A 279257-nucleotide genomic window follows, 5' to 3' on the forward strand; every position below is an offset into this window, starting at 1 on the left:
CCAAAATCACTAAAATACCGAAATTAGGCAGAATCACACGAAACCAGGCCAAATCAGTCCGAAATCATTTCTTTCCGAACACAATCACACGCAATCACGCTCAACATCACCCTGGTGCGTCGCGAAATAAGGCAAAATCAGCCATGAAATCAATTAAAACCATTCGCAATCATTGCGTTTTCCGAATCATGTGTACACGGAAATCCCGAGTTTTTGCCCCCTCGGTGCACTATGCGTCATTGAAAGCATCCTGCATCACACTGCGAGAAAAAAAGCACAGAAAAAGTACGGAACATGTCTGGTCAATAATTTGCCTGGACCATCCGTAACCTGCCCTTCTGCGGAACTTCTGTACTATTTTTCCTTACCCGATTACATGAGTATTCTTATGGGACAAGTACGCACGTACATTTTCCGTGGAAAAGTACGGAATTTTTTACAGTGCAGGTGCGGATTCAGGATTTCTCGTAGGACGCCCAAGGGGTAATGTATTGATTTTCGCCCACTCACAGGGGCAAAAAAGAGCTTGTTGTCTACCTTCCCGGCGGCCTTTCTACTACTGGGAGGAGGATAATCACTCCATCACCCCGATGGTGCCTGTCACACCGATTTTTGGCGTGGCTTTTTGTCATGCCATTTGCCATGGCTGTGTGTCGCGGACCATTTAATTTTCAGTGACGGTGCGATGTGGTTACACTGTGAATTTGACATGCACTGAAACTGGGCGCCGTTGTTGTCGCCCGCCCCACTTTTTAGGACGCCAAATATCCCCCAGTTTCTGGGCACCTTTGTCGCCCCGTCTCCGGGTGCATAAATCATTCGGCAACTGGCCCTCTCTGGTAGAGCATGCACAGGTGCCTAGTTTCTGGGCAACCAAGGTGACCAGATTCTGGGCACCTTTGGCACTGGGCGCTGCTGAGCCGTGGGTGAAGACAGGTTCCTGAATGGTTTGTCCGCCCCGGGACTGGGCGACAAAGGTGCCCAGAAACTGGGGGATATTTGGCGTCCTAAAAAGTGGGGCGGGCGACAACAACGGCGCCCAGTTTCAGTGCATGCCAACTTTAGAATGTAAGTATTGCATGTATGGTGCGATGTGTCACTATGCCTCGGACCACACGTGGCATGTTCACAGAGTTTGAATTCACAGTGTTGAGTTCGCGTTTCTGTTTTTGCGAGAGAGAGAGGCAACAGCAATCAAACACATGATTAAAGGGCCGTCAGTGCATCGCAGAGTGCCGGAGTGACGCGCGCCCGTTCTTTATTGATGGGGCTTCAGCCGAGCGGTTCGAAAGACTCGCTTCGTCGCTCTGTCTCTGTCGCACCCACAGGGCTCGCCATGGAGGGTGCGAGAGAGACAGAGCGACGAACCGCTCTTTTCTGAATCACTCGGCAGTGCATCGCGGAGCGCGGCGGGACCCCTCGCCCCACATTGGAGAGAGAGAGAGAGAGAGGGAGAAAGAGAGAGAGAGAGCGAGAGAGCAAGAGAGAGAGAGAGAGAGAGAGAGAGAGAGAGAGAGAGAGAGAGAGAGAGAGAGAGAGAGAGGCGGATAACGCTTGAAACTTGCGGGTAATACTACGCTTTAGTTTTACTAGTGTTGACATTGATTCCACGCTTCATTTAAAATTTAAATAACAGGAAAAGTAGCGTTATACATCGGCAACTTTTGCCCGTCCCGTACATTAAGAAATGTACGAATTTTGCCTACGGAGTCATTATAGACACGCAGCGTTTAAATAATAAAAATGGGTCTTATATACACGCAGCGTGTATATAATATATATACATCTTATTTTCACGCAGCGTGTCTCCAAGGCCCAGTTTTATTATTTACACGCAGGAAAAGTTTTGCTGCGTGTAAATAATATTTTGGCTTTTATTTAAACGCTGCGTGTCTCCAAGGCACCAAAAATTATTGGCACGCAGGATTGTAAAAGTCTTCCGACCGGCGACTGAGTCCGGCATGGCGACTTGGTGGGTGAGTGGGTCCGTGCTTGCACGGGAATTTTTTGGCCCGGGTTCGAGACTTGCCTTCTTCTCAAAAAATTTCTGCGTGTTAATAATGAAAACCGGTGTTGTTTCAACGCTGCGTGTTTATAATAAATTCACATGTTATTTACACGCAGCGTGTTTGCAATTCCAGGTTTATTATTTACACGCAGGAAAAGTTTTGCTGCGTGCAAATAATATTTTGGCTTTTATTTAAACGCTGCGTGTCTCCAAGACACCAAAAAATTATTGGCACGCAATATTGTAAAAAGTCTTCCGACCGGCGACTGAGTCCGGCATGGCGGCTTGGTGGATGAGTGGGCCCGTGCTTGTACGGGAATTTTTTGGCCCGGGTTCGAGACTTCGTCTTTTTCTCAAAAAATTTCTACGTGTCAATAATGAAAACCGGTGTTGTTTCAACGCTGCGTGTTTATAATAAATTCACATGTAATTTACACGCAGCGTGTCTGCAAGACCCAGTTTTATTATTTACACGCAGAAATTTTTTGAGAAAAAGGCGAAGTCTCGAACCTGGGCCAAAAAATTCCCGTACAAGCACGGGCCCACTCATCCACCAAGCCGCCATGCCGGACTCAGTCGCCGGTCGGAAGACTTTTTACAATCCTGCGTGCCAATAAGTTTTTGGTGTCTTGGAGACACGCAGCGTTTAAATAAAAGCCAAAATATTATTTGCACGCAGCAAAACTTTTCCTGCGTGTAAATAATAAAACTGGAATTGCAGACACGCTGCGTGTAAATAACATGTGAATTTATTATAAACACGCAGCGTTGAAACAACACCGGTTTTCATTATTGACACGCAGAAATTTTTTGAGAAGAAGGCGAGTCTCGAACCCGGGCCAAAAAATTCCCGTGCAAGCACGGACCCACTCACCCACCAAGTCGCCATGCCGGACTCAGTCGCCGGTCGGAAGACTTTTTACAATCCTGCGTGCCAATAATTTTTTGGTGCCTTGGAGACACGCAGCGTTTAAATAAAAGCCAAAATATTATTTGCACGCAGGAACATTTTGTCCCACATGGCCACCGTCGGTGGACGTCTGAGGGGAAAAATCCTGCGTGTCAATAATTTTTTTTCTGTTATGTGCACGCTGCGTGTACATAAAGTCCAATTTTATTATTTAAACGCTGCGTGTATATAATATTAGTCTTTTGCCTATGTTTGACCCTGACGGGATTTAAACCTGAGTCTGGGGTTAAAATAAATGTCGTTTTCGTCATCAGCCCCTCCTAACTGCATCCGTTGCCGAAATCCTCCTCGACCCCATGTAGACCATGATGCACCTGCAGCAGCGCCCCCGGGGCTCGGATCGGATTTGCTGCCACCACCGGGCGGTTCTTAGGGTCACCTAAGGAGGCTGCATACCAAATTTGGTCAAGGTCGGACCACGGGAAGCCCTCGGACGGACGGACGGACGGACGGACGCACAGCATGCATCATACTATATATATGCCCGTCCCTCCGCCATTTTTTTTTACAAAAATACACGGGACGGGCCAAAAAATAATTATTAAAAAAAGTTTCATTAACTCGTGCACGGTGGAAACGGTACCTGGTTTTCCCAGGAAGCCTATGGGAAGCGACATAAGCGATTTCCAGGGAGTTCCGGGGAAAACCAGGAACCGTTTTTACCGTGTGTCTATGGGAGTGGGTGTGCACTCATCCGCGATTACACTCTGCGGGGACTGTACTCAAATGAGCACTTTCTCGCCTCTGGGCCGTGTACTCGCCGGCAGTACAGGCCCACGAAAGTACACAGTAAACCGCGGAGTTCGCTGAGCCATACGCCGCCAGGCACCACGCTGACAAAATTTGCCGAGAAATGTGCCGTTCCTAGCGAAAGGATCACGTGATGGATCACTGTTGTCAAGCCAGCAGCAGGTAACAATTTCCGCCACCACTGCGGACCGATTCCGAGAGTCGTTTTCGTCGCTCTGTCTCTCTCGCACCAGGACGGGGCGCCCATGAGTGCGAGAGAGACAGAGCGACGAAAACGACTCTCGGAATCAGTCTGCCGGCACGAAGGGAATGACTCGAATGAGGCCTTGAGTGCGCGGCACAGCCAGGCCCACCCAGAGGAGTCGGCTTGACGCCGAATCGACGCCAATACCGATATTACGTCGAATTAAGTCAAACAGTTGCAAAGAACCGACGTCAGCAGACGTCATTGACGACTTTTCAAAGATCTGTTTTTAGGCTGGGGCTGAAAAGTGGACGCTGTAGACACAGCCACGAAACGCACACTTAAAACTCTACAAAGAACTGCTCTTTGTATTACAAAGAAAATGGCGGCTTCGCAGCCTGCGAAGGAAATCGTTTGTAATACGAACGATTTTCTTTGTAATACAAAGGAAAAATTCTTCGTAGACTACGAAGAACTTCTTCGCAGCCTGCGAAGGATTTTTCCTTTGTATTACAAAGAAAATCGTTCGTATTACAAACGATTTCCTTCGCAGGATGCGAAGCCGCCGTTTTCTTCGTATTACAAAGAGCAGTTCTTTGCAGGAATTTATCTGTGCGGGCTCGATCGGAGTCTCGGCAAAGGAAAATGGGAAACCAGTGGAGCCTTTTCAACACTGACATTGTTGGTCCCGCAGTCTGGGACCCTGGTTCAACACCACCCACCGCCACCAATTTTTTTTTTTCAGAATTGCATCAATACACTGCAAATCCTAGTGTGAGACAGTCTCACACTATTTAGTGCGAACCATTCAGGTTGTCTCACACTTGAAGTGTGAGCCACGTTTGTCCGACGCTTGCAACACTTGCAGGGTGCGAGGCATCGGTGTCTCACACTTGTAAGCGTGAGACATTGTGGTTCGCAAGTGTGAGACTGTCTCACACTTGGATTTGCAGTGTAGGCATCGATGGGCATAGGGTAGAACACAGATCGGTGTTCCCGTCAAGATTGCAATGCAAAGGACAAATTAAAAAGAAATAAATAAAAATAAAACAACGCGGTAATTGGCAACGCAGAATGCGCGCCAGAATAACGCTTCGCGTTGGCAGGCTTCGTGACCTGGTTCTTCGCATCGACGCCGTGCTGGCATTGTTGTACCCCACCTTGTCCGGCGGGTAGCGACGCAAATTGGGTTGCCTTCGATGAGTATTTGCTTCCTGCGTCCCAGAGGTCCCAGCCTGGACCCTTTGGGTGTGAAAATTACTCGTTTCCCTGTCTCTTTCCCTGCCGACTGACTCCGAGGGTCGTTTCGTCGCTCTGTCGCTCTCAGTCTCACGGGGAGTCCCGCAAAGGTGCGAGAGAGACAGAGCGACGAAACGGACTCTCGGTCGGAGTCTGTCTGCAGGCCCAGCTCGGCGTGACCCAATTGGTTTGCATGTGGGACTTCCCCTCGACCTCGCCAAAAGCCTCGCTGCCCGGAGCCGCCATGCCGTGGCTCCGGAAGACCTAATTAAGACTGCACTGCAAATCCGATGGCAAGAAGTTTCCTTGTCACAAAATTAGCAGTAAGCCGTTTTGAATGCCAATAAGTACCACAAATTAAATTGCACACTAAATGTCTTATGGTGGAAAGTTGCACCACCATATTGTGGTCAAGACTTTGTCCATACAAACGAAATTCTTCAAAATACCTAAAGGTACAGTATTCTCAAAGGTATGTTATAAGCTCAGCAGCACCACCATAACAGAGACAATTTCACCATAATTCAGACAATCTAGACTTTACAACTTTTAGAGTGTGGCAAGCCCTGAGCTGAAATCTTCAGCAGCTTGCCAATCTTGGTGGTGCTTCGGCTTGGCCGACTGCAACGCTAAAGTCTGGCAAGCTGGGGTGTGTTGTAGGGCCGGGCTTGCCAAATTTTGGCATTTGAAACGGTTTGCCCATTTTGGGGCTTGCCAAAAAAAACTTGCCACCGGATTTGCAGTGGGACACCTGTCACAAGCGAGTCTTGAAAATTTTTAGACTCGTCTGCACGACAGTAACTTATACCCCATTTGAGGGACTTCGCAGACAAATTTATTTATCTTTTGTAGCCTGAAGCGCGGTTTTGTCCTCCGCCGGCGCGTGTGAAGGTCAAAGGTGGGGCACGATCACAGACCCCCCACCCCCCCGACGAGAGACCGCCCTTTCGTCTATTGGAACTGCGACTACGTGTGCGGACCAAGGTAACTTGGCAGAGTGTAAGACCGGCGGGACCCAGTCATAGGGAGCGCTCGCACTTTCGGTTCCGCATTGAGACTCCAGTGTGCCAGAAGACCGGTGGGGGTGGTCAGAATCCCGGACGCGTTATGAGCTCCAGAGACGCTAAATGGGACTCGAAACCGAAGGCGTGACCCCGCCACTGGATTGCTCTCCGGAAGAGGAATCCATCCAGGGAGAGGTCACACGTTCGGTCCGAGCACTGTTTACCGACTCTGGAGCTCAAAACGCGTCTAGAGTTTTGGCCGCCTCGACCAGCCTTCTGGCAGACTAATCCACCCGACACACATCGTTCCAATGTCTCAGTGCATTGCACTTACATTGCATTGCATTGTCCAATGCGGAGGTGTGTGGAATTTGCAGTCTGCACACTTCGAGTGTGCTACCAACTTTGTCCCTGTGTCCGACCACTCCATTGCGCAGTGTACCGTCGCGTTACCTCGCTCAGACCGCCCCGGTTTTGAGGGAGAAGTGCGGTGCGTCGGGCCGCGACCAGCCGAGCCACTGCGAAGAGCCGTTTCGTCTCGTCGCTCTGTCTCGCTCGCACCGCTGGCGGGACTGGGCGGGGCGCCGCCGGCCCCCCGAGTGCGACAGAGACAGCGCGACGCGACGACGCTCCGGAGTCGGTCTGCACGACCCAATTGGAACCTGTGTCACGTTGCCGCCGACGCCGGGGACGCCGCCCTCTCGGCCCTCTTGGTGGCGGCCCGCACAGTGTGTCAGAAGGCCGGTGGAGGCGGCCAAAACTCTACACGCGTTTTGAGCTCCAGAGTCGCTAAACAGGATTCGAATCGACCGTGTGACCCAACCAATGGATTCTGGTCAGGGCTGTAAGCGGTTGAACCTTGCACCTTCTGACCCCGGTATGGCGCTTTGCACGAGTGTTCTAGAGACCCAAAATAACGATTTGAGAGTTGGAGGCACCCTGGGGAACGCTGCAGGGACGGGTGGGAAGCAAAAATTTACTTTTTGCAGAAAAAATTCCTATTTGACGCCTAAAAATTACCGGAAATCGCCGCTGCATGCGTATATCTTGTCAAATGTGGACCCATTTCTGTCTTCCTGGCTTTACAAATTTTGCTTCAACATGGACCTTCACTTACCAAGACGTAGAAGAGTGTCATATTGTCCTTGTGGAAATATCTTTCAGAATTGTGTACACCTAAATTAGCGTGAATGTCTTTGAGGTTGCTCAGAGTTCCAAGTCATTTCTTTTGATGAATGTTAGAGTTGTTGCTTCTTTTCTCGGGCCGTTCCCTTATCGAAACTGACACAGTGGACTCAAAACGCATCCTAAGAGAAGGATCATCATAATTGTTTGTGCTGCGCGAGAAATACTGTTGGCTGAGCGATAGCGAAGCCTGTTACTCCGGTGGGGTTGAAAAGTTTTTTCTGTCTGTCTGTCTATCCGCACTAAGGGAGAGTGGGGTAATTCCGGACGCTTTTTTTCTTTTTGGTCTTTGAGCTTGAATATGCTTCTTGGGTCAAATGTTATTACATGAGAAAAAAGTATGGACCTTTACCTTCACAATGATATACATAAAGGCCAAATCTCAGCAACGGTTAGGGATATATAGGCGCCTAACAAAAGCCCTGCACGTGTCCGTAGACCGTCCCTTATTTTTTCAAATTGAACAGAGACAAAAGTTCGTGGTGCCAAATTGTTCCATTTGGTGAGAAAACACCTCTGCCAAAGTTTGGTGGTGCTACGATATCGCATGGCCGAGCCTGAGGGGCCTAAGTGCAGATTTCAAAAATCGTCCGATTTCAGAATTTGAAAGTTGTCTTCCAAGTAAACACGTCATTTTGATGCCCTTTGGGCGAAAATTTCAAGCGTTTTGCCGTATCTCGAACCATTCTGGCCGAAACGGCGCTCTGATCGCGCTCCGCCACCGCGCGGAAGGCCGATCTGGACCCAACTACGACGCTTTTGGGCTGCACCGAGCCGCCCCGGAGGCAGTGGATCGCTGCGTCGCTGTACAGCACCTCCCAAAACATGTATCTGAACTATCTCTGAAAATTCCAATGTGGTTAGTGGGATTACTCAATAGGAAAATGCTGAAATATGCCCTCAAAGTGTCAAATTTAGCCATTTTAGCATTTTTTGCGTGTTTTGGTGTAAAATTTGGTCTTTACCACGTCTGTATTGAAGTCTAACCTACCAATTACTATGCAATTAGTCAAACACATGTTTTGGGAAGGTGCTGACAGCGACGCAGCGATCCACTGCCCTCCGGGGCGGCTCGGTGCAGCCCCAAAGCGTCGTAGTTGGGTCCAGATCGGCCTTCCGCGCGGTGGCGGAGCGCGTTCAGAGCGCCGTTTCGGCCATAACGGTTCGAGATACGGCAAAACGCTTGAAATTTTCGCCCTACGGGCGTCAAAATGACGTGTTTACTTGGAAGACAACTTTCAAATTCCGAAATCGACCGATTTTTGAAATTTGCACTTAGGCCCCTCAGGCTCGGCCATGCGATATCGTAGCACCATCAAACTTTGGCAGAGGTGTTTTCTCACCAAATGGAACAATTTGGCACCACGAACTTTTGTCTCGGTTCAATTTGAAAAAATAAGGGACGGTCTAACGTGTCCGGAATTACCCCAGCCTGGGGTAATTCCGGACGATCTATGGGGCAATTCCGGACGACCTTAAAATTTGACACTACTCGAGCTTACTTTCGCTTGTTTTGATGGCAGGCATGCTTTTAGAAGGCGTACAAGGACATTTGCTGCGAACTGAAGTGTTTGATTATTACTCAAAGCATATTATAAGGAATAGTTTTTTATCAAAACCCCTAAATTGACAACACTGTCTTGAGTAAAGCTCTTTAACATAGCTGCAATACTATTTTTCGTTCTTTCTTTATCCTTCGTAACGGTGGGGATGCATGTCCACAATTTTGAACCCACTACCTTAATATGATGCGGGAAATTGAAGAAAATAATACTTCTTGTCTGGTTCTACCCCACAGGTAGTTGAAAACCTTTGATGTTCAATTGTAAGAAAACGGCGAGCCATACGAGCACTCCCGAAACGCCAAAGTAAAGTCCAATGACCATATAATATGATAAAATTTTAGTCATGGGACTGAACTTGATGGTAAGGTACGATAAGTACATGGAAATACGGGGAAAAGATGCAGCTTTTGCCTATTTTTGATGGTACTCAAAATTCGTGAAGCGACCACAGCCAAACGGTTTGACCTCCTACCTTGGCGATTTGGAATTATCATTTTTAACTGATTATCTTCCTCTGTTAGGCGGGCTTTTGAGTTATCTTCACTCAAACCCAGTGAAAATCGAAGTGTCCGGAATTACCCCGTGTCCGGAATTACCCCATTCCCCCTTCTTCCTCCTGAACGGCTCAAACGATCTCGGTGAGATTTAGCGCACTTTTTGAGTGTGTCCTTGGCTCAGCACACGAGAAATTTCACTATCCTAGCTCAACTGATTCAGTTATTATAGTCAAAAAACACCTAAAAAAAGGGCAAAAATCGAGAAACCGAGTTTTCTGCAGGCAGATCAGTTCTGTCTTGAAGGGGGAATCGGGGAGCGGAGCCCCCCAGCCCCGACAAGTGAAAAAGTTACAGGGGTCAAGATCGCGTTATCCGTAGGTGAAGCAACTGTATCTAGAAGGAAGGGAGGTGGGGGGGGGGGGGGGGGAGCATGCAACAAGTTGGCAGTAAGCGACAATGGACAAGCCGCAGGCCAAGGTAGGTACGCCAGGCGCGGATTGGAGGAACAGGCAGCGAGACATCGCGAAGCCTGTTACGACAAGACGCGGTCTGGCGTAAACCTTCCTTGTAATGTAAGCTCTGAGGGTAGGTAACTGAAGAGAAGACGTAGATGTTTACTGAACACGGGCGTGTTGCTGATTAAAGTAAAATGAAAGAGTTACCACGCCAGAAAGCTGATAACAATATTTCTCGCGTAGCAAAAACATTATGATACTTCTCTTAGGGGGCGCTTCGTGCCAACTGTGTCAGTTTCAATGAGTGTTCGGCCCCAGCAAACAAGCATCAACCCCAACACACATCAAGAGAAATGACTTTGGACTTTCAGCAACCTCAAAGACATTGTAGCTAATTTTGGTGTGCTCATTAGTGAGAGATATTTCCCCAATGACATAATGACACTCTTTTACGTCTTGGTTACTGAAGCTCGATGATGAAGCAGAATTTGTAAAGCTAAAAAGACAGAAAAGGGTCCACATATGACGAGATATACGCATACAGCGGCGATTTCGGGAAATTGTAAGGCGTTTCATACGAATTTTCCTACAAAAAGTAGATTTTCACTTCCCAGCGGTCCCTGCAGCGTTTCCCAGAGTGCCTCCAACTCTAAAATCGTTATTTTGGGTCTCTAGAACACCCGTGCAAAGCGCCAGACCGGGGTCAGAAAGTGCAAGGTTGGTTCCAAATCTGTCGCTTACAGCCCTGACTATTCCTCGTTCAGAGAGCTAGAGCAATCCATTTGTGGGGTCACACGTGCGGTTCGAGTCCCATTGAGCGACTCTGGAGCTCAAAACGCGTCTAGAGTTTTGGCCGCCTCCACCGGTCTTCTGGCCCACTGTGGCCCGGTGGCCTGGTCCATTTGCGGTGCCGTCGCCGCCACCAAAGAGGCGGCGCCCCGCGACGGCCCGCGGGCCAACGCGTCTCTCCCTCTCTCTCTCTCTCTCTCTCTCTCTCTCTCTCTCTCTCTCTCTCTCTCTCGCACCGCGAAACGGAACGCCCCACGAGTGCGAGAGGGACAGAGCGACGCCGTGTTGTTCGGCATTAGCCTCACTCACTGAAGGGCAAGGGGTCTGCACCCATACTGGGCGCAGTAAGTGAGACTAGTTCGAACAACACTACACATTCACTGTAAAAACCAAAGGCGTGCACGTGCACGAGGGAGGCAGATAGGGAGAGAGAGAGAGAGAGTGAGTGAGAGAGAGAGAGAGAGAGAGGAGAGAGAGAGAGAGAGAGAGAGAGAGAGAGAGAGAGAGAGAGAGGGAGAGAGAGGGAGAGAGAGAGAGAGAGAGGAGAGAGAGAGAGAGACATAACCCCCTCTCCCTTTCGGCGCTGGACAGGTGACTGAAAGGTATGCAAATTCCGATACATTTTGCCCTTAGGCGAAAGAGCTTTGCGCCTCCCCTTCCTGCCCCCTTTTCAAAACTCCTGTGCACGCCACTGCTGTGAACCGAAACGCGGCAGTAGTGTTTCCACCCTCCATTGTATTGGCGGCGATTTGCGGTCTAGTTTTGAGAAGGCGACATGCACCGACTTTACCGCGTTTGGCTATGTGGCGGAGAAAAAACCCCACCCCTCCTCAGACTCCACCCTAGCAGGCTGATTCCGAGAGTCGTCTTCGTCGCTCTGTCTCTGTCAAAAATTGCTTTGAAATACGTAGCTTGCAATGGAGGTTTCTTAGCCTATTAATCTTGATTTATTTTCACTCCTGGTCAGTTACATGTTAAAAGGACCCTTTTTATCAACGTTTTGACATCGACTTTCTAAGGGCCATTTTCTCATTAAACTTAAATAAATATTGGATTTTTTGACTTTTTGTGGTCAGTATTTAGGGGTCAGAGTGTGGCCAGTTTGTACGCGCGGTCAGAGTACGAAGTGGTCACTTGTCAGTGGTGAGTGGGGGACGTGGTCAGTGAGTGTGTGGTCGGCTGTCCTAGACCCCTCTCTCGCACCTAGGGACGCCCTATGAGTGCGAGAGGGACAGAGCGACGAAAACGTCTCAGGTGCCATCACTTTCTATGTGTCTCACATTCTCGACGCCCCGCCCCGACGCACGGTGCGCAGAACACGCTCGTTTTCGCTTCATTTTGATTTTGACCCGCTTGGTATTGGCGTCGAAAGAATCCGTTGATTAACATCGCGATATTGCGCAGCAGCCGAGCGGTTTGTCGTTCTGTCTCTCTCGCACCTTTATGGAGCGCCCCATGAGTGCGAGAGAGAGAGAGAGAGAGAGAGAGAGAGAGAGAGAGAGAGAGAGAGAGAGAGAGAGAGAGAGAGAGAGAGAGAGAGAGAGAGAGAGAGAGAGAGAGAGAGAGAGAGAGAGAGCGACGAAGCGTCTCTCCCTCGGCTGACAAACCCACACCAGGACGTGTCGCGGAAGGAGGGGGCCAGCTAGTGTCGCACATTTCGCTGTTATTCATTCGCGTGACGTCACATTTGTTACAATGTGAATCTTGTCACCCCAAGTTTAGACGGCCGTGTCACGTGCAAACGAATGAGACATACGAACGTGGCAAGATTCACATGACTTACAGAGCAGCAGACTGATTCCCAGAGTCATCTCCGTCGCTCTGTCTCTCTCGCACATAAGGGATTCCCCATGAGTGCGAGAGAGACAGAGCGACGAAAGACGACTCTCGGAATCAGTCTGCAAGTAACGCGAGAGGGCTGTGCCGCCCACGCCACGCGCCTACACTGGTCTTCGGCCCACGCCAACGATCAACGATTATTCCACGCGGCCTGACGCGCACGGCTTGACGGGCTTGGCGCAGCCCGCGTGTGGGTGCGACGAGCGCCCCTAGCTTCCGCCCTCGAGCGAGGACTCATTCCGAGAGTAGTCTTCGTCGCTCTGTCTCTCTCGCACCTACACGGGACGCCGCACATGAGTGCGAGAGAGACAGAGCGACGACTCTCGGAAATCAGCAGTCCGCTGCGGAGCGAAGCGAATCCGCATAACAGCAGTGTGTCGCCGCTCTCTCTCTCTCTCTCTCTCTCTCTTCTCTCTCTCTCTCTCTCTCTCTCTCTCTCTCTCTCTCTCTCTCTCTCTCTCTCTCTCTCTCTCTCTCTCTCTCTCTCTCTCTCTCTCCCTCCCTCACCTCTAAGCGCCGCGAGTGCGAGAGAGACAGAGCGAGGAAGCCAGCCGAGGCGAAGGCCGCGGGACAGCCCTTATTCTCGGCTCTGGTCGGATTCTCGCTTCGATTGCGATCAGGCGACGCGCCGCGGCGGAGGGCTGAGTAAAGAAGCGACGCGCGATCTGCTCGCCGAGCGGCGCATGGCTCCGTCTCTGTCGCACTCACGGCGCACGGGGCGAGGCACGGGGCGCCCCGTACGGGTGCGAGAGAGACAGAGCGACGAGCCGCCGCGCCTCCGAGTCGTACGGCCGCCGGGGCCCTAGGCGGATTGCCGCTCCGTCAAGTGGCCCTCGGGCACGGCGGCGCGGCAACGAACCGCCACACAGTGGACCAGAAGACCGGCGCAGGCGGCCAAGACTCCAGACGCGTTTCGAGCTCCAGAGTCGTTAAATGGGACTCGAACCGAACGTGTGACCCCACCAATGGATTCCTCGTTCGGAGAGCGATCCATTTGTGGGGTCACACGTTCGAGTCGAGTCTCATTAAGCGCCTCTGGAGCTCAAAAACCTTCGGGCATTATGATCGCATCCACCACCGGTCTTCTGGCTCTGGCCCACTGTGGCGGCCCGGCCGGGCCGGAGCCTGTCGCACCACATACACTGAGAATCCAAACGCTATGAGTATAGCGTCACTTGGTGCGATACTAGAGCATGCGATGACCCCCCATTCCCATGCATTAGGATAAGGCATTTTCGGGACGGGTCGCACGTAAGGTGCAGTATGGGTATCGCATTGCACGTATGGTGCGATATCTCAGCTGCATTGCACCATACGTGCTATACTCATAGCGTTTGGAATCTCAGTGTACAGTCCGCTTGCCACGCGAAACGATACACTGCAGGAAATAGAAATGAAACTGAGGGAATATTGCTAAGTCTCCATGAAAATTGCTCTGGAAGGTGAAGTCCGTTTAACTGAATGTAATTAGAGTCCACCTGAAAGTTTGACGCTTTTTAGTTTTCTAGTAGGGTTTCCGATCTCAGTTGGGTGGTCATCGGACAAAACAACCTATTTTCAATGGGTTTCCCACGTGACATACGCCCTTGGCCGCTGAGTTGTTTCCCGCCAGACACTCGGGGAGGGGCGCGTGGGTGGTGGTAGTTGCCTACTTACAGGGCAAAGTATGGCCTTTTACTTACCTTTCCGGCGGCCCTGTCGGTGCCATGGGGATGGCGTGGGCACATCCATTCCCCGCCCCCTTTTCCCTCGTGTCCCTTGCATTCGCGCCTGCTGAGAAATCGACAGAGAAACTTTGATTATGTGTGTCTTTTCAAGTCGTCTCGGGCGGCGGGCTTGTGGGGGGGGGAGGGGGGAAAGGGGGGAAAGGGGGGGGGGGTGTTGAAGCGCGGGGCGGGCGCGAGGTCCGAGTCGCCGAGTCGGCGGCAGCGAGGGGCCAATGGCGAATGAATGTTGACTTCTCGAAAAGTCCCCTTAACTTCGTCAAAATCTCGCCGTTTTTGCGACGCCCCTTTCGCTGATTGCAGGCGGGGGTTAAAAACGAAAGGATTCCGCGGGCCTGGGGGAGCGGCCAGTGGGTGGACCGGCGGGGGCGGCACGGCACGGCACGGCACGGCGCACGCGTTGCGCCCTTTTGGAAGTGGATCAACGTTCAAACGAATGCTTTGGACAGGGCAGCCCGAGGGGCAGCCAAACGAACGTGACACGTTTCACGTCACTTTCCCGGCCGCTGCTTCCAATGGCGTCGACTCGTCCGTCAGCACGGTGTTTTACGCATCCTGGCGCGAGGGCAAATTCAGAGGATTTTTTTTGTTGGGGTGGGGGGGGGGGGGGAGGGGATGGGGGGGGGAGCGAGGTTTGCCTGTTTGCTTATTACAGGGGGAATAAGGTGGGGGTTTTTGCCCACCTTTCAGGTGGTTATCTAGGTTCCCTATCTATGTGCCCTAGGCACTGTCAAACCAAAGTGTGTAGAACTCCACACTTCCGCTGCTGGGGGGAAGGGGGGGGGGGGGAAGGTACCGCCGAAAAAGGGCAAAAGGCCTTGCCCCCGCAAAAGGGAAAAACTGCCCCCCCCCCCCCCCCCCCCGCGCCTTGGGTCCAACAGCGTCAAAATTTCCCTTCCGTTTTGGTCATCCTTTTCCGATTTTGCCCGAGGGAAAAAAAATTCCCCGGTACCCCCCTCTAAAAAGGAACCGGACGGTCGGACCCGGGGGTTTGGTGGCGGCCTGGAAAAAAGGCTTTTTGCCCGGGCTTCCTTTTACCCTTGCGGGCTTCGTTTTATTTTCCGGGGGGGGGGCGTAAATGGGAAGGAATTTTTCAAGCAAAATTTTAATGCCCTTCCCAAAGGCATTAACGATTTATGCCTTTGTTTCACCAGTGGAGTTAGCCGCAGCCGTGGCGGTCGATCATTTGCGGTCCAGACCCTCAAGTTCAAGATCAAGTGGGGGTGCGCGGCAGGCCGCTGGGGTGGTTTACCCCCGGCGGCAGCGCGGGGGCTCTACTGGCTGCCGCCCCCTCCCCTCCCCCCTCCCCTCTCAGAGGCGAGGGATTCCTCTCGGGCCCATTTCCCGTCTTCCATCGCAGATGCTGCCGCCGCACCCACGTAGGTACCCCGCGCGGGTGTCCTTTCTGAGGGTGAAGTGCGCGCGGAAAACTCCACACTGGAAAGGCAGGGAAGTGTGGAATTTTTAGCCTTCGCAATTGATTGTAAGTGCTCGAATTCTGTGAGCTACTCCACCCTGTGGACAGTGCGTGGGCGGCCCGGCGCAACGCAGCGCGCTTTTACAACAACAAGGCCGTGGCGCCGGGGCGCCTCAAAGCTGCCTGCCTGGAGACTCCAGTGGAGAGGCGGGGTGGTGAGACGTCAAATTCAGGCGACAAATTTATGCCATGCGGAGGGAGTACCGCGACACGCGCGCCCGGAGCCTGGAGGAGGCCCATCAGTTTAGAGAATAGCGGTGACGAGCCGTGCCGTGCCGTGCCGTGCCGTGCCGTGCCGTGCCGTGCCGTGTCTTTCCGCGTGATGGACGACACGAGATACTCAAAGTTGCTCCGCCACGGCCTCTGGTTCTAGGACTTCGCGGCCCCCTCCCTCCCTCACACCCTCCCCCTTTCCCCTTTCCATCCCCCTTTCTCCTTTCCCTTCTTTCCCTTCCCCTTTCCCCCTCCCCCTTCCCCCTGTCCCTCCCCCACCCCCCTTTCCCCCTTCCCCTTCCACGCTACTGCCGCGTGCCCCACCCCTCGCGACACAAAAAGAAAAAGGCATCTTTTAATATGGAGAATCTCTAATGCGAATAAAGACGGTCCGCGCCAAGGGAATCGGCTGCGAATCTTTATCGGGGCGGGCGCCGATTTTGGGCGTGAGCCTCTCCCGGGGGAAAGGGGGGGAGAGGGGGGAAGGGGGGGGGGGAGCAGGGTGACTTTGTAAAGGGGGTGAAACAAGCCTGGAGAAAAGAGAGGCTGCTCAAAGACAGTTTATTATTGCGTTTGGCTGGCTGCGGGGCAAAAACACCATGGCGGCGCCTTAGAGTGGCGTGACGCGCTGTGCGGAAAGGAGGAGGGGGAAGCGTACTTGCAAATAATGCGGTGCAACACGACTCGTTGACGAGCACTGCACTGTTATTCGACGAATGTGACGTCATAGTCACACAAAGCTTTGGAAAAAGTACAGAAAAAGTACAGAACATGTCTGGTCAATAATTTGCCTAAACCGGTCCGTACCTTTCGTACTAGTACTACGGAACTTCTGTACTTTTTTCCGCACACCCGATTACATGAGTTCTTATGGGACAAGTACGGACGTTCCGTACTTTTTTCCGTACTTCCATACTATATTTGTCTGTACATTTTCCGTACAAAAGTACGGAATTTTTTTTACAGTGTACTGTGTACCAAGCTGCAATTCTCTACCTATATAGGCTTGATTACCCACTAGGACGGGGACACGCCCCTTTTTCTTTCGTATGGCGTCACGCAGCAAAGCGCGATCGCTATTCACAGGACCGCTTTTCCGAAGGACGCTATTCGCAGGCAGGCGTGCGTACACTGCGTACTCGCGGCGCCGCCGTTTATGTGATGTTGACCCGGCGCCCCTCGCGCCTCGCGCATAAACAAGTCGCGGCGTGACGCGGCGGCAGCAGACTGAGACTCTGTCTCTCTCGCACCGACAGGCAACGCCCCGCGAGTGCGAGAGAGACAGAGCGACGACGACGCTCGGAATGAGTCTGCTTGCCGCGGCGCGGCGGCAGGTGGAGCCTCGTGCCGTCGAATCTCCAGAAAGGAAGGTCTGCCGGGAGGCGCCGCGTCGCGAGGAAGAGGAAAAGGAGAGTTCCATCGACAAGGAGGGCCAAAGAGGGGTCGAACACTGGTAAAACTAAAGCTTTGTATTACCCACTGCTTTCAAGCGTAATCAGTTTACGCTTGAAATCAAGCGTAACTGGCTCATCCGCCAAGCGGTAGACCGTCCCTTATTTTTTCAAATTGAACAGAGACAAAAGTTCGTGGTGCCAAATTGTTCCATTTGGTGAGAAAACACCTCTGCCAAAGTTTGGTGGTGCTACGATATCGCATGGCCGAGCCTGAGGGGCCTAAGTGCAGATTTCAAAAATCGTCCGATTTCAGAATTTGAAAGTTGTCTTCCAAGTAAACACGTCATTTTGATGCCCTTTGGGCGAAAATTTCAAGCGTTTTGCCGTATCTCGAACCGTTCTGGCCGAAACGGCGCTCTGATCGCGCTCCGCCACCGCGCGGAAGGCCGATCTGGACCCAACTACGACGCTTTTGGGCTGCACCGAGCCGCCCCGGAGGGCAGTGGATCGCTGCGTCGCTGTCAGCACCTTCCCAAAACATGTATCTGAACTATCTCTGAAAATTCCAATGTGGTTAGTGGGATTACTCAATAGGAAAATGCTGAAATATGCCCTCAAAGTGTCAAATTTAGCCATTTTAGCATTTTTTGCGTGTTTTGGTGTAAAATTTGGTCTTTACCACGTCTGTATTGAAGTCTAACCTACCAATTACTATGCAATTAGTCAAACACATGTTTTGGGAAGGTGCTGACAGCGACGCAGCGATCCACTGCCCTCCGGGGCGGCTCGGTGCAGCCCCAAAGCGTCGTAGTTGGGTCCAGATCGGCCTTCCGCGCGGTGGCGGAGCGCGTTCAGAGCGCCGTTTCGGCCATAACGGTTCGAGATACGGCAAAACGCTTGAAATTTTCGCCCTACGGGCGTCAAAATGACGTGTTTACTTGGAAGACAACTTTCAAATTCCGAAATCGACCGATTTTTGAAATTTGCACTTAGGCCCCTCAGGCTCGGCCATGCGATATCGTAGCACCATCAAACTTTGGCAGAGGTGTTTTCTCACCAAATGGAACAATTTGGCACCACGAACTTTTGTCTCGGTTCAATTTGAAAAAATAAGGGACGGTCTAGAGCGGCCAGCGGCCGTTTCTGCCTCGCGGCACTTTAGGCCCTTTTGACGCCACCCCCTGCGACCCGCGGTCCCACCGTTTGGGGTACGTGTGGACAACCCTTTGGACCACTACTGAGCGAAGTTTCACGGAAATCGGCCGGCTCATTCAGATTTGGCTCGGAACACAAAAAGTGGTGCTTCAATTTTGTCCATCAGTGTATTTTGTGCGTTCAACTCGGTCACGTTCCCCCGCAGCCCGACGCCATGTCCGCCTGCAACTCCAGCCAGCTCAAGAACCTCGAGAACCAGCTCCAAATCTGCAGCAAGGGCCTTCCTCTCCAGCCGTATGACGGCTACTGGAGCTGGGCCCGTGACGTGACGGGCAGGATGAAGAGAGACACCTCTTGCGATTGGAACAAGGCTCCCGCCTACTTCCAGTCCGAGTTGCGCAGCATCGGCTACATCGGGAAGAAGGACATTGACCGCGCTGTGACCTGCATCACCAAATCCATCAAATTCGGAATTTGTTGCTAAGGAAAGCAGACAATAAAGTTCCAAGTCAGTCAGTCAGTGGCTGTGAAAATGATGTGTCAACTTGTTATGTTCACTTCATTGCCTCACAAAAAAACTAGGACTCATCCAAATGACAGAGTCATCTCTGAATTATTCCGCTTTCGTTCTTCTTTTTGTGCGCCATAGAGCCGTTTTTGGAACAGCCCACCGTTGTGTTTCCTTCGGCCCCGCAAACCCTTTGCGTCCGGCGGTCCGGCCGCGCCCTGCCGCGCCTTGCCACGCCGCGCCGGGGGCTGCGGGAGACGGGCGATAGTCGTTCGGCCCACTTCAACTTGCGGTGCAGTGGTTCCTCGAGGGGCCCTCGCGGTCTTATCCGGGGCGACCGGCCGCGTCGTAAGCCCTGACATTGCGGGCCGTGGCGGGCCGTCAGACTGGTTCCGAGAGTCGTTGGCGTCGCTCTATCTCTCTCGCACCCGTAAGAGTCGTCCTGTGAGTGCGAAAGAGCGACGAAAACGACTCTCGGAATCTGCCTGCAGGCTCAGCGGGACGGCCTCGGACCCTGCGCCGCGTAGCGTCGCGGATCGAGCAGGCCGCGAGGCAGGCAGCCCCACCGCTTTGTTTGCAAAGCAGGCATCAGGCAGGACGGGGAGGGATTTTTGAACCCACACTGTGAGACCGAGAGTGAAGAACAGCTCCACTCTTGAAATGCGGTGGTGGGGAATTTTCAGCCTCCACACTCGGAAGTGCAGAGAGTTTGAAGTTGCCGAAATTCAAGTGTGGAGTGTTCCACGTTTGCGACTGCCACTGGTGAGCTACTCGAGGGTCGAGTTTGCAGTCCCCGCACTTCTAGTATGGGATCCCACACTACAAGGCACAAAGCTACAGCCCCTTTCTATCCGTGATGAAACCTGGAGACGGCCATTTCACAATTACCGCCACAAAAGGGAGGGGGGAGGGGGGGAATATCACCGTCTTTCACGGTTATTTGCTGAGCGAAGCGAAGCACCCTGTTGGGGAATTTGAACATCCAAATTGTCCGCCCCCCCCCGGATACCTTTAGTTTACTATAGGTATCTTATTATTGATCTTAGTCTTATATGTATATATGTATACATAGTCCGAGGTCAATAGTCCGAATTCGATAGTCCGAAGCCGATAGTCCGAAGTCTATAGTCCAAGCTCTATAGTCCAAGCTCTATAGTCCAAGCTCTATAGTCCAAGCTCCATAGTCCATATTCTAGCTCCATAGTCCATATTCTATAGTCCCAGCTCAATAGTCCAAGCTCCATAGTCGTAGCGCTATATGCCAAGCTTCAAAGGCCATTTAGTTTGAGAATATGATCTGTCGAGAGTAGGGAAAGATCTGTCACGAGTAGAGTAAGATCTGTCACGAGCCCGTTAGGTTAGGTTAGGATTGGTTGGACCATTTAGTTTGAGAATATGATCTGTCGAGAGAAGGGAAAGATCTGTCACGAGTAGATTAAAATCTGTCACGAGCCCGTTAGGTTAAGTTAGGATTGGTTGGACCATTTAGTTTAAAGATCTGTCGACAGTAGGGAAAGATCTGCCACGAGTAGAGTAAGATCTGTCACGAGCCCGTTAGGTTAGGTTAGGATTGGTTGGACCACTTAGTTTGAGAATAAGATCTGTCACGAGTAGAGTAAGATCTGTCACGAGCCCGTTAGGTTAGGTTAGGATTGGTTAGACAATTTAGTTTTAGATTATTAGATAGCTTTCCGTCGATTCAAGGAGAAACCAACCATTGTCGAATCACAATCCTTCGCGCAAATGCATACTTCCTGGCTATCACCCCCCAAAAAGAAAAGAGGCCTATTTTCAAAATAAACAAATCCTAATTTACTACTGTTGAAAATGCATTTCCATCTCCAGCTAAATCCAGCTCAGCATCGAGGCCGAAGGCCTTCCCCTGGCTAGTTTAACGAATTTGACGTCATTTTTGTTGGAATGAATTCAGACGCCACTGCCAAGCCACGCTGACGCCACGCAAAGTGAATCAAACAAAGGGAATAACTAACACCAACACAGTGAAGGCTTTACGATGATCGAAGTACAACCAACCGCATCAAGAAACGCGGTCAAATCTTCAGGAAAGTGAACGTATCACCGCCTGCGGAATTCACCGCGTTCACATTCGATTGAACGTGCATATCACTCGTGTAGATCTTGTCAGAATGTCAAACCAGTCTGGAAACCTGATCAAAATTCGCGCACCTCTGAAAGCTGAAAACTTCTCTTGACACTCTGTAGAACTCAGGCCATCAATATCAGAGTACACTACAAACCTAACTGTCTACTAAGTACACACTTACAAATGCATGCTTGCAAGTACACACTTACAAACGCATGCTTGCAAGTGCACACTTACAAACGCATGCTTGACGCCGTATAACTCCATGCGTCAAGCGTGCATTTGTAAGTGTGTACTTGCAAGCATGCATTTGTAAGTGTGTACTTAGTAGACAGTTAGGTTTGAAGTGTAATGTTTCAGAATTTGAGCTTTCAGAGGAGCGCGAATTTTTATCAGGATTTCAGACAGGTCTCTGACATTCTGACGAAACGAAAGCAGTGGTGGATCCCAGACGAGGGGGGAAGGGAGGGGCGAAATAAAACGTTTGGCCTCCTTACACGGACAAAGTGTGGCTGTGGCTTTTTGCCTTCCTTTCTGGCGGCCATCGAGGGACCAGAAGGGGATCATTGGGCTTTTGCGCCCCTCTCTGGATCTACGCCTGCCTCTCTTGGGGTCTGTGAAAGATGTGAAAGAAAAGCAAAAAGTCATTACTTGCTGTTTGCTGGAAACGAGCCGTGGCTCAGATCCAGGCCGTCCCGGTCGGTCCCGGTGATGGGCACCAAAGACGAGCTTCTTGGCTAACGTGTTGGGCGCCGCTTTAACTCGGTAACTCCTCGAACTGGGTCTAAATTGAGTTAGCTCCGGAGGATGAAAAGAAAACGTTGTGTCGGGGTGCTGCTCTGCCCTGCAGACTGATTCAGCACGACGTCGGTCTGTCTCTCTCGCACCCCTGGGACGTCCCGTATAGGTGCGAGAGAGACAGATGGTCGGCCGCACTCACCCTGCTGCCTTGTCGCCCAGCAGCTGTGCCAACTGGCGCAGTGACTGCCGCCGAGTGGTGCACACTGTTTTTTATTTTTTATTTTCTTTGTAGTGCAGGCAAACTTTCTGCAGCCAATCTGTCCTCCGCTGGCGTCGTGCGTAATAGGACCCTGAGTTCAGTGCAGCTCCAGGCAGACTCATCTTGTTTTCATCAGATCTACAACAAAATAAAATGTGGCGCAAAATACAAGCTGTCTTGGCTAGCACTGTAGTCATTAACCAAACAAGGTGGGCGGCGAAAACTCCTTGATTCGTTTTCGGTGTGCAGTGCCATGGGCGTGCACACTGCCCCAGTCCTCTCAGCTGAGGCTGAGAGGCAGGCCCGACCACACCGACCGAGAAGGAGCGAGACAGAGCTAAGGCAGAGCGACGGCAGAGCGAAGGCAGAGCGAGACAGAGCGAGCGAGTCAGCGAAACAGAGAGACGGCAGGGCGAAACCGACACATGCATTCCATGCAGTTGCTTTGGAAGAATGACAGCAAGGTCTGTCTGTACCTCACCACCGGAAGTTTAACAGTGGGACGCAGACGACTCCCCCGGGGTAGAGACCCTCCCGTCAGAGATGCGCAAGCCAGCGCTTGGTAGTCCCGTGGAGTCAAAGGCACCCTGAGTCAGGCTAGCGGGCGACCGCCGTATACCTGCTGTGCCGCACCAGATGCTGACCTGCGTAGCCTCGCGCGGGGCGAATTCGGGCTTCCCGCTCCGCACGGGACTACCAGTCGTCTGTGATTGGCTGAGAGGGCCCCCCCTTGCGCATCTCTGACGGGAGGGTCTCTACCCCGGGGCCACGCTCGTTTCTGCTTCCGATATGAACGTTGACTGCTGCAGGCCAACAAGGCGGTCTTCCTCTGCCCCGGCGACAAAAGCGAGCAAAACCGCAGTGCCAAACCTGCATCAAGTAAATTGGGTGGGGATGACACCATTTGAGTGGTCATCGGACAGAACAACCTAATTTCAATGGGTTTCCTATGTGACTTACGTCCTTACGCCCAATGGCCACTGATTTTCATCCTTATCCTTTATAGTATGTGTTGGACGTTACTTTGACGAAGCGGCCTAGGCATCGGCTAGACTTGCCGCATGGAGTGCTTGGAGGAGTGCACGCCACGGCCCGCCCAGACGAATGGCGGGACCGTGATTGCGGCGCTCTGTTTTTCAGCCTCGCGAGTCTTTTCTTTTTTTTTCGGGCTTTGGCGCTCATCGGGTTGGTTCCCCCCACCTAAATCGCGTCAATGGCTGGGGGCAAAAGGTCCCAACGTGACGCCGCGAGTCTCTCTCTCTCTCTCTCTCTCTCTCTCTCTCTCTCTCCTCTCTCTCTCTCTCTCGTACACACACACACACACACACACACGACGTGTAAACAAAGTGGTGCAGGTACAGCAGGTGTCCCACGGCTGCTTACATCCCACGCTGATGGCGGGAATCACCGCAGCTGAAATTGCAGGAGCGCGTGAGACACTTTTCTCGCCGACGGCCGTGCAGTTTTGTTGTTGCAGTATTATTGGGCCGCGTGCCTCGTCTTGCAGTGTCTCGCCGTCTTCGAGTTTCGTTCGGAACCACACGGCCACGGTGCACCCAAAAAATGACTTCTTGGATAGAAAAAAAAAACTCTTCTTGTTTTTTTTTTTTTCAAGAAAAATTTTCCTTATCCAAACTTTTTTCTTATATGCAGAAAAATTGTCTCGTGTTAAGACTTTTTTTTCTGATAAAAACCAAGAGAATTAAAAATTAAGAAACTATTTTTCTGGGTGCGGGCACAGTCTGACCGAGTGTGGAGCAATTCTACACACTTGGTCGTGTGAGTTTGCAGTGCAGTCTCCACAGCTCCATGGCCCACGAGGCCCTCTCTTGGCATGGTGAAAACGTGGAGAACACCTCACTTGAAATGTTGTGGACACTGCAAACTCTGCACTTCTCAGTGCGTGGCGTGGACTGCAAATTCCACACCTCCGCACTCTCAGCCTTTTACAGACTACTTCTCATTAGCAGACGCATTTCTGCAAGCAACCACACTGTGGCAAAAAGCTACGGAAAATTCTGTAAACAGCTTGTGGTAATTCTCCGTAGCCCCTTGTCAGTATTCTCCGTAGGCTCTTACAGCATTTTCCGTAGGACCTTACAGTGATCTCCGTAGGACTGTACAGTCTTCCAGGTCCTACGGAGAAGACTGTGCGGTCCTACGGAGAATACTGTACGGCCCTACGGAGAATACTGTAACACGCAAAAAAATAAAAGTCAGTCCAGAGCTAAATTTCTTACTTGGCGTTTTTTAGCACCACAGCTAAAAAAATTGCAACTCTGCTAGCGACCTCTGCTGAGTAGCGCTGCTCCTTTAGTTGAGGGTCTGCCGGAGGTCGGCTTTCCCGGAACCTATATTTCTGGAGGATTCGGCTACTTCAGTTTGCTGCAGTGCTAATCAATGACTACAAAATGAGATTTACATAATGCAGCAAAAATGTTTAGGAGATAGGGCAGGGCTACGTTCGTTCCGTGGCGCTTCGCTCGCGCTGATGGCTAGCAGTGAGAGAAGGGTTAGTCGGGGAACGGATGCTCCACGTAATCGATTCGTGTCAACGCGCATGGTCAGCAATTTTTGAAGTCTCTTGAGACACGACTGTTCCGGAGGAGAGTCACGTCTCAGGGCGGCTGGTCCGTCGTAGACAGATGTCCCCGCGCCTTCTAATAATAATCCTAATCATGAAGATTTCTACAGTGCGAATGCCGTTAGAGTTATTTTCAATTTAACTAATCTCCGTTTTCGCCAGAGCTAAATTTACCCAGCTAATAATTTTTAGCTGTGTGGCTAAAAATTTAGCTGGGCGTACACAGCTAGATAAATTAGCACTGGTGCTAACTTTTTAGCTCTGAGGCGATTTATTTTTTTGCGTGAAGAGCCTACGGAGAATATTGATAAGAGGGCTACGGAGAATCCTGGCAAAAAAAAATAACAGAATTTTCCGTACCTTTTTGCCGCAGTGCATACTTAGTATTTTTTCTCAGCAGTATTACTTAGCAATTGCTAATTACTATACTGGTGTTATCGTTTTCGAAGTAAATTACAAAGAAATTTTTAAGTATGTCAGAACGAAATTCTAAGTATTATGGTTGCTTGCAGAAATGCGCCTGCTGAGAATAGTCAGTAAATGGCTGAGTGTGAAGTGTTGAGTTCTCTCGGTCCCACAGTGCGGTGGCAGCAGCGACGTTTCTGTTTTGCAGTGGAGTATCGCCCGTCACCTTGAAAGGCTTTGTAAGGTCGGAAGTAATTCCTAGGTTCGCGACTGTTTCGTCCGGATACGGTCGGGAGGAAAAAACGGGGGTTCCGACGGAGGAGGCGTGAGGACGCGTCGCGACGGATTAGATGGAGGCACAGAAAACTGTACCCTTGAACTGAACTGCGCCCCCCACACTGCGAAAACAAACATTGATATTCAAGGAACACTCGCATTCCAGGAACGTCACTCAATGTTGTCAGAATGTCAGAAACATGTCTGAAATATTGATCTAAATTCACGCACCTCTAAAAGCTGAAATTCTGAAAACTTACTCTGATATTGATGGTTTGAGTTTTCCAGAATGTCAGGGGATGTTTTCAGCTTTCAGAGGTGCGCAAATTGTGATCAGGTTTCTGACATTCTGACAACACATTTACACGAGTGACATCACTTTCAAACGAACGTGACAAAATTCACATTCCAACAAATCATTCGTTGAATAACAGTGAGCGCTGGGAATTCCGCACGAGGTGATCCGTCCGTTCGCTGTCCCAAAGATCATGCGTATCCCCGCGTATCATGATGCAGCCATACTTCGTCCACTTTGGCCTTCACTGTGTCGGTGTTAGTCATTCCCTGTGTGGGGACCACACATGTCCGGGTCGCACGACAGACGTGACTGTCACCGTTAAGAGTGCACCTGGCGCTGTCTAGCTCCGTCTCTCTCCAAGTCTCTCTCGCTCCCTTGTGGAAAACCAAATGAGTGCGAGAGAGACAGACTGCGGGGAAAGTGCTGTTCGGAAGCAGCCAGCAGGCCGCCCCGCCCCGCCCTACCCCGCTCCGCCCCGCTCCGCCCGGCCCCGCATCGCCCCACCCCGCCCCGCTTCGCCCCGCCCCCGCCCTCGCCGGCTTGTTTGATTCACTTTGCGTGGCGTGAGCGTGGCAGTGGCGTGGCACGGAACAGCTCCGCGGGGACGGCATGTAATTACTTAATTCGGTTTGGGGACGCATTCACGGACTGGCCGGCCGGGCGAAGGACACGCGCGCCTGCACTGCACTCAAACTCAAAAGCCGAGAAAGCTGATCGATTCTAACGAGACAAAACGGCTTACCGACAAAAGGTCAAAACGGTCCTTGGGAGTTCTCGCTGGAAATCGCCCATGTCTTTACTCGTTGTACTCTTGTTGTAGAGTTTTCGTTGTACTTCTATTGCACTATATTCACACTGTTGCAGTGAATCAAAGGAATGCACTCTCAGCCTTTGACTGACTATTTTTCTCATTAGCAGACGCGTTTCTGTAAACAACCATAATAAGCTTATAGTATTTTCTCAGTATTACTTAGCAATTGATAATTAGTGTTTTACATTACCGTTGATATTGATATTAACGTTTAACAAGTAAATTACAAAGAAATTTTATGAAGTATTTAAGAACGAAATACTAAGTATTATGGTTGCTTACAGAAATGCGTCTGCTAATGAGAAATATTCAGTAAACGGCGGAGAGCGTATGACGTCACATTCGTAAAATAACATTGATGCAGGAGAGAGAGAGAGAGAGGAGAGAGAGAGAGAGAGAGAGAGAGAGAGAGAGAGACAGAGAGAGAGAGAGAGAGAGAGAGAGAGAGAGAGAGAGAGAGAGAGAGAGAGAGAGAGGGAGAGAGAGAGAGAGAGAGAGAGAGAGAGAAAGAGAGAGAGAGAGCGGTCCCGCCTCTTCCAGACTCGTGTTGATGGAGTCCGACACGATCGTTACTTTCTGTTTCGTTTATTCGGTGTGACGCCGTTGCCACTTTGCGGAGCGATTTTTACGGCGAGACCCGTGATCAGTGATTGGGGATCATCGGTGGCTGGCGCACCGAGGGCCGCAATAAGCTGCCGGACAGCCGCCTCATTCCGTCTCGTCGCTCTGTCTCTCTCGCACCCTTACGGGGCGCCCCATGAGTGCGAGAGAGACAGAGCGACGAAACGACCCTTCAGGCGGCTGGACACAGCGGCTGGAGAGCCCGGGGTGGAGCCGGCGCGTTGATTACGTCTGCAGACTGAGAGTCGTCTCCGTCGCTCTGTCTCTCTCCACTGTAAAAAATTGTTGTTTTAAAACAACAACACAATTACCCACCTCGACAACGCTGTTGTTTGTGAACAAGTTTGCTTGTTTTAAAACGACGAATTCGTTGCTAATTATTTTTATGACTTATGCTGTTTCAAAACAATATTTTGCTGCGTACAAACAACCCGGACAATCTAAGAAGTGGTTACTTCGGGGTAACCGGGACTCTACTAGGTCTGTGACCTAATCGGCAATAAAAATTGATGCAAGGCTGTCTACCGGTTTACAAACATCTTGTGGACGAACGACGCAACTCGTTAGTAAACAACGAAAGTCATTTGAAAACAACTTTGATCGCTAAGAAAATTAGCAACATATTTACTGCTAAATTACAACATAATTTTTTACAGTGTCGCACTCATGGGGCCCCCCGTAAGGATGCGAGAGAGACAGAGCGACGAAAACGACCTTCGGAATCAGTCTGCTGCGCAGCCACCCTCCTCGTCGGCTGTCCGGCTCGTTGCGGACAGTGCTCTCGCTCTGTCTCCCTCGCACTCGTGGTACCGTCCCATGGGAGTGCGAGAGAGACAGAGCGGCGCAGCCTGCTGGGCGTCTCGTGGACTTTGCGGCCGGTTCAAAGCTCGCTCCCCCCCCCCTTCCTCCCCGCTCCCTCCTCCGATTTTATACTGCACAAGTTGTTCGGCGACCTGGTCGTCCAGCCAGCCGATATTCCGATACACTGAGAGGGATTACCATAAGAAAGGCCGGCGCCGTGTTTACAGTGTGGAGGTAGTACTCGTCCGGCGCCTCTGCGCCCAGAAGGACCGGACCATTTGCATAGCCATAATGACAGCATGCCTTGCCGACTCTTGTTCTTGTTTTTAGGCACGAAGTAGCCTTATAGTATCCCCCAGGATTCAGCCTCGCTGGGATTTGATCGCGTGGCCCCTTATGCAAGTCGAAACCTCTCTGTACGATTTTGATGAGATTTTGCAGACTGGTAGAATTCTGAGACGTGATTTCAATTCTGGAATATTGTTGAAATCTTAGCGATAAATTTTGAGAAAATTGCCGTCAAAATCACTGTTTCCATAGCAAAGCCCGACTCGTCAACGAAAAGGGAAGAGAGAGGGGGGAGCCAAGCCAAACCCAACCAATAGCATGGCTCCTTTTCGCTTGTGTACAGGTTACCCCAAAAACGGTCGCTGCTTTGAAAAAGGACGTTCGAATAAAAAACTTTCCGCGACCGTGATAGAACAGATGTAACAATAGCACAAGAGGGTTTTTTGGACGCAGTCTTTTCATTGGCACTGCCTGATGAAAATTTTTAATGGGAATGTCTTTGCTCATGCGCGGAACATTTGTTTGATGTTTCTTTTCATTCAGTTAGCACGATGACCACATCGCTCCACCTCGCGACTTTCAGTGCTCATGTTCCTCGAACAAGACTCACCTGCGATTCGAAACCATCCCTACTGAGTTTATAAAGTTTGTCAAACCAACCGTCGTGGTGTTATTACGTTGTGAATGAGAACTATTACACATAATTGAAGAAAACATGACTAGAGAACCGCCTTTTGAAACAAGCCAAACAATTCAACGTCAGCAACAATGGCGGGGCAGTTTTAATGCGCGACTACTCGTGTTTTCGGCTTCGCTATTTTCGCAAGGGCGCAGTTGCCGAGAAAGTTAATTTACTGCCTCCTTTCCCCCACGAACATTTTAATAATGATTGACTTCAAAGATGTTCCAGTGTGGAATACATTAGCATTGGAATTTTCCGAATTTTAGGGCATTTTGATTTGATTTCTTTTTGTTGCCAAGTTTAAATTTTGACGGGTGGCACATCGACCACATTGATACCCTTGCCATTCGTACCTAAACCACCCCCTATCCCTTTTACACAACTTTTTTCCTTTCTCCACACTCCTACACAATAACTATATTGACTTCGTGACTCCTAGGATTTCTTGAAATCGTATTTTTTCTTCGTGGTGTTGTTGTTGTTTGTTGGCGCCGCTAACGCCCGGCAAAACACAAAGAGGTGCGGCGCGAGGTCCGCGACGGCGAACTCCTTGTCGGCGGCGCGCGGCGGCACTTTCTCGCACACCTCGCGGGTGTGGTAGCGGCGCCGCAGCAGCAGGACTGAGAGTCGTTTTCGTCGCTCTTTCTCTCTCGCACCTTTACGGGACGCCCCATGAGTGCGAGGGGGACAGAACGACGAACACGACTCTCAGTCTGCTGCAGGCGTGACGTGGCAGGGCGCGGCAGGGCGTGACGACGCACTCTGCCGATTCTTGTTATTTTGCTGCCCACACGGCGCGACACTCTGGGCTTATTAGGCAAGATGAAGGCGTGCACCGCCACGACACGGTCTAGAGAGGCACGGGGCTGGAAAACGGTATGCGCAGTTCGTCATATATCGGGAAAGAACGACCTATTTATTTCTCATATTTCGTTTCAAAATGGCGTCCCGACGTTACCCGAGGCGCACTCGGCTCGCGCTCGGCTCGGGAGGCTCCGGGTTCGGTTCGGCCGGTTCGGGAGCGTCAGTTGCTCGGCTCGGCTCTTGACTCGACTCGGCTCGGCTCTAGGCTCGGCTCGTCTCTGTTCGCGCTCGCGCCCGAATCCGACTAGGACCAGCGAGGCTGGAGAAGGGAGGGGGGTTCGTTACAAGATGGCGGGTCAGGGCGACATGCCCCGCGCCTCTACACTGTTATTCCTGGGTGTTCAATAACTAAGCGCCTTAAGGCGTTTGCCTCAAAAACCTAGACGCCTTGATGCGCTTAGTTACGCTGTTAAAAAAAGTCTGAAAATTCAGACCAATTTTTTCAGACCTAGTGGTCTGAATCTGAAATTCAGACTTGAGTCAGAATTTTCAGACAGTTGGTCTTAATTTTACACCTTGTGGTCTGAAAAATTAGTTTCGGACTCAAGAGTCTGAATATTTGGATGGCGCGGTATGAATTTTCGGCGTCGGGGTCTTAAAACAGTCATTTCTAGTAGAAGGTCTGAATTTTCATCCTGCGCAGTCTGAAATTGACGCTTTATTTTCTGATAAAAGGCATGACTGCGTTTCAGGTGCTATGGACCCTGAATTGCTAGAGCAGTAGTAAATAGACTTTTGCTCAGCTAAGCGAACGGCCGTCTAGTGTTGAGTTTAAAATCAGCCTGCACTCCGCTGGTAGCTGCAGGATGCGACATGTTTGCCCTGGTTCCGGCCTGGACCGAAGCCCGGGTCACCCGAGCCGAGCCGAGCCGCTCCGGCGGCGGCCAGCCGAGCCAGGCACACCGAGCCGAGCCGGGGCGTTCGGAAAATCACCGCGGACCGGCGTGCCGGCCGAAGCCTACCTGCGCGGGGCGGGGGGAGAGGAGGGGGCCCTTAATCCCTCGGCCGCTCGGGATTTCTGGACAGAATGCGTCAGTTTTAGCTTGTCTCCAGAGCAGTGCACATCGCATCCGAATACAAGTCCGCGTCGCGTGTCATCTTTCTTGTGACGCTCCGTCGTGAAGCAACGTTTTATGTGTTACATCGGCGCTCAGCACAGTGTGTACAGTGCCGTTTTGCCTTCGCCTTTCCGTGCTCCAAAATTGCTTCTGGGTGCGTGCAGTCACCACTCCGAAGCATCCGAAATCCGCGGCCAGCAGGCTGTGAAAGTGGCGTAGCCTTATACTGATATTGCGTCTTCCAAACTAAAGGGACGGGTGATGAGCGAGTGGGTGGCGTTTTGGAAATTTGTCACTCCTCTTTCATCCTCGTCCCCAAAGTATTTTCATCGTGCCGAAAAAGTTTCCACAAAGTGTGCATCTGGATCCAACATGCTGCTTTCCAGTGTTTACAGCTGCATCTTCTGGAGTCTTACATTCGAGGACTAGTTTTTTTTGGGAAGCTCTCTCAGCAAAATATCATATCTAGTTAAAGTTTTGCGCAACTTTGGGTGCTACATTTAACAAAAAGAGCTGTTTTACAACTGCTCTATTTAGTGCATGCATTCCATGTTTCTCAGCAATTTAAAACATGCATCTCCAAAACATAATATACATCCTGACAAAAGTGGTAATTTTATTACCTGGGCGGCTTAGAATTCAAACCCGCGAGGTGAAAAATTCAGACTGCCATTAGTCCGAAAATTCAGACTACCTGGTAGTCGTAAAATTCAAAGTACTTGCTAGTCTGAAAATTCAGACGACAGGTGGTCCAAAAATTCAGAGTGTCCGGGGGTCTGAAAATTCAGACCACTGGGTTTCAAAATTGACTTCATCCTAAAAAGTCTGAAAATTTCGACTTTTTTTTTAACAGTGATCAACGCCTAAGGCGTTTAGTTACTCAACGCCTAAGGCGTTTAGTTACTCAACGCCTAAGGCGTTGAGTTACAAGACACCTTTGCTTGGCCTGTACCCACCACAACAGCAGTGGGAGTACTAATGCAATACAAGCTACCTCTTTCCATTGCCTCAAGGCGTCTAACTACTATACGCCTTCCAAGGCGTTTAACTGCTAGACACCTTGGAGGTGTGCAGAGGCTGAACAGCTTGACTGTCTTTGAATACAGCCATGCCATCCCTTGTTTGAACCAAGGTGTTTAGCAGCTACGCACCTTTGAAGGTGTCTTACCATTAAACGCCTTGCAAGGCGCGCAGCAGTTAACACCTTGACACAATGGGCCAGGGCAGCCTGCACTGCTAATGTATGCATGGAGATTTGTCCATATTTTTCCATTTGTTTTAATAAGCTACACATACCTGTCAAAAATTAGTTTATGATGCTGAGTTGTCAATATCCACACTGTTAAAAAAATCAGTTGTAATTTTCATAACATTGGTTGGCATTTTTTTTCACAAACAATTGTTATGAAAATTAAAATCACAAATGATTGTAAATTGTTTTACAATCACGTTATGAAAATTCATATCATGTTATGAAAATTCATATTCGCGTATGCGAGGTCATTTTAGGGCAGTTAAGCAAAAGGACGACCAAAAGTTCATGTATATGAACACCTATGCGGCCTTATGCCATATAGTGAACCGATTCTGCTTTTGATCAGTGGGTTTCGAACCCGGGATCTTTGACTTGTGGTGCGCGCTCTTTACCGCTGTGCTACCACGTCCCACGGGAGGCGGAGGGTCAGCTGCCTGATGACTCTACCAGCGCCCCTTGGCCACGCCTCTTGAGCTAGTTATGACATTTACAATCGGATTCGGAAAATTACTATTGTGTGCTCAAAATCAACACTTAAGATTCGCAATTTTCAGAACATGGTTTAAAAATTACCAACAATTGTCAATTTTACGAAATTGTTTTGAATTTTCGCATCAAGTTGAGGTGATGTCAGCAGGTATACAGTCCCACCAGGTATAATCCCACCAGGTATAATTCCCAATAGATATACACTATTTTATTTTATTTATCTACACGCGGATTCCCAGCAAGTATAAATCCCACCAGATATACACGTATTAATATTAGATTTTTTTGTGTCTCAGCAAGTATAATTCCCACCAGGTAAACATACCAATAGGTATAATTCTCACCAGGAATACATTAGAAGAAAAACAACTAAATGCTTGATTACAAATGGGCATGATGACAGCTTCGACTCGAGCGCATTCCCTGCAGGAATTGCACTCCCAGTGAAACTGCCTTCGCAAGCGGGTACGCAACTCGCGTTTCAATCGTCCTTCAAGTTGCGCTACTGTATACAGGGGCAACACTAGGTTCGTCCAATGTTTGTCTGTTTGCAGACGTCTTCTAAAGGAAAACGAATAAAGGTCCAATAGACGTTGCAAATTCGGCCATTAGATGAGAAGAAAATCTACCTGGGGCTTCTCGACTTTAGAAACAGAGAGGCGCTGTTCAACTAGCGTGCCGTGCAAATTAATTCCAAAGAAGGTAAATAAAATGGGTGTATATCTGCTGGGATTTATACTTGTTGGGAATCCGTGTAAATAACATTAAAATTAAATAGTGTATATCTGGTGGGAATTATACCTGGAGGGAATTATACCTGTTGGGATTATACCTGTTGGGATTATACCTGGTGGGACTGTGTACCTGCTGGGGTAACCCCATCAAGTTCTGAAAATTGCAATGTTTGTAAATTTCATATCCGTGTTCGGAAAATTGTCATCAAAATTGCTTTGAAAATTCATAATTTTTTTAACAGTGCAATTAAGGATGGAGACGGCTGTTGTCAATACGTGTGACCAAACCGCAGAATGTTTTTGTCAACGAATAGCAGTCATCACTTACTATTGTCCTAAAATTAACTTGAGTCTTATTGTTGGTTGCAAAGTAAATTAACACAAAGGCGGCAATATAAATTTGGCCTTGAAGGAAAGAAGCACAAATATAAGTCCTTTTCTCCATTGTGAAGAATCCACAATGGACCAGGCGCTGGTGAGGTTGGGCTGCCCCAGTAGATGGAGACATTTTCAGAGTTTAGAGGCGTGTCAACATATGTGACGCACTGTCACATCCCCTTCGTTCGATTCGATTCATGATTTCACTGCCACGAAGGGCTCAAATTCGTGTGCAACAGTCTAAAAACGGAATAAACCGAGCCAAGAAGCACACACGAACTCGCACGTAAACATTTGCGACGCAACAAAACAAAATGCTGCCAACCTATGAAATGAAAAGACAAGAACGAAAAAAAAAACAGACGCATAAGCATAAGTGCACTGTTTTTGGAGTGATGTCCCCCCTTAAGGACTCTAGGCACGCCACGCCACGGCGGCAGGACACGGCAGGGCACGTCACGCCAGGGCAGCACTGAAAATCTACACACTAAATGTTTTTGTACAAATTTTTGTACGCGAGACATCAGTTTCTTGTGCACACGAACTTTCCGTACAAAATTTTGTACAAAAATGGCGAAAAATGTGCAATTTTTCGAACAACAAATTGTACGAAAATTTCGTGTGCACAAAAACTGTCATGTCTCGTACAAAATTGTGCATAACATTTAGTGTTTATCGGCGTGACTTCATGCCGTTTTAGGGGTGTGAATAAAGTATCACGAAAAAAAAAACAGCATCACTGAAAACGTCGAGGGGTGACCCACTGTAAGTGTACAATGAATGTGGGAATAGTGTTGGAATGTGCTAGATTTCAGCTGTATTTGTCACACGTGCTGCCTACTTCTACAGGCGGTTTTTCGCCCAGATTGTGGGAATGTGTTCAAATTTTGTTCCATGAATGTCGGAAAACGCGTCGGCGTGACTTCACGTCGTTTCACACACTTAATGTTTTTGTACAAATTTTGTACGAGACATCACACTTTTTTGTGCACACGAACTTTTCGTACAAATATGTACAATTTTGTACAAAAATGGCGAAAAATGTGCAGTTTTTCGTACGAAAATTGTACGAAAGTTTCGTGTGCACAAAAAACTGTGATGTCTCGTACAAAATTGTACGTAACATTTAGTGTGCAGGGGTGGTGTCACGCCAAAAACCCGGCATGGCTGAAAGATCATGCCAAAAACTGGCGCCTGACGCAGAACTCACGCCAATTTCCTCTGTCATGCCATTTTTTTGGTATGACTTTCCCCATAGAACGCACTGAAAGCAACAGTCCCTAAGGGAGGGTGGGGCACCTAGTGACACTTTTTGGATCTTGGCACCCACTCCGATACTGTGCGAGAAATGAATCTGCTTTCACCTCAGAAGGTTGCTTTGATCCTTCCTTGATCGCAAAAACATGTTGTGGCGTTTCGACAACACCTATTTCTATTATTTACATAGCTTCCCGCAGACCTCTGCACTTGTCACTTGGTGCCCCAGCCCGGGGCACCTAGTGACAGGTCATGTAACTCACATACCAGCATAGAGCGACGCTCCAGCTAATTGGAAATTATCTGTTTTGGACTCTTTAAGCTTTTTAAATTTTGAACCATTCTGAACGGCAACATTTTTCCTCAAGAAACTGCATTTTACTACATTGCCAATCAAATTCAATGTTCTACGAAATTGTCGTACAAATTAGTCTCATTTATGTTTCGTTGTGTGACAATCGGTGACAATTTACTTCGCGGTTGCCAAATCGATGTTTTGAAACGTTTAAATCGTTGAAATACGGTAAATAGAGTGTGTCTGTCACTACCTGCCCCGGGGGCTCATTTCCGTTCATAAAGTGATATTAAAGAAATGAAATCATATGTTTGAGCTGGTTCAGCGAAAACAAGTTACTAGAGGTCCTTATTATTGATTAAAAGTGCCATAACGATCGGCAGTGCCGTGTACTGGAAGAATGGCGAGAAAACATTTTATAAAAATGTCGTAAAATCTGTGATTTTGGGTAATTATTTTTTTGCTTTTATTCTAGGGGCTAAAATATTTTGTTCAAAGTCTCACGTTCACTTGAACATGATTCCACAGCACAAGACCTTTAGATAAGCCAAGCCACCTCAAGGTGTCTGAAAGTGCCATAGGGTGGCCAGGGCACCCCTGTGTCACTAGGTGCCCCTGTCACTAGGTGCCCCACCCTCCCTTATGGTACATCCACGCCAGCTGATGGCGTGACTCGCTCATCATGCCATTTCTCGGCGTGACTTTTCTGTCACACCGAATTTTGGTGTTACTTTTTGTCATACTATAATTTGGCCATTGGTCGAACCATTCGTATTTCGGTGATAACAGGAAAGTCATGCCAAAAATCGGCGTGACTCAAAAATTGACACCAATATTTAGTGCGAATTTCCTGTCATGCCGGTTTTTGGCATGGCTTTTCTAGCGCATTATCATTCACGCCGACGGCGTGACTCACATATCATGCCTTTTTTTCGGCGCGAGTTTCGTGTCTCGCCAATTTTTGGCCTTGTGTCCGACCATTGCGCTATCAGTGGGGGCACGGCAGGCCACGGCACGGCACAGCATGGCGCGGCACGGTGGCCAAGCAACTCGAGACACCGTAAGGCCGTACTGTCGGCCAGGAAACCGCACGGCAAAAAATATATAATAATATTAAAAAAAAAAAAAAAACGAATTGCCGATCTGACGACCCAGGTGGAAAGCGCTGCCGCTCGGAGGACGCATGTTGTGTCAAGTGTACTGCACATGCGTCACTGGCCTGACTCGGCCCGACACGCCGGGAGGGGCAGATCCACCCACACTGTGAACCAAGTGCGAAGAACTCCACACACTGCAAAAAATTCTGTACTTTCGTACGGGAATGGTACAGAAAAATATAGTACGAAGGTACGGAGAAAAGTACGGAACGTTCCGTACTTTCCGTACCATGTATGGGTACGGAAAAAATGTACGGGACGTTCCGTAGTTGGCAAGTACGGACGTTCAAGGCAAATTATTGACCAGACATGTCCCGTACTTTTTTCTCACAGTGCACTTGAAATGCGGAGGCGTGACCTCCGTGAAGCTGGCAGAACCCAATATTGCACAATTGATCGGACATGTCTCAAAAAATTGAGCACGAATTGAGCAATCTATTGCACTATACCGTTTTATTTATGCATGCTCGGAACAGTACTTACAGCGTCTTGCTTATGGGTTCTGCTGGGTTCACGCCAGCAGCGCCCAATCAAGCTACAGCAACGAGACAGGTGCCAAAAAATTGAGCACGAATTGAGCAACCGATTTGCACTTTACCGTTTTAATTGTGCGTTGAAACGAAGGTCATAATCCACCACAATCGTTTTCCCAGGTAACACTTACCAGCAGCGCCCAATCGTGCTACAGCAACGAGACAGGTGCCAAAAAATTGAGCACGAATTGAGCAACCGATTGCACTATACCGTTTTAATTGTGCGTTGAAACTTAGGTCATAATCCACCACAATTGTTTTCCTAGGTAACACTTATCAGCAGCGCCCAATCGACCTTCGTTTCAACGCACAATTAAAACGGTATAGTGCATTTGGTTGCTCAATTCGTGCTCAATTTTTTGGCACCTGTCTCGTTGCTGTAGCACGATTGGGCGCTGCTGGTAAGTGTTACCTGGGAAAACGATTGTGGTGGATTATGACCTTCGTTTCAACGCACAATTAAAACGGTATAGTGCAATCGGTTGCTCAATTCGTGCTCAATTTTTTGGCACATGTCTCGTTGCTGTAGCACGATTGGGCGCTGCTGGTAAGTGTTACCTGGGAAAACGATTGTGGTGGATTATGACCTTCGTTTCAACGCACAATTAAAACGGTAAAGTGCAATCGGTTGCTCAATTCGTGCTCAATTTTTTGGCACCTGTCTCGTTGCTGTAGCTCGATTGGGCGCTGCTGGCGTGAACCCAGCAGAACCCATAAGCAAGACGCTGTAAGTACTGTTCCGAGCATGCACAAATAAAACGGTATAGTGCAATCGATTGCTCAATTCGTGCTCAATTTTTTGAGACATGTCCGATCAATTGTGCAATATTGGGTTCTGCCAGCTTCACGGAGGTGGAGGAGTGGAATGTTCAGTCTTGCGGGATTGAAGAATTTTAGATCAATCAACTATTTATGTCAATAATTTTTGTCAGGCTATGATTTCTGAAACATATTTTAAATTTTCAAACAAATGTTATGACAACAATTCAAACATTTCACGTTACTCGCCTTTGGAAGAGAAAGGTTCAAAGTTAATTCGGAAAAGTAAGAACAAATTTGAAAATTTTCAAATTAGGGTCTAGAAATTCAGTACCCACTGAGTTTTCAATCTTCTGGTTCCATGATCTCTCAAACGAGTGCAGTTATCGACGAACGTATTGGAGGTAAGATACTTCGCCTTTGCACGCACATGTTCTAAATATTTTGCGCACTTGCTGGGGAACTTCTCCCGACCCGGAGCATCGGTTGTGGCAATGGTTGTTTGGATTGAAAAGGCGACCAATTTTCCTATTGTCCAAATGAAAATTAAAAGTGTTCCGCACAAATTTGAAAAAAAAGGGCAATGCACTTGCACATAAGCATTTGTCACACAAATTTGAATAAAAGGAACGAAATAAGAACGATTTCAACGAGGGTTATGTATTTTCTTCTGCCTTTAAGGTTACTGTAAAGTAAAAAAATGTGAAATATCATTTTTCAAAATAATTGTGGCATCATGTTTGTATTTAGGTTTCAGGTTGCTTACTATAAGATGAACTTAAACCCAAAGTTGAGGCACTCAACTCCCATTATTTTCTGAGTTATTGAAGTTTACGTAACAAGGTAGGTTTACGCCAGACCGCGTCTTGTCGTAACAGGCTTCGCGATGTCTCGCGGCCTGTTCCTTCAATCCGCGCCTGGCGTACCTACCTTGGCCTGCGGCGCTAGCCTGCCTTCGGCAGGCATTGGCTTGTCCACTGTCGGTTACTTCTTACTTGTTGCATTCTGGGGGGCTCCGCCCCCCAGACCCCCCTTCATTCCAGACCCCCCTTCATTCTAGATAGAGTTGCTTCATCTACAGAAAACACGACCTTGACCCTTGTAATTTTTTAAATTGTCGAGGTTGGGGGCGGAGCCCCCCAGACCCCCCTTCTTCAAGACAGAGGTGATCTGCCTGCAGAAAACTCGATTTTTCGCCGTTTTTAGGTGTTTTTCGGCTATAAAAACTGAACCAGTTGAGCTAGGATAGTGAAATTTCGCGTGTGCCGAGCCAAGAACATACCTAATAAGCCTGCAAAATCTCAGCCAGATCGGCCGAGCCGTTCAGGAAAAGTAGTGTACACACACAGACAGACACACAGACAGACAGACAGACAAAACTTTTCAACCGCACTGGAGTAACAGGCTTCGACGTCGCAAGGAATGCATTTGAGTCGAAAAAGAACTATGAAGAAAGAATTATTTTCCCGGATTTTCAGAACGTGAAAAGGCACGCTACGGACGGGCTTACCCTGCCCCCTCGAGGTGTGCTGTTGTCAGTACGCATGCCACCAAGCACGCTGACGCAATTTCCTTAAACGTTCCAAGAGGCGGAGGGCCGTCCATTCGGGTCCAAACCAAACTGACAGCCCGTAATCAGAACGTACGGAATTGAATGTGCCTGTCGCCTCCTGTCGCGAGTCTCTTTGCACCTGACGTTTTCCAGCGACATCCGTAACGCCTTCAGCGCAGATGTTCGGATAAGAGAAAACTTCGAACGCAAACTTTGCTGCCCTTGCCGGCCTTGCCCGCAGTCGTCCCTCCACCCCGGTGCCGCCATGTCCTTCCGCCGCGCCACGCTGTGCCTCTGGGCGCTCACCATCAAGGGCGCGGCCTGCTTGGGCTACATCCCAGTGAAGCTGCGCGGCGGCCGAGTGCAAGCCTTGTCCCTGCCAGTGGTGCTCACCACGTCCACTTGCTGCTTTCTTCTGTCCACCACACTCGCGGCAGTGCTTTGGGAAAGTAAAATGCCGGTAGCCTTCGTCGTGATCCTACAGGCCATCGAGAACTTGGCATACGTGTGTTGGCCGGGTGACGTCGCCATGCTGCTGCGCTGCCTGTGGGCGTACATGAGGGCGCACCCACCGAGCGCTGCACGGTGGCGCACCTTCTTCCTGGCCACGGTCATCATGGTCCTTCTTCCCCTCGGTCACAATGTCCTCTACACGATCGTCTTCTTTCAAACCTCTGCCAAAAGGTCCAGCTGCAGTGATGTGGCACTACGGGTCTTAGGAGCTCTGCGCTTCGTCGTTGATACCTGCACGAGCGTGCGTCTCTGGTGTCCGCTGCTCATCATTGGTTGCGCGGCGGCCGACCTGCGCGCCGAGTGCAGCAGACTGGTGCGTGCGGCGCGGGAGGACGGCCGCCTGGTCAACGCATTCGAGTGGCGAGCGCTGCGCCAGCGGCAGTTCCTCCTCCACGACATGCTTCGCCAGTGCAGCCTCGCCAACGGCGGCGCGGCGTTGCAGACGCTAGTTTACATGCTCCTGATCCTCACACCCTTCGAGAGCACCTTGAAAAGTATCTACAATGACGATTATCTAACGACACTGGCCGGCCACAGCATGTTCATGTTTGCCATAGTGATCTTCATTTCTTTATGTCAGTGGACAGCAAATGAGGTAACTCAGACCATATCATTTTTCCAGGTTCGCGTGCACGCTGTAGGGATGTGCGAATAGTTCGGTATCGAATCGAATCGAATCACCCCTGATTCGATTCAATTCGGGGACGGATCTCTTTGCTTCGACCCCGAATATTCGAAATTTACGAATCGACAGTGGTTCGTCTTCGAATCGGTTGCACGGGAACGGTTGAATTTCGCGTGCATAGCGTTGTTTTTACGTCAAAGCAAGATCAGATACTTTATTTTTCTTCTTTTTGTATTCCTGCTCTATGCCCCTCCTTTAATACAGAAAATGTGTTTTGAAACGCACTAGTATTTTTTGAAGTTTCAGTGCGAATGCGATTCGATTCTGAATCTCTTTAAAAGTTCGATTCGATTCGACAACTTTATCCAGATTCGATTCGAGTTCGATTCGACAACTTTTTCCAGATTCGATTCGAGTTCGATTCGAAACTTTATTTTGAGATTCGATTCGATTCGAAATGAAAATCCTTGATTCGCACATCCCTAGCACGCTGTTATATGGGGATTTTTAAAACGTTTATAATGCGCGAAAGTGCAATGAGCAGTTGCCAAAAGAGTGCATCTTTCGTGGCTTTTGGCTATAAAATAGTTATTTTTCAAAATATTGAGTTGCGATTTGGTACATTTTTTTCCTGCGGTTTAATGACTTCGAAAAGTGCCCCACAGTTTAGCAACTGCTCCCATCTCGCAAAAATCCAAGAGAAACGGTATAAATGCGCGCAAGTGCTCAAAATTACGTCACAACAGCCCATCTCATATCTTACCAACCCATGATATAGGTAGTTGTGTTAGGGGGCAAGATTCAGATTGCAATCGATATGGTGCACTGCTAACCCTCCACGAGGCTACAAAACAAAATAACCAACTACTTCTCATAAGCATATTGTAAAGAACGAGTCTTCTCCTGTTAATATCAAATTATGGATGTTACACGGCATTTTGAATTGCGTTCTTTCTTAAGTGCCTCTCGTCTTTTTGCAGTCCAAAGCTTTGGTTGAAGAACTGACGAGCCTCCAAATTGACCACCGACAAGTGTTTGACGAGACTGCTCAGAAAGAAGTAAGAAAGCTTTCTCTTAACCTTGCTAGAATTTGAAGAAGCCGGTTCAGTTTGGTGTGAACCAAAGAAAGTCAACGAGTGGATCTCGTTGGATCGTGCTCGCAAACGTCGGCACGGGTCGGTCCCGAACCATGCCCTGGCGGGCGTGGGCCGGGCAGAAGCCTGCATTTTTGTCGGTCTCTAGTATACCTTTCAGGTTCTTGCAAAAGAATCTCCACGATTGTTGCGGTTGCAGCTCTAAAATCGCGGAAAAAATAAAAGCGCTGCCGGGACTCAAAGCTGGTCAACGGTTTTGACCGAAACAGGAGCCCCGGATAGGTTCGGGACTGACCCGAACCAACGTTTGCGAGCACCCAGAGAGATCCACCCGTTGACGATCTTTGGTGTGGACGTTCCTCAGTTCCAGTGGCAGCTTACGCACATAGACCTTTACCAGGACAACCGGTTCAGCCTTCTCGGAATTGGCTACTGCGATATTGAGTCTGGCACAAATGTAAGGCTGATCAAAGTGTTACACTGGTAAAACAAAGGCAAAAAAATTAAGGGAAAGTGGGGTAATTCCGGACACGGGGTAATTCCGGACACTTCGATTTTCACTGGGTTTGAGTGAAGATAACTCAAAAGCCCGCCTAACAGAGGAAGATAATCAGTTTAAAAGGAGAATTCCAAATCGCCAAAGTAGGAGGTCAAACCGTTTGCCTGTGGTCGCTTCACGAAATTTGAGTACCATCAAAAATAGGCAAAAGCTGCATCTTTCCCTCGTATTTCCATGTACTTATCGTACCTTACCGTCAAGTTCAGCCCCATGACTAAAATTTTATCATATTATATGGTCATTGGACTTTACTTTGGCGTTTCGGGAGTGCTTGTATGGCTCGCCGTTTTCTTACAGTTGAACATCAAAGGTTTTCACTACCTGTGGGGTAAATCCGGACAATAAGGGTTATTTTCTTCAATTTCCCGCATCATGTTAAGGTAGTGGGTTCAAAATTGTGGACATGCATCCCCACCGTTAAGAAGGATAAAGAAAGAACGAAAAATAGCATAGCAGCTATGTTTAAGAGCTTAACTCAAGATAATGTTGTCAATTTAGGGGTTTTGATAGAAATTATTCCTTATAATATGCTTTGAGTAATAATCAAACACTTCAGTTCGCAGCAAATGTCCTTGAACTCCTTCTAAAAGCATGCCTCACATCAAAACAAGCGAAAGTAAGCTCGAGTAGTGTCAAATTTTAAGGTCGTCCGGCATTGCCCTATAGGTCGTCCGGAATTACCCCAGCCTGGGGCAATTCCGGACACGTGCAGGGCTTTTGTTAGGCGCCTATATCTCCCTAACCGTTGCTGAGATTTGGCTTTCATGTATACCATTTTGAAGGTAAAGGTCCATACTTTACTCTCCTGTCATAACATTAAACCCAAGAAGCATATTCAAGCTCAAAGACCAAAAAGAAAAAAAGCGTCCGGAATTACCCCACTCTCCCTTACGCTCTTTAGGGCAATGGATCGGAGACTTGAGTTAATGTGCGCCTTGCAAATGGTCACAGTATTTGTTTTGAGAGGGTCTCAGAGCAAGAGTTCGTGATGAGACAATGAATTTGATATCAAGCGTCACGAAAGTAGGGTGATCCCACTTCTCCGCCTGAGTCAAGCCTCTAATTTGAGTTCAAGTCTGATTCACGATTTCCTTTCTTAATCAACATTTAAAGCCCCGCTTGACCTTGCCCTGAGCTGTAGCGTAGCTTCCAGCAGAGGTTTTTAGTTTTTTTTAATCACTCGTACCGTGTTTGGGAACATATAACCGGCTAACCGCTGGATCTTGATTCCTCTCACTTTTTTTAAAAAATTGCGGATTACGTAATCATACGTGAGGGGGGAGGAGGTCTAACCGTTGATTACGTTTAATTACAAGGGGGAGGTCAAAATCCAAAAATCGTGATTACGTAATATGTGGACGACCCCTAATTACTCTTTTACGCCTTTTAAAGGGCATAAATCGTTAAATGCCCTTGGGAAGGGCGTAAATGGTATCGGAATTTTAAGCAAAATTTTGATGCCTCTCCAAAAGGCATTAACGATTTACGCCGCTCCAGGGGCGTAAATCGTTTACGCCCTTAAAGGGCATAATTTTAATGCCTTTGTTTCACCAGTGTATCTGTGATCATAAAGCATTGTACAGTGTGTAGCAATACTATAAAGTACTCTTAGAAGAAATCAATTACTGAAGAACGACAAAGCGAAAGAATCCATCCTATCAACGTCTAAATGTGGGTCAATTCCAACCATTCCAGTATAGCGTGTTTAGTGACAATTTTATGTCTTCTGCTTTGATATCTTTTTCCACCTTAGGAAGAATTTTATTAATTCGTGGCGCTTGCTTCTAAACCCAGCCGAAATGAGCAGAACGAATGTTTATTTTACTACTAAAATAGCGTTCTATCTACTGAAACCTCTATTTTTCGAATTAGTATAGCAGTAAATTAAGCATTCAATGCCAGACCACATTGGCAAAACTTTAACATAGTACCCTCCGTTTTCAAGCGTAATCAGTTTAAGCTCGAAATCAAGCGTAAAACGGAAAACTGCGAAGATTCCCCTTATCTTAAAGCACGGGGGAATTTCAAGTCTCTGCTACATTTCAAAGCATAACGTGTTCAAGCGTATATTTATGCTGGACTCAAGCAAAGCCACACGCCCAAGTTTTAACAGTGCATCAAAAGCTCTGGTCAGAGATGTCTGCACTACAAACCTAACTGTCTACTTAGTACACACTTACAAATACATGCTTGCAAGTACACACTTAGAAACGCATGCTTGGCCAAGTACACACTTACAAATGCATGCTTGCAAGTACACACTTACAAACGCATGCTTGACACATGGAGTTATACGGCGTCAAGCATGCGTTTGTAAGTGTGTACTTGCAAGCATGCGTTTGTAAGTGTGTACTTAGTAGACAGTTAGGTTTGTAGTGTGGGGTGTGGTTACCGCAATAAGACATGTTCTACAGATTCTTTGGGATGTATGTACCACATGTTCTTAGTGCTTTAAAATGGTTGCAAACCACGCGAAGCACTCGTGTTAGAAGCATGTCAGAAACGTGTCTGAGATCCTGATAAAAATCCTCGCACTTCTGAAAGCTAAATTATGAATACTTAATCTGATATTGATAGCCTGAGTTCTACAGAATGTCGGAATGTATTTTCAGCTTTTCAGAGGTGCGCGACTTTAGATCAGGTTTTAGGCAGGTTTCTGACATTCTGACAGGATTTCCACGCAAGAGAGTCTAGGCCAAGATATCTACTTAATTGTATTCTACTGTTCCAGGCGCTCCATGCAGTTTGTATGTACTTTTTCACCTGCAAGCTGCATGAATTCTATTGAAGAAAAGGCATCTATCATAACCATTAATTTATATCTATGATGGCACAGTCACTTGCACTGTAAATCGACATTGAAAAAAGTTGCAAGTCTTTAGACGAACGCGACAATTTTGCAAAAATCTCACAGCTCGTCTTTGACGCGGGAGTGGAAAACAACACTCTAAAAGATAAAAAAAAACTGTGTTTCGAAATTTCTAATAAGGTTCTGAAAATAATGAACCCTTTGTGCTTATTTTCACATTCTGGGAAAGTTTTGATTCTTCTATATCAAGCTAGGATTTTTTTCAGGGCATTTTTTACTTCTTTTTCACTTTGCACGGGCTGAGAGCTTCGTTGGATGGGGGGGAAGGCTCACGAGACCCCAGGCCGGACTGAACCGCGCGGTGACGCGTGGATACCCGGCAGATTCGTAAAAGCGCGCGCGGACGCGACGCACGACGGCGTCCTGGAGGCGCGTGTTGGCCGGCACGGCGGGGCAGGGTCGACGAAGCGCGTGTCGTTCTCGGCGGCGTCCTGGCGGTGCGCGACGGCTGGCGCGGCAGGGAGCGTGGAGGCGGCACGCGGCAGCGTCGTCGACGTCCTGGAGTGGTCGGTCACGGAGCAGCGTCTCGAAGAGCGGCGTGGCAGAGCCCGCCTACTTCAGGGACTCCGCCGGGGCGCGGCGAGGACCGCCTGCACCCTGGCAGAGAAGGCAAAAATGACGGGCGGCAGGCTCGAGGCCGCCAGCACCGGGACGAGTAAGATCCAATCTGGGTCACAAGACAAATTTATTTCCAAACCGGCAGGGTACATAAGGCGCGTAGACCATACAGCAACACTCGAGAGGGAACGGCTGCCGGTATGCCGTGGCGCCCTCTGGGCGGCATCCCCGCGAACCCGGCCCAGCAAAAGGCTCGCCTAGCGCAGCCAAGCGGCTGGCTAGGACCTCACTGGAGTCTTGCCGCCGATACCCCGCGCGCGAGGGTGGCGGAGGCTGGCGTGTGGCGAGGTTCGTGTCAAAGCCCCCCCCACAAAGTCAACATAAGGGGTCCACACCTCTTTTGGCGGCAAAAGTTCAAACGGACCCTCGACACACGAACGGTTTAAATCACTGATACTTCGCCAACGAACCACACAGCCTAGCAACACATGACTGGAAACACTTAAAATGCTAACTACAACACTAACTAGCCTAAAACACTCATCAGAGTTCAGTACTGCTCGACCGTAGGCCTTCTTCACCCAGGCCTGCCGGTCAAACATATCTCGGTAGATCACTCCGGCGACCGATCGCCATGGTAAGCCTGTCAACTCCCCGGGCTCGAATGGGAAGCCACGACCGGAGTCCCCGGCGGTGCCTTGGCGTCCCTCCGGACGACTGCTTGCTCCGGACCCGCTGTCAGCGTCCGCGTAGTCCCCGCAGACGAGTTGGCGGGCCTCAGGAGGACGGCCCGCGTTGGAGACGGGCTCTGGGGCAGCAGAGTCCATGGCGACAGCCTCGGTGTCTACCTGGCCGTCGGCTGGCGGGGCGCCGTCGCCAAGCACAGTAGCGACTTCAGGGCCTACCGCGTTGACTGGGACTGCCGAGGCGTCGGCAGCGAGCACGGCGGCCACCTCGGAGACCACCCCGTTGGCCAGGACGGCGAGGGCGGCGGAGGCGTTGGCAGCGAGCACGGCGGCCACCTCGGAGACCACCCCGTTGGCCGGGACGGCGAGGGCGGCGGAGGCGTTGGCAGCGAGCACGGCGGCCACCTCGGAGACCACCCCGTTGGCCGGGACGGCGAGGGCGGCGGAGGCGTTGGCACCGAGCACGGCGGCCACCTCGGAGACCACCCCGTTGGCCGGGACGGCGAGGGCGGCGGAGGCGTTGGCAGCGAGCACGGCGGCCACCTCGGAGACCACCCCGTTGGCCGGGACGGCGAGGGCGGCGGAGGCGTTGGCAGCGAGCACGGCGGCCACCTCGGAGACCACTCCGTTGGCCGGGACGGCGAGGGCGGCGGAGGCGTTGGCAGCGAGCACGGCGGCCACCTCGGAGACCACCCCGTTGGCCGGGACGGCGAGGGCGGCGGAGGCGTTGGCAGCGCGCACGGCGGCCACCTCGGAGACCACCCCGTTGGCCGGGAAGGCGAGGGCGGCGGAGGCGTTGGCAGCGAGCACGGCGGCCACCTCGGAGACCACCCCGTTGGCCGGGACGGCGAGGGCGGCGGAGGCGTTGGCAGCGAGCACGGCGGCCACCTCGGAGACCACCCCGTTGGCCGGGACGGCGAGGGCGGCGGAGGCGTCGGCAGCGCGAACGCTAACACCATCGTTGTCGGGCTGGGCGTCGTGGGCAGGACGAATCCCGGCGTCGTGGTCCGCGGCGTAGTCCACCTCGTTGGCATCGAGAGCCGAGGCGGTGCTAACGGCGGCGGCAAGACGTCTGGCTTTGTCTGCATGGAACACCCTGGCGTTGACAATCGCAGCGTTGACCGCGTCGTGGCCGAGGAGGACCCGAACGAGATCGGCAGCGGTGGCGCCCGTGGCTCCGTCGTGGAACAGGAGGTCCATGGCTGCGCTGGCTTCGGCATGCACGTCGGCCTCTGACAGGATGGCCGAGGCGAGGCGGGTCGCGTCGACTCTGGGCACCGCGCCTTGGAACGTCAGGAAGTCACTCAGCACGTATAGGACCGCTTCGTTGGCGAGGAAGGTGTAGGCGGCGTCGTCGGCGTCCTCGTACGGCAGCTCGTCGTCGCCCGCGCCAACCGCGTCCTGGTAGAAGTCGCGGACCAGTGCCCGCAAGTCCGCCTGGAAGACGGTCCGCAACCCGTCTTCCCAGCAAACCGCACGCGTCTCTGCAGCATTGTCTTGAACGTTCACTACACACATCACACTTTTCAAAGTTTGTTGGTCGCAGGGCCTACTCCAGCAATAAGCGTATGCACACTGTTAGTCCTGGCTAGAGTAGATCCTGGCAGGATCGCCAATTGAGAGCTTCGTTGGATGGGGGGGAAGGCTCACGAGACCCCAGGCCGGACTGAACCGCGCGGTGACGCGTGGATACCCGGCAGATTCGTAAAAGCGCGCGCGGACGCGACGCACGACGGCGTCCTGGAGGCGCGTGTTGGCCGGCACGGCGGGGCAGGGTCGACGAAGCGCGTGTCGTTCTCGGCGGCGTCCTGGCGGTGCGCGACGGCTGGCGCGGCAGGGAGCGTGGAGGCGGCACGCGGCAGCGTCGTCGACGTCCTGGAGTGGTCGGTCACGGAGCAGCGTCTCGAAGAGCGGCGTGGCAGAGCCCGCCTACTTCAGGGACTCCGCCGGGGCGCGGCGAGGACCGCCTGCACCCTGGCAGAGAAGGCAAAAATGACGGGCGGCAGGCTCGAGGCCGCCAGCACCGGGACGAGTAAGATCCAATCTGGGTCACAAGACAAATTTATTTCCAAACCGGCAGGGTACATAAGGCGCGTAGACCATACAGCAACACTCGAGAGGGAACGGCTGCCGGTATGCCGTGGCGCCCTCTGGGCGGCATCCCCGCGAACCCGGCCCAGCAAAAGGCTCGCCTAGCGCAGCCAAGCGGCTGGCTAGGACCTCACTGGAGTCTTGCCGCCGATACCCCGCGCGCGAGGGTGGCGGAGGCTGGCGTGTGGCGAGGTTCGTGTCAGGGCACGTTTTAAATTAAGCGCTTGCTGAGGAGCTGGTTTCATAGTATGCAGCCATTTGATGAGAATTAAAAATCTTCAACTCAAAAGGAGTTTCCAAACACCGATTTTTCACACAGATTTGAGCAATAAAGCACCGATTCACATGAGAGTTTGTTCTTCTGACTTCTTCTCCTTTAAGACGAAGCATCTCCATACCTCACACTTGTACGCACATTCGAAACAAGAAAGGGGCAGCAGGTATGGTTGTATGCATATATTGTCAAATCCGTCTTTGCTAGTCTGTTTGCATGTCCATTGGGCCTTGAAATAAAAAATCACATCTTCGTAAACTTTTTGGTTCATCGCAAGGAGAATTTTTAGTAAACGACTAAAAGAACACTAAAACCCTCATTACTTTGGAACTAATGGGAGTTGGGAGTCCAGTCTGTGGCTGTAAAAGTTTTACATAGTAAGCAACTAAATCACCAAAAACTAAAGTACTGCCACCTATACTTTGGAAGATAGTTTTTTCACCTTACAGTAACCTTAACACGAAGCATTTCCTTACTTGTGTGCACTCGAGTGCCTAAATTTGCTTGTGTACTAGTTGGTCAATTCAGCAGGAGTGACGGGCTTTGAACAATGAATAACGGGATAGTGTTTTTTTCCAAATCGGCAATAATATTTACAGATTTTGGCTAACGTTGTCGTTAAGTGATGCTTTTTAAAAAGGTGCTTTTACCCCGCTAAGCATAAATTACACAAACGTTCCAAAAGGCGGGGGTCTCGTCATTTAGTTTTACAAAACTGACATCCCGCGATGCGAATGGTTGGTATTTTAACTGTCAGTGCGCTCTCTACCTCAAGTCCTGTCGATACTGACATTGTGTGTTTGCATCGGAAACTCACTGATATGTACCGATAACAGGACGCGTAGTCCGCAACTTTTGGCAAAGGTCCTTTGCTGCCCTTTCCGGCCTTTCCTACGAAAGGCTGCCTCGGTGTCACACCGCAACAACACTGTGGCAAAAAGCTACGGAAAATTCTGCAAACAGCTTGTGGAAATTCTCCGTAGCCCCCTTATCAATATTCTCCGCAGGCTCTTACAGTATTTTCCGTAGGACCGCACAGTATCCTCCGTAGGACCTTACAGTGATCTCCGTAGGACTGTACAGTCTTCCAGGTCCTACGGAGAAGACTGTGCGGCCCTACGGAGAATACTGTACGGCCCTACGGAAAATACTGTAATAGCCTACGGAGAATATTGATAAGAGGGCTACGGAGAATCCTGGCAAAAAAATAACAGAATTTTCCGTACCTTTTTGCCACAGTGAAACGACGAGAACTCCAATGGACTTTTTTGGATTGGCCTGGCCAACAACAGCACCAATAATGACCGGTTGAAGGGGCTCGCAGCCACAGCGCCAAAGCACACGCGCCAGAACATGCCGTGCCGAAATCGATGGCTCGAATCGATGTGTTGATAACCATGTCTCGAGAGCCTAGCCAATCAAAGCCAGGGGAAACAGACGAGGAGAAGAGGGTTGAAAATGCAGAACTTATTGACGCAGGCTCGCTAGGATTGGTCTAATTTTAAAACGGTAGCAGTATGCACTAAGCACACGGCAGGTTTATTGGCTGAGCGATAGCGAAACCCGTTACTCCAGTGGAGTTAAAAAAAAAATTTCTGCCGCGCGCGCGCGCGCGTGTGTGTGTGTGTGTACTTCTCCTGAACGGCTCGGCCGATCTGGCTGAGATTTTGCAGGGTCATTAGGTGTGTCCTTGGCTTGCCACACACCAAAATTCAGCTTTCTATCTCAATCCGTTTGGTCATTTCAGCCAAAAAACACTTTAAAAACGGTAGAAAAAAGACAACTTTTTAGGTCCTTTGAACTTTTTGTCAAGTTTCATAACGTTTCATATGTTTTTGATGGTGCTGATGACGAGAATAGAACCCATTACCCATTCGGACCCCCGACCCAACGTTAAGTCCCAAGTGTAGATTTTGATGACCAAATGCTATTTTTTGGGGGATCACGCCCATTTTTACGGTCTGTCTAGCAAAGCAGCCTGCCGAAGGCAGGCTAGCGCTGCAGGCGCCAAGGTAGGTAGGTGTATACGCCAGGCGTGGGTTGTCAAAACTGGCGCAGCATCGCGAAGCCTGTTACGACAAGACACGGACGTGGTCTGGCGTACACCTACCTTGTAGTGTAAGGTGTTATAAATTTTCACCGGGAACTTCTAATATCATCTGAGCGGGCCGGGCGCGTTTGCAAGTGTGCCCTGCTGGTTGCTGGGCAACATGATTGCCCACACGTTCTACTACGCAGGGGTTCGTCCATTCAGTTCCACCAAAAGGCCAGCACGTGATGTGAATGGACGGTATTTGAATGCCAGCCCAAAGCCCAAAGCACCTTTGCAGCTGAGGTCTCCAATTGGCATCGTCAGCGGCCCAACATGGATGCTCCGATAAGGGAAGGCGTAGGTCGCAACTTCTGCTGCCCTTGCCCCGCCATTGGTCACAGCAAGTCGTCCCTCCACCCCGGTGCCGCCATGTCCTTCCGCCGCGCCACGCTGTGCCTCTGGGCGCTCATCATCAAGGTGGCGGCCTGCTTCACCTACATCCCGGTCAAGCTGCGCGGCGGCCGAGTGCAAGCCTTGTCCTTGCCAGTGCTGCTCACCTCGTCCACCTGCTACTCTCTTGTGGCTACCAGTCTCTTGGGGGTGGTTTGGGAAAGTAAATTGATGTTTGTCTTCGTCGCGACCATACACATCTTGGAGTACCTGGTCTACAGCTCTCGGCGGGGTGACGTCGCCGTACTGCTGCGCTGCCTGTGGACGTACCTCAAGGTGAACCCACCGAGCGCTGCACGGTGGCGCACCTTCTTCCTGGCCACGGTCGTCATGGTCCTCTTCAACCTGGGTCGCTCAGCGCTCCTCGTAAAAAGATCCCTTCAGGTCTTCGTAGAAATAGGCACCTTCAGGATCGTGGCCATCTGGGCCTTAAGGATTCTGCGTCTCACGATAGGTGTCTGTATGAGTCTGCGCCTCGTATTTCCACTGGCCATCATTGGTTTCGCGGCGGCCGACCTGCGCGCCGAGTGCAGCAGACTGGTGCGTGCGGCGCGGGAGGACGGCCGCCTGGTCGACGGATTCGAAGTGCGAGCGCTGCGCCAGCGGCAGTTCCTCGTTCACGACATGCTCCGCCAGTGCAGCCACGCCAACGGCCGTGCCGTGCTGCTGGAGTTGGTTTACATGCTGCTGATCGTCACGCCCCTCGAAAGCCACTTCACCACTATATACAATAATGATTATTTGACGGCACTATCCTGCCACGGCCTGCTGATGATACCCATGCTGGTTATTATATTATTGTGCCAGTGGACAACACTGGAGGTAACTGCACTTCATAGTTCATGCACTCGGAAGTACCCGTGGAAGAAATTGTAACACAGGGACTTTCTGTCGCAGTTCGATGCCCTGGTCAAAGAGCTCGTCAGCCTCCATATCGACCAGCAACAAGCATTTGACCGGACTGCAGAAAGAGAAGTAAGCAAAGTTCAATCTTAAACTTCCTTTCCGTTAGAGAAGTTTGTTTAACTTAGTGTGTACGTCGCTTAGTCGAGGTCGCTGTTGAGCTGCATCGACCATTGCCAAGACAACAGGTTCAGCCTGGCAGGAATATGTCACTGCAACATCGAGTCCGGATCACAAGTAAGGAAAGCTTTGTTACCATCCGGTATTATAGTACTGTACAATGTATGGAAATGCGTTACTATGCATAGTTTTACGTGGCCATGCAGTCATACAAAAAAAATATTCATCTGCTTATAGCTTTAAGGGGGCAATAGAGAATAGCCAAAAACTGACTTGTGCGATTGCTTCAATACGTCTAGTTCCCCGAAGGTCAAACTTTCCATGTTTGAAGACCTTAAGAAAAGAAACATTTTAAGCCCAGAACGGCGTCAGCTACTTTAGTTTCCTCAAAAATCCAACTCATGAAATTTCCTCAGTCAGAAAAAAAGAGTATATCGCACCGTCTGCGCCAAAATGTAGGAAATTGAAGTAGCTATCGCACGAACCACAACCATGAATAAAAGCCAATTATAAGATCAAAATTTCATCCATAGACCTGTTCTAAGGATTTTGCAAACACGATCAAAACCTGGTTTTCCATTTTACAAAAATTTTTCACTGACATCTACGTTTTAAGATACTTTCTGTTTTTCTCATTCACAAGAATCCCGGGTGGAAGGATCTTTAGTTAAACTGTAGTTTCAACTACAGTACCAAAACTGCAGTTCCCGAACTAAAGTTAGTTTTAAAAAGAAACTGAAGACTAAATACAATTCCACTTTGCAGTTGAAATTGTAGTTTTCTGTCAGTTCACAATGTAGTTTTAGTGTTGATTTGAAGTTCAGTTGGAGGTTCAGTTTAAGTTTCAGTTACAATTTACTTAATATCCATTTCTGGAAGTAAAGCGACTGCTGAAAATAAATATTCAAAAACTGTCTCTCATCTAGTATGTTTCCGTACTTAGTATATATTTTAAACATATTCTCTTATCGACATACTAACGTTGATAGTTATGTCTCAAAACTAGTACGTTTCCATACTTCTTATGCAATCTTCTAGTTGTATCAAGTAAAAGTTACATACCACTAGGGGAACTCAAAATTACAGTGGCTGCTTCATTGCTTTTAAAGCAGTTGAGGTTTACGTTGAATTTTTTGTCGTCTCCCTTTAAAAAAAGTATCAGGTTAAAAGCAAACGTTTATGGTTTATAGCTAATACAGTTGGCTTTACTTTATATGGTATAGTTGTTCGCTGTTTAAAAATTTATGCAAGTTTCCCCTTTTTTTAAAGTTAGCCTCCCTAAAGAGACAAAGCAACCTTAAGTCTGCGACAAGTTTACGTAAACTGACTTGTCGCAAAGGGCCAAAATATTTTGCGCTTACATTTTTTATACTGACAGTTTAAAATTAAAATTGGTCATAAAATGCAAGTTTGTCATGAAGAGGACTACAACTTTACATAGGATTACTCTAAAATTGCTTGTAGTTTAAAAGATGTAGAAAAATTCTTAGTTTTGATTTTTTTTTATTAAATCTAAATCAAAGTAATTCTGTTAAGTCCTTCATATACCCTTTTTAAAATAAACATAATATTACATGCTAGTTGTATTAAATAACACTTTCGTTGAGTGAAGTTGGAGCAAAGCATATTGACTACCGCGAAAATGGACACTTAGTGCATCATCCGCTAGGTGGCGCTAGTGTCGCATCATTTACGTCTTCGAGTTAAAAGTGTTCTTGCAGCCGATCAGGGGAATATTTTTGGATCAAACTCTGTGCAGGGCAAATATTTCAGATGCTATGACTCTACCACAAAAGGATTGACCTCGATAGGTGGAATATTAGGGAAATAACTTTGAGTACAACTTTCCTCTCGCGTACGGCTACGGGTCGTAGTTTGGTTAGGCTCCGATCGCTGTGTCCCCAAGTGCATTAGTCCTCGATGCGAAGTATATATTTTACGAGCGATCAACTCCGAGAGGAGGTGACTCCACTCACACCTTAGGCTGAAATCACCTAAGGTGGCAAAATGAAATCAGGGCTGAGGCTCTATTTTGAATTTTCACTCTCTTTTCGGAAACTGAACCCCAACTACTCTCTTTCTAGTTATTTCAAATGGCTTTTAAGTTGTTCGAAACTAAGGTTGAACTGCAGTTTGACTGCAGTTTAACTAGCACGAAAATGAGGGAGAAACTATAGTTGTTCCAAATAACTGGTAGTTTTTGCATAGTTAAACTGCAGTTTTACTGCAGTTGACCACAGTTTAACTACAATTTTTTTTCTCTTAAAAGTTACTTTTAACTTCTTGATTTTTTAATTTTTTTTTCACTTAAAACAATACATTTTACAACAGAAAAACTCCTGTTTTGTCATATAGTTTTAACTGCAGATCCTTCCACCCGGGATTTAACCAATTCTCTCAATTTTTTCAAATGAGTGAATACAAATTTGTATCTTTTACGCCTCCGACTGTTTGGTTCTAATACAGATCCAAATAAGCGGAACCAACGTAAATCTTAGTACTGACAACGGAATTTCATCCATCGTTAATTTTTTTCGGACAATTTTTTAGCTCTGTTCAACTATGTCTTTGCAGAGATGACATAAAGGCGTGTTTTACGGTTTTTGTCTGATAAATAACAGGAACTTCAAAATTGTCGCAAAACACGCTGAGGTGTACTCCGTCAGAGAACGTCTCACATGCTTTGTACTGTTCCAGGCGCTCCTTGCTGTTGGCAAGTACTTTGTCATCGATAAGCTGCAAGAATTCCACTGAAGAATATCAGAACCATCAATATATGTCAATAATCATTGTCACGCTTTGATTTGTTATGGAGACTACCAGTGTAAATGCACTTATAAAAAGAAGAAAAAATCTCCACTCTACACTGGTAAAACTAGAGCGTAGTATTACCCTCTGTTTTCAAGCATAGTCAATTTACGCTTGAAATCAAGCGTAACAGGCTCATCCACCAAGAATCTGCCCTGGGAGAGTGCATGCATGGAAAAATTTCTAGTCTATGCTTCATTTCAAGCGTAACGTCTTCAAGCGTAACATTATGCTTGACTCAAGCATAGAGTTACGCTTCAGTTTTACCAGTGAAGGAACGTTCTTGGAAGCAGATGATACTCGTCGGGTACACTTAAAATGTCTTACGAAGAAATTTCCCGTAATACGAAGAAAATGGCGCAAGCATAATACGAAGGTGGTTTTTCTTCGTATTACGAAGGTTTTTCTTTGTATCTTACAATGAAAATGCTAAAAACATTCGTATTACGAAGGAATATTGCTTCGTATTGCGCTTGCGCCGAATTCATTGTAACATACGAATAACATAGGTGAAATTTCATTGTAAGACATTTAGAGTGTACTGTCCTATGGGCTAGTTCAGGCAGTAGGGTAAACTTTAAAGTTATCGGCAGGGGTACAGTTATCGTCATCTCGGCGAATGATTGGGTCCTGCTCTGCAAGCACGCGTCCGTTAGTGATGCGGCCAATGCAGGTCGCTAGAGACACCTTTTGAGCATGCAGGACCGAGACAGCATCGCGTTTGGTGAAGCATGTCAGCCAACAGAGCCATGTTTCTTGTCAAGTGCAGAATGAAGCTGCTTCGGCCGCCCGTTCTTATCTTCCATGCTAGGAACAGGGGTTCAATCTTTCGTTAAGTTCGTGAATGTGGGCCGGAAAAAACTATTATCTTTGCAAGTTTCCTTCTTCCCATCTATTGAAGAAGGCATACTGTGCTTGGTGCATAGAAATTCCTCTTGCTTGCCCTCATTCGGGGGGTGCCGATAACTGCACCTGAGAAATCACCTCAAACACAACGTCAGGGTGGCCTCAAACTTCACTGGTGTTTCGGGCGTCATCCGGGAGTTAATATTCTGATGCATTATGACCGTAGGAAGACCCCTGCCAAATTTGAATGAAATCGGACCACTATTTCCCAGTGATCTACGTGATTTACGAAATATCCTCCTCGGCGCTTTGAAAGGTTGTTTTTTCGCAGCTCATGGTGCTAATTGTCCGTGAGTCTAAAATCAAGGGCGCAAGAGGCATAACAGAAGAGAGAGAGGGTTCGTGACATGTCAAGGGGTGATTATAGAGTGTCTGTGACGACTGTTAGAAATTTTCGTCACTTTCGGTCATGTTTTGCCTTTGTAACAAGGGGTGCCGATAACTGTCATAAAGGGTGCCGATAACTGCATTTGGGCTGCCGATTACTGTGTTTTTGGTAACCCTTTTCTCAGGTTAAATAAGAGTGTCACAAAAAGTTTTTAGTGAAATCTTTGTCAGCCACTTCGTTGTCTAGATCCTTCTGAGGTGTCTGGAACAAGTCGCACGGGTCTAAGTGTCAAAACCTACCCTAGAGGCCCTTGAAAAGAAAGCGATGCTCTTAAACTGACGGTAACTGTACAGTTTACCCTATGCTCTTATCTCTGTTATTGTGTGAATAAAGTAGTGTAAGCACCCGCCTACCTGCGCCCGGCGAGGAGGAGAGGGGAGGCGAGAGCGGCAGGGATCACAGTCCTTGCCGCGAGCGCGCCGAGCCCTGCTGAACCATGGCGCTGTACCGGGGGAGTGAGTGTCCATGTTCCGCGCAGACTGCGAGCCACTCATTCACTCACTATCCGGCCTCGGCAGCCAACCCCTATTATTGTTAGGATACAGACTTGTTTTCTGGACTTGACAGTGAAAGCTAGTCGTTCAGTTATGACGAAATGGTTACAGAACGACTTCTGTCGCTATCAAAATTAGCGACTTTTTTGTCGCTTATTTACGACAAAATTTCTGACAGTGATGTGTTTCAAAGCATGTCGTAGTTTTAGGTGTTTCAAAGTATGCCTTGTAGTTTTAGGTACACTGCAAATCCTGAGAGGGGAACAGCTTCGCACATTCATAAAATTTGACCTCATTCCACCTTCAGGTGGCAAAAGCGCCTGAAAAAAGGTAACATGTGTGGCAAAAACACCTGAAAGTAGGCAACATTAGTGGTAAAAGCGCCAGAAATCTTGCACATTCTTGCACATCACCCTAACATTGCACATAAAATTTAACAGTGGGTCACCCCTCGGCAAATCCAGTGGTATGTTTCTTCGTCACTGGAGTGGCGCTTTCTCTAGCTTGCCAAAATTTGGCGTTCCATCCCTGGTTTCCGGATTCCATGCCTAATTTTGGCGTTCCACAGAGAGCGCCAAAATTTGGCGTTCCATTGTTCCATTACCCACAGACCAGAACGCCAAAAAATGGCGCTGCAAAAGAAATGCAATAATTTGGCTTGAAAAGCATCACACCCGTCCACAGAAAAAGAAATGTCCATACAATAGTTATCAGTGCTAAGGATCCCTAGTTTAAATCACAGCAATTAAAGTATGAAAAGTAGGACTGGACCAGTACAATACAAGGGCCTGACTGCTCTCCGATCATTTCGAAACTATTTGAGTTTCTTTTTCTGTGAACGGGTATAATGCTTTTCAAGCCAAATTATCGCATTTCTTTTGCAGCGCCAATTTTTGGCGTTCTGGTCTCTGTGGAACGCCAAAATCAGGCATGGAATCCGGAAACCAGGGATGGGAACACCAAATTTTGGCAAGCTGGAGAAAGCGCCACTCCAGGGGCGAGGAAACTTACAACTGGATTTGCAGTGTATGTTTCAAAATATGTATTGTAGTTTGAGATATGTTTTAAAGTATGTCTTGTAGTCTAAGGAATGTTTTAAAGTATGTTTTGTAGTTTAAGGTATTTGTAAAGTATGCCTTGTAGTTGTAGGTATGTTTTAAAGTCAAGGTATCATCTGTTAAAAACTAATTCCGAGATTTCTATATGAGGGTTTGTTGGCTGAGTGACAGCGAAGCCTGTTACTCCAGTGGGGTTGAAGAACTTTTTCTGTCTGTCTGTTTGTCTGTTTGTCAATGTTTAATTTTTCTTTTTGACCTGTACTGTCATGTACCAAGGAATCAATAAACTGAAATTGAATTGAAATTGAATTGTCTGTTTGTCTGTGCGTGTACACTACTCAACCCTTCTCCTCCTGAACGGCTCGGCCGATCTGGCTGTGATTTTGCAGGGTTATTGGGTATGTCCTTGACTCGCCACACGCCGAAATTCAGCCTACCATCTGAAACCAACCAAAAAACACTGAAAAATCGGCAAAAAGGCAACTTTTCAGTGCCTTTCAACTTTGAACCAAGTTTTACATCGCTTGTAATGTCTTTGAGGGAGCTGATTACGAAAATTGAACCCATTCTGAACCTTTGCGTGCCGTCCAGAAAGGGACGGAGCCTGCCGAAGGTAGGCCAGTGCCAAAGCAGGCCAAGGTAGGTGTAAACGCCAGGCGTGGATTGTCGTAACTGGCGCAGCATCGCGAAGCCTCTTACGACAAGACACGGTCTGGCGTACACCTACCTTGTAACACGTAGGTGATAGATTATCTCATGCCGTCGAAGTTACTCAAAGGTATGCATTGACAGGGTTTGTTCGAGGTTATCCTTTTTCGTAAAGGAGGGAGGGCGGATGAGGAGGGGAGAATGAAACTGCGACGCACGTTTCGAAAATTTTGCGCGCTTGCTTGGGGAACTTCACCCGGAGATCGCCTGCTGTGATGCTGATTGATCCAGGAAGCGGAAGAAGGGGTTAAGTCGAGTTGATTCAGTGACCTCTTATCAGTCTATCAAATAAACATGAGCGGAAATTTGGTCCAAAAATAAGTGGTGAGACAAGTCCCATCCTCTTGCATCTATTTATAGATGACATTCCCCACCTGTTCTCCCACCTGCAAAGTTAAGGCCTTGCAAAAGTGCACGGATTCAACTCGACTTACCCCCTTCTTCCGCTTCCTGGATCTGTTGAGGTAAAAAAATTGCTAACAGTCGCAATAAAAATTTATAAATTTATGAATTCTACACTATGTTTGCAAATAATGAAAAGTAGCAACAATGTGCATAAACTTGCAAAAAAGCATTTGCCACACGAATTTAAATAATAAAATAACTATTTCAATGATCGCTCCGGTTATGTTTTCTCGTCTGCCTTAACACGAAGGACTTCCTTACTTCCAGCCCAATTTTAAGAATTGTTGTCGCTCTCCTGAAAAATCATAGATCATGGACTTGCGTCACTCTGTCTACGTTCCACTGATTTACAGATTTGCGCCTCCATGAAATGGTAACATGCAATCACTAAGTGGCTCCGTGCAAGACCGCATCGCGTGCGCCGTTTTCACAGTTGACCTTGTTTTTTTTTTGGAAAGCATTTGACATGGGGCCCACTGGCACTACTATTTAGATTCGAGTCTTCGTTTCCTCATGAACGCGCCGCAACGTATGTCTACATTGAAAACACATGTAAGCTGCGCCGTTGAACTTAATCTTTGTTGTTAACGAATTAAAGTTAAGACGTTAACCTAACCAAATTAAGGTGCTCGTTAAAGTGAAGGCTCTGTAGTACTAGATAACGAGTTGTCGTTACGCATCAAAGAAGTTTAAGTTAATTTTACTTCCAAGCATCTTAGTAGATCGTATTGCTCTAAGAGCTTCGGCAGGTTTTCAGTCTCAAAGAAACATCACTGATCAATATATCAGAACCTTTAACGAAAATTGAGGTTTTAACCATTTTCTTTCGACCAAGGCATATTTGTCCTAATACTGTACTGCCCAAATATCGCCAAAATATAAATACACACACGAACACAAGCGGTGAGAACTACGATCTTTTAATTTTTTGTAAGTAGGATAACGTGCTGAATGACGGCCATGGTACCAGTGGTGGCCACTTCACACTTTGCGCTCACTTTCCATCCAGGCGAGATAAGTTAAACAATTGAGCTTTTGAGGTTTTTTACTGTCACATATTGGCAACGCCACGCCGAAAAAGTTTCAGTTTTGTGGTGTCGTGGACGGGCGCACGGGCGCAGCGCGCGCTGAACACTGCGTTTTCGGCCGGCCGAACGCTGCTTTTCATACCGGCCTAGATTAGCGCAGGCTTTGACGGTACCGCTTGTCAGTGTTGTGTGTAACATGCCCGTGCAAGAGAAACATCACGCCAGTAGAATCGAGAGACGAAAAGTTATATCATAGCATACATTTTTTTTTTGGAGGAAAAAGGGCTGGTGGCGTGGCCAGTACTGGGCAGGCAAAACAGTGCGCAGCCAGTGATTGCCACACGAGGGGCAAACAACTTCGTCAAAATTTGAACACCGTTATTTTAAATTTACGTTATTTCACGTAATTTCATTGTCATTTCAACGTTATTTCAAGGGTATTTCAACGATATTTCGCTTGATTTCTTGTTCTTTCGCGTTATTTCACGCTATTTCGCGTTATTTCACGTTACTTCACCGTTATTTCATCGTTATTTCACCGTTATTTCAACTTTATTTCACCGTTATTTCACGTTATTTCACATCATTTTACCGTTATTTCAAGTTATTTCAAGGAAAATGTAACCAAAATTCAAGTTGTTTGCCCCTTGTTGCCACACAAGTGGTTTGACGTGGACTTTGCAGCGAGCGATGCAACGCCGTGCATATCCGTCTAGTTTGTTGCCTGCAATATCTTGTTTTTGGCCTGGTACCTCACTCCCTCTGTCTCATGGAAACCTGAATTCACTGTTACCATAGAAACTGTTCAGACACCGTACGTATTATAAAATTTGATTTAAAGTCCAAATTTCAAGTATGCGATAGAAGCAATTGGATTGCGGAAACGTGTTCACCTCAACAAGGTCAACAAAAAATGTAAAAAATGTTGTAGGTTCAGGGTATGTTTTCAGAAGATATCGGCATCAAAAGAGGGGAAAATATGCATTTTGTTTTCCCCTTTGGACACCGATAACTTTTGAATTTGAAGTCTGTACCTATAACTTTAACTATAACTGTAAATCGAATCCCTGGACCGGAAGTCAAAGAACAAAAGTACGAACCAAAACCGCCTCTGCGCAGAATTGTCCCCCCTTCACTCTGAGGCAGCGTCTGCGCAGAAACGGTTTTGGCTCGTACTTTTGTTCTTTGACTTCCGGTCCAGGGATTCGTTGAAATACCCTATGACCGTATCCTATCTGACTGTCGTGCCACCTCCCGGAAAAACGCCACGTTTCCCGAACGAAAATGGCAAGGACTATCCACGCAAGAGACTCCTGTCAATACACTTTCTTTGTTCCTTTAGCCGTCGCGGGTGAACGGTGGTGCATGCTCCAATCATCGATAGTGCCACTGTTACTCAAAAATAGCGACATTGGACCCTCAAGCTATCTAGATTTTAAGGCTTGTTTTGGCACTCGAGACTACTAAAGAGGAAACTTCATTACTAAGTTTATGTCCGTGGTAGGTCCGCCATGACGTCACTACGCTCTCCCTCCGAACTGTGGGCTTTCCTACTGCTGCTGGCTTTTAGTTACGTTCGAAGCAAAAACATCAACACCTTTGCAGTACGTATCACACTCATTGTATCAGGGTTCAGACAGGCCTGGGACAGGCATGGGAAGACAATGAATACTTTGTTACACAGCTACCAAAAAATGTAATGATACAGGGACTGCACCATTCCGATTGCCAGCGAAGAGGGGCTGGCAACTCGGTTCGATGGAAGGACGGGTCTCTAGCTTTTCCTAACACTTGCCAGGGCACGTCTCGCGAGACTTTGTCTTGTCCACTTGGAGCGAATGTACACCCTGTCGTCGAGTGGTTGTTGCGGGCGCGAGGGGAAACACTTTGTCGCCAGCTCACAAAACAGTGACCTTTGCTGCAGGGTCCGTACATCACCAACGTCCTCCGGGCTGAAAGCTGTCCGTCAGTAAACATTCAGTGGTCCGCACGGCTGAGCCACTTCAATCCCCAACGGCCGTACGACCTGCAGGTCCTTTCGGGAAAATTCAATATCTCGGAAGATTTCGGGGACAATTACGCGGTACGAAAAAGACTTTAAATTGGACACTATAATGCAGTCTAGCACCTTTCAGTGTGTACCACATCACCCTCACAAGGAGTGATTGAACCAATGGACTTGTCCTAACCAAAGACACACCAAACTGTGCCTAAAGTTTGTCAGAGCAAACCGGCAAAAAGTTATGAACATGATCTGTATCGCGTTGCTGACGAAAGTGACATAACAAGAGGTTAACCCTAACCTCCTCAGAAAGTAAGTGGTCGATGTGCATGTGCATTTCAGTTAAGTGTCTTTTTGGACAAGCGATCGAACAACCAATGGAAAGAGAATTTCTTCGTCTATAAGTTCGCCAAGGGGGGATGCTCCACGTTTCGCGAGCACATGCCTGGACTGTTCAATGCCGTGGTGAAAAACAGTGGCCTTGCTGTCAACAAGAAGACGACCTGCGCCTTGCCGCGGGTAAGTTCCACCCCTGCACCGCAGTAAAGATTTTGGTTGAAACTGACAATCTAAAGGCCTGTTTCTATTTTAAAAACTCCACCAAAACATTTCTTTGTGACATTGTCGCGCCCATGCAATAAGTAAACACCTTAACTTATTTCATTTCCATGACCCCAATTTTTTATTTTGTGACCAAATTAATTTCATTTCGTTATTTTTGTCACAAAACTCAAAGATGAGGTCAAGGACTCGAAGTGAAAGTGTTGGAATGGAATTTAAAAGTGGCACGAGGTATACTATCGATTGTATAAAGACTGTACACTTTCAAAATACCTTGAAAAGTGTCAAAAATAATTTTGCTTTGTTTACTCACACGCAACTGGAATCACAAATACTCAAAGTTGACGCGTCCCAACAGAATAATCATAACTGCCAGAGCATATCCAAGACAATCCTAACTGCCACAGCAGATGTAAGACAATCCTAGGAGTCAGTACAGATTTAGAACTATCTTAACAGCAAGGGACCGAAAAGTGTTTATAAACTATCTTAACTGCAAACAAACAAGTGGATCTCGATATCTCTGAAATGCAATGCTCACGTATTTATAAGGATGAAACTTTGTAACAAGCCCTCCGGCGAGTCATTTTATGAAATGAGTTGGCGTCACAGACTGAAAGAAGAGACCGCCTTTAAGTTAGAATAGTTCTGAATCGACACTACGTTAGGATTGTCTTGGATCTGCTCTTAGGAATGTCTTGAATGAAACTACTCTGGCAGTTAGGATTTTTCTATTGAAACGTGTCAAAGTTTGAAATTCCCCCAAAAAATATAGTTTTACATTGTTGACAGGGGAACTTCGTCGTGAGGAATGAATCAGTGGACTGGAGCTTCCCCAGCGCTCCAATCATGCCTTACGGGCGCTACCGGTTCCGATTCGTTTTCCAAGTTGCCAACGACACTGACAGAACCCACATGTGTGGCCTCGTTGAGTGCATTGCCATCCCAAAACCATAGAGTTCGCCATCAATCAAATTATTCGTTGGAAACCCTGGAACTCAGCACAAATTCGCTCTGATCTTAATACACATTCACATTGAATCGATGAGGTAGGAGAGGGGTTAACTCAGTTTTCATGGTTTTTGAGAGAAACGAAATCCTGTGTGCAGGAAAAACTGAAAATAAAGAAATTACTGACGCAGATAAATTTTTTTAACGAAGTTAAGTAATGGGTGTGAAAAGTTTCGAAAGGGATTTGAATTTTGATTTACAAGGTAGGTATAAGACCGTATCAACAGGCTTCGCGATGCTGCGCCAGTGCCACTTCCGACAATATACCCTTACAGTCGTTGCTGAGTGAACAACAAGTGTAATCAAAACACCAGGAACCACTCGTAACGTACCTACTGGCTCCTGGCTTTTTGATTTATCGTATTCCTATGCGATCACGTCTACCTTCGCCCAGCGTTCACACTTCGAGGGATCCTATTCAAAAGATCTTATCTGGGTGTTCCCCCCAAGAAATCTTATCTTAACGCAGGCAAATTTCACTTAGTTTGATCATTTGATACAGCTACAAATCAATATAATTTAAATTATATAATAATAAGAGGAAGCGGAATATATTTCTTCTTGCACTATTGGATTCTTTGACCTTTCATTTCATATTTCAGTGAATTCAATTGTGAATTGAGTTCAGTGAATTCAATTCACAATTGTGATTTAATTCTCTCGTACCCGTCCCAATTGGTCAAACTGACTGAAATTCACCTGCGTTTAAGATAAGATTGTCTTGGGGGAACGCCCAGATAAGATCTTTTGTATAGGACCCCTCGACTTACCCTTGCCTGCGACGCTTAGCCCGCCTAATTCAGCACGTCGGTTTGTACACATTCCGATGCCTGGCAAAGGAGGCTGATGGAACTGGCGGAAGTCCCTGAGTACGGAAAAATTAAGATACCGCAAACCCCTTTGCACCAAAGTGTAGATAAACAAGGTAGGTTTACGCCAGACCACGTCTTGTTGTAACAGGCTTCGCGATGTCTCGCGGCCTGTTCCTCCAATCTGCGCCTGGCGTACCCACCTTGGCCTGCGGCGCTAGCCTGCCTTCGGCAGGCATTGGCTTGTCCATCATCGGTTACTTTCTTACTTGTTTCATGCTGGGGGCGGGACCCCCTTCATTCTAGATAGAGTTGCTTCATCTACAGATAACACGATCTTGACCCTTGAAACTTTTTAACTTGTGGAGACTGGGGGACTCCACCCCCCAGACCCCACTTTCTTTAAAACAGAAGTGATCTGCCTGCAGAAAACTCGATTTTTCGCCGTTTTTTAGGTGTTTTTCGCCTATAAAAACTGAACCACGTGAGCTACGATAGTGAAATTTCGCGTGTGCCGAGCCAAGAACATACCTAATAAGCCTGCAAAATCTCAGCCAGATCGGCCGAGCCGTTCAGGAGGAGTAGTGTACTATGCGTGACAAAAGTAAGCGACCCCTCCGGCCGGGACTGGCGATATCCCGCGCCCAGGCCGCTGCCGAGACAGGCGGACTCCTCGGCAGATGGACCGACGCAGGGCTGCGCTGTTATCAAACTATCACTGCAGGTGCCGTGAGGGGGAGGGGGGCAGCATGTGCCAAAGTGCAGAGGCAGAGGACCCGGCCTGTGGCCTGGGAAGTCCGATGCGCAGGCAACTGGACTTGGTCTGGAATTTCGGTTCAAATTCTAGAATGCAAATTTTCTAGGGCGTTATTTTGACATGTTGGGAATGTTGGCCACTGTATTGAGGACTCAATTTTCGACTTATACATGTAAAAATTAATTTGAAGTGGCTATCGCACGAACAACAACCATGAACAAAGGTCAATTATAAAATGCAAATTTCATCCAAAACCAATTTTTGAGGATTTTGCAGAAACGATGAAAACAATTTTTTTTGTATTTTTTTTTACTTTTGATAGCAACATGATTTTGGTTGTAGTTCATGCGATAAGCCAAATCCATTACATACATTTTGACGCGAACATTGTGGTATCTTAATTTTTGTGGACAGGGACTTCCATTTCGATTTTTGACGAAACTTTGATTAGCAGCTGCTCTGCTCCCTGACGTTCGATCTACGCCATTCAGCGCTTAAAATGCACGTTTTCTTAAGGTCTAAAAACATGAAAAGTTTTAACAACGTGGAACGACGCGCATGGGAGCAATGCCACATGTCAGTTTTCGGCCATTTTCAGTGTCTTGCCCCCTTTCAAAAACGCGAAGGCCCCTCCATTCAGTTCCAATCCAAACTGACAGCCCCAAGACAGCCCCTACTCTGAACGTCTGCCGCAAAACCCTTTATGGCGGTCGGTGGTCTACCAGTGACATCCGTAATGGCCCCAACGAAGATGTTTGGATAAAGGAAAGCATAGAAAGCAACCTGAGCTGCCCCTGCCGGCTTTGACGTTCGTCACAACAGTCGCCCCTCCACCCCAGTGCAGCCGTGCTAACTTGTGCCTCAAAAATATTCACTGGTGTAAATGCCATCAGGATTTTCTGATTGAATTTCTGATTTCCAATCAGGATATTTTCTGATTGGAAAATCCTGATGTATTTTCGCGCACCTCTGATTGATGATTCCTGATTGGTACCAGTTCTGATTGACTATTTCTGATTGTGTTTTTTTCTGAGTGGGCAGTTCTGATTGGTAAGACAACTTCAAACATCGGTAATATGACCGTGCCGGGGCACATTCTAAATTGATGATAACTTCTCTGGGGGGTCAAAACTGAGTCCGATCCAAATCTGAAGTCCGATTTTCGATAGCTCGTGATCAGGCCTCGATATGCCACTAAAGATGATCCGATGTGTATGAAATTAAAATGGCCCTAGTCAAATCGGCTGAACATGTCACATACCAAATTTGAAACCGATATCGCAAATACTTTCCATTTTATAGGCATCTGTACTTTGACACCATCAAAATTTCCTGATGTTCTTTCTGATTTCTGAGCGGCAATCAGCAATCAGTAAAGCAGTCAGAAATTTTCTGACTGTCAATCAGAAATCAAAAATCAGGAAATTTCTGATTGGCACTCAGACATCAGAAATCAGGAATTTTCTGATGTCGGTACTCAATCAGGATCTTTTTTCTGATTGACAATCAGAAATCAGAAAGAATTCCTGATTGACAGTCAGAAATCAGAAAATCAGTCAGGAAAATCCTGATTTCTGATTGGAAATCAGAAATTCAATCAGAAAATCCTGATGGCATTTACACCAGTGTTTGCCGCGTACGTGCCGGCCTTGCCAGCAGTCGTCCCTCCACCCCGGTGCTGCCATGTCCTTCCGCCGCGCCACGCTGTGCCTCTGGGTGCTCGGCTTCACGGTTCCCACCTGCCTGACCCGCATCCCGGTCAAGCTGCACGGCAGTCGAGTGCAAGCCTTGTCGCTGACAGTGCTGCTCACCACGTGGACCTGCTTTTACCTCCTCGACGTCACGCTCTTGGCGGTGGTTTGGGAAAGTAAACGCGTGGCGGCCTTCCTTGCGATCATGTACGCCTTGGAAGGCCTGGCCTACGGATGTCGGCGGGGAGACGTCGCTGAACTGCTGCGCTGCCTGTGGGCGAACCTCGAGGTGCACCCACCGAGTGCTGCACGGTGGCGCACCTTCTTCCTGGTCACGACCATCACGGCCCTCTCCAGCGCGGTTCGCACTGCTTTCCTCGTCAAGAGGTCACTACGGAACTTTGTGGAAAGAAACAGCTTCAGTTTCGTGGCTCTCTGGTCCCGCAACTCGCTACGCCTAGTCGTAGGCATCTGCATGAATCTGCGCCTCGTGTGTCCGCTGCTCGTCATAAGTTGCGCGGCGGCCGACCTGCGCGCCGAGTGCAGCAGACTGGTGCGTGCGGCGCTGAAGGACGGCCGCCTGGTCGACGGATTCAAGTGGCGAGCGCTGCGCCAGCGGCAGTTCCTCCTCCACGACATGCTCCGCCAGTGCAGCCACGCCAACGGCGGCGCCGTGTTGTTGGCGCTGGCTTTCATGCTGTTGATCGTCTCACCCTTCGAAAGCAACTTTACCACTTTATACAATAATGATTATTTCACAGCATTGGCCTGCCACGGCTTGCTAATTATGCCGTTGCTAGTCATCATTACTTTGTGTCAGTGGGCAGCACTTGAGGTAACTCAGTTCACACTATTTTCGGAGGAACGCTATGGTGAAGTTGTCAGATGACGCTGCAGCAAAATAGAAAGAGCTCAAAAAAAATTTGCTGCATTTAATTTTAACAATACACAGTAAAATTGTTATTATAGAAACGTTACTTTCGATAAGAGACAAGACTATTCGTACGTAACTTCAGTTCAGAATAGTTTGAGAGCAAAAGATTCGTTTCCTATGATAATCTAAAATCTTTTGTGCTATATAACTGCGGAGCAGACTAAAAGAGCTTTGATTAGAATTAACAACGACAGTAGAATATACAAGTTTGATGTAAGAGTTTAAACAAAAATTTCTTTCAACCAAGTAAATAACTTTTCGTACACAAGTGAGAGATTTTACTTAAAGTAATTTGGGAACCACAATCAATTTCAATTTAAAAAAACTTTAACAACCAAGTTTTATTTTGTGTAACTCTATATCCATCGTCGTTGTATTTGACATTTGACAGAAGAAGTACTTGATATTTGACAGAAGAAGATAATACGAGAAATTTAAATGATTTATGGGTTCTAATCTTGAATCGCATTCAGGAACCATGTTTTTTCTGCCGCAGTTCGATGCAATGGGAGGAGCTCACTAGCCTTTACATTGACCACCGAGAAGTGTTTGACCAGGCTGCTGAGAAAGAAGTAAGAAAATTCTTCTTTAGCCTTCGTTTAAGGGGGGACATCACTCCGAAAACAGTGCTTTTGTAAAATCGTCATAAAAACCAAACGGGAACAGAAAAATTGTTCATATTTTAAGAGATAAAGTATAAAACAACACTAAGTCAATCCGCCAAGGCAGTACAGCGCTTTCGTTGAAAACGCATTTTTGAGTGTTAGGTTAGACCATTTCGCACGGTTGCTGCGCTGGACGCCAAACGGTTTGACCTAGATCAACGTAATTTGGTGACAGCCTTCCTGAGATGTCTGGCTATGGTGGGTACCTCAATCACATTTAAAAAATCATTTAAAGTTCTATTTGTTTCATGCGAAAAAAAAAATGGTTCAATTTTTTGGGTCAAAATTGTTCAATTTTGAACGGTTAATAAATAATAAAAGTTGACCAATGCAAACTATTTTGCTACCCACCATAGCGGCATGTCGTAGGAGCTTCCATGCTAAATCTCCCCGCTGTAGCTCAAAAACTGCGCCCTAGAGGCCTGCAACCGTTTGCAATTTCATGTTCCGAGAAAAACGCGATCAAAGTTGGGGAAACTGGGCTTTTCCCCTATGCATGTTTGCGGCGCACAACCTCCTAAAACTGCAATTTTTTGAACTTCGGAATGCGGTTTTCGCCATTCGACGCAGAAAAGAATGGTCTATAGTATAAACTAATAAAAAAAAGTTGTGATTTTTTATCATTTTGGAGTGATGTCCCCCCTTAAGTTTAGAAAGTTGGTTTCATTTGTTGTGTGGACGTCCTTCAGTTGCAGTGGCTACTTAGATGCATCCACCATTTCCAGGACAACCGGTTCAACGTTGCCGGCATTTGCCACTGCGACATAGAGTCTGGCACACAAGTAAGGAATGCTTAATAGTATCTGCGACTGTTGTGTTAAACGGTGTATAACAATAACATACAAGACACATTAGGTTCTAAGCTCAGGTTCAGAAAGAAGTTTGAACCGATCAATGTAGGACGATGAAGGTCAACTCAAACTTCTAGAATGTCCTGTTCACCGACAGTTCCAAGTCCAAGCTTTCTCCCACTTACTGTTTTTTCTTAAAAGAAGGATTTTGCAGATTAATTTACCAATATTTCGTGTAAGAAACTCTATACTGTATGTGCTGCGCTTCTGCCTTGCTTTGTTCTAAATCCGATCCGAATAGGCAGAAAAATTAAAATGATTACTAAACACAGTTTGATCTACCCAACCTTTCCTTGTTAAATCAGAAAACAATAAATGATATAAATAATTATACATTTTATGCCACAGTATCCATAGCTCTATCCAATCAAAAATGTTAAAAGAGAAAACCACCGCGTCTGGGCGCGTTCTGCACCTACACGGGTTTCCTCTTGTTAATATGCTGCTACTTACACAGTTTCAAAAAGTTTGAAAAAACATTAAGAGGCGTACACCGACAGACCACCTTATCAGCATTACTTTGTTCCAGGCGCTCCTTGCAGTTGCCATGTACTTTTTTACCTACAAGCTGCACGAGTTCAACTGATGAAGCAGCTAACGGAACCATAAGTCTGTCCAAAGTTTCAGGCACGCTTTGATTTATAATTATTGTACCGTTCGCAAAGTTTTGTTTTATTTTTTAACAGATGTTTAAGTGTTATGCACTTCTCACATTATTCGTATCTAACACCGAAATTCGAATAAATGTCATGAAATTGGTGATTGGTTAGAATTTTCAAGTGACACTCCCAAAACCCCCGCTCCCAGACAATGAGATGACAAATTTTCACATTGCCGGAAAAATTTAATTTTCCTGGTTTCTAAACTCAAATAAGAGGAGATATCAGCACAAGTTCCGTTCTTGTCTTTACAATTTCATTTTTAGGGAGGAACGCAACCTTTCCATACGCACACCTTTTGAGTATCCAATGCATCGTAGTGGCCCCGGAAGAACGTTATCGGGGACCTCAATAAGGCGTCGCCGACGACGTCACCCAAATTTGGGCGACTTTTTTATGACTGCCCAAAATTTGGTCACGGCTGCCTCGTCACCCAAATTTGAGCGACGATGCGTGTGTCACGTCACCCAATGAAACGGCAATGGTGGTGACTCTTTCATTCTCAGTGTACCGTCGTGCGTCAGATGTTCATTTGAAAAAGCGAACCCCACCAAGCGTGCCGATGTCCCACCCAAAACGCCGAGGCTTCTCCATTCAGATTCACCAAATTGACAGCCCGTGAGGCAAATAGATGGTAAATGAATGTCACTGTCCATTCCCTGCCCCGAGTCCCTTTGCAGCTGACGACTTCAATGGACATCAGCAACGCCTCAACCCAGAAACGTTCCGATAAGAGATCTCTGCCGTACAGCAGGCCATAGCAGTCATCCACGGAGAAAAAAAGTTAGTTGTGACAACGAAAAAGTTAGTTAATTTTTCCGGAGCAAAATAAGTTGGTTATGACAACAAACTTTTTTCTTGCCGTCGCAACGTTACGAAGATTACTAGTTGAAACAAATTTGTAGCTTCAAGGAACGAGAAACACTTGCTGCTGTAACTAGTTTCTTGACTTCAAGAGCGATTGAGTTTTAGTCCTGAGAACGAAGCCAATATTGTTCTGAAAGCAAATATATTGGCTCATGTAGGCAAAGCTACAAGTAATGAGTTCGACGAGGGACGGAACTGAGTCACGTGATGTGCAGGTTCTCTACAGATGTGGTTATAATTGAAGGTGCGCGTCCCCGGGGAGACCAAGCATGTAAAAGTTGATCAGTACAACCGACTTACAAAATCTAAACGGGCGGAGGTGAATGGAAAGATCCGACCCATCAAAGGATGCAGCGAAGTCATGACTACTTCAGCTACACATGAACGTGAAGTGGGTCTCACGGCAAAACCAACGTCCGGGTTTCCCAGGAGTTTCATGTAATTTCCAGGCGGGCCGATGTATTTCCAGGCATCAGTCTGGTTCCTTCGGAACTTTTCCAGGCGCTCCCTGGGAACCATGCTGTCTTTTCCAGGCGCGGCCTGGGAACCGTGTAATTTCCAGGCTGCACCTGGATAATAATTTCCCTTCCCGGTGCATCGCCTGGAAATACATGCGCAAGGTTCGGGGATCGCTCGTATTCCTCCCATTCATTCCATTTCAGTTTAAATTTGCTGTAGTTGGGCGAATGAAGTCGTACAATCGCCCCCGACACCTTCAATGGGCGCGTGAGAGGGAATGCCAAAACGAAGCAGCTGTTTAGGCGGTGTTGTTGTTGATTGTTTTGTTGTTGTTGTTGTTGGGAGTGCAAGGCGGACTGCGGCGCGGCGGTAGTCTGGTATGTTGGAAACCAAGCTTTCTCTGCTTTGATTCAAAGACAGCTAATTTGTTTTCGTTCGTGTCCTTCTCTGCTTGTTTTATCGATGCAGAAGTGTGTATGAATCGAAAAAGCATCTCACCTGTACTCACTATTACCATGATTACCTTTGTGCTTGTATGTAGCCTAACCTCTGCGAACTTGGCGCGTAGCTTCTCTTTGTCGTTTCTGTTGCCTTCTGACCTTCTGGCTCGGAGCATATGAATAGTTTATATTTCTAGTGACTGACTAGAGACGCGAGCCTCAGAAACGCCTCAGTCTTCTCCTTTGTTCTCAAAATCTCATTCAGTTTATTTGCTTTGCTTTAGCTCATCACTTCTTCTTTTTCAGAAACTAGGTTCACTTTTTCATGTATTCTAATCGTTGGTTTGTTTGCAGGTATGGGATTGGATCATTGCTGCATTTCATCACTGCTGATTTGATCACTTGATGCATCACTTCTTTTGCCGACAAGTGTCAAATCTCATCACTCCCTGAGGTATGTTCATCTGGCTTGTCCAGTTTCCGTTTGAGCATAGATCTTAGATTTTGTATCGGTCAAGTACCATCAAGAATTAGCTTCTTGGTCTCTCACACTGAATGACATGACAAAAACCGAAGAGTCTCCTTGCCAATGTCAAACACCGAAGCAATAATTTGAGAACAACCTTCAATGTTTTATGTCCATTCAGTTTGACGGATATCTAAAGCTTTCAGACCAGAGTAACCTCGGGCTGAGCAACGCCCATCTAGTTTGTCACATAATTTATCGTCTTTTTGCTCCCAGGTTCCACTGTTTAATGTGTGATTCTGGGTGGCCCCTTTATCCGATTCCCTCTGGCGACCCTGCCTGGTCTGCTTTCCTGCGGTGGACTGCGGACTGTGGATACCACTTGTTTACATTGGGTGAGTTATTAAGTTTTTGCTGTAAATGGATGTTTTAAGAGGACGACAGTGGTCTTTTAGTCTCTTGGTTTATTTTCAATCCTGTTTGTTTTTGTTTGTTGCAGTTTTTTTAAATTTTTCATTGTTGCCTGAGAGTAGCCAAACCCTCGCCTTCCATCGTCTTTTCTTGTGATTGATTGGTGTCCCTCTGGACTGACGACACTGCTTGGTCTGCTTTCCTGCGGTGGACAGCGGACTGTGGACACACTTGTTTACATTGGGTGCGTTGTCAAGCTTCTGATGTAAATTGATGTTTTAAGAGGATGATAGAGGTCTTTTAGTCTCTTTGGTTTGTTTACAATCCTGTTTGTTTTTGTTTGTTGCAGTTTCTTTTCTAGCTTTTTCATCTTTGCCTGAGAGTAGCCAAACGCTGAATGTGGAGTTCACTCTCGCCTTTCATCGTCTTTTCTTGTGATTGATTGGTGTTGTGTATATATTTTCTTGGAAGAATTTAAATAAACCATTTCTGTGTTAATTGTTGTTGTTATTCTATTACAATAATGCTTCTGTTAGAATCAAAGGAAAAGTTTAAGATTACAACCAATTATGACTTCAAGTTGGCCTGGAAGTATCACATTTATTTGCCAATGATAAACTATTTCCATAAAAAAAATATTTTGAAACATTGAGATACTTAAAACATAAAGCTATGTGGGCGTCAGTTTCTTACAAATTACTTTAACTAATACGAATTATCTTTGGTCACATATAGCTAAGGGGAATAAATTAAGCTGAGCGGTGTGGGAAGCTCTTGTCTGACTCTTATAATATTAGGTACAGGACAAATTTTGCTAACTTTAAACACTAAATAACAAAGTGCTATAATCTAGTAACAAATAAATATCACAGTAAAAAATGATTCCAAGTGTAATTTCACTTCACCTCTTAATTGTACACACAAAACAGGTTTTAGCATACCTGGCAAATTCATGAACCAATGCGCTTGGTAGATTATCCTACAAAAGAAAAAAAAGAAAGCTTGCCTCTTTTATAGATTAGTATAAGAATGGTGAGATAGGAGCAAAGCGAATGAGATTAAAAGAATAGAATTAATGAGAAACTGTGGCATCTGATAAGAAAATAAATGTTACATAAGGATCTCAGTTTAACTCAACACAGAAGAATGTGATGAAGAATTAAATTAGCAAATCACAGCTTTCTCTGCCATGTTAGCATGGGCAGTTACAAAGAGAGCAGTTGAAGTCAAGGACAGAACAATGTGCTCGGTAAATTAAATTTAAAAAAAAAACAAAAAAAAAAAAAACAGCTTGCCTATTTTATAGATTGGTATGAAAAAGATGAGATGAAAGCCAACTGAATGAGTATAGAAGCAGAGAAACATTGAAAAACTATCAACAACAAAAAAAATAAAATATCACATAAGGATCTCAGTTAAACTCAACCAAAAGAATGTAATGAAGAATTAGCAACGCGCAGCTTTCTCTGCCATGTTGCAAGGGCAGTTACAAATAGAGCAGATGGAGTCAAGGACAGGGCAATGTGCTTGGAAAATTTAATTTAAAAAAATAAAAATAAATACAGCTTGCTAATTTTATAGATTAGTATGAAAAACATGAGATGGGAGCCAACTGAATCAGTAAAGAAGCAGAGAGTTGAAAAATACCAGCAACAATAAAGAAAATAAAATATCACATAAGGATCTCAAACTCAACAAAAAAACAATGTAATGAAGAATTAGCAGCTAGAAGCTTTCTCTGCCATGTTTGTGAGAGCAGTTAAAAATCGGGCAGTGGAAGGCAAGGGTGTTTTTATCCCATACAGATACTAAAAAATAATCAAAAATTGTGGTTCTAAGATATGGATGGTACTTAACATTGAAGACATGGTGAGCCTTGACAAATATATCAAATGCTTTGATGAAAAAATCTGGATCTTCTCCACGAGCAACCAGAATACAGATTTGATCTATCTTAAGGTAGATCAGTCCTTTTGTGTTGTCATTACTGAGCCAGAGAAGAAATGGGAAGTTTGGGGGTGGATTGCTCTGACGCAATTGGGTGGGTTTCCACAGATCTGTAATTATCAGGATCTGTTCCTTCCTGCAACAGAAAACAAAATTAGTAGAAAACCATAACATCCTTTTTTCTTATCTTCATGAAACTGTAAAACTGTAACCATACAGGGGCGATTTGAATAATGGCACTGCTTGGAATGGAGTCTGCAATGGTCGGCCTGAATGTTCTAACATGTTCTAACTCATCCGGAGACGCTGTGTTCTTATTCAATGTTACATTAAGAAGTTTGGAAAGCAAAATTAATGCTCTTACATTATCTGGAATAAAAAGCACAAAAGCATTTTAGGCTGGAAGAGGTTGAAAAAAATATAGCAGTGGGCATACCATTGGGAAAATTTTTGTTGAAACCTTTTCCGCTAGCTGTGGCTTGGTGTTTCTAGCATATTGCAGTATGTATGGTGAAATACGATTAAATTTTAGTGCAGCATCATCATGCAATACTTTGATCCTTTGAAATTCCTCAGATATCTGTAATAATAATTCATTGTACTAAAATATAAAAGGAACTCAGCAGAATTTTTCATTTATGAACTGAATAAAAGCGAAACACCATTGCTCCTTCAAAGCTCTGCAAGTGTTTATATGTGAGAAGAACTTCTGTCACAGATGGTTTATCGTTCAAAATCCAATTCCTTCTATGATGAAATGTTTGATTAAGGGCTAGACTTATCATTTGCCGTTCTGAGTTGTTGGAAGTAAATGACCCATAACTAATATCTAAAAAAAAAAAGGGGGATAAAAGGAACTCATTTTAAAAGGGTTTAAAAAAATTTTTAAGACCAAAATAAGAATTTTTAGTGTTACCTGCTCTTGAATACTTTCATCACTATCTAAAGCTTCTTGAGAAGCCTTGGAGGTTGAAGCTCTTGGCGTTAATGTCTTTGGGGTTGAAGATTTTGAGGATGATTTTGATGGAGTTCTCTTAGGAGTCTTTCTAGGGGTTGAACTTGACTTTTGATTTTTCTTCTGGTCAGGTCGTAGTTTAGATTGTACTGTTTCAAATTTTGTCTTCACAACTTCGAGCCAAGAAACCTTGAAATAAAATTTAAATAAAAGATTAGAAAAACAAATAATCTTACATCATTGAACGGCATTTTTACTTTTAAATAATCAAATTTTGGGTTACCCAGGGGCAATCGTTCTTCTTATCAGCAAGTTCTGGAAAGCCGCACACAATTCCTTTAGCCATTGCGATCTTTGTATTTGTAAGAGGATAACTAAAAACAAAATTATAAAAGAAAGTAACATTAGTATAAAGTACAATACAATACTTAAGTTTGATTCCATGATTTGAACTTACTATTTTACTGGACTCTCTTTTCCTTCACAAAAATTTTTCGTACAAAATTCGCATCATAACAATTTGATGGGTCATATCACACCTCTCATTTGTCTTAATAAACTCTATGACCTTTTGGCCTTCATGGGATTGATCCAGAATAGAAAGTACATCCATTGGTTCCTTCAATAAAAAAAGAAACAAACATAAATGCATTTTGGAGTTGAGTGGGTTAACAGGTTAATATAATGGTTTGCATGAGAGAGAAACATACAACATCTTCTGCTATAGTCTTGGGCTTTTTCGCAGCATCACTTTTTCGGCTCCTCTTTTTCAGGAAAGAGGCACTTACACAAGGAGCCAGTTCAAGTTCTTGCGAGTTTTTTGAACAGGGCTTTAATTGCCCATTTACATCAACTAAGCTTGCAGTGTGTAACACCCCTAACATAAGGAGAGAAAATGTGAGAATAATACAAAATATGTTAACCGGAACTTTGGTGAATAAACTTCAAGAAAAATTTGGAAAGCCCTTACTAAGTCATCTTCTGCTTCTAACACTGGCACATCAGCTGAATTAGGTTTTTTGATTTTAATAAAAGTTGCCTCACTCTGTAGCTCACCACCGTAATTAAATAAATTTTGAATAGCTGTCCTTTGATCAAAACTTAAGTTAGGAAAATTGGAAATTAGAGATTCCTCAGTAAATTCTAGGAAAGCCTCGCCGTCCACTTCTTCATCTGCAACAAGTCAACATTTTTAGTTAAAAATAAATTAGGCTTCCAAATGAGATATATTAGCAACTCAAAGTATGAATACATACTCAGTAAGTAAATTATGTTTTCAGCTGAGATATCAGTACATTTCTCTTGTAAAAACAATGAAAGACCTTGTGGGTTCAATGACTTAAAATAAGATATATCAAAAACTTCAAATGATTCACAATTAGTTTCTGGATTAAATATAAAACTTTCTTTGGATTGCTGGATTTTGCTAATGATTTTGAGACACTCTTTTTTTTGCCCAAAAGTAAGGTTTGGGGAAAACCTTACGGAGAGATTCATCAGTCAATTCCACAAAAAGCTCTCCATCAACATCTTGATCTGCAAAAAAAAAAAAAACACATTATTAACAATGATATTCAAGGAGCAAGTATCTAACAAATTTAACGACCCCCTCCCATTCCATTCCATTCCAAACATAAAACTTATTACAGCATGCCACTAACCAATTAATAAACCTTGTACTTAAGGCAGAGGTAAGTCTGATTAGACGAGTAATCTCTCCACTCACAAATGGCAGGGTGAGTTGGTAAGTCTTTAACATCGATCAAGTGGGTGGGAGCATTCTCTCGCATTGTTACAGCATAAGCATTGAATCTCTCAACCAAACCATCTGTATTCCATGGTTGCAGAGCAAACCATGTGTAATCAGTACCATCAGGGCATATTATTTCAAGAATTTTCCCAAACCGAGGCCGCCCATCAACATTCTCAGATGCCCTTTCTATACAAGAGAAATTCTTCAACTCTATACACAAAACCCCCCCACTGTCACAGACGTAACGGTACTGATTTCATCATTATCATGAAATCCTAGAGCTCGCAGCTGGGGTCTAGCAGAGGATGCTCCAACAGAAATATTTTCTCTCCCAGAAAATGATCTCACATATTCTAAATTTTCACTCTGTGTGCCCCATACTTTAGATACACGAATTTGAGCCTGTTCCATGGCAGTCTTTGGAGGGTTCTTGAAATTGTTGGTGATGGCAACGTGCCTTTTCAGGGGACAATTTTTCCCTTCCTCCTTAAAGCACCAGAATTGCCGTTGAGGTCCTTTCTTTAAAGTGTTTTCACAAATGTGCATGAGATCGTGAAACCTATTGATGGGAGGAACATTTTGGGAAAAAAGACATACCAAGTCAATCTAAATGTTTCAACTAATCTTCTTAAAAATGGCTCCACAGACCTTGGCATTCTGGGAGCACTAGAAATCTGGAAAATTTCTGACAGTAACAACAAAATACTGAAGGTGCTCATTATCATCATCAATGCCATTACGACCTATGTTGTCTAAGAGAAAAGGAAGGGCACGAAATAGGACCATTATTTGAGCAGCATTCATCTTTTGAGAGTGCACAGTGTCAGCATTGTTGAGTGATTCATAGGTAAAGTTGGGCTGAGGTCTATCCCTGGCATTTTGCCTCCCTAAGTTATAAGCGAAAATTCTTTGATTCAACTCTCCTACATCAAACAAGTTGTCTGTGCACACAAACTGCTTGAGGCACAATCGAATAACCATAATAATAACACCTTCCGGTCCATCATGGAGCAAGTCAAAGCAGCAGTTATTTTCCAATCTAAAATAAGCACTATCATGTAAACATGTTCGGTATCTTAACCCACAATTGGTGCTGTAATCAGGGTTTTCCTGCACCCTCTGCAATTGCAGGTCTGTCATAGCTGGAGTTCGATTTTCCCCCACTGCAATCTGTCCAAGGTGCAGCTCCTGCCTGGAAATCATGCACTGGGCACAAAAGTGACGTGCACCACATCCCAAAAGGCCTAGCATTTCATGCACGGCTTTAGAGTCACCTTTAACAGCTACAAGTGTCCCTCTCAGTGTCATGAAACCCCTATTCACAAAGACTCTGACGCCTTCTTCCAATTGACGCAGCTCTCTAACAAATTCGCTTAGAACTCCGGCAAATGTCCCTTGGCAATCCATAGCATTGGCCATCACTACTGGAAAAATGGAATCACCAGAATAGAACAGTTCAGGGGGGAGATTTAACAGGATAACACAAAAGTGGTACACTTCATGTAGTCCACTTTTTGGACCAGCCATTCTGGCTGGGTCCACACCATCTCCATAAAGCACCATCTGAAATGCATCCGGGTACCTGAGAAAGAATGGGTGGTTACGGAACTCATCACCATCTGTAAATCCTGCCAACATTCCATCTTCAGAGGGGCGACGATTTCTTATGTACTCTAATACATTGCGCTTTCTGACCACCATCTTCAGGAATTCAATTATTGAAGCATATTGGTAAGTGTTTGGAACAGGTAGTAAGCCATAAGCATTATTATTAATGAGCCTTTGATCCAGGCGATTGTCAACAAAAATCGATGCAGGCTGTACATAGTGGTAATATTTTTTAATCCCAGATATTTGACCCTTATTAGACCTGATGCCATTAAAGGGTTCGGTGTTTGAAAATTGATCAAGAAGATTTTGAGCTCCAGGGTCATCCAGCTGCCCTAATCTTTGTAGATATTCAGTGACATCTTCCCTGAGAGACAAGTTATTGACTTTGAGAACAAGCTCAGCACCTGCCATGGCCTTTCTGACACCTACACGAGTCATTGCTGCTACACTTCTCATTCCCAACACCATATTCACAGCTGCATTCTTAATGTCCCTTCTTCCATTTGGCAGTACTTGCAAAGCAGCAATGTTCTCATCTTCCTCCTCCTCCTCAGAGGATGATAAACCATCATGCAATGAAATGTTATCATCGATTTCCATGTTTACCAGTGCAAGGAAGCAAACACTACTAATGCCCTTTACCAGAAAAAAAATAAAAATAAATAAATAAGGCACAAAAAGCCACAAGGTAACGATTGCTTACACAAAAATTTAGAAGCCTGTAACAAATAAGAAGGAAGAAAAGTACAAACCGAAGAAATATTTTGCTGTTTCTTGTCTAACTCCAAGAGAGATCAAATATTTTCTAAGATCATCACATGTAGTGAGACGCACCAGATTGGACTCCATTCTCAAAAATTAAATCATCAAATGTAAACCCTGAAAAAGAAAAGATAATTAGAGGAAAAAATTTTAAAGCCCTTGCTCAGAGCCAGAAGGCAACACAAAGGCAAATAATAAGTACATCTAGGACTGTCAAATATTGTGTGGCATACCAAAAACAAAACAAAGAGACACCAGGAGACCACTTCCATCTATCCGCTCTCAGACAAGAAACCGAATCCAAAGTTTAAAGAAACTGCAACAAACAAAAACAAACAGGATTGTAAACAAACCAAAGAGACTAAAAGACCTCTATCATCCTCTTAAAACATCAATTTACATCAGAAGCTTGACAACGCACCCAATGTAAACAAGTGTGTCCACAGTCCGCTGTCCACCGCAGGAAAGCAGACCAAGCAGTGTCGTCAGTCCAGAGGGACACCAATCAATCACAAGAAAAGACGATGGAAGGCGAGGGTTTGGCTACTCTCAGGCAACAATGAAAAATTTAAAAAAACTGCAACAAACAAAAACAAACAGGATTGAAAATAAACCAAGAGACTAAAAGACCACTGTCGTCCTCTTAAAACATCCATTTACAGCAAAAACTTAATAACTCACCCAATGTAAACAAGTGGTATCCACAGTCCGCAGTCCACCGCAGGAAAGCAGACCAGGCAGGGTCGCCAGAGGGAATCGGATAAAGGGGCCACCCAGAATCACACATTAAACAGTGGAACCTGGGAGCAAAAAGACGATAAATTATGTGACAAACTAGATGGGCGTTGCTCAGCCCGAGGTTACTCTGGTCTGAAAGCTTTAGATATCCGTCAAACTGAATGGACATAAAACATTGAAGGTTGTTCTCAAATTATTGCTTCGGTGTTTGACATTGGCAAGGAGACTCTTCGGTTTTTGTCATGTCATTCAGTGTGAGAGACCAAGAAGCTAATTCTTGATGGTACTTGACCGATACAAAATCTAAGATCTATGCTCAAACGGAAACTGGACAAGCCAGATGAACATACCTCAGGGAGTGATGAGATTTGACACTTGTCGGCAAAAGAAGTGATGCATCAAGTGATCAAATCAGCAGTGATGAAATGCAGCAATGATCCAATCCCATACCTGCAAACAAACCAACGATTAGAATACATGAAAAAGTGAACCTAGTTTCTGAAAAAGAAGAAGTGATGAGCTAAAGCAAAGCAAATAAACTGAATGAGATTTTGAGAACAAAGGAGAAGACTGAGGCGTTTCTGAGGCTCGCGTCTCTAGTCAGTCACTAGAAATATAAACTATTCATATGCTCCGAGCCAGAAGGTCAGAAGGCAACAGAAACGACAAAGAGAAGCTACGCGCCAAGTTCGCAGAGGTTAGGCTACATACAAGCACAAAGGTAATCATGGTAATAGTGAGTACAGGTGAGATGCTTTTTCGATTCATACACACTTCTGCATCGATAAAACAAGCAGAGAAGGACACGAACGAAAACAAATTAGCTGTCTTTGAATCAAAGCAGAGAAAGCTTGGTTTCCAACATACCAGACTACCGCCGCGCCGCAGTCCGCCTTGCACTCCCAACAACAACAACAACAAAACAATCAACAACAACACCGCCTAAACAGCTGCTTCGTTTTGGCATTCCCTCTCACGCGCCCATTGAAGGTGTCGGGGGCGATTGTACGACTTCATTCGCCCAACTACAGCAAATTTAAACTGAAATGGAATGAATGGGAGGAATACGAGCGATCCCCGAACCTTGCGCATGTATTTCCAGGCGATGCACCGGGAAGGGAAATTATTATCCAGGTGCAGCCTGGAAATTACACGGTTCCCAGGCCGCGCCTGGAAAAGACAGCATGGTTCCCAGGGAGCGCCTGGAAAAGTTCCGAAGGAACCAGACTGATGCCTGGAAATACATCGGCCCGCCTGGAAATTACATGAAACTCCTGGGAAACCCGGACGTTGGTTTTGCCGTGCTCTGCCCAACCAGATTCACGCTGTGAGCTGCCCGCGCGAGCGCCGGACCGCTGGACGATCGCAGCTTCTGCAAAGTGTTCAAGTCGCTGCGACGGACCATGATAGCATAGGCAAATCGGCAGCGCAGTGCGATGGGCCCTATGAACAAAGACCGATGTCCTTTGGGTCGCTCGAACAAAGTCCGATCTCCTTTGGGTCGCTCGAACAAAGACCGATCTCCATTTCCTAACCTGTCAACGCGTTCATTTTGAAGTCCCAGAACAATCTCTACGTTTTGATTTCACACAAATGAGTTTAAGATGATCATTCTCTAATATGTTAGGAACAAAACCTTCAAACTATTGTTTGAGTTGGATGTCTGTTGCGAGAACTACAATATAAAGAAACGGCGAATGCAGAAACGGCCGAAATGGAGATCAGTCTTTGTTCGAGCGACCCGAAGGAGATCGGTCTTTGTTTGAGCGACCTAAAAGACATCGGTCTTTGTTCATAGGACCCATCGAGTGGCTTGCGATGTCGCGTCTCAACACGAAGAGTGCGGGTTCAAATCCCCATCCGGGGACATAGATTTGCTCGATTCTTTTCTCCGAGCTTGCAGCTCTGATGCTGACGTCACAGGGAGATCGTGCCTCTGAGCACGGTTGCAACCCCTTTTAGGCGAGAACCTCACAATTTCGTCGTTACAACAAAAGAGGCGTGAAGCAGTTGTAACGCGCTGGGGTAAACAGGTGTTTCGTACAGGCTCCCAAAACTGTGTCACTGATGACAAAAAAATTTTTGCCGCCCTAGCAAATTTTTGTGAGTGCCAGGAACAAAGTTTATGCATTCGTAGAACGAGGTTTTATGATGATCATTACAAAATTGATGACGTTAAGTCTACATTCATAGTTTTGTTGCATCAACTAATAGAAATCGTAGAGAGAGCAATGCTGTTTGTTGAAACAAGCGAATGATTAGTTCGATCAGCTAAGCGTCTTGGTTTCGGAAAAAGTAACTAATCTCTTAGTTGTCCCAACGAAGTGTTTGTTGCCACAGCAAAGTCTTTTTCTCCGTGTCCCTCGAGCCCGGCTCTACAAATCAAAAAGCGCACATTGTATGCTCTAACTGGAGCATGCCTGCAAGCACGCTCTAGCTAGCGCATGCCTGTCAAGCATACACTTTACTAGTGCATACATACCATGTACACGCTTCCTGGTGCGGGGAACTCCCTATCCGCTATGCACTAGATGCATGCTTCAGTTAGCGTGTACATGGCATGCATGCACTAGTAAGTGCATGCTTGGCAGGCATGCGCTAGCTAGAGCGAGCTTGCAGGCTGCAGGCATGCTTTTTGGGCCACATCCCTGTGAAGCTGCACGCCGGCCGAGTGCTAGGCCTTTTCCCTTCCAGCACTGTTCACTATATGTGCCTGTCATTATCTATTGTCTGTCACACTTCAGCGGCCGTTGGGCATAAGGACGTAAGTCACATGGGAAACCCATTGAAAATAGGTTGTTCTGTCCGATGACCACTCACTTTTGCCGTTGGTTAGGGGCATTGGGCCGGTGGCGGCGTTTCTTGCGATCATACACGCCCCCGAATGCCTGGCGCACGCAAGGGGAAATGACTGTGAATTTCGGTGTACAAATCCAATGAATTTCAGTCCAATTTCGACGAATTTCAGGGATGGCTTTACTGTATCCCCGCACGCCTGAACCAAATCATACTTTATCAATTTTCTCATTAAACATAAAATTATCATCAAAATTACAAAATTTTCTGAAATTATTACAAAATATTGCGAATTAATTGAAATTAATCAGTATTTTTTCAATTAAATTATTATTCTATCTCTAATGTTTGCAGTAAGGTAAGGCTGGTGGTGGACTGCTCCCAGGCGGGTGAACTGACAGCGTGACGACGCTATCAATTACCCAACTCAATCCGAATTTGATTGCGCCTGATATTTGAATTGGAACCGAGCCGTCCGGCGGGATGCACCTGGAACTTAAAGGTCCAACCTAACCTAACCAAACCTAACGGACTTGCGACAAATCTTGCCCTACTCGCGACAGATCATACCCTAACGCGACATATCTTCAATTCTTACTCCAAAGATCTTACTTCACGTGACAATTTCTTAGTCTTACGCGGCTGATCTTGCGTTTCTCGTGAGAGATCTTACACTAACGTGGAAGATTTTGCACTCTCGTGACGAGTTCTTACTCTCACGCAGCTGTCAGATCATAGCCTGCTCTGCAAACTGAAGTGTGTACATAGTACACTCTTATTAGAGCATGCTTCGAAGTACTCTCTTATTTACAGCATTCTTACTAGTCACACGCTAAAATAGAGTGTACATTGCATGCACACGCCAAATAAGAGTGTACCTGGCATGCACACTTCAACTGGCCCATGCTTTTAGAAAGGACCAATCGAATGTATTTTAGTGTGTACTAGCAAGGTACACACTTATTTAGCGTGTACATGCCAGGCACACTCTATTTTAGCGTGTGCCCAGCAAGTATGCTGTAAATAAGGGTGTACTTAGAAGCATGTTCTAATAAGAGTGTACTACATACATACTTCAGTTTGCAGAGTGACTAAACAAATCTCTACCGCCAATCCCGCAAAGTGGTTCACTCAAGGCATCACCTTACTCCAAACGTTAGAGATAAAATAATAATAAATTATTTATTTTTATTAATACTTGGGATGGCTTTACTGTATCCCCGCACGCCTGAACCAAATCATTATTTATCAATTTACTCATAAAACAAAATAATCATCAAAATTACAAAATTTTCTGAAATTATTACACAATATTGCTAATTAATTGAAATTAATCAGTATTTTTTCGATTAAATTATTGTTTTATCTCAAATGTTTGCAGTAAGGTGAGGCTTGTGGTGGACTGCTCCCAGGCGGGTGAACTGACAGCGTGACTCGAGGCTGAATCTGGTAGTGCCTGATATTTGAATTGGAACCTAGCAGTCGGGCGGGAGGCATATACACCTGAAACTAGAAGGTCCAACCTATCCTAACAAAACCTAACGGACTTGCCACAGATCTTACCGCACTCGCACTGTTGAGTGCGAATAACATGTTATTCGCACTCAACAGGTTGGTGCGCATAAGCAATCAACAAAAGCTAAACACCAAAAACAGTAAACTTATGGGCACCAACCTGTTGAGTGCGAATAACATGTTATTCGCACTCAACAGTGCGAATAACATGTTATTTGCACTCAAAATGTTATTCGCACTCAAATGTTATTCGCACTCAACAGGTTGGTGCACATAAGTAATCAACAAAAGCTAAACAACAAAAACAGCATGGCTACTCCTTTTAGACGAAACATTCAAATTGTTACTTTTGTATGCATTTCGTTCGCCACGGTCAACGATAGTCTATGTCTGTCATGTTTTATCGTGTCGCAGTACTTTCGAAAGGCCTGAGTGCTCTCGGCCCATTTCAAAACTATTTAAGTGTTGTTCTAAGGAAGATTTTGAAGAGGGAGCCAGGGCCAGGCTAGGGCTCTGAGGCTAGCTCAAGTCTTCCTGATTTGAGAATGGACTGAGACCCCTTGCTGTGTCAACCTCTTATCAAGAGAGAGTGACTCAGTGATATCCTGCTTTTAGTGTTGATGTGAGTACCATTTTCCCAGTGTCTCAGGAATCGCTGGCCGAACCAAAGTGATTCAATAGTTGGTCAGCGGCATTGACGCGTAACCTGAAAATACAGATGCAGGTCTTGTATTTTACTTGGTCCAGTTCTACTTTTCATAGTATAATTGCTGTGATTTGAACTAGGGATCCTAAGCACTGAAAATTATTGTATGCACATTTATTTTTCTGTGAACGAGTATTGCTTTCCAAGCCAAATTATTCCATTTCTTTTGCAGCGCCAAATTTTGGCGTTCTGGTCTGTGGTGCTCTGGGGAATGGAACGCCAAATTTTGGCGCTCTCTGTGGAACGCCAAAATTTGGCATGGAATCCGGAAACCAGGGATGGGAACGCCAAATTTTGGCGCTTTGGAAAAGACGCCACTCCAGTGGCGAGGAAACTTGCCACTGGATTTGGAGTGAATTCCCTTGGGCGTACGGGTGTCGTAGCGGCGACGTCGCAATGCAGCTGCGCTGCCTGTGGGCGTACCTCGAGTTGCGCCCACCGAGCGCTGCAACATGCCTAGTCTCATGGCTGCAAGGTGGTGCAGCTTCTTTCTGGCCACGGTCATCATAATCTGGGTCGCATCGTGACCTTCGCAACCGTCTCCCTCCAGACCGCCATGAAAGGGAACAGCTTCATCGTGGCATTCTGCACCGCAGCAAGTCAGCGCTTCATCGACATCTCTACGAGTCTGTGCCTCGTGTGTCCGCTGCTCATCGTAAGTTGCTGTGCGGCCGACCTGCGCGCCGAGTGCAGCAGACTGGTGCGTGCGGCGCGGGAGGACGGCCGCCTGGTCGACGGATTCGAGTGGCGAGCGCTGCGCCAGCGGCAGTTCCTCTTCCACGACATGCTCCGCCAGTGCAGCCACGCCAACGGTTCACGAAAAGTGTTGTGCACACTAAATTTGAACGTCCTAGCTCAAAAAGGGGCCGCCCTGGTGAAGTGGTGTCTAATTTTCCGTCATCACGCTGTTAAGTAAACTTCTGTTATACTGAGGGTGGAGCGTGGCCACACTCAGATCGTCATAAAGAGGTCGCAAGGAATGCATTTGAGTCGAAAAAGAGCTGCAGCTCTTTTTCGACTCAAATGCATTTCTTGCGACCCATGGGAAGAAAGAATTATTTTCCCGGATTTTCAGAACGTGAAAAGGCACGCTACGGACGGGCTTACCCTGCCCCCTCGAGGTGTGCTGTTGTCAGTACGCATGCCACCAAGCACGCTGACGCAATTTCCTTAAACGTTCTAAGAGGCGGAGGGCCGTCCATTCGGGTTCAAACCCAACTGACAGCCCGTAATCAGAACGTACGGAATTGAATGTGCCTGTCGCCTCCTGTCGCGAGTCTCTTTGCACCTGACGTTTTCCAGCGACATCCGTAACGCCTTCAGCGCAGATGTTCGGATAAGAGAAAGCTTCGAACGCAACCTTTGCTGCCCTTGCCGGCCTTGCCCGCAGTCGTCCCTCCACCCCGGTGCCGCCATGTCCTTCCGCCGCGCCACGCTGTGCCTCTGGGCGCTCACCATCAAGGGCGCGGCCGGCTTGGGCTACATCCCAGTGAAGCTGCGCGGCGGCCGAGTGCAAGCCTTGTCCTTGCCAGTGGTGCTCACCACGTGCACGTGCTACTTTCTTCTGGAAACTACACTCGTGGCACTGGTTTGGGACAGTAAAATAGTAAAAGGCCTCGTGATCGCACGAGTCATCGAGGGCCTGGTGTACGGGTGTCGCCGCGGTGACGTCGCCCTCCTGCTGCGCTGCCTGTGGGCGTACATCAAGGTGCACCCGCCGAGCGCTGCACGGTGGCGTACCTTCTTCCTGGCCACGGTCATCACGGTCTTCTTCAACCTAGATCGCACTGTCCTTATCACGACCGCCCACCATCAAACCGATGACGAATGGTACAGCTTGAGGAATGTGGCAACATGGATCATAGTAACACTGCGCTTCGTCATTGACCTTTGCACGAGCGTGCGTCTCCGGTGTCCGCTGCTCATCATTGGTTGCGCGGCGGCCGACCTGCGCGCCGAGTGCAGCAGACTGGTGCGTGCGGCGCGGGAGGACGGCCGCCTGGTCGACGCATTCGAGTGGCGAGCGCTGCGCCAGCGGCAGTTCCTCCTCCACGACATGCTCCGCCAGTGCAGCCACACCAACGGCAGCGCTGTTCTTTTCGAGCTGACTTACATGCTGCTGATCCTCACACCCTTCGAGAGCACCTTGAAAAGTATCTACAATGACGATTATCTAACGACACTGGTCGGCCAAAGCACGTTGATGGTGTCCGTGGTGATCATCATTTCTTTATGTCAGTGGACAGCACAGGAGGTAATACAGATCACATGATTTTTCTAGGTACGCGTAGTAACAGCTGTTGCATGGAAGTTTTTTTAAAATTTAGTAGTTTTTGTTAATTTCTCACAAAACGACACGTGTAAGGAAAAGGCACGCAGTAGCGGCCGCGCGATCCAAAAGGCGCTCAGTAGCGGCCGGCCCTGCGATCTAAAAGGCACGCAGTTTGCCGCGCGCGATCCAAGAGGCGCTCAGTTTGCCCCGCGCGATCCAAAAGACACGCAGTTTGCCGGCCGCCAGCCATAAACTGCGTGTGTTTTGGATCGCGCGGGGCAAACTGAGCGCCTCTTGGACCGCGCGCGGCAAACTGCGTGCACTGTTAAAAAAGTTATGAATTTTCAAAGCAATTTTGATGACAATTTTCCGAACACGGATATGAATTTTACAAACATTGCAATTTTCATAACTTGATGCGAAAATTCGAAACAATTTCGTAAAATTGACAATTGTTGGTAATTTTCAAACCATGTTCTGAAAATTGCGAATCTTAAGTGTTGATTTTGAGCTCACAATAGTAATTTTCCGAATCCGATTGTAAATTTCATAACTGGCTCAAGAGGCCTGGCCAAGGGGCGCTGGTAGAGTCATCAGGTAGCTGACCCTCCGCCTCCCGTGGGACGTGGTAGCACAGCGGTAAAGAGCGTGCACCACAAGTCAAAGATCCCGGGTTCGAAACCCGCTGATCCAAAGTAGAATCGGTTCAATAAATGGCATAAGGCCGCATCGGTGTTCATATACATGAACAATTAGTTGTCCTTTTGTTTAACTGCCCTAAAATGACCTCGCAAACGCGAATATTAATTTTCATAACATGATATGAATTTTCATATCGTGATTGTAAAACAATTTACAATCATTTGTGATTTTAATTTTCATAACAATTGTTTGTGAAAAAAAATGCCAACCAATGTTATGAAAATTACAACTGATTTTTTTAACAGTGTGCCTTTTAGATCGCAGGGCCGCTACTGAGTGCCTTTTGGATCGCGCGGCCACTACTGCGAGCCTTTTCCTTACAGGTGTCGAAAGGTTTATAATGCACGAAAGTGCTAACTCACAAAAACCTAAGACCAATGGTAATAATGCGCGCAAGTGCTCAAAATCACGCCACTACAGCCCATCTCATATCTCACCAGAAATCCACGATATAGGTTCTTATGTAAGTGGGCAAGATTCTCATTCTCATTGCAATTTACATTGTCCACTGCTAACCCTACACGAGGCAACAGCACAAGATCAGTTCTTTATACCAACCACTTTTTATTAGCATTATTGTAAAGGACAACCGTAAATACCAAATTATTGGTATCGTACAGCATTTTGAATTGCGCCCTTTCTTAACTACCTCTTGTTTTTTCGCAGTTCAAAGCTTTGGTCGAAGAGCTTACGAGCCTGCACATTGACTACCGACAAGTGTGTGACCAGACTGCTGAGAAGGAAGTAAGCGAGCTTTTTCTTAACCTTGCTTGAAGTGGAAGCTGGTTCACTTTGGTGTGGACGTTCCTCAGTTCCAGTGGCAGCTTATGAACATCGACCTTCACCAGGACAACCGGTTCTGCCTCCTCGGGATTTGCCACTGCGATGTCGAGTCTGGCACAAATGTAAGGAGAAGTGCCTTCTACGATCATGTGTATACTATAAAGTAATATAAATTGAAAGCAATTACTGCAGACCCACGAACACAGACCCACCTACCCATCAATCCAATCAACGTCGAAAAATAAAGGTCAATTCCAACCATTCCAGCATAGTGTGTTCAGTGACAATTTTATGTCTTCTGGTAAACTTTCCTTTTCCACTTTTGAAAGAATTTTACTAACACGTTGCGCTTGCTTCTAAACCAGGCCAAAATTTGCAGAACGAATCTTTATTTTCCTACTAAAAAAAAGCATTCCGTCTTCCCAAACCTCTAATTTTCCGATTAGCGTACCAGTAAATGATTCATGAAGCGGAAGAAGGGGATAACTCAATTTCCATTATTTTTCCGGAGAAACAAAAGACTGTTTGAAGGTTGAACTTAGTCCAACAAGATGCATGATGCAATTGCATTTTCGTCAAGAAAGCCCAAGAAATAACTGTGAAAATTTTCAAAAGTGTAGCATCACTCTGAAGACGGTTTCTGTGATTTAAATCTTTACGTTGGAATGGACTACAAAACCATGTTTACGTAGTTCTCCCAAACAAGGTGGAATTTGGAGACAATTCAAGTGGAGCTGAGGTCTGCATAGATTCTGTATTTCTGTGGTACATTTTTGGAGTTGATGAGGAGTTAAGTTGAGTTGATTCTTTTTACATAAGATTCATAAAGACACAAGTTGAGTTATCTCCTTTTGCCATTTTGTGCAAAGGAGTTATGTGGACTTCGGTTGAGTTACCTCCATTTTCCGATAAAATTTAGACCGCAAAAGGGGTCAAGTTAAGATATATCAATTTTTTTCATGTTGGTTTTCTCTTAAACTGTTCGGAATTGGGTCAAATAATTTGGTGTGATGATGAAAACCATCCTGAGGCACAATAATAAGATAAAAACTCAATTTGCAGATAAGTCGAAGTATTCCCTTCTTTCGCTTCCTGGATCAAATTAAACATTCATTGCCTGACCACACTGGTTAAACTTGAGCGTAGGTAGTAAAGCGTGACAGATTGTCAGAATAAGTTTCCCGCCTTCAGAGGTGCGTGAATTTCGATCAGCTTTTTAGACAGGCTTCTGACATCCTGACAAGATTTACACGAGATAGAGGCTACTCCCTCAGATTTCTTCTTAATTGTATTCTACTGTTCCAGGGGCTCCTTGCAGTTGGTATGTACTTCTTTACCAGTAAGCTGCACGAATTCAATTGAAGAAAAGGCATCTATTAGGACCATAAATTTATATCAGGAGGCTGCAACGCGAATGGCTGGTGTGGGGGCGATCCGCGAGACCACGTAAAACAAGGAAATCGGGGGGCCCTAATGCTCAATGACGGGCGCTTTCCTTCAACCTCCCGTCACGGGGTCTGAGAAATATAGGTTCATTTTGTGTATTAGGACATGTGGCACACCGATTCGTCGCACCGTCTATTAATGGGGAGGAGTCAAAGTAGTCCATTTTCAGAAGTTTTCCCGCCATTTTTAAATTTGAATTTTTGAGCTTTGGCAATGGGCTTTTCCTGAGAGACTAGCAGTCTCATCATGAACTCATATAGCCTACTACACCGAAAAATGCCCTAACTTTAGGTTTGCTTTGAGAAATGGAAGTTACACGCGACGGTTTTCGAGAACCAAGACCCCCCGATTGACAATGAACCGGTCTCGCGCATAGCCCCCAGCCTAGCCAGCCGTTGCTGCCCCCTGTTTATATCAATGCTCTCACAACAGTCATTTTTACTGTCAATGCACATTGAAAAAAAAATGAAAGTCTTTAGACAAACCTATTGTGAACTTTGTAAAAATCACTCCTTTTTTAGGAGGAAGTGAAAAACAATGCCGTAAAAGAAAAAAACCTGTCTTAAAAACTTTTAAATAAGGTTCTGAAAATAACGAACCTTTTAAAAACTGTCACGTTTCAGGAAAGTTTTGATTCTTCTACATCAAGCTGGTGTTATTGTTTCTGGGTATTCTTTACTTCTTACTCACTTTGCACGCACACGTTTTGAATTAAGCGCTTGTTGGGGAGCTGGTTTCGTGATAACTTGCAGCCAATTGTTGATGAGAATTTAAAATCTTCAATTAACCCATAAGGAAAGGTAGATAATATGCAGAAACTTGCGCACACGGATTTGTCACCTAAGTTTGAGTAATAAAGCAACGATTTACATGGGAGTTTGTCGGTGTGATTTCTTCTCCACTGTTCCATTTCTTCTCAATTACATGGTAGTGAAGCTATAATCATTATTAAAGTTAATTAAAGTTTTCATTACATATGTTATTAAAATTCTCATTACAGTGTAATGAACGAATGTAATGAAAGTTTTAATGACAAAAACGTAATGAAAATGAGCAAAGTTGACGCAAATTACGCAACTTTTCGTTTCGGATTGACATAGGTAAGAGTGGATTCACAACGACTCTGACAGCAGAGAAGAGGTAAAAATTGAGTGACCCAGGACGACTCAGGTCTGAGGCAGTTTAGTTGCCTGAATAAGGGAAATCGGGTGCTGACCCTACCAAACGGCAGCCCGTAGACGCCTTCAAGCAACATCAGAAAAACCTATTTGGTCAGTTCAAATATCGCACAAGAGGGCTTTGGAGAGTTATTACAAGTTGTTTGTAGAATTTTCCGTAGCTTTTTTGCCACTTTGGCATTCAAAACGGCGCGCCATTGGAGTGCCATGAATAAACTTATCAACGGTTGTGCAGTGTTACAATGCGGCCGATTCCTCGGGCCGCCCCAACCTCACGAATCAGACTCTAAATAGGTCGGTGCCTCGCTTTCACAGCCTCTCACGCGTTGCCACTCGCCACAGCACCGGCGACCGAAATCGCACGAACGGTGCCGTGCGCGTTTGCGGCAAATTTGGTCGCCCAGTCGCACAGTTTTCCTACGCTTGCGGTGCGGGTCGCGAGAAAGATCGGGGCGGCGTTCCGCGCCCCGCACGTCAGCGGCAAGCCTCTTAGCACCGCGTTATGTGGGGACAAACAGTGGCGCCGTGGTGGGGCGGGGCGGGGCGGGGCGGGGTGGGGCGGGGCGGGCCGGGGTGGGGCGGGGCGGGGCGGGGTGGGCGGGGCGGGGCGGGGCAAGGGAAGGCGGGGCGGGGCGGGGCGCTCGCTGAATTTTGATTCTGCTTTTGTAAACGTGTGGCGCGCGGTGGAACGGCGGGGCCACCAGGTGGCAGGCAGCGCTCAGCAGACCGATTCCGATAGTCGCTTTCGTCGCCCCGTCTCTCTCACAGTCATCGGGCGTGCCGTATAGGTGCGAGAGAGACAGAGCGACGAAGGACCCTCGTCTGCTTTACGGCGGCAGGGAGCGGAACGCGGTGCGGGCAAGGGTGTGAACGCCGCCAGCCGAGTCAATCAGCTCTCGTCGCTCTGTCTCTTTCACACTTTTGCGGACCTCTTCATGACTGTGCGAGCAAGTGTGCGAGAGAGACCCCTCTTCTGAACCGCTCGGCAGGACACTGAGATTCCAAACGCTATGAGTATAGCACGTATGGTGCAATGCAGCTGAGATATCGCACCATACGTGCAATGCGATAGCCACATTGCACTTCATGTGCAATGCTTTTGCATTGTATCAATTGACGCTATACTCATAGCGTTTGGATTCTCAGTGCACCCTTGCAATGCGGAGGTGTGAAATTTGGAGTTTCCGTACCTGGAAGGGCAGAGTTCGCAGCCCAAAGCGTTTGCACCGCCAAAGAGACAGGGGCTCAGGGAGCTACTTTGCACTTGAAGTGTGGACTGCGAACTCCACACGTGTGGAGTAGTACTCCTACTTTGTTTCGCGGTGTAGGAGCGAGGCGTGCCTGACAGTGGGGTGTCCGCGCAGACACAATCGAGGCAGGGCATGGCCATGGTAGGTGGTTTGCATGCGCAGTGTACACACGCTCTTTCCTAATTTCCGATTCCGAACGAGGTCGATGCCTCCGCTGTGCCCCAATACGGAGAGTGCTCGGCTGTGTTTGAGCGTTAATCATGGAGTGCCCAAACGCATTCGCCGTCTGGTGAAATTGTTGTTTCGTTTTTGTTTCTTCTTGTTTTTGTTTTGCGGAGGGGGAGGTCGTTTCCGAGCATCGTGTAATTAGCGAGGTTACTGGGCACAAGTATTGCTGTTTTATTAATTAGAAGGGTTTTGATTGATCTTCGATGGCTCCTATGAACAAAGACAGATCTGCATCGCGTCCCGCCAACAAAGACAGAAGCGTTTTAGGGTACCGACAAAGACAGATCTGCTTTTAGGTTAGGGGCGCCCCTTCCTCTTTCTTCCTTCCTTACGCACATTAAACTGCTGAAAGTGTATTATTCGATTAGATATTTGTATTTGTGAAATCTTGACACGGTAAAAACGGGACCTGGTTTTCCCAGGAAGCCAATGGTGAAGGTATAGGCGATTTCCAGGAGGTTCCTGGGAAAACCAGGAACCGTTTTTACCGTGGAAAGAATGAGAAAATGTCATGCCGAAAATGAAAGCTCTAACACAGTGGCTCGCAGTGGCTGCATAGTGGGTTTAAAGTCCGGACACAGGACGACTCCGAAACGCAGATCTGTCTTAGTTCGCGCACGCTCGAACACTTCTGTCTTTGTTGGCGGGACGCGCGGGATGCAGATCTGTCTTTGTAATTTGTAATTTGTAAGCGTCATTTTCACCAGTGCACGGCCCTGCGCGAGGCTGAAATTTCGTCCGAGAAGCCAGCGGTCGGGCTGCACTGCCTTGGCACGGCACGGGATGGCACGGCACTGCACGATGGCCCGTGGAAGGTGTCGGAAGGTGTGCCCACAGGGGGTGGCTGGAGGAACCACTCAGCCCCCGAGCAAACGTGCGTGCGGCCGTCGAGTGATTCCGGCGCGGCCCGCACGCTTCGCTCCGTCTCTCTCGCACCCACGGAGCGTGCCGCCGAGGTGCGAGAGAGATGGACTGCTCTCCGACAAGAAAAGCCGAGGCTACCACCGATGTGGTTGTGCCGAGCGATCCCGCCGCCCACTTCATCCCCCTGTCTCTCTCTACGGCACACTCCGTGAGTGCGAGAGAGACGGGGGGAGGCGTGCGGGGAACACAACGGCGATGGCCTCAGTTCCCTCGCCACCCGTGTGGAACAGATAGGCTGAAAGCATGCTGAACCGCGTCTGAATTTTCAGTCCGTTTTCAGACGCCAGTCAGGCCTCAGTCAGTCCGCGTTCAGGCGAGATCCAGGCCGTTCGCGACACGAACAAGGTCTGAATGCCGCCTGACGAGCGTCTGACTGAGGCCTGACTGGTGTCTGAAAATGGACTGAACGCGGTCTGAAAAGCGGCTTAGATTCAGACCGCGTTCAGGCCGCGTTCAGTCCGTTTTCAGGCCCACGCCTGGCCGCCCGAAAAAAACGTCAAAAGCGTCGAAAACGAAGACCTGCCGGCCGACGTCTGGTGTCGAACTCGGGACAAGGCGCATAGAATACCGGTGCGTGAATCCGCTTGGCCAGAGCGACTTCTGTGAACCGACGTGCGACGCTGCGATCCCATTCTGCTGGCCAAGGCTTGCTGATACGTATAACGCTGCGGAGAACTACTTGGAAGAAAGGCTCTTTTCGTTTTAAAATGGCACAATCCGAAATATCATAGCCAGCGAAAAGAGTATGATTGTTCTCCACGACAGAGGCAAACCCTGTTCTACCCCACTTCGGAAAAGGTTTAACGCATACATCAGATGTCTCAACCGTATCAGCAAGCTTTGGCCAGCAGAATGGGATCGCAGCGTCGCACGTCGGTTCTCAGAAGTCGCTCTGGCCAAGCGGATTCACGCACCGGTATTCTATGCGCCTTGTCCCGAGTTCGACACCAGACGTCGGCCGGCAGGTCTTCGTTTTCGACGCTTTTGACGTTTTTTTCGGGCGGCCAGGCGTGGGCCTGAAAACGGACTGAACGCGGCCTGAACGCGGTCTGAATCTAAGCCGCTTTTCAGACCGCGTTCAGTCCATTTTCAGACACCAGTCAGGCCTCAGTCAGACGCTCGTCAGGCGGCATTCAGACCTTGTTCGTGTCGCGAACGGCCTGGATCTCGCCTGAACGCGGTCTGACTGAGGCCTGACTGGCGTCTGAAAACGGACTGAAAATTCAGACGCGGTTCAGCATGCTTTCAGCCTATCTGTTCCACACGGGCAGTCAATCCACTTTCCAGGTGGGGCAGGCAGCAGGCAGGCGCGCTCCGGGGAGAGAGAGAGAGAGAGAGAGAGAGAGAGAGAGAGAGAGAGAGAGAGAGAGAGAGAGAGAGAGAGAGAGAGAGAGAGAGAGAGAGAAGCTTCCCCGAGGGCCTTCGGCTTGGCATCCGTCTGCAGGTGAGCCAGCGGCACGTGCTGACCAAGCCGCCTGATTCCGAGGGATCGTTCCCTCACTCTGTCTCTGTCGCTTTCATGCGGAGTACGGGTGCGAGAGAGACGGAGTGACGAAATGATCCTCCCTGAACCAGGCAGCTGGAGCACCCCGTTCGCGGCGCCGTGCGTGGTATGTCTCCCCCCCCCCCACGTCGCAATTGGACCACTCAGCACACTGAGATTCCAAACGCTATGAATACATATACACTGAGAATGGAAGAGTCATGATCATGACTAAAATTTTGGGCGAGGAATTCTTTATTACCCAAATTTGGGTGAGGAAGAATATCTCGCCTAGCGTAGCTTAACAAGCTCATCCGCCAAGATTTCCCCTATCTAAATGCATGGGGGAATTTCTAGCCTATGCTTGATTTCAAGCGTAACGTCTTCAAGCGTAACTTTATGCTTGACTCAAGAATAGAGTTACGCTTTAGTTATACCAGCGTGCTGTGAAACTAAGTATGAAAAACTCCAGTGTGGAGACTATGCAAACTCTGCGCTTCCAAGTGCCGAGACTGAAAATTCCACTCCTCCGCATTTTGCGAGCGTTGGAGTTCTCGGTGGATTTCTCCAGACTGGTTTCACAGTGTGCCGCCCCTGCCGCCGCCGCGCCACTGCGCACGGTCGCGGGGACCACAAAGGTGATCAGCGTCGTTAGCGGCGAAGCCGTGGCGCGTGGCGTGGCGTGGCGTGGCGTGGCGTGGCGTGTCGTGGCGTGTCGTGGCGTGGCGTGTCGTGGCGTGTCGTGGCGTGGCGTGGCGTGGCGTGGCGTGGCGCGGCGTGGCGTGGCGTGGCGTGGCGTGGCGTGGCGTGGCGTGGCGCGGCGTGGCGTGGCGTGGCGTGTCGTGGCGTGTCGTGGCGTGGCGTGGCGTGGCGTGGCGTGGCGCGGCGTGGCGTGGCGCGGCGTGGCGTGGCGTGTCGTGGCGTGTCGTGGCGTGGCGTGGCGTGGCGCGGCGTGGCGTGGCGCGGCGTGGCGTGGCGTGGCGTGGCGTGGCGTGGCGTGGCGGCACAACAGGGCGCTTGCCTCGGCTCTGCGCCGCTAGCCCGCCCAAGCCCCCGCAGACTGATTCCGAGAGCCGTCCTCGTCGCCCTGTCCCTCTCGCACCCCGTACATGAGAGAGAGACAGAGAGGGGGGGAAGGGGGGGAGTGAGAGACAGACAGACAGACAGACAGACAGACAGAGCGGAATCAGTCAACACCACGGCAGCACATCGAACACGCGGGCGCGGGGAACATTGAGGGGCAAGCGGCACTGCGAAAACATTGGCGGTCGCTTGTCAACGTCAACACCCATTGAGTGGTCGTCTGACATAACAACGTATGTTCATCGGGAATCCCATAGTAGATACGCCGCTTTGCCCGATAGCTACAGAATTTTCCTCAGAAGAATGACATCAAACCAGTCGATGAGCTTGTTGTGACGAAGTTGTCATCATTTGAAAGTGATGGAAACGTCGCCCACAATGTTGCCATGAAGTGGCTAAAATTCCTTACGGTGTAGAGAACGCACACCGTTTGAAGGCGAGGCGGGGTGGGGCGTGTGACCTCCGAGAATCAATATTCATACCAGGAGCGAACGCCGCGAATGAAAAAGTGATGGTCGGGTCTCGAATGGAACGGACTACGTGAGCACACACTGACAAACCAAGTGTGGCACTCCTCCCTTCGACTCGGAGCAATTCTCCACACGCTTCTTCTCCGCACTGCAAACTCCACACTTCCCAGTGTGGCGAATTCCTCCGCACCAAGAAGTGTGGATGCGCCAGTCGCGTGGCCGAGCGCCTGTGTTTCGGCGGGTAGGCCTCCCGCCGTGCGTGGGTGTGCGGCAGCGCGCTGGCGGCCTACCTCGACGGCGCTCCCAAAGCGGGCCGTGCGTGCACTGCCAAACAGTGGAGGACTCCACACTTTCCGGTGCGGAGCAATTCTCCAAATGCTACTGTCCGCTGTTCCTTGCGCGACTTGGGACGTTTGTGTGAATTCGTAACATGAATTCACAGTGTGAGCACACATGGAAATAAATTCGTTCGTCCTTCGTGTTTCAGATCGGGCCGCGGCTGGGCCTCCATGGCGTCGGCCGTGAGCCGCGTGGCGCTGCTGGCGGCGGTGCTGCTGGCGTGGCGGTGCCACGGCCTGCCCGTCGCCAACCAGACCCTGGCGCCGGGCGGGTCGCCGGGCGGGGCGACGGACGCGCCGCTCGACGCCGACCTGGGCAACGCGTCCACCACGGTGCCGCCCGACGACGACTACGACTACGACTACGACGACTCGATGCAGGCGTACGACTGGTGGGAGATCGTGCCCACGCTCATCGTGTACCTGCTCACCATGGTGCTGGGGCTGGTCGGCAACGCTCTCATCATCTTCACCACGCAGCGCTACCGCCGCATGCAGTCCACCACCAACGTGTTCCTGTCGTCGCTCGCCTCGGCAGACCTGCTGCTCATCGTCGTCTGCATCCCCGTCAAGGTCAGTCCAGCCTCATACACTGTGTAGGGGCCTGCCCCCCCCCTTTTTTTTTGGGGGGGGGGGGCAAGCGTGGTAAGTTTCGGCTTGCCTCAAATAGTGCCTAACCTTCCTACACGGTAAAAAAACGGTAACTGGTTTTCCCAGGAAGCCTATGGCAGAGGCATAGGCGATTTCCAGGGAGTTTCTGGGAAAACAAGGAACCGTTTTTACCGTGTACACTCTTAAAAGCCTACGAAGCATTTGCTTCATAACTGCAAAAGACATTGTAGAATTGCTTCGTATTATGAAGAAATGCTGCGTATTACGAAGGATTTAGCTTCGTAATACGAAGCATTTTCTTCGTAGATTTAACAATGCCTTCATTTTCTTCGTACTACCAAGCGGTTCTTCGTAGAGTTTTTACTGTGTACACTTTGATTTGCAGTGTGTGGGGGAAAGGCTTCTCATTGTTGACAAATATGGGACAAGCTTGAGAGGAAGTGACTCACTTCGTTGCTATTAAGCGCCAAAAATTTTGCTACGCTCATTTCACTTTCCTACTCTCCAAAAATTTTGCCACTATAGTGAGCTACTTGTCCCGGCGCACACCGTGCAGGCCGTGCAGGGTGTGGGCCTGCACGCCGCGGTGCCACTGTAATGCCGAAATGCAACCACGCGCGACAAACCGCAAAGCAGCGGGGACTCCGTCTTGGATGGAGGTGGAGTTTGTCGTCGCAGTGCCAGCGGGACGACCCCCCCCCCCCCCCCCTCCCCCACCCCGGGCCGTCTTGCGGGGCGACGACGCCGCAGGGGTTGGCGTGATGGGAGTACAGAGAACGCCAGAAGGTCTGTCAAGCGGTTGCCGGTGAAGACCCTGACCATGGTTACTCCTCGGAGGCGGTCTGGGGGAAACGCAAATAAGCACCTTTTGCGCACGTATAGGAGAAAAGTGGGTCTTTTTGCCTACCTTTCATTCGGCTATCGAGAGACCAGGCTACACGGGTAAAACGGAACCTGGTTTTCCCAGGAAGTCTATGGTAGAGACATAGGCGATTTCCAGGGAGCTCCTGGGAAAACCAGGAACCGTTTTTATCGTTGTATGAGAATTGTCGTTTGACCCACTCCCGAAGAACCTGGCACACCATGTACAGTTCACCTCGGTTCACCCGAACAGGTAATGCAGCCCATTTTGCCACCGCTGCCACGCCACTCCGCTGGGGTTGCTCGGCGCGCTACGCTGCAGACTGCTTCCGAGAGTCGTTTTCGTCGCGCTGTCTCTCTCGCACTCACGGGGCGGCCCGTACAGGTGCGAGAGAGACAGAGCGACGAAAACGACTCTCGGAATCAGTGTGCTGGGAATGGGCTTCGTGTCCGGATGCCCCGTATAACGGAGTAGCGCGCGCCGAGTGTTGAGTGGCCCTCGTTTGTGTCCAGCGCCCCCGAGTCATTGTGGCGCTTCCGTCGCGCTGTCGCCGCCGCCCCGCCCCGCCCCGCCCCGCCCCGCCCCGCCCCGCCCCGCCCCGCCCCGCCCTGCGCCGCGTGAAATCGCCGCCCCGCCCTGCCGGCCATTTGTTCCTCCCCGTCCATTATGCGCGTCGCAACATAACGCGGCCGACGACGCTAGGCAGCGCCACCCGGGGCAAGGCACGGCGGCAGTGTGACCTGCACAGTGGGCCAGAAGACCGGTGGGGAACGGTCAAAGGCCCTGACGGGTTTTGAGCTTCAGAGCCGCTAAATGGGACTCAAACCGACCGTGTGACCCCACCAATAGATTGCTCTTTGAATGAGAAATCCATTGGTGGGCACTGAAAAACCAAACGTGGTCCAGACCGCACCACTGGTGGTGTGGTCAGATGGATGCCATTTTGACCACATCAGTTGGTGTGGTCTAGATCACGTTTGGCCACGTATGGTGCGGTCTAGACCACGTCTGGTGCGGTCTAGACCATGTTTGGCCACGTTTGGTGTGGTCTAGACCACACCAAACACACCAAATGGCATCCATTTGACCACACCAGTTGGTGCGGTCTAGACCACGTTTGGTTTTTCAGTGGGGTCACACGCTCGGTTTGAGTCCTGCCTAGCGACTCCGTGGTCGAAAACGCGTCTAGAGTTTTGGCCGCCTGCGCCGGCCCATTGTGGCGTGGCGGAACGTGGGCTGGGATGCCCAGTGTGGTGGACACAGTCGGTCTTTGGGGAAAAGCAGCAGTTTTGGAGGTTGAAGCAGCGCGACTGCCCTCGCACACTAAATGGTTTTGTACAAATTTTGTACGAGACATCACAGTTTTTTGTGCACACGAACTTTTCGTACAAATTTGTACCAAATTTTTTACAATTTTGTACAATTTTGTACAAAAATGGCGCAAAATGTGCAGTTTTTCGTACGAAACTTGTACGAAAATTTCGTGTGCACAAGAAACTGCGATGTCTCGTACAAAATTGTACATAACATTTAGTGTGCAGGAATCTGTTTGTTACCTCGGCGCGACGGGGACGACTTGGGAGCTCGAAATAAGTGCCCTCTGCCCCGGGTTCCGTCCCGCCCCCGCCCCGAGCCCCCCGCGCCGTGGGGATGGGGGTCCGTGCGCCGCCACGCCCAGCCAGTCAACTTTGTCAATCCGGCGACATTCGACAAGTTGGAGGCGTCGCGTGCCTCGCGCCTGGCACCCTGCGGCACGCAAGGCGCACGCAAAGGCGCACACTGCGACACCGAGCGTGGCACAGTGGGTCAGAAGACCGGTGGAGGCGGACAAAACTCTAGACGCGTTTTGAGCACCAGAGTCGCTAAATGGGACTCGAACCGGACGTGTCACCCCACCAATAGAGTCAGGGGGTGGCAACGGCCTAGGGAGAGCGTGAAGCGATGCTCGCGCCGTCAGTGCAGAGGTTGCGCACTTGTTCGAGATTGTGAAAACTAGACTGTGTTTTTCAAAACACTTTGCACCGATAGAAAGGGCTTGAAATTTAGGGTGCATTAGGCTAATTGCCCTTCTCGAAACTCCTCCCTTACCTAATATTAAGGTGCAGTAAAAACACCAAAAAACACAAAAATCATAAAATTTAGGAAAAAACTCGAATGCGCCATGTTGGTGTAAATGATTTTGCCCTTGTGTTCCGTTGAATTCGAAGTATCGGGCAGTCTACTAGGCCTAATGCACCCCAAATTTTGTGCTCTTTCGATCTGTGCAAAGCGTTTTGCAATCAACGGCCTAGATCTCACAATCGAAGCAAAATAAGTAACCCCTGCACCTTACTCGCGCATGGCTTCACGCGCCTCCTAGGCCGTTGCCGCCCCCTGATAGAGTGCTCTCCGAACGAGGAATCCATTGGTGGGTCAAAGTCTGTTTAGCGACCCTGGAGCTCAAAACGCGTCCAGAGTTTTTTGTCCGCCTCCACCGGTCTTCTGGCCCACTGTGCGTGGGGAACTCCGCACCTGAAATGCGGAGGTGCGCAATTTGCACTTTCCGCACTTGGAGGATTACAGTTTGCAGTCTCCACACTTTGAGTGTGGAGTTCTCCACGACGTTTGCACCATGCCAAGAGATAGGGGCTCTGTGAGCTACTCCTCCCTTGAAGTGTGGAGTCTGCAAGCTTCGCACGTCTCCGCTGGTTTGGCAGTGCAGGCGCGGCGCGCTCGCGGAGCGCCGCAAAATGTCATACGATCATGTGTTGTGTGGTCTAGCCCGTAATGGTAATGGTAATGGTGGAGGTAGGCCGCCAGAGCGCTGGCGCGCACCCACGCACGGCGGGAGGCCTACCCGCCGAAACACAGGCGCTCCGGAGCGGCCACGTGGCGCGCGGGCACCGGGCACTGTCTGTCAAACCAAAGTGTGGAGGACACTTCACATTTGCTTTCGCTCTCGGCTCGCCCCGACCTGGTGCGGAGTGTTGTTGTGCCTTCCCGGGTAGTTTGAAGCCGGTCGGGCAGAGTCTGACAATAAACCGCATCACTGCTTCCGCCGCTGTTCGAGAGGAGAGAAAGGGCAAGGGGGAAGAGGGGAGAGAATGGCCACCGGGGGAAGAGGGGAGGGGAGGAGGGGGAGGGAAGAGGGGGAGGGAAGAGGGGGAAGGGGCTTGGAGGGCCAGACTGCTCATCGCGAGGGCACTCCTGCCTGCCTTTCCCTCGCCTCGGCCGGCCGGCCGGCCTACTTTAGACAGTTTGAGCCGCGCGCGTCTCCGCAGTTCGGTTCCAGGAATTACTTGATCGAGAGGTCGAGAGCCAATAACTTTTTTCTCGACTTGGCAAACCTGGCTCGATGGACTGACCCGGCTGCACACCAGCCGCCTGGCCACCTGGCCGCCTGATGCCGAACGATCGAAGTCTTTCTCTCTCGCACCACTGCAAATTGGATGGAAAGACTTCGCGCCAAAATATGGTGAGACTTGAAAGTCTCGCTCAGTTTTGAGACCTGAAAGTCTTTGGTCACACAAAAAGACGTCTCGCCACAAAATGGCAGGGGGTGGAAACGGGGCTGATTTGGCGGGCCTTGGCTGCGGCGATGCGTGCACGGCCGTTTTTGCCGTTTTCACCACTTTACCGCGTTAGTTGGTAAACCACTTTCCAGCTGAAGTAGTCGTCTTAACGACAAAACCTCAACGCGTACTTAAAGAGTAAGGTTGAAGGATCAGCAAATAAGCTCCTTGGGCCGAATTGATACTTACAAAATGAGATATTCACATTTTTGTAACTTGTTTACATTTTTTTCGGCGTTTTCAGGCCAGAATCGCCGCGCCCGAACGCGGATGAGCCATTTAAAACAAGTTACAAACATGTCCATGACTCGTCCTGTGGGTTTCAAATCTTCAAAACGGGCTTATTTTCTCGAAGAGACAACATTACTCTAGAAGTACACGTGCAGGATTTGTGCATAAGATGTCTACTTTAGCTAGAAAGTGGGTTTCTAGGAACCACAAAAAAACAACAAACAACGGCCGTGCACGCATCGCCGCAGCCATGGCCCGCCAAATCAGCGCCGTTTCCACCCCCTGAAAATGGTCAGTCATAAAAGCTTCGCCGCAAGGTGGCGGCCGTAACCGTCCGGCGCATGACGGCCTTTGGGTGGCGGTCAGACACAAAAGTCTCGCCATTTGGTGGCAACACTTTTTTGTATGACCAAATTTCGGCGATACTTTTAGATCGGACCAAAGCTTGGCTGGCGAGACTTTATGTCTCGCCTCTGGAGTGGCGAGAAGTCTGACCATTAATGGTCCAATTGGATTTGTAATGGGGCGTCCCGTTCCATATGGGGTGCGAGAGATACGAAGCTACAAGACGATCGTGAGCAATTGCTGCACGCTCTGCATTTTGAGCGTATGGAACAACCTATTTGGTTTGACGATGTACTCTGCAAACTCAAGTGTGTGCCAGGCACACACTTCCTGGTGCATGCCTGCAGGCACACACTTCCTGGTGCATGCCTGGCAGGCACACACTTCTTTTCTGCATGCCTGGCAGGCACACACTTCCTGGTGCATGCCTCAGGCACATACTTGCTTGAAGCGACGGCAAGTGTGTGCCTGAGGCATGCACCAGGAAGTGTGTGCCTGCCAGGCATGCAGAAAAGAAGTGTGGCCCTGCCAGGCATGCACCAGGAAGTGTGTGCCTGCAGGCATGCACCAGGAAGTGTGTGCCTGGCACACACTTGAGTTTGCAGAGTAGTTCGTAAATGACGAGTTATTTTCTTATAAGCCTGTATGCTCAAAACGGTTGTAGCAAGCTTCTTTTCTTTGCTGAATTTTTTTGTTGAATGACAGTGTACATCACTGAAAAACCAAACGTGGTCTGGACCGCACCACCTGGTGTGGTCAAATGGGTGCCATTTTGACCACATCAGTTGGTGTGGTCTACCAAACGCACCAAACGTGGTCTAGACCACACCAAACGTGGCTAAACGTAGTCCAAACCGCACCAAACGTGGCCAAACGTGGTCTACACCACACCATCTGATGTGGTCACCCATCTGACCACACCAGTGGTGCTGCGGTCTGGTCCACGTTTGGTTTTTCAGTGATGAATATTTCAGCAGTGTGTGGACGCTCCCTGCCTCGCCCACCCAGCTGCTGAGGTGCACGCCGACGAAGAACATTGGCACGCACCGCGTCGGGAAGTTTGAAGCCGGTCTGTCGGTCCGGGCAGACTCCACCAATAGGAGCGAAGTACGCTCAAGAGGAGAAACCGGGAGGCTTTAGGTTTACGGGGGGGGGGGGGGGGGGGGGGGGGTACGCGTCTGGTTTGCTCTATGGCTGTCTCGGGATCCGCTGCTGATGATTCATTAAAATTAAGAAAGTTTAGAGCGGCTGCTCCCGTGAGCGTTAAGAACACTTGGCGCGGCATCGAGCATCACCATCACGCCGCCTACTTTAATTGGATATCTGATGAGTTCCCAAAACAAGAAGGCTCTTCCCCCTCCCCTAACATCTCTCTCGCACTGTCTGTCTGTCTGTCTGTATGTCTGTCTGTATGTCTGTCTGTCTGTCTGTATGTATGTCTGTCTGTCTGTATGTCTGTATGTCTGTATGTCTGTATGTCTGTATGTCTGTATGTCTGTATATCTGTATGTCTGTATGTCTGTATGTCTGTATGTCTGTATGTCTGTATGTCTGTATGTCTGTATGTCTGTATGTCTGTATATCTGTATGTCTGTATGTCTGTTTGTATGTCTGTCTGTATGTATGTATGTCTGTTTGTATGTCTGTCTGTCTGTATGTCTGTCTGTCTGTCTGTCTGTCTGTCTGTCTGTCTGTCTGTCTGTCTGTCTGTCTGTCAATCTGTCTTTCTGTCTCACTCTGGCTCCCCCCTCTCTCTCCCTCTCTCTCTCTCTCTCACTCCCTCTATCTCTTTCTCCCTCTCCCTCCCTCTCTCTCCCTCCCTCTCACTCTCACTGTCTCAGTCCCCCCCCCCCATATTCCCGCATTACCATGTTTTGCAATGCTGGCCCTTGGCGAATGGCTTGGAGGGGACGTCAGGGAAGCCTGCGGGGAGGGGAGGCTGCCTTGAATCGAACCCCTTGCGAGTTGAAGGACTGGTTGAGCTCCCGCCAGACAAGGAGAACGGAAAGAAAGCTACAAGAGCTTTGGCCATGTTCTTTGAAGCGTTGTTCTGGCCTATTATATCCGCGTGGCTGTCGACTCATTCCGAAAGCCGCCTTCGTCCCTCTGTCTCTCTCGCACTCAAAGGGCGGCCCGCATGGGTGCGAGAGAGACAGAGCGAGACTCTCGGAGTCTGTCCGCTGTGCCGCCGACGCCGAGGCAGTCACGCCCACGCCGCCAGCCACCTCGAGGAGCAACAGGTGAGGGCCTGCCCGGCATCCCCCACACTGTAAACCTAGTGTGGACGACTCCACACTTGACACTCTACAAATCGAAGAGTGCACATGGTATGCTCTAACTGGAGCATGCCTGCAAGCACGCTTTAGCTAGCGCATGCCTGCCAAGCATGCACTTACTGGCGCATACATGCCATGTACACGCTTCCTGATGCAGACAACTCCCTATCCCTTATGCACTAGATGCATGCTTCAGTTAGCGTGTACATGGCATGAATGCACTAGTTAGTGCATGCCTGGCAGGCATGCGCTAGCTAGAGCGTGCTTGCAGGCATGCTCCAGTTAGAGCATGTACACTCTTCATTTTGTAGAGCACGCAGAGATGTGGAACTTGCAGTCTCCGCACTTGCGAGTGCAGAGCTCGCAGCTTCCACACTGCAAGTGTGGCGAGGTTTCCACGTTTTCGCCATGCCAAGAGACAGGGTCTCGGTGAGCTACTTCCACAATGCAAGGGTGGGGACCGCAAATCGCCTGCCAACTCCACACGTCCAAGTGTGGAGAATCACTTGGCACCAGGAAGTGTGGAGCTCTCGGGAGTGCTCCACACTCGGCTTGACGGAGCAGGGCGGCGGCGACACCGCCAAAGCCTCACACTGTAAGGCTCACAGCCTCTGCCTTCGTGTCGTCCAGCAGGGTAGCCGACCACGCCTTGACGGACGGGCCCGGACGGGCCGCTCTCGGCCACTGCGGTTGGCGAGCCAGGCCACAATCTCGCGGAGCCGGATTCGTCAGTCTTACCTCGAAAAAAAAGGAAAAAGAGAGGAAAAATAGTGTCCTTTGTAGAACGGCATGTTATTTCTTTCCGGGGCCAGCGGCGGGTGATTTGCTGGGCTCTGCTGCCGGGTTTGCCCTCGTGATGTATGCATGGGTGCGCGCCCCGGAAGGTTACGTCGGGGGGGGGGAGGGAGGGGGAGGGGCCAGTGTGTGCAGACCGCGACCTGGAGGCCGCCTTGAGCGCGGGTGAAGGCCGCCAGCCACTTTTGGACCGCTTGTTTGCATTGGGGAGTGCGTGGCGGTTTGTGTGTGTGTACGTGTGTGTGTGTGTGTGTGTGTGTGTGTGTGTGTGTGTGTGTGTGTGTGTGTGTGTGTGTGTGTGTGTACCGTTGACAAGTGGCGCTTCCGGGGCGGTGACTGGTGACTCAGACTCAAGTTGGCTTCTCGGTAGGCCTACTCAGGTTACACTGTGCGGGGGTGCGAACTCATGATTTTAGTTTCGAATCGCATCTTTTCGGTATTAATTTTCGAATCTTATTCGAATTGAACAGTGGTGTGTGCAGAAATTTCGAAGAGGGGGCGAGGACCCAAGCGTTCAAGGCCCATTGCAATCTTTTGCAATTCCCCTGACTTAAAAAAAAAACATATCTTTAATTACACTTATACTTAGCATTTGCAATTCGTACTTTCTCCTTTGTATCACTGTGGGTCACCGTGCTAATCGCCATGTAATGTACACCCCTATAGTGGAGCTTAGGCTCTTTGGGCAGCCAGGATTTATTAAAAAATAAATTTTTAGTACGTAACTTTTCTTGCAAAAACTTGCAGTGACAATGTAATTTTGTGAGCTTTAAAGAAGTTCATTGTCCCGTGCGAGGGCGGAAATGCAAAACATTGCGAATGCAAACTTTTATTAGAAGTATTACACAGTAGGCTCGCGGTAATTCCATCTCCTGGGGATTCTCAGGAACCACCCCCGTCGTTCGTTCCCAGGAGGGCACGCTTTTACCACGTCATTGCCACACTGGTGAAACAAAGGCATAAAAATTATGCCCTTAAAGGGCGTAAACGATTTACGCCCTTAAATGGCATAAATCGTTAATGCCTTTGGGAAGGGCATTAAAATTTTGCTTGAAATTCCTATACCATTTACGCCCTTCCCAAGGGCATAGAACGATTTATGCCCTTGCAAGGGCGTAAAAGAGTATTTACACCTAAAGGGCGTAATTTTTATGCCTTTTATACCAGTGCACTGAAACGACAGCCTCGCCATGTTCCGCGCACGCGATGCGACGGGACGGCACAGTCCGCTGAATAGCCAACTTTGGCTTTGCTGCTTGCTTGCGCTGCTGGAGCGTTCGTCGCTCGCGACACAAAAGTAGTTGGACCAGGCCGGGGCAGGAGAGGGGGAGGGAGGGGAGCGGGGAGGCCTCTGGGGCGGTGTACGGCCCGAGCCTGAAAGTGCTTCCGCGCTTCCGTGCACCTCAAACGGCATCAACCCGTACGTCGTCGCCGGCCGCCACCACACCGTGACGTACAAACCCGCGCACCCTCACACAACTAACAAGCAACCCTCTGCAACTCGCCCCTCCCTCTCTCTCTCTCTCTCTCTCTCTCTCTCTCTCTCTCTCTCTCTCTCTCTCGCTCCCGTCCGAATGCACTGTAATTCAAAGGGTGAGACATCTCACCAATTTTCGGCGATACAAAATGTATCACCGAAAAATAGGTCGTACACGAATGTATCACCGAAAAACCGGTCGTACACGCATGTATCACCGAAAAAAAGGTCGTACACAAATGTATCACCGAAAAAAGATGAGACATCGGGGAGATTGGCCCTGGTTTGCCTGGGGAAGTATCACCCTTTTTCGGTGATACATTTGTGTACGACCTTTTTTCGGTGATACATTCGTGTACGACTATTTTTTCGGTGATACATTTTAGTATCACCGTTTTTCGGTGAGACAGTTATGTCTCACCCCTCAGAGGGTGAGATGTATCACTATTTGATTTTCAGTGTGCGCTTGAAAATTGAACTCACATTAGCATCGCGCCATGCTTGTATGGACGCGGGTTTTTATTGCCCCGCGATGTGGGCTTGCTGCTGCGGTCCCGCGGCCGCCCACCCGGCAGACTGATTCCCAGAGTCGTTTTCGTCGCTCTGTCTCTCACGCACCCATACTGGACGCCCCGCATGAGTGCGAGAGAGACAGAGCGACGGAAACGACTCTCGGAATCAGTCGGCAGTGGCGGCGGCAAAGCGCGTGGTTGGGTTCGGCGCGCGTTTAGCCGCGCGTACGCGAGTCAAGGCCTTTATGGGTCTGCGGCCATAACGTGGGCAAACGACGCAGTGATTGTCGTGGGCGCGGCTTTGGGGACCTTTCACCCTCCCCTCCCCCCCCCCCCCCCCCCTCCCCCCCCCCTCCCCTCCCCCTCCCTCTCCCCTCCTCCCTCTCCCCCTTTCCCCCCCCCGAACCGACGCTGATTGGCTGACGCGCCCCCGTAAATGAAGATCAAGGAGTTTGTCCCAACGAGGGCGCGACCGCGCGACCCGGGCCCCGGGGAAGCTTGGGCTTGGAGTCCCCGAGGGTGCATCGATACTGATTATCGGCCACCAAGCACCCCGAACAGGGGCCCTCCCGGGGCCGGCCCGGAGAGGAGGGGAGAGAGGAGAGAGAGAGAGAGAAGAGGGAGAGAGGGAGAGAGGGGGAGAGAGAGGAGAGAGACGAAAGCGATGAGAGAGGGAAAAGAAAGGAGAGAGGAAAAGACAGAAGAGAGACAGAGAGACGAAAGCAAATGAGAGAGGGGGGAGAGAGAGAGAGAGAGAGAGAGAGGGAGAGAGAGAGAGAGAGAGCGACGATCTGTTCGGAAGGAGCCTGTTGGCCCTGGCCGCGCGGTTCGTCGCCCGGATGCTGCTCCGTTACACACCGTTTAGAGTGGTGTTGCCCAGCCGCCCCACCCCCACCCACCCACGCCCCACTGAAACACGAAACGCGTCGAACTTCGTCCCTCCTGTTGAGCCGAACCTGATTCCGAGAGTCGTTTTGGTCGCTCCGTTCCGCTCCCACCCACGCGGGAAGCCCCACATGAGTGCGAGATGAGACGGAGCCACCAATACGGCACTCGAAATCAATCCGCTGACACTGTAAAAAATAACGTATTTTTGTACGGAAAAGGTACAGACGAACATAGTGCGTAAAGTCCCAAAGAACTCATGTAATCGGGTACGGAAAAGTAGTACAGAAGTTCCGTTAGGACAGGTACGGACGGTCCAGGCAAATTATTGACCAGACATGTTCCGTACTTTCTCTGTACTTTTTTCTCGCAGTGGATAGCGATCACTGACTAACTGCGTCACCGAACGCGAAGCGATGTCAGTCGTTCACTGCGATTCACTGCCTCTCCCGCCTCCACTGGTAAATTAGCCGACGCGTGGTTTGCACGCGCTTCATTGGAGCATATAGCTCCGCTTCAAGGCAAGCAAGGAAGAGAAATCATGCATTTAGATGTGCACTGTGAAGACCTTACAAACTAGGCATTACAATGAAAAGCAGCTTGTTATAACAAGGAATTTTGAGCATACACAGGCTTACAATGAAAATACTTCGTAATATGCGAACTATTTTTGTCTATAACAAAGTAAATTAGTTTTTTTCGGCGTGTATGCTCAAGATACTTCGTGAGGTTTTGAGCGTTTGCGGAGGGCGGTAGTCGGAATTGCGATCAGACTGGATGGGGCACTCTTATTCTCCTTTCTGGGCGTGACACGCAATCGATCAATAATTCGCGAGAGAAGAATGACAAGCGACACATTTGGAAAAAAAAACGAACGGAAAGAGAAATCGGCGGCTTGGGGGTGGATTTGAACCCGACACCTGACTCCCCGACACGCGCCCTAAGTGACGGATGGGGTGACCAGCTGACTCACTTTCACTCTGACACACTGTCTCACTAATGCATGCATTAGCATTTTGGGAATGCATCACACTTGGGCGTCTACAAATTACGTAACGTATACTGACCCTCTCACACTCACTAGCAGTCCATGATGAGCAACAAGGACAGAGCTATGATGAAAAACGTTACGCCATTAGTGGGCGATCTCTTTTAAGGTGCGGTGTCTCTACTGCAGTGCACACTAAATATTTATGTACAATTTTGTACGTGGTGATGCGTAATTTTCAGCCTATTTTCAGTCGTGCATCAAATTGTGCGTCGATTTGCATAAATTTATGCATGATATTATGCAAAATCCACGTATGCTCAAAATCGTGCAAGTTGCACGTACAAAATTCTACCTAAACATTAGTGCGTGCACCGAAGGCGTGCGCGGCGTCTCTTTGCATCGCACTATGCGTGCGTGTCCTCATTAAGTTTGGTCTTTCAGTGGTGCGACCCACTCTGTCTTGCTGCCTCTTGCCAGAAAAACACGCAGGCGTCGGGAGCTCCGCTGGGGCCTGCGCGCTGAGCTGGGCTGGGGCCTGCGCAAGCCGGAGCACGCCAATAAATTGATGCCCCGGATCGCGTGGTGGCCGAGCCGAGCCGGCCGAGCCGAGCCGGCAGGGCCCACGTGTGGCACGGAACGGAGCGGCCCACACTAATCCAGTGGCGCAACCCGTGGAGCCGCAGAGCCCTAGGCCACGGTAAGGTCCTCCGCTGCACCCGGCGACGGATTCGGGAGGGTTAAGCTTCCCGGTCTGCCAGCATGCATCTAGGTTGCGCCGGTTGCGCCGACTTATCTTCCATATGACCTTAGGCCACGGAGGGGTAGGCCGGTAGCACGGTGTCGAGAGTCTCTCTCTTACACCGTGACGCCACACAGGGAAAACTAAAGCGTAAAGTTACGCTTTCCTTCGGGCGTACTGCACGCTTAACACCTTAGGACGTATTTTGAGCGTACAAATTACAAACTAATTTACTTTGTTATACGAAGAAATAGTTCGTAAATTACGAAGTATTTTCTTTGTAAGGTTATTTATGCTCAAAATACTTTGTTGTAACCAGCTGCTTTTGTTTGTAAGGCTTAAATTAGTTTGAAAGGTTTTCTCAGTGCAAGCTGCTTTTGTTTATAAGGCCCAAAATAGTTTGTAAGGTTTTCTCAGGGCAAGCTCCTTTTGTTTGTAAGGCAAAGGGTTTCTCAGGGCAAGCTGCTTTTGTTTTTAAGGCCTAAAATAGTTTGTAAGGTTTTCTCAGTGCAGGCTGCGTTTAAGGCCTAAAATAATTTATAAGGTTTTCAGAGATTGGCGCTTTCTTCCTTGTGTGAGCGTGCAGGAGCATAACCAACCGCCCCTCCTTTCCCTCTTGTCCAAAATGTATGGAGATGGATTCTCTGTACGCTTCAAGACAGTGTGGAGCACAGCTCAAGTTCTCCACACTTATTTTCACAGTGAGAAAGGTCTTAAAGTGCGTGGAGAGAGCCCCTATCATGACGTCATCGCGGTGCTTCTCGTATTCCAAAAAGGCGACGACGTGAGTGCCAATAATCCCCGCAGTGATTCGCCTATCGCAGCCGGACAGCGACGCGGGGAATGGGGGGGGGGGGCACGTCTCGCGGAGAGCAGATGCCCTGCAGGGTCGGGGTGGGCGATTTATGGAAAACTGCCCCTCGTAAATATTATCTATCCGAGTAGCCCCTTCACCTCCCCCTCCTCCCCCCTCTCCCTCTCTCTCCCTCTCTCTCTCTCTCTCTCTCTCTCTCTCTCTCTCTCTGTCTCTCTCTGTCTCTCTCTATCCCTCTCTCTCTCTCTCTCTCTCTCTCTCTCTCTCTCTCTCTCTCTCTCTCTCCCTCTCTCTCTCTCTCTCTCCCTCTCTCTCTCTCTGCAGCGCCGATACAGTGCAACCTGCTCGACACGACGTGCCTAGACCGCCGGCCGAGAGCAAAGCGGGTGGAGCAAGCGGTGCGCGGAGGGGCGGCTTCTCTGCATACATTTGCGCGAAAAGGCGATATTGGCAGGGAGGGTCCATCGCGGTCCATCGCGCGTCCGGCAGTCGAGTTTCGCGGGTTCGTCGTTTTGCAGTGACGGCGAGGCGGGAGCGAGTCCATTTCCCGACGCCGTAAAGACGGTTTTAGGGTTGCAGCCGCCTTTTGGGTCGCTTGGCAAACTCGGCAGTGGGGTGGTGTTCGAGATGACAACAGGAGGCACGCGGCCTGCTTCAGGCTGCAAGCAGAGCAGTGCCTCTGTCCCGCACTCTTGGAGAGTCCCACACTGTGAAACGAACTCCAGTAAAACAAACTCCACGGACATGGACGGTCAAGGCAACCGATGGCCAGACACGTTCCGTGTCTTCACTCTAAACCAACTGTGGACAGCTCCCCTTGAAGTGTGGGGACTGCAAACTCCACACGTCCGAGTGTGTAGAATCGCGCTCGGCGCGCTGGGAGAGCGCCGTCGAGGTAGGCCGCCAGAGCGCTGCCGCGCGCCTGTGTACGCCGGGAGGCCTACCCGCCGAAACACAGGCGCTCCAGAGCGGCACGCGACGCGGGCACACATGCTGTCGCTCTCGACTCGCTCCGGCCTGGAGTAATTTACTATGTTGCTTTTTGCCACAGTGAAGGACTAATTTGGGCCAAATTACGCCCATCGACGTTTGTAAATTTCACGAATCGTATAATTTCTTTATGAATTATTTTTTGTAAATTTACTATAGTATTGGTTGGGATTTCTATTGTATAAAGTCTTGTAAGGACGAAATGGTCTTCGCTATCACTTATCACTCAGCCAATTATTGTTGGTCGTTGGTCTTTTTGTTCATGATGAAGTTGGGCTGTTGGTGCTGTGTACGATCATGCCTTAACCGTGCCCGCCCGGCTTTGAAGGGAACAGAGTGGAGGCACGTAATCAATACTGGCGGAAAGCGGTCTTTATTACGCAGACTGGTTTTTCGTGGCATCCGGTTGACGGCCAACGCTCCGCTTCCGTTCCTCGGCGTGCTCGGTGTCGCTCAGTGCAGCAGCCTCTTCTCCAGGCACCATGGCGTCATCTTGCAGGCCTGGGCGTTCTGGTGGTTGGCGCACCAGTGTGCCGGCCCCCAGGTGCAAGGGTCGGCGCCGACGACTGGAGGGCCACCTTGGCCGTGAGGCACGGCCGCCACGGCCGCCACGGCGCAGAGCAGCGCCAGCAGAGCGGACATCACGACGACGCACAGGCGGAGCATGGCTGCGAGGATCCGAAACATTAACTTGCACTTCATGACGTAACGCAAGATGGAGGCTTAAGTTTGAGGGTGCGGACAATTTCAAGTACTTCCAAACACAAGTTCAAAATGCAGGGAAAAGAACTCATGCTTTTCAAAGAGGCATCGAAAGGGCCTTCCAATGTTCCAATGGCGCGGACACGTGGAAAGCACAAGCCTTCCAGCGGAGCTTCAAGCGTTCGGTTCCTCACCTTATGGCGGTTGACAAGTGCGGTTGACCACAGTTGCTTGCAGATAGCGCTTGGCCCGCTCGCGTGAACCTTTATACTCGCGAGTACGTGGAAGACCCGCGAAATGGAGGAGGGGAGATTCTTGGAAGCGAGGATTGGCGCACCTGCTCGATGGTCAGGACTCTTGCGCCTTACGACGGCCGGTCCTTGACGAGGTGAGCGCACTGCTTTCCAATCACGTCATATTCGTCCGAATACGAGTTTGTCACGTTCGTTTGAATGTGTTTTTGTCATGTACTGGCCTATATGACGTCATATTTGATTTTGTCGCGAGTCTGTTGCGTTGGAAATTTCTGACACGGAAGGGGCTTTAACGTCTTTCAAGTTCGGTATCACGGTGAAATTGTTTTTTTGTCCTCACTGCCTCGGAACTCAAACCCTCCACACTAAATTTTTTTGTACAAACTTTTTACGAGACATCACAGTTTTTAGCAGATAATACCTTTACTCAAAACATAACTAAAACTACAACTACAAGATACATAAAGGTGTCAGCTAGCTTTTACTCGAGAGTCCAAAAACCAAGTGCGTATCCTAACAATATAATAGGGGCTGGCTGCCGGGGCGGGCTGGTGTGTCTGGCGGTGAGGCGCAGCCTGCGCGGAATTCGACAATGGCACCCCCCCCCTCGCGCGCGACGGCCTGCGCGCAACATTGACAATCCCTCCCCGATTCAGCCCAGAGGCACCGGGAGCTCGCAATCCAACGGGCACGGCGCGGCGGTGCAGGCCAAGGCACAAAAGACTCAGTTAAATACTATATTTGGAATGAGCCCATACTATCCCGTAGAAGAAAACCAAACGAGTATCATCTGCTTTCATTAACGTTCGTTGAATGAGATTTTTTTTTGTGCTCACGAACTTTTCGTACAAATTTGTACGCGATTTTGTACCAAAATAGGCAAATATGTGCAGTCTTTCGTACAACATTTGTGCGAGAGGTTCGTGTGCAGAAGAAACTGTGATGTCTCGTACAAAATTGTACATAACATTTAGTGTGTGAGAGTGCAGCTAACGGTCCGACGCAACGGGTCTCGTATTCGATTACGTAGGACCGGAGGATTCAAGTAAGGTTTATTTTGAAAGAGCGGCGAGGAATCAAGTTTCCGGCAAAATTTTAACGGCATTCCGAATGGCATTACCTTATTACGCGCCCTTGAAGGGCGTGAACAGGGCGTGAAAAGACTGCCCTTCCCTTCAGGGCGTAGTTGTTTGTTTTTGTTTTCTTTTTTCGCCTTGTTTTACCAGTGTGTTGACAAGCACACTCCTCACTAATGAGCGCATGAACTAACGAGTGCGCCGACTTAGTGTGTAGGAGTACCAACGGTGTTGGAGGCCAAAGTTTCGGCCAGTGTGGTGGCCCCGCACAGCAGGGCGTTGTTTGCCGGCAGTATGCCTTTCCGGGGCGAGAGCCTTTGCTGGCTTCGGGCCTTTGCCTGCCCCGCAAACTCTACAGTGTGCTCGGTACACTCTCATTTCTCGAGCGTGACATTGCGTGCCAACATGTCACGCTCGAGGAATGACGTGTACGTACTCACTTGAATGCACTTTCATAAACAGTATACTGTTTTTAACGAATGTGACGTCATGATCGTTAGAATGTGAATGTTGTCACGATTGTTTTTGAAATGTGACGTCACTGTAGTTTGAGTGTTGATCCACGAGCCAACTAATGTGACACCCTCAGTAGACGGCCACACTGAGTGATTGAGTGAGGAGTGAGTGAGTGAGTGAGTGAGTGAGTGAGTGAGTGAGTGAGTGAGTGAGTGAGTGAGTGAGTGAGTGAGTGAGTGAGTGAGTGAGTGAGTGAGTGAGTGAGTGAGTGAGTGAGTGAGTGCACTACAAATCCAAAGGTCAGACTTCTCGCCACTCTAGAGGGAGACTTTTGTGTATGACCGTTTTGTGGCGAGACTTTTTTGTCTGACCAAATTTTGGCGAGACTTTCAGGTCTGACCAAATCTTGGCGAGACTTTAATGTCTCGCCATATTTTGGCGTGAAGTCTTTTCATCCAAATTGCAGTGTGAGTGAGTGTGTGAGTGAGTGAGTGAGTGAGTGAGTGAGTGAGTGAGTGAGTGAGTGAGTGAGTGAGTGGAATGCGAGAGAGAGAGAGAGAGAGAGAGAGAGAGAGAGAGAGAGAGAGAGAGAGAGAGAGCTTCGCCGTGGCTCGCCAGTCGTGATTTGATGTGGCCATGCCATCATCTCTGCCTCTTTGCATGCCAAACCGTTGTTGCCGCCCCTCTGCTGCGGACTGATTCCGCGAGACTCTTTTTCATCGCTTGTCTCTCCTCCACTCACACGGGGCGCGCCGTGTGGGTGCGAGAGAGACAGAGCGACGAAAACGACTCTCGGAATCAGTCTGCTGGACGGACAGACGACCGGCGCAGACAGACAGACGCTCCTCGTTTATTTGAGCTCTCTCGGGACCGGACCCCGATTCGGGGAAAACCGCTTTGGCATCTCTTTCTATTGGGCCGCAGACTGAGAGTCGTTTTCGTCGCTGTCTCTCTCGCACCTATAGGGAGATGTGCGAGGGGGAGAGACACACACATCGACGAGAACGACTCTCGGAATCAGTCAGCAGATTGCCAGACGTTCTCCGAATACTCGAGCGGCCAGGGAAGGTGCACTGTTTTGTTATTCCCAGTGGGGGATTGTTTTGCCGACTCGAACCGCTGATGATGATGAGTGGTGGTGCGTCGTGGCCGCGCCTCACAGTGGGCTAGAAGACCGGCGTAGGGGGCCAAAATTCTAGACGCCTTTTGTCCTCCAGAGTCGCTAAACAGGACTCGAACCGAACGTGTGACCTCACCAATGGCTTGCTCTCCGAACCATGAATCGATTGGTGGGGTCACACGTTCGATTCGAGTCCCATTTAGCGACTCTGGAGCTCAAAACGCGTCTAGAGTTTTGGCCGTCGACACCGGTCTTCTGGCCCACTGTGCGCCGCTCCGTTGGGTGGGGGAGAAAGGGAGAGGGAGAGAGGGAGAGCCCGAGTAAAAATAGAAGGCTGCAGATAGGCTGACGCTTGGCTGACGCATGGCTGTATGGACCGTTTTTTGGCTGTATGCATGGCTGCCGTGGCTGCGTTGCAGCCATGTCGCAGCCATAGCGATGTCCTGGACTTGCAGCCATGCACGCTGCAATGGCTGGTCTGGCTGTTTCACGGAGCGCTTTGGCTGTGGAACGCTTCAGAAGCTGCGCACAGAAGCCTTTTGGCTGCCCGAAGCAGCCTATAAACGCTGCCACGCTCAGCCAACTTAGCTGCAGTGGCTGTAGGCTGCGCGTCGCAGCGTGTTGGCTGCTGGCGCCAGCCCTGCCGCGTAGACGTTACAGCCATGTAGGCTGCAATGGCTGTAGGCTGCGCGTCGCAGCGTGTTGGCTTCTGGCGCCAGCCGGGCCGCGGCTGCACTATCCAGCCACGTAGGCTGCAATGGCTGTAGGCTGCGCGTCGCAGCGTGTTGGCTGCTGGTGCCAGCCGGGCCGCGGCTGGACTTTACAGCTATGTAGGCTGCCATGGCTGCAGGCTGCGCGTCGCAGCGTGTTGGCTGCTGGCGGCAGCCAGGCCGCGGCTGGACTTCGCAGCCAGGCGGGCTGCAATGGCTGAAGGCTGCACGCTGCGCGTCGCAGCGTGCTGGCTGCCAGCGACAGCCTGGCCGCGGCTGTACTTTCCAGCTACGTAGGCTGCAATGGCTGTAGGCTGCGCGTCGCAGCGTGTTGGCTGCCGGATGCAGCCGGGCTACGGCAGGACTATACAGCCATATAGGCTGCAATGGCTGTAGGCTACGGATGCAGCATGGTGGATGCTGGCGGTATTCAGGCGCACTCCTTGATTAAAGGGTTATAAAAAATAGAAAAAAATAGAATGAGTGCGTGGTATGCTGATATTTGAGTTGAATACGTTAACATACATGAGCCATGCAAGTTTCGTAAAAATCGGGACACTTTTTTGTTATCTTTGATATCTCGGGAACGGAAAGTCCTAGAGGAAATTACTTAGCAGATTTGGATCTGGAACGGTGTTGGGACCCTAGAAAATCTACTAAGGGATCCATAGATCCTCAAAGGGCGTAACAGGCACCCTCAAAGGTAGTCATGGGGACCTTCATGTTCTAAGGAGGGAAGCCTAGTAGCGATATGGGTGCTGCCGATGGCATCCACGAAGCTGCAGGATGCAGCCGAGATGTGGCTGTGACCCGCAGCTTCATAGCTGCCAGGGACAGCGTGGCCCGGGCGAAAGAAGGCTGCCTGGAGCATCCTGAAGGCTGCGGGGTGCAGCCTACAGCAGCGCCTCACAGCCTCTAGGCTTCCGGGGTAGACATGTGCGCCGCGCCGCCGCTGCGCCGCCGCCGACAAATTTTACCACGCCGCCGCCGCTGACCGAAAATTTGCGGCGCGCCGCCGCGCCGCCGCCGATGATTTTACCGGCGGCGGCGTCGGCGTCGCGACCTTAAATGCCCTAAATATTTGCATTTCCATCAGCAGCGAGCGCCCAGGGATAGGCAACCCGACGAGCACGTCCTCCGCCGCGAGAACAAAATCTCATTGGAGTGTTTAAATTGCTTAACTTTTACCTTTGTAACGAAACTAGTCCACCCTAAAGAACTAGTCCATCAAATTGTGTTTTCTTTTCATGGGCATGTTTTTAAATTGAGAAAATAGACCAAATTTAAGTCAACCACGCCGCCCGCGCCGCCGCCGCCGCCGCCGATCAAGACATCGGCGCAGACGCCGGCGTCGCCGCCGCCGCCGGCTAAATTTCGGCCAAACGCCGCCGCCGATGAAAATGCGGTCGGCGCACATGTCTATTCCGGGGGCAGCGTGGCCCGGGCGAAGGAAAGCTGCCTGGGGCATCCTGAAGGCTGCGGGGTGCAGCTTAGAGCAGTGCCTCGCAGCCTCGTGGCTGCTGGGGGCAGCGTGGTCCGCGAAGGAAGGCTGCCTGGAGCATCCCGTAGGCTGCGGGGTGCAGCCTAGAGCAGCGGGGGCAGGGCCGACTCGGCTCCAAAGGGACACTTCAATGGCTGGCAGGTGCAGCCAGAGAGGCTGCAGCGGCTGTGGATGGCTGGATTTTGGCTGACGTATGTCCGAATACAGCCAATGTCTGCAGCCATCCGAGATCCATCCGAGCGCTCTCAGGCACCCGGAGGAAGCCAGCCTGCAGCCAATCTGCAGCCTATAATTTTCTCTCGGGAGGGAGAGAGGGAGAGAGGGAGAGAGAGAGAGATAGAGAGAGAGAGAGAGAGAGAGAGAGAGAGAGAGAGAGAGAGAGAGAGAGAGAGGGAGAGGGAGAGAGGGAGAGGGAGAGGGAGATAGAGGGAGAGGGAGATAGAGGGAGAGACGGGGACATCGCTCTCTCTTGAAGGTAGACAACAAGCCGCTGTCCGCCCTTGTAGGTGGTACACCGGTAAAACTAAAGCGTAGCATTACCCACTGTGTTCAAGCGTAATCAGTTTACGCTTGAGATCAAGCGTAACAGGCTCATCCGCCAAGATTTCCCCTATCTAAATGCATGGCGGAATTTCTATCCTATGCTTGATTTCAAGCGTAACGTCTTCAAGCGTGACTTTATGCTTGACTCAAGCATAGAGCTACGCTTTAGTTTTACCAGTGTAGGCTACAGTTGCGACATCAGCCGCATCCTGAACCCAGGATCCCCATTGGATCCGCACTAGTGTAGTCCGCGGACGCTGCCGCCTGGCCACGCCGCTCCCTTGGCCGCGCCAGCGCCGCCCCGGCCACACCGCACCGCGCGGCGTTGGTTGAGGTCGGCGTAGAGTGGCCTCCCCTCCCCCTCCCCGCTCCCCACTCCCCTCTCCCCTCCCCCTTCCCCTTTCACCTGCCAGGCCGTAAGTGGCCGGGGCTAATGAGCCATAAAACCGCCGAGGGATGATGGGGTCCGGATTCGCGGGCTTCGCGGGCCGCTGCGGCGCTGCGTGCATGCGCTGACACTCGCCGGGCTGAGAGGCCCTACACTGCCCAGCTCGCTTACACCTGGCTGCCCGCGGCAACCGCGGTTCGCGGATACGGAACGCGGGCTTCAGAGAACCAGCCAGAGAAGCGGCAGACTGATTCCGAGAGCCGTTTTCGTCGCTCTGTCTCTCTCGCACCTGAACGGGGTGCCCCGTGAGTGCGAGGCAGCCAACCTCTGCCGCAGCGGACTGATTCCAGGAGTCGGTCTCTTCACTCCGTCTCTCTCGCCCAGCAGATCCACTCGTCGCTCTGTAAAGGTGCGACAGAGAGACGGGGCGACGGATTCGAAAGCGGCTAATATCCCCCCCCCTTTTTCCCAGAGGCGGTGCAGAAATAAGCGCTCTTCAAGGACCGATTCTGACGATTCTACCGTCTTTTGTAGAGCTTCCGCCTCGCTCCGTGTCGCACTGAAGGAACAAGTAATTGGCGGTTATGTTTCGCACCACTCAGTGGGCCAGGAGACCGGTATGAGGCGGACGAAACTCTACACGCGTGATCTCCGGAGTCGCTAAACAGGACTTAAACCGAACGTGTGACCCCATCAGTGGATTCCTCGATCGATCGGAGAGCAATCCATTTATGGGGTCACATGTTCGGTTCGAGGCCTGTTTTAGCGACTCTGGATGTCAAAACGCGTCTGGAGTTTTGTCCGCCTCTTGTGCCTTCTGGCCCACTGTGCGCTGCCTTCTCTGTAGGCTTTGTCAGGTGCGCGGGCTCCAGATTTTAAGGCCAATAGAAATGCAGTTTAGATTTTACCGCCTTTGCTACCGCCAATAGCGTTTCGCCGACGTCTCTCGATAAAATATTATTTTTCGTGTGCCAGCGTGTGCGTCGCACTTCGAAGTGAAAATAATATTTTATCGAGAGACGTCGGCAGAATTCTTTCGCAACACAACGTGACAAAATGTCACGTTCAACAATTGAGCATTGTTTCACATTCGTTTGAATGTGAAGAAGCTAATTTTTGGCCGGTTCACATCCAAACGAATGAGACACAATGCTCAAACGAACGTGACATTTTGTCACGTTCGTTTCAACGTGATGTCACGTTCCAGGAATGAGAGTGTATACTCTTTTAACGAAACAACATTCCTCACAGTTAACAATTTATTCATGCTACTGGCCATCGTACAAGCCGCACGGACATAAGTACCGTATTGACAAGGTTCACGACGTTCACAATTCTGGCCAATTCTGGTCAGGCAAAAGTGTCTGACCGCGGCGAGACTCTTTGGTCGGACAAAATTTCAGCGAGTCTTTAAGGGTCTGACCAATGCTTGGCAAGACCTCTTGTGTCTCCTCCGGGGAGGAGTGGCCGAGAAAGTACAGTACGTCTGGCCTTTGGATTTTCAGTGAGGGCCCGCTCGCTCGACTCAACCATCTAATGAAGGCGCTCTGACGCTGACGTCACCGAAGTCCGCTTTTTCCGCTATCGGGCAGGAGGGAGGCTTCTGATTGGTCGAACCTGCCCCCTGTGGCAGCGATTCAGAGAATTCGTTTCGTCGCTCTCTCTCCCTCTCTCTCCCTCTCTCTCCCTCTCTCTCCCTCTCTCTCTCTCTCTCTCCCTCCCTCTCTCTCTCTCTCTCTCTCTCTCTCTCTCTCTCTCTTTCTCGCACCCCTAAGGAGGGCGCCGTGAGTGCGACAGAGACGGAGCGACCAAACGACTCCTCCGAATGGCTTGGGAGCCACGTCGATTTCGGATGGTGTTGACAGCGAAATGCTCTCGGCGGTCTGCCCTTCGTGGGTTTGGGGGGGGGGGGGGGGGGGGGGTCGTCAACAGGTGTGCACGGCGCACGCGGGCGACACGGGGTGGAATCATGGAATCACGGAAGCCCCCCTGGGATGCAAGAGTCGTGTTGCTTCCACAGGGAGATGGCCTGCCTGGGTGTCGAGCATATTCAGATTACTTTGTTGTTGCCTTTCTTTGTAAGGCCGGAAATAGTTTGTAAGGTTCTCAGAGTGAACCCCTCCCTCCCCCTTGTAATCATTTCCCTCCATGCTTTAGGCAAAGGACGTCCTATGCGCCCTCCTCCCCTCCCTCCTTTGTTATGACGTGTTATGTGGATCCATCTTTACATACTGTTTTTGGCCTACACTCTAAATGTCTTACAATGAAATTTGCCCTATGTTATTCGTATGTTACAGTGAAATCGGCGCAAGCATAATACGAAGCAATATTCCTTCGTAATACGAATCTTTTTAGCTTTTTCATTGTAAGATACAAAGAAAAACCTTCGTAATACGAAGAAAAACCACCTTCGTATTACGCTTGCGCCATTTCCTTCGTATTATGGGAAGTTTCTTCGTAAGACATTTAGAGTGTACAAAGAAAAGTACACTGCAAAGTCCATTGCTAATTTTCCAACTTCGAAACTTTACGAACAGTATTTATTTTCGCGGCGCGAACCAAAGCTAATTGTGCAATACAAACGAAAACACTAGCAACAGTGCAATCAAAATCTTCCGCAAAGGTTTCAGACAGTGTTGCAAGGAAACCTGACGCTGATTCGCTGCGTCATTAGTTTTTTGGGTGCGCCACTTTTCGAGCGAACGTTGCACTTTTCTTCGCTTATCTTTCTTTTTTTTTACTGGCCGATGACAGTCTTTAGCAGTGCGGACGCGTTGACTGCTCGGTAGCGGTTGACGGCCAGGCAGAAGCAAGGGGCAAACAACATGAATTTTCCGTGTACATTTTCTTTGAAATAACGGTGACGTAACGTGAAATAACGTGAAATAACGCGAAATAATATGAAATAACGTGATGTAACGCGAAATAACGTTGAAACAACAATGAAATAACGTGAAATAACGTAAATTTGAAATAACGGTGTACAAATTTTGACGAAGTTGTTTGCCCCTGGCAGAAGCAAGCCAGGGAGGGCAGCCGCGTGCCGGGAGGGGGGGGGGGTTCACGGGGGCTGTCCTGGCCACGCCGACGGCCTGCGGTAGACTTTGAGCTGACGCCGCGTTCCAGGGAGGGTGCGGGGAGGGGGGCAGGAGGGTATAGAGGGAGGAAGAAAGGGGGTAGGGGAGAGGGAGGGAGGGAAGGGGTCGGAGAGAGGGAGGGGGTCGGGGAGAGGGAGGGAGGGGGGGGGGAGGGGAGAGGGAAGGGGGTTGTGGCGCGCTGCCCATTTGTTACTTAATCTGTTCTCATCACATTTCCTGACCTGGGACGTCTAATAACGTCGCGGCACGTCAAGCTTGCGCGGCGAGGCGCAGCGGAGCGCGCCGAGGGTTAAAGTTTTGGCCGCGTCGTCACCATGTCACCGGACGCGGTCGGGTGAAATATGGGGAGAGAGAGAGAGAGAGAGAGAGAGAGAGAGAGAGAGAGAGAGAGAGAGCGACGGAATGCGCCGATTGATCCACTGTAAATACTGAAGTTTAATGAATCAGGCGCGAATGAGTGGCTTCATTGAAGAAGAGAAACGCACAGTGGGCGAGAATACCGGTGGAAGGCGGTCAAGATTCTACACGCGTTTTGAGCTGTAGAGTCACTTAATTGAACTAGAACCGACCATCGTGACCACCGATGAATCCATTGGTGGGGCCACACGTTCGTTGCGAGTTCTGAATAGCGAGCCGCCTCCATCAGTCCTCTGGCCCACTGTGGGACGGTTGCAGCATTTTCTCATCTTTCCCTAGCGGTGATTTTTTTTGGGGGGGTGTCCAGGTTTTGTCACCACCAATGGAAAGGCGGTGCGCTTTATTGCCGTTCTTCCAAGACACGTCGTATCGCTTCGGCGAGCCTTGCCCGGTTTTGGCGCCTTTTTGCACAGGCCCACAGAGTAGACACAACCTGCCGTATTTTTTTGCACCACCCTGTTCGTTTGCTTGGTGTTAGCGGGTGTGTAATTATTGGCTGGCTCCACATTTTTATCGCCAATACAGGCGGTACAGATTTTTACAACGCCACGCTCGACACCACGTTTCCCACCAGCTCTACGTAAGTGGGGCCTCTAAGCGATACATATTAAAACTCTTGCGGACTTTTTAGTGCATAATTATGCATTTTTAAGCAAAGTTAAGAATAAAAAAGTCCACTAGAGTTTAGTGTCTATCCCCGTGAGAATCGACATCTCCACCGCTCATCGTAGAAGAGAATGTGTGGTGCATGAACAGAACAGCACCATTTCAAAACGAAGCCTTCTTCTCACGTAGCAGTCGTTCGTACGTGGCTTAGCTCAACACCAGCCTCTTTTTAACCCTCTACCTCCCCTCCCGCCCCTGTGGCGCACGCCCCCCCCCCCCCCCCCCCGCCCCGCCCCGCCACGCCCCGCCACGCCACGCCACGCCCCGCCCCGCCACGCCACGCCCCGCCCCGCCACGCCCCGCCCCGCCCCGCCACGCCCCGCCACGCCCCGCCACGCCGCGCCGTCCAGTCCGGCTGCGGAGCGAGCGTGACCACAGCATCTGCGGCCGCGGCCCGGCGGCCGGTCGGACGGTCTTGGTGTTTCACGGTCCGTTTGCCCCTTTCTTTTGCCGTTGACTCAACAAGCTGGTGACGGAAAGTTTGGCGACGTGCCGCCCCGCAGTGGGCCAGAAGACTGGTGGAGGCGGTCACAACCCCGGACGCGTTTTGGGCTCCAGAGTCGCTAAATTGGACTTGAACCGGACGTGTGACCTCACCAATGAATTGCTCTCCGAACGAGGAATCCATTGGTGGGGTCACACGTTCGGTTCGAGTCCTGTTTAGCGACTCTGGAGCTCAAAACGCGCCTTGAGTTTTGGCCGCCTCCACCGGCCTTCTGGCTAGTGTTTGGGATCGGGCGGGCTAGTGACAGAAACGCTTGCCCGGGTGCCTTCGCCAGCTAGCCCGGCCCGGCCCGACCCGGGGTCGGGCCGCCTAGCCCGGCCTTGCCCGGCTCACCCGAACAGCGTCGCCGTCCAGTCGACGCGTCGCGCTCGTCAGTGGCTAGAGCCAAGGGAGCCAAGTGAGTCAGGCCGGTGCCGGCCGGAGCCGACACCTGTCTCTCTCACTCCTTTACCTGCATATGGGAGTAAGAGAGAGAGTTGCCGGCCAGCCGCAGTCGGCTCGCCTGTCGGTGTGCTCGAGCAACGGCCGGAGGCGGCTGGCTGGGCGGCGTCGCAACGCGCGTCACCCGCAGTGGTTTGGCGTGGCCCAGCTGTCTCCGAGACTCACGGGCTGCATCCGCACAGTCCCGGGCAAGCCGCAAATTCTTAGCCCGCCCGATCCCAAACTCTACTTCTGGCCCGTGCGTGTGGGACGGGGTGGGGGTTCAGAGGCCGTGTGTCGTCCGCCAAGTTTGTATCTGATTAGACAAGTTGATGCCCCGCCGAGCCTGAGTCTCGTCCATCGCGAGTTTGTATCTGATTAGGCAAGTTGACGCACTGCCACTGCCGACGACTGCGGGCCCCTGCACGCTCCGACAGGGACCGCAAAGCTTGTCGGCCACACCAGTTCGTCGCTCTGTCTCTCTCGCACTCATGAGGCGTCCCCCGCAGGCCTAGCCGGTCGGGGGCAAGCGTAAGGCCATGCTTGTGGATCCACAGGGTCGCCATAGCCTCGTCAACAAGGTGGGCTGCTGTAGCTGCTTACTCGAATGCTAGCACGGTAAAAACGGTACCTGGTTTTCCCAGGAAGCCTATGGTAGAAACATAGGTGATTTCCAGGAAGTTCCTGGGAAAACCAGGAACCGTTTTTACCGTGAGAGGTCTGCTGAGGCATAACAGCGCTGATGATGATGATGTGTAGCCGTGGGGGCCAACGCTGTAAATGTCTTACGGTGAAAGGCTGCACCAAACATATTACAGTGGAGATTTTCTCCACAAAACCAACGAAATTCGTCAAAATACCTGTAAGGCACAGTGAATTCTCAATGGTATGTTACTAAGTCAGCTGCACCACCATAATATGGAGAATCTTCACTGTACAACATTTAAAGTGCACGACACTGCAAGAAAAAGTGCGAATAGTACAACAAAAGTACAACAAAAACTGCACATTAAAAGTACAACAGGGATTGTACAAAGTACGACGAGAATTGTACAAACCACAACGAGGCCTGGACTGCACAGCACTCGTCATGCCGATTCCATTGTACTTTGCACAACGATTGTTGTACTTTGAAAATACAATAAAGTCCTGATAAAATATTTGCCAGTAATTTGTGAACTTTTGTTGTGGTGTTTTCTTGCAGCGGAGAGGGTTAGGGATTCACCCACGTACAGCCTCTCTGTGGAGTCAGCCTTGCCGTACCGGAGCAAGCGCGCTCTGCTGCCCAGTGCACAGGACCATGGTCTGATTCCGAATGATTCGTCGCGCTGTCTCTCTCGCACACCTACACGGCCTACGGGGCCCCCGTGGCCTCCACGTGCGGGGCCACGAGTGCAAGAGAGACGCAGTGCAACACAGTGTCGCGGTGGTGTTCGGAGTCAGCCTGCAGACAGAACCTGCCTCGAGAACCGACAATGTTGCTAGCTTCCATGTCCGCCCCTTCACGTTTCTCTCTCTCTTCCTCTCTCTCTCTCTCTCTCTCTCTCTCTCTCTCTCTCTCTCTCTCTCTCTCTCTCTCTCTCACTCACTCTCACTCCGTCTCCTCTTCCTCACGCACCCAACAACACCCACTCACACACACAAACACACACACACACACACACACTTACAAAGAGAGAGAGAGAGAGAGAGAGAGAGGCAAAGAAGACGAGAAGACGCTCAGAAAAAGAGAGGATGCCAAAACAGTGCAAGTCGTGCGGCAAAGCAGCTGGGCACAAGATCGGAGTGCCTCCACCATGCTCAATCGCTGCTCTTCTAGAAATTCCACTCTTGCAAATTCTAACGTCATAAACCCACGGTGCCTCTCTCATCTGTTGCCATCGGGTGCGGGTGGGAAAGGAGAGGATGTGAAGTTACTCTTAGCTGTAGCCACGATAGTTCGAGAAGCATCAACGTTACCCGTCTGCCACGCGCGGCTGGCTGGCGGGATGCCTATGCTCGACTCCGCGGGCGCTCCGGCCGCTCAGGCAGCAGCGTGGGGCTGGGAAGAGAGGCCGAGCCACGGCAAAAGTGCCGCCTTGAAATCCAAGGGGATGTCTTGTTAAATTACCAAGGGGTTTGAGTTAATTTTCCAAGTGGTCCAAGTCAAGATGTTTTCACAGAAATGGATTCGTCTCAACAAGACCAGTGCTAAAAAGGTTATTGACCATTTTACAAAGTTTGTAGATGAATAGCCTTTTCATTTTCCATCCAAACCTATGACATGTGCTGACTGTTTTTGTTTGTCTTGTCGAGACGAATCCATTTCTGTAAAAAGATCTTGAAAGAGCTCGGACACATACCATTCGACTTCTCATAAGGGTCAAAGTCAAACACCAACGAGTAAAAAAAAAATACGACCACAGGCGTCCTCGTATTATTGGCCAGCCCACCATTGCAATGGCGGATCCAGAGACGGGTTCAGGGGGGGGCGATGTCGCAAAAGTTGCCTACGAACAGGGGCTACGAGCGAATTGTTGCCTGCCTTTCAGGGGGCTTCACCGCCTGGGGGGGGGGGGCATCGCCGCCCCCTTGATCCGCGCCTGCACCATGGCGCCGCGCCCAGACTGCGATACGAGAACGCCCGTGGTCGTATTAGTAAATTTCTATTCTGGCCAGAACGAGGAAACAGAGACAGGTAGGAAACAGTCTCAAAACGAACGTGACAAAATGTCACCTTCGTTTGAGCATTGTGTCACATTCGTTTGGGTGTGAATTGGCCCATAAATCAGCTTGTTCACATTCAAACGACCGTGACACGATGCTCAAACGTACGTGACATTTTGTCACATTCGTTTGAACGCGATTGTCAAGTTCCTGGAATGAGAGTGGAGAGCGACCAAAATCTTTTTGACCTGCTAGGTCCCCCGGAAATTTTGGTTTCTGTTTCGACGTCCTGCGACCATTTTCGTTTGAGAACGCGAGTTCTCGTACCGCGCTTTGGATGAAAGGCAGTTACGAGAAACTGTGTCCTCGTATCGCGATGCTCCGCCCACGGCCGTTCTGGCGGCCGGAAAATGAAATGTGACGTCATATAGGCCAGTACATGACAAAAACACATTCAAACGAACGTGACAAACTCATATTCGGGCGAATATGACGTGATTGGAAAGCAGTGCGCTCACCTCGTCAAGGACCGGCCGTAAGACGCATGAGTCGTGACCGTCGAGCAGGTGCGCCAATCCTCGCTTCCAAGAATCCCCCTCCCCCATTCGCGGGTCTTCCACGTACTCGCGAGTATAAAGGTTCACGCGAGCGGGCGAAGCGCTACCTGCTAGCAACTGTGGTCCACCGCACTTGTCAACCGCCATAAGGTGAGGAACCGAACGCTTGAAGCTCCGCTGGAAGGCTTGTGCTTTCCACGTGTCCGCGCCATTGGAAGGCCCTTTCCATGCCTCTTTTGAAAAGCATGAGTTCTTTTCCCTGCTTTTTGAACTTGTGTTTGGAAGTACTTGAAATTGTCCGCACCCTCGAACTTTATCCTCCATCTTGCGTTACGTCATGAAGTGCAAGTTAATGTTTCGGATCCTCGCAGCCATGCTCCGCCTGTGCGTCGTCGTGATGTCCGCTCTGCTGGCGCTGCTCTGCGCCGTGGCGGCCGTGGCGGCCGTGCCTCACGGCCAAGGTGGCCCTCCAGTCGTCGGCGCCGACCCTTGCACCTGGGGGCCGGCACACTGGTGCGCCAACCACCAGAACGCCCAGGCCTGCAAGATGACGTCATGGTGCCTAGAGAAGAAGCTGCTGCACTGAGCGACACCGAGCACGCCGAGGAACGGAAGCGGAGCGTTGGCCGTCAACCGGATGCCACGAAAAACCAGTCTGCGTAATAAAGACCCAGCCGAAAATCCCGGTTACGGTCCGAGTACGGTTACGACCGGGATACGATTCCGGCCGGAATACGATTACGACCGTAATTTCGGACATTTCCGGTTACGACTACGATCGTAACCAGGAAGGGTTTACGACCGTAACTGACCATTCCGGTCGGAGTACAAAGTGTCACAAGACATCAAGTTTGTCTTCTGTGGTGCTCCGTCAAGCAGGGATCCGCGTTGTATATGCATGAACACAGGGTAAACTTTGCGAGCTACGCCCAATTTTGACTTCAGAAATTTATTATAAGTTACCGTTCACAAGTTATGGAGTGTTTCTGAAAATTCGCTGGAGACTTAAACGCATGGGACATGCTTCTTCGAGTCCGGCCTCGGACCCGGATCTGGTCCGATCGTAACCGGAATGGGTCCGGTCGTAACCGGAACGAGTCCGGTCGTAACCGGAACGAGTCCGATCGTAACCGGGACGTGACCGACCGTAACCGTAAATTAGGTCCGGTTTCCGATCGCAACCGGAAAATTTGGGGCGATTTACGATCGTAAGCGGAGATTTTCTCCGGAACCGTAACCGGGATTTTCGGCTGGGGACCGCTTTCCTCGAGCATTGATTACGTGCCTCCACTCTGTTCCCTTCAAAGTCGGGCACGGTTAAGGCCGTTGGAGCACTTGGAAAATTCACTCAAACCCGTTGGAAATATAACAAGACCTTGGATTTGAAGGCTGCACTGTGGGGAGTCCGGTTCCTCTCTCTGCGGTCTGCACTCTAAATGTTCTACAGTGAAAATTCTCTATGTTATGGTGAAAATGTTCCATATTATGGTGGTGCAGCTGACTTAGTAACATACCATTGATAATGCACAGTACCTTATAGAGATTTTGACGAATTTCGTTGGTATTATGGTGAGAATCTCCACCATAATATTTTGGCGCAGCCTTTCACCGTAAGACATTTACAGTGTCCGCACCAGAAAGAGCGAACTTCTTGGTTTGGCCGAGAGGACGCTCCGCCGCGCTCCGATTCGCAGGGCCAAGAGGAGCGGAGACGAGTCCAACAAGTGGAGGCCTCCGGACGCCGAGAAGTGGCCAAAGCCGGTCGCTAAGCGGCATTGCCGGGGACCGTGCAGGCTGATTCCAGGAGTCGCTTGCGTCGCCACGTCTCTCTCGCACTCGTGGGCACCCCTATGGGTGCGAGAGAGACGGAGCGACGGCGCTCGGAGTCAGTCTGCTGGCGGCGCGTGCCCGGCATACGGTGTGCCCTGGGCGTGGCCGCGCACCTCCAGAGGGTCCACAAGTTGGAGAAGGGCGGCCGCAGCACGCAGTGGGCCAGAAGACCGGTGGAGGCGGCCGAAATCCTGGACGCGTTTTGAGCTCCAGAGTCGCTAAATGGGACTCGAACCGAACGTGTGACCCCACCAATGGTTGCTCTCCGAACGAGAAAGCCATTGGTAGGGTCACAACGTTCGGTTCGAATTCCATTTAGCGACTCTGGAGCTCAAAACGCGTCTTGAATTTTAGCCACCCTCATCGGGCCCACTGTGCAGCAGCCCTGACCTCCGAGACTCTGGAACTCCGGGCGGGGGGGGGGGGGCACTAAGTGTCTTGGCGGTACATGGCCACGTGAAAAGGGGCGGGAATTGTAAAAACGGCGGTAAACATGGACTCCGCCAGTACAAAATTAGAGCCAGAGAAAGTGGGGGAATATCACCCACCGCCTTTCTATTCAGACTGCTTGTTTCGAAGAAATCTATGTCATCGGCCCTGCTTGGACTCTCGTGAAAAATGACAGCAGGGTTTTGACCGCAGCGACATCACGACCATTAATTACCTGATGGTTTGGTGTAAACCCACCGAGAGGCGGCGCGGCGGGGTTTCTGCGGAGCAAGGTGGTGAGACGTGGTGAGACGGCCCTCTCTGCGGCGGGGGGAAGGGACAGAGAGTGAGAGAGGAAGAGGGAGGAGAGGTGAGGAGGGAGGAGAGGGTGTTGTGGACGGTTTCTCAGACCGATCCTGCCCAGGGTTCTCTTGGCGCGCGAAAGGTATCGCAGTGGATGTTAGGTTTGGGAAAGGGAAAGCACAAGGAACAACGTAACACAGAGTAAAGTTGCTTGTCGCTATAATTCACAGTTCTCGTCGGTGGTTCAGATTAAAGACACAGTGAGAGTCGAGTCCACACTCTAAGGCTATCCTATACTAACGCTAAGCAGACCTAACCTTACAAGTTTGGCAATGTTCCTGGCAATCAGACCGTCAGCCGTACTCACTAGGGTCCTTGGTCGTGGCTCCTGGCTCCTCACTGGAGTGGTGCTGCCCGTTCCGGCGTCCGACACACACTGACTACGACCTACCCGCTCCGGCGCGACTCAGGCTCGAAGGGAGGCCGGGCTTTCTTATCAGAGTTCGAAAAGTGGCGTGAGAAGTCGCTGCAGCCCGGAGTCCTGCCGGTGGGACTCCGGTGCGAAGGGCCACCAAGACCAAGCAGTATTTATTTAGGAAATGTTTGCATTTGCGTCTGGCGAGCGAGTCGGCTCGTAATCCAGGCGGTACCAGAAATGATTAATAAACGAAAATAAACTAATATTCAAGTTCACAACAAGGGAGAGGGAGAAAAGGGTAAGGGAGGGGGGAGGAGAGGGGAAGGGAGGGGGAGGAGAAGATGGGAGGGAGGGAAGGGAAGGGGAGGTGGGAAGAGAGGAGGAGAGGGGAGGAGTGGGGACGCGAAAAGTGCCGCGGCGGAGCGCCACTTGCTTCTTCGGCGGCGGACGGGGACACAAGCCGACAACTGCCGCCGTCGGTGAATGAGGCAAACTCATCTTGCCTCATTTTGTCGTCGATTTTCTTTCGGAACCGAAAAGCGCGCGGCGTGCCGCCGAGGGAGATCACTCATCTGTATCCAGTGACAGCAGGCGTTTTTTTTTTTCGGGGGGGGGGGCGCACAGTGGGCGGAAAGACCACTTTTGACGGGAAAAAGTCGGGTTCCGCAACCCTTACGGAGATTCCAATCAATGCACTTTCCTAGCTCAAAAAAGTGTGCCGAATCCAAATCTGCCTTTGATTTTATCATGCGCCTTTTCGTTTTTCTCATAGAAGGCTTGAAAGTCACATGTATCTATTCGCTAAGAAGAAACGCAACAAAAAGCGCATAAATTCGCTGCGTTTACTGAGTCAGTTTAAGATCTAATTTTACAACCCTTATTTTTTTAGAAAGAGCAATTCACGAGGATTCCAAAACTGTCCTCGGATTGTAGTTTCGAGTACATTTGACAAAACTACGGCCGTTTGAAATTTGCATGTCACAAAACACAAAATTCCAAAGTTCCCTTGGGCGGCATAAAAAGCCTCAAGTTGCCCGGCGCTCGCTCTAGGTTCATTTGGGGCCGCAAAGAGTGCTCTTTCGGAGGGAAAAAGAATTAGCTGCCCATAGCTGCCCTTCCGAAGTTTATGGCTCGATTTGTGTGAGCGTGCGTACGAAAAAACGGGTCCCGACGCATGTCAATCGCATAGGTCGTCTCAGGGCATGCCCCTCCCGCCTCCGGCCCCCTCCCTTTCCCCTCCCCCTCCCGTTCACTCCCAGTTCCCCCCCCCCCCTGCCCTCCCCCTCCCCTTGTACAATGATTTTTCAGTGTTGTCGACTTAGGACAGCAAATATGGGTGTATTCGAAATCGGGGCGACACAACTGGACCTATGACGCGTTCGGAGTCGATCATTGCTGTAGCTTGGCCTGTAACGTGTCGTTGCCTTGTATTAGAAGTAGAAGAAGTAACGCAATAAAAACTGTTGCCACAATAGGGGGCCTACGCTGTTGATTTGGTAAACTATGCAGTAAATTCATACGATCCGTCCATAGAAAAATCGAAAAATGGCCAGATTTAGAATCAGGATGATGATGATGACCCCCTTAAACCTTGAAAAATTAAGGTCACCCACCTTGAATCACTGAATCTGCCCCTGCAAAGTTCGAAACATGGCCAGATTTAGGATCAGTGACCCTTGAAAACTGATATGGGAAGTTTTGACCCGGTATGCTCGAAAAATAAAATTTACCCCCCTTGTATCACTGGATCTGCCCCAGAAAAATTCAAGACATGGCCAGATTTGGAATCAGCGACCACCAAAACCTAGGGTACGGAGTTTAAGCGCGGATTGCTCTAAAATTAAAATCTACCCCCTTATATCTCCGGATCCGCCCCTGAAAAGTTCGAAATATGATCAGATTTAGAATCAGCGACCCCAAAAACATGAAATACGGATGAATGATGTTTTTCGGACAAGTAATTCAGTTGTAATGACTTTTTCCCGTCAAAAGTGGTCTTTCCGCCCACTGTGGGGCGTGGCGGGCATCACATGCCCCTGTAGATAGGCAAAATATACACAATTCCCCCCTCCCTGTCGAGCTTCATATAACAAAGTACAAAATTAATTTGTCTTACGTACGTATGCTCTCGTTTGTGGTCTCCAAGTACGGAGATTGCGAACTCCGCACCTCCGCATTTCAGGTGTGGAGTTCCCCACGCACAGTGGGCCAGAAGACCGGTGGAGGCGGACAAAACTATAGACGCGTTTTGAGCTCCAGAGTCGCTAAACAAGCCTCGAACTGAACGTGTGATCCCACCGAATGGATCCCTCGTTCGGGGAGCAATCTATTGGTGGGGTGACACGTTCGGTTCGAGTCTCATTTGCCGAGTCTGGATCCCAGAACGCGTCTCGAAGTTTGGCCGCTTCCACCGGCCCTCTGTGCGACGCGCCGCCCCGCCACGCCTCGCGTTGTTTTTCCGAGTAAAGCGTCCTCCCCTCGGCACTCAGTGGGCCCCGCCGCCGCGCCAAAGGGCGAGAGCCGAGCCCGGTGTACATCGTTTGTCCGTCCGACGTTTGTCCGTCCTGCCGAAATTTGTCCGCCCTCCCCTTCGCTTAAATTTTTGTCCGCCCGACGTTTGTCCGCCCGACGTTTGTCCGCCCGACGTTTGTCCGCCCGACGTTTGTCCGATCTCATTTCAGGAAAGAAGGAGGGGGAGAGTATAAATATTCCACGACGTCAGTGACAGATTAGTCGTCGGGATGGACGAAGGGGAGGCGGCCACGCTGGGTTGCCTACCTCCGAGGCGGGCGGGTCCGGAAAGGAGCCTGTCCGTGTCACTCCCACCAAAGTAGGGGTGGGAGCGTCTTTGATGCCCCCTGGCAGCCGATGGGGCCGGCATTTGGGTCGGCCACCAGAACTTCCAGGTTCCCGCTGGAGGTCCTTGGCGTGGTCCTCAGGCCGAGCGAGCTTGGTGCTGTAGTGCAGGGCGACCAGGCTCAGCGCCAACAGCAGGCCGCCGAAGCAGACGCAGGCTATGAGTCAGCGAGCGCGGTACTGCCCTGCCCGGCGCGGGTCGTTGACGGCCACGTCACTGACATCCCCACGTCCCAAAAGGGCCCGCCATCAGAGGTGCCCACGGGACCCTAAAAGGTCTTGGCGGCCTGGCCCGAGTCCCGGGGACCCTCTACCGGGTGCCCAGAGGCGAGGTGACCAGGACGAACATCATAAGTGGTGGACACCGCACCGCGGCGCACTTGCGCCATCCTTGGTAGTACTCTACTTTGGGTACGACGAGAGTGGGCACTCGTGGCCTCAGCACCGTGCTGCAGCTTGACCACCGCCAGGTCGTGCAGCGACGTTCTGGCGGCCGCGGGGCCTTGGCGACAGTGGCGGTGCACTTCTTGTTTGGGCGGCGCTGTGCGTCTGGTCGCCCTGCACTACAGCACCAAGCTCGCTCGGCCTGAGGACCACGCCAAGGACCTCCACAGCGGGAACCTGGAAGTTCTGGTGGCCGGCCCAAATGCCGGCCCCATCGGCTGCCAGGGGGCATCAAAGACGCTCCCACCCCTACTTTGGTGGGAGTGACACGGACAGGCTCCTTTCCGGACCCGCCCGCCTCGGAGGTAGGCAACCCAGCGTGGCCGCCTCCCCTTCGTCCATCCCGACGACTATCTGTCACTGACGTCGTGGAATATTTATACTCTCCCCCTCCTTCTTTCCTGAAATGAGATCGGACAAACGTCGGGCGGACAAACGTCGGGCGGACAAACGTCGGGCGGACAAACGTCGGGCGGACAAAAATTTAAGCGAAGGGGAGGGCGGACAAATTTCGGCAGGACGGACAAACGTCGGACGGACAAACGATGTAGACTCGCCGAGCCGAGCCGTCCGCAGCAGAAGCCCTCTTACCTTTGAATGCTTCTCCTTCCCGCAGACTCATTCCGAGAATCATTTCCGTCGCCGCTCTGTCTGCCTCGCGGGGCGTCCCGCATGAGTGCCAGAGCGGCGACTCTTGGAATGGCGGCGCGAGGCGCCGGGCGAGCTTCCCGCAGTGCTTTGCGACGCGAGGATTTCCACCTGAGAGGGCGCGGCTTTACTTGGGCAGTGTGTCGGGCGGGCGCCGCGTTTGCGGCCAAATTGCGGGGGGGGGGGGGGGTTGAGGTGGGGCGGCGTCGTTTGAGACAGAGGAGACGTCTTTGTGTAGTAAGGCGTAGACAACCGTAGTCGCGCAAAGCTGAAACTGCAATGGCACTGAAAGATTGAATGGTGAGGATTGTGACCTACACGCAAAAAAATAAATCGATTTAGAGCTAAAAAGTTAGCACCAGTGCTAATTTATCTAGCTCTGTAGGCCCAGCAAAATTTTTAGCTGCACAGCTAAAAATTATTAGCTGGGTAAATTTAGCTATGGAGAAAATGGAGATTAGTGGCATTGAAAACAACTCTGGCTGCATTAGCATTGTAGAATTCTTCATGATTGTGATATTTATTAGAAGGTGCGGGATTTTCTGTCTAAGACGGACCAGTCGTCCTGAGGCGTAAGGCTCCTCCGCGAGGGGGTATGCACTCGCGTAATAGTCGGTTCACTCTATCTGTAATAGCTTGCGTAATAATACGCGTAATAGTCGCGTAATAGCCGAAATTGTCAAAATTTTATCAATTTTGGTGTGTTTTAGGCCGTTTTTAGCTAAATTCCGATTAATTTGTGGCGTAATAGAGCGTAATAGCGTAATAGTCGGTACACAGGTTCAGAGAGCGCATACCCCCTCGCTCCTCCGGGACAGTCGTGTCTCAAGGGACTTTAAAAATTGCTGACCATGGGTGATGTCACGGTGAGAACGCGGGGAGCATCCGTTCCCCGACTAACCCATCTCTCACTGCTAGCCATCAGCGCGAGCGAAGCGCCACGGAACGAACGTAGCCTTGCCCTATCTCCTAAACATTTTTGCTGCATTGTAAATCCCATTTTTGCAGCCATTGATTAGCACTGCAGCAAACTGAAGTAGCTGAATCCTCCAGAAATATAGGTTCCGGGAAAGCCGATCTCCGGCAGACCCTCAACTAAAGGAGCAGCGCTACTCAGCAGAGAGGTCGCTAGCAGAGTTGCAATTTTTTTAGCTGTGGTGCTAAAAAACGCCAACTAAGAAAGTTAGCTCTGGACTGACTTTTATTTTTTTGCGTGTACTTTTGGCTACAAAACTTTCTCACCGGCTCGTTTGGCATACTATATCGTATCGCCTGTCCTATGTGACATCACTGGTGAAACAAAGGCATAAAAATTATGCCCTTAAAGGGCGTAAACGATTTACGCCCTTAAAGGGCATAAATGCCTTTGGGAAGTTAATGCCTTTGGGAAGGGCATTAAAATTTTGCTTGAAATTCCCATACCATTTACGCCCTTCCCAAGGGCATAAAACGATTTATGCCCTTGCAAGGGCGTAAAAGAGCATTTATGCCCTAAAGGGCGTAATTTTTATGCCTTTGTTTCACCAGTGATGGAGAGGAGAAACATTCCACCACACGGCGAGAATTCTGATCATTCCGACTGCCAGGGGTCAACACTTTCCCACTGAAATTCGAAGGGTGAGACATCTGACCGATTTTCGGTGATACAAAAAGTATGACCGAAAAACGGTCATACTTAAATGTGTGACCAAAAAAAGGTCAGACATCAGTGAGACTGGCTATTGTTTAGCTTGGGGATATATCAGCCTTTACCCGTGATACACTATAAAGTATGACCGTTTTTCGGTCATACATCGCAGTATGGACCTTTTTCCGGTCTTACATTTCAGTATGACCCTTTTTCGGTCGTACATTTCAGTAAGACCGTTTTAGGGGTCAAAAGTCTGACCTTTCTATTTTCAGCGTTAACTCTGGAGCTCACACTGAAAAACCAAACGTGGTCTAGACCGCATCATTGGTGTGGTCAAATGGATGCCATTTTGACCGCATCAGTTGGTGTGGTCTAGACCACGTTTGGCCACGTTTGGTGTGGTCTAGACCACACTTAACGCCCCAAACGTGGTCTAGACCACACCAACTGATGCGGTCAAAATGGCATCCATTTGACCACACCAGTTGGTGCGGTCTAGACCACGTTTGGTTTTTCAGTGCAATACGCGTCTAGAGTTTTGGCCGCCTGCACCGGTCTCCGCCGTGGTCCACGCGCCATGTTGTGTCAACAGTCCGCAAATTCGTTGCGTAAAACCGGAAACGTAATCAAGGCTCGACCCTAATCAGCCCGCGGTGACTTTTTGCGGGACGCAACTCGCACGGAAAAAAAATATTTCGCTATTTTAGCGAACATCTGTTTGCTGAAGGAAAATTCGCTGGAATAACGAGCAAATTCGCTATTTCAGGGCATTTAGGACTCTGATGTAGCGAACTCTTGTTCGCTGTTCTACCGATAAGTTTTTCCTTACTAACGCAACGAACATGTTTGCTAGATATGCTAAAAGTGTTCGCCAACATTGGATTCATGCGTGTTTTGTACCTTGTGGGGCTTTCTAAGCCAAGAGGAGGACTCTAGCCAATTCCCACAGTATGTCTTGGTGGTCTGAGGGTACACTGAGAATCCAAACGCTATGAGTATAGCGTCAATTGGTGCAATACAAAAGCATTGCACATGAAGTGCAATGCCTCCAAATTCCCATGCATTAGCATAAGGCCTTTTCGGGAAGCATTGCACCAAAGGTGCAATATGGCTGTGGCATTGCACGTATGGTGCGATATCACAGCGCATTGCACCATACGTGCTATACTCATAGCGTTTGGAATCTCAGTGTACAGCACGAATCTCAGAACCTGTAAGTTGAAGGTTCGATTCCAGCTCGGAGTGGGCGAGAGAAGATAATTGTATCCTGGTTGAGGGTAGAAGACCGCTCTAAATCGTCTTCCTACCATCTTTTTGTGACAAGACTACGAAATCATTGTCATTATATCAGCGAAAATTGTTACCTATCCCAGCAAACAAAATGTAGGTGAAAAATTTTCGCTGTAATAGCAAACAAATTCTTTGCGCCATTAGCAGGTGACAAAAATTCGCTGAAATAGCAAAAAATTCGCTAGATTAGCGAAATCTTTTTTTTCCGTGCGCCGTCGTGCTGCCCTTGCCGGCCTTGCCCTGCAGGGCTGCGCTGTTACAGTATTTAACAGCACTGCCTCCTACACTGTACTCGGCGGGGCACGAGGCCGGGCCGCACGCGCGCTTCTTCTTAAATATTCAAAGCGAAAACACGATACGTCGTCGTCTCGGTCGTCGTCGTCGCTGTGACTTTGGTGTGGGCGGGTCGGGAATAGCACTGCCCGCGCACGGCGCGTGGCACCGCACGCGCACCGGAAGGGGGGGGGTTAGGTTAGGTTAGGTTAGGTTAGGTTGGGGGGGGGGGCACAACTGCCATATACACTAGGGTGGAGCGATGGGTCTAAAATTGAAAAATTCTTTCACAGAAATGGGACCTTTACTGTAAGACTAGTGCCAAAACAGTTTGGCAGATGGCGGAAAACATCAAAATACAGGAAAAACAACGATTTTCACGCCGTTTTTTGACAAAAACGGCCTTTGCCAAAGACCTTGTCCGAAAGCTCCCCCCAATAATTCACAGCATTCGGACATATTCCGCACCAAAAGCGAGATAGGGCATGTCAAATTTGTCCCTGGTTCCAATGTTATGCTCGTAAAAGTGTAATTTTCGACGTTTAGACCCATTTTTGAGGCCTCTGATGGGCAAGAAGGAGGCGGCCCCGGCCAAAACTGTTTCGGCACTAGTCTTATAGCATCCTAAGGGGCCCATTTCTGTGAAAGAATTTTCGATTTTAGACCCATCGCTCCACCCTACCCCGTAAGTGCGAGGGAGAAAGCGCGACGAAAGGGGCTCTCAGTAGAGAGACCAAATGAGCGGACACTGCTGTCGGCGGCTGTCGGCATGTGTTGCGAGCCGAAGCATTTTTCGGCTTCCGAAGATACCCGAACTCGTCGCCGAACGCTCGTTGAAACCTCTGTTTCCGGATCGACACCCGCCTTTTTCGGAAGCAGGCCAACAGGGACCCCCGCCTCACCCCTCGCCCGGCATCTGTCACAAACCCTCTCGACAGGTGCTGCCCTCTAGCGGCTGTCGTTCGGCTCCGAGCGACCCGTCGGCCGCCCTTCGGGTCGCTTCGGCGTCCGAGCCTGGCGAGCTTTGCCGTGTCCGCCCGCCCGGCTCGGCACGAAACGGAGCCGAACGAGCCGAAGCTCGCACCTTCGTTTGTTTCCGGACAAACGGACAGCCAAGTCCGCTCGTTTGGTCTCTCTACCACAGGGGGGGGGGGGGGGGGGGGGGTACTTTTCTTACCCTGTACTTTTCTTCCCCAACTTACCTCTAATACTACGCTTTAGTTTTACCAGTGCATCCAAGAGCATTTCATCAAGGTGATACACACGCCCTTGGATTGAGAACTCATTTTTGTCAGTGTGCCGCCCCAGGCACGCTCACGTTGGCTTCAACATTCGCGCCACGTGGCTGACGGCGCCGACGCGGTCCTGGCCGCCGTAGAGGCCGTCGCCGGCCGTCGCCGGCCGATCGAAGAGTCTTTTCGTCGCTCCTTCGCACTCACTCTCCGTAAGGGTGCGAGAGAGACAGAGCGACAAACTGATCTCACTCGGCGCTGCGGCGCGCCGCCATGCAAAATGGATCGGCAGTGCGGTGCTGGACGGGCGGCGGGGGCGGCCAACGAACTGGCTCCGAAGTCCCGTGTGTGGGTGCGAGAGAGACATCACGTTGAAATCCACGTCTCACAGTGGGCCAGAAGACCGGTGGAGGCAGCCAAAATTCCAGACGCTTTTTGAGTTTCACAGTCGCTTAACAGGACTCGAACCGAGCAGGTGGTGGCCCCACCTATGGATTCCTCGTTCGGAGAGCAATCCATTGCACTGTGCGAAAAAACCACAGTGAATCCCGTTAATTTTTTTGCCGGGATTTACTGTAGTTCAGAACACAGGATTTACCGTGCCTGGCTACAGTATCTACTGTACCTGGTACAGGATATTCCGTACTCCACCCCTGTGGTACAGTAAATCCCGTACAAAGTACAGTAGATCCTGTTAAAAAAGTACAGTAAATCCTGTACTCTGAACTACAGTGACAGCTGTACTAATCACTGCAGGATTTACTGTGATTTTTTCCCACAGTGTGGTGCGGTCACACGTTCGGAATGAGTCCCATTAGCGACTCTGGTGAACGGGTTTTTCCGTTTTCACAGTTTGTTGACAAGAGGGTGAAAGCTGCAGACTGATTCCAAGAGTCCTTTTCGTCGCTCCGTCTCTATCGCGCTCATGGGGCGTGGGGTGCGAGAGAGACAAAACGACTCTCGGAATCCGTCTGCTGAGTCGGTGGGTGGTTCCCGACGGGGCGGCGGTTTCGCAATGTTAGGTTTTCCGGTTCGGGAGAGACTCTAGCCTCGGTGCAGGTCCGAGGTCTGGACGAGGCCTCCTGCCTCAGGAAATGAAGTTCGGCCTGAAGCTCGACTTTCATCTTGTTGCGCGGCCTGGTGGGCCATCGACGTCCCGGTCGCCGACCTCGTGGACACGCGGAGCAACAGGGGTGGATCCGGACGCGGGGGTTGGGGGTAGGGGTGGGGGTGGCGCAAAAGTTGCCTGCACTGTCAAACCAACCTGGTGCGGAGTAATTCGCCAATTCGCCACAGAAAGACGCGTGGTGTTTGCAGTCTCCGCACTTCAAGTGCGTAGTTGCTCACAGAGCCCCTATCTGCCGCGACTAAACAGCGCGGCCTCACTCGTGTAAATTTTGTCAGAATGTCAGAAACATGTCTGAAATCCTGATCAAAATTCGCGCACCTCTAAAAGCTGAAATTCTGAAAAATTACTCTGAAATTGATGGTTTGAATTCTACAGAATGTCATAGGGGGTTTTCAGCTTGCAGAGGTGCGCGAATTTTGATCAGGTTTTCAGACAGGTTTCTGACATCCGGACAAGATCTACCCGAGTGCTCCCGATCGCTGTCCTGCTGCTCCATGGCCGCGCCCCCCGCGGGCCTCGCTCCAGGGGGAATCATTATGCTGTGTCGGAGACTGCTTGTCGGCCGTCCGTCCCGCGTTGCTTCTCGTTTACTTAGTTGGCCAACTTGGGGCCCAGCCTGACCTTCTGGAATCCTGGCACACGGCCCATTGACTCTCCTTCCTCGAACTCTGAACTCTGGCGCCCACGCCTGGCAGCATGGCGCCGCGGTGGGGGCCTAAACACGGCCAGTTTTCCGCCTCGAGCCACAAGGGGCCTTGTTATAGTGAGTGGTCAGCCCCCTCCCCCCCCCCCCCCCCCCCCCCTCCCAGAGGCTACCTCAGCAGCCCGATTCAAAGGAACAACGCCCACCTGCCAGTGCACCTTAGTGTTTGGTAGTGTGTGTGTGTGAGAGAGAGAGACACAGAGAGAGAGAGCGCGTGCCCTGCGCCCCCAAGCCAAGCGGGGCCCGACGAGTTGCCGGCGCAGCGGAGCGGAACAGATTGTGGAGAACTGCATGGCGTTGATAGAGGAGCAGGAGGCAATGGTCCAGTGTGGTGGTCTTCTCCAAACTGAAAAATCAGAATTCATCTGCGGAATTCTGTTTTGGATGACGTTTTGTGTTCTTTCGCCCGTCAACTTTGTCGCAGTGGCGGATCCAGACGCGGCTTATGGGGGGGGGGGGCAAAGTAGCACTTTTTGGCTACTTACAGAGGCAGGGTAGCGCTTTTTGCCTACCTTTCAGGTGGGCTAGGGGCTATGGGAGGGGGGCAAAACCCCCACTGCCCCCCTGTATCAGCGCCTGCTTTGTTAGCCCTGATTTCCAAGTATGCACCTTTACAGTGGCACCCCTCGAGGTGGTGTGCTGGGCAGTCTTTCAAACTAACAGCCACCTGCCTGAGCCTCTGCCCGCCGCCACCGTCCGAAAGGGCGAGCGGCTGCACCCCGCAGTCGCCCCTGAGTCGTTTTCGTCGCTCTGTCCCTCTCGCACCCACACGGAACGACACACGAGTGCGAGGGAGACAGAGCGACGAAAACGACTCTCAGTCTGCTGTCCACTCCTGCCCACTCGCCCCCTCCCCGCGCGGTGCGCTAACCACACAGACGCTTCCGCGGGGAAATTGAAGCTGTCACCCCGCAAGCAGTAAGGCCCTCCGTCCGAGGACTCGGGGGCGGGGCGGGGCGGGGCGGGGCGCGCTGTGGACGCGTGCCGTCCGAGCGTCGCGTCGACTTGCCGGCAAGGCGGCGCCGGCCGGGCCGGGCGGTCCCGAAGAGTGGCGCTTATGCGTCGCGTCGCCCTCGCACACCTACGCGGGACGCCCCATGAGTGTGAGAGAGACGGCGTGCCACGCACTATACACCACTGATCGGAATCGGTTTAGAGAGAGAGAGAGAGTGGACGGGAGCGCTCGGCCTTCCTCCTCAATCATTGCCGCCTTTTCTCGTCCTGCCGACTGATTCCGAGAGCCGTTTTCGTCGCTCTGCCTCTCTCGCACTCACGGGGCGCCCCGTTGGGGTGCGAGAGAGACAGAGCGACGAAAACGGCTCTCGGAATCAGCCCGCATTGCAGCAATTAGAGTCTTTCTTTAGCCGTCCGCTCGGCCGCGGGGCTGTCGGTGCTAACTGCTGGGCCGTGTTCCCGGGGCGGCAGACTGATTCCGAGAGTTGTCTTCGTCGCTCTGTCTGTCTCGCACTCATGGGGCGTCCCGTATAGGTGCGAGAGAGACAGAGCGACGAAAACGTCTCTCGGAATCGGTCTGCCACCTGGGCCCGGTCCGGTCGGGCGTCGCGACGCGCTTGCTTCGCTGCCCTGCCCAGTAAGGGTGAAAGAGAGAGACAGACAGACAGACAGACAGACAGACAGACAGACAGACAGACAGACGGACAGACAGACAGACAGACAGACAGACAGACAGACAGACAGACAGACAGACAGACAAACAGACAGACAGACAGACAGACAGACAGACAGACAGACAGACGGACGGACGGACGGACAGACAGACAGACAGACAGACAGACAGACAAACAGACAGACAGACAGACAGACAGACAGACAGACGGACGGACGGACAGACAGACAGACAGACAGACAGACAAACAGACAGACAGACAGACAGACGGACGGACGGAGGACGGACGGACGGACGGACAGACAGACAGACAGACACTCCCCGGACGAAAGCGCGCCCGAAACGCACTGTCTCGGAATGACCCTTCTGAAGTGGTGCCTGCTTGCTCTGTTCCAGCTGGCCAAGCTGATGTCCTTCACCTGGAACGCGGGCTTCTTCATGTGCAAGGCGGTGCACTACATGCAGAACGTGTCCGCCATGTGCTCCGTGTTCACGCTCACGGCCATGAGCATCGAGAGGTGAGTTCTCCGTCGCCATTCGACGAATGTGACGTCATACGTCGACGAATGAGAACACTGGTAAAACTAAAGCATGACTGTATGCTTGAGTCATGCATAGAAACGCCAAACAAAGCCTAAAAAACATTTCAAAATTGTGAAATTTATGAGTTTTGTAAGGTGATGTGTTCAGTGATCATGAGTACACTCTTTAAAAAAAGTCTTCATGGCAAAATAGTGGCGGAAATTTTCGTCAGTGTGGTCAATGGACCATTCCATTACAAATTGATGACATTTAGGACATCATCAAAGCTGCTATTACGTATTGCATAGGCGTGACGAAAATGTCATCAAAGGGTTAGGGGTTAACGTTCTTGTGAGGAAAAGCATAGCCTTGAAATTTTCATCAAGTGACAAACCAGGGGGCGGCAACGACCTAGAAGGCGCGTGAAGCCATGCGCGAGTGAGGTGCAGGGGTAACTTATTTTGCTTCGATTGTAAGATCTAGCCCGTTGATTGCAAAACGCTTTCCACAGATCGAAAGAGCACAAAATTTGGGGTGCATCAGGCCTAAAAGACTGCGCAATACTTCCAATTCAACCGAACACAAGGGCGAAATCATTTACGTCAACATAGCGCATTCGAGTTATTTCCTCAATTTTGTGATTTTTGTGTTTTTCGGTGATTTTACTGCTCCTTAATATTAGGTAAGGGGGAGTTTCGAGAAGAGCAATAAGCCTAATGCACCCTATATTTCAAGCCCTTTCCATCGGTGCAAAGTGTTTTGAAAAACACAGTCTAGTTTTCGTAATCTCGAACAAGTGCGCAACCTCTGTACTGACGGCGCGAGCATCGCTTCACGCTCTCCCTAGGCCGTTGCCACTCCCTGGACAAACCAATCATTTTCGCAGTGCATGCGATGCATGCATGCATGGAGGCAGAGGGTGAGTCCAGCAATTTTTTTGAGGTCGCACTCTCTCGCCCCTTTGCTGCCTCGCCACAAAGAGACTGGCTGATGACGGCAATGTGCGAGTGGAGGGGAGGGGAGGGAGGGGAGGGAGGGGAGGGGAGGGTGACGCTGCGGTTCGTGTGCGCGTCAAGTCCCCCTAATGGAGGCACGGCAGCATGGACCGCAAGTCCACGAAAGGGTGACTGTTGTTGTTGTTTTTGTTGTTTATCGCTGATGGTGGTCATGGTGTTGCATAACACTTCCCGTCGTGTCTGCGCGTGTCAACACGTCATATTTTTTTTCAAATCGCTTTTTGTTTTTGAAAAAAAAATTTGGGAAACATTACGTTGATTGTTCGGTGAAGTGAAGTGATTGGAACCACACTGGTAAAACAAAGGCATAAAAATTACGCCCTTTAGGGCATTAAAAACTCTTTTACGCCCTTGCAAGGGCATAAATCGTTTTATGCCCTTGGGAAGGGCGTAAATGGTATAGGAATTTCAAGCAAAATTTTAATGCCCTTCCCAAAGGCATTAACGATTTATGCCCTTTAAGGGCGCAAATCGTTTACGCCCTTAAAGGGCATAATTTTTATGCCTTTGTTTCACCAGTGCAACCGCATTTTCGCTTCGGTCGGGAATCGTCGAAAATAATCCAACTCATGGGGCGGACGGCGCGGCGTGCAAATATGACGTCATCACTTTGGATGGGAGGGCGGTTCTGGGATGACAGTCCTATCTGAAACACAGAAGATGTTGATTAAACCGATTGCGGACGTGGGGGCGAATGGTGTCAAAAAGGAGGCCTGAAAGTGATGACATGATATTTCCACGACGCCCACGTTGCTTTCTGTCGAGCGACTCAGAAGATCGGTTTGTTGCTCTGTCTCTCTCGACGGAGAGCCCCATGAGTGCGACAGAGCGACGAAAACGACTCTCGGAATCAGCCTGCTGGCTGAAGGGAACGGGCTCCGAAGCGGAAGGCTTCGACCAATCAGAGACCTCCATCCCGTCCCCTTCGTCCCACGTGCGCCGCCCCAGCGGCCCCAGCAGGGCGCACCGCCGCACACCGCAGGGCTGCCGCAACTTCCACCCATTTTTCTAGCGGAGTGTTTATTGCTTTTATTGAGTGGGAAAGTGTGACGCGGGCGAGCCTCGCGGGGTGTCCCGCCCCGCCCCGCCCCACCTCACCCAACCCCACCTCACCCCGCCCCACCTCACTCCGCCCCACCCCCGCCGTGCCCAGCGCGACCGATTTGCCGGGGCCGATTTGGTGGTGCGTTATTGTTATTGGACTTGCGGGGCATGTTTGTGTGCTGTGGGCCCCAAAGACGCAGACTTACGGCCCGCGCCGTGCCGTGCCGTGCCGTGCCGTGCCGTGCCACGCCGTGCCGTGCCGTGGCGTGGCGCGCGTGTGCCGGTAGGGCGCACGGTGACGCGCGGCACCCCGCGACGCGAGCAAGCCTCTGGCAGCGTCTGCTCACTGTAAAACATAGGGTGGAAACTCCGCACTTGGAATGCGGAGGTGAGAAATTCGCAGCCTCCGCTCCGCACTTGAAAGTGCACTGTTAGAAAAAAAGTCCGTAAATTTACGGAGAAAGTTACTCTAATTTTGGGAATGGAGGCTCCGTAAATTTTCCATCTTTTTACGGAGATTTTCCATATTTTTACGGAGATTTTCCGTATTTTTACGGAGATGAACCGCATTTTTGCAGAAATAAACGCATTTTAACGGTTTACTTCCCTCCTTCTACCTCCGATTTTAATGCAAACAGTGTCCTTTTAGACGAAAGTGATATTCTCCAAAACTGTTTGAAGATCCACTTGACCACATGCCAGGATCGGATAAATGGACGGAAACCCAAAGGCGAGGTCGCTTTAGGGAAGGCGTACTCTTGGAACACCTAATCAGTTGGTCACCTAACCCATCGATAACGTGAATTAGTCTGTTCTTTTTGATAAGTAGGGCTTCTATTTCATTTATATACATAACTTCCATATTTTTACGGAGAAAATCCATAATTCATAAAAACGGAGATCTCCGTTAAAAAAAATGGACAGTCTCCGTTAAATTTCCGTATTTTTACGGAGTTTTCTGACAGTGTGTAGGAGTTAGCAGTCTCCATCACAGGTGTAAATGGGATCAGGATTTTCTGATCACCTAGCGCTGATCACTTTCTGGATCAGAAAATTGAAGATCAGGAAAAAACCTGATGCTTTTTCGAACACCTTTTCTGATGTTTTTTTTCCTGATTCCTGATCACGTTTCTGATCAGCGTGGCTCTGATCACCTCGGGTCTGATCACCACTGGAGTAGAATCAGAAATTGTATTATCAGAAATGTAACGATATCTGACTCAGGATATTTTCACGGTCGTGAAAGGTACGGAGATGAGGCAAACGGCTCTAGGGGGTCGAAACTGAGTCCGATCCAATTCTGCAATCCGTTTCACGCTAGCTCGCCATCAGCTCTCAAAATGCCAGAAGATATGGTCTAAATTTCATGACCTTGAAAATGCCCTAGCCAAATGTCGCGAACATACCGCTCACCAAATTTGAAACCAAAATTCCGAAAACTTTCTGTTTTACAGGCATCTAGATTTTTGAGACATCACGATTTTCTGATAGTTTTGCATGTTATCAGAATGTCTATGTTTTCTGATGACTCTATTCTGATCACTGTCTGATCACTTTTCGGATCAGAAATTTTCCCTGATCAATAATTAGCGATCAGACTTTTTCTCTGATCATTTCACAGTTATCAGAAATTCTTGCAATTCTGATGCCAATTTTTCTGATAGTACGCCAATGATCAGAAAATCCCAAATTTTATCAGAAAAATGGGTAAATGATCAGAAAATCCTGATCCCATTTACACCTGTGTCCTTCAAGTGTGGTGTTCTCCACACTCGTGTAAATTTTATCACATGTCAGAAACACCTGTCTGAAAACCTGATCAAAATTCGCGCACCTCTGATTGAGAGCTGAAAACTTATTCTGACATTCTGTAACTCAAGCCATCAATTTTGGAATAATTTTTCAGAATGTCAGCTTTTGGAGGCGCGCGAATTTTGATAAGGATTTCAGACATGTTTCTGACATTCTGACAAAATTTACACGAGTGGCACGTTTTAGCACTATGCCAAGGGGCTCTATGAGCGATCCTACACTTGAAGTAAGGAGACTGCAACCTTCACGCGTCCAAGGAGAATCACTCTGCACCAGGCCACTTGGTTTGACAGTGCAGCTGGGCCGCAACAGTGTGCTTGTTTAAATGGTTTGAATGTCTACCCCGTTTTTCGTGGCCGGAATGCAAATAGTAAATCAGGGAAACAGTGAGCTCGCTTTTCTCACGTCTCATTTTTAATGAACAAGAAAAAGTGGCGAAACAAATTGGCAACTCAGGCCCGCCCCGCTATTCCTCGATTTATCGCATACTTGCGGACCAGACTTAATTAACTTTCGTTTCAACGTGGAAACGCGAAAAAATTTGGGCTCGGGCCCCGAAAATGGGGTTTAGGGGAGTTTGGCCCCTTTGGCCCTCCCTCAGCTCACTCAGCTCACTCGTCTGCTGGCGGTAGAGTGAAAAATTAAACGGCGCAGTACACTGAGAGTCTCTCTCCGCCTTTATCGCACCCTTCCATGGGCAACGCAAAGTGCGAGAGGGACAGAGCGACGATTACGACTCTCGGAGTCAGTTTGCCGAGTCGGAGTTTCGCTCGCCAAAATCGTTGTTGTCTTTTGATTCGCTTGTAGGGCAGCCTCGGCCCCGGCCAGCCGCGCACCGCCTTGCCAAAGAGAGAATTCTGATTAAATTAAATTAGTCGCTTTGGCCGCGCGAGCCAAGCGTGAGTGGGCGGCCTTGTCCTCGGCTAGCACTCCTAGGAGCTTTTCGCTGCTTTGCCAAAGCTTTCCCGAAGCTTTACCCAAGCTTCCCCAAGCTTTGCTGCAGCTTTCCCGAAGCTTTACCCAAGCTTTACTCAAGCTTTGCCGCAGCTTCTCCGAAGCTTTACCCTTGCTTTGCCCGAGTTTTGCCCATGCTTTACCCAAGCTTGTCCACGCTTTGACCAAGAATGCCCAAGATTTGCCCAAGCTTTATCGAAGATTTACCTAAGGCTTTGCCGAAGCATTGCCCAAGGCTTTGCCGTAGTATTGGTCAAGCTTTACCCAAGCTTTGGCCAAGCTTTACCGAAGCCTTGGCGAAGCTTTACCCCAGCTTTGCCCCAGCTTTACCCAAGTTTTGCCCTAGCTTTACCCAAGCTTTGCCCTAGCTTTACCCAAGCTTTGCCCTAGCTTTACCCAAGCTTTGCCCTAGCTTTACCCAAGCTTTGCCCTAGCTTTACCCAAGCTTTGCCCTAGCTTTACCCAAGCTTTGCCCTAGCTTTACCCAAGCTTTGCCCAAGCTTTACCCAGCCCAAGCTTTGCTCAAGCTTTCCCGCAGCTTTGCCCAAAGTTTGGCCGCCCTTTGATGCCGGCTTTATGTGCTCGTTGGCGGCACAATGATTGCTGGATTGATTTTCCGCCGCCGCGGAGTCGGCTCGGGTTTCGGGTGCGCGCAGCGCAACACCTTACAGCAGCTCGGCCCCGTCTCTCTCGCACTGCGTCCCGCGCCCCGTTGGGGTGCGAGGGAGAGAGCGCGACGCGTTCGGAAACTCGCGCCCTCTCTCGTGTCCGGAAGCGAAGCTGTTGGTGTCGGTGAACCGTGTGGGGACACTGTCAAACCGAGGGTGGAGAATTCCACATGCCCAAGTGTGGGAGTAATTCGCTCCGCATTATCGCCAACTTTTTGGCAGGCGCGGTTTTCCGGAGCCTCCGACAGAGAGGGGCGATTGAGTATATTTCAGCATGTGATGCTGGTTGCCTATTATCAGGCGTTTGGGGGATTTCGCAGGGGTGGGCGCGTGCCTCTTTAAAAGACATACACAGTTGTAGTTGTATCGCCAAAAAAAGTACTGAATTGTCGCCTTGGAATTCGGAGCGTATTCGCGGTTTCTCTCCTCTGCTCTCTCGACAGACTTCCCATTCCCCGCCCCGAGTGCTCGGCCGACTGACCCGGAAAGACTTGCCGCACAAATGCAACTCCTCTACGTCTCTCTCTCTCTCTCTCTCTCTCTCTCTCTCTCTCTCTCTCTCTCTCTCTCTCTCTCTCTCTCTCTCTTCCCCTTACTGGCTTGACTGCTCTGGCGACAGCGTCCATCCGTCCCGCACTGCAAAAGGAAAAGGATGATAATTATACTAACGAGGACTGGCCGGCCCAGCGGGCTGCGTTTTCTTCGCTCTGTCTCTCTCGCACCCCGACGGAACTCCCCGCGAGTGCGAGAGAGACAGAGCGAGGGAAGCCCGCGACGAGCAATTAGCGACCGACTGGAACCACTTCCAGCCGCAAGGTAAAAACGCCGCCCTGCGTTTCAAGAAAGAATGTCTCCCGGATTGATTTCCAAGGGCGTCCTGACCGAGAGTAATTGAAATTGTAATTGGCGCGGCGTTTTGTCATGCCTTAATTTGGCTGCCTGTCCGACCATTTTCCTTTCTAACCCCGCTCCGCCAACTTGGAAACAGGAAATCAGCCTCGCGACGAAACGACGAGAGACACGGCCCATCACTGAAAAACCGAACGTGGTCTAGACTGCACCAACTGGTGTGGTCAAATGGGTGCCATTTTGACCACATCAGTTGGTGTGGTCTAGACCACGTTTGGTGCCTTTGGTGCGGTCTAGACCGCACCAAACGTGGTCTAGACCACACCACTTGATGTGGTCAAAATGGCACCCATTTGACCACACCAGTTGGTGCGGTCTGGACCACGTTTGGTTTTTCAGTGATGGCCCACACTCTAAATGTCTTACAATGAAATTTGACCTGTGTTATTCGTATGTTGCGGTGAATTCGGCGCAAGCATAATACGACGCAATACTCCTTCGTAATACGAATCTTTTTTAGATTTTTCATTGTGAGATACAAAGAAAAACCTTCGTAATACGAAGAAAAACCACCTCCGTATTATCTTTGCGCCATTTTCTTCGTGGAAACATCTTCGTAAGATATTTAGAGTGCAAAGCACCGCGGCGAGCGGCATAGACAGAGCGGAGCGGAGCCAGACACACTGGGAAGCGTGGGCCGGCATTGCGTAATGCCCTCTCCCTCACTGTGAAACGAAATGTGGAGAATTCCACACGTGAAATGCGGAATAATGAGACTTTTCGTTTTCCACCATGCCAAGAGGTCGGGGCTCTTCGGTATGAGCCACTTCACCACTTTGACGTGTGGAGACTGCAAACTCCACACGTCCAAGTGTAAAGAATTACTCCGCACCAGGAAATGTGACAGTGGTCACACACCCGTGCCCCCCCCCCCTTTCCCCCTTTCCACACACACACACACACACACACACAAACACACGCGCACACACACTCACACACACGATGAGTGTGTGGGAGTGAGTTAGGGAAAGGGGAAACAAAGAAAGAAGCGGAAAGATGCCCGTCCGCTGGCCAGTGGCGGCATTAGTGTGCAAATATAAACATTAGTTCCCGCCTCGGCCCGCCTCGGCCGCTACGCGAAAGGCTTTGGCGCCCTCGGTCCTCGGTCCTTGGTCCTGCCGGAACACGGGCCTATGCAGGCCGAGTCCGAACGGTGCGTCGCCCTGTCTCTCTCGCTCGCATGGGCCGCTCCGTGAGGGTGCGAGAGAGACAGAGCGACCGTTCGGAACGAGAGCGGCGCGGCGGCGTGCTTCTTGCAAGATGTTGTTCGCGGCTTTGACGCGGCACTTCTGTGCAGCAGCCTGTTTTTGCGGGCGCCTTGCTTGCCCGCCCAGTCCCAAAAAACCATGGAGCACATGGGGTCCCATGGATGACTTCCCACGAGACGATGATCTTTCGCCATGGAAATTTAGGAAAACACCACGAGCACTCTTACACCACGGCATGGGGCGACAAATAATTCCGTGGTGAAAGAACCACCATGGTGTCTATCGTCATGGTGAAGCATGGCTTCCCCATGGTGGCGCTCGCACCATGGTAACGTGCTCTTGCCCGTGCGTTGAAGTCTCCAGAGATTATTCAGAATCCCTCTGCAACTTGAAAACTACTAGAGATAGAGTGACGGCGACTGCTCCATCGTGTTCAGCATCGAATTTTTACGTGGGTGAAGAGAACAGATGAACGCCTCGTGTCTCTTCGCTTGACTTTGTGACAAGGCACTTGGCACGCCATGTGTACGAGGGATGTCATGGGACCAGTACACCATGCAAACCAGACACCATGGAATTTTCTCATGGTAAAAGGGGCCAAAAATGAGGGGTGTTTTGGACACCATGGGATTTTGCTTCCCATGCAATCCCATGATGTCCCATGCACCATGGGACCCTCCATGGTTTTTTAGGACTGGGCGGGGCTTGGGTCGCTGGGCGTGCACCGCGGAGGAAATAACTCTAGCCAAATTTGTACGCCAAAATTCGTCAGACATGTAAAATTCACCAAAATGCATTGAAATTCATCGAAATTTGACTGAAATTCGTCGAAATTTGACTGTAATTCATCGAAATTTGACTGAAATACATCGGAATTCGACTGAAATTCATCGAAATTTAACTGGAATTCATTGAAATTTGACTGAAATTCATTTGATTTGTACAACGAAATTCACAGTGATTTCCCCATCGCGCCGCCGGGCTGCTGGCTGCTGCACCGCAAAAGCAGTACCTGCAATTCCCAAACGCATCCTGGAAAAAGGGCCATTTTTTTTCAGGAGTTGTGTTGTAATTCCAGGTACTTGTTTTCCCGCAAGAGGACCGCGGAGTGCGGCGAGCTTGGGCCAGCTATGAGGTTTTTTCCCAGGTGAAGCACGCCATGCAGTCTCGGGCTGGAGCTACTGTCGTTCCAAAAGTAGCACGGATCACTTCATGTCTCAAAGGATACGAAACGAGTCTGGAGAGTTGTTGTTGGCACGATTCACGTCCCAGTAGGCCTAAATTCGAGCAGATGCGAAATCAAATTCCTGGAATATCGGCAGGCTGGCTCTCGAGTTTGTCCTCTGCATGCAAAGGCACGGGGTAAACATACACGTGTGTGCACACTGCTTACCTCCGCGCGTTCTGCAGCGTTACGAGTTACGCCTTGGTGAACTCAAGTGGCCCATTGGCTTGTGGCTCACTGTCCCCTCTTTCTCTCTCTCTCTCTCTCTCTCTTCCCCCTCTCTCTCTCTCCCTCTCTCTCTCTCTCTCTCTCTCTCTCCTCTCTCTCTCTCCCCTCTCTCTCTCCCTCCCGTCCGCAGAGCGGGCTGAAGAGCGCCCGGCAGGCTGTCGGACCCAGCGCAGCGCTGCCGGCCGGGCGGCCTATGCTCCGATTCACAGGGGCTCCGCGAGGCCACCCTTGTTGGGCTGTGTGAAACCGAGCATTTCCACACCTGAAACAGAGCCTGCGATCGGGTGGGTAAGCTGCCGCGTTCTCACCCGCCGTCCCCGGCCGGGTGAGCGCTCTTACCCGGTGCCAGCACAGGTTCAGTCGGCGCTGGCCGGCCCGACCTAGACTGACACACACACACACTCACACGTAGCGGCCAGCGGCGGCGACCAGCGCCCGATCGACGAGCCACAGCGCCGACGGCGAGGCAAAACCAACCACAGCCGCGCCAAGCGACTGACGGGCGTCAGGCGAATGGCATCTCGCTCTCTCACTCCCATAAGCAGCCAACGAGTGCGAGAGAGACAGTGTGTCGACTGGCGGCTCGCTGACTGCCGCCTGCCTCGCCGGCGACGGCAGCGGGCCGCGCTGGGCTCGGGTCGAGCCGTCGTCGGCACGCTGGGTCTGTGCACCCGTGGTGGGTAGCGCGTTACCCGGTCACCTCAACAGCGGGTGGGTCTGGGTCTGGGTATGGGCCGGCTGTGGCCGGGTGAGCAAGTCAAAGAGTGCCAGGCCGGCCGGGTAGCGCTCGGCCGCCTTACCCACCCGATCGCAGGCTCTGACCTGAAATGCGATGCGAAAGTGTGGTATTTTCAGTATCTGTAAGTGGAAGTTTGCAGTCCCCACACTTGGTATTGCACACTGCAAGAAAAAACCACAACAAAAGTACACAAATTTCTGGTAAATTTTTTATCAGGATTTTATTGTACTTCCAAAGTACAACAATTGTTGTACAAAGTACAATGGAACCGGCATGACGAGTCCTGTGCAGTCCAGACCTCGTTGTGGTTTGCACAATTCTCGCTGTACTTTCTACAATCCCTGTTGTACTTTTATTGTACAGTTTTTGTTGTCCTATTGTTGTACAATTCACACTTTCCCTTGCGGTGCAGTGTGCAGAGTAATTACGTGCTATGGCTATTATCTTTTGGTTTGGCAGTGTATAACCCAACGCTCTGGTGTGTGTCCGCAGGTATTACGCCATCATCCACCCGATGAAGGTCAAGTACCTGTGCTCGCTGTCCCAGGCGAGGAAGATCTGCGCCGGCATCTGGCTGGCCGCCTTCGTCATGGCCACGCCCATCCTGCAGACCATCGTGAGTACGGCCCACAGTGGGCCAGAGGACCGGCGGAGGCGGACAAAACTCTAGACGCGTTTTGAGCTCCAGAATCGCTAAACGGCTCTCGAACCGAACGTGTGACCCCACCAATGGAATGCTCTCCGAACGAGGAGTCCATTGGTGGGGTCACACGTTCGGTTCGAGGCCTGTTTAGCGATTCTGGAGCTCAAAACGCGTCTAGAGTTTCGGCCTCCTCCACCGGTCTTCTGGCCCCCTGTGCGGCCAGCCCTTGGGCCAGCCTGCCACCCAGTCCCTCAGTCTACCAATCTTTTCCCTCTTCCTTCCTACACGATGCTGCAATGTCGCACACGGCAGCGACAGTTTTCTCTTTTTTGGTCGATTTTTACTCTCGAAACTTTATGTCGAAATCGCGGAAGTGCAGAGTTTGCATTCTCCACACCGAGGGGGCCACCACCCCCGTAATCCTGTGTACAAATTGGCTGGTAATCTCTGGTAATCCATGGCGTAATCACGTAATCCTTGACAAAATTCTGTCATTTTTCAACGTTTTTAGTCATTTTTCAATGTTTTTGAGCTTTTTTTCAACGTTTTCGAACCAATTTTCGAAAATTTCACGCGTAATCCCTAGTAAATTTCCCGTAATCCCGTAATCTTGTGTACACCTGAAATGAGAGTAGTGGCCCCCTCGCTCCACACGGTAAAAACGTAACCTGGTTTTCCCAGGAACTTCCTATTGATCGCCTGCGTCCGAGCTTATGTCTCTACCATAGGCTTCCTTGGGAAACCAGGTACCGTTTTTTGCGGAGCATACTTCAAGTGTGGAGTTCACCGAGGAGAATCCAAACGCTATGAATATAGCGTCAATTGATGCAATGCAAAAGCATTGCACATGAAGTGCAAATGCCTTCCCATGCCCATGCATTAGCGTTGGGCATTTTCGGGACGCATTTTCGTGCTATATTCATAGCGTTTGGAATCTCAGTGTTATCCCCGAGTTCTCAACGTTTGCACCGTGCCCGGTAGGGGCCCTGGAGTTACTCCGCACTTGAATGAGGAGACTGCGAACTCCACACATCCAAGTGAGACTCCGCCCGCACCAGGAAGTGTGGAGATCTCCACCCTTGGTTTGCCGGTGCGTACCTCGCCCGAACTCGCCCGGCAAGTGCCTCCCACACTGTTTTCTTGGCCTATGTTTTCTCGGGCCCGGAGTTTCCCCCATTCCCTGCACTGCGAGCGCGACGTCGTCGGGCCTGGCGGGGCCTGGCGGGGCCTGGCGCCGCGCCGCGCGGGACTCTTTGTTGTGTCTCGCGCGGAAAGAAACAAATCTAATCCGCGGATTCGCGGCGCCTCCGGATTGTTCTACAAAAGAGCAAGCAGGACGACTGGCAAACTTTTGTCGCCTCGGAGATGGGCGTCGCTCGCCTGCTGTTTGTGTGCCATCTGTCCTGCGCTCTCTCTCTCTCTCTCTCTTTCTTTCTCTCTTCTCTTTCTTTCTTTCTCTCTCTCTTTCTTTCTTTCTCTCTCTCTCTCTCTCTCTCTTTCTTTCTTTCTTTCTCTCTCTCTCTCTTTCTTTCCCCCTTTCTCCTCTCTCTCCTCTTCTCTCTCTCTCTCTCTCCTCTCTCCTTCTCTCCTCTCCCCTCTCTCTCTCCTCTCTCTTTTGTTGTCTTACTACAATTTTGAGTTTTGCCCGACGGCCGCCTTGGGAGACCCATCTTCTTTTTCTTTTACTGGCCCCTGTTCACGCCACACACCAAGAGGACAGTCTCTCTGCTGACCGTACTCTGAAAACCTTACCCACGCCGCCTTGTCGAAACCATTTCTTTTTCTTTTACTGGGAAAATCTTCACCCCAACCAAGTTGGTAAATCTTTCACCGTATTTAAAATTTTAAAAGTGAGAAGTTTTGAGGGGGAAAAACTCTTGCCCCAAAACAGTTGGTTAGTTTGTTGTTTTAAATGGATTTGAAACAAAAACTCTCATGAACAGCAAAAAAAAAAAAATTCGTCAATTACAAAATTATAATTATTATTTTTTTGTAAAACTTGCATGTTTAAAACCTTACAAAGTATTTTGAGCATACATTGTACAAACTAATTCACTTTGTTATACGAAGAAAAAGTTCGTTAATTGCGAAGTATTTTCTTTGTGAGCTTATATGTATGCTGCTTTTCTGTGTACGGCCTAAATTAGTTTGCAAGGTTTTCAGAGTGTGCCTACAAATGCATGATTGGTGCTGCAGGACTACAAGGAGGTGGGCGTCAAGTACTCGGGCATGTGGTGCGTGCGCGACTTCGAGGACGACTTCATCCTGCGCTTCAACGACGTGTACTCGCTGGTGGTGATCCTGGTGGTGCCCACCGGCATCATGGTCTTCACGTACTCCGTCATCTGCTGGGAGGTGTGGCACGTCATGCTGCAGCGCTGCCAGATGACCAGCGGCAAGGGGTGAGTGCGGCTCTCTCGCGGTGCGTTCCGTACTGGTGCGAGGCGGCAAGGGTTGAGAATGCATCCCTGCAGGACTCCGCACACGGTAAAAACGGTTCCTGGTTTTCCCAGGAACTCCCTGAAAATCGCCTATGCCTTCACCATTGGCTTCCTGGGAAAACCAGGTTCCGTTTTTACCGTGCACGAGTGCAAGAGGGACCGAGTGTGACGACGAGCGGCTAGCGGTGAATGTCCTGCAGCGCTTCGTCACTCTGTCTCTCTCGCACCCACTGAAAAACCAAACGTGGTCCAGACCGCACCACTGGCGTGGTCAGATGGGTGCCCAGATGGGTCTAGACCACACCAAACGTGGCCAAACGTGGTCTAGACCGCACCAACTGATGTCAAAATGGCACCCATTTGACCACACCGGTTGGAGCGGTCTAGACCACGTTAGGTTATTCAGCTCCCTGCGGGACGCCCCGCGAGTGCGAGAGAGACAGAGCGTGCCACTCTGCAGATGACCAGCGGAAAGAGGGCCGAGTTTGCAGCCCTCCTTCGACTTCCTTTCCGCGCCCAAATCACGGAGTCACGGCCGGGTTACGGATGGGGCGTCCTTTCGCTGCCTGCTGCCGGAGAGTCGTTTCCGTCGCTCTGTCTCTCTCGCGCTCACGGGGCGTCTCCTGTAGGTGCGAGAGAGACAGAGCGGCGAAAACGACTCTCGGAATCAGTCAGCAGTTTCAATTACGGTTCTTGATTGGGTTTCTCTGCACGAACGGTTCAGAATCACGCCCGGGCCGCGCCGCGTCGGGAGACATACAGCCCCCCCCTGCGGCTGCGTGGCGCTGCAGCACAGTCAGCACGGTGGAATAACGTTAAAATCGCTGCGGACGACTCTTTCAGAGCCTCTCCAATTTGCGCCTTCCAAATGCCCCGCAGTCAGATGAAGCATGCGTCAGATCTACGAAATTGGTTTCGTAGAACTCTCGTTAGCAAAAAGCCCCACTTTTACTCAACGAATGTGTCATCGTCTTCAAGGGGTCTGCCACTTCTTAAGCACTCATTGTACGCATCCAGCCAACAGTCACTCCCCCTCCGTTTGATTTTACCTGAAACACGCTTTGTATGTAAGCAATTTGTAAAACAAACGCCTGTAAGTACACTGAAAACTTATGTGTGTATTCAGTACACACTTAAGTGCTCTATGTGTGTACTCGTAAACACCTAAATATGCCCTATGTATGTGCTCAGTACACACTTAAATTTTCAGTGTAGGCAAAAAGCCTGGATGAATTGAGTGGCAAATCGCGAGTCAGTGGCAGACCCGCCGGTCGTCTTATTCGTCAGAATGTTACATTTTTGTCACGTTTGTTCGAATGTGATGTCACGATGGAACGTGCCAACGAATGTGACATATTTTTCCGACTATGACGTCACATTCTTTGAAAAAGTGTGCCGTTTTCCCCTGCAGTTCCCTCACTGAGAAAGAAAAAGTCATGATCAATACCCAATGTTGGGCGAGCTATACTTCATCACCCAAATTTGGGCGAGGAAACCTTCCTCACCCAAATTTGAGTGATAAGGAATTCCTCGCCCAAAATTTTAGTCATGACCATGACTCTTTCATTCTGAGTGCTGCGACGCGAGCATCGCTCCACAAGGACGCACGCGGCCTGTCTCGGCAGCGGCTCGTTAAAACGACCGCTGGCGATGCACAAAGCAAAATGGGGCGCCCCAGAACAGTGCAGCAGCACTGGGAGAAAGCCGAACTCACCATTGGCGGAGGGACCCAAACCCAAACCCCAACCATTACACTGTCATCCAAGTTGCAATACTTTCAACACGAAATCGTGTGATGATTATCCAAATTGCGATTCCCACAAATCACTGCTTCTCAGAGTTTTCTGCATATTTTTTTTCTGCATTGATGTCATGACAAAATCTGCAAGCCTTAGAAATCATCGCAGAGTTTTGGAATGGTGCAAAGTTCTGCGATACAGTAGTTGCTCATCACACCTTTTTGAATGATGACAGAAAAAAAAGTGCGATGAAATTTGTGTTGCTCAGAAAGTGCGGTCTGTGTGACCACCGAAACCAAAATCGAGACCGGAACAGACCGAAACACGCACGCAAAGGCGGCGGTGGGTTCCGCCCAGCAGCCCCAAACAAGGGTCCTCCACTGTGGACGCCAAGCTTCGCTAAGGGGCGGAGTGCCCATCACTCGGGACTCCTCGTGGGTATCACACTGTCAGACCTGAAGCGTAGTTTTATCGAGGGTTGAATCACTCAGCTTTTTGGAGTATACACATGAGTACATGAGTACGGTTGAGTACACCTTTCAAAACCCACTAGTTTCACATAAATACGCAATTTTAGGCTTTGTTCGGCAGACAGCAAAAACGCCAAATCATTCAAAACATTAAAGAGTTTTGATCTTTTCATACGTGTCAGTATTTAAACAGAGTACGGACCTATCACACATGAGTACGCTAGTGATTCACCCCTCGAGTCTTACGCCTTACTTCTAGCGTGGTGGCCGCCACGTTCGGGTTCAAGCCTAGTTCTCCGTTTTCGCCTCTGCCTCTCCCGCCTATTCAAATGCATAGGCCAAGTCGTCCACGCTGCGCTTGGCTTCAAGCGTAAAGCATTCCAGAGTAGTCTGTGGGCTTGAAAGAAGAGAACAACCACGCCGGAGCGTTCCGCCAGCAGACTGATTCCGAGAGGCGTTTTCATCGCTTCCTCCCAAAGGGACGCCCATGATTGCGGGAGGGACAGAGCGACGAAAGCGACTGTCGGAATGAGTCTGCAGTGCAGTCGGTGCGCCGCGACGCCCACACTGTCTGCTCCTCCTGGCTCCGCGGTGCGCGCACCGCAACGAATTGCCAACGCGGCGTCCCCTCGACCGCGCGCCTCGCCGACCAGGAACCACTTCACCTCGGCGAGCGGGGCGCGTGGAACCGTGCAACCCCTGGGACCCGCCCCGCCCCGCCACGCCACGCCACGCCCCGCCACGCCACGCCACGCCACGCCACGCCACGCCGCGCCCCGGCCGCACCCCGACCTCCAAGAGCTACTTTGCATTGTTGATCTGGCTGGAGATTGCCAGAGGATGGAGCGGTGCGGTCTGTGTGCGCGCCGGCCGCCCGGTAGCCGCCTTGCCTTGCCAGGCAGAGCACCTCCTTTCAAGCGGCGGATCCAGGCGGGGGGGGGGGATGATTACTGTCCCCTCTATCCTTTGACCTTTAAATAGCCGCCTTGAAGGTAGGCAAAAAGCGACACTTTGTTCCCTTCTGGACGGAAAGTGCTATTTTGTGCGCTCTCTCTCTCTCTCTCTCTCTCTCTCTCTCTCTCTCTCTCTCTCTCTCTCTCTCTCTCTCCCTCACTCACGCACTCTTTGACTGCACTCGTGTAGATTTTGTCAGAATGTCAGACACATATCTGAAATCCTGATCAAAATTCGCGCACCTCTGAAAGCTGAAATTCTGAAAAATTACTCTGATATTGATGGTTTGAGTTCTTCGGAATGCCAGGAGGTGTTTTCAGCTTTCAGAGGTGCGCGGAATTTTGATCAGGTTTTCAGACAGGTTTCTGACATTCTGTCAAGATTTACACGAGTGTGGCTGACTGACTATGGCTGACTCACTCACCCTTTGACTGACTAACTGACTCACTCACTCTTGACTGACTGACTCACTCACTCACTTACTCACTCACTCACTCACTTACTCACTCACTCACTCACTCTTTGACTGACTGAGTGACTCACTCACTCTGACTCACTCACTTACTCTTTGACTGACTGACCTACTGACTGGCTCACTCTCATTCATTCATTCATTCATTCATTCATTCATTCATTCATTCATTCATTCATTCATTCATTCATTCATTCATATGTTCCTTCTTTCATTCACTGACTGACTGACTTATTCACACTCAAACACAAATACGGAATTGAGAGAGAGAGAGAGAGAGAGAGAGAGAGAGAGAGAGAGAGAGAGAGAGAGAGAGAGAGAGAGAGAGAGAGAGAGAGAGAGAGAGAGAGAGAGACCGCCACTGCTTTCCTTGTCGGCAGCCTCAACGTGGTGGAGAGCATCCCGCTGTCCAAGAAGCGGCAGGTGGGCTTCCGGGAGTCGCTCAAGAAGAACGCGGGGCAGATCCGCATGGAGGAGGAGACGCAGACCGTGAAGCAGGTGAGTGGAGCGCCGCCCAGGCCGAGGCAGGCCGAGGCCGCGAGAGACTGTGTTGTCGAAGCAGCTCGGTCCACCTCGGCCTCGGCAGGCTGGGCCTCAGCAGCCTGGGCCTCCTCGGCAGCACCTGGGCCTCGGCCTCGCGGCCCATTGTGCTCGGCATTGGCATGCGGTGTTCGCGGTGTCCTCGTCCCGGTGCGGCCCTGAATCGTCAAGAAACACTGTGTCAAACCGAGTGTGGAGCACTGTGAGAAAAAAGTACGGAAAAAGTACGGAACATGTCTGGTCAATAATTTGCCTGGAACGTCCGTACTTGCCAACTACGGAACGTTTCGTACTTTTTTTCCGTACCCATTTACATGGGTCCAAATGGAGCAAGACGGAACGTTCCGTACTTTTCTCCGTACTTCCGTACTATATTTTTCTGTACCATTTCCGTACAAAAGTACAAAATTTTTAACAGTGAGTACATGCACTTGAAATGCGGAGGTTCGGAATTGTCAGTCGCTCCGCACTTCCGAGTAGTCCACTTGGCTTCACAGTGAAATCAGGGGCAGCTCGAATACCTCAATGTCCTTAAGGAAAGGTCAGGGAACGGGTTGGAGGGAGGGAAGATCCCTACTTCTTTTGGCTCTGAGACCCACCTGGAATGTAATGTAGCCAAAAGTCGCAACTTTGCACCTGTGTACTGGTATTCCAGGTACGACAACGATGCGAATGTCAAGCTTAACACTAAAACATGGCTTGCCCCATGTTCGTTAAAACTCATTTTCTATAAATGAACCTCTCCACATTCTTGGGATACCATTGCGTAATCAGGCAAAGAGTGCCGCCTTGACCCACCCCTCAGGCGCGTATCCTAAAAAAGGGAGGGTCGTTTTGCTCAGGTTCGAGTTGCAAATAAGTTAACCCCCAGTACAACAACAAATTAATTTTGCTTTTAAGTAAAAAGACAATAGGTTTTTGTCATAACCAGGAAAAGTGGGAAAAAGGGTTTTGGTTTGGGGACAGGACCCCCCCCCTTTTTCCCCCCGCCTTTTTTTTTCGAGCCTGGATACGTGCCTGAAGGTCATCACGTGACCTCGGTTCGGCCTTGGTGTGGCTCGCTGTCGCTGACACACGTCACGTCCGCGAAAGCCCACACCGAAGGCCAAGCCGAAGGCCAAGCCGAAGGCCACACACTGGGCCTGGCCCTGGGCCCGCTGGGGCCCGCTGGGGCGCGGCATTGGGACAAGGGCACCGCATCACACCGCAAACAATTAACAAAAACCCACGCTTTAATCCTTGCGAAGTATTTTGAGCACACGTAAGATATTTTGTTCTTTGAACTTTGTATAAACCAGGAAGTATTTTTTTGCAAGCTTATGCATGCTCAAAATACTTTATTTTCTGACAAGCTTCCTTTCTTTGTAAGGCCTCTGTAAGTACTCTGCAGGACATAGATTGGGAATCAACGAAGGCGCTTGCTTCTGGCAAAAATGTTGCCGGAGGTGCCTTTGCAAATCCAAGCCGAACAAAGCAGGTTATTGGAAAAGAAGGAAGAATCTTCTTAAATTTACGAAGGACCTAGGTAAAGATCCGATGGATTTTCGTTGATTTACCAAGAATCTTCGTAAATTACCTAAAATCTTTGTTAATAACCGCAACCCCTTTCGTGAATTCACAAAGGTGCATTCGGCAATATTTTTGCCAGAGGCGCCTTCGTAAATTCTGGAGATTTGTTTTTTCAGTGTAGTTTGTAAGATTCTGATAGTGCCGGTTTTGTAGGTGACAGACGACAAACGACGACTTGGGAATTAGACTTTTAAAATAGCCATTGTCAGGCGATAACGACAGTGAGAGCTGTTAGCTTCAACTGTCTCGGGACCAAAGGAGCGCCCGAGGTCGTTTCTCGCAGTGTAGCAGCAGGCCCTGGCCTTGACCTGGCCTTGCCGAGTGCAACTCGGTGCAACCCAAAGAGTGTCTCGGAGTGACACCGTCGCAGATAAGCAATGGCTTAATTATTCTCTCATCGATGTTCATTAACAAGCATCTAAACGCATTGAGAACATGCATTGTGTCATCCATCTGCTTTGAGCCTTGGCTTGATCAAGGGGAAATCACTGTGAATTTCGGTGTTCAAGTCCGATGAATTTCAGTCAAATTTCGAAGGATTTCAGTCAAATTCCGATCAATTTCAGTCAAATTCCGATGAATATCAGTCAAATTTTGATGAGTTTTAGTTGAATCTCGATGAATGTGAATGAATTTTAGTGAATTTTACATGTTTGTTGAATTTTGGTGTACAAATTTGGCTGGAGTTATTTCCCCTTGGGCTTGATGATGAATTTGTTGAACATGTATTGCTTTTTTGGCAACGCAACCCAGAGGAGAGATAGGAGGAGGAGGCGAAAAGAAGCCTTTCCGGGCTTGCCCACCTACAATGGGTGTGTAAGTACACCAACTTACACTACGAATCCAAAAGTCAGACTTCTCAAAGGTGAGACTGGAATGTCTTGCCAAGTTTTGGTCAGACCTGAAGGTCTCGCCAAAATTTGGTCGCACCTAGATGTCGCACCACAAAAGGGTGAGATATTTTTGCCTGACCGCTCTGTGGCCAGAACTTAGAACCCAGACAATGCGGTTCTAGCGGCCTGTTCCGTAGTCAGACAAAAAACTTTTTGACTCATTTTCAGACTTGATCCTGACCATTTTATGACGAGACATTCTTGTCTCACCAAATTTTGGCGAGACCTTCAGGTCGGACCAAAACTTGGAAAGGCTTTCTGTCTCGCCATATTTTGGCACAAAGTTTTTATTGAAAATTTCAGTGTTACCAAAAGACAGCGGCCTTTCCTACCCAGTGCGGTGCACTCTAAAAGTCTTATAGTGAAGATTCTCCATATTATGGTGAAAATTCTCTAGATTATGGTGGTGCAGCTGATTTTGTAACGTTCCATTGGAAATACTCTGTACCTTACAGATATTTTGTAGAACGTACCACTGGAAATTCTCTGTACCTTATAGATATTTTGTCAAATTTCTTCATTGTATCATGGAGAAAATCCCCGCCATAATATGTTGTTGCAGCCTATCACCGCAAGACACTTAGAGTGTGGGGGACACTGGTAAAACATGCAATAAAACTGTGCCCTAACAGGGCGTAAACGATGTAGGCCCCTCGACCGGTGTGAATCGGTTTATGCCCTAATCAGTTTATGCCCTTGGAGGCGTGAATTAGTAAAGGACTGCAAGGCGCAAAATTTCAATTTTAATGCCCTTCCAAAGGCACTAAGTCATTACGTCAGGGCGTAGTTTTTGTGCAATTGTTTTACCAGTGTAGTGGAGCCCAAAGCAAAAACCATTCACTAAATGTATTTGTATAATTTTGTACGTGGTCTCACACAATTTTAAACTTGTTTGCAACTCGTTCGCACAAATTTGTACGCAGAACCGCACAAAGTTGTGGGATATTGTGTGCAAATTTGCGCGAAAAGCACGCGAGCGCAAAATTGTGCGAGACCACGAGCAAAATCATACAAAGGAATTGAGTGTGCACAAAACGGAGCGAAATATTTGTTTGACGTGGTTCTCGCCCGCCCCCCCTATGTAGGTGACCAAGATGCTGGTGGCCGTGGTGGTGGTGTTCGTCATCTGCTGGGCGCCGCTGCTGGTGGACAACCTGCTGACGGCCTACGGCGTGCTGCCGCACGGCTACGAGCGCGTCGGCGACCTCAAGGGCTACAAGTACATGAGTGTGTGCTTCCACCTGCTGTCCTACTTCAACAGGTAAACTGCCGTGCCGCCACGCTGGCGTGGGCGGTGTGTGCACAGTGTGCCGACGCGACGGCGGGACGGCACGGCAGGGCCCTACACTCCAAATGGAAAGGCGACAACATTCCCACCCTTTACTGGCGGCAATTTTGTACATTGGCGGGGTCCAGGCCTTACCGCCAATAGAAGGGCGTTGCAAAGAGAGAGATTACGCACCGCCCTTCCGGAACCGTTACTACCCCTTTCAGAAAGCCAAGGGCAAACGTCACTGGCGGTAATATTTTATACCTCCTTTTGACGCAACCCCTGAATGGTGCAGAATGGCAGTATAATACTTTGCACCGCCTGTTTCGTGCGGTTGCAGGGTGCGTATGGCGCGAGGGGTTACCCACTCCGGAAATCGTGTGTACACTCAGTCCGGTAATCGTTCGTAATTTGCTCAAAATTTTATCGAAAATCTTAAAAGTTTCAATGGAGAGGGATATGTAATAGACACAAAACACTCAAAAGCTAAGAAAAATCTTCAAAAACCTCTCCTTTTATGCAAGATTTGTTCAGGAATCGCGGGAATCCGGAATCGTGTGTACGCCCAAGTACCGAGTGGGTAACCCCTCGGTATGGCGGCGCCCAGATTTTACCGCCTTCGCAACACCATTGTGTGCGAGCGAGGGCAACCACTCACGCGTGAATAATCCTGTGTCCACTTGTTGAAAGCCAAAATTCTCTGAAAATCTAAAATCTTTCCCCCAAAACGGCAAAAAACAACCAAATTTGGGCGTAAAATCGGACGAAATCGTTCGAAATCTAGAAATCTTGTGTCCCCAAACATCAAAAAAGGTTGCCCCCTCGATTGTGTGCGCTGCCATACAGATTTGGTGTGTAGCGCCCCAAGGTTGGATCCAGAGACGGGTTCACGTTCACGGCTACACTGGTAGTCAACGAATGTGACGTCATATTCGTTAGAGTGTGAATTTTGTCACGTTCGTTTGAATATGATGTCACATTCGTTTGAACGTGACTCGGCCGTTTAAGTAGGGTGTCACATTCGTTTGAACGTGGATCAACATTCAAACGAGTGTGACATCATATTCAAACGAACGTGACAAAATTCACATTCGAACGAATATGACGTCACATTCGTTGGCCACCAGTGTAGCCTTTCAAGTTCAAGAGGGGGCGGTGTCGTAAAAGTTGCCTGCATACATGGGCAAAGTGCGACTTTGTTTTGCCTGCCTTTCGGGCGGCTTTGCCGTCCTCAGGGGATGGGGAAGGACGCCCCGAGCGACGCCCCCCCCCCCCCCCCCGATCCACGCCTTGCCCCCCTGACCAGTGCCCTTGCTTGCCCCCAGCTGCGTGAACCCGATCGTGTACGGCTTCATGTCGCGGAGTTTCCGCGAGAGCTTCCGGCAGGCGCTGTGCCGCTGCTGCAAGACGGCCAGGAAGGCGAACCGGCAGCCGTCCAGCAACACGCGCACCACGTCGCTGCGCATCAACGACACCAGGTAGGCCGAGGCTCGAGCCTGGGCTAGCCCAGGCCGGCCTCGCTCACCCTGTCGCAAGCCCTGTCGAACCGACTGCGGAGCACTTCCTGCCGCGGAGTCATTTTCCACCGAGGGCGTGACGACTTCGGTAATCCGGATGACCCGAAATTTGGTGGTGATCCGGGGTAATCCGGGCAAATTTTGAGGTAATCCGGGGTAACCCCGCGTAATCCAGGAAAATTTTGGTTGTGATCCGAATCCGGAGGTAATCCGGGGGTAACCCGGGTAAACGAAATTTACCAGTCGTTACCCCCTCGTTTTCCACGCTTGCCCGTGAAGAGTTCGCAGTCGCCACACTTCAAGTGTGGAGTAGCTCACAGAGCCCCTACCTCTTTAGTGCAGACGGGGAGAACAACTCCGCACTGGAAGTGTGGACACTGCAAGCTCTGCCCTTCGAAGTGCCGCGGTGTCGTGTCTGAGATTCCCACACCTCCGCATTCCACGCGTGGAGTTCCCCACACTCGGTTCGACAGTGCGCCCACGCCGCCGGCACGACTTGAGCACTGCAACTGTTCCGGACTGTTCCCAGGCGAGGCCGGCCCTTCCGCATGGCCGCAGCGACCTGCTGAGTCCCTGAGTCCCCGACGCACAGTGGGCCACGAAGCCGCAGGGGAGGGCTCTGTGGGCTCCGCGGGCACACCGGCCCACAGGCCGATGGCCTTGCCGATGGCCTTGCCGATGGCCCAGAGGCCCGGGCGGCGTCCAGAGCCGTGTACACGCGTGTGCGGCGAGGGCTTGTTCACCAGGATCATGTCGTCACCGCGGTGCACCGTGCCACAGGGTCCTGCTGGGTCCCAGCGCCACTCGCCGCTCTGACTGCCGTCTTTTCTTTTCCAGGCAGAAAGCCAAGAGGCGTAGAAAAGTGTTTATTTTCATTTGCTAAGCCATTCGGCCTCGCGGCGAGCCTGATGGCCGAGGCGCCCGGCCCGGCCTAAGGCCCGGCCTAAGGCCCGGCCTGAGGCCCGGCCAGGCCTCGCTCGCCCCGCCCCACAAGTACGTACACGTGGCCCCACGCTGCCGCTCTGCTGCGCTCCTAGAACCCGGCTCGGTGTGCTGCTTCTCCTTCTCTGTCCCTTCCGTTCGGGGGGCGCATCTTCTTTCCTTTGTTCTTTGTTTTCAGACTTATTTTCCTATGATTTCCATTTTTTTCTAACGGCGGGTGTCCGGTGCGATGCTGTGTCCTTCTATGTTGAGTTGCTCTTAGCAGGTCCTGCTCGCGGGGCTTCTTTGATGGCTTGCCGGTTTTCTTTTGTTTTATTTGTTTATTTATCCTTTTTCCTCATCTTTTTTAGCGTTAAGCAATGCGATCGTGCGGATCTAAATGGCTCTTCCAGTGTGGGGGCGAGTTTTCTCGTGGGAACTGGTATGAATGCCCGCGAAGCGAAGCCAGCGAAGCGCGACTCTCTTTGAATACTGCCGCCTCGCGGTCCCGCCACCCCACCACTGCTAAACGTCACAGCAGCGCCACCTCCCGGGGCTCGGGTGAACTAGCGTCGCCCGCAGCGTCGCCGCCGCGTCTATATCGTAGTGGAGGCGACGGCCCCTCTCCCAGTCGGGGATATAGCTCAGTGGTAGAGCATTCGACTGCAGATCGAGAGGTCCCCGGTTCAAACCCGGGTGTCCCCTGGCGTCCTCCTTTTTCGTGAGGGCTTTTTTTAGAAGACAAATCAAACATCAATTTTTCGTTTTCAGCGGTATTTAAGTAACGGCGTCTGGTGAAAAACACCCTCTGTTACTCTTAAATTTTGTCTTTTTTATGCTCGTGTGCTAACGCCGTCAAATAAGGATTGCTTCCAGCGGAAAAATAGGACGACGAGGATGAGATTCGAACTCACGCGGGCAGAACCCATTGGATTAGCAGTCCAACGCCTTAACCACTCGGCCACCTCGTCCCTCGATATTGAGGGGACCGAGCGGAGGGGAGACATGCTCCGGGCGTTGACACGGGCCGCCACCCACAGATCGTCCGTCCGGGCAATTCCGGCATTTCGCATCCCTGTCGGCTCGGCTGCACGGAAGGCGTTCCCTTTCGAAACGAGAATGGGGAGCTCAGAACGGCGGGGATTTCTGTTTGGCCGGCAAGGGCGATTCCAAAATCAGTCTGGGGAAACATGACATGATAGGCTGCTGGACCAGGAATGATTCTCTGCCGATTCAGGTCCGTCCAGGTCGCGCCAATCTCGCGGGAAAGTGGCTCTTGTGGCCTACCTGCAGGGGCAAAGTGTTGCGTTTCGCCTACCTACAAGGCAGAGTGCTGCTTTATTTTTCCCTATCTTTCAGGCGGCTTTCTAGGGTCCTGAGGGCGGCGAAAGGCCTGTTGCGCCCCTTTCAATCCGCCCTTGCTGGCCGGAGAAGTTGGCATGAGAGCCTCCCTAAAGTTGGCAACCCGACAGGCGCGTCGGACTCCATGACTAATGTCGTGTCCTGTAGGCCTCCGTTGCGCGCGTGATCGGCTGCAAACCGACAATTCGGTGGTTCGAGCCCACCCGGGGCGCGCTTTGTTTTCACCTCTTCCCCTTCAGCTGCCTCATCTTTATTATTTTACGTTTTTGGCTGGCAAAACTTGCGAGTGCACAACCTGCCCCGGCCTCCGGATTGACTCACCCGACACCACCTGTGCACTGATTGCAGTTGCAGTGGCGCGGGCCGCTCCGCGTCGGGCTACTGATGGCACGCCGAGCGCCGGGCCACGAGCTCGGTGCTCTGGAGGAGTCCGGCCCAGTGCCAGTCCTTCGCCCTCCTCGGCGGCAGCGGCGGCAGCGCCTTCAAGGGGCCCTTCGACGCGCACAACAACCTGCACCGCGAGAGCTACCGCCTGGTGCAGGTGGCACTGCACTGCCCCGAGGTACCTGAGGGGAAGGACGACGAGGAGGCCCCCGCCGCGGCAGCAGCAGCCTCGGCCGAGACGCCATCGAGCTGCCCCTGCCACGCCTGCCCCGCGACCGTGCCGCCCGACGAGCAGACGTCCCTGCATGCGGACCCCGATGGTCTCCAGGCGCATAAAGCGGTGCCCACTCCACTGTGAGGGAGAGCCAAGCAGAGCCAAGTGGCTATAGTGGAACCGCCGAGAGAGGAGTAGGGCTGCCCATAAGAAACAGGCAGAGAGGCCTAGTAAACTCACGGGAGGAGGAGAATACGTGGACTACAGCGCCATAGCCTTCCAGTTGACAGCAGTGGTGAGAACAGAGTCAAAACTACATCGAAAAGCAGTCAGACTTGAGTCAGAGGAATCTCATCCTTGAATTTTATGACGACCTCACCTTGACCCGCTTGTTCTTATTGGGAAGTCAAAGGAAACGCCCAAAGAATTTTATCAAGTTTCATTCATGTTCATTCGGACATTTTGATGTGCTGTACTTAGGAGCGCATCTACTACTCTTCAAGTGCAAACTTTGTGATCTTATCTAAGTCTCGTTCCTTAAGCATAGTGAATAAGTTAAGTGCAAGATATGAAGTGCCATTACAGTCATTTGGACACAACAGCAGGATTTCGGAAAGAACCTGGTTAATTTGACAAATGTCTCATTTGAAACTATTACTCTTTCGAGAATCTTTAATGGGCAGCAGTGATTGGCGATGCTGTCAAGGCTCATTCTATTAGTCAATGTCTTATGTGCTAAACTTTCACATTATGTACTGTGTTAAATGAATTGTGGCAATAAAGCATGTGCCATTGTGTGATACAAATAAACTTTCAGTAAGTTCAAACATTGAATATCTGTCAATGACGCCAAGGGATCAGGTGAAAAATCAGACAGATTGAAAACGATTTAGGTTTATTACCGTACGATAAAGATAGTAGCTTACAGTCGGTCGTCCACCAGCATCGTTTACTGTAAACAGAACAAAAAATACCAAATTAGGATACAGAATTAATGTAGCAAGTAAAGAGGGTCAATATTACGACAGAATGCCAATTACTTCAATCTAGGGGCAAGACAATAAGAATACATAAAATCAGTCTATTAACCACACAGCTCACAAACCATACAGGTAAAAACATCATGCAAAAGAAAAATAGATTAAATCAATTAGTAAGTATGAATACCAGAAGCCAATTAAGATTTGAAAAAAAGAAAATCACTAGCCACATTGCCTTGAACCAAATAACAAGTCTGCTGTTGTAAGACAACATCAACACTACTGATACTAAGCTTTCACAGTTCAGGTATTGAGCATACTAGTGGTTAAATTAAGAGAAGTAAGGTTAAATGATTCAATGCAGGATATACAGGCAACAACTGAACACACTGATAAATGGATATCGAACATAGCACCATACCAATACCAGCACCAATGCCTCACCTTATGACCCTACAAGAAAAGCAAACAATTTGGGGTGTTATACCCTTGCTGCTAAGACATAGAAGTAGCCACCCAATCTCCACCAACACCCATACAAGAAGATAACATGAAGGCTTTTAACCCAAATGAAAAATGTGTAAGATAATCCAGATTTGGCTCACCTTCTTGCCTGCTGCCTGTCCAACCTTAGCCTTCTTGGTTCCTCGGACCTTCTTCATCCTGTTCTTGCGCTCCTTACGCTGTTTGCGGGTCTGTGTCTTCTTCTCGAAGAGTCCGTGCTGAAGCAGAAAGAAAGTTACGTTAACAGGTGGACAAAAAGTTCCAATCAAAACAAAACAAGCATCAACGAAACTACGTACCCTCTGGAGTCTGTACTTGGGCTCAAACTTCTTGGCAAGCTCCAAGGTATCATAAATTAAAGCAAAACCAGTGGATTTGCCACCACCGAAGTTAGTTCTAAAGCCAAAGCAAAATACAACATCAGGTGTGCACTTGAACATCTTGGCAAGCTTTTCTCTAATGTCCGTCTTCTTTACTGAAGCCAGACCAGGGTGCAGGACGTCCACGACCTGAAAGGCAAAATAAAAGGTTGAGACCTCCAGAAAAACAACATTTCACAAAAACATAACCTCTCATCACATATGACATACCATTTGTTTCCGGGCAAGAAGCCGGTTGGTCATGAACTTCCTCGTCCGAACAGTGGCTGTGTTTTCGGTCTGAAACAAGGAACACATCACAGAATGAAGGCAAGGGCCATGTACCCCACTGCCATGGCCAGGCCGGCTAGGCTGCGGCCGGCAGTGGACGCTTAACCTAACGAGTTGGGTTAGCCACACATAAACACGGGTTCTAACGCGCCTCCAGAAGGGAGTACCAGAAGCGCAACTTAAAGCAAGTACAGGGAAATGGAAGGGACAAAGCCGGACAATCAGCAGTCATTGAAATACGTCTAGAAATGTACGAAACTAATGGGACACGCACGAGAGTCAACCTCCCGGGATGGAGGGCTTAGACATACTAATACTCTACTAAACAGAGGGTATTTAGGAGCGAAAATCGGGTGGTAGAGATAATTCAATATAAGGTGTCCAACGAAGCCAAAGACAACTAGTGAACATCACACTGACACAAAATAAGTGACACACACGCAGCCACACGGATACGCGACTTGCAGGGGCCGTAAATAGAGAAATTCAGAGCACAGAAGTTAAATACACGTCTAGGAATACCATTTCAGTCACTGATTAATCGTGGGGGTGAAAATAACACTCAAAAGTGCTGTGATGGATGCTTAAAATTCAGATAAAATGCAGAACTATTTACCATTTTGATTACACGGCAAACGCGACTCGTGTGGAAGGAAACGTTTCGGCACGGCCTTCGAGAAACGGACGAAAAAAAGTGGCCGAGAAATCACCGCCACCTCGAGAAAAAGCGTTGCCTTCATCACTGCTGCCAACGTACCCCTGCATTTTAGTGTTGATTTGTTGGCTGCAGTTTTCAGCGCGTAAACTCGCTTGTGCTTCTAGTTTGTTTGTGTTTAGTTGTTTTGAATCAACTTTTAGTTTGCTTTGGATCACTGATTTAATTTTCTTTAGTCCAGACCGATGAAACTTGTTGATTTCGAATAATTTTGTCTTTCTTGATTCCATCCGGGTGTTTGCCTGTCGATTAAACTTCAATAACGGTACCCGGTCGAAGTGCAGTGCAAGAAGCTGCATACACCCGTTGCACCCGTTGTGCACTGCAAGAGCCGCTACTTGTTTCCCCTCATTTTTGAGCTTAGATTTGATTGGTTGCTAAAAAGCATTGAAAGGACTAAAATTCTTCTAAATAATCAAGCACACTATCTATTGTAAACACCAAACACAACTTAAAGGAGCAAGGCATTTATAGGTTATGTGATTAGTTCTTCAAATGTCCCCAACATCTGCACCTGTAAAGAGATCTTCGAAAATTAATCATTCAAATGGAACAATCCATAGTGACGAATCTGATGATGGCGTAAGAAATTAGTTTCAACAATTTTCATCACTTTCTACCTGACCTGAGATTTTTTGTTTCATCTTGAAACACTTTTGTTTAGATCACTCAATCCCATTGGTTTTTTGTTTGGTTTACAGGACGATACTTCCAGTGTTGGGAGTAATTCAACCACTGATAATAATTCAAGGTGTACCACACCTACTGACCGCTTAAGGAGGAAAAGTCTTAAGGGACGCAAGAAAGTTGTACAGCCGAAAATTCCAATGAAGAATCAATTCAAATACTCGTAAGTGTGTGGGTTTTGTGCCTCAATGCTTTGTCATTCCTTGTTATTAATTTGAAATTGTGGATTTCACAGGTGTAGTGTGAAAGAAAACCATGGTATGCCACTTTTTGGGGCTCAGTTCAACCATCTATTGAAAGACGGACAGCCTTTAATCTTTGCGTCTGTTGGCAGTAATCGGGTCTCTGTTTATGAGTGCCCTAAAGAAGGAGGGATTAAACTTCTTCAATGCTATGCTGACCCTGATGTATCCTTTGGTGCACAATTTTCTTATTTCAAAAGATTGTTATGTATGGTTGATTTTGTCTCTTTATATTATTGATTTTTCTTAACAAATTACCAGTCTGAGGAAAACTTCTATACATGTGCCTGGTCTTATGATGTAGATTCTGGAAAACCATTGTTAGCAGTTTCAGGTGCCAGAGGTATTATTCGACTGTTCAATCCCTCAACAATGTCCTGTATACGTCACTATGTGGGTAAGTTAATCATTTCAGTACATTAAAATATCCTTAGATGAGGGGCAAATTTAAATATTATCTCCTGTTTCATTAAAGGCCATGGACATGCAATCAATGAATTGAAATTTCATCCAAGAGATCCTAATTTACTCTTGTCTGTGTCTAAAGACCATGCTTTACGACTTTGGAATATTAAGACTGATGTTTGTATTGCTATTTTTGGAGGAGTAGAAGGTCATCGAGATGAAGTTTTAAGTGGGGTGAGTCTCCAATGCAATTATTGTTATTATTATTATCTATTTAGCATTTAATTTCATTTATAAGAATTTTCAGTAATGAATTGTTATCAACCTCAAAAACAAGTATATTTGATTTTGTGTAATGGTTTACTTCTAGGATTTCAACATGCGAGGAGACAAAATTCTCTCTTGTGGAATGGATCATTCATTAAAATTGTGGCGCTTGGATAAAGAAGAAATGCAAGAAGCCATTCGCAACTCTTACACTTTCAACCCTGCCCGCAGCACCCGTCCATTTGATTCTCTTAATGAACATTTTCCTGATTTTTCAACCAGAGACATCCACCGAAATTATGTGGATTGTGTTCGTTGGCTGGGAGATTTTGTCCTATCAAAGGTTGTTCCTCATTAAGTATACAGACTCGTTCTTTTTGCTTCTCAAGTTTTCATCCTTGTAAAATATCTCATCTTTGTTTCAGTCCTGTGAAAACAGCATTGTCTGCTGGAAACCTGGTCGTCTTGAAGATAAGGAGTGTCGACCGAATGATTCTAATGTAACAATCATTCATCGCTTTGATTACAAAGAATGTGAAATTTGGTTTGTAAGATTTGCAATGGACTTCTGGCAAAAAGTAAGTTAAGAAATTTTGGGACTGCTTTTTTCTTTGTTTTGTTTTTTGTGTGTTCACATAATGCGTTTCTTTGCAGACTCTTGCCCTGGGTAACATGGTTGGTCGAACTTTTGTCTGGGATCTAGATGTGCCAGATCCATCTCAGGCCAAGTGTCTAACTTTATCACACCCACAGTGTAATACAGCTATACGACAAACAAGTTTAAGTCGTGATGGATCAGTGTTACTGTGTGTCTGTGATGATGGAACTATTTGGAGATGGGATAGACTGAAGAACGAATGAACAAGAGGTCACTGTTATAGAGCTTTATTTTTTTAAAACAAAAGTGACTTCGTTCCTCTCTTTCTCCTTAAATCTAAAGAACACTGAAAGCTGAATTTAATTACTAACAATTGATAATCATTTTTGAAACCAAAGTGACTTCTTGGATTTTTTAATTTTCTTGCACCAATCACAACCATTTATCATGTCTCCCTCTCCTCTACAAAAGAAATAAAGAGACATTTTGTGCAGACAAAGACTATTGTTGCTCATTTACTGCTGTTTCTCCACCACAGTTTTCACTCTCTGAATTACCCTCAGAAATTACAAATTCAACTGGTAAGACAGATGCAGATAAAGTCTGACTGGCTACCAATGAGGGAGAAACCTGAAATAAATGTCCTTCTTGCAAACTTAAATCTTGTTGAGATGGCTCTTGGTAAACAACAAACACTTGAACATCGTTAGATGATTGCTGAGCAGGCACAATAGATTGGCACCAGTCAATTGAGCCAATCGTGTTTGTACTTATCTCTTGAGGGCTGCTATTTGCTTCGATAGTGGTGATCTTGTCTTGATGTTTAAGTGAGTGCACTTTCATATGTCTCTTCAATAAATACTTGGTCGTGAAGGTCTTGGAGCAAGTAGAACAAGGATGCACTTTTGTATGAACATGAGTCTCAATGAAATGCTTTCTTTGCACAGCACGCGTTTTGAAAGAAGAGCCACAAATTTCACAGAGGTAACGCCTCTCTTCTTCATGGGTCAATTTATGCTCCTCTAGAGCACCTGTAGAGCGATAACTTTTTTCACACTTTTCACACTGGAATGCACTTCTACCTGACTCTTCACTCTTTACATGGGTCGTTTGATGCTGGGCTAATGTGTCAGAGCGTTTAAAGCATAGCCCACAAGTAGGGCACATGAAGGGTCTTTCATCGCCATGAACACCACCTAAATGTCGATAAAAATTGGACCGGCTTGGAGTCTGGTAAGAGCACTGCTTACATTTGAAGCATGGTTGTTTCATCTTTCCATGTTTTTTCTTCGTATGAACAGTCAAGTGCCTATTAAATATTTTTTCACTAGTGGTCATGTAATCACATTGCAAACATTGATAAGTATCTGTGGTCTTGGGCTTATTTGGCTGTTTGGCTTTATGCTTCAATCTCTGATGTCTTTTGAAAAAAATTTCTGAATGAGTACTGTAGGTACACTCAGAACATGTAAATGCTTCTGGTTTGTGAGTTCCAACATGCCTTTGTAAATGACTAGCCCTTATAGTGCTAAAGTCACATTGATCACATGAGTATATAGTGCATATTCGTTCATGAAAACGAGAATGGTTTCTCATGTGGCTATATCGTTTTGTTTTAAAAGAACACTGATTACAAAAATACTTGAAAGGGGCTTTCTCTTCATATTTTTTTCTGCGTAGTTTTAAATCTTCAGACTGATTTATGGGAACTGTCCCTTCGCCTAAATATTCTTTGGTGGGTGAGATTTGTCCATTTGGCTTATTTACATTGAGCTGAAGAACTTCAACACCAGGCTCATCATCTTTGGCGACAACAAGCATGACTGGTAGATCTGGATTGGCAAAACTCTCATTGTTTGTCTTTGACAGCTTAATATCCATATAAATTTCATTTTCCACCATTGGTTCTCCATTGTTAGACATTGACTCATTGTTTAAATCTGCCTTAAAATGGTTGTAGTTGTGCTCCAACTGAATATCCATATACACCTCATTCTCTGCAGATGGGTCATCCAAATAAGAAATGTTGGTCTCCTGCAATGGATGGGCCTGGTTCTGGTTTGCAGAACAATCAAGATCCTGATCCGCTTGTTCAGAGCATTCAGCACTTACTGTAGATTTGGAGGACTTCTTAAACATACATTCTTCTAAATCACGATGGTCTATTGGCTGAGTGAGCAGTAGGTTTGCACTATTTATTTCAATAATCTGAGCATTCTGTTGTTTGGTTGGAACCTTGGACATCCATTTATCTAGAATGGCTTGGAGCATCTGTTCTGTCCTGACAACAGCCTCCCATGAGCCTTCCAAGCAATAGTTACCATCCTCGATCATCGTACATTTCAGATCATTGAATGACTCTTTAAATAATTTTACTTTGCTGTCAGAATCAGGTATGTTTTTCAGAAAACACTCCGATAGTGTCACTTTTGTAAGTCCAAATACTGTATTCATAGTGGTGGGCAAGACCATGTCTAGAAAAGAGAAAAGATTTTGAAAATATTATACTTCAAGGAAGGTCAACCTATGTGCAGCCATTAGAGTGTAGTCTCACCTACAGTTCCTACACTGGCTGAAAGTTCAGTCATGTTTGAGCCGAAATGGGAAAATCAGTCATTTGCATAGCATAGACTTGCACATTAAAAAACTGATCCCCAGTCCTCAAACTCACAGACATAAATGTTTGTTGTTGTTATCACTACTACCACAGCCGCTCCCGCTACTACCACCGAAAGAAGGCTTACTTATTCGCAGCATCTCGTCACTCTTTACAGGAATGCACTATCCGCAGTCATGGTTTGACAGCAGACAGCAGTCGAGTCGACATTCGACACGTTATTCATTGGTTAAGTTTGTACAATGTCACCTAAGAATGACAAAGGAAACGCAAAATCGTCAAAAGTCAAGTTTAGGAACAACAAATATAATCACAAGAGCAAAGGTAACTAAAATTTACTCACTGAAACTTATTCAACTTGTAAAACATTAGTCTTGGTGGAACCCCTTCCGAAATATTTAGGATGGCCAAAGAATCAAATTATATTGTAATATCTTTGTTCCTATTTAAGATAATGTTTTGAATCAGCGTATGCCATAATCAACTGTTTGTATTTTTAACAGTGGTTTTATTATCATTTTGTTACGTTGCTGATCAAAAAGATCCCATTGCAGTTAACTATCGGCATTATGGAATAAACCTTTCCGCAACATTTTCAAACTGCTTCACTTTGGAAACCAGCCTTTGGAAGTTGGAATCTCAGATAACAGTCTGTTTCATAAAATTTTAATCCTTAGCTTCGCTTAGCTTAAGCCAGCTATAAGCGGGGTAGTTCTACTTTATGCTAATGTTTTGGATCCTAGGACCAGTGTTTTTCTCATGCGGCAGCATATTTGATGTATCTATAATGTGATTTTGGTTTGTTACTAATTGCAAATGTTCCCATACAGTTCAACAGTTCGAGGAGAAACGTCGAAAGTCAGCCCTTCACAAATATTATAAAGAGCTCAAAAAATCTGGACAGAATGTTCAAGGTCCTGTGGGAAAATCAGATTCAAAAGAACCTGGCAATAAGAGGCGCAGGTATGAATTTTGTTGTTGCTTGCAGCATTACTGCTTGAATTTATTTCTTGTTTGCATGAAGTGAAATAAAATAACAGATACAGTTACTGACTGATAATATTTTCTAATTTCTCAGCGACTGGAATCCTTATGAGAAGGCTAAAGAAGAATTAGCTAAACGCAAAAAAGAGAAGGCTGAAGCGAGAGCTCAAAAGGAAACTCAGAAAAAGGAAAGAGATGAAGCTTTAGAAAAATATAAAAAGGAAAAAACCAGGAAGTTCGTCCAACTCAAGAAGAAGACCAAAAGGGGTCAGCCAGTAATGGCTGGCCGTATGGAACTCCTCCTTGAGAAAATTCAAAAACGAGCAGGAACATAATTTTTATCATGTTTGCATTATGCAGAGTTAATAACTCTGGTCACAATTAACTATTAAGACTTCATGAAACAAGTCTACGTTTCTATGTTTTGTGATAAATATCATTGTTAAAGAATGTTTCACTTTGACAATTTGTTAGAGGTAAGGAATTGAAAGGACCTGTGGCTAACAGCATTTATTTGTTTATTTATTAACTCCTCAGGCATATCTGTGGTTACATATTAGCATCAGGAACTTCATGCAAAAATTGTAAAAACAGCCCTGCACAAAAGTACAAAAACCAGACATATCGCAGTTTATTTGCATCATTAAATTCCCTATCGATTGAGAACATCTTTACTTCCTTTTCTAGGATGTTTGGCGCAATAATGTAGCAGCATTCGCTAAACGTGAGTCTCATTTTCTCAGTTGACTGCTTGAATGCAGCACCATCAGTCCAAGTTCAGACGAACATGGGTTCAGTGATTCGGTGGCTCAGTGGGCTGAGGTGTCGGTCGTGGATAGAAGTACTTGGGTTCAAGTCCCGGCCAAGAGTGTGGCTTATGTTTTCCGCCGCAGTGCTGCTTTTGTGGCAGCGTGTCAAATGGGTGGCCTACCTTGGTGGAGCCGCTCTGTATAGGGCTAGCTTTCCCTCTAGGATGCAAAAGAGTTCCCCCCTCGCCTGAGCTGAGGAAAATATGGACTTCCCTGGCAATTGAACCCGCTTGTTTTGCAAACATCACAACCATCTGAGCTGTTTCGGCGCCCTGGTACTATGCAGAAGTCAACTGTGAGAAAGATCAATCCCCCTTGGACTCAAACCCCGGATCTGCTGGCTCTGATGATTAACTCTTTTGCCTCTTCAGAGGAGAAAAGTCGTGAGTTTACTTTTCATATAGGCAGGAAACATAAGGCCTCACCATGAGCAGGTAGGGTCTGATTCTTTAACTTTGTAGTCATGTACCTTCACATAATTTAGCAAATGCTGCTACATAATTACTCCCAATTTGAGCATTTTTAAAGTTTTGGCCAAAGACGTTAAAAAACACTCATGTACTTTTTCTTTTCGACGAACATATGTCATCTCAGATTTGTCTGAAATGGGAAGGAAACGTTGTTGAGGATCTAGGAAACAGGTCAGGTACCTCATTGTCTTTGAAACATCCAGCAGAGCCTCAACGACGGTGAAAGCATGGTCGAGCCTTACTTACGGAATATGTTTGTGATCTGATTTCATCTAATGGCTCGCCCTATGAATGCTGTTTGCTGTTGTGACTGACTTAGTTGGAATGTGAGGATAGGAAAAGGAGCCAAATAATAAGGCACGTGGAGGTGCTTTGAGCTGAATTAACTAGCTTTATTATCAATACCATCTCCAGCTTACTTGCAGCGTTTGTACTTACCAAACTATCACCATTCCACACTGCAACAGAAATACATACAAACAAATTAAATTTATTAAATCAATCAACTCAGCTCAGGCTCATTTCCTGCAATATTAATGTAACCTGAAAGGAAATCTTAAAACACAGCTCAGAGAGACTGAAAGAGTTACAAGATGGATTACAGGTGCAGACTACATTAACATGAGGAAATAAAATGCTGACCCAACAAATTTGAAGAGGCTAGACTTTCCCCACAACAATGCAAGATGACTCATGCAAGATGGGCAATGAAGGGCAACTTTAACAATGGGAGGATGTTGCCTTACTACATTGAGACCCAAGTTAGTTCACAACAAAAACTTATTGAATGGTTCGAATTACCTTCATAGTCTGAACACAGGTACCTCCCACCTTACTTAAAATATGCCTTGCAGATTCAGTGGAGGGTCGCCATATATTCAGACCAACCAACGTTCCGAACCTTCACATCTACGACCAATTAAGCATGCATTTCCAAACAATAAGTCAAAACAAAGTTTTGAGATAACTGACACAATTGCATAAGAATGAGAGAGAATTTTTAAAGTTATAATATGGTGCAAGATGAAACAAAATAAACTAAGCAACAGACCTGAATTTAATACTATAAAGGTATAGCATGTGAGCAAGTGTTTATGAAAAATAAAAAAATTCTTAAAATATACCGGCTTGTCCTGTACGGCCTGATTTTAAGAAGGGAATCCCTGTCATATACGTACAACACAAGTTAATTCCCACTGTTGTCACAGCCGTGGGTATGTATTAAGCCAGGAATTTGGGCATGCTCAGATCAGTGTTAACACTCAACCACCATAAGTGCATGTTTGCCCGATCGTCTTCAGAATACCAATTCCACATTCAGTCAGGGCGCACAAACATTACACTTTTGAAATTAACGTTAATTCTGTATCACGTAAACGACTAGAAATAGAAAAGTTATACATGAGAATGCCCCATCTAAAATTTAATTTAAGATGGGGTCATCACTATGCATAACTTTTTTATCTCTAGTCGTTTACGAGATACAGAATTTACATTGATTGCAAAAGTGCAATGTTTGCATGTCCTGCACTCAATTGAAAGTGTCAAAATAATCCTTTCATTGTTACATCATTTTCAAAATTTCGTCATGATTAGGTGAGGTACCATCCCACATTTAGCATAGTCTCAGTACAAAAGAAGAAAGATTTTTCTCTTTTGACAAATTAAATAGCAGGCTTCAAAGCAACAAACAAAAGAGGCATGCAAATACAATGTTTTCAGAGTTTTAACTGCTGAACAACTACGAGCACAAGGAAGTTGTAGGAATAGGATGGAAGACAATAAAGGGTAACAAAAATCTGAAAAATTAAAACTGTAAAAAAATAAATAAATGAAAAGTTAGAAGTTGACAGAATACCATGTGCAACATGTAACATGCAATCCTTTAGTTAATGAACAAGACTGCACGTAAAGGCTGTATCGAGAAAACCGAAAGTTGAGTTGAAGATTTATCAGATCTGATTCTCCATTTTGAATTAGAGTGCAGCAAAATAAAAATAGGAGCAAAAAAAGGTCTAAATGTGACTAGTTGAATTGAAGTATGCTTCTGAGAATTGAAAAAGCAAGGCTCCTCTGCATAGTTGTACCTTCAATTTTTTTTAAAAAGTAGAATGGTACACAGCTTTTACACGGAAGAAAATTTCCATGGGGGTCGTGAGAGGGTAAGCTTTGCAAAGTGAGATGCCCGACGGCAGCTAGAATCCCACAATTTCACACCATATCCAGAATGGAGATTAATGATGGAGCAAGAATGACGGAATTTTACAACAAGGGAAGTGACACAGTACAGATAAAAAAGTAATAAATGTAAAAAGAATAATTAGAAAGTGGCAGTTACATGAACTAAACAAAAAATGACGTTATCAACAAGATGCACAAGAAAAAATACATTTTGAGACCTGTTGAAGCTGGCATTTTCTCAGAAAGAAGAGAAATACACCTCAATTATAAAAAAGGCAGGATAAAATCATTTCCTACATTTGTTTGGTCCTTGCTTGCACAACAATCTAACTTCTAAAAGGGCATGTTATGGCCTAGTGAAATTTCAACTGCCTTGTTTTGAGAAGTTATTGACCCAGTACCTTTACATAACAGGGATTGAGGAAACTAGTGAAACAGATTAGGATAAAAAAAAAAAAATGATTTGTTTGCACTATTACTTTGCCTCCAAAGCTAAATCTTAAACTCTAAGAACTACAAATTTGTCAGCTACTGGTCACTGTTACACAATGTCAGGAATTGATGAAACAATTGCATAAATCTGTCATAATTCATAAGTCTCTCCTCCAATGGTTCTCATGTACTCTGCAAAATATACACCAGACCAGAAACCTTGTGTTACACCTAACTAATGTTAACAAAAATGAGAAAAAAAAAAAAAGGCGGGAATGGAAGGCCAACTAATGACAAAACAGTGAAATGTAAAACTAAAGCAAAAACCCATATTCCAACATTGAACAAGTCATAAATTGTGAATATAGAATTGTTGCTGTTTTTTGCTATGGAGAGCTGTTCACCTTAATAAGGGAGTTTGAGAAAAATAAATGCAGCGCAGACTGTGCAAAGAACCTCAGTAAGTCTCAAATGTAACAATTGTCTTGTTTGTTTTACAATATAAGGAGATGTGAGCTACGGGCAAAGCTATTGAGGAAGACACACACAGAAGACATACAATAAAAGGCAAAATAAAGAATACGGTAACCTGCACATCAACAGTAATGTGTTTGTTTGTTTAAAATAGCACCAAAATTTTTAAGGCCGAGGAAGAACTACGACATTTGAAAATACTGCAGGTTGCTTAATGAGCTTGTGACAAAAGTTACAGGGTATTGTCTACTTTGTTGGCACTCACAAATGCAAGATTTAAGGTGTGGCAATCTCTTACTTAAACATTTTCAAATACAGCCATGCCCCTCACAATTACAGGGACCAAAGAAGAAAAAAAGAGGTAAAATGGAATTTATATTCCCACAATGTTCAAAACAACAAAATCTTCAGAGACAGACCACACAACCATTTTAAAATAATGAAAACTATAATATATGGTTCAGTAGAATTGAACCAACAAATGTGGGGAGAATCTTACTAAGCAAAATAAATCTGACCATAATCCTGGGGGAAGGAAGAAATAGAGATGTGCGAGAACCAAAGCAAGAGACCAGGGGTAGCTAACTTATTAGAACATTTAACATCAGCACAAGAGTTACTACATTAATTTTCATTATGATATCTGGGCAATGCTCATGGGGAGCCTTTGCTGTTCTCTTCATTAAGACTCAATGAATCGACAATAGGCATAACTTTTACCTTAAGGTAGTTTTAGATAGAGTTCAAGATACAACTTTAACATTTCTCAGCTCTGAAATGCAATGTTATGTTAGCAATCCCTGCAAGGAATCCTGAAGAAAACAATAGATAAAAAAATGGATATACACCTCCTTGCATTTGAATTAGACTTAAACAATAAAGTACCATTCCATCAACTTATAAAGAAATATACATACCTGCTTTCATTCAAACACTTTTGAAGAAGGCATCGCATCAATCCATTCACCTCAACACATGTTCGTTATAAAGTCTTGATAACGTCTGCGAGTGGGACCTCACTAATGACCACCACACCCCTGACATACCACAACACTGTAATAAATACCATCAGGACAAACAGTTACAGAAAATAAGTTGTGATTAGCGGTGTTTTTCCCTGACATTCAGAGTAAATCTGTGTAGTTTGCATTTCTCTGGTTGATCTGGTGCATCTTTAGGCACTGCAGGGACACCAATTCTGATGCCAATTCCAAAGTAAACTTAAAGAGCAAGCTGAGTTTTTATGATGCCAGACCATTCTGTAGTAATACAAACTCCAATATAAAATGATAATGCCTTGTACAGTCAGGTAAGTGCCTCAAATGACTTATAATTAATCTGAATGTAAAAACCATCTTTAAGTTCATAAACATCACTGCTTGGACAAAGGTGGAAAGAGCACCCATTGCAAATATAAGAAAATTGATGGTACAAAACAGAGGGACATAGAACAAGTCTCAACTCTCTGTAATTGAGTGGAACAATAATTAACACTGTTATTCCATCATCCATGATCATGATGATGGAAAACTGTTGGGAAACATGTAACATTTAGTTGAATACGTCAATTGTGACAGGTGCATTATGTTGAATTTAGTCAATGTGTTGGAAATTATATGAGTGGGTCTGAACAGATAATTGCCAGATACAAAGAACACTTTGGATAGTTGTTAGTGCCAAACTACTTTAGAGCAGTGCACATATAGAAGAGAGTAATTTTAAATCAAATGCAGTTAAGCTACTCTTGGTTTAGCGTTTCATTTTGATACTGACCAACATTTGTGATAATTTCAAGCAAGTCCACATATTCAGCAAAGAGCTCATAAACTGCATAAAAAATAAAACGAATTTACATCAAAGGTATTTGTTAAAACATTAATCAAACCCACTACTTCGTCATCACAAATTAATCATGGGTAATGGACATCACAAAAACGATAAAAGGTCTCCTTGGTTCTACACTATTGCTTTATCAGGAACACCACCCAGCAATGTAATGTGTTGGACATGTCTAACAGGCAGTTACTTGGAGAAAAGAAAACTGCCTTTTTTGGAGACAAACTGACTTATCAACAAAGTTGCAAAGTACTGATTCATAGAAAGACTGATAAAACTGCATTTTTGGGGTCCAAAGATTCAGATAAACCCGACTAAAAGATTTTTGGAAGCTTAGCTTTACACTGAAAGCTTTGAAAGAAACAGAAAAAATATTTTCATTTCCCACTAACAACACTTTAACGCACTAATTCTGTTCATGTGTGCGAGTTGATTGAGATGACTAATACTGGGACCACAGACTAGAACTGTCACAAAACATAAGTGGGAAAAAAAGACACGTGTCAAACAAAAAATAAAATAAATAAATAAATAAAACTGGCAGTAGCTCAGGAGTTTAAAACTGTTTTCCTCTGACATTAGTAAAGAAAATAATGATAGAATTGAGGAAGTTAATCAAGTCACAAACCACTTCCAACAAGTAACTGCATTTGGAAAGAAAATTAGATGATTGAAAGCTTTCTCAAAACAATGGACCAGTAACACCATTAACTGAACTAGCAAAGTCAAAGCATCACAGTTCATATGTAGATCAAAAGATCATGTTTTGTTTTTAAAACAAGGAACATACATAGTATTTGACGAACATTGCAAAATGGACTTCAGAATATTAGACGAAGAATCGGGATTCTACAAACTGACTGCTTTTTAAAAGATCACACAATGATTTATGAGAAACCAAACAGTCACAATCAGTCAAATCAACATTTAGCAAAATTTTTAAAAGGAGCTTATGATCAAACTTATGCAAAGCATCACATGTGAAATCCTTGATCAACATTACGATTTTTTAATATGATTAAGATGAGGTAGTATTTGCCAGCAATAAAATAACAAGCACCATACATTAGATCACCCATCTACACTGAGGTTCACAAATGCACCAAAGAACTCACAAAATAAAATTAAAACATTTGTAGCAGGACATGGCAGGGATTCTACAGTAATGAAACAAACCCTGTTTTTCACATTTTAATCATTACACCATACAAATACAGTATACAGAACATCTGGCTTATTCAAAGAAGCAACTCATAAAACTGAATGGTTCTACATAAAAGTTAGCAGTCATAAAATTAAAAGGCATCCTCAGTCACACAACTGAAAAAGCCACACTACAGAATACCTGATCAGATAAATGTGCAAATTCATTGAAAATAATTACATATCCCTATAAACAATAGTAAGGATTCTACCCAAAGCCAGTGTTCTGTTAAAAATTACATTCTTCCTTCTTCTGTTGTAAGCAACTTCATGAACTTCGCCTTGGGCTGATGATGTCCAGAAAGTAGACATTCCTCTTGTTCTGGTGGCATTTCAGTAGAGTTGATGTTCATGAGTCGAAGTCCTTGACATCACCATTAAAAACAAAAAAATAGCTTACAACAAATGCAATAATCATCTAGCACACTATTGGTTTCTGATTTGAACATAGTCAATATAGGAGAAAAGAGGTAAAGTCTACAACAGTTTTGCTTGAGCAAAAGCAGGTTACGGGCATGGGGGGAAAAAACATGTAGAACAAAAGTAAATTTGTTTGAAGAGCCACACTGGTGTTGTGTCTGGAATGCGCCGCTAATGGCGTGTGGAGCTCCTGTGGGAGGACTCCCTCTCCTCCCGCCTCTCTCTGTCCCGCTCCCTCTCTCTCTCAGGCTCTCTGCGTGCAGTGGGGTCCCTCTCCCTTTCACGCTCTCGTTCGCGATCTCTTTCTCTGTAGCGTTCATCATAGTATCTGCAAATAGAAGATCCGAGTGTTAGCAGTTGTAGTCCAACAAGTTTCTACATCGCATGAAGTCTTTTAATTCGATCATGCATGCTAGATGGACAAAGACAATCTTTTCCCACTCCTGTAGGGAACCACTCACCTCGACTTTGAGCTGACAATGGGTCCAGCATCAGGGACCTCTGGAGACTTGGCGCGGGTTCGAACAGTCTGCCGCGTTGTACTGCGCACACACACAAAGTAAAAACACCAAAAATACCATCAGTGATAAGATACGACAGCCCTACATTTGGAAACCCAAACTTAATTTTTCTGATTTTCACAAGAATTGTGAAATTTGACAAGTTTTGGTATGAAGAAGCTTCCCTGAGGTGCTAATTCTGCCACCACCACAGATTGAACAATTTTCTCACCTGTCTTCACGACTGCGTTCTCTGTACTCCCTTTCGCGCTCTCTGTCACGGCTCCTGGACCTCTCAGCTGCTCTATCTCTGGAGTAAGTCTCTGCGTAGTACCTGAAACCAAAGAAAAATAATTGAAGCAACAGGATTGAACTGAGAGTACATTGCTTAGCAGCCGTGGAAAGAATAAGGGAACCAAACACAATATCTTTCAGAAGTACCAGGTGAATGACGCAGTAACAGTTCTGAGGCAGTTTGCATAATTACAGCTGTGTTGACACACTGTCTAAAGAGTTGTTCTGAGGTAAGAGACACAAGCTACTTGACCAGGACTTCTGAATGGGAAAGTACCAAATTGAACACATTAAAAAGAATTACACCCTAAATATTGTTAATTGTGAAAGAAATTAGAAAAATGCAAGTCCAACCAAAGAAGCAAACAATGCTCTTTTGCCTTGCTGACATTGGAAAGAAGTCCAACAATTTTGAGACAGATACAAAAATGGAAAGAGGAAAAAAAAAGAAGGAAAAAAGGACAAATCAACAAACTCCCCTCTCCCCTTTCAAAGAAACCTTACAAGCCATGACTTGAAGTGAAGATCAAGGCAGTAAAAGACGCAAACCAAACAAACATAGCCAACTGATCAAACAAAGCCGGTGAACAAGTATATAGGGAACCACTGAGCTCAGGCTGATTGCATTGGCAGCAAGTGCAACGTACGATGGCCAGGCCTGTGGTTGCTCTGGTCGGATTTTTCCTCGTACTCAGTGCAGTCCAGGTAAGTAAAAGTACAAGAAATTAACGTCGATGATAAACAGCCCAATATGCAATGGAAAAAATTACTGTTATGCTGCAGATTCTCCCAACACATGGGAGTGAAGGAGTACGGCTGATCCTAGTCGACCAGAACCACCTCACAACCGCCAACGCTACACTTGGAGGTGTTCTTGGAGAACTAGCCAGAAGAATTGGAATCCAGACTATTGTATTTGCGGCAGCAGAAGATGAAATCGAAGTCGACAAAAATACGACGACGGTTCAAATTACCGACAGCGATACCGGCCTAAACATTCAAGTAAGAAAAGAAAAAGACAGAGAAAAAGAGAACCATAAAAGAACCCAGCAACTTATTTAATTTTATCAGGTCACAGGTGATGAGGACTCAGTCCAGGACGTCATCGAAGCAGTGTCGGCTGCGGTAGAAGACACAGGAAGCGACGTCACAGTTCAAGACAACACTGACGAAGACACCACCGATGCGTCTACAGACAGCGCCGTCGTTGGAGTCAACATAACCGTGGTGGACACAACCGAAAGTGCCGACTCTACCACCACCACCGAGGCGACCGAGGAAGTTGACTCTGGCATCAACGTTGACGTCAACGTGAACATCCCCACCGGAGAGACCCCGACTGAGCCTGCTACCACCGAGACCACCGCCGAGGTCGACACCGGCGTCAATGTCAACGTGAACATCGTCACCGGGGAGACCTCGACTGAGGCTGCCACCACCACCACCGAGGCCGCCACCGAAGTCGACTCTGGCATCGACATAAACGTGAACATCGTCACCGAGGAGACCACGACTGAGGCTGCCACCACCACCACCGAGGTCGACACCGGCGTCAATGTCAACGTGAACATCGTCACCGGGGAGACCTCGACTGAGGCTGCCACCACCACCACCGAGGCCGCCACCGAAGTCGACTCTGGCATCGACATAAACGTGAACATCGTCACCGGGGAGACCACGACTGAGGCTGCCACCACCACCACCGAGGTCGACACCGGCGTCAATGTCAACGTGAACATCGTCACCGGGGAGACCTCGACTGAGGCTGCCACCACCACCACCGAGGCCGCCACCGAGGTCGACACCGGCGTCAATATCGACGTGAACATCGTCACCGGGGAGACCACGACTGAGGCTGCCACCACCGTGGCCACCGCTGAGGTCGACACCGGCGTCAACGTCAACGTGAACATCGTCACCGGCGAGACCACGACTGAGGCTGCCACCACCGAGGCCGCCGCCGAGGTCGACACAGGCATCAATATCGACGTGAACATCGTCACCGGGGAGACCACGACTGAGGCTGCCACCACCACCACCACCGAGGCCGCCACCGAAGTCGACTCTGGCATCGACATAAACGTGAACATCGTCACCGGGGAGACCACGACTGAGGCTGCCACCACCACCACCGAGGCCACCGCCGAGGTCGACACCGGCGTCAACGTCAACGTGAACATCGTCACCGGGGAGACCACGACTGAGGCTGCCACCACCACCGAGGCCGCCGCCGAGGTCGACACCGGCGTCAATAACGTGAACATCGTCACCGGGGAGACCACGACTGAGGCTGCCACCACCAACACCGAGGCCGCCGCCGAGGTCGACACCGGCGTCAACGTCAACGTGAACATCGTCACCGGGGAGACCACGACTGAGGCTGCCTCACCTACCACGACCGGCCGCCGCCGAGGTCGACACCGGACGTCACGTGAACATCGTCACCGGGGAGACCACGACTGAGGCTGCCACCTCCACCACCGAGGCCGCCGCCGAGGTCGACACCGGCGTCAACGTCAACGTGAACATCGTCACCGGGGAGACCACGACTGAGGCTGCCACCACCACCGAGGCCGCCGCCGAAGTCGACTCTGGCATCGACATCAACGTGAACATCGTCACCGGGGAGACTCACGACTGAGGCTGCCACCCCCCACCGAGGCCGCCGCCGAGTCGACACTGGCATCACATACAACGTGAACATCGTCACCGGGGAGACCACGACTGAGGCCGCCACAACCGAGGCCGCACTACGCCGAAGTCACTACTGCACGACATCACTGACAGCCTCACCGGAGACGACCCCCATGCACTGAGGCTGCCACACCACCACCGAGCCTACCAGCCGAGGTTGTCATGACATCAACTACACGTCACCTGACGCTACCACGACTGAGGCCGCTACAGAGGGGTCTACTACCGTCACTGACGCTACCACAGAGGTTCTGACGTTTCACTGACGAGCCTACTACCGTCACTGACGCTACCACGACCGAGGTTGTCACTGACGAGCCTACACCGTCACTGACGCTACCACGACCGAGGTTGTCACTGACGACCTACACCGTCACTGACGCTACCACGACCGAGGTTGTCACTGACGAGCCTACCACCGTCACTGACGCTACCACGACCGAGGTTGTCACTGACGAGCCTACCACCGTCACTGACGCTACCACAACCGAGGTTGCTACTGACGAGCCTACCACCGTCACTGACGCTACCACGACCGAGGTTGTCACTGACGAGCCTACCACCGTCACTGACGCTACCACGACCGAGGTTGTCACTGACGAACCTACAACCGTCACTGACGCTACCACGACCGAGGTTGTCACTGACGAACCTACAACCGTCACTGACGCTACCACAACCGAGGTTGTCACTGACGAGCCTACTACTGTCACCGACGCTACGACAACCGAGGTGGTTACCGAGGAGCCGACCACTGCTGCAAATGATGATAGTGAAGACAGCGACGAAGACGACTCTAAGTCCTCTAAGTCCTCCGAGTCCTCTGAGTCTTCAGCGTCTTCCTCCTCGTCTTCCTCCTCGTCTTCCTCCTCGTCCTCCTCCTCGTCTTCAGAGGAAGACAAGGACGTCTGGATTCGCAACAACTGGTCCTGGAAGCCCCAAAAGCCTCAGCGACCCGCCCGTCCTGGCCGCCCGGTTGGCCCCCGTCGTCCTCGCCCTGAAGGTCCCGCAGTTGTTCTCCCCGGCCCCCAGGGCCACGGATCGTGGTGGAATGTGCCCGCACCCGCCGTGCAGCAGCACCACGTGGTGTACCACCACTACGCCCCCGTCGTCAGCCATGTGAGCCACGTGAAACACGCCGTGCCCGTGAGCCACGTCGGCCACAGCGTGCCCGTCAGCTACGTGAGCCACGCCGTGCCCGCCAGCCAAGGCGTCGTCTACCAGCAGCTGCCCTACGCCCTCTCCCACCCTGGGGTCGCTCCCCAGTACAACCCGTTCGTCGTCGACGCCGCCCGTGGCCGCGGATCCCGATCCCGCGGCGGCCGCCCCGTGCCCTACTTCCCTCTCTCGTACCAACGTCAGGTAGCCGCCGGCCTGCCTTGGGGACCTAGCGTGGTGGACCGCCCTGCCCGCCCCGCCCGCCCAGCAATCCTGGCACCAGCCGTCCTCCACGGTGAGCCCGCCGTCGACGCGAGGCCAAGCGTCCTGGCACCAGCCGTCCTCCACGGCGAGCCAGCCGTCAACGCGAGGCCAGCCGTCCTCAGCGCAGAGCCCGCCGTGAGGGTGTCCCGTCCCCGCCTGCCCCGTCCCGACGCTCGCCGCCAGAGGAGGCCCTCGGGCCAGGCCCAGCAGGTCCCGCAGGTGCAGCCCACACTGGTGCTCGGCAATTGAGCGCCCCCGCGCTGCACGAGCAGGCGTCGTGACCCGCCCAAATGATGCAGCAGCAATAAACAACATTCCTAGTAAATTGTCGTTCCGCTTGCAAGCCAATGAATCCAAAGGAAAACCCGGACCACTCCCACAAAGATTAACCTCGAGAAAACTCAGACAGGGTATCAACACACAGGAAGGTTCAGCCCATTTACAAACACAGCTCCCAGAAAAAGAGACCTCGATTCGCTTCCAATGTCGTTTCTTTACTCGTTCCATGCCGGCTCCGGCTCAGTTCAGAAACAATAAAAATAGACAACAGAATGTCAACCCATTCCGCTGCACCAAGAGCCGCTCGACTTAGCTCTCTCGTAGTATTTAAAGGAATGAATGAACAAATCGCAAATAGTGTGAAACGCCAACATTTTGTAATCGAAATCTCACGAGTTACTGGCAGCCACAACACCTTTGTAACCATGACCCAGTCACAGCTGAGTCGGGCGACCAAACATCTAGCCCCCCCCCCCCCCCCACCGCATACAAAAAAAAAAACCAAAAAACAAACATCACAGCGACAGCAACTTACCTCTCTCTGTCCCGCTCCCGTTCGCGGTCCCTCTCCCTGTCCCTGTCGCGCTCGCGGCTCCTCTCGCGATACTCGCGCTCCCGACTCCTGGACCTCTCACGACGGCGGCGGTGTGGCCGATCCCTGTCACGAGATCTGGAGCGTTCTGTGGGACAAAAAAAAAAAAAAAAAACCATGGTCAGACATTTCACAATTGCAATGAAAATTTGTTATTAAAAAAGGTCAAGGCTAACGCACCTCTACGGCCAGAGCCGTAGCTCTTGGCCTCCACACCATGAAGCGTATCTTGCAGGGAGCTGATGAGGATCTTACACCTGTCATCGTTGGCCACCTTGGACTGCTTGATGAGGGAGATTGCTGTCACTAGTGTTTCAATTGCGCTTGCATATTCACCTGGAAAATAAGACACATATCATGAACACAGTGCAACTACAGTTCTGAACAAGGAAACTTAAGGCCAAATTCCTACCCGCAGCAGCATCTGAAACAGCTCGAGCAATAGCTGAGCTAGAAACTGTTCTGTTGCGACCCATGATTTCTTCAAATTCAGGTTCACTAATAGGAGGAGGCCCATCGGGTCTGTGGTCTGGTGGGGGAGCTCCATACGGAGGCTAAAACAAAAGAAAGGCAAATGAAGAGACAACGTCTAACATCTGTGCTGGTAGAGAAAACCAGCAGCAGGTAAGGCTTTGGTGATCGAGATAAAATGTGGCACAATTGGCACAGACCATCAGTTTGAAAGGCTAAAAAGTTCCCTTTGTGTCTCATCAGTCACAATAAGAAATTACAACAACCTTTTTTTGTTTTTATTTTTTGTTTCAACAGACTGTTGAAACAAGTATACTTGAAGATGACAGATATTTAAATGGCAGTCATATCAAAAGCTCTTACAGGACCACGACAAAAAAATTTAGAATGTCGGTTTAGGCACCCACAAAGCGGATTTAGGCCTGTTAAATTGAAGCCACACTAGTTCAATCACTCAAAGCCATCAAAATGAAACATTTTTTTTTAATTGCAAAAAGATATGCAGAAAGAAAAAAACTCAAACTTACGCGGTCACTGTTGGGCCAGCCGCGTACCTGGGTAGCTGGAGGCGGTGGTCCGTACGCGTGGGGGGGTCCGTGGGGAGGCATCTGAGGGGGGCCGTGAGGAGGGCCATGCGGGGGGCCCTGCTGAGGGGGCACTGGGTGAGCGGGGTGGTTGGGGTGTCCAGGGTGGGGAGGGTGGTTGGGGTGTCCGGGGTGGGAGTGTGGGGGCGGCCCCTGGGGTTGGTGGCCGCCAAAGAAGGCCGGATTCACGTGGGGAGCTGGGCCTTGAGGTGGGGGGCCCCCGTGAGGAGGAGGGGGGCCTCCAGGGCCTGCACAGAAAGAGACAACATCAGCCACACGGAGGGATGGATTCTCTACGCAAATCTCGCAAGATAAAATCTTAGAAAAAATATTTTTGAATTCATAGACTTAATATTTTGGAACATATAATGAAAGTAAATCTTCAAAAATAGTTATAATGCAGATGTAATAGTTATTCAAAGAAAAAAGACCGATGAAATGAACATTTATTTATCAAAAGGATTAGTGGGTCATGCCAGGGTAGAGCCCCTTTGTCTATATGAGTACGAAAGATATGCATCAAATAAGAATCACAGGTCAAAACATGCAAAAAACAGCAGTTACAGCAAAATTAAAAAGTGACAGACAAGCAAATGAGAAGATGGTTTGTGTAATGTAGTGAAGTTCAGAAGCTAAGCCATTAATTATGTGTAACAAAAATAAACTATCTGACCTTGTTAACACAGTATCAAACTGCATTCTCTACATCAGACAGTAACAAGAAAAACATGCATTTAAAAAATTATATTATTAATAACTTAAAGAAATTATAAGGTGGATTAATTGAAAATACTGAATTGCAAATACAGGCACAGCAGGGATGCACAAAATTAGGTGATGAAAAACAGATGTCTACTCTGCTTGCAACAGGAAGCATACATACTGTACTAACAAGTGTATGCTCACACACGCAACAAAACACATTTTATTATATATGGGCCATCATAATTAATTAATGACTGGGAATGGGAGATGCATCAGGATCACGATCACTCACCACCCATCTGGCCGGGTGGTGGGCCCCTGGGGGGCGGACCCTGCCCAGGGGGTGGACCTTGCATTGGTGGGGGCTGGTGTTGTGGGAATCCCTGTGGCTGCCCATGATGGGGCATGCCTGTCAACAGACACAAAATGCACCGAGATTGGCTAGTAAATAAGTCAAACTACCGATCTACCAATGTCAACTGCATAGCCAGTTGTGCGTGTTTCGACTGTTTAGTATGAGAGTGATGTCCAATCCCAACCACACCAGAGTTAATGTGATGTTAAAGATGATGATAATAACACAAATGAGTTACTTCTTGACTAATTTTAGACACCCATGCAGGTCAGAGAAGCATGCTCTGATGTAGAGAAAGCCCGAGTCATTGAGATAGATAGATTGCAAATGTAAAATAAAACACTTTGACAAGTATATTACACGAATAAAAAATAATTTGGAACGAGATTTAGACTAATAACTGCTGGTAGGTTTTCAGTGTTATGTGCTCAATGAGAACGAAATGGATTTGATCCGTTTCATGTCTGCACCCCTCAACCATATCACAAAATATTTCTGAAGAGGATGAGTCTGTAATGTAGTACAAGAGTAAAGACACCTGTTACCATGATAAACGTGCTTACCTGGTGGCCTACTCCAATCAGGGCGTGGGGGTGGTCCCCTCTGGTCTGGTCCTGGACCGCCTGGTCCACCAGGCCCAGGAGGAGGACCTCTAGGCGGGCCTTGCCCTGGAGGCGGAACCTGGAAGGGCTAAAATAAAAACAACAACTTAACAAAAGAACTTGGACAAAACGACACAGGCTGAAAAAGAATTGATGACAACTAGTATACTCACTGGATAGTCGTATTGGCCAACCATGCCTGGCGGAGGTCTCTGCTGCTGAGGAGGAGGACCTTGTTGGGGCGGCCCCATTGGCGGAGGTCCTAAAGTGAGACTCAATAGTTATTGGATAAGGGTTGGTAAATTCAACATGAATGGAGAAACACACTGTACCTGACATGCCATTGGCCCTGGGGCCGTTCCAATTGTTGTGCTGGAAGCCAGGGGGTGGCCCTTGGTTGGGAGGGCCCTGGTGAGGGCCTTGGTGCCCCATGGGGCCTGGCATGCGGGGACCGCCTGGGCCGCCTGGTGGGGGCATGCCTGGAGGCGGCATGCGTCCCCGAATCCCTTGTGGTGGTCCCATCATCATGCGGGGACCGCCCGGGCCATGGGGTCCATGAGGACCGTGGGGGCCGCGAGGGCCATGGGGGCCTTGCTGGTGATGACCTGAGTTGGGAGTGGGTGCGGGACGAGTCTTGGACTGTGACTCAAACTGCAAGAGAAACCAAGTGTCAAGAGATGCCTAAAGATACGAAACACAGGAAGGTATTAAAAATACACACAGGAAAAGCAATTTAAACACACCTGATTTAAAGCTTGCTTTGTTGGGAAAGTCACAACGGGACACTGTCCATGTAGTTCCTTCTTGCACAACCGATCCATGCACATACGCATGCTCTGCTCTGACCCAAGAGAAATGGCACAAAAACCTTTTGATTGGCCATTAGCTCGATTCTCAAAAAACTTAACCTCCAGGAAGTCGTTAACACCAATTCCAAGAACAGCTTCAGTAATGTCTTGATCAGTTGTCCACTGTAGAGAGAAAATGCCACAATATACAGGGATTAGGACTGAACAGAAAGACTAAGTGATTATTTTTATTCCGGCCAAGTAAGTTCTTACCCAAGTAAGATTACCAACATACAGTTGGTAGCGTCTTCCACCATGGTTGGCTTGGACGTTATTAGATCCATGATGGTAGGATGGACCTCCATTGTTTGGAGACCTATCGTTAGTTTGGGCAGGAGTGCCCGAACTGCTGCTGCTTGTGTTCAGCTGCTGACTAGCAGGAGGTTCACCCTCTCCACCACTTGGAGGTGCTCCAATCACATCGTCGTAGAGATCAACACCATCATTGCCAAACTCATCCTGCTGAAATTAAAGAGATAACAAAAGGTATAACAACAATGGTGGCATAGCCTCAAAAGCTCTCCGTTTAAAAATTCGACACCGCGGCATCAGGAAACAGGCACTGGGCATAGAGCTCAGAAATCCATCAATAGGGTTGGAAATGAGGAAAAAGTCCTCCAGAAGCACTATACTCAACGACCAACCATGGAACGAAACCGGACCCCATAACCTAGTCCATGGAGCCAAAGTAAACAAGGGCTACACAGGGCCTAACCATTTACCACAATAAAAATTAAACAAGAAACAACGCCACCAAGCAAGGATTCGAGGTAAAACAGCGGGAAATGTGTAACCCGGTCTAGACGCCAACTTGTGTTATTTTTCTCTATTGTGGGTAGGTGTGACTGAAGGCTTAGCCCTCGCAGAAAATGCTCAAATAGAAAGTAAGGAAATAAATACACAAACAAGGGTAAAAAAATGTAAAATTGATAACGGGAGATAAGTACGACCTCTGGAATTTATTTGTGAAGTGACGCTATTGCGACAAAATTTCACTATGCCGGCAAGGCCAACCTCGTACAGAGGGCTACATCACCTTGCCTCAAAAACAGTTTCAAGGTGGAAATATGAGATAAATTCAGGCCGCTGGTGAAAAGGGCTCACTGAGGTAAACTTTGACAACAACTTCAAGATCTTACCTGGCCAAAACCTTCTTCTAAATCGTCGGCGTACAAATCAATATCCACGCCATCCGCCATTTTCTTCAATGATGAAGCCGAGCCGTCGTCGAAAAACGCGAGAGCCCAAGCGCGACGCGGGCCGAGTACAACCGGAAGCCGCAAGGCGCCTCAGAACAGCCGTCCGTAGCCAACCTCCAAAGTCCGAGACCGAACTTGAACGAGTCATAAAATTAGGAAGTTTGGTCTTAATATGGAAAGGAAATGTAAACGCGATTCTGTGCCTTTGTTTTTATTTAAAATCCATCCCTTCACGTATTTCTGTCACGTTTGATTGAAACAAGAGGAGATAGTCCATTGACTGTCCAGTTGTTGGTGCCAATGGCAAAATAAAATAGCGTGGCGGGATCTCCGAGTCCCAACACCCTAAGTCAATAATTTTAATCTGGAACAAGGTACTCTTCCGTGGCTTTGGCGTAATATTTACTATTGTGGCTCTTCCCGCAATGTTCATCCTGCATCTGTTCTCCTTCGGCTCTTGTTTTCCTTATTTGCAGGTCTGAAGAAATGTAAACATTTCTCTAACCTCTCGTTGTCTCAACCTTTTCTGAGAATTACCAAGCCCTCAATCTTCATAGACATGGGTGTATTGGACAGCTCGTTTGACATTCTGTGCAGAAATGGTGAAGTGAAGCAGCTAGTTTCGTTACTGGGACAAGTGAGTTAAAAAGTTTTCACTTGATTCATTTGATGTGCTTGTGACGGATTATCCTAAAAATTTCCTTGCCATTTAAAAAAGATAACTAAACTGATTTCTGCCGCCTTTCTATCTTATCAAGTTGTTCTCTTTGTTGCCATCCTATTATCAGCCAGAAGAAAGCATCCCCCAATGCATTTTCATATCTGGCCACAAATCTAGTGGTAAATCTTACACAATTCATAAAGTCCTTGATGGTTTGAAGGTCCATTATGCTTCTGTCAACTGTGTTGAAGGCTATTTACCACGCCTCATTTTTGAATCTATTTTATCTCAAATCAAAGGTAAGTGAAAACTCAGAATTAGCCCTTCAATGTTTTTGACCATGAATCTGTTGAACTTCAAGGTTTTTATGACATAATTATCTCATTAAAATTTATCATTTCTGTAATGCTTGTTGTAGGTGAAATTTTACCTCCAACTTCCAAATGTGACGATGTCATGGAGTTTTTAACTTCGTTGAAGGTCATGGCAGATGAAATGAATCTTCATGACAAAGTCGTTGTTATTGTGAGTTAATACTTTACACATTTTAGTCAGTTATGTATGTGTCTGGTGTGTTAGAGAGAATGAATGAACATGCTAACTAGCCTATTTGTATCCTCAGGTCTTGGAAGGTAGTGAAAAACTACGAGATATGAGTCCTAATTTATTACCAGCCCTCATGCAGCTTCAAGAATTGAGCTGCTTGAAAAAAGTCTGTGTTGTTCTTGTAAGTGATGTTCTTTGGGATAAATACATTCCACCGGGTGGCTTACCTCCTCCAATTCAAATATTTTTCCAACAGTATTCTCAAAGTAAGCATATACCAGTATCATTCCACAGTTTGTTGATTATGTATAAGAAAGAACTCTATCATTGCATTTCTATCTATTTCAGGTGATATTTTGAAAATACTGGCACTAGATAAACCAAAGGACTACCCAGCCGATTTTTATTCCAATTATCTGCAGCTTTTTGTGGCTGTCTTTTTGCGGTCTTGTCGTGACATCACAGAATTGCGTTATAAGGTCATATCTTCAATAACACATTCACTCTGAAAAAGAAAAAAAGGAAGTTGCTCCTGAACATCCCCAAATGTACATGTTCATGCACCCTTGAGTTGACGGAGTAATTGCTATTACTTAAAGATAAAATCTATGGTTCTGAATTCAGAGTGAATTTATTAAGAGGTTTCATGTTAAAACGTGCTTTATTAAAACAGGTACAGTAAAGCATATTATAATTTCCAACTTACAGGCAGCTGAAAACTTTTCAAAGTACTGTGAACCAATTCTCAGAGGAGAAATAGATATGAATGATTCTGGAAGATTGTGGAAACACATATCACCTCATCTCAAAACCTCATTACAATTGATCTACATGAGATTTGAAACAGAGTAAGTACTTTCTTCAAACACTTGCTCGAATGTATGTAAATGTGCTTCACCTGTTGGTAATACTACCTGCATTTTAGGAAACTTTCATCTGATATGGATCTCATGAAGCCTATGGACAAGCATAGCACTTTGTCCTCTGCAGCAAAATTTGCTCTTAGTTTTGAATTGCCGTACTATGCGAAATACCTTATTATTGCTGCATTTCTGGCATCTTACAATTCTCCTAAAGAGGACAAGAAACTTTTTGTGAAGCTGAGTGGGCGGACAAAAAAGAAAGTTCAGAAAAGCACAAAAAATACTCAAACTAAAATAAGTTCATTAGTAGTTGGTCCACGTCAATTTGATCTGGAAAGACTTCTGGCCATATTTTATTCCATTATTGAGGAAAAGCCACATATATCTGTGAACTTGTTGACACAGGTTTGGAAAATCTTCTTTTCTTTAATTGTTTATTGTGTCATCTTGAACTATTTTAATGAGTGTAAAATTAAATTGAATGAAATTATCTTACTTTCAGATTACGAGTTTAGTTGAACTCCAACTTCTTTTGAAAGTGGGGAATGACCCATTAGAAACACCCAAATACAAGTGTGCTGTAGGATTTGATTTCATCGTCATTATTGCCAAGTAAGCCTTTTCATTTACTGTCCATTATTGCAAGTTGTGCAGTTTATCTTATTTCTCAAAATGTGCTTTCCCAGCATGTTGGTTATGATTTGGTTTTTGTTTCTTTTGCAGGACTTTAAGCTTTAATGTCACAAAGTATCTAGTGGATTATAAATAATAATAATGATTATGAAAGGAAGCTTGCTTGAGGGGGAAAACATGCAGACAGCAAATTGTATTTTTGTAATTAGAACATTTAATCAATTTTGTCTATACATATTATTTTCTTAAAATGAAATCTTACATAGTAGTAAAGTCAAATTACCAACTAAAATTAAATTTCCAATCATTGTCTAAGAAATATACAGAGCAAAATAATGACAAATTATAAATAACTTGACCTTGTGAAATTGATGTCAATCAGAGAAGAAAATGTGAAAAGCTCAGAAGAAAGTAAAGAAATTAAAAAATATTGATTTGGTTTTCAATTCAGGCAAATACTTAGTAGAGATCATCATTCTACTATAAAGTGGGACTTTTTATCAGCTCTGGAAATATATAGTGCCTTGCACCTTAAAAACAGGACAGGCCATACACTTTGGGAGACATCGACATCAGAATCACAATTTTTTGAACTCACTTCTTCAGAGAAAACATTGATCCCTTCAAATGCAAATCAGCTGATCAAAGTTACGGTGCTTCTTAGCCTTTGGTTCCAACACCACCAAACGCATGTATTTGTCTGCACTATATTAACTCAGTTTGTGATGGTTTAAAAACTACCAGTCTTTTATAGATATTACACCGCACCTTTGTACATGACATAAAATCGACCTAGACCTCACGCATTGCACACATGAAAACAAAGCAGATCTTGACAAGACCTGGGTGGAACATTTTAAACGTCTCAAGAAATTAACACAAAACAAAGGGAACAACAACATAAATATTCAAATAAATTATACTGAGCCCATAACACCAAAAAACACAGTGCTACAGGTTGCTCAAATGCTTCTAAACACGCTTTATTGTAAAAGACCTTACGACTATTTTCTGTTGTCGGAAACTACTTGAACTTTTAACTAAGTACCCCATCTTACTATCTTATTACCGACCGCTCAATTTCTTTACCAGTGACAGAAAATATGGCTTTAAAATGGTCCACATCTCAAGCCACATCGGAAAATTCACGAAAGTCTGTTGCCATCAAAAAACGCTGTGACGGCTCTGAAATTGGCACAGTTAAGTGTATCTGTAACTCTTTAGCCAACCATCTCGACATTTCTGTCCTGCTATAAAGTTTGAAATTTAAAGACTTGCATGTTCCTCAATTACAGCAAGTTGACCAATAGGGAAAAAGCACTAATTTAAGCCCAAAGAACTCTTCTTCAACATGCTATTTTTAAAAGAAGATGTGCTTTAAGTTTTGAGAATTGGTTGCATGTATATTCTCAAAATATGACTTTGCCTTAATGTAAGAGTACAAGTCGCAAATAACAAAACATCTCTATATAAATGTTGTTTTTTGTACAGTACACAAAACAAGTTTAAAAGACCAATTAAAACAGTTATGGATTCATACAATAAGTAGTCAGCTCTTCAGGGAGCGTCCATTAAATACATAAGAGCCCAGAAGATCTGTACATGGTAAAGTTAAGAGGAGAGAGAAGGGAGGGGCGAAGTCCTTAAATCATCCAAACGCATTTAATGGACGGCCCCTCACATAAATTCAACATTAGTTTGTTTTTGTTTCAGAATACAGACACACCATTTTCTGGCAGCTAGAAATATACACAATACATTTATAATTTTTTGCATCAACTAACTTGAAGTTTCAATGAAAGTTGAGGAACAAAATAACAAGGGCATACAGTAGTCACCAAGATTCAAATTTCAAATGAACACTTATTTTTACTATGCACAATTAAAATTCCTCGTTGTACAACTAAAATAATCACATTTTACAATAAAAACAGCTCTTACCCTAAAATTTTTATGAATAATAATAAGAACTTAAATCACAGCATAAAATGTGATACAATTGTAGCATGAATTAGGAGCCATTGAATTTCAATGAAATTGGGACGGGAAGTGAGAAAGAATAAAATGGTAAATATGCTCAATTTAGGACATACCTCCACAATATACGTGGGGAATTAAACAAAAAGGAATTTAAAGTATTACCCTGTGGCAACGACACATGATACACAAATCGATTTAGAACTGACAAGGGAACATATCCAGCCCATACCCCCCTTTTATACAGCTTCTTAATTTATCTAAAAGCATGCTGTTGACATGGCATTGCAAGTACCATTTTACCCTGTTTTAAGATTTCAAAAAAAAAATGGGAAAAGGTGTGACTTAGGGGTTGTCCACATGTTACATAATCACCAAGGAGGAAGAGAGGAGGAAGCTTTGATTATGTCCTATGCCTAAAGGATGGAAGGTTAGGCTAGGAAACAATTACATTGGGGAGGGAGGGGTTGAAAATTCCCCTAGCACCAACTTTGGTGTGCATTATCAATCTACAATTTAAGGCTAGTCAATGATAAATTTAAATTTGGAACAAAATCAAGGTTCATGGGCTGAATGTGTTCCCTTGTGAGCTGAGCCAAACACATTAAATTCCAAATAGAAAAACAGTCCAAACCAACAAGATTTCTGGTACAAAAGTACCATTATTACTTCTTAAAGCATGTAACTCAATCTGAACAAATCACACACAATGCAGAATGCCTTTCAGAAACAATTAGAATAGGCATTGAATAAATGCCTAAAACACAGGCCCACTACTGCTATCTACAGTGAGTAAAACTGTCAAAAAGCTAAAGGTTCATTTAGGAAAAAAGAAGAATTTCCTAGCAATATTTTGATTTAATTAGATGGAACAAAGAGCTTAATCCTTCAGTGGTATTGGATCAAGCTTTGGGATTACAGCAGCCACAATCAAAAAGTCATATCACAAAAAAAAGAAGATTAAAAAAAAAAAATCTTCCTGTATAAGGCAAGTTTCAGAGCAATTGTCTACTTTTAAAACATCCTATACAAATAGGTTAAAATTAAATTTCCGTATTCTGCGGCTCTCTGGCATGGTGAATTTGAAGATGTCGGTTATGATTTGACTTACAGGTACTAGCTTTGCCACATATATGACAGGTAAATGGCCGTGTATTGCTGTGTGTCCTCATATGATCAGTCAGGTAATAATTACGATGAAAGGTTTTGTTGCAAATAGTACATGCAAAGTTTTTGGTTTCTTCATGTTCTCTCATGTGTCGAATACAGTTATATTTACGAATGAACTGACAACCACAATGGTTGCATGTATATGGTCGAACACTTCTATGAGAGTTCATATGCGAAGTGTGATCTTGTTTCCTTACAAAGGCGGCCTTGCAGAGGGTACATTTAAAAGGTCTAGAAGAGCGGCTTGCATGAATCCAACGATGGAGCTGTAAGTTCCACTTGGTAGTAAAATCTTTACCACAGATGTGGCAAGGAAACCGTTGTGAAGAAGAATGCATCTGTGAGGAAGAAATTTAAATAGGTAAATCATTTAAATATTTCAATTTAAGTGCAACCAAACAAAAATAAAAAATTTTAATATGAAAGAGGTCCAACCTTTAAATGGGTATTAAGAGATGATTTCAAAAACACCTGGTTACAAACTGGACACTCAACATTTTCTCCCTCTCGTTCTTTCTTTGGAACATAACGAGTATCATGAACTCTCCTAACATGGCGAGTTAAACTCATAGTGTGAACAAACTTATCACTACAATAAGGGCAAGACTTTGGTTTCTCGTCATGTATTTCTTTGTGCCATTCAAACTTTTTCTTTGATGGAAGAACCTAGAACAAACACAGAAACAATAGACTCCACATCCATATGCAGTCATAGAATGTTTGTGTCGTGACAATCTGATACAAGTCATACCTGTCCACAATGGCACACATAATCTCTCTTTTTAGGCTTCAAATTGAGATGGTGTCGGTTTCGGTGTTGTATGAGATTTGAATATCTTTTGAATACCATTCCACATGTAGAGCACGTTATTGGAGCGTTTCCTGTGTGCGTATTCATGTGCTCATCTAATTTCTGTCTTGTTACAAATGATTTATCACAAGATTGGCATTTGTGAGGCTTTATTTCCATGTGCCACTTCATGTGAAGAGATAAGTATTTTCGTCTGAAAATGTAAGGAGCTAGTCAATGAAGCAATGAGGTAATGAGCAACTAGGGCTTTACTGCAAAGATAACTTACCTCAAAAAGGTTTTACCACACAATTGGCATTCCAATGGGTGAACAACAAGATGTTCCAAGTAACCTTGTTCCTTTTGAAATGATTCACTACAAGTGGCACATTGGTACCTTGACACCTTGTGCTTGTTGGTCAAATGCTGAGACAGAGCTTTAGCACTGTGGTAAACCTATGAATAAGATATGCAATGATAAAGTTAAGTAAATTAGGTAAAGAAAGACTATGATTAGGATAACAGAGAACTTGTGTAGTGAAATAGACAAGAAATAACTCACTTCACCACATTTTTGACACTGATATGGGAGAACACCATGTGTTAATGCATCTATACGTGTTTCTGATGAAGTGGATTCAAATGTGGAGCTTTGATATGAAGTAGTTGCCGGCAAATCTATCAAGGATTCCGGATTAGTCTTTGATTCAGCTGTGTCTTCAGGTTCAGTCTTACTGATTCGGAACTGAACATCAAAGCTTGATGATCCTTGGTCTTTCACTATTACTTCATTCTTGATTGTTGCTTTTGGTTTACGAGGGTATTTTTTCTTTTGTTTTAATGGGATTAAAGTTTCCCCTTCTTGGAAGGATGATGTGGAAGCTATGATGTTCCCTTCATTGGCTCCTTTGATCTCGGTGTCCAATCTCATTACAGTTGTTGTAATCTTCCTCTGATCACAGGGATGGAGTCTTCTAAGTTTCAGGGAGCTAAATATCTCAGGACACTCCTTGCACCTGAACTGACGAGGCTTGGGTGGGGCCTTCTTGACTTTTTCTGCTGAAGAGGCAAGGTCAACCGCCTTGTTTCTAGGACTTTTCACAATGCTAGAAACTGAGCTAGCATTTTTATCATTTTCTTGGATATCTCTATGATTTTGTGGATGGAGGTGGGAGGAGAAAAGACCTGTAAAAACAAAAGAATTCAAGATGATGACAGTTTGTTGATTATTTAAGCATAAGCAAGTTGGAAATTTTCTGAGAACTTACTTTCAGTTTCTGAGGATGTTTTCTGAAGGAACGGATGCAGTGTATTGGAAAATGAAGGTGTTGTTGAGAACTTTGCAGTTTCTGCAACATTGCTATTGTCTTCACTATCAGACAAGTCTGATCCAGGCCAGCTCTCTCTGGCCGTCAAATCAAATGCAACAACTGGAGAAGGCCATTCTCGGTAAGTACGGTAAGGCTGGAAAGGGAAAAATGTTGAAGTGAATGAGGGGGAAAGCAGCTTACACTACACACTAGCATTGACAAAAATCAAAGGAAAGAACCATACCGCCACAGACCACATAGAGCTACTATTTCCTCCGATACTTTCTTGTTCTGATAACTCGCCCCGTGGTGGCATTGTCTCATCAGTTTGAATATTAAGGGGGGATGAAGGTCCAGAATCTAAATAAGTTGAAAGCATGGAATTAAAATTTTAAAGCATTGAAAACTACATGTAAATAATTTAAGATAACAATAATAATAATAACCTGGCCGTCCAAGGGAACACTCATCTCGAAACTCGGCGTCAATGTTTCCAGCCAAGTGTCTTGGAATTCCTGACACATCACCAACAATCACACTTGGAGGATCTTCGCTGTCAATCACATGCTTGCCTCTCTCTGAATTATACCTGAAAAATTAACACATAACACATCAATCAATCAATACTGTATCATGGCCAAAAAGTTAAGCAAATCAAACAGACAAATCTTACAGATGAAGCTTGGTTTTATTTTCTACAGTAGCTCCATGCAGCACCATTTTGATTTTCATAGATGAGGAGTCCCTGTAAGTCACAAAATCAGTTAAAGTTTATTCAAAACACATTTTATGAAAAATGTTGCACGTATGTATTTATAAACATGTGCTAACTAATAAGTCCAAGGCACTGAATGCAAGAGTCACAACTGCATAACTTTCTGCTGTCCATAGCAGGACTTTGACTTTGGAATATTCTTGAATTACTACCTAACGAGAAAGAAAAAACTGCCTTCAATGAAAAAATACTCACGTTTCTTCCGAATTTTCTTCAGCATCTGAGATACATGGGAGAGGTGAAGGAGAAATACTGAGGTCCGATCTGACTCTTAGAACACCTTCTATACTGCTTGTGGAATGAGCTCCAGGGGAGCCCAAGTCGTTCCATTCTGGACATCTTCGCTTCTTGGGAGGGGTAAGCATTTCCTTTTCCAGAGGCGTTTGGAGTCCAGTTAAGGAACTAGATGGATGGTCAGTAATAACTTGCAGTTCTTGAGTTGCGTTGGAACTGCTACTACAGGACTCAACCTCTTCATCAATAATCAAGCGGCCACCCTCTCCATCGTGATATTCATCCTTTGTTAGGTCACACAATCGAATAGCAGTTTCACTTCTATGGACGAGCTGTTCTGTATCTGAAGTTCTCACAGCTTCAGTTGCATCTTCTTGAGAAACAATTTCATCTTGCCGCTGCAATGTTTGACTTGAGGGTAGGAATACTATACGAGATGAAGGCTGGGATTTTACTCGAGGAAGACATTGAGGGCTTGGTTGAGGTGGGGTCTGAGGTCGAGTTTGAATAATACTGAATCGTGGTCTCGAGCCATTGTTTACAAGCTGCAATGGACGAATTGCCTCCAGGAGATTTGATGCTGTTGAACTCTCATCGGTAGGACACATGAAATGGTTGAAGAGCATCAGTGGTGCCTGAAATCAATGAAATGTGATGATAAAATAGGGCACAACAAAAAATAAACTCACAAGGCATACACCACAGACACATACTTGAGTAGGAGGGGCTGGTGTTGCATTGTAAGGAGCACCAGCACTTGTCACCACAGGTACATGAATGAAGTGAGCAGCTGGTGCAGTGGCAGGTACACTTTGATGACGTACAGTTTGGTTTGAAGAAGATGCTACAGGAGCCAAACTATCAACGGCTCCTGCTGAATCTACTTCACTAGATTCATCAGTTGCCAACGAGACTTCATCCACCTCTCTCGGGCTGTCAACTTCAGTGCCTCCACAACTCTCATTAGATGCAATAACACTTCGTCCCTGAGATGAACTGGAGGGAATGGTATCCTTGAAAGCATCTTTCAGTTGTATCAATGCTTCAATAACTTGTTCCTTAGGGTGCGTGTTAAGATGGTCATGAAGGGATTCATCTTTCTGCAGGAGTTCAGCACAAACCGGGCAGCGAATTCCTTTGATGTACATTTTACTTTGCCTTCCTTTCTGACCATCAGATTTTATATGAATTAAAAAAACTGTAAAACAAAGCATAACAATTAAAATGGAAGAAGCTGAATAAACACATTTTGATTCAAAAATACCATTTTATCAAATGCCTCCTTACATTTGGACAAGAAAAATATGAGACAGAGCAAGAAAGCAACCACAATGTTTTTCTTAAAAGAGGAAAATAATTTGACATAAGCTTGAAATGAAATAAGGCCTACAACAATTTTTAATCTATGTGTGGTAGATCATTACAGGTAAAACAAAAGGCAGAATGGGTGGTATTACACTTTAAAGCTTATTTTAGAATGCACTTGGTACTTAGTTGAACTAAATATGCAAAGAAGATTGGCAGAAGAGTAAAAGAATACAAAGGAGGGAGAAAATGTGTCATCCCAAGTGACATCTGTTCACCTCCTTTTGTTTTTTGTTTTTGTTTCTTTAGCATTTTGTATTTTTGCTTTAAGTCACTAGAATTCTTCCACAAAGCTAATGGAACCAGCCATTGTAAAAATTTTCCACGCTGTACAAAATTGTCAAGCAGTCAAGAATTCCTTAATTATTAAAAGAACAGTGGAGTGGTCCAAAATGATAACCATTCACAGGAATTCGGTCATGGTATCTATTAAGAGAATTGAGAGCTTGATGGCTAAGGACGAAAAAAAAGTAATGGCCAGATAAAAACGATGAAGATGACAAATAAGTACCTTCGTCTGCAAAGTCATAGTTTAAACACAGCAGTCGAATGAATCGTCGTAGATAGAATTGTCCAAGAGAAGGGGAGGGGAGAGTGCCAAATGAAGAGTACAAAATTCACTATTTCTAGTTTCAGGAGCCGAATACGTACCTTTGAAACCACCCGGACACAAATTGTGCTCCTGGCGGTTTTTGTTTGCATTATCTTCACGCGCCCATTGTTACAGTGTTGTGTTATTAAACTGAAAATGCAGAGGACGAAGACGAGCACAAATCTTACATGGTCGCCATGTTTTCCCTTCCTCCTCTTAACTTCTTCTTCCATTCGGAGTTTTCGGAGAGACGCAACCGGAAAACGCTCGCGGATGCGGCCGTCAGTTTAGTTAGTTGAGTCTTCCATCGGGTGCTGGAGTTACCCTTCAGTTCTGTTTCACGACGCGCTACTCACACATTTTCCCTGAATTCTTTCTAGCCAAGCACGATGGCTTGTGCGATCGAACCGGAGCACGACGCAGCGAACGAACCGGAACAGCGGGACAGTGTATGAGAAATTCACAGGTCGTTTTGATACTTAAATTTAAGTGCGAGGTCAACAACCCCTACTCCTCCCACCGCAGATCGTCTTTTCCCGTTTCCCCGCGTGTTTTTCACGAAACTTGTACCCATCGAACTGCAAAATCCAATCTTTGTTTAGTAAAAATGAGGTCGCCGAAGACATCGGGGTGTCGGGGACGCTTGTAAAATAATTTTTTAAAAAAAAGATAATTTGAATGTGTTAAGGTATCATCTGCTAAAAAAAAAAACAGTGCTCCCAGACACGAATTACGAATGACATTGCACTAACAGGAAAGGCACACTGGGAGCACTTTCAGGCCGTCGGAGTTTCACAGTGTCAGCGAGCCGGTTGCCGGCGCGCAAAGCTCTCCAACGGGCCAATGTTTACCTCAACACAACACGGCGAATGCTTCAGTTCCAATGCTGTGGCCTGTTCCCTGTTTCTCATGTCCTCCATGATCACCGCTTGACCTGTAGCACTGCGAGGTAGGCCACCGGTCCAGCCGGCAACACACCGGTATGGATACGGTGGCCTACCTTGCCCCTGTCATCTTCACAGGGGCAAGGTAGGCCACGGTCTCCACACTGGTGTGTTGCGCGACTGGCCGGTGGCCTAGCTGGCAGGCGCTTGCGGGTGCCTAAACCACGCGCTACTCCTGCTCTTTGAGACCATGGCTATCACGCTTCCTGAGATGATGCGTTCGCGCTTTTTTTTTAAGGGTCAGGGTGGGATAAAAGACCAAAGCTCAATGAGAGAGTGAGGGGGAAGGGCGTAAAATACAGTACGGGTGCGAGCGAGAGGTCCCAGCCGTCGGACCCGCACGTCGTGTGCTTTGAGACTCCGGTGAGGCCCCTGCATCGTCCTGGAACTACTATACCTGCTCTAGCCCTGGAGGGCCCTCCGGGTCGGCTCTAGAATTGCTTGCTGGAAGGGCATGTCATACCTTTTGCCCACTTTCGGGCGGAGTGTCATGTCATGCTATGCTTGCTGCATACATCACGGGGGGGGAATGCAGATCACCCCCCCCCCCCCCTGTATATGTGTGGCCACCGTGGCCCTAAGGCCGGTTACCTTGCCTGGCCCGCCACTAAGGTCCCTCCCCCTCCCCTTCCCACGGGGCGAACGGGCCTTCCCTGACCGCCGCGTCGCCACGGCGGCGGCGTCCTCTGCTTCCTAGGCAGGCCTAGACTCTAGACCGGCGCCACGCCGACGTCGCGGTCTCGAGTCGCGGATTCTCGCGGATTGTCCGCGGCTCCGCAGTCCGCACCGCTCCGCACCATGCTGCGGCAGTTGGAGCCCTAGAGCGGCCGAGACAGGCCGAGTCAGGCCGAGTGCGCCTACACTTGTCTGCCGGGAGGACCGCCGAGGCCGCCGAGGCCGCCACCGGATTGCACGCGGATGCTCTCAGGGAAGGTGGTCCTCTTGCCCAGCATGGCCACGGCCTTGGCCACGGCCACCGCCGCGGGTGGGCCGAGTAGACGACGCCCTAGCAGTGTGGCGACGTGGATGATCGTCCTGGCCTGCATCCTGGCCGCGCCGCTGCCGGCTGCAGCGAGCGACAACGCCACCAAGGAGCCGAAGGACCCACTGCCGGCCGTGCCCGTGCACGACGCCGTGCTCCAGGGGCCGGCACCGCATCACTGTCACGACAAGTAAGACACTCGACAAACCTGTAATGCTGCGGTGCGAAATTTTAGGCCCCCGCACCGCACTGGCAGTCACCACACTTCAAGTGTGGAATTCTCCACGTTTGCACAGTGCCAAGTGGGGGCTCTGTGAGCTACTCCACCACGTTCCAGTGGGGAATTCTCCACGTTTGCACAGTGCCAAGTGGGGGCTCTGTGAGCTACTCCAACACGTTCAAGTGGGGATAATTTCTCTGCACTAGGAGCCGTAAAGTTCCTCACATTTGGTTTGGCAGGCAGTGATAGCATGCTTCAGGTTGAAGCAAGCCTGCATATGTACACTTCACCCCGAGTATGCCCGGTATGTACACTCCTGAAGCATGTTAAGGTGGGCCAGGGACCCCGAGACAAAATGAGAGGTACAGTATGTCGCCAAACATGCCCTCACCATTCTCCTCTGCCCTGGAAGGAGCAGTGTCTGACGGGAATGCATACCTCTCATTTAGTCTTGGGGTTCCTGACCACCTGGTACACACTTGAGAGCGTAATCCACTTGGAATTGCCAAATATTCGGCTGGCGGGGCTGTCTTTACCTGCTTTACCCCGCCTTTGGCCTAAGCGATGCTCTTTATACCGAGGGGGCAACGACTTCGGGAATCCGGCTGACAGCAAATTGGGAGGTAATCCGGGGTAATCCAGGAATTTTTTGGTTGTAATCCGGACGTAATTTGGGGATAACCCGGGGTAATCCGTAATCCGGCTGACACGAAATTTACCAGTCGTTACCCGCGTTACCCCCTCGCTTTATACTGAGTGTCATTTCAAAAAGAGGAGAGGGGCAATTTCGTCATTTTCTCCGCTTTTTAGACACGTAATCTTGGGGACGGGCACACTCCTTGTTGATCGGCCACAACCGTGAGCGACGTTCGGTTTATGATCACCGCACCGCACGACGCGCAGAAGCTAACACGCGATGGCCCGCGACGCCGCCGCACAGTGGATTTGCCAGAAGACCGGTGGGGGCGGTCAAAACTCTAGACGCGTTTCGAGCTCCAGAGTCGCTAAAGGGTGTTGTATAGTTATAGTTAGGCTGGTAGTCATGTCGTCACAGAGCCTTCTTCCGGATATGAAATAAAACAGTTCACGCTTACGTCTTGACTCGCTCACATCTTGACAACAAAGGGGACTCGAACCGAACGCGTGACCCCACCAATGGATTGCTTTCCGAACGAGGAATCCATGAGTGGGGTCACACGCTAGGTTCGAGTCCTACACACTAAATGTAATGTACAATTTTGTACGAGACATCACAGTTTTTTGTGCACACGAAATTTTCGTACAATTTTTGTACGGAAAACTGCACCTTTTTCGCCATTTTTGTAAAAAATTATACAAAATTTTGCACAGATTTGTACGAAAAGTTCGTGTGCACAAAAAACTGTGATGTCTCGTACAAAATTTGTACAAAAACATTTAGAATGTAGCGACTCTGGAGTTCAAAAAGCGTCTATTTTGGCCTTCTCCACTGGGTCTTTTGGCCCACTGTGCGTTTGTTGTCTAAGAGGACACCCGCCGGAAAGTTTCGTGAAAAATAACAGTATTTTGGTTGTGAGGCTTGCAGTCCAAGAGAGTGCAGTAGTGCAGATAGCCTCCCCGTTAAAAATCACGAAAGCACATTGCTTTATTATGTGCAATAGAACGTGGAGTAGAGTGTGTGATGGTATTTGTGACGCCTTAGCTTTACCAGTTTAGTACGTAATACGGACGAAATGGTATGCATCGTATGAGTCTTACGTCTTACGTCTCTTCTTACGTCTCTTATATACGTACAATGAAGTACATATAGCCAGTTTGTGTGTCCTTGGGCGCCATTCTGCCACGCCCGAGTGGTTCCTCTCTCCGAAAGTCGCCCTTGCGGTCGGAATGAGGCGGCTCCCGCCGTCACGTCTGCTACAGTGTCGTGCACAGCGTGCCGAGGCGTGCCGAGGCGTGCCCTGCCAATAACCCGTGACACCTGTTTCCCCGCGCGGCGGTTTTGCGCAAAGATGAGACATTTTGCTTTCGGGCAAATAATGACACGACTTGCCCCTGCCTGCCCCCTCCGGCACTCTGTAATTTAAAAAAGGTGGTTTGTAGCTCGTTTAAAATCCGCACTGCACTGTGAAACCAAACGTGGTTTAGACCGCACCTCTGGTGTGGTCAAATGGGTGCCATTTTGACCGCATCAGTTGGTGTGGTCTAGACCACGTTTGGCCACGTTTCGTGTTGCCTTTCCACACTCCCATTCTATTGAGCTTTTTCTCCGTAATACGAGCAAAAAGCTTGACTGCGCAGCAAGGATAGTAACCTATGGTGAAGAGTTCTTAATAAGGTGACAAGTTTCTTCATATTACGAACAAACTTCTCTGTATTATGATAGATTTGTGCCGTAAAGTACTGAGAATAAGCTCAGCATTATGACTGCACGGCATTTCTCAGTAGGGAATTGGGAGTGCATGCAATGACCACACCAAAGGTGGTCTAGACCGCACACCAACCGGCATGACGAGTGCAGTCCAGGCCTCGTTGTCTTTTGCATGCACAGTTCTCGTTGTAGGGCTAAGCGAGGCAGGCACTGTTAAAAAAAAGTCTGAAAATTCAGACTAAATTGGTCAGAAGTTATTAACAGACTTGAGAGGTCTGGAAATTCAGACCGTTTAGATGGTCTGAAAATTCAGAACTGGAGAGTCTTACATTTAAGACTTTGGTGGTCTGAAAATTCAGTCCTGTATGAAAATTGTTAACTGAAAGGTTCGTGACACGTTAAATATGACAGACAGAATCTCAGGTGTGTGTGAACCTCCAGAGAGGACAACATTGAGTGAAAAATTGTGCTGAGAGAGAAGATCCTCTGCACTTTTCCCTGCCTCTCGGGAGGCCGGCCTGTGGCACACTCTAAATGTCTTACAATGAAATTTGACCTATTTTATTCGTATGTTACAGTGAATTCGGCGCAAACATAATACGAAGCATTATTACTTCGTAATACGAATCTTTTTAGCTTTTTCATTGTAAGATACAAAGAAAAACCTTCGTAATACGAAGAAAAACCACCTTCGTATTATGCTTGCGCCATTTCCTTCGTATTATGGTAAATTTCTTCGTAAGACATTTAGAGTGCACCCAAGGAAATGGCGACACGGAGTCACCCGCGAGAGGTAAATTAAAATGTGGATTGTTCAACTCCCACCCATATTACGGAGATAAATCTTGCAGCAGAGAATGGTTCTCATATGGCCGATTAAGTCTTGTCAATTTGGAACTTTTCAACTAATATATTTTCACATTAGAAGCCTTTTAAATAGAAGTAGGTATGTTCCACAACATGCGCGCCATCTAGCGGACAAACGAAATCTTGGGTTGGTCTGAATTTTCAGACTTAATCATCTCAATTTTCAGACTGCGCTGGTCTTGATTCAAGTTCTGAGACGATCAGGTCGCAATTTTCATACCGGAAGGCTAAATTTTCAGACAAGCAGTCTGAAACAAGTCTGAAAAATAGATTCAGACCACCAAGTCTGGCAAAAGTGGTCTGAATTTTCAGATTTTTTCTAACAGTGGGGATAAAGGGAGCTTGGCCGAGGTACACTTCAAGAAAAGCGCGTGAGATGACAGAACGCTTCAAGCAAAGCGCTTTTGTGATGTGTTACACCAGTGTGGGCTCTGACTGCATAGGCTGCCCAAGGCGCTGCTCGTCTTCGCCGCGGCGAGCACACTGTAAGCGCACTGGAGGCAGGCAAGGCCGGCAAGGGCAAGGCGGAGGCGAGGCGGCGCCGCGAAGGTGAAGGCGAATGGCCGAGTGCACCGAGTGGCCGGCTTGCTCTTGACCTAATCCCAGTCAGCCAGCAAGCTGATTCCGCGCGGCGCACCGAGCGCACCGTCGCTCTGTCTCTCTCGCACCCCTGCGGGCCCTGCGCGGCGTCCCGTGCGTGCGAGAGAGACAGAGCGACGAAAGCAGCGTTCGCAGCACCAAGCCTTCGCGAGCAGCAAGGCACGCGAGCCTCCTGCTGCAGCCGACGCTCATTGCGACCGTCCTGACTTTCGTGCATGCCTCTGACGCAGGAGGCGGCCGTGGGAGGCGAGCAGAGACAGAGCTGACACTGCGACCGCTGAGCCGGCCTGCGAGGCGCTGAGGCATGCCTGACACGCCTGCGGCTGGGCGGCCTACTTGGGCATGCCTAGAGAGAGGCAGGCAGGCAGGCAGGCCTGGAGAGGCAGGTCTAGAGAGGCGGGCCTAGAGGCGAGTCTAGAGAGGCAGGCCTAGAGAGGCAGGCCTAGAGAGGCAGGCCTAGAGAGGCAGGCCTAGAGAGGCAGGCCTAGAGAGGCAGGCCTAGAGAGGCAGGCCTAGAGAGGCAGGCCTAGAGAGGCAGGCCTAGAGAGGCAGGCCTAGAGAGGCAGGCCTAGAGAGGCAGGCCTAGAGAGGCAGGCCTAGAGAGGCAGGCCTAGAGAGGCAGGCCTAGAGAGGCAGGCCTAGAGAGGCAGGCAGGCGCTAGAGAGGCAGGCCTAGAGAGGCAGGCCTAGAGAGGCAGGCCTAGAGAGGCAGGCCTAGAGAGGCAGGCCTAGAGAGGCAGGCCAAGAGAGGCAGGCCTAGAGAGGCAGGCCTAGAGAGGCAGGCCTAGAGAGGCAGGCCTAGAGAGGCAGGCCTAGAGAGGCGGGCCTACAGAGGCGGGCTGATTCCGAGCACTGCTTGTCGCTCTGTCTCTCTCGCACCCTTCCGGGACGCCCCATGAGTGCGAGAGAGACAGAGCGACGAAAGCAGTGCTCAGAATCAGCCGACTGAGGCAGGTCTAGAGAGGCAGGCCTGGAGGGGCAGGTCTAGAGAGGCAGGCAGGCAGGCCTAGAGAGGCAGGCCTAGAGAGAGGCAGGCCTAGAGGGGCAGTCCGTGCACGGAAGCCAAGTCGAACGCTGGGACCGTTTTTTTCCTCGGACGGGTGCATGAAGCAGATTGCGTCATTGTGTCGCATGGCCCGACCGCCGCGTCGACGCCACATCAAGTCACAAAGTCTTCCTTCCAGAAAAAGGCACCTATCCTGTCACCAGGACCGTCTAGAGGAATACAGCCAGGGACGCCACGACGTCCGCGTCGTCCACGCACGCATCAGAACGGAACGAATCTACCGCCGCCGGAAAAGTCCATCGAGTGTGCACGAAACGGAGGCACAGAGGTCGGGGCGTCTACAGTGCACTGTCAAACCGAGTGCGGAGGACGCCACACTGGCTGCCCACTTGGACGTTTGGAGTTTGCCGTTTCCACACTTGCAAGTATGCTGTAGCTCACGCAGAGCCTCTACCTCTTGGCATGCTGCAGACGCATGAACTCCACGCTTGAAGAGTGAGGGATGCAAACTCTGCACTTCCCAGTGCGGAGACTGAAAACTCCACACACCTCCGCATTGCAAAAGTGTGAAGTTCTCCCCACTTGGTTGCACAGTGCAGGCACCGGAATCATTTGCGTGAGGGGTCCCTTGATTTTGGCGCATGCGCCGCGTGGGCTGCACTGCAGGCAGGGAAGAAAGCAGAAGACCGATTCCGAGAGTCGTTTTCGTCGCTCTGTCTCTCTCGCACTCATGGGGCCTCCCGTATGGGTGCGAGAGAGACGGAGCAACGACTCTCGGAATCAGTCTGCTGGTTTGGGAGGAAGGACCCCACGGCGCGGAAGTGAGACGAGACACGACATGACGCGACATGACCGCTGTGGCGTCACTTTGGCGGCACGAAGCCACTTTGTCTCGCCCTGTCGTGGCTCGCCTTCGAATCCCACGAGAGCGCCTCGCCGCGGGCCGAGAGGGCCTGGGGACCGAGAGCCGAGCCGAGAGCGGGCTGATTCCAGAGTCGCTCTGTCTCTCTCGCACTCATGGGGCGTCCCGTAGAGGTGCGCGAGAGACGGAGCGACGAAGTGGACTCTAGGAATCAATCTGCAGTCGAGCCGGAGCAGGCAGTGGGACCCTTGCCTATGGAAATCCAGTTTGAAGGTGCAGATTGCGTCGAACGGAAAGAGCCGCGGCTGAACAGGGCGGACCTACACTGCGAATCTATTGGCTGTGCACAAGGTGTTGCAAAGGCGGTAAAATCTGAACTGCCGTTCTTAGGTGGTAAAACCTGGGCACCGCCAAGACACAACTACCACCAGCAAAGGGTGAGACTACCGCCACATCACCGCCTTTCATTTTCGAGTGTGCGGCTGTCTGTCCACTGCAAGAAAAAGTGTAGATAGTACAACAAAAGTACAACAGGGACTGTAGAAAGTACAACGAGAATTGTACAAACCACAACGAGCCCTGGACCGCACAGCACTTGTCATGCCGGTTCCATTGTACTTTGTACAACAATTGTTGCACTTGTAAAGTACACTAAATTCCTGATAAAAAAAAAGTTGCCATAAATATGTGTACTTTCATTGTGGTTATTTCCTGCAATGTCCCTTCCCCAGGCCGTGTGGCGCGGTCGACGCGGACGTGTGGCGTAGATCGGCCCGCTCACCGGACCGCCAACAGCCCGTCCGCGACCACCACGACCTCCACGACCACGAGGGGGACGCCTCCCTGTGGCCCTTCTTCCGCGACCTGGACCTGCTCCGCCTCCTGGAGGCCGCGGCCTCCGCCCCCGCCAGCGGCCTGCCGCATCGGGACGAGTGTCGCCGCGACCTGGACGCCTACCTGCAGGGCCTCAGGAACTTCTCGTCGTGGGCCGTGCAGAGTGAGTACAGTAGAGGAAGGCACAGTGGGCCAGAAGACCGGCGCAGGCGGCCAAAACTGTAAACACGTTTTGAGCTCCAGAGTCGCTAAACAGGACTCGTACCGAGCGTGTGGTCCCACCACACTCTAAATGTTGTACAGTGGAGATTCTCCATATTATGGTGAAAATGTTCCATAATATGGTGGTGCAGCTGACTTCGTAACATACCATTGAGAATTCACTGTACCTTATAGAGATTTTGACGAATTTCGTTCGTATTATGGAGAAAATCTCCACCATATTATGTTGGTGCAGCCTTTCACCGTAAGACATTTACTGTGCAATGGATTCCTCGTTCGGAGGGGAATCCATTGGTGGGATCACACGTTCGGTTCGAGCGGGGTTCGAGTCACATGTAGCGACTCTGGAACTCAAAACGCGTCCGGGATTTTGACCGCCCCCCGCCGGTCTTCTGGCCCACTGTGGAAGGGGGAGGGGGAAGAGAGGCGGAGGCAGCGGAAGGTGTCGAGCACCGCGACCGCGAGACGCGCTGCCTCCTTGCGCAGGTCAGCGATGTGAAGTCACAGCGCCCCCCCCTCAACTTTCGAGATCCCCGGGGCCGTGGGCGCTGGAGTTGGCAGGCCTGGGCGATAATTTCTGGAAGTCTGATTCAGAGTTGTTTGGAGTGCCTCATCGCCCTGTCTCTCTCGCACCCATTCGGAACCAGGCCCGGACTGGCCAGGGCATTTGGGCAGAAAAATATGCCGGGGCCCCGGCGTTGTCGGGCCCCCCAACTTACAGTTGCGAGGCCTCTGTGGCCGCTGGGCCTCAAATCGACCCGAAATACCTTTAATTCGTAGTGCTGCCCCCTTACAAACTGGCAGGAATTGCATTTTGAACACACAATAGGCCTTGGCTTTTAGCTCGCTTCGCTCGCATAGTAATGCGGAATCGCGTGAAACGAATCTATCATCAGCTCGATGAGTTCCGAGCAGGTCCAGGTCGGTTCCTGAAAAACTTGCAACAATGTTTTAGTTTGCTGTGAACCAGCTTACTAAAAGATATGCATGTTTTCGTTTCGTCATTTGAAAGAAAATTTAAATTGCATTAGAAAAATTTTAAAGCTCGCTTCGCTCGCAGTTTCCGCTGCTAATGTTTTGCTGCTAGCATAAGAAACTAACCCTGGGTAATTATATCAATTCTACAATTTCAGAAGTCAGGGAAAATCACAAGGGTTGTCGTAACAAATTTATCTAGAGGATTTCGACTTGCGAGGAGGGGAGAGCAGGGGCCCTTTTGACAATTTTCTGCCGGGGCCCTCTATGAGCCAGTCCGGCCCTGTTCGGAACGGATATCGGAACACCCTGTGAGGAAGAGAGTATAGTCCACGCGCAGTGGGACAGATAAGGGATGAAAGCACTGTTCGCAATCCAGAACGATTCCGGAGAATCTCTCTCGCACCGTTAAAGAACGTCTCGTGAGTGCGAGAGAGACAGAGACTGTTCTGTTTGCTGCCGCAGTGTGGGACTCGTCGGTGCGCTCGCCGCGCGGTGCGCTGTGGGGCGAACTCTGGCAGATGGGCAACTTCGACGAGTGCCTGGCCGCCAACGACCTGCCGGCCAGCGGGGCCGGCGCCTTCTGCCTCGCCACGCTGCGCCTCCAAGCCGCGCCTGCAGGGCATGCAGGGCATGCAGGGGCCAGCGCCGCCAGCGCCGCTAGCGCGCGGCAAGTCTACCAGGTAAGCTCAGCCCTCGCTGAAAAACCAACAGCCGAGAACGCCACACTGGAAGTGCGAAAGGCGTGTGGAGTTTTCAGCCACCGGACTTTGAAAGCGGAGAATTTGCAGTATCCACGCCTCAAGGGCGCAGTTCCCCACGTTTGCACCATGCCAAGAGATAGGGTCTCTGTGAGCTACTCGAGGGGTTGACCACTCAGCTCAGGAGTGTACACAGGATTACTGATTACCAGTGATTACCTACATACATACTCAAAAAAACTCCATAATTTTGGCCAGCTAAGAGCATTTTGGCCTAATTTCATATGAAAAACCCCCAAAATCCGATAAAAACGGCGAAACTAGCCAGTTTTGGTGTGTGATTACCACACTGAGAATCCAAACGCTATGAGTATAGCGTCAATTGGTGCAATACAAAAGCATTGCACATGAAGTGCAATGCCTCCAAATTCCCATGCATTAGCATAGGGCCTTTTCGGGAAGCATTGCACCAAAGGTGCAATATGGCTGTGGCATTGCACGTATGGTGCGATATCACAGCGCATTGCACCATACGTGCTATACTCATAGCGTTTGGAATCTCAGTGCAATGATTACCGGACGAAGTGTACACACGATTACCAGAGTGGGTAACCCCTTGGAGCTACTTGAAGAGTGGGAACTGCAAACGCCACACGTCCAAGAGCGGAGCACTACTCCGCACCAGGAAGCGTGGAGTTCTCCACACTCTTGGTTTGACGGTGAACTACCCGATTCCTGCCTCCTCCGCAGCCGCCGGCGCACCGCTTCCAGGTTCCGCGGCACGTCCTCCACTGGGGCGTGTGCGTGCCGCAGAGCTGCGCGCGGCACGACGGCGACCTGGCCGCGCTGGCCGCGCTGCTGGGCCGGCCCCTGCGCGCCCTGGCGCGGCCCCTCGGGCTGCAGGCGCACCTCGGCGTCGACCCGGAGCTCTGCCACGGCCGGCAAGACCACCACCGGCACAGCGTCGCCCTCTGGTGAGCATCACTTGGAAGCTTCTCCGTGAAACTAAGAGTAGTACTCCACACTTGAGGGGTGCGGATTTTTAAGTCTGCGCATTTGGACGTGCAGAGTTTTGCAGCCTCCACACTTCAAGTATGGAGTTCTCACGTTTTCACCCTGCCAAGAGATATGGGCCCTATGAGAGAGAGAGAGCGCTATTCCCACTTAAGAAGGGTCTTGAGAAGGATAGAGACTGCAAACTCCACACGTTCAAGTGTGGAGAATTAGCTACTCCACACCAGGAAGTGTGGACACTGTGGCAAAAAGGTACGGAAAATCCTGTTAATTTTTTTGCCAGGATTCTCCGTAGCCCTCTTATCAATATTCTCCGTAGGCTCTTACAGTATTCTCCGTAGGCCGCACAGTATTCTCGTAAACCGCACAGTCTTTCCGTAGGACCTCGAAGACTGTATAGTCCTACGGAGATCACTGTGGGTCCTACGGAGAATACTGTGCGGTCCTACAGAAAATACTGTAAGAGGCTACGGAGAATATTGATAAGGGGCCTACGGAGAATTACCACAAGCTGTTTACAGAATTTTCCGTAGCTTTTTGCCACAGTGGAGTTCTTCGGTTTGACGGTGGCAGGGCGACGAAACATGTTTTACGACGTGTTGCAGGACGGCGTTCCTGTGGCTCCTGGCGTGGGTCGTGTTCTGCACTATCGCGGATTGCACCGGCACGGCAGGTCAGTGACAAGACGGCGCCCGACGCACACACTGCTAGAAATAACCACAACAAAAGTACACAAATTTCTGGCAATTTTTTTATCAGGTATTTATTGTACTTTTTAAGTACAACAATTGTTGTACAAAGTACAATGGAATCGGCATGACGAGTGCTGTGCGGTCCAGGCCTCGTTGTGGTTTGTACAATTTTCGTTGTACTTTTTACAATCCCTGTTGTACTTTTATTGTACAGTTTTTGTTGTACTTTTGTTGTACTATCCACACTTTTTCTCGCAGTGCAGAGGGCCAGAGGCGGTCAAAGACAAAATCCCATACTGTACGGGTTTTTGGGCTCCAGAGTAGCTAAATGGGACTCTAGCAGAACGTGTGACCCCACTAATGAATTGCTGTTCAAACGAGGAGTCCATTGGTGGGGTCACTCGCTCGGTTCGAGTGCTGTTTAGCGACTCTGGAGCTCGAAACGCGTTTAGAGTTTTGGCCGGTTTTGGCCGCGTTTCAATGGAGCACGGCTGGCTTTGTCGCCCAGGCCGCGGCAACGCCGTGGAGGCGTTCTCCCTGCGGCGGAACTGGAGCGCGCTGGTGGGCCGGCACGACCCCAAGCAGGCCGAGCCGGACGACATCGCGCTCATCCACGCGGCCAAGACCGTCGGCGTGGTGCTCGTCATCCTGGGACACCGCGGAGAGGCGCTCATGGCGGGGCCCGTCGTCAACGGCGTGGACGTGGAGAAGGTACGGACGCAGCCACACAGCGCTCGCATGGTACTGGGCCACCACAGTGCGGGGGCGCTTAATGTACGTGTCAAAGTGTGGAGTTTTCAGTCCCCGCACACTTTCTAGTGCGAAACTGAACTTCTAGTGTGGAATCTCCCCACACTTGGTTTCAAAATGGAGGCGCCCATGGCGGGACCCAGCGGGCCCAGCGACCTGATTCGATTCGCTTCGAACGAGAAGACTCCAGAGGAATGACATCCAGGCTCGCCGTGTCAAAGGGGTGGCCTGCCATCCAGGCGTCTGCCTGTCACGTCAAGGCCCGCCGCGTCGAAGGGGTTGCCTAACACCGAGGCGCCCGCACACCGCCGCTCTCGCCGCCGCACAGTGGCCGGCGCCGGCGCCGCCCCAGACAAAAAGATTTCGCGCCCGTTACGGGCACAGCCCGAGCAAATCTGGGCACAGCACGGGCGTGTCCGGGCTCAGCACGGGCTCAGCACGGGCTCAGCACGGGCACAGCACGGGCACAGCACGGGCACAGCACGGGCAGGTACGGGCGCACCATCCGAAGGCGGGCCGAGGCTCGAACCCGCATGGTGGTAAATGCGGGCAAGTGCGGGCAAGTGCGGGCAGGTGCGCGGGCAGGTGCGGGCAAGTGCGGGCAGATGCGGGCAGATGCGGGCAGACACGGGCAGATGCGGGCAGACACGGGCAGACACGAGCACACACGGGCAGATGAGTCTGCATCCGGAGCGCCTTGAGGTTTGTGCCCGAGACCCATTCTTGGACGAGCTCGGAAAAGCTAAACACGAGTAATCGAAGCCTGGAGCAGTTCTACATGCATGGAAGCTATGGGAACCATCTCGTGCCGGATGAGCATGGAAAGTAGTTTGGGTTGCCTAAGCTACAGGGTGATACGGGGCTCGTCTATCACCGTAGCTTAGGCGACCCAAACTACCTCCATGCTCACCTGGCACGAGATAGTTAGCTTCCAGGCATGCAGCACTGCTCCAGGCTTCGATTACTCGTGTTTACCTTTTTCGAGCTCGTCCACGAATGGGTCCTGGGCACAAACATCAAGGTGCTCCGGATGCATCCGCATCTGCCCGTATGTGCCCGTGTCTGCCCGCATCTGCCCGCATTTGCCCGTGCCTGCCCGCGTCTGCCCGCATCTGCCCGCATCTGCCCGCATCTGCCCGCACTTGCCCGCACTTGCCCGCACTTGCCCGTACTTGCCCGAACTTGCCCGTACTTGCCCGTACTTGCCCGCATTTACCCCCATGCGGGTTCGAGCCTCGGCCCGCCTTCGGATGGTGCGCCCGTACCTAGCTATAACAAGTTAAGAAAGGAGAAGGTTTTGAGCTGGCGCTGGCGCTGGCGCTGGAAGGTGAGGGGCAGGGAGGGGTATCGCTGCGTCTGGCTTAAGCCAGCTTGAGCGCGACCGCCTCCCTGCCCCTCACCTTCCAGCGCCAGCGCCAGCGCTGGCTCAAAACCCTCTCCTTCCTTAACTTGATATAGCTCCTGCCCGTGCTGTGCCCGTGCTGAGCCCGTGCTGAGCCCGGACACGCCCGCGCTGTGCCCAGATTTGCTCGGGCTGTGCCCGTAACGGGCGCGAAATCTTTTTGTCTGGGGCGGGCGCGAAAACTCTAGACGCATTTTGAGCTCCAGGACTTGAACCTACCGTGTGACCCCACCGATGGATTCCTCCACCATAGGTGGGGTCACACGATCGGTTCGGGTCCCATTTAGCGACTCTGAAGCTCAAAACGCGCCCGGGACTTTGGGTCACCTCCAGCGGTCGCCTCCTGCCGCTGCCGCTGCACGCTCTAACTGTGCCCCAGGTGTACGCCAGCGCGCTGGACGTGCTGCTCATCAACGGGTCCGTCATCGTGGACGTCTTCTTCGTGGCGGGCGGCTGCCTACTGAGCTGGACCCTGCTCGGCCACCTGCAGAGAGGGAAGCAGCTGTCTCTGTTCAGCGTGTACCTCTATCGCTACCTCAGGTCAGTGGAGAGCGGGACAGAAACAAGAGCGCTGTTAGGTTGGTAATTCCGTCTGCTTCCGCGGTGCGCCCTGGGCGGGGTAGCGCCGACGCCCAGGGTGGCGTCTTGGACGCGGGGAGCATGTCCGACGCGGGGTACGTCCAGTCTAGATGACGGCGCGCAGCGGCCAGAGGATGCGCCGAGGGACTCCGCCCGCCGCGTGCTCGTAGTCGTTGTCGTAGTCGGCGGGGTAGTCGATGGGGCCTCGTCGGCGTGCTGGGAGGCGCCCCGTCGTGGCCGAGGCCGCCAGTGTGCTGGACACCGAGCTGGACGACGGCCTCGGCGTGGATGGTGTGCGAGGCCGCGTGCCTGGCTGCACGCAGCCGCCGGGCGGCGGGGAGGACGAGGCCTGCTGCATCTGCATGTGCCTCTCGTACGCCTCCATGAGGGCCTTCATGGCCTTCCGCATGACTGCACTCTGGGGCGGCCGCACCTGCGTCCAGAGGATTTTCTATTAACACACTAAGAAACCAAGATTGCGAGAACTCCACACTAGAAATGCGGAGGTGTAGACTTTGCAGTCTTCGCACTGGAGAGGAAATTTCTTAAACCACCTTCAGTACTCCCCTTACCTACTACGCCATAGGGTTTCCGCTCGTGAGCTACTCCACACTTGAAGTGTGGGACCCGAAAGCAAACTTCCAAAAGTAGGCTCTCGCTCTCAGTTTCACAGTGCAGTAGGCCGTCAAACCGACTATTTTTTGCGAATTGACCTTTCTAAATTGGTTAGAAACGACCCTCCACCAACTTCAAGCGTTCCGACAACCGGGAACCGAGCCACAGGCCAAGGGTCTGCGGTCCGGCTTCCACCTTAAGTGGCTGCTCGAGCGCCACGGCTCCAGAGGTGCCTCCAAGACGCATCACGTTTGGGGTGGCCGTCAAATCGACTTACATTTATGCGATTGACACCGTTGCTGAAATCCTCGAACGACCCTCCACCAAATTTGAGCGCGTTCCGACAAGGAACCCGAGGCCGCCAGGAAAGAATTCGGTTCCGCGGTTCCTACCTCTAAACGTTCGCCGGCGGGAAATCGCTGGGGGTGCACCAAGACAAACGCCTAGGGACACACAATTTGAGGGAAGTACGCCACCTGCATACCGTAAAATGAGGCACCTGGGTTGCCCCGCGGAAATAGCCACTGGTTGGCCCAAACAAAGTCACCTATTTCAAACGCCATTTCCGCCTTCTAGAACCATGGTGAGAAACGACCCTTCACCGAATTGACACACAAATGACAGGGAAACGAGTTCCACTGCGAAAATAGGATTGTGCCGGGAGTGGCCACCCCCGGACCGGGCAACACTAATCCCCAATTACGGTGATGCAAATCGACCATTTCCGCCAATTTCTGGAGACCATCTTAAACGACCGTGACCGAATTTAGCATTCGATGACAGAAAACAGTTACTGGCGAAAATATGATTGTGCCGCGGGTGGCCTACCTCCGGACCGAGTGCAACACTATTCCCCTCATTTTGACGGTGATGCAGGTGGCGCATTCTGCTCAAACTTTGTGCACACTTATCATCTTACGATGGTGACGCGAACGTAACATACGCTGAAATCAAAACATGCGTACGCTGAAATGTCATCGTACTACAATCGCAACCAACGTACCTTACGTTGACAACGTGCGTAATACGTTGAAAACATGCGTATTACGTTGAAAATCCTGCGTACCTTACGTTGACATTCGTGCGTATTATGCAGGTTGGAAATTGGTCGTACCTTACGATGGAAAATCATCGTATTACGCACCAAAACCAACGTAAGATGATAAACGTGTGTGTCCTTGGGCGATATGGTTGTGCTGCTCCACCAGCGATTTCGCCCACCGCGAACGCTTCAAATGCGTAGAAAGTAGAGTAAACCGATTTCGCGGTTTCCTCGCGGTGTACTCGCGGGGTCGCACCGGACGGTGCTCAAAACGTATTGAATGTGTAGTACTGACCCCAAAGGACAGCCCCAACGCTGTGTTGCGTTCCTTGAGTGCACCAGCAGAGAGCCGCGGCGCCGAGAAGAAGCAGCTAGAGGTAGGCAACCCGCGGACCGCAAATCTTTAGGCCCTGTGCGCCTCGGGTTCCTGCTGTCGGAACGCGCTCAAATTTGGTGGAGGGTCGTTTCTGAACATGATCTTTCAGAAAAATGTCAATTCGCAAAAATCGGTGATTTTTGATGCGGCCTACTGTACCTGTCGCACGGAGTCCTCGATCAGGACCTGAGCGTCCTCCTCGCGCACGAAGAGCGGCGAGCCCCCCGATGCGACGCACTGGTCCACGCGGTCCGCGGCCATGGGAAGACCCTCGGGCGTGGGCGAGGGTCTTGGTGGCGGCGGGGAAGCGCTTGTAGCTGACCATCCGGAGGACGAACTTGCAGTGGAGGCCACGGCGATAGCCGCGGTGCTCGTGGAGGCCGTGCTCGTGGAGGCCGTGCTCGTGGTGGCGGTGCTGATGGAGGCCGTGCTCGTGGAGGCGGTGCTGGTGGAGGCCGTGCTCGTGGAGGCCGTGCTCGTGGAGGCCGTGCTCGTGGTGGCGGTGCTGGTGGAGGCCGTGCTCCTGGAGGCCCTGTTCCTGGAGGTGGTGATTGTGGCGGGCCGCGGCGTGGCGGGGAGGCTGCGGGTGGACACCTCCCCGGAGTACATGCGCCGGTCACCCCTCAGGATCTTGTGCGGCTCGCTCTCTGCTGGAGGCCCTGCTCGAGGTCCTTCGGCGACGCCATGCCGGAGTCCGGCGGCCTCCTGGCGGCTGAGGAGGCGGTCCTCGGCGCCGAGGGAAAACAGTTCGGTGGAGAAGCTGCCCGGCCTGTCCACCGGGAAGACGGCCGCCAGGTTGGCCAGGTCGAGCCAGGACGACGCCAAGAGGGTCGAGTTGGCCGTCGGCGCTGGCGGTGTCCCGGGTGGGTTGCCGCCGGTCGGAGGGCGGTCCGGGCGGGGCGGCGGCACCAGGAAGACGGCCAGCCGAGGCCCCTTCAGGGCGTCGCTGCCGGCACTGCGACAAGGACAAGGCTCAGCGCGCGGCGGCGTCCCTCGCAGCCGAACCGTTCCAACAGTGCTCGTCGCCCTGGCTCTCGCCTCGCTGTCAAACCAAGTGTGGAGTGGGGAACGCCACGCTCCCCGGTGCGGAGTTCCAAAGAAGCTCTGGCCTGGAAGAAGAAGAACAAAAACGGAAGTAAGAAATTGCAGTTTCTATGAGAAATGTACGCTGCGGACCCTCATGCGCAGCGTATATTTCTCATAGATACTGCAATTTCTTACTTCCGTTTTTGTTCTTCTTCTTCCGGGCCAGAGCTTCCTTGGAGTACTCTATTCTCCACACGTGTGGAGTTTGCAGTCCCCACACTCCAAGTGTGGAGTAGCTCACAGAGCTCCTATCTATTGGCATGGTGCAATCGTGGTGGAGGCTGCTAACTCTGCATAAAAGTGTGAAGACGGCAAATTCCGCACACCCACATTTCATGTGCCGAGAGAGTGGAGTTTCCCACACCTTGGTTTCACAGTGCTCTCGCACGCCCTCGGAGGACGCGCCATGAGTGCGGCAGAGAGCGACAAAAGCGCTGTTCGGAATCAGTCCGCTGCTCAACGGAGTCACCCGGTTTTCGGAGGCCCACCTGCGCCTTGCCGGCCGTGCCGGCCTTGCAGACGGACGGGACGGACTTACGGCGAGGATTCTTGCGAGTAGATGGCCATGAACACCACGACGATGACGGCGGCCAGCCCCAGGAACACGACGAGGGTGATGGGCACCCACCTCTCCATGCCGTCCATGCAGCAGCCAGGCAGCAGCCATGCGCCGGCCGTGGGCCGAGGGCAGCTACCGCCGCTACTGGGGCAACACTGACAATGGCGGCCGGGCCGGGCCGGGCCGGCTGTCCCCAGGCCCCGAGGCCCCACAGTGGGCCAGGAGACCGGTGGAAGGCGGCCAAAATTCTAGACGCGTTTTGAGCGCCAGAGTCGCTGAATGGGACTCGAACCGTACCTGTGACCCCACCAATGGATTGATCTCCGAACGAGGAATCCACTGGCGGGTCACACGCTCCCACTCAAGACAACTTTTGATTGCTATCGAGAGTCAAAGGTAGCATATCATCTGCTGAAAATTGTGCAGAACTTAGAGATGAACCTCGAAATGAACTCTGGTTGAGCGTCCGGGGTTGTTCTTGTCCGATATGAAAAGCGCGGTGGTTGCAGGCTCGTCCCCGCGTACGCCGTCATCGTGGCCGTGCTGGCCGTGGGCCTGCCGTCGCTAGGCTCCGGACCGCTGTGGAAAGTGACGGTGGTGGAGGAGGCCCGGCGATGCCAAAAGCGCTGGTGGGCCAACCTGCTGTTCGTCAACAACCTGGTGCGGCCGGACGAGCCGGTGAGTACACTGCTTCGCTGAGAAACCAAATGTGGGGGACTCCGCACTTCAAATGCGGAGGTGTGGAAGTTGCAGTCTCCCTTGGAATTGCAGAGTTTGCAGCTTCCACACATCGAGTGTGGAGTTCTCCACGTTTGCACCATGCCAAGCGATAGCGACGCTGCAAACTCCACACGTCCAAAAGTGGTGTCTGCAACCTCCACCACATCCGAGTGTGGAGAATCACTCCGCACCAGGATTTGTGGAGTTCTCCACACTTCATTTGACAAAGCGCACACGCAGTAACAAAATGCCCCCTCCCCCTCCCCCAGTGCCTGGACCCCAGCTGGTACTTGGCGTGCGACGTGCAGCTCTTCGTGCTGGCCACGCCCCTCGTCATGCTGGCCCACTCCAAGCCCCGCCTCGCCGGCCGACTGCTGGGGGCCGCGCTGCTCGTCGCCGTGGTGTACCCCGCCGTGGTCACGTGGCGCCTGGGACTCGACGGCACCATCATCCCGTACCCGGAGTGAGTACACTGCCAAAGCACGTGTGGAGAACTCCACGCTTCCTGGTGCGGAGTGAGTCGCGCTTGGACGAGTGGATTTTGCAGTCTCCACACTTGAAATATGGAGTAGCTCACAGAGACCCTGTCTCTTGGCATGGTGCAAACTTTGAGAACAGCACCAGCACACCTGAAGGTGAAGGGAGACTGCAAACTCTGCTCCTCCAAGTGGGGGTGCCGCCGCACTTGGAGCCACAGTGTTGTTCCCCGCAGCGTGGTGGGCCACATGGCGGCCACGGCCATCCACATGCGCGTGTACGTGTCGTCGCTGTGCCGCGCGGGGCCCTACGTGCTGGGTGTGGCGGCGGGCTGGCACTTGCGGCACCTCCGCGCCAAGAGGCAGCCCGCCCACGCCGCGCTGTCCTGGCTGCTCGCGCCGCTGGGGCTGCTCACCGTGGCCGTGGTCCTGGCCGCCTCCGTCTTCTACCCGCCGCTGGTGGCCGCTGCACCGCCGCGCTGGGTGCACGTCGTGTATGCGGGGACGTACCGCACCGCCTGCGCGCTCTCCTACACCGCCGCCCTCATCGTGGTGGCCTCGCGCGACAACAGTGGTAAGACATCCGGATCCCGCGGACAGGGGCGTGCACAGCTCGCCTCCTCGGGAGGGGCGGTGGAACCTTCTTTTGAGGGACTTTGCCTAACTTCCAGGAGTTAGACGCCAAAACCTGCCTCAAAAGTATACCTTTTGGGATCCTTCGGGGGGGGGGGGGGATCGCCCCCTCCGCCCCCCCTTGTGCACGCCCGTGCCCGCGGACATGCCAGTGCAGAGGCTGTGTGTTGTGGGGGAAGGCGAAATGGAGCCGCAGGCTGCATCTCATCCTACTTTGTTGCCAAGGAGGCAGAACGAGATGCAGCCAGCCACAAACCTGTGCACAGTGGGCCAGACGATCGGTAGAGGCGGCCAAACTTCTAGACGCGTTTTGAGCCCCAGAGTCGCTGAGTGGGATTCGAACCGAACATGTGATCCCACCGATGGATTCCTCTTCGAACGAGGAATGCATGCGAATCGCGTGTAGAATTTTAGCCACCTCCACCGACCTTCTGGCCCACTGTGCTGTTTGTTTGTACTCCATTTTTCGCACTCTTCTGGCGTCACTGGCGAACCTGCATTGCAAAGCCTCGCCGTCTGCCGCAGAGAAATCCTGGGCCCGCTGCCTGGCTGCCTTCCGACCGCTGTCCCGGCTGTCCTACTGCGCTTTCCTGACGCACGCACTCGTGCAGCTTCATTCCATTGGGCAGCAGCGCTCTGCGGCCGTCTACAGCACCATCGACACGGTACGTGTGGCGACCGCCAAACCAAGTCCGGGAGGAGTAATTCTCCTCACTTATCCGTGTGTTGTTGGCAGTCTCCTCACTTCAAGTTCACAGAGGCCCTATCTCTAGGCACGGTGGAAACATGGTGGAAACGTGGACAAGTTCACATACGAAGAGTGGAGACAGCAAACTCTGCACTTCTAAGTGCGGAGTTGTCGATATGTAGATCTACAGTACACTGCAATTGCTCCCCGTGTTCCAGATCACGTTGGCCGTGCCCGACGTGGTGTTCGCCTTCGCGCTGGCCCTCGTGCTGCACCTCACGGTGGAAGCACCCTGCAGCGCGCTGCTGCCCTCGGCGAAGGGCAGAGGCCGCGGGGCCGCGGGGGCGGTGGAGAGCGGCGGGGCGGCCGCCTCTTGACGGTCGCCTCCTGACGGCCGCCTCCTGACGGCCGCCTCCTGACGGCCGCCTCCTGACGGCCGCCTCCTGACGGCCGCCTCCTGACGGCCGCCTCCGACGGCCGCCTCCGACGGCCGCCTCCTGACGGCGCTCTGACGCCGCTCCTGACGGCCGCCTCCTGACGGCCGCCTCCTGACGGCCGCCTCCTGACGGCCGCCTCCTGACGGCCGCCTCCTGACGGCCGCCTCCTGACGGCCGCCTCCTGACGGCCGCCTCCTGACGGCCGCCTCCTGACGGCCGCCTCCTGACGGCCGCCTGCCGCAATAGAGGAACTGAGGAACGGATCAGTATTACAAATGTGATAGGTCGGTGCAGTTTTAAAACTTTCTCGAAATGTTGACCAGGGATGGCGTATTAGCACTTTTATTTACTGATGTCATTTATAATTTCCACAAAAAATGGCCTTTGAGAAAATAGTTAGGTTTACGCGCGTTTGCATTTTGTTTGCTAAGTCTTTTCTTGAATGCCGCTGACCACGGAGAATTTTGATTATATTCACCGGTGTAACACCTCAACAATGTCATCGTTTTACGAGAAATCGTACCAATAAGCCTGTAGATTTTTTTAAATAAACTCGTCTTTATTTTGACGTTTTATTTTTCTTTCACAAACCCATGCCCCACGGGAAGGAGTTATACGGATTCTCGCCTAATATCCACATCGGATTAACCATGTTGATCAGGTCAGGCCGACATGAAACAAAATTTTCCCGCCATATCTCTGGATCTCCTTCCTCAGTGTTGACGTTGCGTGCCGGGCAACGGCCTCACCGAACTCTCTGTTCACAGTGTAATACAAGTTTTCCCATTTGTAGTGGAGCACCAAGTTGCTACTTGAAGTGTTTCCTCCAAAGTACCAAGGCGGAATGAAAGGCACTTCTCCTTGCTGCCACACTGGCGGACCGAGGACCTCTTTCATGGGCGCATGGAGACACGAGTACATGGTGGAACCGCGCCAGGCATCTCCGAGAACGAGCCTTACCGACATCACATTTAACAGGTTTGACGATTTTGCTATTTTGATGAGGTAGTTTTGCGCCGAGTCCTGCTCTCCTTCAGTCCAAAGCAGTATTCGGCTTCCAATAGGATGCCTCAAGCCAGCAAGTAGGGCCACGAGGTCGGACGCTTTGTCCTCGGCGATCACAAGGACTGCACTCGGTATGCACAAGAGAAGACGTGTGGTCGGAGGCAGCCACCCTGCCGTCGGCCTGGGCAACAGCATGACGGACGCTGCGTCCTCGGCGATCACAAGGACTGCACTCGGTATGCACAAGCGAAGACGTGTGGTCGGAGGCAGCCACCCTGCCGTCGGCCTGGGCAACAGCATGACGGACGCTGCGTCCTGCAGGCCCAGGAACGCGTCCAGCCACCGCGGCGTTCCCATGACGAACAGTCGGGGCGAGAACGGCCCGGTGCGCAGCAGGGCGGGCTGGAGCAGGCTATGGAGGTACCGTGCCTCGCTGTCCGCGGTCTTGGTGTTGTCCAAAATGGTGATCCACGTGGCAGGCAGCGCTCCGGCAGAGACCAACAACGTCACGGCCAGTACGGCCAGACACGTCACCTCGCGCGGACGGGCCATCCTGGAGTGTGTTGGGCCTGTGTTGGTTAAGTGTCGCTTCAATCTGCGCTGACCGCAGGCGAACCTTTTGCGGCCCAGGCAGTCAGTCAAGAGACCTCAACACAGTCGGCCCGCCTGGTTTGGAAATAGCCTACAAATCGACTTTTCGCTCTGGTCTTGCCCTCAGTTTGCCCGACTGTCCGCTCTGCGCTTGCCGTCAGTTTGCCCTTGGCTTGCCTGCCACCACCGCAGCGATTGCAGCGACACTTGAGTGCGGCACATTCCAAGGATGGCCCATCTGCGTAAGATGACGTGTTTAGCCGTGGCGTTGTTGGTCTCCGTCGGAGCGCTGCCTGCCTAGTGGATCACCATTTCGGACAACACCAAGACCACGGACAGCGAGGCACGGTACCTCCACAGCCTGCTCCAGCCCGCCCTGCTGCGCACCGGGCCGTTCTCGCCCCGACTGCTCGTCATGGGGACGCCGCGGTGGCTGGACGCGTTCCTGGGCCTGCAGGACGCAGCGTCCGTCATGCTGTTGCCCAAGCTGACTGGGGGAAGCCTGTGCCCGAGGACGCAATTACATCTGTCGATACCAAGTGCAATCCTTGTGATGGCCGAGGACAAAGCTTCCGATCTTGTGGCCCTTCTGGCAAAATTGAGACACCCCATCGGGACTCGATTGCTGCTTTGGACAGGGCAAGATAAGGGCGGGACGCAAAACAACCTCAATAAAATTGCAACATCCTCCAAATGGTTAAAAGTGATGCCGGTTGCACTCGTCATCGGAGATCCCTGGCGCGGTTCTACCATGTACTCGTGTCTCCAAGTAGAGAGACCAAATGAGCGGACACCAGCGTTGCCAGAAGCCGAACAGCGCTCGGTGGTACGGGGAGGGGGAAAAGGTGGTACTTCGGGGCTCTTCGGTGGTACGCGAGGGGTGGGGGAAAGGTGGTACATTGGAGCCGTATGGTGGTACGGAAAGGGGGGGGGGGCTAAAAATTTACGCTAGGCGTAAACATCGGGAATTTAGAATTTGGCCAAATTGAGAATTCTGAAGAAGTCAGCGGCGGCTCCTCCGGCTGATGTACAAGCAAGCAGGCCCGTTTTGTTGCCCGCTTGCCCAGGGCGGGGCCCAAAAGTAGCACTGCACTTTCAGTTTCCCGCGTCCGACCTGACCGATCAGAGCCCCTTTCCTTGGAATAGGTCACGGACGCAGGCAAAGGATTACACGCTCGATTTCTGGGGGACGACATTCCGACCCAGGCGCCCGAAAAGTTCCATTTGCCTGCGTGCGGACCTAATCCGGTGTTTTCCCGGAAAAGGTGGTACGGAATCGCTCGGTGGTGGTACGGTGGTACGGGGCTCGAAATAGTGGTGCATGTACCACCAAGGTGGTACGTCTGGCAACACTGGCGGACACTGCTGTCGGCGGCTGTCGGCATGTGTTGCGAGCCGAAGCATTTTTCGGCTTCCGAAGATACCCGAACTCGTCGCCGAACGCTCGTTGAAACCTCTGTTTCCGGATCGACACCCGCCTTTTTCGGAAGCAGGCCAACAGGGACCCCCGCCTCACCCCTCGCCCGGCATCTGTCACAAACCCTCTCGACAGGTGCTGCCCTCTAGCGGCTGTCGTTCGGCTCCGAGCGACCCGTCGGCCGCCCTTCGGGTCGCTTCGGCGTCCGAGCCTGGCGAGCTTTGCCGTGTCCGCGCGCCCGGCTCGGCACGAAACGGAGCCGAACGAGCCGAAGCTCGCACACAGTAAATGTCTTACGGTGAAAGGCTGCACCAACATAATATGGTGGAGATTTTCTCCATAATACGAACGAAATTCGTCAAAATCTCTATAAGGTACAGTGAATTCTCAATGGTATGTTACGAAGTCAGCTGCACCACCATATTATGGAACATTTTCACCATAATATGGAGAATCTCCACTGTACAACATTTAGAGTGCACCTTCGTTTGTTTCCGGACAAACGGACAGCCAAGTCCGCTCGTTTGGTCTCTCTATCTCCAAGTGCCAATAACCAAGATCCTCGAAGCACCGGTTTGGCAGCCACAAAAGGGGCCATTCATCCCGCCTTGTTACTTTGTGGGAAACCAGTCAAGAGCCAACTTGGTGCAATATCCCGGCGAGGACAAAAACGTGTACTTCACAATATACAGAGTGTACGGTAAAGCCATTGGTCGGAAAGGAAATATCAAAACTGTGAAAGCTGATCATAAGGGGTGGTTGGATAGTATGATTGCATGCCGGCCTGAACTGATCAACGCCATTAACCCGTTGAGAGTTTTGTCTTCAAACCAATATCAATCCTTTCCGTGGGGCATGGATAGGATGGTGGCGCTAGTGCCCTCCGGCATGGGAAAGGGAAACTGTCTTGTTAAGAGCGTCACCAAAGAATTCACCACGGCACTCTGGATCGCCACGGGTTTGTCCTTCCTCGCAGTAGCCTTCGGGCACTCAACAGGTTGGTGCGCATATGCAATCAACAAAAGCTTAACAATAAAAACAGTAAACATGGCTACTCCTCTTAGACAAACGAAACATTCAAATTGTTACTTTTGTGTGCATTTCGTTCGCTACGGTCAACGATAGTCTATGTCTGTCATGTTTTATCGTGTCGCAGTACTTTCAAAAGGCCTGAGTGCTCTCGGGCCATTTCAAAACTATTCAAGTGTTGTGCTTGAAGATTTAAGAGGTACGGCGTGGCCGGGGACAGGAAGGGCAACGGGAGGCTGCTCATTAGGGTTGGTTGGACTGAGACTCCTTGCCTGTGAACTTATCAATCCCCATTAATCCAGCGTTTTGTGTTGAACAATATCAATCTTTCCGTGGGGCATGGATAGAGGAATCGCTGGCCCTCCGCATGGTAATGAAGTCTTGTTGAGCGTCACCAAAGAATTCACCACGGTATTTGGGTATCGCAGGGGTTTGTCCTTCCAAGCTCGGTGTGCTTTGAACTAGGGAGGCCTCACACTGAAACTTTGTTGTCGTCGAATCCTGTGGTCACGGAAAAATTGCATTCCACATTTTGGACTTTTTTGCCGGCCAAATTTTGGCCCGCTGTGGTGCCTGATCATAACTCAATTTGGGGGGCTCTCTGGGAAGCCGCCCACCTTGGCGTGGACTAAACAGCAGGGGGGTAAAGGGCCCAATCGAACGCTTTGCCATACCGCCAACCTGGAACAGGCAAAATTCCACGATTGGAGTCCCACTGCCGCCTTGGCCACCATTGCAGTAAAGTGAAGAGAACTCAGGGTTTTTCTGTTTGGTCGGATCATGAATCTTCAAGTTCTACAACTTCCCATTTTGCTAAGAGAAAATGACTCGTCGCGTCATGTCAACAGAATCGATCACGTTCATTGGCGCGCGCGCGCACATGCGCACCCTCATACACACTCCGGCCTCGTGGCAGCCGGCGTGGGGCGCCGAAGAGCTCGCCTGCTGTCACCGCAGATTGGAGTGACACTTGACCGCGGCAGGGGCCCAGCTTACTCCAGGATGGCCCGTTCGCGCGACGTGACGTCTCTGGCCGTGCTGGCCGTGGCGTTTTTCGTCTCTGCCGGAGCGCTGCCTGCCACGTGGATCACCATTTTGGACAACACCAAGACCGCGGACAGCGAGGCACGGTACCTCCACAGCCTGCTTAAGCCCGCCCTGCTGCGCACCGGGCCGTTCTCGCCCCGACTGTTCGTCATGGGAACCCCGCGGTGGCTGGACGCGTTCCTGGGCCTGCAGGACGCAGCGTCCGTCATGCTGTTGCCCAGGCCGACGGCAGGGTGGCTGCCTCCGACCACACGTCTTCTCTTGTGCATACCGAGTGCAGTCCTTGTGATCGCCGAGGACAAAGCGTCCGACCTCGTGGCCCTACTTGCTGGCTTGAGGCATCCTATTGGAAGCCGAATACTGCTTTGGACTGGACGACAGCAGGGCTCAGCGGAAAACTACTACATTAAAATAGCAACATACTCCCAGCAGTTAAATGTTTTGTCGGCAGCTCTCGTTGTCGGAGATCCCAGGCACGGTTCGATCATGTACTCGACTTCGAAGAAAAGGGGCCTTTATTCATTAGTTTTCTCGCGAGGGGAAATGCCGTTTTTCTTGCCTTGCTACTTTGCAAAAACCAGGTCAAAGAGTGACTTGGTGCTTTACTCCGGCGATGATGGAAACATGTATCATTCAATGTACAGAGAGTTTGGTGAGGCCATTGCTCGGAAAATAAATATCAACACTGAGGAAGAGGACCTCCAAGCATGGCTGATTGATTTCACTACATGTCGGCCTGACCTGTTGGAAGCAATTATTCCATTGACGGTTACGAGTGAGAACCCATACAACTCCTACCCGTGGGGCATGGATAGGATGGTGGTGTTGGTGCCATCGGGTATGGGAAAGGGCAACTGTCTTGTCAAGAGCGTCACCAAAGAATTCACTCCATCGCTCTGGGTCGCCACTGCGCTGTCCTTCCTCGCAGTCGCCTCCGGGTTGCTGCTGCTGAGTGGCCACGGTGGCCGCTCGGCGCGCTCGGCGGCTGTCCTGGACGCCCTGGCCCCTCTCGTGGCGCAGGCTGCGTCACCGGTCGGCAGGGACGCGTATCGCCCGCTCCTGGGCAGCTGGATACTGTTCTGTGTCGTCCTTTCTTCAGCTTACACCGGGAATCTCCTCTCCGATCTCCTCGTCAAATGCGACTCTCAAGATATTCAAACCCTAAGTGAACTGATGGAATCAAATCTGACCGTCTATGTTGAACCCGGATTGGCACCGGAAATGCACACATTCCTATCCGGCACAGATCGTCAAGTAATACTCCGACATCCACTTCAGATTAGCTTGGATGCCGTGTCCAACCGAAGTGCCGCCATCGTGGCCATGGAGTCTCTTCTTCCATTTCTAGCACCTCAGTTGGGAACATTCAAAAGCATCCACAAATTCAGTGATCCAATCCAATTTATGACTACCAGATTTCTGACAAAGAAGGACACTCCCGTAGAAAAAACTTTACGAACAACCTTGAGCCGATTTAGGGCGGCTGGTCTCGACCCAACAGTTGTCAACCGATTCCAGAACGTGAGGGACATCCGTTCGTACCAACTGGAACGCGCCCGGGCACGCCAGGCAGTCAGCGCCTCTCCGCTGGGCTTGGCCCAGCTCTGGGACTGCTTCGTGCTGCTGGGCGGAGGCCTCCTCGCGGCGTCTGTCGCCTTCGTCTTCGAGATCATGTGGTTCCAGCTGCAGCACCCACGCGCTTCCGTACGGTGCCGCTTGGCCATGCACCGTCAGTGAACTGATTGAGCCCAGCTCAACGTCACAAGGTCAGCAAGGAGCTATACCCATCGAACGGTTATTAAATTTATCTCTTTGATTGAGCATTGAATGTGAGTGGCTGCCACTCCTATTCCAGGCGTCCTAGACCCTTTGACTGTCAACCGATTCCAGAATATGAAGGACATCCGGCAGTACTCCAGCGAACGAGTCGGGGCGCAGCACGCGCTCGGGTGGAGCCGCTGGACCTGGCCTCGCGCGCTCAGGGTTGGCTTCCTGCTGCCGGCCGCCGGTCTACTTTCGGTGACGGCCGCCTTTTTAGCAGGACGCTAATTGGGTGTGTATTTTGAGATCGCAAAAAAAGTTATTATTGTTTGTGCCGCGCAAGAAAGATCCAAATTGTTTGTGCTGAAAGAAAGATCGTAACAAGCTTTCTGGAGCTGGTGATGGCTGACCGTTGGCATGTCTTGTTCATGCGGAAAACAGTACAGATCATGTTTATGCCTACTCCCGCTTTGATCTGACAAACCTTTGGCACGTTTATGTGGTTCTTTCCTTGGTAACGTAAATTTAACTGGTGCAAAAACTACTAACACTGTGGCAAAAAGGTACCGAAAATTCTGTAAATAGCTTGTGGTAATTCTCCGTACACTACAAATCCAAAGGTCAGACTTTACGCCTCTGGAGAGGCGAGACAAAAAGTCTCGCCACATTTTGGCGATACTTTCATGTCTCGCCACATTTTGGCGATACTTTCATGTCTCGCCACAATATGGTCAGATTCAAATGTCTCGCCAATTTATGGCGAGACTTTTTTGTCTCGCCAAAATATGACCCAAAATTATTGAATAGGGTAGGCAACGAGAGGCAATGCATGGATTCATGGCAAAATAGATAAACTACTGCATTATTCACAAAATTCATAAGAAAACATTTCTGATCACCACTCATAGTTGTTTGACCCACTGGGGACTCTCAAGAGTAACGCTGTTTGTTTCGCTCATAAACCAAGAGGTGCGTCTTCACATAACAGGGCCGCTCACATTCAGTTTCATTGAAATCAGATTGTACTCACAATAATCACAGTAGCACTGAGGCTATGAAGAAATTTGCAGGCAGGTTGAGAGTTGATTCATCCAATAAAGATTGTCTACAAACATGTAGCTTTGAGTACTGTACAACTTAGCCCAGAGAACAGATGGTGCAGACTGTTGATGAACTTAACATTTTGACAGTTCTCCTTTTTCACACGCAGTTTGACAATAGCTCGAACGATTAAAAGACATCTTCGCAAACAGATAACCCAGTTGGCAACAGTCGTCATCGCTCGAAACTAGGAAAAACTAAATTATATCGTTGTAAGTCAAACAATCGCTCAGAGGCTGGCAGCCATTTTAGAGGCTATGTTTTTGTTTTTGGACAGAAGAGGTTATGGACAGTTATGGGCGTGACGATTTAGATTCAGATTCGGGTTGGGAAATTATACGCATGACCAAACCAGTATTCGCAGTCACATCCTCACATCTCGTAAACAAAAGTAACCTGAGGAAATGGCCGCTGGTTATCATGTTTTCCTCCCGACTTTGCATCAATAAAATTAAGTTTTTTCTAGTTTGGAGCGATGACGACTGTTGCCAACTGGGTTATCTGTTCGCGAAGATGTCTTTTTATCGTTCGAGCTATTGTCAAACTGCGTGTGGAAAAGGATAATTGTCAAAATGTTTAGTTCATCAACAGTCTACACCATCTGTGCTCTGGACCAAGTTGTACAGTACTCACAGCTACATGTTTGTACACAATCTTTATTGGATGAATCAACTCTCAACCTGCCTGCAAATTTCTTCATAGCCTCAGTGCTACTGTGATTATTGTGAGTACAATCTGATTTCAATGAAACTGAATGTGAGCGGCCCTGTTATGTGAAGACGCACCTCTTGGTTTATGAGCGAAACAAACAGCGTTACTCTTGAGAGTCCCCAGTGGGTCAAACAACTATCAGTGGTGATCAGAAATGATTTCTCGTGAATTTTGTGAATAATGCAGTAGTTTATGTATTTTGCTATGAATCCATGCATTGCCTACCCTATTTAAATAATTTTGGGCCATATTTTGGCGAGACAAAAAAGTCTCGCCATAAATTGGCGAGACATTTGAATCTGACCAGATTGTGGCGAGACATGAAAGTATCGCCAAAATGTGGCGAGACTTTTTGTCTCGCCACATTTTGGCGTAATGTCTTTCCATTCAGTTTGCAGTGTAGCCCCCTTGTCAATATTCTCCGTAGGCTCTTACAGTATTCTCCGTGGGACCGCACAGTATTCTCCCTGGAACCTTACAGTGTTTTACGTAGGACTATACAGTCTACCAGGTCCTACGGAGAATACGGATACGGAGAATACTGTACGGCCCTACGGAGAATACTGTAAAAGCCCACGGAGAATATTGATAAGAGCAGTTGCCAAAATTCAGGGCACTTTTGAAGGCCATAGAACCGCAAGAAAAAATTTGGAAAAGTCGGCTTTTTTCTCGGCCAATTTATTCAGTGATGTCCCACGACTTATATCTGAACGCAGTCGAGCTCCCGGTGCAATATTGCAGAAAGACCAAAAAGCCCCTATCAAAAAGTATACGAAGTGATTATAGACACGCAGCGTTTATATAACAAAAAGCAACTTAAATACACGCGGCGTGCAAATAACGCCATTTTCATTATATACACGCAGGAAAAGCTTTTCCAGCGTGTATATAATAAAAACAGCCGTTTTTTGCACGCAGCGTGTCTGCAAGCCCCCTGAAATTATTTGCACGCTGGAAAAGCTTTTCCGGCGTGTGTATAATAAAGGAGTGTGTTATTTTTACGCAGCGTGTTTGCAACTCCCTATTTTATTATTTGCACTCTTGTTTTGAGGCCAGCTAGGAGATAGAGATGCCTAGGAGGAAGCCGACCGGGTGTGTCGCCTCGTGGTCGAGTGGGTGCGTGCCTGCATGCCACTTTTTTGGCCCGGGTTCGAAACTTGGAGAATTTTTTCAAATGATGCGTGCACATAATTTTGTGGCATGCAAGGGACACGCTGCGTTTAAATAATAAATTTTATATTGCGAACACGCGGTTTGTCCTTAACTTAGGTAATTCTTATGTGCACGCTAGAAATATTTTTCAGCGGGCTTATAATTTTTCTTCGTCTTAAAGAAACGCAGCGTGCGTTTTACATTAGTAAATCTTATACACACGCTACAAATATTTTTGCGGCGTGCTTATAATCCTTTTGCTTCGTACACAAACGCAGCGTGTTCGCAGCCCTTAATTTTATTATTTGCACTCTCGTTTTTATGCCAGCTTGGAGATAGGCCTTGGAGGAAGCCGACCGGTTGTGTCGCCTCGTGGCCGAGTGGATACATGCCTGCATGCCACTCTTTTGGCAAGGGTTCGAAACTTGGAGAATTTTTTCAAAGGATGCGTGCACATAATTTTTCGGCGACACGCGACACGCAGCGTCTGCACAACCAACGATCTATTATTCATACGCCGCGTGTCCCTTGAATGCCGAAAAATTATGTGCACGCATCTTTTGAAAAAATTCTCCAAGTTTCGAACCCTTGCCAAAAGAGTGGCATGCAGGCACGTATCCACTAGACCACGAGGCGACACACCCGGTCGGCTTCCTCCTAGGCATCTCTATCTCCTGGCTGGCCTCAAAACGAGAGTGTAAATAATAATATAGGGAGTTGCAAACACGATGCGTAAAAATAACACCCTCCTTTATTATTGACACACCGGAAAAGCTTCCGGCGTGGAAAGGCCCTTCCGGCGTGTACATAATACTTTTGTGATTTCAGACACGCTGCGTGTGTTGTTCTAATGTATATATTATTGCCACGCGGCGTTTAAATAATTTTTACCATTGTTGCGTACACGCTGCGTGTATATAATATCGGCCAAAAGTATAGGGGAAAGACACGGAACGTTACAGAAAACAGCGGGATACGGAACGTTACATTGTCATTCAAACAGGCCTAGTAACTCTCTTGCTATGAATTAAAACACGCCATTTGGTGTGAGCTCCTGTTTTAAGATTCCTCAACACGTCCCGATAGAATCATATCTCTGTTTGGTCTAGAACTTGCCCGGGGAACAGAAAAGCATTTCAAAATCATGGTCGGACACTACCGAAACATAACCTATAAAACAAGATTCTGAGCTTTCTATTAACTTCTCGGAGTTCCCGTTTGCACCATTCGACGGCAAAAATTCTACAGAATAATCTGACGACAAGGGTGAGAACTATCAGTGGAGTACAACGCGAGAAACCGTGATAATTCACATGTAACGTTCCGCAAAGTCAACCACGGAGGACATTTTGCGTTTACAGATTGCACCCAAATCGAGCTCGTAAAAACGAGTTCAGTAACATGTGTCTGATAGATAAAATAATAAAGTTTCCGAATATCTTCTCAGAATCGTTCTACGTTCCATATTAGCTGAAATATAAGCATCGAAACTTTGAATTTACGGACGGGGGACATACCGGAACGTTACAAAATGACCCTTTGGAGCACTTTATCGACATCTTCTGAATTGAAAAAGTGGTGACTTCAGATAGATAAGAGTGGGCGACGTCGAGCCCAACACAACGCACCAAACCGCATCTCAATACGTTGAAAAATAACGATTATAGAGCCAAAAGACACGAAAGATACCCTTATTTTGGCAACTGCTCATAAGAGGGATACGGAGAATCCTATCAAAAAATTAACAGAATTTTGCGTACTTTTTTGCCACAGTAATAGTCACGAGGTGGAGAAATTAATGAGGATCTTTTTCGCACAGCACAAACTCTGCAACCTCAACGATGAGGACCGTTGGGGTGGCATTTGCGTTTTTACGTTTTCTCGGGGATAAAGCAATGTAAACGTAGAAGCACACAATTGTACTTGGCTTCGCCCGCCTCGCGTCTTTGTACAAACGCGTCCGTAGAATGGCACAAATTCCTTCGGAATAACGTAAAAATTCGCATTTTAAGCACGCTTGCGCACGATAATGTGAGACTTAGTTTAGAATTATTAGTAGAAATTTAGTGTGAGGTTTGTTATTCTGAATGGAAAGTACAAAACTATTCTTTCGAACAGCACAATATGCCCCTACATATGTGAACTTTGTTCCACGTTCTTTTTTTCCTGACCATGTGTTTCCTGGTGCTGATGGCGAGAATCACATTCATTTGGAGCCCGACCGAGATCTGAATCACATCGACGAAAAATGCGAACAAAACCCACAAATGTAAAGATGTACGGAGCGGGCCAAAGTTACCAATTTGAATTATCACTTTATGTGTTATTATATAGATCTATACTCGTTTCCAATGGATTTGAAAACTTTTTAAAGCTCTTATAAAACTTTATGAATGTTTTGAAGGTGTTTGAGAGATACTCAAGCCCATTTCACTTGTTTGCGTACACCTGCCCGCAAGGGTAATTTCATCGGGCTGCAAGGCAGTAACTTCAGATAAAATGTGTTCACCAACGCAACCATGGAAGTACCAAATAAAATAGATTTTATCTTTGGGAGCGTGGTTTATTTTGAAAAGTCATTGATTATACAGTATGTTGCGAAAGGTCACGGTTATACAGCACGCACACACCTTGTCAGAGTGACTCTTCTCACTTCACACTCTCACCTATAAAAACAACCATACACGCGCGCGTTCTCTCTCTCTCTCTCTCTCTCTCTCTCTCTCTCTCTTCTCTCTCTCTCTCTCTCTCACCACATACACCAACTCACTCTTATACGCTTCGACAGAATTAAAGCGATATATTGGTCAGAGTAACGTGCTACATGTCTTTTCTCTCTCTCCTTCCACCACCCTTCATGACACGAGCACCTTGAGGACGTAGAAGTGCGCTGCGATGAACAGCGGCAGGAGCCCCTCGCCGGGCTGGACCAGATACAGGGCCATGACGGCGAGCCCCAGGACGCAGATGCAAGCGTCGAAGACGTCTTTCCCGGAGGACGGCCGTTCCCACCTCCTCCTTGTGCCCATGGCTTCGGTCACTGCAAGTCCATTGGTAAGTGTCCTTGCCACTCCATAATGGCAACTCGTTTTGCATGCCAATCTATTGCCTTCGGGGTCTGGATTGAAAGAATGCCAAAATTGGCGTGGCAGGCCGTCAGGGAGCCAAATTTTGTCATGGTCTAGAGGCAATCCGGGCCCATAAGGCCGAAGTTTTGCATACTATAAAGACAGCACGAACCCAATAGGGGCATTCAAAACGGAGCGTCACCGGGGTGGCAAACTTACCGATGGATTTCTAGAGGTCTCGCCACTGGATCAGCTTCAGCAAACTTTAGACTTTGCAGAAGTCTGTCTCACCGGACAAAGGCATTTGCGTTTCCACTTCGGGGCACTTTTAGCCGTTTCCTGAGGGAGTTGTTTTCGTTTCAAGTTGAGCTTCGCTCTTCCTCGTCCTAACCGGCCTTCTCCGACCGACGTTTGCGGGTCGTTTGAAGAAAAAGGATGCTATTCGCACATCGGGTCCCCTCCCACCGCTGTCCATTCTCACCACTACTCCCAAGGCGCAGAACGGCATTTAAAGTAACAAGGAGGGCAGCGATACACATCGGCAACATTTGCCGCAAGTAACCGGCCACCCGTTTGTTACTACTTGCTACGCTGCATCTCCAACAGTCTATGCCCGTCTAGGCAAGCCTAGGCAACCCAAGGCCAGTCTGAGCGAGTAAAGGACAGTCTGGGATCGTGTGGGACTGGGACAGCTTGGGCCAGTATTTTAAATAACAAGATAATTGATTATTAGCACAATGGTGACGGCGATACTCCTTGCGCGAGCTGCCGCGTCGCGCGGCGATACTCCCTGCGCGAGCCTCGTCGTGCGGCGTGGCGTATCGACGCTGCCGATACGCCACCCGCCGACCGCCGAGCCTCCACCCTGAAAATCCACGCAATGCCTCCCGGAGACCAAGACGGAGTGGAGCTTCCGGCCACGCAGGCACATATTGTCTCTTTGACAACCAGCTATGAAAAAATTTGTTGACTAAAATGTGAATGGCATTTTCATCACATTCGAAAAATGCCAAAGTCGTCACAAAATGATGACATTTTAACCAAAGCAAGCGCACTTATCGCATGGCTGTGACACCTCTGTGCCATCAACTGAAGTGATGACCGTTTTGTACGAAAAATTTGCTTTTAAATCTTAATCAAGTGACAACCAAAATTTTTAAGTTTGCTCCTCACCGACCCGGAGCACAGTGGGCCTGAAGACTGGCGCAGGTGACCAAAACTCTAAGTGGGACTGGAACCGAGCGTGAGGCCCCACCTGTGAATTCCTCGTTCGGAGAGCAATCCTTTGGTGAGGTCACACGTCCGGTTCGAGTACCATTTAGCGACTCTGGAGGTGAAAACCTGTCCGGGATTTTGACCTCCTCTGCCGGTCTTCTGGCCCACCGTGGCACAGTGACAGTTCCCCGAGGACGGCGGCAGACGCTGCCCTCGGCAATAATGAAAGGAATATTAGCCTCGACATCGTGACGTGTGCGAGGACCGCGAGCCAGCCACTCCACCGCGAGTCGGCCTTGCGCGCCTCGCGGCACAATGGCGCGGCCCTGCGGCCCGAGGCGCGGCTCCTTGGCGACGCCGTGGGCGACGCCCTCTTGTAATCACGCCGCCTTCGCAAACACGGCCACGCTAGGCCTGGCTAGGCCCGGCTAGGCCACGCATGCCGGCCCAGTCTCTCTCGCCCTCGTGGGGCGTCCCGTGTAGGTGCGAGAGAGACAGAGCGACTCGGTCTGCAGGGCGCAGCCGCAGGGAGATTAGGTCCAAGCGGCGGCGTCCCTCCGGGCCGGGCGGCGCTCCTTGGGAGACGGGACGTCCGCTCTGCTGGCTAAACTGGGCCGCGGGGTGCGAGCCGTGCGAGCGCAGGCAGCGCAGCCGACAGAGGGAGACTAAGCGGCCCAAATACCTCAAGGACCTCAAGGGAAAGGGTGGGCCGGCCAGCTAGGCCAGCTCAGCCCCGCCGCGTCGCCACAGCAGCACGGGCCGCAACGGGTTCAGTTCAGCATGACGGGCCACACCTGCTCGGGGATTGTCTCCAGTCGCCCCGCCGGTCTGGCCCACTGTGGCTCAGTGGCACACTGGCACTACGCTGCTGTTATGCATGACATGTATGCGGACCTGACTCACAGTGGGCCAGACGGCCAGAAGACCGGCGCAGGCGGCCAAAACTCTGGACAAGTTTTTAGCTCCAGGGTCGCTAAAGGAGGGCTCGATCCGAACGTACCGTCAACGGGGGTAACTTGGGACACTTTTTCACGTTTTTTGAACGCCAGAGGCAAGATTCTAAACCCAGACCATTGGATCCTAACTATGTTAAAGTTTGACCCTTTCCCCATGATTTCATGCTTGTCCGGTTCATTTGCCTCGATTACATCGTTTCCAAGCGGTCTCGAAAGAGTGTCCCAAGTTACCCCATGATCGGGGGTAACTTGGGACAGTAGGTAATTAGCTACGTTCCCATGCATCTATTGATGTTAATGGATGTAATAAATTTAAACCACAACATGTAGACCTAGAATTCAGGCCTAGGAACTCTTTTAGGACCGATATTTGACTATATCTATGGCTCTACGTGGAACTCTCTTTTCTACTGGTATTTTCTAGGCATTTTCTGAAAATTTCGAAATATGCATTACCAGAAGACAAATCTGCAGAGCAAGGCATCTCTTTCCATTACCAGCGTAAAATCCGAAGTTTATGTTATGTCAGGAACCGGGTCAGTCAACTCCTTGGAGGCTGGAAATATGAGGAAAAGACTGTCCCAAGTTACCCCGTAAAATCTCGATTATTGATAAAATGCAGTCTGGACCGAAGATGGGAGAACTATAATCAACGGCCTTTTGCGAACGTTATTGTCTGTGTATGATCTAACAGCCCAGAGAGACTAACCGGCCAAATTTGCATTTCACTCCTTGCACTAGGGTCAACTTGTCAATGTTTGACATATTTTGTCAAAAACCCTATTATGTAGTTTCCCGTTTCTCAAATACAAATTGTGATGTTGTGCGCCTTTTCTACCTTTCCGCGCGTGCCCTGAGGCCTCTGAAACAAAACCCTGCTGCGGGTTTGACGCTAGGAACCCCCGTCGCTGAATGGCAGCACCAACAAGCTGTAAGGGAAGGTGGGGCACAATGGGACACTTTTCTTTAAATTGACGTACCCAACTGAATATTTGACTTAAAATGCCCCAAACCGTCCTCAACGATAGTAAATCATGTACTCTTTAAAGTGGTGGGATGTGTACTGTTGTTTTTTAATGTCATCAGGTACATTTCTTCATTTTCCCAAAACATTGCACTTGTCCCATTGTGCCCCGGTCTGGGGCACAATGGGACACCCTCTGGGGTAGGATGGGACACTGCGTTTTCTCATCGAAAAGATAGGTTTTAAGAGCTCTAAACACCGACAGGTGCAAAGTCCAATGTTTATTGACTCTTAAGACAAACTTGTGGAAGTATTTTGAGTAGCACATATACGGAAAACGCATCATACCCGATGAGCGCTGTCAACATGGAAGAAGACCTTAAATTAATCAGGATAAAACTGCCTTCACTTGCACATTTTGCTCTGGAGTAAAAATGCAACACGGAGATTTATCAATAGTGAAGTACTCGATGTATTTTGAAAAAGTTTTGTTTACGAAGGGGTTGGGGCATAATAAGACAGTAAGTGGGCTGTCCCATTGTGCCCCAACCGGGTCTGTCCCATTGTGTACCGAACGACACATCCGACCAGCCGCGGTCTAGCAGCATGACCACTCATCCGACAGCGTTGGCGACACGGGTCACAGACGCGCAAAGGGTCAAGGAACAGGCCCCTGTTTCAAAATCTCATCTACCTTCATTATCTTCCAAGCTACAGGTAATAATAAATCGAGTGCTGGTGCTGGTTTTACTTTGATTTTAGTGTTTGTAAACTTCGTAGCTACCTGCCTTGGCGGGAGAAGGTCGATCGGGGTCAACTCCTTGTGTCAACTTATCTGCTACCCATAGGCTATCTCACCTCGTGATTGGGAGATCCCACGGCAACCGGAAGGCGGCAAATTTGAAAGTGTCCCATTGTGCCCCGTGTCCCATTGTGCCCCACCTTCCCTTACAGAGCAGACTGTCCCAAGTTACCCCCGGTGTCCCAAGTTACCCCCGTTGACGGTATGACCCCACCAATGGATTGCTCTCCGAACGAGGAATCTATTGGTGGGGTCACACGTTCGGTTCGAGTCCCATTTAGCGACTCTGGATTTCAAAACGCGTCCGGGATTTTGACCACCTCCACCTTCCTGCCCACTGAATGACTTCGGGCTCAGGCACCACGAGTGTGGGGGTTAAAAAAATACAATTAATTTCTGCTGAAACAAGTCATCCAAGTACAGGTTTTTGATCTCATTTGGACTTTATTAACGTGAGGTGCGCACCGTTTTTAGCAGATGATACCTTCACACTTGGAACATACTTAAAACTACTATACACAAATGAAGGTGTCAGCATGCTTTTACTCTCAAGTCCAGAAACCAAGCGCATATCCTAACAATATAATAGGGGCTGGCGGCCGGGGCGGGCTGGTGTGTCTGGCTGGCTGGCTGGCGGTGAGGCGCAGCCTGCGCGGACAATGGCACCCCCCACCCCCTCCTCGCGCGCGACGGCCCGCGCGCAACATTGACAATCCCTCTCCGCCTGCCACGTCTCAAAGGGTGACTCGGGCAGGCCTCGGCTCTGCTCAGCTCGTGCCGACTTCGGCGCCAGCTCGGCCTCGTTCAGACGTTCGTCGAATGAGATTTTAAGTAAGGGAGGGTGGGGCAAATAGTGACAGATAATTTCTTTTCGGTCCTGTAGGCGTCTTAATGGATATTTTCTCATGTAAAAAAAATTAAACTTAAGTATGGTATTACTTTAGTAAAAAAATGTAGCATTCCAGTTGCCTGAGTCACACAAAACCCTTCCAAAAGCTTTTCTGATAAACCTTGCAACTGTCACTATTTACCCCACCCTGGGGTAAAGAGTGACAGCTTGGGGGCACATAGTGACACTATCAATTTCCTTTGTTAAACCTCCCTCCTGGGCATCACAAAATAGTGATAAAATGTTAATTAGTGTTTTCTAAAATTTTTACAGTGCCAAATCAAAATTAAGAGGAAAAACTCAATATTTTACTATTATAGAGGATACAGATATTTAGGGGTTTCCAAATTGCAATAGCTAAGAAAATTACAACAGTTTTAAAGATGGAGATTTATTTCACAAAAATAAAAATGAAAACTAAAAGTAACAATCAATACTATCACATTGAGGTATCACAGAAAACATAACTAAAAACAAATAACAGTCTTGAACGTAAAAATGTGTACACCATCGTCTAATTAATAATGTCTAGTACAGACTTCATCTTAATAGTCAAAAATAAAAAAATCTCAAACAAAACAAATTAATAATGTTCAGTACAGACTTCATCTTAATTTTTTTTTCAGAAAGTATATGTTGTTTGTTCTAATGGTCACAAATAAAAATATCTCAAACAAAACAATAAAAAAAGGGGCAAGTTATTCAAGTTCATAGATAGAAAATTAAAATTGAAGGAAAGACTTGCTTCTAGGCGTTTGGTGACATACTTTGGAATGATTGGTTTTGGTAAAACAACTTCAATATTACTTTTCTTGACAGTGCGTATGTCAGGAACATTTGGCATCACAAACGCAATACGCTTCTTAGGCTTCACAGACTTGCTCAGGTACGAAATCTCAAAATCTCCATCACAACCTCCTTCCTTAATTACCTTTCCTACAAAATACTTCTTAAATTTGACTAGAACATAATCACCTTCATTGATAGTACGCTCATCTACTTTTGGAGAATTTTCTTTCATTATCACATCATCTTCTTCTGGATTATCAATCAATAAATCATCTTCAAAGCTCAAAACTCTTTGCACTCTTGTCTTCTTCTTTCCTTCCAATTCTAGCTTGTCTTTTGATTTTCTCACTCTTCTGATCTTTTTTCCTTCCAATTCTTGCTTGTCTTTTAATTTTCTCTTCTTTGAGGTGGTTTCACTTTCCTTTTGTCTTCTTTTCTCTTCTGCTTTCGCTTTTCTCTCTTCTTGAGCATTCTTCTTCTCCAGAGTCAGTCTTTCCCCTTTCTTTGATTTCATTTCTTTGGGGCGAATCTGTGGCATCATACACTTACCCTTGGGTCTGCCTTTCCTAGTGCTTACTTGGGGTTTTGCTTTAGGAAACCTCTGATTTTTTCAGGGTAAAAAAAGCACTAGATGTGGAGGGCTCCCAGCTTCATTACTAACATCGACATAGTCTTCATTATTTTCATTTGGATCGTCCTCTGCTTTTTCTGATGCCTCATAGTTGGTGATAAATTTTCTGTTGCCTCATCATCGCTGTTCAGATTTGCTGATGTGGGGTTTGCTGTTTCGGGTTTGGCAACTCAGTAACTTTGGACATAAGGAAGTCAGAGTCTTGGAACACAAATTTGTTCAAAGAAAAATGCCAGGCTTCGGGAAAACTAGCAATGATATTTGCAGGAGTGGCTGACTTGGAAAATGCCTCCTTCACAAAGCCTGCAATATGGTAAATTGTTACTGGAACAGCGGGGTTCGATACTAAAAATGAATTGATGGCAGCATCATAGTAAGTTTTGAAGGGCCCAAAAATACCGACATCAAGGGGCTGTAACCTATGAGTTGTGTGAGGTGGGAATGTGAACAGTGTCACACCATTCTCACGGCACAAATCTATTGCGGCACCAGATAAGTGTGTTCCAACATTGTCAACGAGCAGAAGAGTTGGGTTTTCTTTAGATGATCTTGTGCACTTGACAAAGTGATTAATCACACCCAAAAAAAGTTGCTGTTGTCATGTAACCATTTAAGTTAGCTAGACCCAATGTTCCGGGGAAAGCATTTTAAGCAATTACTCTTGAAGAATTTTCGTGGAAAAATCATGACTGGGGGGAGCACAGACCCATGGGCACCAATTATACAACAGGTTGTGACGCTGACACCACGTTCTTGACTCTTCACCTGATGTACTTGCTTTTGTCCTTTAGGCGAAACAATTTTTTTTGCATTTTGAACGGTACTTGTAGAAGTCTCATCTAGTTTGTAGACCCGGACCCATTGGCAAATGTTGGATGTCTGCCAAGTACCGCTTCATACTTAAAATAAAATTTCTCGACTGATCTTTATTAAAAGCAGCTGCCCTGGCAATGCTACAACCTTCGGGTTTTACGAATAGAGAGCTCCTTGTGTCTTGTCATAAAACCCTGAGAAAAAAACAAACAAAATGTATCGACAAGTTTCAATACAAAGTTTACACCTCTGAAAGTAGAATTGAATTTATTCGCTTACCTTGGAACCAATCAAAGGGCCCGGGTTTCTTTTCCACTGACCACTTCTCAGGCATCTGAATTTTGTTTTTATCAGCCACTTCAAATGCTAACTCTCTGACATTGTCTGTAGATAGTCCATAGCCCCTTTTGGGGAACTTCCAAACAATATGAAACAATGCTGTCTTCAATATCTTTGGAAAAAATATGCCTTTTTCCATATTTTAGTTGCACTTCTTGGGTGCATTCACTGACAGCATCTAAGTTTTTTTTTTTTGACAGGCCTTCCAGTGTTTGGCGGTTAATATTTTTTAACCTTGCCACAGATCTAAGAGACTGCCCTCCCCGTACCAAATTCACAGCAGCAGATAATTTCCTTGGTGAGGTGGCCTTTCTGTCAGTCTTTTTAACATAATATCTAACCATGATTGAAAACAAACCTGAAAACAAAAGAAATGATATGATGAATAACAAGTGCATAGTAAGCGTTTATCTGTCAAAGCTATGAAGACACAACAATCAACCAATAATTTAATGTTGCACACTCTATATCAATTCAGAAATGCCAGTAGACAAGTGTCACTATTTACCCCCGAATTAGCGTCACTATTTGCCCCATGAGACAAAGTACGCTTTAAAACTTAACCTCCTTCATTCAGGTGGACTGATACATTAAATATTTGGTCGATATAACGTATTGACATGTAAAGCAAAAGGACAAATACATGATGGGCTTTCAAATATCATTAAAGACATGCTACAGGACTTCAAATATGGGAGGAAAAAAAAGGTTTTTTCCTCTTTTCCGGGGAGGGCTATTTTCCAAAATTTTTAACGCCTTTTTCGCTTCTCTCTCGTCCACCGCCTTCTCAAAACATCGTTCTGAACTTGAAACAAAGCTTATGAAAAATTATGAGATCAGAAAACGCGCGGGAACAGTACAAAACACGAAGTGTCACTACTAGCCCCCTGTCACTATGTGCCCCACCCTCCCTTACTATCTTTGGAATGAGCCCATACCACCCCGCAGAAGAAAACCAAACGAGTCTGCTTTCATTAACGTTCGTTGAATGAGATTTTTTACTCTCTTACGTCCCAACAATGCTCGCGTGAAACAAGAAATAATGAATGCAAAATCGAACGTGTCCTGTGGGCTAGACGACCAGCACCAGCGCAGGCGGCCAAAACTCTAGTCGAATTTTGAGCTCCAGAGTCACTACGTACACTACAAACCTAACTGTCTACTTAGTACACACTTACAAATGCATGCTTGGCAAGTACACACATATGCATGCTTGGCAAGTACACACTTACAACTCCATGCTTGGCAAGTACACACTTAAAAACGCTTAGGCTTAGCATGGAGTTATACGGCGCCAAGCATGCGTTTATAAGTGTGTACTTGCCGATGCCGAAGCATGCGTTTGTGTGTATTTGCCAAGCATGCATTTGTGAGTGTGTGTGTGTACTTGCCAAGCATGCATTTGTACGTGTGTACTTAGTAGACAGTTAGGTTTGTAGTGCAAACAGGGCTCGAACTGCGTCACGAACGATCCTGTCCACCGCCGAGCCTAGGCAGCCAAGGGAAGCGCGACACCAAAAAGGGAAGAAGCAGGTTTGCTTGTGCGACACCTGATTGGCGGCGCGCTGTTTGTGGCATGCCCGCTTGAGGGCGGCGGTCGTAACGAGAGGATGCCGTTTGTCGACGACATGACGAGGCGGCGCGGCATTCACGTCGAACGGTAAGCGGCAGCGGCGCCCCTAACGCAACAACACAACATCAAAGTTCGCCCACACTGAGGGAAATGTTTTGGGGCCACACCTAAACTTACAGCTGTGACAACCAATCTGTTTGGCCGCTGGGGGTTCAATTAAACGTTCGATGGCCACATTTAAATCGTTGTTTAGTCGCACTACTTTAGTTGTGAGATGTACTCTTTTTCTAACATGTCGTCTGTCTATTTTAGCCCCTGCCACTAAATCAAATCTTGTTACAGTGACTGAATGCGATAAGGTCTGACGATTGACTGTTTAGTCCTGACACATAAACGTAAACCGATGAAAAAACGACTCCAAAACGAGTGCTCGAACCACGGACCTACGTGTTACGAGTCCGTCGCTCTACCAACTCGGCCACCTGGCTGACTGAGAGAGGCCGGCATTGATGGGCCTCTTGGACTGACGAATGTGTGCGGACGCACCGAGAAAATGATAGCTCGCTTCCTTTCCTGGGGTCCCAAGTGTCCCACAGTCCATCTCCTGACAGCACAATAGTATACAAAGATACTATGCCAGGAGAAACTGGTTGCGCTACGGGGAGTTCAACCCCCGAACCCGGCTTCTTATCCAGCCTCCAGGCGCGGAGACCACTGAGCTACCGCACTGTTGAGAATATGGCGGAGCGCTGGGCGATGGCAACGCGACTTCCGAGTTGAGTGTCGCATCGCCAGCGTTTCGGTGCCACACCTAAACGCTTTAGTCGCGACTACTGACCATCGATCAAGCCTATGACTAAAGTCAGTTTAATCGAGTCCTTTCATGCTGACTATTATTGGCGGTTCAGTCACTCTCACTATTTAGCAGTCTTATTGTGATCATCGGCTGAACAGTTGCAAGGATTGAACTCGTGTAACTGTCGCCATTGGGGGGTTCCACAAAACACAGTTTTATCGTGAGGCACCGACCCCTTCTCTCAGTGCAGGCAAAATTTCGTGTTTTCCACATTTTTTTGCGTTGCCCTGCTCGCCTGGCACGAGGCGGACGCGAAGACTTGAAGGCCAAAGCCCTGCCGCAACCGGCCTACCCGGCCGAGGTCAGGTCGCCTGGACACGTCTGTTCATCACGGCCTTCTCGATCGGCTGACCTGCAGGCTGATTCCCTGGCGGTGGTTCGTCGGCCTGTCTCTCTCGCACCCATACGGGGCGCCCCATGAGGGAGGGAGAGAGAGAGAGAGAAGAGAGAGAGAGAGAGAGAGAGAGAGAGAGAGAGACCGAGAGGGAGAGAGAGAGGGAGAGAGAGAGAGAGGGAGGGAGAGAGAGAGGGAGAGAGAGAGGGAGAGAGGGAGGGAGAGAGAGAGACCGCCGTGGGCTGGGCCGCTCAAGACTCCACTGGGACTTCCCCGCTCAAGCAGCCTCAGCGGCCTCCAGACTCATTCCGAGAGTCGTCTCCGTCGCTCTGTCTCTCTCGCGCTCATTGAACGTTGTTGAGGGTGCGAGAGAGACAGAGCGACCATGACGGCTCTCAGTCTGCTGCTGGCGTGGGCCGTTGGCCGTTTTCGCTCTCGACGATAGGAGAGGCCGCCGGGCTGATGAAGATTGGCGGATTGGAGCGAACACTAATGAGCCGCCGAGACGCCGGGATTTTCGGGCCGGACGCCACAGGGAAGCCGAAACCTGGACTGACCATGGAGAGGGAGGGAGGGGGAGAGAGAGGGGGGGGGAGAAGAGAGAGAGAGAGAGAGAGAGAGAGAGAGAGAGAGAGAGAGGAGGGCAAGGACTGCTGGGGGGTCGTTGCCTCTTTTCACTCCAGACATGCACAGTGAAACCAAGAGTGAACTCCACAAATTTCCTGGAGCGGAGGAACTCTTCACACTGTGAACCCTCCGCACTTGGACGCGTTGAGTTTGAAGTCTCCACATTTCAAGTGTGGAGCTCACAGAGCCCCTTACTCTTCGCATATGGTTCAAGCGAGGAGAACTTAAAGCGCGGAAACCGCAATTTCCACACCTCTGGATTTCAAGTGTGGAGTTTTCCACACTGGGGTTCACAGTGTGGGGCAGACGAGGGCGAAACAGCATAAACAGATGGTGACCCCTTCAATTTGATTTTTTTCCCCCATTTTCGTCGACAACTTTCATTTTCAATCCACTGCCAATCGCTTGAATTGGACCCAACTATAGTTGTAATAGTTATAATACTTTACATTCTCGTTGTTGTTTGGGAGGTACTTTTATGACAAACAATTTTTTTCTGTACGAATTGTGCGGTGTGTTGCAGCTGTTTCTGCTCGGCACCGCGCGGTACTGTGTCGTCTCCCTCGCACTCACGGGGCGCCCCCCGAGGGTGAGTGAGACAGAAAGCCCTGTTCGGGACGGTTTGGGATAATCAGCCCGCAGACTTAACGGCCGGAAACAATCAGTGGGTCAGTTCCAGCCTCCAGGCCCTCCAGCCCCGCATTCCTCGAGTCCGTCGGGCCGCTCGTCCGTTTAGTCTGTCCGCACGCAGATCGCACTGCCCGTCGTCGAGCAGTCGTACATCGCGCCGCGGGCCGCCCAGCCGTCTGATTCCGAAGAACCGTTTCGTGGCTCTGTCTCTGTCGCACTCACGGGGCGCTCCCACGAGTGCGAGAGAGACAGAGCGACGAAACGATCCTTTGGAATGAGACGGCTTGGCGGCCGTCAGCAAGAGGGCAGCGGTCCGAGCGGCCCTCTCACTCTCTCACGCGTGAAACGCCACGGGTATGAGAGGCACTGTAAAACAAAGGGTGTAGAACTCCGCAGTCGAAATGCGGAGGTGTGGAATTTTCAGTCTCCGCAGTTGGAAGTGCAGACTTTTGCAGTCTCCACGCTTCGAGCGTGGAGTTCTCCACGTTCGCACCATGCCAAGAGGGAAGGGTACCGTGAGCTCACGTGAAAATTACTCCACCAGGAAGTGCGGAGTTCTGGTTTGACAGTGTGTCGTGACTGTCGTCGTCGCGGCCGTGACAGTGGACAGGCAGGCCAGCAGACGACCCCTGCGTCCGTCCAGTCCGTCTTCTGGCGCCAAAAAACATCGCCGACCTTTTCACGCCGACAACTTTGTTATGCCCGTCTTGTCCGCATCAACCGGGCCGATAAGACGGCCACCCCACGCGGAGAGAGAGAGAGAGAGAGAGAGAGAGAGAGAGAGGAGAGAGAGAGAGAGAGAGAGAGAGAGAGAGAGAGAGAGAGAGGAGAAAGAGAGAGAGAGAGAGAGATGGGGCAGCCTGCCTCATGGTCCGCCGCAACGCGCGCAACGCGTTCATAATCCATTCCGAGGGGCTGCCGCTGCCGCACCGCTGCCGCACCGCTGCCCGCCGCGGCCCCTGGCCCATCCCGGACGGTTGCTTCCTCGTTCCGTCTCTCTCCCACCCACGCGGGCCGCGCCATGCGCACGGCGTGCGAGAGAGACGGAGACCGTAATGCGGCCGGGACAATGGGGACCATGGGGACACGGTCGAGCGTGTTCGGCCGATCCAGAATAAAGTCGCGTCACGTCTCCACTTGGCACGCGCGTGATTCTGGAGGGGCGCGCTGGCCCGCCAGGCCTGCCCAGCACTCGCACTGTCTCTCTCGCACTCGTGGGGCGTTCCCTTTCGGTGCGAGAGAGACAGCGCGAGTCGGTCTGCCGGCCGGCCGGAGCCTTTTGTTCCACGTGGAAGGGAGTGGGCGGCTGCCGTCTGATTCCGAACACTGCTTCGTCACTCTGTCTCTCTCGCACCTCTACGGACTGCCCCATGAGTGCGAGAGAGACAGAGTGACGAAAGCAGTGCTCGGAATCAGACGGCTGGACGTGCGGCGCTGTGCGGGGGATGATTAGGCTGTAAGCAGGACGCCCTGTCTCTCTCGCACCCCACTGGGAGGCGCCCACAGTGCGAGAAAGACAGAGCGACGAAAGCAGAGCTCGGAATCAGACGGCTGGCCGAGCGGCGCTGTGCGGGGGAATTAGGCTGTGAGCAGGACGCCCTGTCTCTCTCGCACCCCACTGGGAGGCGCCCACAGTGCGAGAGAGACAGGGCGACGAAAGCTCCGATCTGAATGGGCCTTCCGACTCGTGCCGGCAGTGCTGGCCGGCCCAGCGCGCCCGCCGAGTGCCGGGTAGGCCGGCCGCCGCGCACCGCTGCCGCCCGTCTGCCTATCCGCCTGGCTGCAGGCGCCAAGCTTAAGGGTGGACAACAGTCCAACTTTGCCTTTACGAGTCACTCTAGAGTTCTTAAGGATGAGTCACATCCGTAAGTGACGGAGAATATTGATCTTTTCTACTCATAGATAGATGTGTCTGAATGATGGACGTTTTCTAGGTGTATAACAGATGACAAGAATCTCGAGCTGTCTAGAGCTTCTGTACAAGTCCATAAGTATAATCACACTTGCAGGGCCAAAAACACGAAGACAATGTAAACTATCACACTCTTCCGTACTTACAACGACTCAATACATATTTTTGCAGTAAGGGAGTATGAGTTATATTATTTAGAAATACCGCAATCACTGTACGCTCACATAGAAAGCAAAAATCTGTTTATGGATAGGCCACTTGGATATCTCTCAGTATAAAATACTGACCAATTCGTTTAACTAAGCACTCCTTACCTGTAGTGTATTGGTGTGTGATGCTGAGTTGTGTCTCTCCGACTAAAAGGAGGAACGGCTGATCCTCACACGCAGACATAAATGAATTTAAAATCAGTGAATTATGGTCAACGTCATATTTTGTTCAAGAAAATGTGTCGTGCCAAAGGTCTTGAAATGGATAGACACTCAGATAAAACTACTTATTTTTATATTGCAGCTATGAAACACTATTAGAAGTTCCTTTCACTTCTCTCCACTGAAAATGTTTCCCAGCGAAGGTAGGTTAGTCGGCCTAGTCGGCCAGCAACTAGGTTGAGTTGCTTTTGGCGCTTCGAGACATGTCAGCTCATACAGCGCACTTCCGCGTTCTCTTTGCTCAATTCGGTTCACTCTTTAACTGTTTTGTAGTTCCAGACCGCTGTGAAAAGTTAAAAAACGGAATAAACGTACGAGTACTGGAGACACTAAGCCACAAACAAACAACATCATGTCGTCAAACAAAAACATTCGGGAGTACCAACATGACATGACAAAGACAGTTGAAAATATCCCAGCTGCAGCTTGTTCGTTGCATTATGTTTATGTTGGCGCTCCCGGATGTATTTGTTTGTTTTGTTTGTCAAAGTATTGTTGTTTGTGGTGGTGTAGTGTTTTCGTGTTTGCTTGCTCGTTCGTTTATTTCGTTTCATAACTTTCCGCACCGATCTGGAACTGCAAAACAGTAACAGATTGAACCAAATTGAGCAAAGAGAACGTAGAAGTGCGCGGACACGTCCCGTAACGTCAAAAATAAGCCAACCTAGATGCGAGCCGCTGCCGACCAACCTGCCTCTGGGGCGCGGGAAACTTTTTCAGAGGACCAAAGTGAAGGAACTCCTTACAGTGTTTCATAGCTGCAAGAACAAAGTGACATCTGAGTGTCTATCTATTTCCAGAACAATGGTATGTCACAATTTCTTGACCAAAATGTTGTGTTATGAGCTTAATTTCCTGATTTTAATTTCATTTATGTCTACCATGTAGGGATCAGCCGTTCTTATTCTTGGTCGGAGAGACTCAACTCAACATCAGACACCAATACTTTACAGGTAAGAAGTGGTTAGTTTAACTAATTGGTCAATGATTTAATACGAAATAAGCCATGGGGGTATACAGGCATGCTCCTCACTGAGCTCTCTGTTAAATTTGTGGAACAGTGTAGGCTCATGTGTTAATAAGTCTTTCCGTTGATGCTGTGACTCAGACAGCCCTAAATACAAACAAGAGCCTGTTACGGATAAGGTTATCCTATATAATATAAACATAGTTATCCGTATTGTGCTTGCACACATAAGTTTGTAAGATGAAAATGTAATTCTTTGCATTGTGTATTAAGGCATCCTTCAGAGCTCTAGAGTGATAGACAACTTTTGTGGCAGTGCCCCCTTTGAAAGGTATGTAGCCGTCTCCGTCTCTGGATCTGCCTCTCTGGCACCCGCTGTTTCTGGGTGCATCGTTGTGGAGCCGAGTGCTTCCGGGTAGAGCCGGCCGTCTGTTGCGGCTCAGCAGGCTGATTCCGAGAGTCGTGTTCGTCGCTCTGTCTCCCACTCATGCAGCGTCCCGTATAGGTGCGACAGAGACAGCGAAGAAAACGACTCTCGGAATCAGTCTGCAGCTCACAGCAGCGCAGGGCTTTCCAGGAAATCCCGGGCGGGTCCGGGACAGTACCAGTGGAGCGAAATGCTTCCTTGTTGTACCGTTTCTGCCTGGCCGCACTGTGGCTGGTGGAGGCGGCCAAAACACTAGCCGCGTTTTGAGCTCCAGAGTCGCTAAATGGTACTCGAAACTAGAACCGAACCTGTGACCCCACCAATGGATTCCTCGTTCGGAGAGCTTTCTCTCGTGGGGTCACGCACGTTCGGGTCGAATCCCATCCAGTGACTGAGAGTGAGAGTGCGAGAGAGAGAGAGAGAGAGAGAGAGAGAGAGAGAGAGAGAGAGAGAGAGAGAGAGAGAGAGAGAGAGAGAGAGAGAGAGTGAGAGTGAGAGTGAGTGAGAGTGAGAGTGAGAGTGAGAGTGAGAGTGAGAGCGAGAGCGAGAGTGAGATAGAACGCAGGAAAAGGGGGTGGTGGGGCGATGGTATTGCGAGGCTACTGGGTGTGGTGGCGTGGTGGCGCGGCCGTGATAGTCCACTGACGTCGTCTGGCTATGTTTATGAGGCATCCGGCGACACGTAAAGTGACGCAAAGCGACGTAAAACTGGGGCATAGCGTATCGGGGCTGGCTGCAGACTGATTCCGAGGGTCGTTTCCGTCGCTCTGTCTCTCTCACACCCGCGTGGGACGCTCCACGAGTGCGAGGGAGACAGAGCGACTTTCGGCATGAGTGTGCGGGGGTGGCGATAGTGCGACGGGCCGGCTGCGCCTTGGCTGCGGCGCGTGCCGCGATGCCATCGAGGAATACGCGACAAATGCAAGCCAGGCCATAAAGGCGCAGGCGGCCCAGCCAGCCGCGCCAAGACAGCGACGACTCCAGAGCCTCCATGGCGGCGCCGCAGTAACACAGTGGGCCGGGAGACCGACGCCGCCGGCCAAAGCTCCAGACGCGTTTTGAACTCCAGGGTCGCTAAACAGGACTCGAACCGAGCGTGTGACCCCACCAATGGATTCCTCGTCCGCAGAGCAATCCATTGGTGGGGTCACACGTTCAGTTCGAGTTCCATTTAGCGACTCTAGAGCTCGAAACGCGTCCGGGATTTTGATCGCCTCCACCGGTCTTCTGGCCCACTGTGAGTCGCGTCGCGCCAACGCATTCCACGGAGGCTCGTCCTGTTTTTGTTCGGACCGTTAGCGAAAAGCCAAGCCGTGCCCCAAGAACGCAGTACGGACCCGCCTGGATTCTGGACGATGGGGGCGAGATTCAAAGAAACACAAAAGAGAATTTAGTGAATTGAAGGAAGCGTCCCTCCCGTAGCGCGGCGCGGCGACCCCCTGGCGATCCCCCGTCCAGTCCGGTCCGCGTCGCGTCCACCCACGGCCCCAGCCGACTGGTTCCGCGAGTCGTCTTCGTCGCTCTGTCTCTCTCGCGCCCATGCGGGACGCCGGACGAGTGCGGGAGAGACAGAGCGACGAAAGCGACTCTCGGAATGAGTGTGCAGGCCGGGGCTTTGGCCGCAGCGCGGACCGGCTATTGGCTGTTTAGGGCGGACGGGCCGGACAGGGCCGCAGCTTCTTTTCTCTATTAGCAATGAAATGGAATGGCCGGAGAGGAATATCGGCGTCATCGAGGCGCCCCGCCTGCTGCCTGGCCCTGGCCATGGCCATGGCCCTGCAGAGCCTGTATGGGGCCTGTTGCTGCGACGCCGTGCCGCGCCGCGCCGTGGGGTGGCGTGCCGTGCCGTGACGAGCCCGGCCTTATCGTCAGCGCGAGTCATAACTTCCCCATGGCCGGACAAACTAGGACCGAACAGGCCGGGGAGGCGGAAAAGGGCAGCGGCTCGCCCGCAGTCTGCGCGGGCGGGGCGCGGCGGGCGCGGTCGGGCCGAGGGGAGCGGGAATCATCAGCCACAGTCCGCGGGGCGGGGCGGGGTGCGGTGGGGCGGGGTGGAATTAGTGCTGAGATGTGACTCATGTCATCGCGTATGAATTCGTGATGGGCCTTGATGAAGGAGCCGGGGGGGGCTGGGGGCACGGAGGCACTGCGCGGAGGGGGATCGTGGCGTGGCGGGGGGGGGCGTGGCTGGGGGGCCCTGGCGTGGCGGGGCGGGGCGTGGCGGGGCTGGCGGGGCGTGGCGGGGCGTGGCGCGGGGCGTGGCGGGGCGTGGCGGGGCGTGGCGGGGCGTGGCGGGGCGTGGCGGGGGGCGTGGGGGGGCGGGCGGGGGGTGGCGTGGCGTGGGGGCGTGGCGTGGCGGGGCGTGGCGGGGCGTGGCGGGCGTGGCGGGGGGGGGCGGGGCTGGCGGGGCGTGGCGGGGGGTGGCGTGGCGTGGCGTGGCGGGGCGTGGCGTGGCGGGGCGTGGCGGGGTTGCGAGCAGTGGCCGTGCGCGACGCGTGACACTACGGCGCTTACTTTCAAACGTCCGCAGCCTTTATGATGAGGCCACGACGGCCTCCTTTACGCCGCACTTGGCCGTGCCAGCGAAGGTGCCCGCGGTGTACGGCGGCCTCTAAAACGGCCGTCGCGGTGCTCGCAAAAGCCGACGGAAGGTGTGCGGGTCGTCGGTCTACTATCTGCAGCCTCCGGCCCGAAGACCAGTGGAGGCGGACAAAATCCCGCACGCGTTTTCAGCTCTAAAGTCGCTCAATGGGACTCGACACCACCAATGGATTGCTCTTTGAACGAGAAATCCTTTGGTGGGGTCACACATTCGGTTCGAGTCCTGTGTACCGACTCTGGAGCTCAAAACGCGTCTCGAGTTTTGGCCGTCTCCACTTCTGGCCCACAGTGCCCCGCGAGATGCACACTTGCCAGGCAGCTGGCAGACGGAGATAAACTAGTGAAAGACCGCGGCGCTGCTTAGCCCACTAGGTCAGGGGCGCGGCCCGGCCCACGGCTTTGTCCTGGCGACGGGCCGGCAGGCATCGCCGGGCTGCTAAGCGCTAAGTGCTAAGCCCTTGGTCCCTGTCCGGCCCGGTCCGCCCCAAATGGCAGAAACAATGCGCTCGCCACGCCAGTGGCCTGGATGTCGCTGCCCAGATAGAGAAGGAAGTGGGACAGGCGGCCGCCCTGCTGCTGCAGCAAGTCGTGCTGAAGGAGGTCACCTTGCAGCATGTCGTGCTGAAGGAGGTCACCTTTGCAGCATGTCGTGCTGAAGGAGGTCACCTTGCAGCATGTCGTGCTGAAGGAGGTCACCTTGCAGCATGTCGTGCTGAAGGAGGTCACCTTTGCAGCATGTCGTGCTGAAGGAGGTCATCTTTGCAGCATGTCGTGCTGAAGGAGGTCACCTTTGCAGCATGTCGTGCTGAAGGAGGTCACCTTGCAGCATGTCGTGCTGAAGGAGGTCACCTTGCAGCATGTCGTGCTGAAGGAGGTCACCTTGCAGCATGTCGTGCTGAAGGAGGTCACCTTGCAGCATGTCGTGCTGAAGGAGGTCACCTTGCAGCATGTCGTGCTGAAGGAGGTCACCTTGCAGCATGTCGTGCTGAAGGAGGTCACCTTGCAGCATGTCGTGCTGAAGGAGGTCGTTGCAAAAAGTTATGCTGCAGCAGGTCATGCTCATGCTGCAGCAGGTGATGTTGCAGCAAGTGGTGCTGAAACAGGTCGTGCTCGTCGTGCTGCAACACGGCAGGTCGAGCTCGTCCTCGGCGCGGTGGTGGAAGTGCTGCCGCCCCGTGCAACCCCGTGCGCGGATTGGGGATTGACCGCGCCATGAACGCGCCATGACGGCGGCAAAGGCGGCAAAGGCGGGGCAAGCTGTAAATTCTGTAGTAGCCGGTGTAAGTCGCACTAAACGCGCGGTCATCCGACGCCCGGCGCGGCGCGGGGCGGCGGGGCGCCTCATCGCTTGCTTAACGGTGTACTACACGGCGGTAACGACCGCCGCACCCGGAACACAGGGGCCCTTGGAAGAATATTTTCCAAGGGCGCTATTGATGTTTTGCTATTTTTCCCAATCTGAAGAAAAACACAGACTCCCCGTTTTGAGGTGAAAAGGGTGCGCGAACCCCTCGAAAAGGGAACCTTTTGTGCCACAAAGAGTTTGTGGATGCATCTGGCCACCGGAAAGGAAAAGTACAACAAATCATTTTTTTTGTATACAGTCTCGTTGAAGGCACTTTGCGCGGTGTGCACGGTGAGGCGAAAGGTGGAGCCCTCCTGGGCGAGTTCGGGGAGTAATCACAGTTTTACGAAGAACACTGCTCGATCGGCAGCATTCCGTCCAATTCGATTACAATTAAAACCGGGTCGCTCCCCTCCGCGTCTCTCCGCGTCTCGGAGCCTGGCGAGCTCGGTGCTTCGAGACGAGGGACCCACCCCTGCAGACCGATTCCGAGAGTCGTCTTCGTCGCGCTGTCTCTCTCGCACTCATGGGCCGTCCCGTATAGGTGCGAGAGAGAGAGACAAAGCGACCAAAGCAGTGTGCTGGCCGTGCCATGCCTGGCCCTGCGCACCCCAGCCCTCTTATCCCAGTCGGTCAGGGCGGGGCGGGGCGGGGCGGGGTGGGGCGAGGCGGGCAGCGAGATTGCAGGGAGCCACTAATCATAAAACGGGCGTCTTGTTTAGGGCCAGTAAGGTGTGGTGTGCGTCGTCGGTCTACTTTCTTGCGGCGAGGCTAGCAGTGTGGCGGCGCGGCGGATACGAACCGACCACGATGCGAGCACACCGACAAAACAGAACGTCTGCTGAATTTCCTGCTTGGTCATAGACTACTGTCAAATTAGGTGGAATCATCCGGAGCATCTTAGATTGAGGCAGGACTATGACAAGCGTGCCCCTCTCTACCAATTTTATTTCGTTTTCCTTTTTAAAATGCACCAACGTGTTCTTAGAGATGAAATAAAGTGGGCATCGAAGTTGCTCTGTGAGCTGCTCCACACATCAAGTGTAAAGTCTGCAGTCTGAGAATTACTCCCTAGTTGTGTGGCGTTCACGGCACACTTGGTTTGACGGTGTCGGCGGGGCGTCGAGGTCGAGAATCCGATCCGCTGTTGTCGACCGATTCGATGGCATTCTCGGAATCAGCGCGGTGTAACCCGCCTGGCGGCGCGCCCCGCCCCGCCCCGCCCCGGGCTCTATTTCAATCAAGAAGAAATGCCCCCCGAGAGCAGCCCCGCGGTGGCGCAGCGGGCGAAGCCGTGGCCAGCACAAAAATGACGGCAATTCATAAGGAAAATTGTTTAGGGGGAAGAGGAAGTCTCGCCGGCTGGACACACCAGCAGTCATTCCGTCGAGTGCGGTGCGCGGACCGCACGGGCGGGGCGGGGCGTGGCGGGGCGGGGCGGGGCGGGGCGAGGCGGGGCGCTGGACCGCGGACCCTCCTCGGGATAGAGCCATAAAAATAGTTGCGCCTCGGACACAGCGCCCACGTGCGGGACGACATTTTTGAGAGATATTGGGGAGCCGCGACTTAATGCAGTCCGTCCCAATCTTGTGATTTACAGTTGAATAGACCACCCTCCGGCCTGCGAACTGATCCCGAGAGTCTCCTTCCGTCTCTCTCGCACTCACGGCGCGTCCGGCGTGGGTGCGAGAGAGACAGAGCGACGAAGACCACTCTCGGATTCGGTCTGCGGGAGTGTCCCTAAACAAGTGCCGGCCGGCCGAGCGGTCGGGGCGGCCCGAGACCCCGGACGGAGGGAAGCCATCTTTCACATAAACAACAAGATTCGGTATATGGGAGACCCGCGGCCTGCCGCTGGCCGGCCGCTGGACGGCCCACAGTGGGCCAGAAACCGGCGGAGGCGGCCAAAATTCGAGACGCGTTTTGAGCTCCAGAGTCGCTAAATGGGGCTCGAACTGACCGTGTGACCCCACCAATGGATTGCTCTCAGGACGAGGAATCCATTGGTGGGGTCACACGTTCGGTTCGAGTCCTGCTTAGTGACTCTGGAGCTCAAAAGGCGTCTCGAATTTTGGCCGCCTCCGCCGGTTTCTGGCCCACTGTGCGGCCGCTGCTCGGACCGCTGGCTGGCCGCCGGGGTCCGCACGGATTTCACTTTGGCCTATCCGGAAGACATAACTTTGTAGCAACGGCCGTCGCCGTGGAATACTCAAGTCGAGAGCGCGGGCGACGGGCCGTGCTGGCTGCGCTGGTGGAACTCGGGCGTCGCTGTTCGCTTCACCCGAGCATGCAATACTACGCTTGAAGACATTTTCGCTCCGGTGAAAAGGGCGCCTTGGACTCCTTAACTCGTCTTGCTGCTCCTTAAACTCTTCGTACTTCTGCTTACTTCTCGAGCGGCTGGCTGCGAAGGGAGCGTCTCGTCAAGAAGGGAGGCCGGACTAGCCCCACTGCCTTAGTTGCATTTTTAAGGGGTTTGAGTATTTAAAGTTGTCCAAACTGACAAGCGCGTTTACCAGAAGAAACGGATTCGTCTCTGATAGACAAAGAAGTAATGTCAATAAGTTCAAAACGTCATCATCATCCTTGATCATCGCTGTTAGACGCATGGAAAATGGCGTGGAAGTACGCCTCAGTTCTTGCAGTGTGTGCACTTGCAGTGGCTGTACAGTGCCTATGCGCCCGCGGACCGCGAGGTAGGCCACACGCTCCACGCGCGTGCAGCGCGCTGGCGGCGTGGCCTATCCCCATTACCATTAAGGGCTAGACCACACATGATCGTATGCCATTTCGGGCCCGACACATGCCCGCCTGCACTGCAAAACGAGACATGGCCGTGCTCGAGCGCTCGCCTCGCGCACCGGTTTCGAGAGTTGTTTTCGGCGCTCTGGCTCTCTCGCACTCATGGAGCATTCCGTCCAGGTGCGAGAGAGACCTGGAAACACCTCGCCTCGCACCTGTACCGTACCGTCGTGCGCCCGGCAGAACTAAGATTGTATTGTAGCTGTGCACTTCATTCAAGCATTGATTTACGCCAGCAGACTTCACGCGCAGCGAACAGATTCTGCAACGCATTTTAGGCGGAAGGGAAGTGGAACGGAGGACGGAGTGCTATGCTATGTGCGCTCGAAGACAAGGGTGGCAGCCAACCACCACGCCCGAAGAAAGGCTTCAAAGGTGCGCTTTAGTTCCACCAGTGTGCCCCAGGGTGCCGCCGTGCCTGTGCCTGGCCATGCCTGGGATCACCGACTAGCTATGACAGTCGAATCGGGAGGGGGAGGGAGGGGGGAAGGGAGAAGGGGGTCAGTGGCGCAAGCGAAAGTGAGACGCGACGACGACGTCTTGGGCGCGCTGTCCCCGTGGGCCTTCAAATATTTCAATTTAACTTTGCTTTCAGCTGATGAAGCAATATCGGGGGAATGGAGAGAGAGAGAGAGAGAGAGAGAGAGAGAGAGAGAGAGAGAGAGAGAGAGAGAGAGAGAGAGAGAAGGGGAGTGGGCGTAATTAATTTGCTTTCCTACATTGTCGGTGAGCGGGGTGCGGGGTGGCCCAAGTGGCGTTGGCCGTGTCGGCTGCTTTACCTATCACGGCGCCACGCGGTGCCCTGGCGGCGGTGCCGCGGCGCCGCATCGCGGACAACCCCTTCGGCCTTCGGAATCAACGAGCCGAAAAATATGGCCCGAAAAAGAGATAAATCTCGATGGCGGCGCCGCTGGGGCCCGGCCCGGCCCGGGCCGCCGGCTGTTGTGAAATATGTTTGTAAAATGGGGCAGTGAGAGAAGTGAGAGTTCGGCCGGAGTCGTAATGAGAGGCCGGCCCTGCCCCGTTTGACCGAGCGTCGGCCGCGCGGAAGGGCTTGGCAGTTAAATTGCGTGAGCACTGCGCGGCGTGGTGCGTGTCCGGGCTTCGCCGCGCCATGTCAGGCCGCGCCACGCCACGCCAGGCAGTGATCGCGCCACGCCGCGCCGCACCGGTCCTGGTGATTTACTGCCGGCCCCGCACCCCGGCCCCGCACCCCGGGGAGCGTCTGGGACAGTCTGCGAGGTCGCGGCGTCCAAACAATTACCTCTCCGGGCCAACAATGCAACTTGATCAAGATCAATCCGAAAACAACTGCTCTAATTGTTTTTGTTTCTTTCATGTTTCTTTTTTATTTGTAATTTTTTTTTAAAGTGGGAGCCGAGCCAGCCCGCTTGGTGTTTCTGAGGTCTGGCCCGAGGCATCCCGGGGGCGTTCCTGAGGCGTTCCTGAGGCGTCCTTCTGTGCGCCACGCTCCTCCACGGCCTGCCGCGCCGCACCGCGCCGCACCGCGGGGGACGCAAAAACAATTCTTACCGCCGCTGGATTTGTAATTGCTGTTAATAGGTCGTGATTGCTTCCAGGCTTGCCTTGCCGGGCTTGCCGTCGTGTATCGCCACCCCGCCACCCTTCACTCTGGAGTGCGCGGGGCCGCCCCGTCGAGGGCCCTCCGGTCCCTCGCTCCAGTCACTGCAGTCTCTCCTGGCTCTCTTGACACTCCAGGACCTCCAGTGTCCCAACCTCTCCAGTCACTCTAGTCTTTTCCTGTCTCTTTAGGCACTCTAGTACCTTCAGTCTCTCCAGTCTCTCTCTAGGCACCCCAGTCACTCACTCCCGTCTTTGCAAGCTTTCAAATACCTCCCGTCTCTTCGGTTTCTCTTGGCACTCCAGTTCCTCCAGGACCAGTCCCTCAGTTTCTCCAGCCTCGCTGGGCATTTCAGCGCCTCTAGTCTCAGTCCGTCGAGTCCCTCCAGTCTCAATTCTCTCTGGACACTCCAGTCCCTCCAGTCTCTCTAGTCTCTCAAGTCTCTCTGGACACTCCAGTCCCTCCAGTCTCTCAAGTCTCTCTAGACGCTCCAGTCCCTCCAGTCACTCAAGTCTCTCAAGTCTCTCAAGTCTCTCTAGACACTCAGTCCCTCCAGTCTCTCAAGTCCCTCATGTCCCTCCAGTCACTCCAGTCTCTCCAGTCACTCCAGTCTCTCCAGTCTCTCCAGTCTTTTTAGACACTCCAGAACCTCCGGTCACTCCAGCCTCTCCAGGCCCTCCAGTCTCTCCACTCCCTCCAGTCCCCGGCCCCTCCCCGCCAAGGCCGAGAGGGACCCGAGGCCGGCTGCTGCATGGCTGCTGGGTGCGCCAACCTCGCCAACCTCCGCGAACTGTGCGAATGGAATGGACCGCCCTACACGGGGCTGCCACTGTTACGACACAAAGTATCATTTTATGCGGCCGTTTTATTCGTGTGTCGTCGTAAAGTTGGCAGCGCGGCAGTGAAAGGGAGGGAGGGAATGGAACCGATTGTGGTCCGGCGGACACGGCATGGCGACGGAGGGCGCGGCGAGGCGGGGCGGGGCGGGGCGGGCGCACGCACGGACTGTCTTAGCGCCGCCACCCCGGCGGGCTCAGCTGTACGCTGCTTCCACACTGTGCACTGGTCCCTCTGCCTCTCTCGCCCCGCCACGGAACGCCCCGTGGGTGCGAGAGAGACGGCGCGCTGACGGCACGGCTCGGAGGGCAGGGGCGTTGATCGGGATGCGGCCCGCGTCTCCAGTGTCGCCACGGCGAGGCGCGTCGCGGCGCGCGGCGTCACCTAGGCACAATATTTACTAAAACAAAAGTCGAAAGCGATAAAATCGAGAAGGGTTGGGACAAAAGGGCGGAAGCAATGGCACCATTGGCACGCCCCGCTTCGCCCCGCTTCGCCCCGCCCCACCCCGCCCCAAGTGGCGGGGAGCGTGACGGGCTGGCGGCTTTATTAACTCACAGGTTGGCAACCCTATCGCCGTGACAGCGTGGCGGGCGCGGGGCACCCCTACGGGGGCACCCCTACAGGCCTACAGGGCCCCAGTCTCTGGGATCGGATTAAACGGATTGAGAACGCGTTGCGAGGCGGCAGTTGTTGATGTCGGATGTCGTTTTCTTGCAGCGGAGCTAGTTCGCAGTTTTGGCCCGATTTTTAAACGTTGCATCGCATGCCTGCAAAACCCCGCAGAAGAATCTAGTGCTCGCAATCTCGACCTCTAAAAAAAAAAAAAAACACACTGTGATTTTAAAGGCCATAAACATCGCTCGTATGGTGCAATGCCGTGTGATGCCTCCCGAAAACGTCCCATGCTGAGAAAGACATTGCACTTCTGGTTCAATGCAGAAGCATTGCACCAGCGAGCGATGAATGCGGTTTCAAACGCACTGCGTCAATTGACTATGTACTCACAGCCGTGGGGTTCTCGGCGCGCGCTAAGCAAACACAAGTAGGCACGCGCAATTCTGTCCGACACTGTTTCAATCGTTTCTTTCGACTCTCTCGAAGCCCTGCGTCGTGAAGCAAGTGAAGAAGTACATGGAAACTGCAGACAGCATCTGCAGAACAGAGAGGCAGCCCTTACACTCCCATTGGAGGAACGTGACATCACGTTGAAACGAATGTGACAGAATGTCACATTCTAAATGTCCAACAATGAAATTTGACCTATGTTATTCGCATGTTGCAGTGAATTCGGCGCAAGCATAATACGAAGCAATATTTCTTCGCAAGACGAATCTTTTCAGCCTTTTCGTTGTAAGATACAAAAAAAGACCTTCGTCGTAATACGAAGAAAAATCACCTTCGTATTATGCTTGCGCCCCTCGTATTATGGGAAATTTTACTCGTAAGACATTCAGAGTGCTCGTTCCTTTGAGCATTGTGTCGCATTCGATGGAACGGAGTCTGAAATTAATTTACATTCAAAAGAATGCGACACAATGTTCAAAGGAACGTGGCATTCTGTCCCATTCGTTTCACCGTGATGTCACGTGAGTGAGAGTGACGTTCTCACACTCGTGTAAATTTTGTCAAAATGTCAGGAACATGTCTGAATTCCTGATCAAAATTCGCGCTCCTCTGAAAGCTGAAATTCTGAAAACGTACTCTGATATTGATGGTTTGAGTTCTACAGACGTCCAGAGATGTTTTCAGCTTTCAGAGGTGCGCGAATTTTGATCAGGTTTTTAGACAGGTTTCTGACATTCTGACAAGATTACACGAGTGCAGCTGGAGCATCAGCTGTGGCACCAACTGCTTACTCTCCGAACAGAGAGCCCTCATGAGTTTGAATCGAGTTTTGCAGGCTGGAATCGCTGGAATGTGTCGGCAACAGGAACTCCAGCAGAATGACTCAATAGCAATTCTCTACTGAAACGCACTGTGATGACGAGGCTGTCGTCGCAGCGGCACACGCCCAGCAGGTCGTACCGGTTGTCCTGGCGTTCGATGCACTCCAGCAGAGACCGAACCTGGGGGCAGCGGGAGGGCCTCGGCAAAGCGTCACAACGCACTAACAACGGACTTGGACAATGTACGCCGAAAACGGTTCCTGATTTTATCCACGTAGCCAAAGACATGGGTGATTTCCAGGGAGTTCCTGGGAAAACCAGGAACCGTGGTTGCCGTGTGCGCCTACCTCCCTTACCGCGCTCGGGGCGAAGGCTTGCGGGTACTTCGTGGACAGATTCCTGACCTCCGTGGCCAGAGTTCGGAACTGCGACAGAGACAGAGAATGGCATACAGCCGTACGAGACAGAGTGGATTGCAGTCCGATTCGGCCCGCTGGCATGGCTTGCCAGGCTCTACCTGCATCGCCGGCCACTGGCACACCGCGGCGGTGGCGAGGACGTTGAACATGAAACCTGCGTATTCGAACAGCTTCGAGACAAGCTGTGCGTCGTCGAAGAGGTCCACTGCACCATTGGTGAGGCTAGCGAGCGTGACCAGCGCCATCAGGATGCACAGCCCGTTGACGTCGCTGGACTTGCGCACCATGTCGTGGAGCAGCTGCTGGCGTTGGCACAGCGCTCGCCACGCGAGGACGGTGTCATGGTCGTGGAGGGCGGCGTCGTGGTCGTGGAGGACAGCGTCGTGGTCGCAGGGGACAGCGTCCTGGTCGTGGAGGATGGCGTCGTGGTCGTGGAGGACGGCGTCGTGGTCGTGGAGGACGGCGTCGTGGTCGTGGAGGATGGCGTCGTGGTCGTGGAGGATGGCGTCGTGGTCGTGGAGGATGGCGTCGTGGTCGTGGAGGATGGCGTCGTGGTCGTGGAGGGCGGTGTCGTGGCCGTCGATAGCGTCAGTTTGTTTCAGAGCCGCCAGCAGCGTCCGCTTGCAGTCGAAGCGCAGGTCGGCGGCCGCGGCGGCCAGCACCGCCGGCGGGCACATGATACGCATGGACGATAACCCGGTCAAGCACGTGTTCACCAAGAAGAGCACTACTTGTGCGACGGTGACGGCGGGCCCGGCCACGCCGGCGTCGTGGATCCGACTCGTCTGGTAAGCGTACAGCGCCACGAACGGCACACAGTGGGGCGAAAACGGAAAAAGTCGCACGAAATTATTTCTTCACCAAATTTTGTTGGTATTAGGGGTCGCTGAATTCATTTCTGACGAATTTGATCGTAAAAGGCACCCTAAGGCGGAGCCGGGTGCGTGAAGGGGGGCGAACCTTATTGCGAATTCTCGAAAAATTTTAGATTTGGGGGGTTTCTTTGGGTAGTGAAAATCATTTCTGGGAGTAAAAGAAAAAAGATATACCCGGAGACGCCCAAAAACGCCCCCTTTTGGCCGCCAATTGATACTGGCTGCCCCCGAGGCCTGGAAAGATGCTGTCTTGGCGTAACAGCATGACCACGGAAGTTGTCAGTATCACTATGGGTGGCAGTCCAAAACGATGTCTGGGTGGCACAGTGTCTGGCAGAGCTGGCTGGAGTACAAGCGCGCGTAGCGCCTCTGCCTCCTCTCCCGAGGGCGCGGGCGGTAGCGGCGGGGTGGCGCGGCGAGACGAAGTCGCATGTTTGACGTCGATTGAAGGAAAACGGCATCGAACGGCATCGCCGGGGGAAATGGACATGAAAGGGGTCACCATACTATCTCATCACGGGCCCGACCGGTTCGCAAATGTTTGCAACTCGCTTACCTCGTCAAAAAAATCACAGACGACGATTTTCGCAAACATTTGAAGACCCGCAGTTTCCACACTTTCGTTTTAAACCAATTTCCCAAGAAAGGCGGCTGGTTGATTTTTTGCCTTTCCAAAAACAAAAAAACTGTTTTTTGCTCTGCCAGCGATAGGGAAAAGCCTTTCTTCCCCCACCCCCGCCAAAAGTATCATTTTCTCGCAAAATTTCTCTACTTGGGTCGCTAAACGGCAAGTAGTTTTTTGAGGGGCAAAAAAAATTCGTAAATGTATGAATGGTCCTTTCTGAGTTCAAAACGTCGGTCCCATCCCTTGGGACAAAAACGGCGAAAACGGACTTACGTGCGACTTTTTCCGGTTTCGCCCCACTGTGCGGCACCACGTTCATGGCGGAGAACAGACACAGCGAGTGCCAGCGCACGGCGCGCAGTGGGTACGCGTCCAGGTAGGCCTTGAGGCCGTTGAGGAGCAAGGCCAGGTCGTGGCGCCGCGCGGTGTAGGTCAGGTGGTTGACGAACATTACGCACAACCGAAGCTTGATCTGCGTGGACATCCTTGGGCCGGGCAACACCATCCACGAGGTGACGATGGCGAGCCGGCAGCACGCCACCGCGGCCAGCGCCGCCACCAGGGGCATGGGGTGCGCGCGGCCGCACCGCCACCACACAGGGACGAGGCCCACCAAGGCCCCCAGCCTGCAGCCCGTGGCCCAGAGGCACAGCGTGGCGCCGCGGAGAGACATGTCGCTGCACTGAAGGCCGTCTGACGGTCTCGCACTGTGGCCGTCGTAGTGGCCGTCGTAGTGGGCGTGTGTCTGTCAAAATGTTTGGCGCGCTCATGCCAAAGGCATCGAGCGGCTTGGACACGCTCTATGCCGAGCCGCAGAAGACGCGCCCTGCCGGCCCCGTGGCGGCACGCGCTTGGCACGCGCTTGGCCCTCGCCTCCAAGACGCCTGTCCTGAAAGGAATGACTGGACAGGTGTCGATACGAATCAGCAGCTTTGGTCGGTCCCGCTTATTTTTAGGTCAAGCCTATCAAAGCTCCAGGTCCCAGTCCGAGGGGGCAAAAACTCGCGCAATCATGTGTACACGGCCCCCGAAATCACATGCGAATCATTGAGAATCACGCGAAATCATAAGCAATCCGAAATCAACCAAAATCACTAAATTCGACCGAAATCAGGCAGAATCACACGAAACCAGGCAAAATCAGTCCGAAATCATTTTTTTCCGAACACAATCACGCTCAATATCACCCTGGTGCGTCGCGAAATAATGCGAATCAGCCATGAAATCATTGCGTTTTCCGAATCATGTGTACACGAAAATCCCGAGTTTTTGCCCCCTCGTCCCAGTCCCAACAAACCATGGGGCATCCCATGAGCCTCGGGGCATGGACCGATTCTTTCCATGGGAACGATTGATTTCTTTTGATTTTTGGAACACCTTCTTATGCACTGTAAATGCCTTACGGTGAAAGGCTGCACCAACATATTATGGTGGAGATTTTCTCCATAATACCAACGAAATTCGTCAAAATATCTATAAGGTACAGTGAATTCTGAATGGCTTCATAATTATGAAGCCAGTTTCACCACCATAATATGGAACATTTTCACCATAACATGGAGAATCTTCACTGTACAACATTTAGAGTGTGGTGTCTAGCGACCCATGGAGAAAGGTAGGGTCAGATGGGGTAATTATGGGACACGGGGTAAAAGTGGGACAGCTATTTCTTGGTCATGATTTGACATTCTAGAACGCATGCCGTACCAAATGTTGTTTTCACAATAAAAGCATCACATTTCAAATGGCATCAGTTCTAAAATATCAAATCTTGATCAAGAAACAGCTGTCCTATTTTCACCCCGTGTCCCATAATTACCCCAACTGACCCTACCATGGAGGGTGAGTCATGGGAAGCACTTCCTTGCCTTGGCAGAGTCTCTTGTGAGGACAAAATGATGAACGGTGTCTCGCGGTGTCTGCTGTGGTAGTAATGTTCATTGTCAGGTTGTCACCCCTTTGTGCCTGGAAAACGAGGCCTTGCCTTAAGTTGTAGGAGTGCCGAGCATGAAGTGCCCGAACGGCAGGGCACACAGGGTACACACAACAATACGGTCTCTTTCATTCTTATTTCTGGGGAGACGCGAGGACTCGCTGAAGGACGAAGGCGTGAAGGAAGGGGGCAGTGCCCGCAGTCAAACACTATTCGAAAAAACCACAGTGAATCCCGTTAATTTTTTTGCCGGGATTTACTGTAGTTCAGAACACAGGATTTACTGTGCCTGGCTTCAGTATTTACTGTACCTGGTACAGGATATTCCGTACTCCACTCCTGTGGTAGTACAGTAAATCCCATGCAAAGTTCAGTAGATCATGTAAAAAAGTACAGTTAATCCTGTACTCTGAACTACAGTGACAGCTGTACTAATCACTACAGGATTTACTGTGATTTTTTTCCCACGGTGCTCCTGGCGTGTGGCGCCATGGCACGCCATGGTGGATCGAGGGCCGAAGCTACCGCACCGCAAGCCCCGCGCCAAACCTGTTCCCTTTTCCGCCCCGAAGCACACCGGGGCACTCGGAGCGTTGCCTCGAGGGGGTTGCCCCTGCGCTGCAGACTGATTCCGGAAGTCGTTTTCGTCGCTCTGTCTCTCTCGCACTGACGGGACATCCCGTACAGGTGCGAGACAGACAGAGCGACCGAAACTACTCTCAACTCGTCTCAACTGCTCTGCATCCTTGTCGGCCAGGTTCGCAAAGTGGAAAGTGGGGCAAAGTTGTTGCTGCGTGCATCCTGCACAATCCGGGTATATACATCTTATTTTCACGCAGCGTGTCTCCAAGGCCCAGTTTTATTATTTACACGCAGGAAAAGTTTTGCTGCGTGTAAATAATATTTTGGCTTTTATTTAAACGCTGCGTGTCTCCAAGGCACCAAAAAATTATTGGCACGCAGGATTGTAAAAAGTCTTCCGACCGGCGACTGAGTCCGGCATGGCGACTTGGTGGGTGAGTGGGTCCGTGCTTGCACGGGAATTTTTTGGCCCGGGTTCGAGACTTGCCTTCTTCTCAAAAAATTTCTGCGTGTTAATAATGAAAACCGGTGTTGTTTCAACGCTGCGTGTTTATAATAAATTCACATGTTATTTACACGCAGCGTGTTTGCAATTCCAGGTTTATTATTTACACGCAGGAAAAGTTTTGCTGCGTGCAAATAATATTTTGGCTTTTATTTAAACGCTGCGTGTCTCCAAGACACCAAAAAATTATTGGCACGCAATATTGTAAAAAGTCTTCCGACCGGCGACTGAGTCCGGCATGGCGGCTTGGTGGATGAGTGGGCCCGTGCTTGTACGGGAATTTTTTGGCCCGGGTTCGAGACTTCGTCTTTTTCTCAAAAAATTTCTACGTGTCAATAATGAAAACCGGTGTTGTTTCAACGCTGCGTGTTTATAATAAATTCACATGTAATTTACACGCAGCGTGTCTGCAAGACCCAGTTTTATTATTTACACGCAGAAATTTTTGAGAAAAAGGCGAAGTCTCGAACCTGGGCCAAAAAATTCCGTACAAGCACGGGCCCACTCATCCACCAAGCCGCCATGCCGGACTCAGTCGCCGGTCGGAAGACTTTTTACAATCCTGCGTGCCAATAAGTTTTTGGTGTCTTGGAGACACGCAGCGTTTAAATAAAGCCAAAATATTATTTGCACGCAGCAAAACTTTTCCTGCGTGTAAATAATAAAACTGGAATTGCAGACACGCTGCGTGTAATAACATGTGAATTTATTTAAACACGCAGCGTTGAAACAACACCGGTTTCATTATTGACACGCAGAATTTTTTGAGAAAAAGGCGAGTCTCAAACCCCGGGGCCCAAAAATTCCCGTGCAAGCACGGACCCACTCACCCACCAAGTCGCCATGCCGGACTCAGTCGCCGGTCGGAAGACTTTTTACAATCCTGCGTGCCAATAATTTTTGGTGCCTTGGAGACACGCAGCGTTTAAATAAAAGCCAAAATATTATTTGCACGCAGGAACATTTTCCCACATGGCCACCGTCGGTGGACGTCGAGGGGAAAATCCTGCGTGTCAATAATTTTTTTTCTGTTATGTGCACGCTGCGTGTACATAAAGTCCAATTTTATTATTTAAACGCTGCGTGTATATAATATTAGTCATCCGGGGAAATCGAGACGAACCAGGATGCGCCGATTCGGCAGCGCTTGAGCGGGCTGGGAACTTCGGATCGAATCCACTCAATTCGTGCAAGGAGCGTGGTCGCCGTAGTCGCGGCTAGGCAGCTCCCCACAGTGGACGGAGGTGGTCCAAATCCCGGATGCGTTTCGAGCTCCACAGTCGTTATGGGGCTCGAACCGAACGTGTGACCCCACCAATGGATTGCTCTCCGAACGAGGAATCCATTGGTGGGGTCACACGCTCGGTTCGAGTACTAAATGACTCTGAAGGAAACGCGTCTTGAGTTTTGGCCGCCTCCGCCTCCGCCGGCACTCTGGCCCACTGTGCGCCGTGGCGCCGCTCTGAGCTCGGAATCGTCCTCATCCTGGAGGAGAAAGCGCGCGACGAAACGGAAGTTCGGGCGCGCCGCGTAACGGGACGGAACGGGACGGGATTGCGGGGTTATGAAATACGCGGCCGGGACGGCGCGGAACTGCCGCCGAAATGCCGCCACAGCATCGTCCGTTTCTGGTATCTTGATTGGGCCGGCCGGGCCGAGCATATTGGCGGCGGGGCGGGGCGTTCTGATGATGCCGTAGTCCTTCGGCGACGCCGAGCGGAGCAGTGTAACAGAGCCGCAACGAGGGCCTCGTCGATGACGTCTTCATTGTAAATGTCTTACGGTGAAAGGCTGCACCAACATATTATGGTGGAGATTTTCTCCGATACCCCCTATCTACAACCGCTTCCTCGATGCACGGCTGGGGACAACCGCTCAGCTGCACCATGCTTGCGGATAACCGCGCACCATCAGCCACCCTGCCGACAACCGCTTATCTGGCAGGCGGCTCCCGACAACCGCTCACGCCCCTTAAATACGGGAGATGAATCGACGCTTCGCAAATGCTGCATGTAATTCTTTGAGCAAAACTAACTAACCATACTACTAAAGACATTGCTACACTACATTCAGAGTCAATGGATTGGTTTGTACGGGCACTGTGACGGCCACTATGAACGGATAACTGCGAGGGGGAAACGACTTCGGTTATCCGATGTACAGCAAATTGGTTATCCGCTATCCGGATAACCAGAAATTTCGAAGTAATCCGGGGAAATTCTGAGGTAATCCGGGGTAATCCGGGGAAATTCGAAGGTAATCCGGGGTAATCCGGCGCAATCCAATGGTAATCCTGGAAATTTTTCGATGTAAACCGGAGGTAATCCGCGGGTAATCCGGAGTTATCCCTATCCGATGTACACAAAATTTCTCAGTCGTTTCCCCCTCGGATAACTGGCGGCCACATAACCTAACCAGCGCCCGGCCGGCCGGGAGATGAGCGGTTGTCGGGAGCCGCCTGCCAGATAAGCGGTTGTCGGCAGGGTGGCTGATGGTGCGCGGTTATCCGGAAGCAAGGTGCAGCTAAGCGGTTGTCCCCAGCCGTGCATCGAGAAAGCGGTTGTAGATAGGGGGTATCGAATACCAACGAAAATCGTCAAAATATCTACAAGGTAGGTTTACGCCAGACCGCGTCTTGTCGTAACAGGCTTCGCGATGTCTCGCTGCCTGTTACTCCAATTCGCGCCTGGCGAACCTACCTTGGCCTGCGGCGCTAGCCTGCCTTCGGCAGGCCATGGCTTGCCCATCGTCGGTTACTTCTAACTTATTGCATGCCCCCAGACCCCCCTCCATTCCAGATAGAATTGCTTCATCTACAGATAACACTATCTTGACCCTTGTTACTTTCTCACTTGGCGAGGCTGGGGGGTTCCGCCCCCCAGACCCCCTGTCTTCAAGGCAGAAGGCGTTTGCCTGCAGAAAACTCGATTTTTCGCCGTTTTTTAGCTGTTTTTCGGCTATAAAAACTGAACCAGTTGAGCTAGGTTGGTGAAATTTCGCGTGTGCCGAGCCAAGGACATACCCAAAAAGTGTGCAAAATCTCAGCCAGATCGGCCGAGCCGTTCAGGAGGAGTAGTGCTGACAGACAGACACACAGACAGACAGACAGACAGACAAAACTTTTCAACCCCACCTGAGTAACGGGCTTCGCTATCGCTCAGCCAATAAGGTACAGTGAATTCTGAATGGTATGTTATGAAGCCAGCTGCACCACCATGGAACATTTTCACCATAATATGGAGAATCTTCACTGTACAACATTTAGATTTTTCTTTCCAGCCCCAGAAGCGGCCAAAGAATGGATGGCTCTGCTTCACTCGTGTCAATCTTGTCAGATTGTCAGAAACCTGTCTCAAAACCTCGTCGAAAATCGCGCACCTCTGAAAGCAGAAAACACCTCATGACATTCCGAAGAACTCAAACCATCAATATCAGAGAAATTTTTCAGAATTTCAGCTCGCACTGCCAATCCAAGTGTGAGACAGTCTCACACTATTTAGTGCGAGACACTGTGTCTCACCCTTACAAGCGTGAGCCACGTTTGTCTCACGCTTCCAAGGACGCTAAAAAGGACTCGAAGCGAACGTGTGACCTCAACAATTGATTGCTCTCCGAACGAGGAATCCATTGGTGGGGTCCTACGTTCGGTTCGAGTCCTGTTTAGCGACTCTGGAGCTCAAAACGCGTCTAGAATTTTGGCCACCTTCACCGATCTTCTGGCCCACTGTGGGCGGCGTCCTTCGCAGACTTCCGCATCGCTCCGTCCAGCAGCAGCACCCCCCGCTTGGGCTGCAGTGGCGTTCGCAAGGGGGGTGTGGTGTGTCAGCCCCCCCCCCCTCCTTTTGGCCACTAGACAGCCGCCTGGAAGGTAGGCAAATTGCGTCACTTTCCGCCTGTAAATAGGCAAAAAGCGTGGCCTGACCCCTCCCCCCTTTCTAAATTTCTGCGCACTCCACTGTCGGGCTGTGAAGGCCAGAGGTCACCTTTCAGCAAGGCCGAATCTGAATCTATCTGTCCATCCGTTTATCTGTCTGTTTGTCTGTCTGTCTGTCTGTCTGTCTGTATGTATGTCTGCCGGTCTGTCTGTCTGTCTGTCTGTCTGTCTGTCTGTCTGTCTGTCCGTCTGTCTGTCTGTCTGTCTGTCTGTCTGTCTGTCTGTCTGTCTGTCTGTCTGTCCGTCTGTCTGTCCGTTAGGGATGAAAATGCCCGGAAAGTTTCCGGAAACATTGGAAAAAAACAGTGTTTTTTTCCGTTTTTTTCCCTGGCCTCGGAAAAATTGGAAAGATTCAGCCTGAAAAGTAGGCAAAAAGTCGGGCATTTCGCCTGAAAGTAGGCTAAAAGCATACCTTTATCCCTATGTGAACACGATTCTCAGTGCACTCATACTAATTATTCCCTGTTATGATTCCTTCTCGTGCGTTTTTTTAAGCTTGGTGTTGTGAATCTCGGGTTGTTATTGTAAGTGAAGTTGTAACAAAGCACAAAAGTAGTAGATTTCATGTTCATAGTGCTTAGAAACTATTTTTTCCTATTTTTCCTTTTTTTCCAAATTTTCTGGTTTTTTTTCCAACTTTTCCGGTTTTTTTCCGACCCTTTGAAAGTTTCCGGAAAATTTGCATCTCTACTGTCCGTCCGTCCGTCCGTGTGCGCGCGTGCGCGTGATCCGGCATCACACACAATAACCGTCAACGAGGTCCAAAGCGAGGGAAAAAGTTGCTAATAAAAAGAGGGAAAGTATGCCGGCGCTGCTGCGGATATGAGTGAGGAAGAGAAACTCATCGAAGCGTGTGCCTCGTGCCAACGTGCGCACTGTGTGACGCTCGCAGCACGCGCGGCCTGCGTCGCTCGTAAACGCAGCAGACTGATTCTCCGAGAGTCGTTTTCGTCGCTCTGTCTCTCTCGCACCTATACGGGACGCCCCGTGAGTGCGATAGCGACAGAGCGACGAAAACGGAATCAGCCTGCAGGCCCGGGCTCACGACGTAGAAGGTAAGGGGTAAATGGGAGCGAGGCAGAAACTTGCTTGTATTCAATATATTTTTTTTTTCGTTTTTGCCTTCGAAGCCGTTTATACGTTCACCGTGTCGCAGCAAAGCTTGCCTTCCGGTTGACTGCTGACGCCACGCGCTTATGCACCGTTTGGGCTCCTTTGTCCAATATTCCATACAGTTTACCGTCAATCGGGGGTGACTTTCGGCGAGCGGAGCGTAACTTCGAAACTGTCAAAAAGTACCAAACTTGGTTCGTTTCATTGTATTGCAGGTTAAACGTAAGGTGGTGACAAGGGTTCTTTCAACACTGCGGCGAATGCAGGTAAACCTCAGGATGCTGAAGTCACTTCAGTTTCATACCTTCCCTTTTCGATTTTTTTTTGGTGTCGAATACATCAACTTTGGCCAAACTTTGACGACCACTGTCGTTATTTCCACAAAACGCGCACGCACGTGCCTCTCTCTCTCTCTCACACACACACACACACACACACACACACACACACACACACACACACACACACGAGGACGCGATACGCCTTAATGGCGTCGCCATCAACCCGAAGCTTCGAAGGCGCACCGAGGGCTTCCTCTCTTCTAGGGAATTATTACGCGAAATGGCAGCAGCGCTTGAAAACGCATTAAAAATAAAGGCGGGGATGTTTATGGCCGGATAAAGCGAGGCTTTATAGGAGATATTGGCGGGGCGGCGCGCCGGTGCGTCTCGCCTGTCAGTTGCAGGGGGGTACCGGCGGACCGCTTTTTAAGGGGGGGAGGGGAGGGGGGATTTCGACTGGAGTCTGGCTCTGATTCGAACCTCGTTTCAGAGGAAAGAAACACTCGATGGTCCCGAGAGGCATGCTCGAGAGGCAGACCTGTCTTGCAGTGGGCCAGAAGACCGGTGGAGGCGGCCAAAATGCCGGACGTGTTTTGAACTCCAGAGTCGCGGAATGTGACTCGAACCGAACGTGTGACCCCACCAACGGATTGCTCTCCGAACGAGGAATCCATTGGTGGGTCACACGCTCGGTTCGAGTCTTGTTCAGCGAATCGGGAGCTCAAAACGCGTCTAACCTTTCGGCCGCCTCCACCGGTCTTCTGGCCCACTGTGTCCTGGAAAGGGAAACGCCGGTGCTGTGCACACCGAATTTAATTTGAGCACTACTAGTTCCTGCTCGAAGGTGTGTCCATTATAACTGGGCTTCTTGTCCGCCTGTCTCGGCATGGCGTGCCGTGCCGTGCCGTGCCGCTCCGTCTTTACGATCCGGATTGCCTGGTGTCGCCGGCAGATTCGGGCCCAAAGCCTTCTTTATACCCGGGGTGGCCCTTTTTGCATGGCAAGCGTGCGTGCGTGGCGGGCCGGGGCGGGGCGGGGCGGGGCGGGGCGGTGTGTGTGTCGTGTTTAATGTGGGCCTGAATGGCCTTATAACACACCGGCACCGCATCGCGGCGTAAACTCGATCTATGGCTCAATAATTTTCTCCTCCCGCTTCCCAAGCGCAGGGCGATTCCGAAACAGTGCTCTCTCGTCTCTCTCGCACTCACGGAGTGTTCCGCTGCGGTGCGAGAGAGTGAGAGAGACAGAGTGTCGAGGCACTACTTTGCTGAATTGCGGGCCTCACCCTATGCGCCCAATATTCGGTTTACTAGTAGTTTCAATAGGGAACGGAGTGTCGCGGAGTTTTGGAGATCCTCTAACTTTCCTCTTGCTGCTGCGTCTGCTTGTCCCGATCCCACGCCGCAACAGGCGCGGACCCAGGAGTCCTACTCCAGGGGGTTGATTTTAATTTGGGGCAGGGGGGGGGGGGGGTAGGCGGTCGTGGTGGTGAATCCGCTGGAAAGGTAGGTAAAAGTAGCACCGTACCTCCATAATGCTCCTGTAAGTAGGCAATAACTTTCGCCGGCCTGGAGCTCAAAACGCGTCCAGAATTCCGCCTCCACTGATCTTCTGACCTGCCGTAAAGGAATAGGCGATTTCCAGGGAGTTCCCAGGAAAACCAGGAACCGTTTTTGCCGTGCCCTCTCCGGATCCACCCTTGCGCGTGAAGGGGGCCCGTCGGAGTGATGGCGACGAGGTAGGCGCTGGCCTTGGCGCCCCGTGGCCTTGGCAGCCTTGCCGCCGTGGCCGGTGTCCACCACTTCAGCAACCTCGTCACGCATCGTCGGCGCGTTAATCGCTTTACCGCCAACACTCGATTACCGGCGGCATTGCCATTCGGGCAGCCTGCCGAGGCGCCCTGGCCCTGGAGCGAGCCTGGAGGCGGCCCTGCACTGCCACGTGTTCCAGGAGGATGACGTCATGCGTGAGTCGTGCCACATACGTTACATCACTGTGGCGTTTCAACGTGATCGAGTGCTGGTGACACGATTCACGTACGTAACAACATCGACTCCACGTCACAGGACTCTGCTTCATCAAGTCGATCCCTCCAAAAGAAACCATCGTAAATCGCCAGAGCGCTAGGAGACCATCCTGAAGGGCGCTGGGGGGTTTCGTGTAAGATTTAAGATAGTCCCCCAGCGCCCCGGCGAGTGAGGGTGGTTTTCTTTGGAGGGGTCGAAGTATACAGTAACTTGAAGAAAAACAAATGCTATTTTACGAATGTGAAGTCATTTGGGAATTAATTGTTTTCCAGGGCTGGACTAAAAGGGGGCAACAACCTTTTTGCCCCCCGACCCTTTTATCCCCGTGGACCCAAGAGAGCCGCCTAAAAGGCAGGCAAAAAGCAACTTTTCGTAGAAACGCAAAAGGCGCCA

The 279257-nt window shown here is 49.7% G+C and overlaps 15 protein-coding genes, 3 long non-coding RNA genes and 2 other non-coding genes across 42 annotated transcripts; 12 read left to right on the forward strand and 8 right to left on the reverse strand.

The window, feature by feature from the left end:
* The first annotated feature begins 51534 nt into the window (after positions 1–51534).
* Positions 51535–54995, forward strand: LOC117651422. Its single transcript, XM_034395466.1, has 4 exons — positions 51535–51730; positions 51806–51883; positions 51956–52048; positions 54629–54995. Exons 1-4 carry the CDS (start codon positions 51590–51592, stop codon positions 54683–54685), a joined length of 369 nt encoding a protein of 122 aa, XP_034251357.1. The 5' UTR covers positions 51535–51589; the 3' UTR covers positions 54686–54995.
* Positions 54996–59194: 4199 nt separating this feature from the next.
* On the forward strand, positions 59195–63554 carry LOC117651412. 3 transcript variants are annotated; one of them, XM_034395450.1, is made up of 5 exons: positions 59195–59250; positions 61231–61330; positions 61651–61809; positions 62071–62247; positions 63082–63554. In XM_034395450.1, coding segments are annotated over exons 1-5 (603 nt in total). In that variant the 5' UTR covers positions 59195–59248; the 3' UTR covers positions 63247–63554. The 3 variants fall into 3 exon arrangements, with proteins under 3 accessions (XP_034251341.1, XP_034251343.1, XP_034251342.1); XM_034395452.1 differs by lacking the exon at positions 61231–61330 and having other exon boundaries at positions 59220–59250; XM_034395451.1 differs by lacking the exon at positions 59195–59250 and having other exon boundaries at positions 60972–61330.
* Positions 63555–71525: 7971 nt separating this feature from the next.
* Positions 71526–72536, forward strand: LOC117651428. Its single transcript, XR_004588104.1, has 3 exons — positions 71526–71886; positions 72175–72293; positions 72398–72536. It is a non-coding gene; the product is annotated as an uncharacterized LOC117651428 (long non-coding RNA).
* A 364-nt stretch (positions 72537–72900) lies between these two features.
* On the reverse strand, positions 72901–75673 carry LOC117651415. 2 transcript variants are annotated; one of them, XM_034395456.1, is made up of 5 exons: positions 75495–75673; positions 75173–75400; positions 74919–75085; positions 74474–74836; positions 72901–74392 (listed from the first exon to the last, which is right to left on the reverse strand). In XM_034395456.1, exons 1-3 carry the CDS (start codon positions 75555–75557, stop codon positions 75038–75040), a joined length of 339 nt encoding a protein of 112 aa, XP_034251347.1. In that variant the 5' UTR covers positions 75558–75673; the 3' UTR covers positions 72901–74392; positions 74474–74836; positions 74919–75037. The 2 variants fall into 2 exon arrangements, with proteins under 2 accessions (XP_034251347.1, XP_034251346.1); XM_034395455.1 differs by lacking the exons at positions 75173–75400; positions 75495–75673 and having other exon boundaries at positions 74919–75018.
* A 1-nt stretch (position 75674) lies between these two features.
* On the reverse strand, positions 75675–80786 carry LOC117651413. Its single transcript, XM_034395453.1, has 8 exons — positions 80426–80786; positions 80019–80137; positions 79759–79914; positions 79571–79653; positions 79328–79454; positions 76468–76747; positions 76182–76384; positions 75675–76088 (listed from the first exon to the last, which is right to left on the reverse strand). The coding sequence occupies exons 6-8, from the start codon at positions 76706–76708 to the stop codon at positions 76065–76067; spliced, it is 468 nt and encodes a 155-aa protein (XP_034251344.1). The 5' UTR covers positions 76709–76747; positions 79328–79454; positions 79571–79653; positions 79759–79914; positions 80019–80137; positions 80426–80786; the 3' UTR covers positions 75675–76064.
* Positions 80787–97542: 16756 nt separating this feature from the next.
* On the forward strand, positions 97543–168714 carry LOC117651406 (gastrin/cholecystokinin type B receptor-like). The gene is made up of 8 exons (XM_034395441.1): positions 97543–97822; positions 142597–142718; positions 153018–153141; positions 155365–155570; positions 159625–159742; positions 163332–163507; positions 164842–164994; positions 167665–168714. The coding sequence occupies exons 1-8, from the start codon at positions 97625–97627 to the stop codon at positions 167699–167701; spliced, it is 1134 nt and encodes a 377-aa protein (XP_034251332.1). The 5' UTR covers positions 97543–97624; the 3' UTR covers positions 167702–168714.
* On the reverse strand, positions 112680–113261 carry LOC117651427. The gene is made up of 2 exons (XR_004588103.1): positions 113226–113261; positions 112680–112997 (listed from the first exon to the last, which is right to left on the reverse strand). It is a non-coding gene; the product is annotated as an uncharacterized LOC117651427 (long non-coding RNA).
* LOC117651426 lies at positions 127476–128659 on the forward strand. The gene is made up of 2 exons (XR_004588102.1): positions 127476–127538; positions 127760–128659. It is a non-coding gene; the product is annotated as an uncharacterized LOC117651426 (long non-coding RNA).
* On the forward strand, positions 166588–166659 carry Trnac-gca. The gene has a single exon. It is a non-coding gene; the product is annotated as a tRNA-Cys (tRNA).
* Positions 166844–166925, reverse strand: Trnas-gcu. Its single transcript has one exon. It is a non-coding gene; the product is annotated as a tRNA-Ser (tRNA).
* A 78-nt stretch (positions 168715–168792) lies between the features above and the next one.
* On the reverse strand, positions 168793–170798 carry LOC117651418 (40S ribosomal protein S24). Of its 3 annotated transcripts, none has more exons than XM_034395458.1 (6): positions 170665–170798; positions 169989–170057; positions 169698–169907; positions 169500–169616; positions 169339–169347; positions 168793–168866 (listed from the first exon to the last, which is right to left on the reverse strand). In XM_034395458.1, exons 1-6 carry the CDS (start codon positions 170665–170667, stop codon positions 168864–168866), a joined length of 411 nt encoding a protein of 136 aa, XP_034251349.1. In that variant the 5' UTR covers positions 170668–170798; the 3' UTR covers positions 168793–168863. The 3 variants fall into 3 exon arrangements, with proteins under 3 accessions (XP_034251349.1, XP_034251350.1, XP_034251351.1); XM_034395459.1 differs by lacking the exon at positions 170665–170798 and adding an exon at positions 170571–170662; XM_034395460.1 differs by lacking the exon at positions 169339–169347 and having other exon boundaries at positions 170665–170797.
* Positions 170799–170850: 52 nt separating this feature from the next.
* LOC117651403 (polycomb protein eed-like) lies at positions 170851–173461 on the forward strand. Of its 4 annotated transcripts, none has more exons than XM_034395435.1 (9): positions 170851–170869; positions 171238–171345; positions 171465–171613; positions 171686–171857; positions 171954–172089; positions 172168–172331; positions 172468–172707; positions 172790–172942; positions 173019–173461. In XM_034395435.1, the coding sequence occupies exons 2-9, from the start codon at positions 171259–171261 to the stop codon at positions 173223–173225; spliced, it is 1308 nt and encodes a 435-aa protein (XP_034251326.1). In that variant the 5' UTR covers positions 170851–170869; positions 171238–171258; the 3' UTR covers positions 173226–173461. The 4 variants fall into 4 exon arrangements, with proteins under 4 accessions (XP_034251326.1, XP_034251324.1, XP_034251325.1 ...); XM_034395433.1 differs by having other exon boundaries at positions 170855–171028; XM_034395434.1 differs by having other exon boundaries at positions 170855–170873.
* Positions 173441–175691, reverse strand: LOC117651398 (zinc finger protein 181-like). Of its 2 annotated transcripts, none has more exons than XM_034395417.1 (2): positions 175517–175691; positions 173441–175436 (listed from the first exon to the last, which is right to left on the reverse strand). In XM_034395417.1, the coding sequence occupies exons 1-2, from the start codon at positions 175548–175550 to the stop codon at positions 173464–173466; spliced, it is 2007 nt and encodes a 668-aa protein (XP_034251308.1). In that variant the 5' UTR covers positions 175551–175691; the 3' UTR covers positions 173441–173463. The 2 variants fall into 2 exon arrangements, with proteins under 2 accessions (XP_034251308.1, XP_034251309.1); XM_034395418.1 differs by having other exon boundaries at positions 175521–175665.
* A 49-nt stretch (positions 175692–175740) lies between these two features.
* LOC117651414 (thyroid transcription factor 1-associated protein 26 homolog) lies at positions 175741–177192 on the forward strand. Its single transcript, XM_034395454.1, has 3 exons — positions 175741–175903; positions 176410–176542; positions 176658–177192. Exons 1-3 carry the CDS (start codon positions 175822–175824, stop codon positions 176896–176898), a joined length of 456 nt encoding a protein of 151 aa, XP_034251345.1. The 5' UTR covers positions 175741–175821; the 3' UTR covers positions 176899–177192.
* Positions 177193–182266: 5074 nt separating this feature from the next.
* Positions 182267–195019, reverse strand: LOC117651395 (cleavage and polyadenylation specificity factor subunit CG7185). 6 transcript variants are annotated; one of them, XM_034395409.1, is made up of 14 exons: positions 194874–195019; positions 193948–194193; positions 193630–193857; positions 193219–193537; positions 193060–193148; positions 192848–192974; positions 192222–192338; positions 191168–191472; positions 190582–190723; positions 190350–190505; positions 190113–190257; positions 185121–185222; positions 184850–184930; positions 182267–184716 (listed from the first exon to the last, which is right to left on the reverse strand). In XM_034395409.1, exons 1-14 carry the CDS (start codon positions 194931–194933, stop codon positions 184560–184562), a joined length of 2274 nt encoding a protein of 757 aa, XP_034251300.1. In that variant the 5' UTR covers positions 194934–195019; the 3' UTR covers positions 182267–184559. The 6 variants fall into 6 exon arrangements, with proteins under 6 accessions (XP_034251300.1, XP_034251302.1, XP_034251301.1 ...); XM_034395411.1 differs by having other exon boundaries at positions 193060–193118; positions 193948–194196; XM_034395410.1 differs by having other exon boundaries at positions 191195–191472; positions 193948–194196.
* LOC117651401 (polysialoglycoprotein-like) lies at positions 185770–187863 on the forward strand. 9 transcript variants are annotated; one of them, XM_034395427.1, is made up of 6 exons: positions 185770–185887; positions 185966–186184; positions 186254–187036; positions 187298–187387; positions 187472–187561; positions 187647–187863. In XM_034395427.1, exons 1-6 carry the CDS (start codon positions 185831–185833, stop codon positions 187821–187823), a joined length of 1416 nt encoding a protein of 471 aa, XP_034251318.1. In that variant the 5' UTR covers positions 185770–185830; the 3' UTR covers positions 187824–187863. The 9 variants fall into 9 exon arrangements, with proteins under 9 accessions (XP_034251318.1, XP_034251319.1, XP_034251317.1 ...); XM_034395428.1 differs by having other exon boundaries at positions 186254–187009; positions 187271–187387; XM_034395426.1 differs by having other exon boundaries at positions 186254–186889; positions 187136–187387.
* A 128-nt stretch (positions 195020–195147) lies between the features above and the next one.
* Positions 195148–197867, forward strand: LOC117651402 (origin recognition complex subunit 5). The gene is made up of 10 exons (XM_034395432.1): positions 195148–195307; positions 195410–195570; positions 195722–195893; positions 196013–196119; positions 196217–196406; positions 196489–196619; positions 196849–196988; positions 197066–197408; positions 197506–197615; positions 197727–197867. The coding sequence occupies exons 2-10, from the start codon at positions 195493–195495 to the stop codon at positions 197770–197772; spliced, it is 1317 nt and encodes a 438-aa protein (XP_034251323.1). The 5' UTR covers positions 195148–195307; positions 195410–195492; the 3' UTR covers positions 197773–197867.
* On the reverse strand, positions 197831–206168 carry LOC117651393 (zinc finger protein 184-like). The gene is made up of 12 exons (XM_034395403.1): positions 205909–206168; positions 204606–205090; positions 203854–204527; positions 203557–203628; positions 203330–203472; positions 203128–203243; positions 202842–203037; positions 202136–202758; positions 201863–202029; positions 201535–201787; positions 201219–201449; positions 197831–201121 (listed from the first exon to the last, which is right to left on the reverse strand). Exons 2-12 carry the CDS (start codon positions 205038–205040, stop codon positions 200657–200659), a joined length of 3375 nt encoding a protein of 1124 aa, XP_034251294.1. The 5' UTR covers positions 205041–205090; positions 205909–206168; the 3' UTR covers positions 197831–200656.
* Positions 206169–207515: 1347 nt separating this feature from the next.
* LOC117650773 lies at positions 207516–216579 on the forward strand. Its single transcript, XM_034394375.1, has 4 exons — positions 207516–207965; positions 214408–214673; positions 216173–216390; positions 216499–216579. The coding sequence occupies exons 1-4, from the start codon at positions 207712–207714 to the stop codon at positions 216577–216579; spliced, it is 819 nt and encodes a 272-aa protein (XP_034250266.1). The 5' UTR covers positions 207516–207711.
* A 756-nt stretch (positions 216580–217335) lies between these two features.
* LOC117650775 (O-acyltransferase like protein-like) lies at positions 217336–231907 on the forward strand. Its single transcript, XM_034394376.1, has 12 exons — positions 217336–217382; positions 218028–218095; positions 218623–218825; positions 220646–220806; positions 225033–225201; positions 225513–225706; positions 225956–226293; positions 226878–227017; positions 227259–227384; positions 231121–231487; positions 231647–231718; positions 231822–231907. Exons 3-12 carry the CDS (start codon positions 218787–218789, stop codon positions 231905–231907), a joined length of 1692 nt encoding a protein of 563 aa, XP_034250267.1. The 5' UTR covers positions 217336–217382; positions 218028–218095; positions 218623–218786.
* Positions 231908–279257: the final 47350 nt, after the last annotated feature.

This window comes from Thrips palmi, unplaced genomic scaffold, assembly GCF_012932325.1.
Source record: "Thrips palmi isolate BJ-2018 unplaced genomic scaffold, TpBJ-2018v1 HiC_scaffold_5, whole genome shotgun sequence".
Lineage (NCBI taxonomy): Eukaryota > Metazoa > Arthropoda > Insecta > Thysanoptera > Thripidae > Thrips > Thrips palmi.

Excerpts from the sequence above, each read along its gene's own strand:
- LOC117651406 (XM_034395441.1), top strand. The coding sequence starts at position 97,625 with ATGCAGGCGTACGACTGGTGGGAGATCGTGCCCACGCTCATCGTGTAC. Across the intron at positions 97,823-142,596 it reads TCGTCTGCATCCCCGTCAAG|CTGGCCAAGCTGATGTCCTT; the intron begins GTCAGTCCAGCC and ends GCTCTGTTCCAG. Across the intron at positions 142,719-153,017 it reads ACGGCCATGAGCATCGAGAG|GTATTACGCCATCATCCACC; the intron begins GTGAGTTCTCCG and ends GTGTGTCCGCAG.
- LOC117651415 (XM_034395455.1), bottom strand. The coding sequence starts at position 74,541 with ATGTTAGAACATTCAGGCCGACCATTGCAGACTCCATTCCAAGCAGTG. Across the intron at positions 74,393-74,473 it reads CCATTATTCAAATCGCCCCT|GAAGGAACAGATCCTGATAA; the intron begins GTATGGTTACAG and ends TTTCTGTTGCAG.
- LOC117651398 (XM_034395417.1), bottom strand. The coding sequence starts at position 175,550 with ATGACTGAACTTTCAGCCAGTGTAGGAACTGTAG. Across the intron at positions 175,437-175,516 it reads AGCCAGTGTAGGAACTGTAG|ACATGGTCTTGCCCACCACT; the intron begins GTGAGACTACAC and ends TCTCTTTTCTAG.
- LOC117651402 (XM_034395432.1), top strand. The coding sequence starts at position 195,493 with ATGGGTGTATTGGACAGCTCGTTTGACATTCTGTGCAGAAATGGTGAA. Across the intron at positions 196,407-196,488 it reads TTTCCAACAGTATTCTCAAA|GTGATATTTTGAAAATACTG; the intron begins GTAAGCATATAC and ends TATCTATTTCAG. Across the intron at positions 196,989-197,065 it reads TACATGAGATTTGAAACAGA|GAAACTTTCATCTGATATGG; the intron begins GTAAGTACTTTC and ends CCTGCATTTTAG.
- LOC117651403 (XM_034395435.1), top strand. The coding sequence starts at position 171,259 with ATGTCCCCAACATCTGCACCTGTAAAGAGATCTTCGAAAATTAATCAT. Across the intron at positions 171,346-171,464 it reads GTGACGAATCTGATGATGGC|GACGATACTTCCAGTGTTGG; the intron begins GTAAGAAATTAG and ends TTTGGTTTACAG. Across the intron at positions 171,858-171,953 it reads AATGCTATGCTGACCCTGAT|TCTGAGGAAAACTTCTATAC; the intron begins GTATCCTTTGGT and ends ACAAATTACCAG.
- LOC117651393 (XM_034395403.1), bottom strand. The coding sequence starts at position 205,040 with ATGTACATCAAAGGAATTCGCTGCCCGGTTTGTGCTGAACTCCTGCAG. Across the intron at positions 203,629-203,853 it reads GAAGAAAATTCGGAAGAAAC|GGACTCCTCATCTATGAAAA; the intron begins GTGAGTATTTTT and ends TGTGACTTACAG. Across the intron at positions 202,030-202,135 it reads AGTGTCAAAAATGTGGTGAA|GTTTACCACAGTGCTAAAGC; the intron begins GTGAGTTATTTC and ends TCTTATTCATAG.
- LOC117651401 (XM_034395422.1), top strand. The coding sequence starts at position 185,831 with ATGGCCAGGCCTGTGGTTGCTCTGGTCGGATTTTTCCTCGTACTCAGT. Across the intron at positions 185,888-185,965 it reads TCGTACTCAGTGCAGTCCAG|ATTCTCCCAACACATGGGAG; the intron begins GTAAGTAAAAGT and ends GTTATGCTGCAG. Across the intron at positions 187,562-187,646 it reads CCGGGGAGACCACGACTGAG|GCTGCCACCTCCACCACCGA; the intron begins GCTGCCTCACCT and ends ACCACGACTGAG.
- LOC117651422 (XM_034395466.1), top strand. The coding sequence starts at position 51,590 with ATGCTGCTGATCGTCACGCCCCTCGAAAGCCACTTCACCACTATATAC. Across the intron at positions 51,731-51,805 it reads GCCAGTGGACAACACTGGAG|TTCGATGCCCTGGTCAAAGA; the intron begins GTAACTGCACTT and ends TTTCTGTCGCAG. Across the intron at positions 51,884-51,955 it reads ACCGGACTGCAGAAAGAGAA|TCGAGGTCGCTGTTGAGCTG; the intron begins GTAAGCAAAGTT and ends TACGTCGCTTAG.
- LOC117651414 (XM_034395454.1), top strand. The coding sequence starts at position 175,822 with ATGTCACCTAAGAATGACAAAGGAAACGCAAAATCGTCAAAAGTCAAG. Across the intron at positions 175,904-176,409 it reads ATATAATCACAAGAGCAAAG|TTCAACAGTTCGAGGAGAAA; the intron begins GTAACTAAAATT and ends GTTCCCATACAG. Across the intron at positions 176,543-176,657 it reads CCTGGCAATAAGAGGCGCAG|CGACTGGAATCCTTATGAGA; the intron begins GTATGAATTTTG and ends CTAATTTCTCAG.
- LOC117650773 (XM_034394375.1), top strand. The coding sequence starts at position 207,712 with ATGCTCTCAGGGAAGGTGGTCCTCTTGCCCAGCATGGCCACGGCCTTG. Across the intron at positions 207,966-214,407 it reads CCGCATCACTGTCACGACAA|GCCGTGTGGCGCGGTCGACG; the intron begins GTAAGACACTCG and ends TCCCTTCCCCAG. Across the intron at positions 214,674-216,172 it reads CTCGTCGTGGGCCGTGCAGA|TGTGGGACTCGTCGGTGCGC; the intron begins GTGAGTACAGTA and ends TTGCTGCCGCAG.
- LOC117651412 (XM_034395450.1), top strand. Across the intron at positions 61,331-61,650 it reads AAAACATCAACACCTTTGCA|GGTCCGTACATCACCAACGT; the intron begins GTACGTATCACA and ends CCTTTGCTGCAG. Across the intron at positions 61,810-62,070 it reads ATTTCGGGGACAATTACGCG|TTAAGTGTCTTTTTGGACAA; the intron begins GTACGAAAAAGA and ends TGTGCATTTCAG.
- LOC117651413 (XM_034395453.1), bottom strand. The coding sequence starts at position 76,708 with ATGAATCTCTCCGTAAGGTTTTCCCCAAACCTTACTTTTGGGCAAAAA. Across the intron at positions 76,385-76,467 it reads AAACATAATTTACTTACTGA|ATGAAGAAGTGGACGGCGAG; the intron begins GTATGTATTCAT and ends GACTTGTTGCAG. Across the intron at positions 76,089-76,181 it reads TAGAAGCAGAAGATGACTTA|GGGTGTTACACACTGCAAGC; the intron begins GTAAGGGCTTTC and ends TCCTTATGTTAG.
- LOC117650775 (XM_034394376.1), top strand. The coding sequence starts at position 218,787 with ATGGCGGGGCCCGTCGTCAACGGCGTGGACGTGGAGAAG. Across the intron at positions 220,807-225,032 it reads TACCTCTATCGCTACCTCAG|GCTCGTCCCCGCGTACGCCG; the intron begins GTCAGTGGAGAG and ends CGGTGGTTGCAG. Across the intron at positions 231,719-231,821 it reads TGTGCTTGAAGATTTAAGAG|CGTTTTGTGTTGAACAATAT; the intron begins GTACGGCGTGGC and ends CCATTAATCCAG.
- LOC117651418 (XM_034395458.1), bottom strand. Across the intron at positions 169,908-169,988 it reads TTCTTGCCCGGAAACAAATG|GTCGTGGACGTCCTGCACCC; the intron begins GTATGTCATATG and ends TTTGCCTTTCAG. Across the intron at positions 169,617-169,697 it reads CCAAGTACAGACTCCAGAGG|CACGGACTCTTCGAGAAGAA; the intron begins GTACGTAGTTTC and ends TTTCTGCTTCAG.
- LOC117651395 (XM_034395408.1), bottom strand. The coding sequence starts at position 194,933 with ATGGCGGATGGCGTGGATATTGATTTGTACGCCGACGATTTAGAAGAA. Across the intron at positions 193,858-193,947 it reads ATGTTGGTAATCTTACTTGG|TGGACAACTGATCAAGACAT; the intron begins GTAAGAACTTAC and ends TTCTCTCTACAG. Across the intron at positions 190,506-190,581 it reads TGTTTCAGATGCTGCTGCGG|GTGAATATGCAAGCGCAATT; the intron begins GTAGGAATTTGG and ends CTTATTTTCCAG.